Source organism: Pinus tabuliformis, chromosome 9 (genome assembly GCF_031772625.1).
Source record: "Pinus tabuliformis cultivar Carrire ecotype Pingquan chromosome 9, CPIR1, whole genome shotgun sequence".
Taxonomy (NCBI): Eukaryota; Viridiplantae; Streptophyta; class Pinopsida; order Pinales; family Pinaceae; genus Pinus; species Pinus tabuliformis.
The window spans coordinates 294,418,761-294,662,593 of NC_142307.1; the positions used below are offsets into that span (position 1 = coordinate 294,418,761).

Genomic DNA, 243,833 nt, shown 5'->3' on the forward strand with positions numbered 1-243,833 from the left:
AGGAGGCAGCGCACCGGCAGGAAGAGAACTGGTTAATTCAGGAAGAAATTGATGGAACCTTCCATTAGTATTATCACAGACCATTCATAGATCTTCATATGCCACAAGGGATATAAGCACTTTGTTTATATTTCTATTTTTACTAGTATTATGTATGTTTTTTTAATTTCTGAACATATGGTCCTACAAGAACTCTCTCCACAAAGACAGTTTTGACAGTTTATAGCTATAAGTGATAAGTGACAGTACAATTTTGAGACTTTCAAATGAACTCCCTACGTGGAGAATCCAATTTTTTGTTGTTGTTTTTGACAAACAGATGGTGAGGCCAACTAGCCTCAATATGCATATGCTACGGCATATACATAATGTAATTTCTCATCATTAATAAAATTACGCCTTTTTCCAAGAGAAATATATATAAACTATATATATAGTTTTCAATTTATTAGTATATTATATTTATAGCGAATTATAAATAATAAAATAAAATATGGTCATTTTTTTAAACATAAATTTATATTTTTTTAATAACTATAACTTCACATATATAATAAAATTATATAAAAACCTTGTGACTACAATTATTACTAATAAATCTCAAAATTATACCAGTCTAGATCTATCTTAATTTTGGATCTACCAAACTCCTAGAAATTTTTTTTCACTTTAAAAGAGGTTTGAATCTCAAGAAACTTAATCCTTCTGTGTGTTTGATCTTTCTGTGTGCTTGGTAGATCCTGAGTTAAGATGGTTCTAGGCTGGTTTAATTATTAGTCATAATTAATTATAATTATAATTACGAACCCAACCACCCGTCTGACACGTAACTACTAGTAAACCTATGGGGGGCTAGATATGTCCTCCTCCTTGTATTCCGGGTCACACGAGGCACATGATAGCTACGATAGAATTGAGAGAAGATAATAGGGTAAAAATAGATAGTTTTTTCATCTCCGAGGCACATGATAGCTACGATACATTCCAGGTCACACGAGGCACATGATAGCTACGATAGAATTGAGAGAAGATAATAGGGTAAAAATAGATAGTTTTTTCATCTCCGAGGCACATGATAGCTACGATACAGTTGAGGGGAGATAGTAAAGTAAAAGTAGATAGTTTTTTCATCTCCTTTTACTCACCGTAGACTGGAGCAACCCACCGTCCACCTAGCTACCTAGCTTCGTCGCGTCTAAGCCCAAGACATGGTGATTTTAATCTGGTTGATCTTGAGTTTCAATGATCACATATACCCAATTACCAATTGAGCTACCCCTAAGGCATAATTAATTATAATTATAATTATAAATATAATTATCAATTTTATGTATTTTATATTATTTTATTAATTTTATTTTGACAAAGTAAAAATATTTAAAATTACAACATCTTAATTATACTCTATTCAAATGTTTATATAAGAGTTACAATTATTTATGAATTTCAAATATATTTATTTTTTTAATAAAAAATAAATAAAATAAGACGAAATCTTCCATGAAATATAATATTAAAATATAATATTTTACTCAATATTTATTACCACTTCCACTTAATAATTCTTTTTTAAATAATTAAATTTAAATTTTTCCACATATTACATTTATCCTAAATTATAAATAAGTGTTAAAATAATATTATAAAGAAAATAATTTTTCCCAAAAACATAATTTTATATTTTTACAATAACTATAACTTCACCAATATTAAAATTATAAAAACCCTTATAAAATGAAATCATCACTAACCAATCTCCAAATTATATAAAAAACTCTTCGATCAAACCACTTCTAATGATCACGTGCTAGAGTAGATTGAGTACATTCAAAAATAAGATGAAGTCGTCTACCTAAGGCAGAGGAATGCCCCAGTTTCTGTCGTCACCACGAAAAACCTTTAGCTGTGGTTAAAGACAATTCTTTCGCCCTCCGCGAGGGCAAGTGCTATTTCATGGACTATAGCATAGTAAATGCTCTCTTAACAGAGTCTAAGGACAGTCTTGGGAGACGGGTTCTGACATCGGCTATGGCTGTCAACCCGTGTGCATCCTTTCCCGACGAACAGATTCCGATCAATGTCTCTGTATGTATTCGCATTCATCCACCATGACTTATGCATCCATGATGGATCCCAGTTGATAGTACGCCATGCTTTGATAGGTTATGGCATGGAGCATACATGATTGTATACAGTCAAGTTTTTAAATTATGCGCGGGGTAATGAAATTCAAATTTGAATTCATTCTGGAAAATCAACCCTGCCCTCATTTCCTTCAAAAACCCAAACCTCTATGCGAACCATGCCATTATCGACGATAGAAGAACTCTGGAATTGGTAAGATTTCGTCAGTTGATCACGGAGAGCTCCGACATGATGCCCTGTACAGATAACAGAGTCTCCTCAGCCCGCTTGTTGCCGAAGCACATACATAGAAGAATAGATAATAGGGTCTCCAACTGCTGCCCCACATCTGTTTCCTCACTGGCTTTATATCGCCTGCCCCCAAGATCTTGTCCAGGCAGAAGAATAGAAGCCCAGAAATCTCGTTGCCATGGAAGGGAAGTGCAGGAACATGTCAAGAGTTCAAGTCTACTTCACCCGTCTTCTCCCCGCGCTGCAAAAGATCCATAGAAGGCGCTCTAGCCAAACGCAGCGACAGCGAGCCATTCGGCGCGTAGCCGACATGTGCTTGGCTCAAACTGCGAAAAAGGGTTCTGCGTGGAGTCGAGCTCTGAACCTTCACCTCTTGCGCAGAGAAAAGATGATGGGGGCGCTGAAGATGAAGAAATCCTCCCTCCGCCGAAACCGTAGCGTAACGCTGGCAAGGAGAACGAGATTGGCCTCTCTCAGTTCCCGATGTTGTAAAAATATTGATGTAAAGACAGACAGCCATGACGATGGCTCCATTGACAGGAAACTCGGGACCCTGCAGAGGCTGGTTCCCGGTGGCAGAAGCATTGGCTTTGATACCCTTCTTCAAGAGACATCGAACTACATACTGAATCTTGAAGTGCAAGTTCACGCCATGGAGGCCCTCGCAGAATATTTTGTAATAGTTGAGTAAAAATAAAATATTTTTATAGAAATATTTTAATCTTTCTATAGTTTATGAATTTAATTTTTGAATATTTAAGGAAATATTTTTCATATAAAATAATATTTAATATTAATTAAATAAAATTAATTATTTATATATTTGAGTATAAATGTTTTTGGAATTATAATTTAATAATTAAATAAATGGTATAAATTTTATTTTTGAAATATTTTAAAATGTTTTTTGTAGCCATAGATTAAAAGTTTATATTAATTTATTTTAAAATATTATTAGTAGTTATAGATTAAAGATTTATATTAATTTTAAGAGTAGTTATGTCTTTTCTATTTTTAATTAAATTTATTAATTTAAAACAAATTAATATGAAATGAGTTACATTTTTTTAGGCATGTAGTATTGATAAACTATGTATTGACATATGATATTGTAACAAAGCCTATTTACAAGTTAAGGATATTTATGGTTAAATGTGAATGAATTTCCATGATTAAGAATCTTATTACATGTTTTTAAAATGTATATATGATTAATTAATATTTTAATTCTTTTTATAGTTAATTATAATAATAATAACCTAAAATAAAGTTATAACTTATTCTTATACCAGCTTAAATTTATCTTAACTCCATTTACCAAGTTTTGAGAGTCCTCTCAGTGCTTGGTAGATTGGGAGTGAAGATCGATCTAGACTTGTTTCATTATTAATTATAATTATAATTACAAATATAAATATAATTATTGATTTTATGCTTTTCTTTATTTTTATTTTATTTTGACATAGTAAAAATATTAAACATGACATTACAACATCTCTAATATACTTGGGCTAGATATTTTTTATTTTATTCTATTTTGATCAAGTTAAAAATGTTAAACATTACAAAGCTCTATTATACTCGGGTGGAGAGCCTCTTTAGACACAATTATTTCTTTAACAATAAGTACAAAATGGGTTCTCAGTAAATGTGATATCATTTATAAATCACATGATATGTAGTCAAAATACATGCCAGACACCATTCCCTTTCTTCTCATAACCTAACAATAATAGAAAAATAAATTTAACCTTTTTTTTTTTTATTTCCAATAAAAAGGCCTGATAGCTATATCAAATATTTAAGCGAGACCATCTTTAATTCAACGTTTCTTATTCCATAAAGATACAAATTTTCTCATTGGTCACAAACTCCAAGATTTAGTATCATTATAATGATAAGATTTAGTATCACTCTAATGATATGTTAGGATCTAGAAATAAATAAGGAAAAAATAAATGATAAAAAATAAAATAAATAATAAAAATAATTGCTTTTCTATGAAATCCTTAATTCAACCTTTCTTCTTCTATAGAGATGTGATTTTTTTCATTGGTTACACACTCCAAGATTTAGTCTCACTCTCATAATATGTTGGATCTCCAAACAATAATGCAAAAGAAATTATGATAAGAAAATATCCCCTCTACACTAATAAATTATAAATTGTTTTTTAAACAATAAGCACAAAGTCTAAGAAGAATGTGATACAGATCAATCTTGCACATACTTATGAAAGGGGTTTAACCCATTACATACTAGTCTTGATTTTCATGACAAAAGTGGTATTACAAGTCTTAACCAACTATCAGCTTTTAGTAATGTCAGTCCTAGTCACGGTACCAAACCAACTGTAATCATTATGGACTAATTTCCTATGGAAAGGATCAACTAATAAACACATGTGGGCATTATTAGGGTGACATAAATTGACACTCCTGAAGAAGAATGAGGGTTAGGTCTCCATGATCCCACTCTAACTAGCTTAGTGTATGCCATGAAGCTCTAGTGGCTTCTGGTCTAGGGTGTTTCTCAAACCTGGAAGGAAATATGGTTATGAAAATACCTACCTTTGATTACTCAAGTTGAACGATTGTGATTGGATGGGGAAATTAAAGGTTCGGGAGCATGGAATTGGTCCTCCCAGACCAGAGACTTTGTTAAACAAAATGCATTCTAGGAGATATGCAATGGCACAACGACTACATTTTAGGAGGAATCCTGGCATCAGTGTCGAATTATGCAAGTCATTGATAAAATCCAAATAATTAAGGATCTTTCTCAATCCTAAGGAGCTCATCAAGTCACAAATGGAAAACAAAAACTGACTGGGATCTCTTGTAGGAACAATCTAAGGGCACACATCATTTGAATGACTATAATATGATGTTACATAATAAACTAATCTATATATTAGAAAAGTTAGACATCCTGTAATGGGGGAGACAACCGTGAGGTGAATTTACACTAAAAGAAAGCTACTCTATGTTAGCGGATTCTTAATTCCAAGAACAGTCAAAACTGTGGAGCCACCTATGGAAGGATTGTGTATGGACCAAAATCACAACCTTCATCTGGATGATCTCTTGGGGACGATTACTAATATGGGAACGCTTTAGAACCAAACGTTTTGAGGGTCCATCGATATGTTTTCTTTTCTCATAGGAGGAAGATACAATGAAACATCTATTTCTTAAGTGCTCATTCCCCTGCATATTGTGTAATTTCGTCCAACAATTTTTCAGATGTTTAATGCCAAACACCTTGATAGTTGGAACTTGGTTGGAAGATTGTTTTGAACGTAATATTAAACACCCTTTGATATCAAAATCTTGACACTTAGCCATTAGATTCTCCTTCTAGACTCTATGGAAAGAGAGGAACCTACGACTATTTGAGGGTAAGAAAATGACTTTACAAGTGCTACAAGACACCATCCTTAATAATATCAGGGAGATGATTATGGTAGCTCCTCCACCTACAAATGAATACGTCCCATATGAGAATGAGACACTCATATTAAAAGATATGGGTATCTAAGCACAAAAGGGCATTGATAGTTCTCTACACAAAGTACATAACAAACCTTAGAGCCCCAGTATTTTTATACCTCCTCCATAATACTTCATCAAATAAAGGTTCGATGGATCCTCTAAAGGAAATCCAGGCAAAGCAGGCATTGGTGGTATCTTGAGAGATGCTAACTCAAACCCCTTACATGTTTTTGTTCAGTCATGTGGGATAGCTATGAACAACATGATGGAATTCATGGCACTCGGAAAAGGGCTCCAAATATTACAAGACAATCTAAGTCCATGGTGATTCCTAAGTAGTATTGACTTGCATTAGAAAATTACTCCTTTGTCACTAGCCGAATAGAATTATTCACAGTTGGCATCTGAATTTGACATTTGGAAATATAAGTGACTTGGTATCAAACTTTGACTACATAATTCCCTTTGCTATTTGTGTTGTTCTTGAATAACATGGGGTCTATCCCATATTTTGAGTTGGTGGTCATATTATTCCTGACATCCTTGCAGAGCTCATAACCAACTAGAGTATCCTTCAACTTCCCAATGCTTGTATGTGGGTTTTGGTATTAAGGTACTTTCTTCATTTAGTTTTAGAAATAGGTCTCATCACTCCCAGCCCTCATATGTTTACAAAATCGTAAGGTCGTTTCAGTTGCGGAAAGCGGTGTCTTATAAGCCTCCCTCAACCCTCAAACCTCTCACCTTACTCCCTTACTTTGTAGTCAATTACGACTTTAGTGTCCGGGTATAATTACATTCCCTCAAATATATTGTTAGGGTCCTTTCCCATTCGTCAGTGGTAGTGGTTAGTTATTTTGTTTGCAGGTTATGTATGGCGTTGCGAAAATGATTGCCCACCGACGTGGTGGAGTGATAGGGGAATCTTCCTCTAGGCATAGGTGACTGTTAGGGTGGGAATCAGTGGAAATTTTCTTTGAGGCTGCTCATTTGGAGGCCAAGAAAGAAATTCTGAAGCTAGAAGCTAAGGAATTTGAAGACTACCAATATTCTTATATTCTGAGATAAGCGAAGGCAACCTTAGACAGGTACTAGATCTTGGAAAATTTAGATAAAGGCAAATCCATTTTATTCACTCAATCACTCACCATCGCCAAATGGAGACATTTCTTAGCATGGCTATCCATTATAATCAAGTCGATAAGTACAAACTCTTCGCAGGCCAGGAAGAAATTAAGCGCATCATGCGAGACATTAAATAACTTGGATAACTTTTCTATCCATGTGTCAACTTGATTACATCATGTGTCAACTTGATTACATCATGGCCCCACAAGCTACCACGTGTAGGTTTATCAGTTGCTACTACTAGGAACTTCAATCTCTACTTATTTATTAGCTACCACTGAAAGGGAATGCTGCCCCTGCTTGTTTACCAATACTCACTAGAAGGGACTCTTGCCCAGTTTCCGTATATGCGCACATCTTCCGTATATGCCCAGTTTCCGTATATGCGCACATCTTCCGTATATGCCCAGTTTCCGTATATGCCCAGTTTTCGTATATGCGCACATCCTCCGTATATGCCCAGTTTCCGTAAATGAGCACATCTTCCGTATATGCCCAGTTTCCATATATGCGCACATTTCCGTATATGCCCAGTTTCTGTATATGCCCACATCTTCCGTATATGCCCAGTTTCCGTATATGCCCAGTTTCCGTATATGCGCACATCTTCCGTATATGCCCAGTTTCCGTATATGCGCACATCTTCCGTATATGCCCAGTTTCCGTATATGCGCACATCTTCCGTATATGCCCAGTTTCCGTATATGCACACACCTTCCGTATATGCCCAGTTTCCGTATATGCACACATCTTCCGTATATGCCCAGTTTCCGTATATGCGCACATCTTCCGTATATGCCCAGTTTCCGTATATGCACACATCTTCCGTATATGCCCAGTTTCCGTATATGCGCACATCTTCCGTATATGCCCACATCTTCCGTATATGCCCAGTTTTCGTATATGCGCACATCTTCCGTATATGCCCAGTTTCCGTATATGCGCATATCTTCCGTATATGCCTAGTTTCCGTATATGCGCACATCTTCCGTATATGCCCAGTTTCCGTATATGCCCAGTTTCCGTATATGCGCACATCTTCCGTATATGCCCAGTTTCCGTATATGCGCACATTTCCGTATATGCCCAGTTTCCGTATATGCCCACATCTTCCGTATATGCCCAGTTTCCGTATATGCACACATCTTCCGTATATGCCCAGTTTCCGTATATGCGTACATCTTCTGTATATGCCCAGTTTCCGTATATGCCCAGTTTCCGTATATGCACACATCTTCCGTATATGCCCAGTTTCCGTATATGCACACATCTTCCGTATATGCCCAGTTTCCGTATATGCGCACATCTTCACTTTAATGGAAACTTTGAGGCAATAGTAAAATTTCCATATCAAATACTTTCTCTCTATACGGAAACTGGGCATATACGGAAGATGTGCGCATATACAGAAATTGGGCATATATGGAAGATGTGTGCATATACGGAAACTGGGCATATACGGAAGATGTTCGCATATACGGAAACTGGGCATATACGGAAGATGTGCGCATATACGGAAACTGGGCATATACGGAAGATGTGTGCATATACGGAAACTGGGCATATACGGAAGATGTGTGCATATACGGAAACTGGGCATATACGGAAGATGTGCGCATATACGGAAACTGGGCATATACGGAAGATGTGCGCATATACGAAAACTGGGCATATACGGAAGATGTGGGCATATACGGAAACTGGGCATATACGAAAATGTGCGCATATACGGAAACTGGGCATATACGGAAGATGTCCGCATATACGGAAACTGGGCATATACGGAAGATGTCCGCATATACGGAAACTGGGCATATACGGAAGATGTGCGCATATACGGAAACTAGGCATATACGGAAGATGTGCGCATATACGGAAACTGGGCATATACAGAAGATGTGTGCATATACGGAAACTGGGCATATACGGAAGATGTGCGCATATACGGAAACTGGGCATATACGGAAGATGTGTGCATATACGGAAACTGGGCATATACGGAAGATGTGTGCATATATGGAAACTGGGCATATACGGAAGATGTGCGCATATACGGAAACTGGGCATATACGGAAGATGTGTGCATATATGGAAACTGGGCATATACGGAAGATGTGCGCATATACGGAAACTGGGCATATACGGAAGATGTGCGCATATACGGAAACTGGGCATATACGAAAATGTGCGCATATACGGAAACTGGGCATATACGGAAGATGTGCGCATATACGGAAACTGGGCATATACGGAAGATGTGCGCATATACGGAAGATGTGCGCATATACGGAAACTGGGCATATACGGAAGATGTGCGCATATACGGAAACTGGGCATATACGGAAGATGTGCGCATATACGGAAGATGTGCGCATATGCGGAAACTGGGCATATACGGAAGATGTGCGCATATACGGAAACTGGGCATATACGGAAGATGTGCGCATATACAGAAACTGGGCATATACGGAAGATGTGTGCATATACGGAAACTGGGCATATACGGAAGATGTGTGCATATACGGAAACTGGGCATATACGGAAGATGTGCGCATATACGGAAACTGGGCATATACGGAAGATGTGCGTATATACGGAAACTGGGCATATACGGAAGATGTGCGCATATACGGAAACTGGGCATATACGGAAGATGTGCGCATATACGGAAACTGGGCATATACGGAAGGTGTGTGCATATACGGAAACTGGGCATATACGGAAGGTGTGTGCATATACGGAAACTGGGCATATACGGAAGATGTGCGCATATACGGAAACTGGGCATATACGGAAGATGTGTGCATATACGGAAACTGGGCATATACGGAAGATGTGCGCATATACGGAATACGGAAACTGGGCATATACGGAAGATGTGCGCATATACGGAAACTGGGCATATACGGAAGATGTGCGCATATACGGAAACTGAGCATATACGGAATATGTGCACATATACAGAAACTGGGCATATACGGAAGATGTGTGTATATACGGAAACTGGGCATATACGGAAGATGTGGGCATATACGGAAACTGGGCATATACGGAAATGTGCGCATATACGGAAACTGGGCATATACAGAAGATGTGCGCATATACTGAAACTGGGCATATACGGAAGATGTGCGCATATACGGAAACTGGGCATATACGGAAACTGGGCATATACGGAAGATGTGCGCATATACGGAAACTGGGCATATACGGAAGATGTGCGCATATACGGAAGATGTGCATATACGGAAGATGTGTGCATATACGGAAACTGGGCATATACGGAAGATGTGTGCATATACGGAAACTGGGCATATACGGAAACTGGGCATATACGAAAGATGTGTGCATATACGGAAACTGGGCATATACGGAAGGTGTGTGCATATACGGAAACTGGGCATATACGGAAACTGGGCATATACGGAAGATGTGCGCATATACGGAAACTGGGCATATATGGAAGATGTGCGCATATACGGAAGATGTGCGCATATACGGAAACTGGGCATATACGGAAGATGTGTGCATATACGGAAACTGGGCATATACGGAAGATGTGTGCATATACGGAAACTGGGCATATACGGAAGATGTGTGCATATACGGAAATTGGGCATATACGGAAGGTGTGTGCATATACGGAAACTGGGCATATACAGAAACTGGGCATATACGGAAGATGTGCGCATATACGGAAACTGGGCATATACGGAAGATGTGCGCATATACGGAAACTGGGCATATACGGAAGATGTGCGCATATACGGAAACTGGGCATATACGGAAGATGTGTGCATATACGGAAACTGGGCATATACGGAAGATGTGATGCATCTAAATCAAGATGTTGCAAGAAGATTCTCATCCTTACCTTCCAATTTGTATAATTTGAGCCATTCAAAAATGGAACTCCAACTGAGGTAATCAGGTCCTAGTTCTCCATGATCCTTGATCTTCCTTCTAACTATTAAACTGATCCTGAAGGAGGCTAGCTTCAATACAAATTTTTAGAAACAATGGAAACTAGGACACTACTAAGAGGGGGGGTGAATTAGTAGTGTGGCCAAATTATACAATTCTTCACAAATTTCACTTTTTAATCACTTTAACAATTTTTCATGGATCAACAACACAACTCAATCATGTAGAACATAACATCATAAACCTCAAGCACATGAACTACATATACACAAGACGCTAATCTTCTTTTTATTACAATCTTCAACTTGATTACATCATGGCCCCACAAGCTACCACGTGTAGGTTTATCAGTTGCTACTACTAGGAACTTCAATCTCGTCCATTAGCCTCATGAAGGTTGCAGGAGCATTCATCAATCCGAAAGGCATAACCAACCATTCGAAAAGGCCCTCCTTGGCTTTGAAGGCAGTCTTCCACACATCGGAGGGTTCGATTGGTACCTGGTGATATCCTAACTTCAAATTGATCTTGCTGAAATATTTTTCCCCCTTTAGTTGGTCCAGGAGGTCATCAATCCGTGGGATTGGGTACCTATTACGGACAATGATCTTGTTCAGCACCCGATAGTCAATACAGAGTCTCCAAGTCCCATCCTTCTTTTGTACCAGCATGATCGTGCTCCCACAGGGCGATGAACTCGGACGGATGTGACCTTTTTGCAGCAACTCCTGAATCTGCCTCTTGATTTCATCGTTCTCCAGAACAGAGCGCCGATAGATTGGTCCATTGGGCAGCGGCGAACATGGGGTCAAATCAATGGAGTGCTTGACCTGACAGTGCAGAGGAACCCCTGCGGGGGAGGTGAAGATGTCCTCATACTCCTCCACGACCTTGTCCATCTGTAGTTGTCGTGCGGAGGGGCCCTGTCTGGAGGTCGTGGCCACCGTCTTCTTCTTTTCTTGAGGGCGTATCATCAGGAAAACAAACTTCCCGGTTTTGGAAATGAGCTTACTGCATTGTTTTGCAGTAACCAAAGAGATGGCGGTAGGCGGTGCTACCTCTGGTATCCTGTACAACTTATTTCCCAAAGTAACAATAACAACACGGGGCCTTAACTCATACACAGCATGTCGCTTCCACAAGTATGGTTGTCCTAATAACACATCACAAACTTCAAGGGGAGCAATGTCACACAATACCTCATCCGTGAAGGGCTTGATGTTGTATGGAAGGCGACACTGTTGGCTCACGCGAAGATCTCGTCCTTGGTGCAGCCACCCAATGGTGTATGGTTGTGGATGTGCTGTGGTCGGTAAGCCCAGTCATTTCACGACCTCTGCCGAAATGAGGTTCTTTTGGCTCCCGCTATCGACAATGAACTGTAGCGGGGAGCCCTTTACCCACATCTGGGAGTGGAAGAGACGCTCCTCCTCCTCTGGATCTTCAGGTTCCTCCTTCTAGATCTTCGTGGTGGCAACGGTGGCATTGGGCTCCGCATCGATAATCTGCTTCCCTTTGTCATTCCCCTTATCGGGTTCTGACTCAGAGTCAGAACATGCATCTGATTCTGAAACCTTTAGCTCGGCCACCAGTGACTGCTTGGTCTGACACTCACTTGTGTTGTGAGTGGAGCTCTTATGGAACTCACACCACTTTCCGGTGTCCTTTTTCGGCTTCGTGGCACTGTTCTTTGCTTGCAGCTTTGGCGGGTTGTCTTGGGCCGCCCCGCCTTGGCTTTGCCCTTTGTTCTGCGATTTGGGGGCACCTTTCCCTTGTTTCGGATTCGCAGACCAAAAGTCTCGCTTCTTCTGTTTAAACTTTTGCTCGACCTTGATGACATATCGGTATGCCATGCCAAGCGAGGAGATTTTCAGGAATTCTATTTCTTCCTGGATGTACTTGTGCAGGCAGCCACGGTATTTGAGTACCAAATGCTGCTCTTTATCCTTGATACCCAACTTTGTGCGAAGGGTATGGAAAATATCGGTAAACTCTGGTACGTCTTGCTCCCTTCCCTGCCGTAGCGTGGTCCACTTTATGTATTGATCCTCATAGCTTCCGACAGGGTAGTACTGCTGCTTGATGGCATCTCGGAATGAATCCCAAGTCGGTGCGACTTAAAATAGTGAGCTTGTACTTTCATCCTTCTGCTCGCAGTAGGTTTCCCACCAATCCTTGACGTGGGGGGCTGCTTTGAGAAGAGCGAAAATAATCTTTTCCCGACTGGAAAAATCATGAACATAAAAATAACCCTCTAGCACATTTAACCATTTATCGATGGCATCTGTGTCTATCTGACCCTCGAATATGGGGATTTCAAAATTAACTTGTACCTTAAATGGTGTGGCATTTCCAGAGTTGCTGTTGGAAGCCGATGCGTCGCCCCTGGGTAGCCGCTGAAGGATTTGGGCAAAGCTGTCCATCATCGCTTTCCTTTGTCGCTCGAGGGCTTCATCGAGCAAGATTTTGATAGGATCTCCTGCCCCCTCATCTTTCTTTTCATCTGCCATGGGAGGCCGTCGGGATTTGCGAGGCTGGTCTTGCAAAGGTTCGACCAGTTCAAGCCCTAACTCCTTATATCCCGACCTCGTTGGGGACATGCAAAGAAAAACAGAGAATAAAAGCAGACCGCTCTGATACCACTGATCCGGATTTAAACAGGAACGCAATAAAATACAGAGATAACCATAAAGACAGATATGCAGCGGAAATAATACCTCAGTTGATTACTGTAAAATACTGAAATATGCTTACAATTGTCATGCAGTCAACCATCTTAGTCAAGTTATGATTTGGCCAACCAAACTATTTTAGAGGGTAGCTAAACATGTTCTATGGTACCTCAGAGGCACTACCCAGTTTAGACTTCGGTATAAATGGATAGAGGGAGTAAATTTGTGTGGCTTCACTAATGTAGATTGGGTGGGAAATCCATCAAAACCGAAAGAATACATCAGGTGGAATTTTGAGTCCACAACAGTTTACTGGTACAATAGGAAGCAGATATCAATGGCACTCAGCTCAACAGAAGCAGATATCAATGGCACTCATCTCAACAGAAGCAGAATACATGGTTGCAAGTCAAGCAAGATGTGAGGCAATCTGGATGAGAAAGATACTTGTTGGCTTGTTTGGTCAGATGATGGATCCTACTATGATCTACTGTGATAATCGTAGTTGTATCATACTCTTTGAAAATCCTTTTTTTCAAGATCGATCCAATCATATTGATATCTGGTATAACCATCTACGGGGTTATGTGTAGAGGTGGATTATGTTGTTGCAGTACATTCCAACAGAGGAATACATTGCAGATATTTTGACAAAGGCCTTTTCAAGAGAGAAGTTTGAGTTCCACAGGTGCAAGATGGGGGTGGTTGATAATCCTTTTCTTGCTCAAAGGGAGTGTTGAAAATGCATCAAGAAAATCTAGTTTTGAGTTGGCCTTTGTCAAACTAGATTAAATTTTGAATTTCTATTTCAGTAGAATACTTGGAGGCATTTAACTAATGTTGCATGGCTCTTTTCACTCAATTCACTCATTAAATTCGAGTTGGAGAAGCTTGACTTGAGTTCTACATGTTTGATTGCTAATTTGTAGCAATCTATTTTAGTTAATTTAAGTTATTTTCAGTTTAATTAGTTCTAACAGTCATAAGAACTAGTGGAGGTCAAGTTGTGGAAGTGGAACTTCAACCACACTCAGTGATCAACCTGTTAACTAATCAATCAGCCCAAAATAATTGTTGCATGCAGAGAATTCGAGTTACCTAGTTGAGATGGTAATTCCAAGGCAGTGTACTATAAATTGTAGCATATTCTAATGTGTACATGTGGTGCATACAATCAGAGAATGACTAAAGGCTATTATGCAATTCGTGGGTAAAAATTTCCTAAAAAATAGCTGCAATTTCCCAAGGGAACAACACAAGGAAATAAGAGGTTGGGAAGGCTTGAAATTGGCTAAGTGTTAGCCAAGTTTGTTCAGTCAAGCAGAGGGATATACTATACACTTGCATTGTGTTCTCAAGCTTGATCAAACATTGCATTTCTTCTCTATTCTCTGATTAATGCAATATTGATAGTAGGGAGTTTTGAGAAATTTCTTTCCAGTATATAAATCTTTGCGCATGTGTGATGTTTCATTTTGCATGTCTATGATTCTTGTTTTAGATGGTGAATTAACTTCTGAAGATTAGTAGAGTAGCTTCAAGTCTTGTGATTTAATAAATTTCATGAGCAATATTGAATTTACACATTGATTTCTACATGAAAAAGAAATTTATTGATAGTAGATTCAAAGGACGTAAGATAAAGAATCATGTCACAATTATATCCGTATGGCTCAATAATGGGTCCAACATCAATTATTATTTCAAGGCATCAAAATACCATTATACTTGGTCATCCCAATTGAAAAGCATATTCTTTTTTCAAAACACATAAAATCTTTTGCGAGCTTAGTGTAGTGAGAAATGAATTGATGTAAGAAGTTTGAATTCCCTTGAAAAAATTATAGTTGGATAATAGTGTGTAATAGAAGCATATTGATGATAGCCTTGAACATTATTGGATCAACCATGATCTGATTCTTCAACACGATGAAGCCTAGTAATCACCCAGAGATTAGACATAAGATGTACTTGTGGGGATTCAAATGAGCATTGTAGTAGTTGCAACAAACAAAGATGGTTCATAAATACATCGTAATTATCCCTTTTTTGTGAATGGGAATGAGGCCATCCAGATAACCTTTGACAATTTAGCTAATATTATGAAAACCATGTAACATGGTCATTGGAAAGTCACCATTAGAATTTTTAATGACAACTTTTTATATGCAAAAGTGTCATAAGGAAAAATTAAAATTACCTTATGCGACTATTTGAGATTCATCTAAATTTATTATATCCAAAGAATTTCTCATATCATTACTAAATGTATCATAACTACACTTGAAAAAAACTTGATTTTCATGTCTCGTACATTCTGTCAAACACTTTACATGTAGACCTTTCTTTAAATACTTTGTATATAACCAACCAACAAATATTTTTATTGTAGACATTTTGTCAAACATTTATCATGAAATCAAATAAGAAACATTGGTCTAATCCCATTTGAAACATACTAACTCAAACATGCCAGTAAATCATGCAACTTTTTGATTTATGTCTTTGAGGTATTTTATCAAATAGTTTGTTGCAACTTGTAATAACACACCTTTAACACATTTATTTAAATTCTTTGCATGCAAATAGGTATAGATGAACTATGAGAGTACTATTGTACAATGATGCTAACATATATCAGCACTATCCCTATCCAAAAAGCAACAATTTCATTGGGGCATTTCATCAAATAGTTTGTATGCAATGAGTTATTAAATCATTTATGAATTTATTCAAACACTTTGCATGCAAACTAATTTTTCCATATCTCTAAAATTATAGCGGTACAAGTTATAAAAATTGAACAAGATGACCAGTGGCAGCTCCCCTCACTATGGTCCAAGTTTCAGCATCTAGAATATCTCAAATGAAAATTTATAGCAAAAATTCCAACATGATTGGATTGATGTATGATTTTAGGATCATAGAGGAATTTCAAATTCCACTAATCATATATCGTAAAATATATTGACCCATGATCTTAAATTTAGACCAGGATCCATGATCTAAAATTTAGACCAATGATTAGCAGGATTTCCACTCACTATGGTCTAAGTTTGAGATTTTGAAACCTCCCAAGAAATATGTTATAGTAGAAATGAAAAAGAAGACATATTTGATGAATTTAGGAAGCCCAACTCCCTCTAATCGTATTTTCTAAAAAATCATGAAGCAAGATCTAAAAATTGGACAAGAGGATTAGTGTGGTTTTCCCTCACAATGGTCCAAATTTCAGCTCCTTGAACCTCCCAAAAGAAAATTTATAGTAGAAATGGAAACATGACATGTTTAAAGAAGAATTTAGGAAGCCTATCTTCCTCAAATAGTGACTTTAGAAAATCTAATACATATAAAAAGCTACAACCAAATAATATAAAATCTACAACCATGATAAATTTTTTGGAAAGTAAATGTATGTACATATAAACTTGTTCAAAAGAGCAATTAAATAATCTTTCATAAGAGATACTTATTTAGACTCAAGTATTTTACAATTTGGAACTGAAGAAGGGTGAGCCACCAAATATAGGCTTAGCTATGCTACAACCTTTCTCATAGTTGATCACCCTCAAGCTAGATCTTGAAGCCCTGAGATAAAAAAATAAAATCAAGGATTTTCAGGGCTACTCTTCTCCACACACAAGAGAGAATCTAAGTGTTTTTCCTTTCCATTCATTGACCAAGCCCATAGAAATTCACAAATGAAAATGAAAGTCTGCACAACACAAGGGAGTCCTCCTATGACCTATGTAGTCCCTCGGCCTTCCCTTCTTTAGTGCTCTTTGTGCCACATAGTCCTTAGAGCCATCTAGTCCAAAGGAAAAACACTACAACACATTCAACTTCTATTATAAAACATGTCACCAATTTTCATTCCAATTCAAATTTTTGATTCATAGGGAGAAAATGAGTGTATGAGAATAATAATAGATTAATTCTCAAAATAAAAAGGAAAAAAAATTCTTCTCCTTTGCTTTTCTCCATTTTATAAACACATATTGACCCTTCATCTTCTCAATCATCACATTAATGGAATTATTAATTCAAGGTATATATTTTACTCTCAAAGCATCATAATCTATTGGTTGTCTCTCTTGTTTAATTCTAATATATTTTATTAATAAAACAAAATATTACATCTCATAATAAACTTTCAACTCATAACATCAATGCTAACACCCTAACATTATTTGTCATTAATTACAAAAAATCAACAAAATAAAAAAAAAATGTCACAATACCCTACCCCTTAAAGAAAAGAAACATTGTCCTTAGTATTGTACCTCTTGCAAAACCAATATAGGAATAAAACAAATAATGCTTCCCAAGTGGCATCTTGTGCTTCATAATGCTTCCACTGTACTCTAAAATGCACAATGGTTTCGTTTTAAATTAGTATCTCTTCTTTCGTAGAACACATTGTGGTTCTCGATTGAAAAGATCCACTTAGACCACATTTAATCAATTACATGATTAAAATTATAAACATTAATATGATTAAAATCATAAACATATTTTTTAAGAAAATATATATAGAAGACATTATAAAATTTATTGTTATCACATACCCAAACTAACCAATGAGCAATTCTCATACAATTCCAAAAACATTCATTAAAACTAAACCTAGAGAAAAAGTCCATGTTTGATGACACAGTACATCACTTAAAACAGTACATCACTTAAAACCAAAACCGTAAAATTTATGCATCCCCTAAAAATATTGACAGGCATTGAGTGAAAGATTTTGAGCAAGAAACCCTCCATATAATGTGCGAGGGGCCTGTTCCTTCGAATTTTCCATGCAAGATCCCAAACGCATTCAAATGATAAGTTGAACAGGGTGGAATCTTTCAAGAACATGGGCGGGGTCGGGGAAGAGACGGAGCCGAAAAGGTTGAACCTTTTGCCCGTTTTCCTAATCTTTAAAGAATTGCTACACACATTTCATTATTTCTTCCTCATGACTGTTTATTCCGAAATAGTAAGCAACATGTAGTAGCGAAACTTCAGAAGTATACCACAATTCTCTGGGCAGGGTTAATGTAAACACATAAGAATATATACCCCGAAATATCAGCGAAACTCAAGAAATATATCACAATGCCTGTGGACGGTGGATCATGGACCAGATGGTGCAAATTTTTTGATACAATATAGCGGTAGTCTCGTGAATTTTGATATATCTTTTTGGTTTAATTTATTTAAAATTTTGAAAATCACAAATTTGAGTCATAAATTTTTTATTATCTAAATGTTTCAAAGATTTCTCAAAATCTACATATAATCACAAGCTTATTTTAAATTTTTATTTTAAATAATAAAATTTAAGATATAGACAAAAACAAAAATTTAGCTTAAATTTAACAATTTTCTTTTGAAATTTCAGAAATATACCCTAATTCTGTGGGCGTCACAATATATACCTCGAAATATCAACAAAATTCAGTAAATATATGACAATGCTTGTGGACAAGATGATGCAAAAAAAAATTGATATAATATAGTCATAGTCTCTGCTATATGTGATTTTTGATATATTTTCTGATTTAATTTATTTAAAATTAAGAAAATCACAAATTTGAGTTGTAAACTCTTTACTAGTTATCTAAATGTTTCAAAGGCTTTGAACAATCTATATATAATTAAAAACTAATTTTAAACAACAAAATTTAAGATTTAGACAAAAAAATAATTTCCCTAAATTTAACAAAAACTTTAAAATATAACAGATTTAAAAATCTATATTTCGCAAATATTCCAGATCTGTATATAACACTAATAAGACTACTGCAAATCCATTCCAAACACCAAAAACTTTTGATATAATATATAGCTCTCTAGAACGTTAGAAATTAAGATCCAGTTGCAAACCCATCCCAAACACCAAAAACTTTTGATATAATATATATAGCTCTATAACGTTAGAAATTAAGATCCCGCTGCAAACCTATTTGAGGCGTGTAGCGATGGAGAAAACTTCGAAACATTTAAAGAGCGCTATTTCTCCAATATCACAGATCTGTGCATAGAATTAAGCAAAGATTTAGATATAGTATATAACTCTGTAAGACTTTAGAAATTAGGATCCCGCTGCAAACCTATTGGAGGCATGTAGCGATGGATAAAACTCCAAAATATAGTAGATTTAGAGACCGATATTTCTTCAATATCACAGATCTGTGCATAGAACTAAGCAAGATTTGGATATAGTATATAACTCTCTAAAACTTTAGAAATTAGGATCCCGCTGCAAACCTATTTCAGGCGTGTAGCGATCGATCCAGGAGTACATTCCAAGGCGACAACTTACACCTACATTGCCTGGTTATGTACACTTAATAATTCTATAGGCTCAATGTATAAGAAATTGAAGAGGTCTGTACTCAAAAGCAGTTCGGGGAATCAACCTGGTTCCAGGCTAGGAACTATGAAGAGATTTGCAATTACACTAACATCCGGAAATAATGGTAAACTTTCCAAACCAATAACTAAGATTTCCGGAGTAGAAATTACTAATTCAATGAAGGTGCGGTGATTCTTCAAGAAATCAAGCATTGGTGCATGAAACATCATATTTTTACAGAAGGGGAAGCTGATCCCTAGCGTTGGCGCATGGGACATCATATTTTTACAGAAGGGGAAGCTGATCCCTGCTGCTGCTGCTGTGTGGTGGCTTCGTCCGTACATTAGTAGAACTCGTGTAAAATTCTGCGAGGGCCTCCATGGCGTGAACTTGCACTTCAAGATTCAGTATGTAGTCCGCCGTCTCCTGAAGAAGGGTATCAAAGCCAATGCTTCTGCCACCGGGAACCAGCCTCTGCAGGGTCCCGAGTTTCCTGTCAATGGAGCCATCGTTATGGCTGGCTGTCTTTACATCAATATTTTTACAACATCGGGAACTGAGAGAGGCCAATCTCGTTCTCCTTGCCAGCGTTACGCTACGGTTTCGACGGAGGGAGGATTTCTTCATCTTCAGCGCCCCCATCATCTTTTCTCTGCGCAAGAGGTGAAGGTTCAAAGCTCGACTCCACGCAGAACCCTTTTTCGCAGTTTGAGCCAAGCACATGTCGGCTACGCGCCGAATGGCTCGCTGTCACTGCGTTTGGCTAGAGCGCCTTCTATGGATCTTTTGCAGCGCGGGGAGAAGACGGGTGAAGTAGACTTGAACTCTTGACATGTTCCTGCACTTCCCTTCCATGGCAACGAGATTTATGGGCTTCTATTCTTCTGCCTGGACAAGATCTTGGGGGCAGGCGATATAAAGCCAGTGAGGAAACAGATGTGGGGTAGCAGTTGGAGACCCTGTTATCTATTCTTCTGTGTATGTGCTTCGGCAACAAGCGGGCTGAGGAGACCCTGTTATCTGTACAGGGCATCATGTCGGAGCTCTCCCTGATCAACTGACGAAATCTTACCAATTCCAGAGTTCTTCTATCGTCGATAATGGCATGGTTCGCATAGAGGTTTGGGTTTTTGAAGGAAATGAGGGCGGGGCTGATTTTCCAGAATGAATTCAAATTTGAATTTCATTACCCCGCGCATAATTTAAAAACTTGACCGTATACAATCATGTATGCTCCATGCCATAACCTATCAAAGCATGGCGTACTATCAACTGGGATACATCATGGATGCATAAGTCATGGTGGATGAATGCGAATACATACAGAGACATCGATCGGAATCTGTTCGTCGGGAAAGGATGCACACGGGTTGACAGTCAGAACCCGTCTCCCAAGACTGTCCTTAGACTCTGTTAAGAGAGAATTTACTATGCTATAGTCCATGAAATAGCACTTGCCCTCTGCGAGCTCCACCACCCTCCGCATTAATGTCATTAATGTCGACTTGACAGGTTCCTGACCTACATTCGCGTCTTGCCACACGGGAAATTAATTCACCATGGAATTTGAATTGGAACACAACCCGCGGGCTGCATCCTCACCAATTCGACCCGGCATCCCCTACAGCGCACCAGGGAACCAAAGCATTATGGAAAATTCACTCTGTTTTCTAAGTTATGCTTTCTACACTCCAGGGTCAGTTGTGTGCTCAACGTTTGGGGCTTGTTGGTGATTGCTGCTGGGATCGAATCCGTCTGTTTAAAGGGCATGCATATCTATGTATCCTTATTAAAGCAGATGCAACCTGAGCACCTATTGGCAACTTTAGCGCAGCTGATGGTTTGCTTGATCTTGATGATTTCACTTCACAGTGTGTATTGCAGGATGCACTGCAAATACTGGCATGCAAGGAGATCCGCATTCAAGGCAATCGAACAGCTGCTGGGGTAGCTGAGAATATGGAGCTGGAAGAAGAAAGTGGAGCAGCAGCTTTTGCGGCATCAAAAGGGCTAGTTGTAACTCAGATTGCAAAGAAAAATTTGGTCCAAAATGCTATCCCAATTTTCATAGAACTCAAAAGGTTGCTTGAGAGCAAGAACAGTCATTTGACAGGCTGTTTAATGGACTGCTTACGTATGCTTCTAAAAGAGTACAAGAGTGAAATAGATGAAATACTGGTAGCAGACAAACAGCTTCAGAAGGAACTTCTGTATGATATTCAGAAATATGAAGCTATGAAAACCAAATCGAAAGTGGCAGAGGCAGTCGTAACAATGCAAGATTCGGCCCCTCATAATGTGCTTGCAAAAAAATTGACAATCTGGGAGGCAATTTACCAACAACTTCCCAAAATAATGGCAGTGTTCGTTCAGAACGGCCTCCTAAGACTACTGCATCTGTCAACAGAGTTAACAAAGGGAGCAACAGAAAAAGAAAACGCTGATATTCACGACGCTCAGAAGACTGTTAAGACCTCTGCGATGAAGAGGAAATCTTTCTCCAGTGGTGGAAAAGTCTCTGACTGGCAAGGTGAAATGGTTGGATCAGACTTTTGGCGACAATTTAAGAACACTTGAAGTGCCTATGAGGACTCCTGGGGTAGCTTCAAGCAGGGGTCAGGCACGGTGCACTTCAAATGTCTTAAGGTCTGCAAAGGGAACTGTGCTTTCCCCCAATAACATTCCTGTATCGAGGAGGCATAAGATTGCTTCTGCTGTGGTAGATGTTGCTGCTGCCGAAACTGTTTCGGCTCTATTACGGGAAGTTGCTACAGGAAGTTCGACCCCTTCGCATCCGATGTCCATACCCAGATTAAATCCCTCAGTTCCCAGCACCATGAAGACAAGGGTTGGTTCTGCAGAAAATCCGACGTGCCTGGCAAGTTTATTGGACTCTGAAGGACAAGAAGTTCTGCAGTCAATACAAAGGAGGGAAATGTTTAGTGACATTGATGATTAGACATCTAGCTTCAGTTATAGTCTTTTGTAAATACTGAATGTTTCTTTTCAGTGGAGATGCAAATATTTGTATGTAGTTTATGTTGGATCAGGTGCACAGCAAACATAAATACACACAACAAAATATCAAGCACATAAACACAAGAATTAACGTGGTTCACCCAACCAATCTGGGCTACGTCCACCAAACATAGGCATCAGGAATATATTAATCAAATTAGGAGATTACATCATGAAATCCTCACACTCACATAGCAAATCATCCGAATGACTGCCTGTTATATAGCATAGAGAATCTAACAGCCTCATAACTCCCTCACATCAAATATAGGAGGCATTAACTCCCTCCCAACAACCTGGAGCTAATCTAGGAACTGAATCCCTATTGTTGTCATCCTTCAGAGATTTTTGCCTATTTGACTAAAACAGAAAATCTCAACAATCTCCACCTTGACAACAATTCGCATGATGCCCTGTTATTATTATTTTATCTTTTCTGCAAGCCAAGAGAAACCAAACACCAGCGTAGCTTCTCCAACAAAACTGGTTTCGTGAACATGTCTGCACAGTTCTCCTTTGTATGCACCTTTTCAAGAGAAACTCCCCTTTCAGTGATAACCTGTCTTACAAAATAATATTTGATTGGAATATGCTTTGACTTACTATGATAGGCCGGATTCTTAGCAAAATGTATTGCACTTTCACTATCACAAAGTAACCTGATGTTGTCCTGTAACCTACCAAACTCACCAAGCAAACCTTTCAACCAAACCGCCTCTTTGCAAGCATGAGAAGCAGCAATGTATTCCGCTTCAGTAGTAGACAAAGCAAAAATGTTCTGTAGCTTTGACATCCAGCTTATAGCTCCACCTGCAAGAGTAAAGACGTACCCTGAAGTTGACCTTCTCTTATCCAAGTCACCTGCAAAATCGGAATCAACATATCCGCAAACAAATTCACTACTCTTATTGTAAGAAATACAATAACTACTTGTGCCTCTCAAGTACCGAAGCACCCATTTCACTGCTGACCAGTGTTCTTTACCCGGATTTGCCATGTACCTGCTGACAACCCCAACTGCATGAGAAATATCTGGTCGCGTACACACCATCGCATACATCAAACATCCTACTACATTGGCATAAGGAATTCGAGACATATAATCCTTTTCTTCATCCGTATTAGGACATAAACTCGAAGAAAGCTTAAAATGGGAAGCTAAAGGGATCGACACAGGCTTCACATTGTTCATACCAAACCTCAAAAGTATTTTCTCAACATACTTCTGTTGTGATAGCCAGAGCTTACCATTACTCCTGTCTCTGAAAATCTCCATGCCCAAAATCTGTCTTGCCGCTCCTAGATCTTTCATATCAAACGTCCTTGCCATCTGAGTCTTCAACCTGTTGATTTCTTCAAAGCTTTTGCTTGCTAAAAGCATATCATCAACATACAACACTAAGATAATGAACATGCCATTATTTAACTGCTTAAAGTAAACACAATGATCATATTCACTTCTTACATATTTCTGACTCAACATGAAAGAATCAAACTTCTTATACCACTGCCGAGGCGACTGCTTCAGGCCATATAATGACTTCTTGAGCCTGCAGACAAATTTCACATTGCGATGTTGAACAAACCCTTCCGGTTGTTCCATATATATTTCCTCATCTAAATCACCATGTAGAAATGCAGTCTTAACATCTAACTGCTGCAACTCCAAATCAAACAAAGCCACTAATGCTAACACAATTCTAATTGAAACAATTTTAACCACTGGTGAAAATATCTCATGAAAGTCTATGCCAGCTTTCTGAGAAAATCCATTTGCAACCAGCCGAGCTTTGTACCTGTCTTCCGTATCATTCACACCCCGTTTCAGCTTGAAGACCCATTTGCATCCCACAGTTTTCCTACCTTTCGGAAGCTCAACCAGATCCCATGTACCATTCTTACCTAAGGCCATCATTTCTTCCTTCATGGCTGCTTTCCATTTGTCACTATTTGAACCTTCTACAACTTCCTGATAACACAAAGGTTCATCATCATTAGCGATCAAAGCAACTGAATCATCATACCTTCTCGGACGGCGTTTGATCCTTGTAGATCTCCTTAAGAATGTTTCTGGTGCTTCCACAATTGGCTGTCTATCAACTGTAGGAATTTCTTCATGATCGCCATCTGAGACCTGTTCATGTCCTCCATCTGAACCCTGTTCATAATCTGATTCTGAAACCTGTTCATGACTAGAATCTGAACTATGGTCGTTATGACTATCATTAGAAATGCTGTCAAACTGAATATGTTGGAAATCAGATACATCATTCTGTTTCAATCTTCTATCTACATCTAACTGTACAAGAGAGGATTCATTAAACCTTACATCTCTGTTGATGATGATTTTGCGGGTAGTAGGATCCCACAATCTAAATCCCTTTGTTCCATCACCATACCCAACAAAGATATACCTTTTAGACTTTGGATCTAATTTAGTTCGCTGATGTTTAGGCACTAGAACATATGCATCACAACCAAACACTCTGAGTTTAGAATAGTCACAAGGGTGTCCTGTCCATACCTCTTGCGGAACCTTGCAGTCTATTGCCGTTGATGGAGATCGGTTTATCACATAACAAGCAGTTGCCACTGCTTCTGTCCACAACTCCTTCGGCAACCCAGCGTTACTCAGCATACACCTTGCTCTCTCTAGAAGAGTCCTGTTCATGCGTTCAGCAACTCCATTCTGCTGAGGAGTATAAACCGTGGTCTTATGTCTCTTGATCCCTACATCCTTGCAATAGCTGTCAAACTCCTTGGAGGAAAACTCACCACCATTGTCAGTTCTTAAACATTTTATAGTTCTACCAGTGCGGTTTTCTACCAATGCTCTAAACTGCTTGAAAACTGTAAAAACATCAGACTTCTTTTTCAACATGTAGACCCAAACTTTCCGAGAAAAGTCATCAATGAATGATACAAAATAAGACGAACCACCATATGAAGATGTAGGAGCTGGACCCCACACATCTGAATGGATATAATCAAGTATGCCTTTACTAGTATGTTTGCCTGTTTTAAACTTTTGTTTACTTTGTTTACCAAACAGACAATGTTTACAGAAATCCAATTTTCCAGATCTTAGATTAGGAAGTAACTTTCGGTCAGCCAAAATTTTCAATCCTCTTTCACTCATATGCCCCAATCTTTGATGCCATAAGTGAATGGAACTACTGTCATGTTCAGACACAGACACATGATCTGACCCAGTTCTACCTTCTAACTGAAATAGATTTCCTACTTTCTTAGGTTTCATAACTAGTAAGATGCCTTTGTAAATTTTCATTACTCCACCTTGAATTACAGTTTTATATCCATTTGAATCAAGTGCTCCTAATGAAATCAAGTTTTTCCTTAAATCTGGTACATGCCTTACATCAGTTAATATTTTGTTGTCCCATCAAACATTTGTAGTTGTATGCTTCCAATCCCAACAATATTACATGTTACATCATTACCCATGTACACAACACCATCATTAATTGATTTATATTCCTTAAACCATTCTTTATGGATGCACATGTGGTTTGATGCCCCGGAATCTAACAACCAATGTTGACCATGATTTGACATATTAACTGACAATACTTCATCACTCATACCTGAACCAGATACTGAACTTGTATCTGTGGTGTTGGCTTCCTTCTTTTCTGTCGAAGAGCCTTCTTTAGCAGTCTGCTTTCGCTTCCAGCAATCCTTTTTCAGATGTCCAGCCTTGCCACAATGCCAGCACTTCACCTTGGGCTTCTTTCCTCTGGACTTCGAACAAGAGTCGCTATGCTTTCCCCCGGAGTGTCTCTCTCATGAGCGACCTCTGGCCATCATTACCTCTGATGTAGAGGTGTCTGCATTCGACCTCTTCCTCGTCTCCTCAGCCAACAAGGCTCCAGCAACATCATCAAACTCAAGGATATCGTCAAACTCAATTTCAAACCTGGCACTTTGAGTTTTCGCCATTTGTATCAAAAAACACAGTAATCTCCAATATCCAACCAGCAATAAAAAAAAATTGCCTTTGCCTTTGATTTTACACAAAAAAAACTGCCTATGCCTTTGATTTTACACAAAAAAAACTGCCTATGCTTGTGTACTTCTGTTTGTTTTTTTTTTTTTTAAAAGAACTGCCCTTTGCACTTATTTAAAAAAAAAAAAAAACTGCCCTCTGGCATATGCATTTCACAAAAAAAAAAAAAAAAATCTTGTTTGCTCTTCACGCACTAAACGGCGATGAAGCAATCATCAGTGCACAGTGAAGCATAATTTTTTTATACTGAACAGTATATACAGGCATGTAATGTTACAAGCTGCCCAATCCAGGAAACTACCTCCTGTTTATAGCTGAACGACATCCCAGCGGACCGTAGCTTCAATATTTTTCAATAACTATCATGGTGGGTGGCTCTCGGGAGCATTAAACATGTAAGAAATCGGTGGTCGCAATAATACTACTGGCGGTTGATTTCAGCCATAAACAATTATTGCGATATTTTCACCACTACTCTCATATCATTCACCCACTTACATTTAAAAGACCCACGCTATACTCATACGCTTGCTGTTTAAAAATATATAACAACGCATTTTTCAAAAAACCATACCTATGCTGTCTTTATAATACATCCACACCGTTTTCAATTCATATACGTATCAACGTTTGCAAAAATATACCATTCGGTCAAACGTGCAGGGGCTATTAGCTAGAGGTCGCACCAGCATTTGAAAACATACCAGGTATTAATATATTCATCACAGCAGAAATAAGACCTTCACCACCGTCCATTGCTTCTTCATACGCACCAGGTATATAAAAAACAAACGGTTTATAAAAAAATACGCAGCACCAGCAATGTAAAGCATACCGGTATCAGCGCAGACCGCCAGCAACCCTCAGCAGCGTATTACAGCTCCGCGCAGTTATTACAGCACCTGGAACTCGTTTCAGGTTAACAACGCACCAACAGCAGGTCTGGTCTCGTCCGCCTCAGGCCGTAGCGCTCCATCTCCAGCAGTCAGACACAACTCCCTCAGTGCTCCAGACAGCACCTCCAACATGCTCTGATACCAATTGTTGGATCAGGTGCACAGCAAACATAAATACACACAGCAAAATATCAAGCACATAAACACAAGAATTAACGTGGCTCACCCAACCAATCTGGGCTACGTCCACCAAACATAGGCATCAGGAATATATTAATCAAATTAGGAGATTACATCATGAAATCCTCACACTCACATAGCAAATCATCCGAATGACTGCCTGTTATATAGCATAGATAATCTAACAGCCTCATAACTCCCTCACATCAAATATAGGAGGCATTAACTCCCTCCCAACAACCTGGAGCTAATCTAGGAACTGAATCCCTATTGTTGTCATCCTTCAGAGATTTTTGCCTATTTGACTAAAACAAAAAATCTCAACAGTTTCTTTAGAACGTGACAATTATCATCCTCTTGGTCTCATTACTGCCTTAAAGCAGAAATTAAAGCTGATAATACCTTAACAACTTCTTGATGACAATAAGCATGCACTTCACTGGTTTCCTGTGCTCGAAGAAGGCAGACCATGCCACAACTAAAAAATGTGGATATAAGCCAAGCCTTTTCTTGGAACTTGTTTGTACATTTGTTTTACATATTATATATTTCTTCAAATAAGTTAATCATAGGGTGTATACCTTCCCTACAAAATTATTCCTGTAAATCAATTTGATTAGCTGTGTATTGATAAGGGGATCATTTGCAAGAATAATGCCCTTTTGTTCAACAGAATCCAATTACGAGAATCGATTGCAAGTAGGTGTACAATGGTTACTATTCACATTGTAGCACGCCCCCAAAAATGACAATCATTCTTATACATTCTCGCCTAGCTTTAGTCAGTAAATATCTCTTTATTAGAACTCTGGTATGGTTTTACGCCAGGCATTTTTGAGTTCGCAGGTTATATATTCACCCTTCTAATCAACCATGATCTGAGTTGCTTCTGTCCATCTGATTTCAAAATAATTCCAAATTTAGTTACCCTCTTAAAATATATTGAGTTTGTGGGTTTAACAATACGGAAAATTAATTGGTCAGCTTACTGGCTCTATGAGGAAACCGAATGGAAAGAAAAATAAATTCAATGCATGCACTCTAAACACAATGTGGAATTGAAACCATACCACCCTAATATCACGCCTACACTTGTAGGCAATCATTGCAATCCGTTGACATAAGTTGTTTGTTGTTATTCTATTACCATAATTTAGTATAGGTGTTCACATTATTAACTGTGGAACTTATGCTGATTATAGATTGATCTGGTAATATCTTTGAATTTGACAGTGAGAGGCCCCTCCTGATCATCGGACTCTGAGATATTCTCAAAATATATAATCAATATAAAAATATCTATATCATTTCAAAGTAAATAATGTCTAAGTATGAGTTTAAGTTATACTCATGCACTACTATATAGAGGGGGTTTTAAGACAATTTTTGAGCAAATTGTTTTAACTTGAGACAAAAAAAACTTGTAAATTGTCTTAAATAGTCTTTAGGTGAGTGTTTTAAATTATTGTCTTAAAAAATTGTCTCTATAAAAAAATATAGAACACAAGTTTTGGTTTCTTACGAGACAATTTACTTTTGTTTCTCAAGAAACCATAGCTGTGATTAAAGACATATTGTCTCTATAGAAATAGTATGTCTTTAACCCCAGTGATTGTCTCTTTAGAGACAATAAAAAAAATCTCATTAAAAACAAAATATAGAATGTGAATCTTTTTGTTTCTTTAATGATTATTCATGTTAGGGCACAATGGAATCGAACCAGCAACCTCCTGCTTGCAACGCAGAAGCTCTTTCATTGAGCTAGCACTCTTTAAAGAAATGTGTTATCTTGATCAGAAAAGATAAAAATCAGTAAGCCAAAATGTCTTGTATATTTAATAGTGTAAGTAGTGTGGTCTATTTCTTATGTGTCAATGTCTCCTCTGCGATTGCACTATACTTGGAAATGCTTTATCTCAGTTATTAGACTTCACGATCATTGATAAGTCTATCATCAGAAACTCATGTCTCTGGTCTTGCTTTTTCATTGTGAATTTGGTTTACAGGATGCTAGATCTAAATAATGGACCATGAAATGTTATTTTAGCTCATCTTCAAATTCCAGATCACTATAGAATGTTTGTATGAATTTCTGAGCACATTAAAAACAGAGGTAATCCATCAGAGGGTACAAACTTCTCAGAGTTTAAATATGCCTAGCACCGATTCATGTCCTAGACTAAAGGTAAAATTTACATTTTAAGGTCAGTGGCAATCTAGCCCGCAAAACAAACAGACTTGTACACCAAACAAATCCAATGGGTATTAAAATCGAAAGTTGGAGATAGCAATCCACACCTTGATCATAAATCGAAAAGGGTTGCCCATCATGAAAGAGGCATATGTAACTCATAGGTAACTCGGTAGTAGAGCAGCCCACTGGCCAGTGAAAGGTCCTGGATTCAATTCCTAACCAGTCCAAGTTTAAACACGTTACATATGGCTTCTTCGAGCAGAGGAAACCAGTGAAGCGCATGCTTATTGTCATCAAGAAGCTGTTAAGGTATTATCAGCTTTAATTTCTGCCTCTGTTAAGGTATTATCAGCTTTAATTTCTGCTTTAAGGCAGTAATGAGACCAAGAGGATGATAATGGTCACGTTCTAAAGAAACTACATACAAATATTTGCATCTCCACTGAAAAGAAACATTCAGTATTTACAAAAGACTATAACTGAAGCCAGATGTCTAATCATCAATGTCACTAAACATTTCCCTCCTTTGTATTGACTGCAGACCTTCTTGTCCTTCAGAGTCCAATAAACTTGCCAGGCCCGTCGAATTTTCTGCAGAACCAACCCTTGCCTTCATGGTGCTGGGAACTGAGGGCTTTAATCTGGGTATGGACATTGGATGCGAAGGGGTCGAACTTCCTGTAGCAACTTCCCGTAATACAGCCGAAACAGTTTCGGCAGCAGCAACATCTGCCACAACAGAAGCAGTCTTATGCCTCCTCGATACAGGAATGTTATTGGGGGCAAGCACAGTTCCCTTTGCAGAGCTTAAGACATTTGAAGTGCACCGTGCCTGACCCCTGCTTGAAGCTACCCCAGAAGTCCTCATAGGCACTTCAAGTGTTCTTAAATTGTCGCTAAAAGTCTGATCCAACCATTTCACCTTGCTAGTCAGAGACTTTTCCACCACTGGAGAGAAGAAAGATTTCCTCTTCATCGCAGAAGTCTTAACAGTCTTCTGAGCGTCGTGAATATCAGCGTTTTCTTTGTCTATGTTGCTTCCTTTGTTAACTCTGTTGACAGATGCAGTAGTCTTAGGAGGCCGTTCTGAACGAACACTGCCATTATTTTGGAAAGTTGTTGGTAAATTGGCCCCCAGATTGTCAATTGTTTTGGCAAGCACATTATGAGGGAACAAAACTTGCATTGTTACAACTGCCTCTGCCACTTTCGATTTGGTTTTCATAGCTTCATATTTCTGAATATCATATAGAAGTTCCTTCTGACGCTGTTTGTCTCCTACCAGTATTTCATCTATTTCACTCTTGTACTCTTTTAGAAGCATACGTAAGTAGTCCATTAAACAGCCTGTCAAATGACTGTTCTTGCTCTCAAGCAACCTTTTGAGTTCTATGAAAATTGGGATAGCATTTTGGACAAAATTTTTCTTTGCAATCTAAGTTACAACTCGTACTTTTGATGCCGCAAAAGCTGCTGCTCCACTTTCTTCTTCCAGCTCCATATTCTCAGCTACCCCAGCAGCTGTTCGATTGCATTGAACGCGGATCTCCTTGCATGCCAGTATTTGCAGTGCATCCTGCAATACACACTGTGAAGCGAAATCATCAAGATCAAGCAAACCATCAGCTGCAGAAGCAAGTACTTCTGCACAGAGCTTGGTTGAAGTTACCAATAGGTGCTCAGGTTGCATCTGCTTTAATAAGGATACATAGATATGCATGCGCTTTAAACAAATCCCAGCAGCAATCACCAACAAGCCCCAAACGTTGAGCACGAAACTGATCCCTGGAGCATAGAAAGCATAACTTAGAAAACAGAGTGAGTTTTCCAGAATGCTTTGGTTACCTGGTGAGCTACAGGGGATGCTGGGTCGAATTGGTGAGGGAGCAGCCCGCGGGTTGTGTTCGAATTCAAATTCCATAGTGAATTAACTTACCGTGCGGCAGAACGCAAATGTATTTAAGAGACTCTCAGTTCGAGATTAATGCGGAGGGTGGCGGAGCTGGCGGAGGGCGAAGGAATTGCCGGCAGCCGCAGCCGGAGGCTTTTCCAAGCGGCCACAGAAACTGGGCCATTCTTCCACTTCGTAGATTACTCTTAACATAAATACGTAATTAATATTAATTAATAAATATGTAAGTTATTCCTAACATAAATACTTAATTAATATTAATTAATAAATATGTAGTTAATATGGTTGTTAGATTTTTTAAATATATTTATAAAATTATATTATGGTTAATATATCGAGATATTTCAATAGAAAAAGTTTTATATAATTTTTGATAAAGTTTTTATAATAATATTTTTTATTAATTTCTTATAATTTTTTAGTTACTCGTAATTATTTGAAATTTTAAAAAATTTTAAAATTAGAATTTTTACAAGATATTTCATAATAATTTTTTTTATTAAATTAATATAAAATATTTTAACGGTATCATCTATAAATCAGATATCCATTTCAATTTTTTTATAAAAAATAATATTTATTTATTTTAAATTACGTGAAAATTAAATTTTAAATATTTTTAAATAAATTAAATAATTTTTTTTTAATAATTTAATACTCTTCGTACCATCAAAATAATCTTTTGAAAATAATGTCTTATGTTTAATTATTTAATTCCATCTCATTTAGTAAGAAATTTGATTATTAATAGATATGAATTTTACATAGGTTGATTTAATATTTATAATTATTGTTGGTGTAAAACAATTAATAAATAATATATTGTTAAAGTACTTTTTAATTAATGTTTATTGGTGCTAAATTCGGAATGTCTCACTTGTTCAATCATTAACAAAAGTTTATAGTGATACCCATAGAAATCAACCTTATATATATTTTTAGTTCACCTACGGATTATAGTGAAAAGAGTGAGAATCCACTTTATATTACTAAAATATAAAATGCCCCAATTACTAATTTTATATATATATATATAATTTCTCTATAATCATAATAATGAGATAATAATCATAAATTGTATTGGCACAATTAAAATTAACTTCATATAAATAGAATAAAAAAATCAAACCAATTACCAAATTAAAAAATCTTTATTATTATTAACTTTAAATCACATCTTCTCAGCCTTACTACCCATACTTAGTTCCATGATCCAGTTAACTAACCATAACCATAACCATAAATATAAATATAAATATCAATATCAATATAAATATATATATAAAATAAAGTTCGTGTTAATATTTGTATGTGTTTTTTTAATTATTATTTCTTTAAAACGGTTCCTTTAAAAGCTGAAACACGTCACCATCATTGCGCGTGTAACGTGTAACGTTTTTGCGGCAACGATCCCTACGATCACGGTTAACACACCAAAAATGCATTACCCCTCAAATGCCTTCGCAGCGAAGCAAGGATTGAATTAGGATAAAGTACCCCCATCGAAACCACTATAAAATGGATTCTGGAAGCGTACTGGGTAGGTGTGAAATACTATTTGAGTTTCTAGTCGTTGTTGTTGCAGAATTATGGATAAGCATGAGGCAGGGCTCATGGGTTTGGGAAACTTGCCAGAGAGCTGCATGTCGATTATACTCGGCTTGACCACACCCAGAGATGTTTGCAGGTTCAGCGCCGTCAGCAACACATTCAGGTTGGCCGGTTACTCGGACTCGTTATGGGAGAAAATGCTCCCAATTCAGTATCGCCATCTTCTTTCAAGACTCGATTCGCCTTTGCAGTTCTCTTCCAAGAAAGAATTGTATTTCACACTCTGTCATCCCCAATTGATCGTCTGCAGCAAAAAGGTAAGTATGGAACTGATATTTCCTTTTTTAATCTCTTTCAATCTGAATTACAGCAGGGATGGTAAATTATAGATGCAGACTTCATCATCAGTTTTCTTTGTCTACTTAACCCACCTAGTTGCAAAATGATTCCCAAATGTAATTATTCTCAAAACTATCATAACAAGTTTGCCTGTGTTACTAGAATATTGTACCTTAGATTTAGATTTAGGATTAGTTCAGAGAATTTTCTATCTAAGGACTAGTTCAGAGAATTTGCTGTGATGATCATATCAAACTAATGCTTTTCTAGTAAACTTCTAAAGATTTCTAATTAACATCAACATCAAATTGTTCTTGAGCGAAGATTTCTGGAAAAGCGCGTTGAGTGAAGATTTATGGAGAAGTGTGTTTTGTTATGATATGTTTATTGTAACACATTTTTTCCATAAATGTCCATTAACAATAATAATTTATTAAATGTACATTAATTTTCCATAAATGTCCATTAACAATAATAATTTATTAAATGTACATTAATCATAATAATTTATTGACTATTGAAACATCCATACTAAAACATCAAACTAATTTACAATAATTTATATCTAATCAAAATAATTCACAATAATTTATATCTTTATATCTTACAGTAGAGGAATATTTTTTTAAAGATTTCCAATTTAATCTTCTTAACCAGATTCGATAGATCATTTTTAGTCTCAATCTTAGTGGAAGTATTCCACCTCCTTAATAAGGTCGGATAGATCATTTTTTATCTTACTGAAGTTAATAGTCATCTTATGATCAAGCCATTTCGAGACACAGATTGCAATCTCATCATTAAAATATAATTAAACGTTTTAGAGGATTTGCTGAAACTACTTACTCAGACTGTCATATATCCATCTTAATCCAAATTTGCTGAAATTACTTACTCAGACTGTCTCATCATTACAATATAATTAAACGTTTCAGAGGATTTGCTGAAACTACTTACTCAGGACTGTCATATATCCATCTTAATCCAAATTTACTGAAATTACTTACTCAGACTGTTATATATCCATCTTAAACCAAATTTATTAGTTTGCAAGGGGGTCATTTAATCCAAATTTATTAGTTGCCCAGAGGGGTCATTCAAGGTGAACACCTTCAAAAACCAATTTACTAATTTTGCTTAACATCTTGTAATTCCAAGGTTATGGTGTATATATGCCAGTACATTTAGTTTTTTATTTTTGAATGGCCAGCTTTGTTAAGCTAGTTTGTGTTATGTTGAGATACTTCCAATGTATGTGGACCTGGCCCAAGTTCTGTTCATGGTTCACTCTTTCTGGTTTTGTTTTTTTTTTTTAATTATTTGCTTGATTGAACAGTATACAGATTAAGCTACAGATACTGGGTTTTCATTCAGAAAATTGTAAGGGTCTTTTCTATCTATGGATTTATAAAATTGTTTTTTTTTCCGAAATTATTTTAATGTTTAAACAGCACACAGATTAGGTTACAAACACTCGTTTTTCTAAATTTAATAGGTTCAAAATTTGACTTTAAAGAATGTAGCATCTAGAGTGGACACAATTTTGAGGAATGTAGTATCTAGAGTGGCAGAATTTTGCCAAGCACAGAGAAGGGGTGGTTCAAAATGGTTTGTTCAAATTGAGTGTCAAGATGGTTCAAAAAATGTAGCATCTAGAGTGGACACAATTTTGAGGAATGTAGTATCTAGAGTGGCAGAATTTTGCCAAGCACAGAGAAGGGGTGGTTCAAAATGGTTTGTTCAAATTGAGTGTCAAGATGGTTCAAAATATTCTTGTATTCTTAAAGAGTTTAAATACTTAAATACATTAACATTGATACCTTGAAAGTATTTAAAAAGAACCTATGTTAAGATAAATCTAGGTTAATTATACGAAAATATTTAAAAAAAGTAAATTAAGATGAATCTAAGATAATTATATGAAATTTTTAATATTTTAGCTCATCTTCAAATTCCAGATCACTATAGAATGTTTGTATGAATTTCTGAGCACATTAAAAACAGAGGTAATCCAGATCACTAAGATGAATCTAAGATAATTACATGAAATTTTTAATATTTTAGCTCATCTTCAATTTCCAGATCACTATAGAATGTTTGTATGAATTTCTGAGCACATTAAAAACAGAGATAATCCATCACTATTTTAATATTTTAGCTCATCTTCAAATTCCAGATCACTATAGAATGTTTGTATGAATTTCTGAGCACATTAAAAACAGAGGTAATCCAGATCACTAAGATGAATCTAAGATAATTATATGAAATTTTTAATATTTTAGCTCATCTTCAAATTCCAGATCACTATAGAAAAATTGTATGAATTTCTGAGCATATGGCTTACAAAGTAAGCCATAAAATTGCTTTTTTTTCAAAATTATTTTAATGTTTAAACAGCACACAGATTAGGCTACAAACACTCGTTTTTCTAAATTTAATAGGTTCAAAATTTGACTTTAAAGAATGTAGCATCTAGAGTGGACACGATTTTGAGGAATGTAGTATTTAGAGTGGCAGAATTTTGCCAAGCACAGAGAAGGGGTGGTTCAAAATGGTTTGTTCAAATTGAGTGTCAAGATGGTTCAAAATATTTTCGTATTCTTAAAGAGTTTAAATACTTAAAATTTAAATACATTAACATTGATATCTTGAAAGTATTTAAAAAGAACCTATTTTAAAATAAATCTGTTAATTATACGAAAATATTTAAAAAAAGTAAATTAAGATGAATCTAAGATAATTATATGAAATTTTTAATATAAAATATATTGATAATCTTAAACATGGATTTAGTTTTAGGTGGAACGTTTGGATTCAATATGTCATATGTATTGGGCGAATGGTTGAAGTACACTTTGTCTTACATTTTTGATTGTATGTTAGGAAACTTTTTATAGAATTTATAGTTTGCTAAATTATGATTCTCATAAACAAACTATCAATTATGTTTAGCTAGAACAAAATATCTAAACATATACAAATATGTACTTAAGTTTAGGTGTAGTTAGTGTTGTATTCTTGTAGAGTCAATATGTCATATGCATTGAATGGCTTTGTTACATAGCTGTAGTGAGTAAATATCCTAATTTCTTAGGAAATGAATCTTGTCTATATCTCATATATATACCCTCCTTCTGGTTAAGAAGTCAATATGTCATGTTCGGCACACTCAGGTCCACCTATCCTACACATCCCTTGCCCAGTGTCATGCAATTTAAGTAACGATGATCAATGTCATTTGAAAGTATAATTTGCACCTAATCATAACTTGTGATGAAGTCGGTTTACCCTCAGATTTCTAGGTTTGGTCAGCTATTCAATTTGTATCTTGCATACTACATTACAAATGTCCCATCACCATAGTTGGATGTATTTGATTTAACAAGTATTTTCTGGTTAACTAGTTTAGCTTTCATTCAAAATATCTTAGTTTCTTCAGTATGGTTGAATAGTTATGTTTGACCCCATTGACCTGAGTGCTTTTTACTTACAATTTCAGAAGTTCTGGATAGAGCGAGCCACTGGCAAATTGTGCTTTATCGTGTCCCCAAGAGAGTTACATATAACTAGGGGAAATGAAGATGGGAATTGTCTGTGCAGATCTCGGGATGACTCCAGGTAATCCAACATTATTCTTTCAATTTTTTTACCTCAGCTTATGATTTTAGATTCTAGCATGCAGTTAACTTTTTTTTGGACAAAGTTTACAATTGTCTTTTTTCACAAGTCAACAATTTACTTTTAACAAAGTGAACAGTTGACTTTTCTTGCAATTTACTTTTAACAAAGTGAACAGTTGACTTTTCTTACAAGGTACACATTTTAGGTAAACATTTTGTGAGTGGAGTATAGTCAACCGTTGACTTTGCTCCGTGCAGATTGGATACCAGGAATGTTAAGAAGAAGCTAACAACACAGTTTTGCCTTTGGAGTGCAGTTTCAAGGAGGCAGTTGAACTACATAATGTAAGCTGGTTTGAAGTGCGAGGTCTATTTGACTGCAAGGTTTTGTCTCTTGGTACGGAATATACCATCTCATTCAGGCTCAAACTCGATGAGAGACGTTATCCCATTGGTCTTCCCTATGGATGTAGAGTCACATTTCCCAATTCGACTCGGCCTGTGGCATATGGATGGTATTATAAGCCAGTCAAATTCTCAGTTACAACTGCTGATGGTGACCATCAGATATATGCCCTGTTTTTGAGTGACACAGATAAACCTGTTGCAGATGATGGGTACCAGATGGCTACCTCGAGACATGTAGAGGAGGGTTGGATGGAGATTGATGCAGGCAGATTTTTTGTGGATGAAGAGGGGGATAATCCAGGAAAAATAGATTTCTGCATGGGAGATTGGGAAGGTAGGATTCGGAAAGGTGGACTTCTTTTAGATGGGGTAAAGATTCAACCTACTTCTTCGTGTAAAAAATGAATTGAATGAGATATGTGATGATTTTCATGAATAGTTATTCACGTTGATAATATTTTTTTGGAAGAGAAGTGTGTAAAAGACTAGTCTATCCAATGCTCAAGTGAACACTCCACTCATCATCATTTTTTGATTTTAGTTTGGTACTCCACAATAAATAATGAGTAAGGTGTTCAATAATAAACATTAAAAAAATAATCCTTTACACAATTCTCAGCATAATGTTATCCTTTTCCGGAAGTTTCCTAACTAGTAATGAGTATAGCGGTGTTGTATATAGAAAGCATAGAAAGCATGTAATCAACGTTTCGGGTGGTTTGGAAACAAACAATTTCCATGGTAATGAGTATAGGGGTGGTGTTGTATATAGAAAGCTTGTAATCAACATTTCCGGTGGTTTGGAAAACGAACAATTTCCATGAAATATGTAGATTTCTCATTTCACTATGATCAATTTGAACAAGTTCCATGGAATATGTAGGTTTTTCATTTGGCTATGTTCAAATTTATGCATGTCTATTGGATTAGTGGACTAAATTCAATGAACAGAAATTATCATAATAGAGTTCAGGTCATTTCGCTGTGTTCAATTACATGTATTTGTCTAGTACATTTACTGTACAAAAATAGCTATAGCAAAGTTTTAGCAATGGTATCAAATGTAAAACTAAAATTATATTTAGCAATAATATCAAATTCTAGGTGGCGAAAAAGATTGAGAAATGATATCAGAATCAAGACAGAGAAATGAGATTAGAATTAAACTTAGCAATGAGATCAGAATTTGGTTCCATGGAGCAAGGATTTTATACCTCCAAATTATATAAAATGGTTGCTTCGCATTGATCAAGATATACACGACAGCAGATATGCTTTTGAGCAACATTGATTTTTCTCTTTTATTTAATACTTTGCATCGACCGCTAAATTGACCTCAATGGGTCTGAATATCATGTCTTGAAATCTTTTTGTACACCATGTCGACATTCTTTATCTGAATAAAGAAGAGGATGAGCCTGAGTTGTAATTTGTAACAGGTTCCTTACCAAAGCTGCGATACTATTCTCACGCTTTAGGGCCAATATGCCATAATTGACTTATAAATTGAATACAATTTTTCTGCCCTTTTTTTTATTAGACTCTACGTCTTTTGCCTGCCTACCATCCTTTTGCAACCATTTCAAATTTGCGTTCATCAAACAGAAATGCCCATCCCACTCAACCATGTAAAAGTCGCCTCCAAGGACCCACTCAAAAGAAGAGAACTACTGAGCCATCCAACTAACATCGTACTTTCACCGTAGTACTAAGCCATCCAATTCACCTCGTATTTTCACCGTAGCGGAGAGCGGTTGGACACTATACTGTGAGGTAGGCAGGACACATCCAAGGGTCAAGGGGATGGTGAAAGACCATTACGAGAACAGAGGAAGGTGCAGTAAACCAAATTCGGAACCCTTTTTTAAAGACAGCAAGGGATTCATTTTTGAAAAACAGTGAGGGATTCAGGTGTATAGGGTGCATATAGGGTATTTTTGAGTTGATTATTGATTTCAGAAATTTTTGGAATTTGGTTGGGCTTATCTTTTTATCCACTTCATTTTTTTTTAAACGCAGTGAGGGATTAGGTCTGTATATGGGGTATTTTTAAGTTGATTGCTGATTTGATTTCAGAAATATTATGGAATCTGGTTTGACTTATTTGTTTATCAACTTTAAGATATTTTCAGAATTTGCAATCACATACATTCAACTTGTCCTGTATATGCTACACTAGATGGTGGCTATCTGAAGGGTTGCATTGTCCCAAACAATAAAAATAAAATACTTTCTAGTCTAAGTTTGTATTTCATAGTTATAAATGAAATATGTTGATACATTCTTAATACATTCTAAATTGTTAAAAATTATATATATATATATATATATATATTTTTTTTTTCCACTGGAAAAATCCGTAACTTTCATTAAGTAGAAAATTACATATTGAAGATGCTATGCGCATATGCCTGAGGTCACTATACACAGTGTGCCTGTTAGTTACAAAAATGATTATGTTCCTATATATCAGATCGAGATGTACCTCGCAGGGTCATCCTCCAATATTCTATAAAATACCTGTTTACAAAAATATGTCTTCCGACTTTTCTTAGCTGTTCGGATACATGTTTAATATTTACAAAATATTGTTTCTGACATGTACAAAAAATTTTCGGATTGTTTATTGCTCAGGTGCATGCTGATATCTCGGATCATTATATGGACGATGGTAGTATTTGTACTCCTGATGGCCTTGTACCTCTGTGATCTCCCATACTCCTCTGTCCATCAACGAGGCCTCCTTGGATAGTTTGTCAACACTCTCGTTATGTTCCCTGTAGATGTGTGAACATGTGATGTTGCCAAAAGTTGCTTTGAGTTCAAGAACTTCATTCAATATGATGTTGAGTGTGTGAATGTGACAAATAGATATGTTGTTGAACCAATTTATGATGATTTTTGAATCCCCGAATATGTTAATGCAAGAGATATGATGACTCAAAGCAAAATGAAGTAAATGACGGAGAGTAATGAGCTCTGCAAAATTGTTTGTTCCCATTCCCAGGCCTGTTTTAATTCTGTAATAATGTTGCTCGGATTTGAAAATGATGAATCCGCCCCCACAGCTCTGCTGGTTTGCGGCCCCATCGAAAAATGCCCAAGGTGTGTTTTGGTCAATCCGGGGAGGTGGGTGAGGGTGTCGCACTTGTGGGGGAGGGGGATCTGGTAGTTCCCTATAAGCTGCGATAATGCTGGCCTCCACCAATTGCCAGAGCACAGGTTGGTCGTTGAAGATGAGTCGGTTGCGTGCTTTCCAATAGTGCCAGGTTACGAGGATAGGGAGGTTTACAGTCTTAGTTCCTTTGTGCCGCGATGCCCAGTCTGTCCAAGCCTCCGTTATATCAGTGCCTGCCCAGTTGCCGGAGTAAGAAATGGTATTTTTGATCGCTGACCACAGTTCTTGTATCAACCTGCATCTCAGGAAAAGATGTTATGTGGTTTCAGATGCTTCTTTGCAAATCGCGCACCAGGAAGGTTCGAGGTAAGCTCTGTGCGTTAGATTTTCTCCGGTGGGCACCTTGTTTTTAAGAACACACCAGAAGAAGAGCTTGGATCGCGGGGAAGTGGAGAGCTTCCAGATGCAGTGCCACCAGGTCGAAATAACCTCTGGCTTCTTGTATCTAATAAGTAGGGTGTAGCCATCCTTTGGAGTGTAAATACCGCTCTCAGACTGGCTCCAAATTAGTTCATTCGGCCCCTCAGTGATTCTGATGTGTGATTCTATCAGGGCCTCCCTGTAAGTCTGCCATACCTGATGCCATCTAGGAGGGAGGTTTATTTGATGAGCTGTCCTCCAGGCCTGATGAAATATATCAGAGGCTTCCCTATCAGCAATCTGGGCAATCATTTTGATATTGTGAGCAAGTAAGTGATTAACCAAGTCTTGTGGCAGGGTGTGCCTACCACCACTGCCAACCCATGGGTCGATGCCAATTCTAGCCAGGGTCCCGTCTCTGATTTTCCAGGCCAAGTTGTCTCTGATCATAGGCATTGAGTGTAGGAGAGCTTTCCAAATAGATGATACACCTGTTCTGTTCCAATTTGGGAGTCTGATACAATCCAGGGTGCCAAGGGGCCAAATGTATTTGTGGTAAGAGAGGCGGGTCCATAGGTTCTGGCTATTTATCAATGCCCAGCTCATTTTTGCTGCCAATGCTTGTGCGAACAGTGGAAGGTCTTTAAGTCCCCAACCTCCCCACTTCTTTGGGAGAACGATCTTCTGCCATCCTATCCAGGCAAAAATGTGTTTGTCTTGGCTTCCTGCCCAGAGATATCTATTGCAGATCTGCTGGAGGCGAGCCAGAGTGTGTCTAGGAATCCATGCTAGAGCCATCTAGAAAACCGGAGTAGCTTCCAGCACTGATTTGATGAGGATTAAACGGCCTGCCCTGGAGAGGTATCCGTGGCTCCAACAGGAGAGCCTTTTTTCCAATTTAGATACCAACCAAGTCCAATCAGTAATCTTCTGGCAAGTGGATTTTAGCCAGAAACCTAGATACTTTAGACCCCTGTCCAATGGATGAATGTTGTAGGGGAAAACCTGCAGAGAGGCTTGGGATTCATTGACTGTGGTACGTGCCAGTGATATAGTAGATTTCTCTCTGTTTACCTGCATGCCCGTGGCTCGTGAAAAGTGCTGTAGTATGCGAGATATATATATATATATATATATATATATATATATATATATATAAAATAATCATTTTAATTTTAATCATTATTATTATTAATGATCTGAAAATGAGATCTTAACAATTAATAAGGTATTACAAACTCATGTGCATGGATATGCCTATGTTACTTTATGCAATGGATCGATAAAATTGTGAAATACATAGACACTGAAGCAATAAAAGATCATAATAGACAAACACATATAAACACAAGAAGTTTAATAAGGAGTTCACTCAATACTCCTGGGCTACATCTCCTGGTCCAGCCTTTAGTGATGACCTCTCTGTTGTGTCTTCAGAATAGAGTTTTACAAAAGTATGAGTTCAATTTGAGTCTCAACACACAACAGATACAATAGCAAGATTTTTGCTTGAACCTCTCAAGCCTCTCTGAGTACACAGACTTTCTCTGTCTCAGCATTGCCTTCCTCTGTCTTCTGTTTTCTATGGCTTTAAAGCCAATCTGCGCTGTATGTTCTTTTCCCCTTCTCAAATTTCTGTTTTCGGTTTTTGTCCGCTCGAATCCCTCTTCTAACGTTAAATAATCATTGCATAATGCATTCAGGGGAGGTGGCCACCTAATCTACAACAGATGAGGGCATTGAGCCTTTGAAATCCCTGAAACGGTCATTCTCTGTTTACACAGAGAAATGCGTTCAAACACAGGAAAAACCGCCAAAACACTGTTCATCCGGACTTCAAATCTTCATAAGTGCGCCCTATTTTCCTATCGGGTCTACCTATAAGTCGCTATTGCATGTCGCAACGCCCCTCTCCGTGGCTTCCCTTTGTATTTTTAAAATACGTTAAAACACTAAAAATCCCGTAAAAATGGCTTTGGGCGGACTTGAAATAATATACATTTTCATTCCCAAACCCCTTCGGGTCTGGGTTTTATTGCATCGACGCTTCCCTTTGTATTTCGTTTAATAAATGAAATACACGGAAATACATTAAAAATGCCAATTGACGGATCTCAAACCTTATGAAATAGAGTTTATATTTCCATCGAATTCGGCGAATCGCATCGCGCATATATATATATATATATATATATATATATATATATAGCCCTGCTCCATTGTGTTTGCCAATTGCGATATCGCGATGCGATTAATCACAATCACATATCGCTCATACCTCGGGCCGTTGTAAGCGCTTCGTATTTGCCCACTGCGATTTTACGATGCAATGTGGGTTGTCGATCTGCACGCTTGATCGACGGTCCTCGTTGACTCCGTCGATCTCCATCGCAAGTTCCATAAGGTCTCTGCTGATAACCTCTGATAGCCTTTACCGATTGCGATTTTCCGATTGGATCTGGACCGTTGATTGGCCAGATTCGACGGCTCCTGTGTATTCACTGCTCAAGCCGCCGATAGCTCTGTTTTCTTGTGTTTTTCGCCTTCCGATAGTTTTTTCCGCCATTTTGAAGGTTTCCCTTATGCGATAGTTTTGATCTTTTAAGCGATTTTAAGAAGATTTCGAAGACTTAAAGAGTATTCTAGGATCCATTTGGATCAATTAAGTATAAAAAAAATTAATATATAAGGTAATCATATATACATTGAAAGAAAACATGTAACAAAATTTTTAGTTATGGAGATTCACTCTCACTTAATCATGGAGATTCTTAACGTACATGGACCAATACTATGGCTAATCAATACCACATGTCCAAAAAACCATAAGTCATTTAATATAACACTTGTTTATAGGACATTTTTTTTAATTAATCAATTTAATTAAAAGGGTAAAATAGACATAACATTTTTGAGATAAATCTCAACCTTTGATTTGTGACTATTATTAAAGAATATTCTAAAATATTTGGTAGAAACATCTACCTAATAATTATGATAATTAAATTAAAGTTATGAAAGTCCTATTCCAAATTACACATGCTTATTATCCTAACTAGCTTTCGTCTCTAAATCTACGTTCACATTTTCATATTTACCTAATACTACTATGAAATTACCATACAAATTATGAAGTAACAATTTGCATCATATGAATCATATTTACCTAATACTACTATGAAATTACCATACAAATTATGAAGTAACAATTTGCATCATATGAATCATATTTACCTAATACTACTATGAAATTACCATACAAATTATAAAGTAACAATTGGCATCATATGAATATGTGGGTTTATAAATAATGTCTTTCAATGTACATGAACTACATCCACCAATGTGATTGTGCTAATATAATTCCTATGGTGGTTTAGTGTTAAAGATTGTTAGTATGTAACAATAATTAATTTAAAAATTTGTAAAAATCCAAAATTTAGTAGGTAAATATTTTGTGGTTTATTTAATTGTGTTAGTTTTTCAAATTGATAATAGTTTATATAATGAATGTAATGGTACCAAGATAGATGTATTAAAACAACCCAAGGAAGAAAACATGAAAAAAGTACTTAGATAAACAATTGGTTGTTTGTTTAACTGCCTTAGTTTCTCAAATTGATAAATGTTTCCTAATAAAAAGTTAGGATTTTACCATATAAAATTTTGTGTGTGTTTTCATTTGTCTTTTTTCTTTTCTATTGGTGATATGTATAGTTTAGGCTCTCAAATGCCAATAAAGTGGTATTAGAGCAAAGGAAAAAAGAGTATGAAAATTTTTATGTATGTGTAGGAGGAATGCATATGGACCAAATTGTGCATATAAGAAGTCAAGCCAATTGCATACTAAAAGATGGTTGCAATATGTTAATGTGTGAAGAAACCACAATTAGTTTGTGGGGCCATCTTATAGTGAAGAGAGCCAAATCCATAACTTTTCTATAATCAATTGACACGAAGAGGGTGACTGGTCAAAGCTACATATTTAAACTTTGGTGTTATCCACAGAGGAAAAATGTTAATGCCAAAATGTATTCGAGTATGCTAGCTGGTTGAAAGCCATTAGTTTCTTTAAATGAAAACTCTCATGTTATAATGAATGTAGAAATTATGATGTAGATTTGCATTTGCTTATGAAATTTTAATCAAAATCACAAGACATGAACCTACTCTATTGCTATGCAGACATTAATTCACAATTTAGAACAAAAAATCTCAGATATGCAATAAGAATCACACATATGCAACAAGTATTTTCCTTTGGGAAAGAAATTTGCTAAAAGCTGCAATATTTGCTTGCATTAATCAAATAAATAGAGATGTATTACAATTTCTTTGCTCAACTGAGGACAACTTGCAAATGCATAACCTATCTCTCTGCTCACTGAGAAACTCTCACCTAGACTTAGTCAATTTTTACCTCTGCTTGAGCTCCTATTTATTTGCATTGTTCCTTTGACGAATTAGGCTCCTATTATTCAGGAAATTCCTCAAATTGATTGCACAATTTCTTATGGTTGGTCATCTCATTGCATGTAATATATGTACACTCAAGACTAGTATACAACTGATGTTACACTGCTTTGGAATCTCCACCAAGCCTTGGGAACTCGAATTCTTTGCATGCACTAGCTATTTTGGGCTAATTGATCAATTAATTGGATGATCACTGAGTTTGACTAAATTAATACTGCTTAACTGACCCTCCATTAGTTCCTCCAACAGTTGGAACTAATTTAACTAAAAACAACTTTAGATACTTGACCTTGATTGCCACAAATTAGCAATCACACATGCTTAACTAAACTCTAACTCCTCCAACTCAAATTTACTGAGTAAACTGGGTGACACAAGCCATGTCACACAAGTTAACTACTTCTAAGTTGTATGTTGATGTGGAAATTCGAATATTCTCAATTTATAGATTTGAGGCTTCTGCGAACTGTATTTTGTGTGGTGATGTCTTCTAGAGTCATCACATTCATGTTTTTTGTAATCGAAGTTTCGAACCAAACTTTGTGGTTCATCATCAAGATTAGATGAGTGAATAAGTCAGAGATGAATAGGGTAATAAATAGATGAGAGGTATGGGAATGGACGGAGCCAACAATTTAGAAGAAACGTAAGGTTTGACGACTTCTTTGCAATCTGTGCTTTGGATTGTTCTAATGCATGAACTTCTTGTGATTTCTCCCTCCCATATAGGTTGAAAATTATGGATTTGAGGCTTCTACGATTTGTATTTTGTGTGGGGATGTCTTCTAGAGTCATCACATTCATGATTTTGGTAATCGACATTTGGAACCAACCTCTGTGGTTCATCACCAGGATCAAATGAGTGAATAAGTTAGAGATGAATAGGGTAATAAATAGAGGAGAGGGTTGGGATGGGAATGGATAGAGTTGAAAGTTTAGAATAAAGGTAAGGTCTGACTTCTTCTTTGCAATATGTGCTCTAGATCATTATAATGCATGAACTTCTTGTGATTTATCCCTCTCGTATAGGTTGAAAATTATGGATTTGAGGCTTCTGCGATCTATATTTTGTGTGGTGATGTCTTCCAGAGTCATCACATTCATGTTTTTTGTAATTGACATTTCGAACCAACCTCTTTGGTTCATCATTAGGATCAAATGAGTGAATAAGTTAGAGTGGTTAATCAAGGTAAAATCAAATTGAGAATTTCTTGCTTCATTTTTCAATGCTCATTCTTAGCAAGAAAGAGATTATCAACCACCCTTATTGTGCACCTGTGGACCTCGAAATTCCCTCTTGACAAGGCCTTTTGCCAAAATGTCAGCATCTTGTCCCTTTGTTAGAATGCACTGCAACATCATTATCCGCCTCTGTACACAATCCCATAAATGGTGATACCAGATATCTACATGCTTGGATTGATCGTGAAAAACAAGATTCTCAGAGAGCTTGATGCAACTTTGATTATCACAGTAGATCATAGTTGGATCCATCATCTGACCAAACAGTCAAACAATTATATTTCTCATCCAAATTGCCTCACATGTTGCTTCACTTGCAACCATTTATTCTGCTTATGCGGAGCTGAGCACCACAAATATTTTCTTCTAGATGTACCAAGGAACCGTTGTGGAACCAACACTAAAATTTCTACCTAATGTACTCTTTTGGTTTGATGGACTCCCCACCCAATCTGCATCTGTGAAGCTACACAACTTCACTCCCTATGTTTGTCTATATCATAGTCCAAATTGGGTAGTGCCTCTAAGGTACCGTAAAACATGCTTATTTTCCTTCCAAAATAATTTGGTTGGCCTAACCATAGCTTGGCTCAGTTGGTTGATTGCAAAACACATATTTGATCGTGTGTTCACAAGATACATCAGTGAACCCACTCGATGTCAATAAATGGTAGCACCCACTGCCTCACCTGAAGTGGCATCCTCCTTCCTCCAGTTGGTCGCTAGAGGTGTCTCCATGGGTTTGCAACTCTCCATGTGGAATCTCTGTAGTATCCCATTTGCGTACTTGCCTTGAAACACAAATAGTTCCCCATCATCTTTCCATACTTCCAATCCGAGGAAGTAGTGCATGAGACCCATGTCCTTCATTTCAAACTCCCTTGCAAGGTCTTCCTCGCAATATTTGATCATTTGTTCATCACCATTTAAAATCAAGTCATCGACATATAAGACAATAATCAACAAATTACCTTCTACCAAGATATGCTATAGGTTTGCATCCACTTCACTTTTGGTGATGCCAAATCAGTGATATAGTTATCGATCATGGTGTACCAAGCACGAGGTGCTTGTTTGAGACTGTACAATGCTTGCTTGAGTCTACACCTTGATCAAAAGTCTCGAAGCCTTCTGGTTGCTCGATGTACACCTCCTCCTCAATAACTCCATTGAGGAATGTTATTTTTACACCCATCTGGTGGATCTTCCACCCCATCTGTGTAGCTAGAGCAATAATTGATCTAATGGATGAGTACCTTACTATAAGAGAAAATGTCTCCTCATAATAAATCAACTCAACTTGAGAGTACCCCTTGGCCAAAAATATGAGCTTGTACTTTTCTATGCTTCTATATGCTGCATGTTTTACCTTGAAGATCCATTGTGAACCCATAACTGATTTATCTGTTATTCTTAGGGCCACTTACCAAATACTGTTCTTTACAATGGATTTTTATTCCTCCACCATTGCATCAACCCATACAGGTTGTTACTCCATTTCTTCCTCGAAATATGATGGCTCAATATCTACAAGCTCAGTCATTCGAGCCATGTAGCCAATGTATCGATCTGGTGAACCTTTTTTCATGTGTTGATTTAAAGGAGCACCCACATTCTCCCTTGCATCCTGCACAAGTCTCTCAGCTTCCCTGGTCCTTTTTCCACCTTCTCTAGATGCTTCTGCTTAAGTGGTTGTATCCACTCTCTACTCCTAAATTTTTGGTTTCTCCACAACTTCTTGAGGTTCCTCTTTTGGAGCTAAAAGCCCTTCTTTTGGTGGGATTTGAAGCTCCCTCTCAAAAGAGCATCGTATCGCTTTTTCCTCATCAAATTTTATACCCTTTCGCACAACTGTCATTCAATAAGGGATGGAAAGTACACACAATAGTTGTGGGGAGTTTTCATGTAACCCACAAATACCCCCAATTTTGTTGTTGACTCTAGCTTCTTCCTTGATTCTTTGGAGGCATGGCAGTATACAAAGGCTCCAAAAACCCCGAAGTGCAACACATCCGACTTTATCCTAGAGAAAACCTCCTTTGGTGTAATTATGGCAAGAATTTGATGAGGACTTTGGTTTTGTAAATAGAATACTGTGTTGCATGCCTCGGCCCACAAGTGCATAGGTGGGCCTTGGTCATGAAACATCGCTCTCGTTTCTCCCAAAATGCTACAATTATTTCTCTCAAGGGTGTTGTAAACTCTCGTGGAATGCCTTCCTTTTGCACATAAATTTTTAAATTCATTCAACATGTACCCACTTCCATTATTGCGAGCCTTCACCTTCTTACCAGTGTCTTTCTCAACTAGTGCATTAAATTCTATGAACTAGGAGAATGTCTCATATTTCTTCTGCATAAATAAGATCCAACACTTCCATTAGAAGTCATCAATAAAAATGACAAAATATTTCTACCTGGCAGTGGAGGTTGTCGAGAAAGGTCCACGAACATCAGCGTGGATCATTTCAAGGACTACATGTGTTTTGTTGTTCTTCTCATGGAATGCGGATTTTGTGTACTTCCACAAAGTACATCCTTTTCATACATCATGTTGCTCAAGTGCTCCTTTCAGGAGGCCTGTGGTTATTTGCTACATAATCTTCAGGGTGCCATAATGAAAATGGCCAAGTCTTATGTGCTAAAGATCACTGACATTGCAACTCTGCACATTCTCTGCTTTTGTGCTTAATGCAGCACAATATTCCACATCTAACTTATATAGGTTCTTCACCCAAACCCTAGTTTGCTTCACTTGTCCCGTGGCTATGTGTCTCAGGAATGCCTTTCCTTCGCTGAAGATCACATCATAACCACAGTCTTCCAAAACTGCAATGGAGGATATATTTTTCTTTAGGCCCGAAATGAACATGACATCCTTGAGCCTAGGGGGGAACCCAATTCCCTTTGAAATGACTATACCAACCGCAGTTGTGTTATACCTTCTGTCATCCCCCATCTTAATGTGCATCTACAAGTCTTTCTCCTCAAGGTCACTGAAAAATTCTCTATTCCCCGTCATGTGGAACGATGTACCTAATTCCAAGTACCACACGCTTCCCATCAATGCGTTGGCCATGAATGTAATGAGGGTAAATTCAAGCTTGAACTATGAAGCCAAGGCTTCACCTGCTTCTCCTCCTAAGGCCTTCTTTCTTTCCTTTTTGTGTGGACACTTCGTGGCATAGTGCTTGAATTCATGACAATGGAAGCATTTAATTTTTGAAAAACATCTCTTATTTCCCCCTTGATTGGATTCTAGTTTGGATTGAAATTTCTTCCCTTTTCTCTTCTTTTTCTTTCTAACCAATGCAAAGTTTTCTTCATCCTTGCCCTTGGATGAAGTACCATCTATGGTATTTCACCTTATTTCTTCTTTACCAAATCGGACCATAAGCGCTCCCAATTTGGTAGTTTCTCTCTCCCATTCACTATATCTTGATAGTTATGCTAGCTTTTGGGAAGGCCTAGAAGGGCTAGGTTTACCAAGTCTTCCTCAGGGACATTAACACTGACCCCACCAAGTTCATCACGACATTGCGTAAACTTGCTCGGATATTGCAGAATTGTGTCATTCTTTTGCATCTTGATACTTCAAAGTTTATCCTTGAGTGCCATCTTCTTGTGGTCACTATTATTATCGAACAATTCTGTTAGTGCTTTCCTCATTGTGAACAAATTTTTTTTTCATGAATATTTGAGACAATGTGATCCTGTACTCCCTCCAAGATTATTATCCTCACCTTAGCTACATCTTCCTTCCACTGAGCAAGGTTCTGGGCATCAAATGTTTGTGGTTTTGTAACATCTTTCTTGATATATTCTAGCAATCCATTGTCATCCAATATCGCCTCCATGCGATCCTTCCATGCAAAAAAATTAGAGGTTCCTTCTAAGGCATACTTCAGCCTTAGTGCATTGAAGGCCATCTTCTCAACTCTGAAGAAATCCCACTACATTGAGCTTCAAATTCGAGCCTCGTGAGAAACAACTTCGAAATTCTTGCTCTATTGTGAATCCTGCTTTGATACCATGTAGAAATTACGATGTGGATTTGCAGTCACTCATGAAGTTTTAATTGGAAAAAATACAAGACACAAACCTATTCTACCATTTTGCGAACATTAATTCACTATTTAGAACAAAAAAAGTAATATCCCTAGTGAAAATTCCATGTAATAAAAGTAAATAAAGGCAAAAAAATAACCACATATGATGGGGCATTTATTCCAAGATGAATGTCGGGCAAAATCCTAGTGATGGGGATCACTTGTGAATGTTTATGGTTAAGGAAATTGGTAAAGGCAATGGCTAAGGCTTTAGAAAGGAAAAATGGCATTTTTGGCACATTTATTTATGAAAATAATGGAAATTGGGAGAAAAAGGAGGTGAAAGGTCATAGGTTGCATGTGAGGAGGAAAATGAGGGAAAAATAATGGAAAATGAAGGAAATAGAGGCCTCACTCATAAAAAGGCTTCTAAGGATCAGTTGGTAACCTTTGTCAGTTTAGTTTTGGAGATCTCTCTTTATCTCTCTCTCTCTCTCTCTCATACTCTTGGGGACTTAGAGTTTTCTTGGACCACTCTTGGTGGGTGTGGCATACTTGGATTTTTGGAGTAAGAAGGAAAAGGAAGAGTAGGAAAGTGCTAGAAGGCATCAGGATCAACACCTACATCAGATTTTCTTGCAGGTACTAAGTTGCATGTATGTTTCCTTCACTAGTTTTTGCATGCATGGCACATGCATGTGGTTTTTTGGTTTTGATCTGTCATTGACATGGAGGATGGCCAGGGTTGATAGTGGATTACCTAGCCTTGCCATTTCCTAGATAGCCATGGTGATTGTGGGTTTAATTTCATTGTTTTTTTGGTTGGTTCTTATAATTCCTTAGCTTAGGTTGATTTATTATTTCCTGGAAGCCTTGGTTGGACAAACGCTCTGGAAGCCCTGTAACAGCTTGGGTTGAGTTACTAGTCTTGGAAGCCTTTGTTGGACAAATTCTTTGGAAGCTTGGTGATAGTTGTGGGTTGAGTTACTAGTCCTGGAAGCCTTGGTTGGAACAAATTCTTTGGAAGCCCTCAAAGGCTTGGATGGATACCAATCTGATTATGGTTTTGTGATGTCCGACCGTGAGGTGGAATCACTGTTTGATGGGTTGAGGTGGATGAGCTCTAGAATCCCTAGATGAGTTTTTATTTATGAGTTCTATAATATCCCACATTCATGCTTGGAATATGGCATGGGGGTGAATGGTTAAAGAGAGATTTGGCTCAGCTATTCTATGGTCGGGTGGAACGTGGAAGTCCTATCTTGGTTTTGGATTTTGCATCATTAATGAAAGGTTATTTCTCCTTTTATTTCTATGAGAATATTTATGGATTATATGTGGTTTATATGGTTGTACTTTCATGAGCATTTCTGCTGCTATTATGTTGGTTATGTATGTGTTTTATGACAACAACCATGTGTGATTCTCATCATGTTTTTACTTGTAATTGAATGATCAATGTATCTATGACCTAATGGATGGAATGGAAGTTGATGTGTTGAGGCATCAATGGTTCTTAGCGATTCTAAACTAAGTATGAGACCCTTATGCTCAGTACTGTTAATTACACATGTAGATTACATATTCGTGATATGTTTGACGAAATGCATGTCATGGCTAGTAGGGGTCTAGTCAAGGTCTTGAACAAGTATTTGCTTTAGTACTATCATTTCCATGTTATTTTACTGATTTGAAGAGATGGATCAATTATGGGCGGTGGGCCTGGAAAAGTGGCTCAAATCCCAGAGTCACTGGCATAGCATTGACAAATTTGGTCTTTGGTTGCTGGCAAGCAAGCCTGTGAGAGAGAATTTGGGTTTCTGGTCGCCCTCATGTCTATAGCATCAAAGTGACTGAGGCTTAAGTTGTCCAAAAGTTTAGTGGGACCCCAAGGAAAGTTGTCTAAATTATTGGATTGGTTCTTGAGGGTCCTGTAGTTGATGTGGAATGTTTGTATGGTGTGTTTCCTTCAGTTCCACTTCCTTAATATGAATTAGGAGGTCAAATCATATAATAGTGGCCTCTTGTCGCATGTTTACCCCGGCTGGCTGGTTTCTTGGGTAGATGTGGGAGGAGAATGTGGCCATGTAGAAATTACGATGTGGATTTGTAGTCGCTCATGAAGTTTTAATCAAAATCACAAGACATAAACCTATTCCAATGCTCTGCGGACATTAATTCACAATTTAGAGAAAAACATCTCAGACATGCAATAAGAAATCACACATGTGCAACAAGTGTTTTCCTTTGGGGAAAACAATTTGCTAAATACCCCAATGCTCTCTTGCATTAATCAAATGCATAAAGATGTATTAAAATTGATTTTCTCACCTGAGCACAACCTGCAAGTGCATAACCTATCCCTCTACTCATTGAGAATCTCTAACCTAAAATTAGTCAATTTCTGCCTCTGCTTGAGATCCTATTTCCTTGTGTTTTTCCTTTGATTAATTAGGTCTCTATTATTTAGGAAATTCCTCAAATTGATTGCGCAATTCCATTTGGATGATCATATGATTTCATGCAACACTTGTACACTTAAGACTAGCCTACAACTGATGTTACACTGCCTTGGAATCTCCACCAAGCCTTGGGAACACAAATTCTCTACATGCACTAGCTATTTTGGGTTGATTGATCAGTTAACTGGATGATCACCGAGTTTGACTAAAGTCCCACTTCTTAACTAACCCTTCACTAGTTCCTCCAACATTTGGAACTATTTTAATTGAAAAAAACCTTAGATAACTGACCTTGATTACTACAAATTAACAATCGCACATGCGTAACTGAACTCTAATTCCTCCAACTCGAATTTACTGAGTAAACTAGGTGACACAAGCTATGTCACACAAGTTAATTGTTGATGTGGAAATTTGAACGTTCTCAATTTAATCAAGGAAAAATCAAACTGAGAATTTCTTGTTGCATTTTTCAACAATGAAACCCTATCCATTGTATATTTTTGAAGCAAGTTGATGCTAGTGAAAGATTGATCCACAAAGAAATCAATCATGACAAGAAGAAGTTAGTTTTGCAAAGAAAAGGATCGTGGAGTTGGATTCAAGACCTTTCCAAGTTTTGTTGGAAGAAAAATTCACACCTCATGGAGCGAACAACCCTAATCACCATTGCAAATGTAAACCTTGGCTAGTATATATATATATATATATATATATATATATATATATATATATATATATACCTTTTTTTAAAGGTGAAAAATATATATTTTATTTTAGTGGAGATATAAAAAAATCTAAGAAAATTTTGATGAAGACCACGAGGTTTTTTTTCTTTGGTATACATATATTTTTATTCCATATTTTCAAATCGACAACTTCATAAAAAATGATTTAGAGGGAGAGTGTGTGTGTAAATGGTGAAGGTGACAAATACCAAATTAGAGGTGAAAGAATTTAATTTTAAACATGACTTTGAATTAGGGAAGGTGAAAATGTGATATTTGTTAGTGCAATATTGCATGAGGCATTAGATGGAAAGAGGAGGAAACCTCCAAATATAAACAATTAAGAGTGGGGACACCTGGATGCCAGGGCCCTTAGCACAATTTGGTTATATCTTGCAAATGATGTATGGTTTAATGTTATTGGAGAAGTAATAAAAACAAACTTATGTAGCAAAATGGAAATCCTTTATATGATGAAGTCCTCAACAAACCAAATCTACTTGAAGATGTAATTGTACAGTCTACAAACAAAAGAGGGTACAAAAATTGCAGATCATTTTAATGTTTTAACACTCTTATATACTAGTTGACTAGTATGGATGTTAAAATTGATGGAGAAGAAATTTACATTATTGTGTTCATTTCCTGAATCGCAGAATCATTTACTCACTTCCATTATATTTAGTACAATAAATACTCTTGAATACGATTATGTTTTTCAAACATTATTGATTGAGGAAGTGTAGAGAAAATCTAGTATTGAAACCTTTACACCATAAGCAATGGTGGCTAGAGGTCAATCCAAAGAAAATAGAGAGAAGTAGATAAGTGCATCTCAGTTAAATTCAAAATGCAACAAGAGTAAACTAACATGTTAGTATTGTAATAAGTTAGGGTATCTCAAGAAGGATTGTTAAAAGAGTAGTAGGAATCCAAGGAAGACTCCAAAAAGGAGGCACATCTAGTTGAACAAATTCTAGGAATGGTTGATGAAAATTCATATATTTGTAATCTCTCAATAATATGAAGACTAGTTATTAGACTGCAATGCTTACTATCACATGTGTCCACATAGAAATTGGTTTCCTTCATGTTAAGGTGTTGATGGTGGAATTTTTCTTATGGGAAATAATGTTTCTTATAACAAATTTGGGGTTAGAAGCATAAAAATTAAAATGTTTTATGGTATTATAAGGACATTAATATAGGTTAGACATGTCCCTGAACTGAATAAGAATTTAATTTCTTTAAGAGCTTTGGATTCTGGAGGTTACAATTTTACAAGTTAAGGTGGAACATCAAGCTTTGGTGGATATGAAGTATAAAAACACTGGAAACCTTTACAAGTTGGAATGAAGTACATAAATAAATGAAGCAACGATGGTATTTTATAAGGTGAATGAACATATTCATTTAGAATATCAATGGTTGCAACATATGAGAGATAAAGTGACACATGTAATGATAAATTGTAAATTACTTCCAAATATAAAATATTTGAATTTGAATTTTATGCAAACATTGTATATTTGGAAAGCAATGTAGATAGAATTTTAAAGAAGGAAGTCATATTATTAAACCATTTGGTTGGATACTAAACCATTGATAGACAAAATGAAGCAAAAAACATTCATATGATAAAGAAGTTGTAGATGTTGAAGATATTGAAAAAAATGTGGAAATTCCATAACCAACATCAAGAAGATTTATGCAGGAGATAAATCCTTTTAAAAGGCATACTAATTTTATTTCATCTATTTATTTGGTTGTGATGATGGGGAACCTTTTTGTTATCAAGAAATAGTAGAGGATATTTGTTAGGATCCTAGGGTTTAGGGATCAAATGCCTTTGCCTCTTTTATTCATTTTGGGATTTTGTATAGTTGTTTAGCCTATGAACTATTGATGTCATAGTCTAAAGAATCATTGTCTAAGGTCACTATAAGTTTTTCATAGAGGGTCCTTAAAGACAAGATTGAATTTGAGAGAGTTTGAGTCTATGAGAAGGTCATAAGGTAATTTTCTCATATATAGTCATTTAGGGTTCAAAGGGTATGTATCACAAGTCAGGTTTCATTAATTAAAGTTTTGCGGGAATGTTGTTAATGGTGTCGATCATTGCCCCCATTCCACCATTCATAATTCATGATCCCCTTTTATATACTCCTTCCATATACTCTCTTCCATAGACCCCCTTCATTTAAATTGAGCATCACATGCACACACCCCTTTTTAACTTACCTCTCATCATCATTGCTACTACGTCCCTCCACAACTCATTACGATCATTCATATTTCATGGTCATAATAAACATTTACCCAAATTTTATACCCATGACCAAACAAAACATATGAGGCACACATTTCCAAATTTATGTTCATATTGCCCTCATTTTCTCTCCAATTTATAGTTCATTCTCTTCTCTGAGAAAATTCAACAGTTTGCATAGCACAAAGCCAAAATCAGCTTGGCAAAGGGTCAACATTAGTTTATTTTTCAATTTGGAGAAGTTTGTTGCACAACAGCTACACAAAGTTTCAAGTTACAAGGTCATTGCACAACTGTTGCGCAACCGCTTCAATCTCCTCGCAGAGGTATCCCACTAGTTCCAATTGAGTTTTCTTGTTGCCATAGGTAGAAACGTACTCTTCCAATCATAGTTTTCCCTTTAAAAATCAGTTAGACAATGATTGGTAAAGTTTGTGTGCATTTTTTTCACAATCGTTGCGCAAACATGCCTGTTGATTAGTCTATATTTGAGATGTTTTGAAGTGCTGAGGGTTTATGTGTCAGTTAGTATGAAGTCGAAAGTGTGTCTATGTATAGTCATATGTCAAAAATTATGTTAACTGACATGATTCCTTTGCAAATACATGGAATTTCAAAACGGTTGTTAGGGCACCAAAAGCTAAAGTCATTTGACTCTTCTGAAAACCCTATTAGTCACCTCTTTACATCATGCTTTCATCCTTTCCATTATCCAATGCGTTGTTATTTAACCTGTCCTCCACAGACTTGGTGAGTGCCATGAAAACATATTTGAAAATTCTGTGCTATAGTTTTTCAAAAATCCAGATGAAAAGTCTAGGGAGCAGAGGTAAAGCAAAGGGAGGGGAGGTAGTTCATGTTGAGCCTAGGAGCTTGGAAATGGTGAACTCTGACCCTGCAATCAGAGTGGAATTTGAAAGGACAGGGTGCATATCATTTTGTGAGAAAGTTCAAACACATGGCCATCATTTCCAACTTGCTAGCATGTTTTCCCTAAACTTTAAGGGTGACAAGGTCAAATTGGTGATCTAGAGTTTATAATGTCTAAAGAAACTATTTCTCAAGCTACAGAGATTCATTTACAGGATGAGAGTTGGTTTAAAGGCAAGGAGTTAGATGCATCTTATTTTAAAGAGTTTGTAAAACCTCAATACAAGGACAAATATGACACACATTTGCAATAAGCTACTTGTTGAATCACTACAGTCAATTGCTAAAGGTAATACAAAGATATTTTACATGTGAAGGCCACTTCAACAAGGTATATCAGTATCACATTAGGTTGCTTATGCACTTCACTTGTAAGAGGAACCTGAACTTACCATATTACCTATTCAAAATATTGGGCAACATGGTAGAAAGGGTTCAATCTAAAGGAGAGAAACACTTTCCTAACTTATTCCACTTTGCACTGATCAAAATGTTGGTTTTGCATGAGTTAGGGAGAAGGAAGATGTTTTGGGATGGTTTCTTTTCAACCTTAGGTCTGTTGGCTCATGCAGACATTTCTTCAATGGAAGCACATGACAAAGAACCTAAGGCTGAATAGACAGTGAAGGAACCAATGAGGGGTAAGAGAGCAGCTAGTAAAGGGAAAGGCAAGATCCAAGTGGCAGAAGAAGAAGCACAATTTCTACATAGGCCGAGGGCTAGATTGAGGACTGGATTTTCTACAAAGTAGTTGATTGAGGAGACAACTCCTCAACCATTGATTTCCCAGAGGATATGCCAATTATAGTTCGCACCGAGTTGAAAAGATAATCAGCTAAAACTATGTTTTTCATATACAACATAGTTATTGCGAGCATGGTTTTCAAACAAATGAGAATGAATTTCTCAAAATAGAAAGAGGTTTTTTTCCATAATGGACCCATTTAAAAAATCCTCTCTCATGTTTCTAACATATATTATGGTTTGGCAGATTTGAATGAATCTTGGAAGGTATATTTTTCAGAATTTTGATGTTTTAAGCCACATTTTTCAAATGCGGTTTCCGAATAGTTGGAAATGAACTTTAAAAAACTGAAAAATGTTTGTGTTTGTAACATCTTCATATAAAAAAGCCTCTCTCATTTGTTTCCCACATATCATGGTTGAGATATTCAAATGGATCACTAGACCCTATTTTTCATAATTTCATGAGGAAACAACTCATGGACAATTAGTGACTTGGATGCCACCTCATAAAATAAGACTTTCTATCAAATTCGAATTGTTTTTCCTTACCCCAAGAAATTATCAAAGATAGTGCCAAGAAGATTCATTAGTTATGAATGTCCTATATTTTAGTAAACAATTTTAAGATATTTGTAATAAATCTTGATATTTTGAATCAAGTTATTTTGCGAAGAATTTGTGGAAATACTTCATCAATTGAAGTAATAGGTGTTGGGACTTGTTTGAAGAAAATGACTTGGATTGTAAAGCAGCTCACAAAGCCACCATTGATCAGATTTTCAGTAATACATAACAATCATTACAGGATTGTTGTGTCATTTTTATTGGTGAAGTGCATCTCTCTTTGTCAATTTGTTTTCTTTTTATTCTCATATGTGATTCTAAAATTTGAATTATTCTAAGAAGATAAAGAAAATAATTTGTTTGAATGTACACTCTGTATCAAGCTTAAGAATAATTTTTATTTTCTACACTCAAGATTAAAATCAAAATTCTTAACTGCTCTGTTTTTTAATTGGATCTCTAAATATTTTCCTCTCCTTCACACCATATATATTAAAGGATCCAATGAATTTTCCTAACCTGCCATGTAAGTTTAGCCTATAAAATTTGTATTTGATCATCCCAAACTTGTGACTCCATTTTCCCAAAGGTCTTTCTTCCCAGTTTCAACCTAAAAACACAAAAAATTGAACCCTAAACTTAATAGCTAGCCTAATACCTTCAGTAAAACAAAGCTAAATCATAAAGAGAGATACCTCTTTGAAACTGGAAGGGTTAGATTCCTAGTTTCTAAAGTGGTTCTATGGTTACCTCTATGATTTTTTTCGCAACCTCAAAAATTACGGAGTGATAATAGTTTCAACCTTTCCTTTCCATTTCCTGGATAACCATGGTGTGATGGGATTTATTCTCGGTTAATATTTGGATTTCCAGAATGTTTTTAAAATAGGTGAGGTGGTCTCAAGAAAAGTCCCAAGGGTTTTGGGTGGATATGGTTTTCTCTGGGAATCTCTTAACAAGTGGGTGGAGATAGGAAAATTCCTTAAGGTATGGTGAATAAATTATGATGTATTGAAGCCTTGTTTGGTTTTGTGATCTCAGGGCTCATTTAGGTGAGATTGCGTAGCTTGAGTGTGGATGTGGTTTAACCTCTGGAGTCCCTAATTAATTGTGTTTTGGTTTATCCCATGATATCCCACATTCATGCTTTGGCATATGACATGGGGGTGATTGGATGAAAGAAATATTTGGTTTAAACCAATATATGGTCGGGTGGTAAGTGGAAGTCCCTGACTTGGTTGGCATTTTCATAAATTAATAAGAGTTATTTTCCTAATGAAATCTATCAAAACTTGTACTCGTTATTATGTTGATTTGATGACTATTTTGTCATGGTTAATATTATGGTTACATGTTGTTTATATACATAGCGGTATGATGTGTTCTAGTTATGGCTGTTTTTCATGTTTTGAAAAGTATTTGAATGGTTGATGAATGCATGGGCTAACAAGTGATGTTGAAACTACTTGAGAGGGAATTAGACCTTCTTGGTGATTTTCAGATAAAATTGATAGATTTATGAATAGATATACATTCATGACTTGTAACTCACATGTTTACCATATGTTTGATGATTTGTCTATCATGTTTTAGGCAGTCTAGGTCAAGTTCTTTCTCGAGTTTGAATTTTTTGCATTTTCGTCATGTAAATTATGATTATGGAAAGTTGCAGGAAGTTATAGGCAGTCGTCTAGGGGCTAGCTTGGAAAGGTGGCTCAAATGTCGGAATCGTTGGCTTTAAACTTGAGGGTTTAGGTCATAATTGCATGGAAGTAGTCTTGTTCGTGTGGTTGGGGCCTCATAAGCACACTCTTGCCTTGTTGTGCTTGCAGTTTGGGTTTTAGGTCAATGAAGAAGGGTTCTAGCTCAGGGCTTAATCACTTGGGGTGGTTGTTTAGCTCTTGAGTTATATTTAGTTCCTGTAGGATACCAGTAAGTGTTCAATTTGTAGGCCCCACTTCCTTAACTGGAAAATTGGAGGTCAGGTCATGTCATAGCATCATTCAACTTCACATTTACTTGTAGGGCTTGTAAAAGAAGGTAAATGTGGGGAGGGGCAGTTACAAAATTCATGGTGATTTAATGCATAGGGAAACCCAATATATAAACCTTTCATCAAAGCCAAATTTTGACACAACCTTGAATAAATAATCATGCCTAAACAAGTAAAATAATTATCTAAATCAATATTGATGATCATGCCTTGGTCTCCTATTTCTTAATTACAATGATTTTATTTCTGGACTAATATAATATTATCAAATATTTGTCTTTTATGCAAAACTTCACCCTAGTTCTCAAAAGGTAATTTTGGGAGAAGAAATTTCAATCTTGAGGTAAAAATATTTGAAATGACTTTATAGGAAACATTACACAATGATATTGGCCTAAACCTAGAAAAAGAAGAGGGATTTACTTCCTTTTGGACCAACACTAGAAAAGAAAGATTGATTCCTCCACCCATGCAATTGGGTTTAAATGAGTAACCAATCATTCTAAAAAATTCATATTTAATTACCTCCCAAAATTGATGACAAAAGTGAGCAAAAAAATCATCCATTCCAAGATCTTTGTCCAGATTAAATGAGAACACCACCTTTTGGATTTATTCCTATGAAATTTCCTTCATGAGCATTAAATTTTATGCATGAGAAATAATTTCAAGGACATGTTCTATCATTTATTGTTCTACCTCAACACTAGTGGGACCAATGTCATTGTACAACTCAACATAGGGGCAGAATGGATCGTCTCCGATTTGTTGAAACCTCAAAATTTTATTACCTTTGACCACTAGTTCCTTGATGTTATATTTGCATGTCTTGTGTCGTGCTTGATTATGATTTTTTTTTGAATTCATATCTTTTACTTAATATTCATAGCCTCCTGGATTTTAGTCTCCATTCTTCTTCCTTTTCTTTCAAAACATTATGAAAGGCTCCAAATTCTTCCTTTTCCCTGGTTAGCATCTCATAAGTATTGGAACTCCCTCTGTTTTTTATTGGAGGGACTCCATTCCCATTTGATGTGCTCTTATAACAAAATTCCCTCCCATCCTTTGTTCATGGGTTCACTACTTCAAGGCTTCCTTGAGGTGCTTTATCCTCTTCTCCCATATTGAAATCGAATTTCTTGGAACCCAGACTCTCCAAAAAAAATTAAAAAGTCACTAAAACCTTCTTTTTGATGCCAAAGTGCATTATAGTGAAACAGTAAATGGATATAATCCTCATCCTCTGAAATTTTTAGCTTAATCGAGTGGTGGTCATAAATATTCCAAGGGAGAATGTGTGAGGATACCATGATAGTTTTTGTCAGAAAAATATCAAAATTTATAAAGCACCCCAAATTGGTGGTTATATGGCCTAGGCAGGTTCTCCTATTAATCTAAGTAAACTTGTTAGAGATTGGTTTAACATCCAAAAAGTTTAGGATTTACATGAAGTCTTCCATAATTTATTGAAATTGATACCTTACTAAAGTCCACCTTTCTTCTCCAATTTATGCAAGTAGTGTTAAAATATCCTCCAAAAATACACTTTGAACCAAAAGGGGAGTCTCCAAGATCTAAAGAGAAGCCCAACACTTTTATTTTTCTTGGAAATGGACCGACATGTATAGATTGACAATAGAACACACTTGATTTGAAGGGATATGTAGGAGCTATGTTGCTTTACAATGAGTGGGTGATCATTGGTCCAATAGTTTTAGCGAATCTTGAGCCCATAATGTGAAAACTCCACCAAAAGCCCCATGGGAGCTCATGGAGAAGATCCCGCTACCATGTTCTATTTTATGCTTCTTTTGAAGGATCTCTTGATCTCCCATTTTAGTCTCCTTAAGTAGGAGGACTAAGGGTTTTTCCTTATTTATTAGGTATTTCACATGTTCCACTTTTTTTTACCCTAATCCCTTACAATTCTAGGAGATAACCTTCATTATTTACTACTAGCGTGAGTATCCCTTTGTGAAGGGCCTCCTTATGAAGGGGCTAAGTTTCCTCCTTTCCTAGTGTTCTTATACCCTTTTAGTTTTGGGTCCAAAAAAAACGTGGTGCCCAATTCTTTGTTTTTTTCGGCTATCTCTACTTACATATCTCGATTTGTCTTCCTTCCAACCTTCATATGAAGTTGATCCTGCTATTTTCCTTCTCTTCCTTTTATTTCTCATATATAAAGATAACAAATTTAGGCCTAAACTTAATATTTCTAGGAGAAAGGAACTTGTCATCATTTGAAGAAGACTCCTACTCAAGTTGTGTAGGGATTGGGTCATCCTCTAGGTGTGGAATGTTCTCATTACTTCATTCCATTATTGGATCAGTTTCTGGTTTGGGGTTAATTCCCTATGGGGATGGAGGATTATTGTTTGGGACTTTTCCTTCTCCATTCATCATATTCAATGCCTCATAACTCTTACTACTCTCTTTCTTCCAGTTTATTTTGCTAGTTACTTCTCCATTTACTGGGCCAAATTTTTCTAGGGAATCATACCCTTTCCCTTTGTTTTCATTATGATTAGGTTGCCTAGGATAGTTATCTTTTTTCCTTGCTATAGCTCCTATTATTTTGGCTTGCTACTATTGGTACCCCATCCTTGACATTGCTCTATTGCTCATATGTTTTTTACAACTTCTCTGATAATGGACATATTCATGACACACCTTGTTTTTAAATGGAAGTTGATTGTAGTCCACCTATTGGATGTGAGAATAATTATCCAAGTTTATATTTATGGTTGTTAGAAGTCTCTTATCTATATCCACTCCCACACAGATCATGCATAGGCAAATAAACACCCATGAGGCTTGGCTTGATTAATATATTTTCATAAGGCATTACCATTGCTTCTGAAGGCAATGTCATTCCAAAAATGCAGAGGACAGAAAGGAATCTTCACCAAAATGAGAATAGTTGCTGACACATTACTTTCAGGATTAAAATGTGGACTCTGACGATCTAGATATAACCCTTGAGGATCCATAAAATATGACCCACTTTGGAAAATCAAGTTCTGATCTGCCTTATTTTCAAAGAAGGTAAAAAAATATTCCCATAAAAAGAAGACAAGACAAAACCCTTGATCATTGGCTTCCAATTTTTTTCCACCCAAATCCTCATAGAACATGGGGAAGGCTAGAACCCCATGAGCTGACCAACTAGGCCATGCTCAATAAGTGATAGATCCTCATATCTCACATGGGTGGTGTAGACCTCCACATTGGGAATTTCCTCGACTTCGTTGACAAAGCGAGTTGGCTTCACCTTCTAGTGTTTAAACGCATTGGCTATGAGATTGTTGAAGGCCTCAATGTTTAGAGTTGACCGGGGGAAGGCAAAATACCCCTTGACCTTGTCACATCTTGTCGCAAAAAAACATACCACTTAAACAATCCTCAAAGGACAAGATTCATTAAATAAATATACGACTAGATTTTGTATTTAAAATGATTATATTAATAATAACTAGTATATTACTGATAAGATATTTATAATCACAATCTAGTAATAATAGCAAACTTATATGGACAACAAAACATCCTACCCATAAACTTTATATTTTGATTAAATTATATACATGATTATATATATAAATTATATATTGATAGATAAATTTTTAAGAGTAATATATATATATATATATATATATATATATATATATATTGAAGAGAATTTTTTTATTATATAAATTTATATCTAAGAAAATATGTGACTCAATTTTTATACATTAAACATTTTATCAGTTACCAATAAACTAGCATAGCCATAAAAATTAAATGGATGGTAAATACTTATAGAAATCCTATTCCTCAAGAAACATGCCTAGCAACATAATTATTATAAATAACTAGACTTTATTTTTATATAATAATACAATGTTATCGCACTAATATCTCGTATATTTTTCCAAATATTTTTGGATGAAATTATCTTAATATGCAAAAAAATATGAAAATATTTGTTCCATCTCAGCCTTGGTAGATCTAGACTTATGTTGGATTTAGCTTGGTTTAATTACCTCCTTTAAATGGGCTATATTGTACATGAATACCATGGGTTCTCATAAACCGGGAGCTCAAAAACTACTGGTAAGTTGACCAAGTCAAGTTTACCTTAACTACCCAATAAAAAATAATTAAAAAAAATAAGAATCTAGAAATTTTATTTAGCATAGGGTTATTTTTATTTTTATTTCAAATTTACCATTACTCAACAAAAATTGATAATAAAAAAAACACAAGCATAATTTTTTTTAACAGTGTTATTTTTATTTTATTTTATTTTGACCATATCAAAATGTTTACATAACATAACATCACATAACATAACATAACCTTACAACATCTCTTCCATATGGAAAGCCTCGACCCAATTAAAAGAGAAAATACGAAGTTAATTAAAATTTAATTTAATAAATAAATTTATCAAAATAGTTCTAGTAGTTGGTCAACTTATTAGATTATTTTCATTATTTTATATGAAATTATAAATGATTTTTTACAATATATAAACTATATAATCTAATCATCAGTTAAAAAAGTGAAAAGTGGTTTAATTCTTTTAGAAGTTATAAAATTTATAAATTTTCCCAAGTGCCCATTATTTATCTATTATTTATTTATTATATGTGTCATGTAGGCATAGTATTACACATTCAATTTTTTGTTTGACTATCAATTATTTATGTTTGACCAATTTTTTTTTATAGGTTGTCCATAGTTTAACATTACAAATTATTTTTTAATATAATATAATTTATTTATTTTAACTTTGATCGGCTACTCTCTTATTATATAATCATTACATATCTACAATTAGAGTTGGATTTTGTGTTGGCTAAAACTTTGTAGAGGGGAAAATTTCCCTTCCTAACAGTGCACATGGTGGATTGTTCCCTATAGATTCAGACATGGCTATTACTTTGAAATGTTCATTTGAATGGAGAAATACAAAAAAAATTATTTAAAATGCGTGGATGGTTTACATACAATCCAATTTTTAGTCATTTATGACACCTCTACAATTATATAAGGTAAGTGTACTTTTTTTTATACTTTTTGTATGTCATTGAGACTTTGCATCGAAATGCAAGCAACCCTTCCCGTTGCATCTTCGTCATCTCCCATTTAAAAGAAGGGACACAAATAACTGAGTACTATGGCTATTACTTTTTTTATACTTTCTATATGTCACTGAGATTTTACATGAAAATACAAGCAACCCTTCCCTTTGCATCTTCATCATCTCCCATTTAAAAAAGGGACACAAATAACTTAGTATTGTGGCTTATAGCCAAATAAGTTTGGTCTTGGTTTTTTGTTGTGCCAAACCTTACTAGTATACACAATTAAGCTAGTTAGCATCTTTGCTAGGGTATACTTGATGCTGTTGAATGTTATATTTTCTCCAAATACAAGATAATCAAATTCATTTTGTTTGTAGAATTATATGTAGGTAAATGCACTTCATTTTAGTTAGAAGTCCTACTAAAAAAGTTGTTTAATAGTTCAATCTATAATTCTTTTGAATCTTAGTTATATTTTAGCTTGGCAATGCCATCTGTAATTCAATATTGGAAAAATATAATGTAATAGAGTTTAAACTTTATAATAGCTTTTAATTTCCCATTGTCTATTGGAACCTCACATTGCAAAAATCAGGAATCTAATGTGCATGTCGTTGAATTTGGTTGTAGAATTCTTCTGAGATTTCCTCAAACTATTTTATCATATTCTAAGTAAATTCATTATCAATTCTTCCCGTACCAACTTCTTCGAGCATTAAAATACATACACACAAGTATTCTCTCTTGGGTAATGACAGTCCCTTAATAATGTTGTTGTTTCTCTTGTGGCTTCCACTAGTATGAGAAATGATAGCTTTTGAGAGATTTTGTTTTGTATGTTCCTATGTACAGTACAAGGTTGACTATAGTGGCACACATTTTCTTAAACAAAAAAACAAAGCTAAAATGAAAATTGAACTTCGATTAATTAATAACAAATATTAAAAAATGTTTACATGCATAATGGAAATAAGTTAGCTCGGGCAATGGTAGCTTATCTCTGAGAAGAGATGTGATGGCTACATGCCTCTGAACTATGTTATAATGAGGCTCAAAAGAATTTTTATTATTGAGAAACAATGGAAAACCCTAAGCATAAAAAAACTTAACCCTAGGAGATGAAGCGACAAAAGTTTGCGGGTCCCATTAGGGTTAGTTGGTAAATCAACTTCCCGGAGTCATAAATTTCGCATACGATCTGTGTTTGACGCAGACAATACCTAGTTAGAAATATTTATCCAAGGAAAACAAATTTTGAGTGAAAACCATTGTCGTAAGCTTTTGGTTTTCCGATTTTCCAAAAGAAACATTGTTTAGGGCCTCAAAACAACTCTAAAAGTTCAGGTCCCAAAAAACTGCCAAAAATAGTAAATTATGCTAGAAATTAGGAAATTGAAAGGAAATAGTGTTAGGGGTCTAATTGGAATAGGAAGGTGGCCACCAATATCCACGTGTATCATTCCTTCCCCTTAGGAAGCAACGGTCCCAATTGCATTAAGTGCCTCCATGAGATGGGGAAACTTTTGTTGAACTTAGTCCCTGGTGAGTCAGTTGCCTTGGTGCATGAGCTTACCAAATTTGACAACCTTATATAGTTGGATCCTCTATTGGTGAGTTTTCTTAATATTTTTATCCATGATCAGATCAATCGTGTCTTCTTCAATGTATTCTAGGTCAAGCCTTGTTGGTGTCATCTACTCAACAATGTCTGATGTGTCCAACGATGATGGAAAGTATGGCCGCAGGTAGTCCACATTGAACACTGGGTGCAAACCAGGGAATGGGGGAATTCTAAGATCAAAAGAATTGTTTCCCGCAACATTGGTGATGGTGTAAGGCCCATATCAGATTGGTTGAAGCTTTCAATGGGCTCCAATAACGCATTCCTTCTGCAAATGTAACCAAATTTTGTTACCCACTTAAAACTTGTGTGGAACCCGATGTTGATCATGGCATTGTTTGTACTTAGAATTGGCATTATCTAAGATGTCATGAACCTACTATTCGATATGTTGGATGCATTCAATAAACCTGGTGGATTATTAGCTTCAGATTGAACATGTGCACATTCTATATGTGTAGTCACAAGAGACATTGCAACATCAATGTTACATAATGGTTGAAATCATATGCCCACTTGAAATTGGAAATAGGTCATCAAGATATGGAGAGCTATGTTATAGTTGTGTTGTACATAGGGAATAATCTCATCCCATGTTCGTGGATGCTTGGATTTGTACATGCATAGTATGTGCAGTATCATCCTGTTGACAACCACTATATGGCCATCAGTCTAAGGATGGAATGCAGTCAAATATGTGAGCTTAGTGTCCAACAACAACCATAAGCTCAACCATAATGCACTCAGTAACCTACTATCCCAATTTGATATAATGGTTTGTGGGATGCCAAGATGTACCTAGACTTGCTTGAAGAAGAGTTTTACAATGTCTTCTACTGTGATGCTCTTCTTACAACCCATCAATATAGCCATCTTAGAAAATCTAGCAATGATCACAAATACATAGTCGTTACCGTGCTTGGTAGAAGGAAGGCCAGACATATAGTCCATGGATATGGATTACCAAGGATGGCTAGGAGTAGGTAAAGGAGTGTACAGGCCTTGCTTCTTAATAGTTGGTTTGGTTATGGCACAGGTAGTGCTTGATCTAATATATTTTCCAAAATTTTGTCATAGATTTGGCCATTAAAAGTACTTTTGTAGAAATGCCACTATATTTTCTATGCCAGTGTCCTACAACCTGATTGTAGTGCACCTCCCAAATCATCTTGGCATGCTCGCTTGAAAGAAAAAAAAGGTGTCCCAGGTGGCACAACAATGCGACTTGGAGGTAAAGTTGCAACCATCTAGAAGTCTAATTCTCATAAGAGTCAAGAACCATGCTCAATGCCACAACTGGTGGTCAACTGAGGCAATCTGCAACATTATTGTTGTTACGCTTCTTTTACTTAATTTTTAAATGAAATTGTTGTGGGTATGTGGAACATTTCTAATGGTGGCCATTCTATAATTTCCCTTGTGTCTGTATAAAATGAATAGGTCAATGATCTATGTGTATGATTATCTCCTTCTCCATAATGTAATTTTTCCACTATTGACAAGCCTACATGATGAATACATATCTTTATCATATGTGGGGTATTTCTGAATTGTATCAAAGAATGTATCATTGTGATAGGCCACCGGATGCCCTTGTTTGGTAAGGACTGCACTATGGAGTAATCCGAGGCATCTGTCTCGATTTCAAATGGTTGTTGTAGGTCAGGTAATGTGAGTACTAGTGCAGAGTAAAGGCGGTGCTTCAACTCAACAAATTCCTTATATTGGGACTCAGACCAATTTATTTTTTCTTTATCCCTTCCCATATTAACTTGACTCAAATGACAAGTGATATGAGAGAACCCCGACAAGAACCTTCAATAAAAATTAACAAGGCCCGAAAAGTTGCGAAGCCATATTAGAGTGGTCGAGGCTGAAAAATCCCAAATGACTTGTATCTTAGCCATATCCACATGCACACCTTTCTCATCAATAATGTAGCCTAGATATTGGACCTGGTGTAGTGCCCACTCTAGTTTCTTGACCCTAATATGACATTATCTTAGATACTTTATTCTTTGGGGAACTTAGGTTGAGGATCCAAAAACGTGAATCTATTATTAATAAATTTGATTGTTATGAATGTTATCTATTAATATTATGATTGCGATATAATTAATTGTTATGTGTACTCTCTATTGATATCATGATGGTGATAGTAGTAAAGGATAGACATGTTTTCTATTGATGTTATAATGATAATAGCTTTGATCTATATGTATGGTTCCACTAATGCTATGATGTTGCTAGCCATGATGGACGTGTCCCCTATGTTACCTACTTGCATTAGTTTTGGTTCACAATGAACAATGACGTGAATGGCTAGGTGATGGCGATAATGTTATTATGACAATGGATAACACTGAGAAACCTTGTTACTGATGATTATTGAGTATGGCAGGAAACCACCAGAGGCACTCACATATGACGAGTTAAAGACACCTGGTTTGATGAAAAATTATATTATTTTATCTTTGAATTTCTAAGTCAATTTTGAAACTTGCTATATATGTTTATCTGTATTCTGATGATATGTTAGTAGTTGCAGGCGCTGATTAGTTGCTTGGTCGAATGACTCACATATGGGTGATGGGGTTGTACAAGTGGATGGAACTACATGGGAGGGGTGGGACAGAGTCCCTGATCTCACCCACTAGCACTCCCGCCGTGACTTGGGCTGGAAGGGTTGAAACACCTTCGCCTTGAAGATCACGATGCCATGAGTGCAGGTCCTAAGTTGGGTCGCTCATGAGGATTTTACCGGGGAGCGCGCATCAAGGCGGATTCCTTGATCCCCGACACCATTAGTCTCACTATAGCAGGCAACATAAGAGATGATAGTGGTCTATGACATTGCACTATACTTTCCCCTCGTAGTCACTAGATGCTTGAAGGGCAAGTGGTGTGCCACCCTTGGAACTTCAGGGGAATTTCTTGAAGGGCACGACCAACTTGGCACCCTTGGCATCACAAATAAACTATTAGGTGTGGCACCCTTGGAACTTCTAGGGAAGTTCTTGAAGGGCACAACCAAACTTGGCACCCTTGGAATCATTAAAAATAAATAATAATAAATAAATATAAGCAAGGAATGAAAACTAGGTAAATTTACATTAAGGGTAAATGATGATTAGAAACCAATGTAATTAAATCAAAAATAAAACTTGGAATAAGGAGGATCATAGGAAGAAATAAAATAGAGTACCTTAAAAAACTCTACCCTTCCCATGTTGGAAAATACTAGGTAGATTATGCGATTTAATTAGGTAAAAGGGGAAAGACGAACATAATTGTAAGGATAAAGATTAATCCTAAACTAATTAAACCTAATTAAGAAAAGAGGAAGGTGAATTAAAATAAGAAAAAAAATTAAATTTAGATAAATGTAGAGAAGCTCCATGTGGCAACAACCCTATTGTTGGATGGATGAGATGATGTCAAAGCAGTGATTACGATCCTATAGTGAGTTTGGTGAGGTAGACGATTTTAGAGAGGGGACTCTTGAGCCAAGGTGTGCTCTCCTCTACCAGCTATTGTAATTCTCCATTGTACAACCCCATTGCAGCTCGGGGGTCCGCGGGGAAGAAGAGTACCCAAGGAGTAGGCTGGGAGGTTAACCGGTGGGTCATCGCATTCGGATCAAGTACATCACCATTCATTCACGGAGGTGACCGACAACAAGGGAATACTAGCAACAACAAAGCAAACGGAGACTCGTCTTCTGGTGAACAATACATATGTGTTGCAATACTATTTTGGTCTTAGTTAAATGTATGTAAATGTTATGATATGTTTCTTGAAATAAATTCCTAATGTGTTTCTCTTCTAGTTGCATTTTGCTGTGATTTAAAAAAGAAAAAAAAAAGATATGTATAAAGTCTGGATGTGGTCCTTACACTTGGTATCAGAGCCAAGTTCACACACTGGGCCTAGGAAAGAACAGTTATTATATGATATCAAAAAAAAGAATAAAAAAAATTATAAATTTGGGAAGAGAATTACTAAGTTTTATTACGAGTGAAACTGAAACTAAATCTATCTAGGGTTATTAGAAGTATGAAATTTCATTTTTAAATCTCGATTTCATTTTCAAATTTTGTTGTTTCATTTTTAAAGTCCAGATTTTTCATCACCAAATTATGTAGGAGAGAGGGAGGTTCTAACCTGAAAAAACCCTTCTGAACTCAGTATCTATAAATGAAAACTACCGGACATCTGGAAATGAACAATTTAAAGTACCTGACCAAAATTCGTTGCTGCCACTGAGCTCTCAACTTTTTTTTTGGGACATTTTTTTTTCTTCCGTCATGTCATGTGAATTTGGGAAGCTTGTGATTTACTGACTGATCTCAAAATCTTTGGGTCGAGAGGCAATAACCTGCACAGACATGATAGTATTCAATTTTCCAAAACTTATGTATCACAAAGAATTTTGACAATGAGAGAACTTGTTAAATATAATATGAATCTCTGGCAAAAAACGACTGTAAAATTAATTCCCAGAATTCCATCGTATCCCTTACAATGGAATCTCAATGTACATTAATACCCTCCTTAGTCCTTACTGACGCTGGCATAGCCTGCAATACCCAGATTTTATGTGCTTGGCTTCTTGACTCTCCAGTTGCTCCTTCATTATTTAGTGAGTATGTGTTTGTGGTTCCCTTTACGATTTTTCCGGTGAAGCCATGGTGGACGGGGGAGATGCTGATATTATTGAAGAGAAGCCAACTGCGGCAATTGGTGAGCCTATGGACATATTGACTGCCTTGCAACTTGTATTAAAGAAATCATTGGCCCATGATGGTCTTGCTCGAGGTCTTCACGAAGGTGCTAAAGCCATTGAGAAACATGCAGCTCAGCTGTGCATCCTTGCAGAGGATTGCAACCAACCTGATTACCCAAAATTAGAGCAATATCTGTGTGCTGAGCACAATGTGAACTTGATTTATGTGCCCAGTGCAAAGAAATTGGGTGAATGGGCAGGACTTTGCAAGATTGAATCGGAGGGAAAAACCCGCAAGGTTTTTGGGTGCTCTTGCCTTGTTGTTAAGGACTATGGTGAAGAAACTGAGGGTTTGAATGTTATTCAAGAATACGTGAAGACACATTAAGCTGAGGTCCAATTATGGTTTGTTGCTTGCCAATGTGTATTGTGTTTCAGTCATCTCTTATTATGGGTTCTTTTATAGACCTCAAGGTGGACTTTACAATTTTAGTATTATTACATTCCTTTGTTATACGGCAGATTGTATCTGGACATGAGTTCATGTCAAGAGTTTGAGTCTTATCTCTTATTGCAACTCCCCTGAAAAAAAATAGCCTGAAATACCCAGAATCTTTCTTCAATTGCATATGAACATGCATCTCGGCCTATGCTCAATCAGTACCTCAATGTCTGGCAAATTTCTACCACTCGCAATCTCAATTAATATGCGGAAGCGTACCTTTCAATTCCTGGCAAGTTCACATTTTATCATTTTCATGCGGAAGCTTCTCAAACACCTGTTCACATATTTCATGGTTCATGAAAACTCAATAAAAATAAATCACTGTATGTGAAGTTTCCTTCATCCTTATTCATATTTTAACTATCAATCCCATCAATTTCGAATGCTCTCATAATTCAAATCCATTACCACAATTACATTCACATATGTTGGATTCAATCAAAAACTTGGCATTTCACTCACTCTTGGCCATTATCTATATGGTTTCCATTTCACATTAAATTGCACAAAGTTTTGTCTCAACCAAACCTCAATACAATAGCCCTTTTAATTCTGGTTTTAAACCCAAATTCTTCTTCTTGAATAATTTCCATAATCATTTATATATGGGTTTCAGTATCTGATTTCATATACTCAGAAGTCAATGAGACAATGCCACATCATTTAATTTAAATGAACCAATATCAAATATATAAGTGCCCCTATCCCATTCTGCTTACCAGCTCTTAAAATTGAATGCCATAATTTCATACCTTGACATTAACATTACAGTTAACCTCATATGACTACTGCAATACTGCTGTTGAGACTTTGCTAGATTGTAATCTTTCAGCGCCTTCGTTTAATAACTTTTCCAGACTCGTTAGCTTGTGGTCTTTTTCTGCAATTTCAAATGTTAATTCGTTGTCTAATGGCTCACAGGTAGAATTTGGATGGTGTTACCAATGCTTTTAGCTTTCCATGATTCTGGATTTAGAATAATGTTAATAGAAAATGAAATTTGGAACATTAAAACTTCATTTACCAAATCGATACATTCTTCATCACTGTCCAATCGAATTTATTCGATTACAAACCACCAAGTACTGTTGAAGTCTTCAACCCAATTTAACGCCTCCTCCATAAATCATTGAAATGCTCTACTGCATTTCTTAACATTGTAATTTGAATTGCCAATTAACTTCTGCAATTGCCGTGGATATTACATCCCAATTGTGCGTTTTCTGTAATGTTCAGAACATCACATTATTTAAATAATATCAGAGTTTTGCCTGATTAACAACATCGATTTTCCAAATTTATGTGCAGAGTCACCGTACAAATATTGAACCCAAACATATTCATACTAGTCAAATTCATTTCTGAACAAATTACGGCAATAGAACTGGTTCAACATAAAACTAAAGCCACTCTGGGCATACCCTGCAATCAGCGTGGTCCAGGAAGCATTACGTTCAGGCATTCTGTCAAACTGTTGCTGTGCATCCTCTACTCTCCCATTCTGTCATTATCTCGTAATAGCCACTATCCCCGAGATCACTTCAGTTTCGGCACCATGACTGCCCTTAGTCTTCTGACTCTAAATTCGAGTTTATGGGCTTGGTCCAGAACCTCATTTAAGAGTGTGGGCAAATGTCTCTGATGGTAACATTTGAATAAACCTTAAGCACAGGACAACAATAAAGTGTATCGGTATTCTCAGTTTAGAGTCCTAACTGAGAACAGAACAACAACAAATAGCATGCACGATATAGCAATTTATATGCATATTTACAGTTTTGGGTCACAATATTCTGTTAGTTGAAATTCAGTGCTTAAATAGGAGAAAGAGATTTGATAACAACCACAACAACATTTACCGAAATGAGATTCGATAACATTTATGAGATCGCATAATCTAGGTGAGAGGAGAATGAGTTTAGTCCCTTTTATGCACAGAACTAGAAGACGCCAATAACCCTCATAGGGATTAGAGCAAGAGTAATTTGGGTGTGTGTGATTTGTAATCTATCTCAAGGTGTGGGATTCTAAGAGTTTTCACTAATGGTGTATGTTCTTGAGTTGAGCAGTAAGCCGAGATTCAGAAAGTTATTGAAGGATCACATCTGCTTTTGACTAGAAGCATTCCCAGCTTATCCCTGTTGTGAGAGCTGAGTTGAGGCTCCATAAGTGTGTTTGGCATGGAAGAGTTGATTATATGTAATATTCATCCCTATCTTTGTGACATAGTTATGAGATAATTTATGCGCATTTCAATTATAAGATAAATCAAAGAAGATTGATGCAAATGTAATTGTATGTTTTCCCAAATTAGATTTATTGATAATTGTTTTCTATATTTAATTGACATGCATTATGTCACAAAGAGCACTTAGTTCCCTTTGCAGCTTTTATTTTGATACTGCTATGTCTTTGAGAAAATTAGAAACATATGAAACAAAACGAGACTGAGATTGTCTAGACTTTAGCCTTCCTTCAATTCAGACAAATTTCTCCACTTTTTCCCATTAGAGGATTTATGTTTCCAAGTGAATCATAGAGTTGGAGAACTTATTAAAAAAAAAAAAAAAAGATTATTCACTTTAAAGTTTAGATTTACATTGTGTCTTGAGGCTTGTATCTGACTACTGAAGATAGTTGTGAACGCATATCACATAAACAACTTGTAAATAATAATTGAAGTTTAAATGTGTCCCTAGATGCAAAAATATTCATGTATTGTATGTGACGCTCTTCTAGTATGTATTTGTAATTTCTGAAAGCTTTGTCAAATATTCTAATATTCGATGTAGAATGAGATATTATGTCAATTTATTACGATCATGGTTTTCCATTTTGTTTGGCTTACTCAAAACATTAATAGATTAAGTAAGTAGTATTTTTGGGCATTGCTATGGAGAAAAACTTGTGTGCGGACAGGGAAGCGCTCTCTCGAGATTGCCTCGAACTCAAGGCGGAGTGAGGGAAAAGCACTGCAAAAATATAAAAGCTTCAAGTAGATAATCAATTAAAACATGCAAAGAACATGAAAGTGACTAGTGGTGTACCTTTTTACCGATGGTTGTCCTTTGCTGACACGGCTGAAACATATCATATATGCAATCAAGTCTGTATCTCGTCGGAACATCTTGCTCTGTTTTAGTGATGGCGGAGCAGGTTTTCTTTTGTCCTATTTTATTTTTCTTGAAAAAGATGCCTGGATTAGTAAGAAATATTATTATTTGAGAAAGTATAATCGCCCCTCTAAAATCCTAGAGTCTAGAGAACACAAACCCTGCAGTAGAAGACGGTAGACTCATGTTCAAAATATAGTTTGCGTTTGTTTTTTTTGGAGGAATGTTATATTATTTACAGTTTTTCAACATATCTATTGAAGTAACATTTAGCCGTAACTAATGACTTGACATTTAGTTTGAAAGCGTAGTGTGATTCATGTAATATTTTGCTCCAGTGTGAATATTTGCACTATGGACATAGTTTCCACGCAATGAGTTATTCATAAGTGTACAATGTGTACAATGATTTGTGATTTGTATAAAGCATTTTTCTCATGGTTTTCTGAAACAGTATTAGTAGTGAAATTTTTATTTTTTAAGTTCACAACTGAAGGGTTGTGTACTTTGATAATATGAGGTGTATGTGAAAATGTGGAGAATCATTTTGGTGGATAAATTTGGTCAAATATTCAGACATCGAGATTTGTAATAGTGAATCATCTAAGAAGAGATTCTTTCGGCATAATTTGGTATAGGAGCTTCAGATTATGATTGTTAAGTTTTGTTGGTCAGTTCATATTCAGGCCTCGGTATGCTCTAGAATTATTTTATTACTGAGAAAATATATCTTACTGCAAATTCCCCTTACTTTTATTGAAGTATTCAGAAATAATTTGGCCAAATATTCAGTAGATAGTGATCAATAAGTCATACGCCAGTAAATAAATTAAATTAAGCAACTATTTCACGCAGTTGACTAGACTGCTGTAAGAGTACCTTCTACCATCAGTAAGAATTGAACTTGAGACCTGTGTCCCATAAGTTCTCCACTTCGGAAAATTTAGGTGAAAGCATAAAAATGGCGAAATATACAACCAATCAAGAGCTTGTTTTAAGGGTCTCATACATTGCTCGAGTGAGTTTTGATACTCAAGCAATACCTCTATATATTATCAATACCATATATTAGCTTGAAAAGAGACTTTTCTTTTCAATCCTGAAATAGGATTGGAAATTCATTCGCAACCATTAATAATAATAATAATAATAATAATAATGGTATGCTCTTTTCTTATACGACAATATTATTGCAACATTTATGACAATGAACTTTGACAGATGCAATGATGAGCATACAAATCACTTTTTGTTACATATTATCCCCGACATTGTCACTTATAGGGTCATATAGGCGTAGTTTTAAATGAACTACTATAATTGGAAGCTACAGGAGTACAGTGTGTGAATGACTTTACTTGGTTGAATGCATCATATATTAATTTGTACCATGAGATGAATATTGATAGTGATTGTCCTGCTTCTTGTTTTGTTGTTTCTTAATACATAAATAATTATGGGTTGCAATGATCACAGATATAGTCCGTTAGTTATAACGGAATTCGTGGTATAGATACCTTGGGAAAATTATAACCTACCCACCAAAAGGTTCGAAAGAGTTTCAAGAAGGGTTCCTAAGATTATGTGTTGTCGTTTCTCCTTTAAGTTCTAAGGGCTTCAGGACGAAGTCAATTGTTAAGAGGGGGTGTATGTAGTGCCCACTCTAGTTTCTTGACCCTAATATGACATTATCTTAGATACTTTATTCTTTGGGGAACTCAAGTTGAGGATCCAGAAACATGACTCTATTAATAGTAAATGTGATTGTTATGAATGTTCTCTATTAATATTATGATTGCAATATAATTAATGGTTATGTGTACTCTCTATTGATATCATGATGGTGATAGTAGTAAAGGATAGACATGTTTTCTATTGATGTTATAATGATAATAGCTTTGATCTATATGTATGGTTCCACTAATGTTATGATGTTGCTAGCCATGATGGACGTGTCCCCTATGTTACCTACTTGCATTAGTTCTGGTTCACAATGAATAATGACGTGAATGACTAGGTGATGGCGATAATGTTATTATGAAAATGGATAACATTGAGAAACCTTGTTACTGATGATTATTGAGTATGGCAGGAAACCACCAGAGGCACTCGCATATGACGAGTTAAAGACACCTGGTTTGATGAAAAATTATATTATTTTATCTTTGAATTTCTAAGTCAATTTTGAAACCTGCTATATATGTTTATCTATATTCTGATGATATGTTAGTGGTTGCAGGCACAGATTAGTTGCTTGGCCGAATGACTCACATATGGGTGATGGGGTTGTATAATTGGATGGAACTACATGGGAAGGGTGGGACAAAGTCCCTGATCTCACCCACTATCACTCCCATCGTGACTTGGGCTAGAAGGGTTGAAACACCTTCGCCTTGAAGATCACGATGCCATGAGGGTAGGTCCCAAAGTTGGGTCGCTCATGAGGATTTTACCGGGGGCCGCGCATCAAGGCGGATTCCTTGATCCCCGACACCATTAGTCTCACTATAGCAGGAAACATAAGAGATGATAGTGGTCTATGACATTTCACTATACTTTCCCCTCGTAGTCACTGGATGCTTGAAGGGCAAGTGGTGTGGCACCCTTGGAACTTCAGGGGAATTTCTTGAAGGGCACGACCAACTTGGCACCCTTGGCATCACAAATAAACTATTAGGTGTGGCACCCTTGGAACTTCTAGGGAGTTCTTGAAGGGCACAACCAAACTTGGCACCCTTGGAATCATTAAAAATAAATAATAATAAATAAATATAAGCAAGGAATGAAAACTAGGTAAATTTACATTAAGGGTAAATGATGATTAGAAACCAATGTAATTAAATCAAAAATAAAACTTGGAATAAGGAGGATCATAGGAAGAAATAAAATAGAGTACCTTAAAAAACTCTACCCTTCCCATGTTGGAAAATACTAGGTATATTATGTGGTTTAATTAGGTAAAAGGGGAAAGACGAACATAATTGTAAGGATAAAGATTAATCCTAAACTAATTAAACCTAATTAAGAAAAGAGGAAGGTGAACTAAAATAAGAATAATAAATTAAATTTAGATAAATGTAGAGAAGCTCCATGTGGCAACAACCAACATAAGAATATCCATCTAAGAGATAACTTGAGTTAAACTAGGGAGTATATTGGGGATAAAATATTAACTCATTAATTGACTTCAAGTAATGAACACAATTTAAGGAATAAAAAGGGGGGGATAAAGAGACAACTAGGAGAAAAAATAGGAATCTTGTGAGGTGAGGAAAATATTAGTTTTAAATAAAAAGTTAAGTAAATAATTTTGGGTGACCCTTGATGAGAGAGTGACACATGCGTAGGTGAATAATCAAGCTATTGAATTAAAAAAAAATATAAAATTATGCATGACATGCCAAGTGTCATCTATGAGGACTCTTATAAAAGAAGGGGAAAGCCATGGGAGAGGGACTTTTTGGGGGAACCCTATTGTTGGATGGATGAGATGATGTCAAAGCAGTGATTACGATCCTATAGTGAGTTTGGTGAGGTAGAGGATTTTAGAGAGGGGACTCTTGAGCCAAGGAGTGCTCTCCTCTATCAGCTATTGCAATTCTCCATTGTACAACCCCATTGCAGCTCGGGGGTCCGCGGGGAAGAAGAGTACCCAAGGGGTAGGCTGGGAGGTTAACCGATGGGTCATCGCATTCGGATCAAGTACATCACCATTCATTCACGGAGGTGACCGACAACAATGGAATACTAGCAACAACAAAGCAAACAGAGTCTCGTCTTCTGGTGAACGGTACATATGTGTTGCAATACTATTTTGGTCTTAGTTAAATATATGTAAATGTTATGATATGTTTCTTGAAATGAATTCCTAATGTGTTTCTCTTCTAGTTGCATTTTGTTGTTATTTAAAAAAAGAAAAAAAAAAGATATGTATAAAGTCTGGATGTGGTCCTTACACCTGGTTCATGCCAAAGGTGCATTTCTCCAAGTTAGCACATAGTTTGTGTTGATGTAGGGTTTGAAGGACCTGTTGAATGTGTTGCAAGTGCTGTTCCCAAATCTTGTGAAAGATGAGGATGTTGTTTAGATATAAAACCTTGAATGAGTTGGTGAAGGTCCATAAGATGTCATACATCAGCCTCCTGAAATTTGTAGGGGCATTTTCAACTCGGAAGGCATGACCAACCACTAATAAAGGCCCTCCTTGAATTTGAAGGCGATCTTCCACACATCTATGGTTCTATTGGAACTTGGTGATAACTAGAATTAAAATGAATATTGCTAAAGTACTTGGGCCCCTTGAGCTAGTTAAGAAGGTCATCAATCCGTGGCACTGGATACCAGTTCCAGAAAATGATTTTATTTAGTGTCTGATAAATAATGCAAAGTCCCCAAGTCCCAAATTTCTTCTGCACACGTACAATTGGGCTCCCACAAGGTGAGGAACTTAGTCATATGTGTCCTTTTGTAGCAACTCTTGGAACTACTGCTTGATTTATTAATTTTCCAAAACAGAGAGGTGGTATATCAGCCCATTGGGTAGATGTGCTCTGGGATTCAGATCGATCGAATGCTTGACTTGATAGTGAAAAGTAACCCATGTGGGTTAGGAGAAGATGTCCCTATATTCTTCCACGCCCTTATCCACCTGATTTTGTTGCATGGACGTACCCTTCCCAGGGGCCATGATGTGGTCATGATATTCCCCTTACTTTGAGAGTGAATCAGAAAGAAAACAAAGTTCTCAGTCTAGGATATGATACTACAACGTTACCTAGTAGAGATAAAAAAATGGCAATAGGCGGGGTTACCTTTCGTATCCTATATAGTTTACTGCCCATAATAATAATAATAATGTGAGGCATAGAATCACACACAACTTGATACTTCCATAGGTAAGGTTGGCCTAATAATACATCACAAACTTCAATGGGGGAAACATCACATAGTACCCCATCCATGAAGGGCATGAGCTATAAGTTAGGTGACACTGCTCATTGACGCGAAGATATCACCCTTGGTGGAGACATCTAATGGTGTATGACTGTAGTTGTGGTTTCATCGATAGGCCAAAACACTTTACGACCTCAACTGAGATGAGGTTATTTTGGCTCCCACCATCAACAATGAACTAGATCATAGAACCCTTCACCCACACCTGTGAGTGGAAGAGACACTCCCCCTCCTTTGGATCTTTGGGATTAATCTTTTGGACCTTGGTGGTGGCAACGATGGCACTGGGTTATGCATCAATAATCTTCTTCCCCTTATCGATCCCCTTTTCAGGTTCTGACTCATAGTTCGATAATGCATCTGACTTTGAAGCTTTAAGCTCGACCATCAGTGACTACTTGGTGCAACACTCATTTGTGTTGTGAGTGGAACTCTCATTAGGGGAATTTCGAGGTGTAAAATGGGCGTCCTAAGAAAAATGTACAACCAAAATAAAATTTATAAGAACCAATAGGATTCAAGATGATGATGTCAACCATGGGGGATGATTCACCATTTTTGGAGTAAAAAAGTAAATAGATAAAAAAAATAAAAAATAATAAAACTATTTTTTCAACTCGTTTTTTCAACTTATATCCCTAAGGTTTTACTCAAATTTCGAGGGGGGTACTCATTGGATGCAAAATTTATTTCCTCATCCAAGGAGTATCCATGTTGCATACTTTCCATGGACCCTGCTACATGAAAAAGGAGAAATACATGAAAAAATGTGATTGCAATCATGTTTTTCATGTATTTCTCATTTTTCGTGTAGAAGGGTCCATTGAAAGTATGAAACATGGGTACTTCTTGGATGAAGAATCAAATTTTTCATCCAATGAATGTTTCTGCTTGAAATTTGAGTAAACCCATAGGGAGACAAGTTGAAAATACGAGTTGAAAAAATAGTTTTTCTTTTTTCCCTCTAAAATTTGATGATGTAATCTAATCTTCTTTTATTATTTCCACTATTATTTTATAAATTCCTTAGGAGGTACATTTTAGACCTCAAAATTCCCCTAATGTGTGGAACTCACATCATTTGCCTATGTCCTTCTTCCTCTTTGTGGTGCTATTATTTGCTTATGGCTTCGATAGGTTGTCCTGGTTCACCCCACCTTGGCTTCGTCCTTTGTTAAATAATTTCGAGGCTAATATCCCTATTTCAGATTCACAGATACAAAGTCTCGCTTCTTCTGTTTATTTTTTTCTTGATCTTAACAACATATATGTATTCGACGCCAAGTGAGGAGATGTCTAAGAACTCCATCTCTGCCTAGATGTATTTGTATAGATAGTTGCGGTACTTGAGTACTAGATGCTACTCAGAATCCTTGATACCCAAATTCATGCCAAGGGTATGAAAATCATTTGTGAAATCTGACACATATTGGTCCCTTCCCTGCTGTAGTATGGCCCATTCTATGTACTTATCTTCATAGCTCCCGACAGGGTAATATTATTCCTTGATCGATTCTTGGAAATAATTCCAAGTGGGTGCGGTTGAAAATAGTAAGGGTTACTTATCATCCCTCTGTTCACAGTAGGTTTCCCACTAGTCCTTGACATAAGGAAGGCTTTGAGAAGTGAAAAATTAATGTTTTCCTTACTGGAAAAAATATGGATCGAAAAATATCCTTCCAAAAAATTTAACCATTTATTTACGACATTTGTGTCTATTTGGCCTTCAAATATTGGAACGCCAAAGTTAACTTGTTCCTTAAAGGGGGTGATGCCTCTGAAGTGACTGCTGAATGAAGATGCTTCACCCGCTAATACCCACTGAAGGATCTAAGAAAATTTATCCAGCATTTCGTTTCTTTTTCATTCAAGGGATTCTTTGAGCAACATTTTGAAAGGATATCCTATTCCCTCATCTTTCTTTTCTTCCACCATATGACGTCATCTAGGTCGATGAGGCAAATCTTGCAAGGGTTTAACTAGTTCATGTCCTAACTCCTTATACCCTGACCTCGTTGGGGGCATGCACAAAAGAAAGAGAATGATAAGACCACTATGATACCAATGATCTAGATTTATGCAAGAATGAAATGAAATACAAAAATCTACACTTGTTTGAGTTACAAGTAGAGATAATGGACTAAAGAGAGGATGGGTTCTATGATTCATATAGAGTAGTTTGAAGATATAACTTTAGCCCTTCATACAGGCATTATGCATTAATAAATAAACACACGTGGATCTGTAAGGAAGCATGAAATAATTTCTAGCAGCTATTATAGCATGAATGGAGAGACGAATATGAACATAATGGAATTAAACAGGAGGATAATATATTGTAGTATTAAGAATGGGGAATCACCACCATTTATTTGATAGTCTGAAAGATTTGCCTATGTAAAGTAATACAATATGAAATACAAATCATTCACTTATAGATTTACGAGCCAAATTCATATCACAGAGTTCAGACCCATTGGGTGAGAAAGGTCGGAGCTCCAACTGTCTGCTAGACTAGTTGTCTCAGCCAGCGTAAGGCTCTGTTTCCCAAAGCTTACAATCGGGATCTTCGCCCTTTCTTGGAAATAAAAAACTACAGGAAATAATAATAAATAGGACGAAGATGAAGGAAGAGGTCCTTTGCGGTTCCTGTGAAGGCTTTTGATCAAGCCACGTCTCTATCATCATGCTCTTTTATGTTTTTGAGGTGGTTCACTATCCATTCTCCCTTAAATGCCTTTGGCGCTGACTCTGGATGCGTGCTACGAGAGGGACTTATCTTGAATGCACCCATACTTGGCTTGAATGCTCCATACTTCCATTCAACACCCCAGTTGTCAACCCATACATCCTTTAAAGCTCTGTGCAATCCTTTCTAGCGCTCTGCTACACTGGGGGATGTGTTTTATGACGTAATGAGGAGTCTATTGGGTACGGGCCTTTAACACAAAAATAAGACGAAACAAGTGAGTTTTGACTTCCCTTTAAGCCCTCATGCTTTAAACCTCTTTCTATGACTTCTTTCATATGACTTGGGGCTATGACCAGAGGCTTAGCCCTGGAGCGCTAAGGCCTTCAGGCTCCCATCCCAAGGGCCTTTTTTCCTTTATTACTTGGAAACCGGCACCCCGATGCTTGATAGCATTTTACCTTTAGCCTTTTCCCCTTGACACTTGCGATAGTTGATCTGCGAGATAGAGTGTTGAATGAGCATGAGGCTTTTGAAAGGGACGGGACCGACATCCCTATAACTCCAGTGTATAAAATATTGCATCTGGGGAGTTCCCACATATTGCAGTTGTGGGCCAGGAAGGAACTTCAGCGAAAGAATGAACTTCGTTGTGTGTGATCAGAGAATGCCGATCTGCGGGGCTAGTGACATCATCGTTGCCATGTGTCACCCTGCGAGTGGTGACATGTGTCACCCATAAATGCCCCTATAGGACCCTTGAATATGCCAAATTTTAATGCCACATGTCCTCTGTAATGGCACGTCACTTCTGTACTACCACGTCATTGATGACATAATCTTCCATGTCATACATACAGGCCAATGGGATTGACCCATGTGGCCCCTTGGAGGAGAGAGAAAATAGCTTGTTTAGCCTTGGTTTTGCATGCATTTCCTTTGTTAAATGATTTAGGCCTTTCCATGACGATCTAACATTGTATCGCAAATCAGCGATATCTCAAGGATCTTAAAGTTAGAACATCACCGCCACGTCAATCGCTGATATGTAAGATTTATTGTGATACTATGGGACAACGACACTATGGGACTACAAGACTGTGGGACTGTGGGGCTGTAGGACTGCGGAGCTACAGGACTGTGGGACTACGGGACTGTAGGACTACGAGACTACAGGATCGCGGTACTGCGGGACTTGTAGGATTGGGGGACCTGTAGGACTGCGGGATCGAGGTAATGGCTGATATGCGGGATTATAGGAATGTAGGATTTGTTGTGATGTTGCAGGATGCAGGATTGCCGGATTGCAATATTGGCATTCGGCATCATGAAGCACCGATAACCTTAAGTCTATGCCCCAGGGCCTCGCTGATGGCTAATTGCAATTGCGATTTTCCCCCGGATCTTCGATTGCGATTTTCCTTTCTCCTTTAGTGTTTTCTCTTTGTTTTCCAGCTTTCCCAAGGGTAACTTCAACTTGATCTAACTTCTGCTCCAAGAGTCCATTTTGGGACTTCCATATACCGTTGGAAAGCTCTTTCCGAGAACTATGCAATGGAGGGGGTCTAATTAAGCTCTGATATCTCATGTGGCTTGGTAAATGGCTTCAACCTTCACTACTTTTTTGCACTCTAGGCAACTGATAACCTTATAAAGCAGTGAGTGAAAACATATTCAATGCATAATCTAAGTGTTCCATGTTTCTTCTTTACAAAAAATATCAGTGCACTCCATGGTGAGACACTTGGCCTAATTTATCCCTTGTCCAACATTTCCTTCAACTACAACTTTAACTCAACCAACTCATGTGTGTTCATCCTGTAAGGTTCTTTTGATGTTGGAGCTGACCCTAACATTAAGTCAATAGAAAATTCTACCTCCCTGTGAGGTGGAAACTCTACAATGTCCTTAAGAAATACATCCTTGAACTGCTACAAAACTGGGTACCTTATCAACACATCCATATCCTCAACTTCCTTACCCATATCACTAAAAATGTGTAGTACAAATAACTTACACCCTTTCCTGTGGCTAAGCTTTTCTTGCATATATGTCACCATCTTAATTGATGTATCTTTCTTCTTACCCTGTAAGAATCTTGGTTCCCCATTGCCATCAACACACTCAATGGATTTATCATAAAAATCCACATTAGTTCTATGAGGATACAACAAGTCCATGCCCAACAACATATTGTATGAACCCAACAGTAATACATTCAAATGTTTTGTGGTAGGCATACCATTCAAGTCAAATGTAAAAGCTCTTACCCAATGATGAACTCGTTTCTTTGTACCTGTAGCCAACTACACTAACTAAGACTCTGCATGCAATTCCTTACTCAAACTACACTTATCTACCAAGTCAGGACTAACATAGCTATAATTAGATCCAGGGTCAATCAAAATAGAAACAACTTGATCACAAGGCTTACCATCCATTTCAATGATAGATGTTTGATGCTCTGCCTGTTTTTTTATCCAATGTTGCATAGATACATGGAATACTTTGACCAACATCTCCAATATTTCTTGCCTCCTTCACACTGTATATCTTAGTCCTACCACTCGGGTACTTTGGACAATCTCTCCTGCAATGATATTCTCCACAAGTCCAACACCGCACGGGCTCCTTATTTTGTTCCTTAGATCAGTGTCATTGTCCTCTCTTTGATGCATTGAACCTCTTAGGTGGTGCAACATTCTCCTTGTTACCTGTATCCTGAGGCCTTGCTCTCTTTCTGTCCCATTTTCCTTTGTTCTTTGTTTGATTGTTCATAGCAATGCCTTAGCTTCGAAATGGCCTCCTCTAATGATATAGGTTCATCAAACTCAATTCTATCTCTAAATTAAGCTAGTAACCCATTAATGACCCTCTGAATCTTGGCCTTTTCCTCTGTGAGATAAGGCACATACCTCAGTAACTCCAATAACTTGCTAGTGTACTCATCATATGTCATGGATCCCATCTTTAGCTCATAAAACTCTTTCGCCCTATGCTCAAATATCTTTCTAACAAATACTTATTCTTGAATAATCACTCAAACTCACTCCAAGTCAAATATTCCTCATGAATACATATGACATTCTTCACATCTTCTGACCAAATGTTTGATTTACCTTTGAGACTAAATGTAGCCACTCTAGCTTTCATGTTCTCTGAATAGTCATGCAACCTGAATAAATTCCTCATGCCAAGTACCCATGCCTCTACATCCTGTGGTTTATTCATCTCTTCATCAAATGTTGGTGGCTTTTCTTTCTTAAATTCATCCGGAAAATAGCCCCTGTCACTCCTCTTGTAAGGATGATATCGATGATGATCATAGTGATTATTTGAATCAGAACAAGAATCATACTTATGTTTATGCTCTATCCTATCTGGAGTATCCCACAATTTCTTATCTCTAATTATGTCATCTCTATCTGATTCGTGACACCATTCGACCCACTACCATATGCCCCATTAGTTCTATCCTCCTTCTCATAGTTGATTCGACGTGGTCCCTGTCGCTGCAAATCTGACAAAATCTGAAGTATCACTGCATTTACCTTTGCTTGTTTCTCCTATGTCTGTATTATTTTGTCATTATTTTCCTTACAACTGATTATTTCTTCCTTTAATATTCTTAGTGTAACTGCCAAATCAGAAGGATTCCCAACACCATACTGCTCTTTAGATTCATAGGGAGAGTCTTTGTATTCAACCATCTTGCTAGCCATTTGATATTTCTTCTTGCAAGGTGTATCATGTTATCTAAACCAAATCACAATAAACCAATGTACCTTAGTATAGCTTAGGGAGGATACCTTGTCTGCAAGATCAAAAAATCAGTGCGATACATGTATAGCATAACCATGACAACATATAGAAACATAAAACATATGCATATGACCATGCAGCTGCCATTCTAGCTAGGGTCCAGTCATCAATGCATGACCTCAACAACAACACACATCATGACCTCATGCGTGACAACCACCGTTGTTACGTCACTATACACTTGACCACATGCAAACATGAACATGCATAAGTGATGCATAACCATCCACACATATGCATAATCACATAATAATAATATCCATTTTTAAGGTCACAGCCAAGCCAGACACCAAATTGGTGTATGAGACCCCCTTGTTTGTGGGACAAGGGACCCACCTCCACGCAGCGATTTGAATGCTAAGTCCACGAAGGCATACATACTCTACCCTCCTCTGGTTTTGAACCTGTGACCTCTTAGGAGGAAACACATGCTCTTAACCATTAGGCCCACTTAAGCTATATATTACCAAGCATGAATGAACAATACTTGAAATCAAACCTGCAAGAATGATGCATTCAACCAAGCATACAAGAATGTAACAAAACATACTACAACGATACATGTAAGTGAAATAAATCAACATTTAACTAGCTATACACTCACAATGATGCATTCCACAATCACACCTCAAATACATGACAACATCACTACAACTATGAACAACATCATGAAAATGAAACACGCACATGGAATGCAAGGGTGAGAGACACACGTGAAACTAAGATGCATACATGACCAACACATAAATCATCCAGTCCGAGGGGTGAACCATGCTCTAATACCACTTTATAACGCCCTCCTCCCACATCTGCCTAAGCAACTGGCCAGCTTGGGTAAAAATGCGACGATAGGCCACTTTGATATGATTTGACCTCCCAAGTCACACTAGTGAAGTCAAACAATTGAAACACACCATACATACAGTAATTATTAGCTACAGAACCCTCGGGAACCAATCCAATACTTTAGACATCTTGCCTTAGTGTCCTAATGAGCTTTTGGACAATTTAAGGCTCAGTCACTCCCATTCTATAGGCATGAGTGCAACCCGCAACCCAAAGTCGCTCTTACAAGCTTGCCTACCAGTGACCAGAGACCGAAATTGTTAGTGCTATGCCAGCAACTCCGATATTTGAGCCACTTTTTCAAGCCCACTGCCAAAAATTGAACCATCTCTTCAGATCAATAAAATAACATGGAAATGACAGTACTAAAGCAAATACTTGTTCAAGACCTTGATTGGACCCCTACTAGCCATGATAGGCATTTCATCAAACATATTGCAAATGTGTAATATACAGGTGTAATTATTAGTTTTGAGCATAAGGGTCTCATACTTAGCTGAGAATCGCTAAGAACCATTGATTCCTCAACACATCAAATTCCATTCCATCCATTAGGTCACAGATGCATTGATCATTCAATTACAAGTAAAAACATGAGGAAATCCATACATGGCTACTGTCATAAAACACATACAGAACCAACATAATAGGGATGAAAGTACTCATAAAAGTACATCCATATAGACCACATACAATCCATCAAAATTATCATAGAAATACAAGGAGAAATAACCTTTCATTAATGATACAAAATCCAAACCCGAGATGGGAATTCCAAATTCCACCCAACCGTAGAAAGGTTGAGCCAAATCTCTCTTCACCAATTCAGCCTCGTGCCATATTCCAAGCATGAATGTGGGATCTCACAGAACACTTCAATCAAAACTCATCTAGGGCTTCCAAAGGCCATCCACCTCAACCCATCATATAGTTATTCCACCTCATGGTCAAACATCACAAAACCATCGTCTGATTGGTCTCTACCCCAACCATCGAGGGCTCCAGAGTGCTTTTTCCAACCAGGGCTCCTAGACTAGTAACAAAACCCACAGTTGCAGCCGGGCTCCAAATCATTTGTCCAACCAAGGCTCTAATACTAGTAACTCAAACCATCAAGGGCTCAATAACGTTTGTCCAACCAAGTCTACGGGACTAGTAACTCAACCCAAGATGTTACAGGGCTCTAGAGTGTTTGTCCAACCAAGGATCCAGAAACTAGTAACTCAACCCAAGCTAAGGAAAAATGAGAACCAACCAAAAACAAACAATGGAAGTAAACCCAAAATCATAATGGCTATCCAGGAAATGGAAAGGTTAGGCAATCCACTTTCAATCCAGGAAATCCTCCATGACAATGACAGATCACAACCAAGAAACCACATGCATGCCAAAACTAGTGAAGGAAACATTCATGCAACTCAGTAGCTACAAGTAAAGCTAATGTAGTTGTTAATCTCGATGCCCTCTTGCACTTTCATGCTCTTCCTTTTCCTTTTAGCTCCGAAATCCAAGTATGCCATACCCTCCAAGAGTGCTCCAAGAAAACTCTAAGTCTCCAAGAGTATGAGAGAGAGAGAGAGAGAGATAGAGAGAGATAGAGAGAGATAGAGAGAGAGAGAGAATAGAAGAGAACTCCAACACTGAACTGACAAAAGGTTAACAAATGATCCTATGAAGCCTTTTTATGAATGAGTCCTCTATTGTCTTCATTTTCCATTATTTTCCTCCTCACATGCAACCCATGGCCTTTTTCCTCCCTTTTCTCCTAATTTCCATTATTTTCATAAATAAATGTGCCAAAAACACCATTTTGCCTTTTCAAAGCCTCATCCATTTCCTTTTCCAATTTCCTTAGCCATAAACAATCACAAGTGATCTCCATCACTAACATTTTTCCCAACATTCAGCTTGGAATAAGTGTCCCATCATCCATGGTTATTGTTTTTAACTTTTGTTACATGGAATTTTCACCAGGGTTATAGATCCTCGATGTACCTAGAACAAACGTTGGTCAAACACACTTGGGCCTTCTTGGAGGGTGCTCAACTATATATGAGGGTACTTGCACTAGGCGTGGACTGTTAAGCAGGTCACCATTGTAATTGATCCACTCGCTCTCTCATTCATGATTATATTGGATTGTATGTTTGCTTCCTTAAATTTTCTAGCTTGTGTTATTTTTTCTCCACGTTTATTAGACCTTAGGTTGAGTTTGATGGAAACGCTTCATATTTTACTAATCAAGGAACCCATTTTAATAGGGATCCTATTATTTTTCCTTGTATTGGAAATATTGGTTCTCCTGATATGGCTACGTTGTCCCCTCCCAAATTCACGATAGATTTACCAGTATGGTTGATCTCAACTTTGTTGGTCCCAAACACCCATGCTACTCCATCGATTTCTCCACCTCAACAACACCAACCTCATGTTTACCATTTTCCTTCTTCACCCATTGTATCATCTCCTCTTTTTTTTCGTCACCTAGTGAAAGTCTTGATGCTAGCAACGAGGAAGCTAAGAAGAAGAAGAAAAGGAAGAATAAGAAGAAGCAAATTAAGAAAGGGGGAAACCAACCAACCATTTTTGTGAGTGTTGATAATGTTGAGAAACATTACGACATACACCGCAAGCCCAAATTCCCTTGCAAGATCTGTAAGGGTGACCACCTTCTTAAGGATTTCCCCGGTATTTCCACAGTCTTAGAAGTGTGGTCTAAGGATTATCATCAACTTCCTATTGGTCCATCAACCATTGATTATAATGTTCTAAAGAAAAAGAGTAAATTTAGGTTTCCTTATAGGTTATGTGAAGGGATTCATCAAACTCACCTTTTCCATTGTCTAGATGAAGCCTCAAAATTCTTGGAAAACCTTGTTATTTCTCAACAAAAACTTCCAGTTGGTTACAATAAGTTCTCTCCCAACCCACCATTGTTTGATGAATTAGTCAACTCAATTCCATATTCAGTCATTCCCACTCTCCCCTTGAAGAGTGAAGCCCATACCACTCAGGTTAATGAACCATTGGTTGATGAAGTGGTCAACTCGATTCCATCTTCAGTTGATTGTATTCTACCCTTGGAGGGTGAATCCCATACCACTCAATTTCTTCTGATCAATTCATGTATTTCTCGTCTAGGGGGAATCTCACCCATTTCAACAAAACCCCCTCTAAGTACTCTAGTCACTTTCTTTGATTAAAGTAGTCTGGTGGACCCTTGTCTCCCTTCTTGCTTGCCTTTCCAATTGATTGTGCATGCTTGTGATAAGGACATAGTCTCACTATTATAGATGAAGGTGATTTTGTGAGAATTACATCCTCGATTGCTTAATAATCTAGAGGTTCCCATCATCTTCTATCCATTACTTAGAATCTATTAGCTTTTAACAGAAGAGTTGGTGAAGCCTTATGGATCCTTCCTCAGCTGCCCATTACCTTCGAAGGAAAAAAAATTTGTATTGATTTTATGGTAGTCCAAGGCTCCTTGGATTTCAATTTTCTCCTTGGGAGAGACTACATGTATGCCATGAAAGCTCTCGTTTCCACACTTTTTTGAGTGATGTATTTCCCTCATAACGGAAACATTGTGACTAGTGAAAAAATTTTGTTTATTGGTCTTGATTTATTTCCATACATATAACCTCCCTAAATGTTCCCTATATGCAAGTGGTATCCCCCTGCAACAAGTTAATTATGTGGAAACCTATCCCATTTCTTCACTTTCCAATGAAAAATAACCTCTTATTGTATGCTCAACTTATTTTCACCTAGATATGGTAATGGATATGGTGAACCCTTCAATGGGGACACTGGGGCTTGACCTTCCTACCCCTATTGAGTCCCTTGACATGTATTCCTTCCATAGAATTTTTTTCCATCCAATGAAGACCTCTTGGAATCCACGATAAAAGTAAGTGTCACAAGCATAATTCTTTTTTTTGTGTCAAGCTCGTTAAAAAATAAAACAAGACATATGAGCATAATTCCTTTTATGTGTCAAGCTCATTAAAAAATGAAACAAATTGTCATGAGCATAGTTCCCTTTCTATGTGAAGCTCATTATAAAATAAAATAGGTCACCATGAGCATAGTTCCTTTCTTGTGTCAAGCTCATTAAAAAATGAAATAAATCTCCCTCCATAAAGTCTGGGGGGCATGTGCCTCTAGTCATCATGCTGAAATTAATCCAAGAGATTTTGCAAGTCAAGTTGGAGGCAAGGTAACCTATCTCAAGCATAATTTTTTCTCTATTTCAATCTTGTGTAAAAATGAAACCTATCTCAAGCATAGTTTTTTCTCCATTTCAAGCTTGTGTAAAAATAAAACCTATTTCAAGCATAGTTTTTTCTTTTTGTTTCAAGCTTGTGTAAAAATGAAATCTATCTCAGGCATAAGTTTTTCTCTATTTCAAGCTTGTGTAAAAATGAACCCTATCTCGAGCATAATTTTTTCTTTGTTTTGAGCTTGTGTAAAAATGAAACCTATCTCAAGCATAGTTTTTTCTCTATTTCAAGCTTGTGTAAAAATGAAACATATCTGAATCATACTTTTTTCTCTGATTTGAGCTTGTGTAAAAATGAAACCTGTGTCAAGATTTGTTTTGGTTCCTTCTCTTGCTCATAAATATATGAGAATACACATGGGTAGGTAGCTTCACGAAGTGCATTTACTCAAAGACTATAGTATAGCCAAGGACACTTTAATCCTCCTCGTATCAAGATTGAATGGAGGACCTAAAGGTTGGGGTGCACCCTCTTCCTCTCAATCACAAACCTTCAAGGATGCTCCAAATCCAAGGCTCTCACAACCAACTCCAAAATATCTATGAGGGTCAGCCTTCATTGTCGAACAAGCAGAAGATATTCTAACTCTAGAGGTGGATAACACCCAATTCAATATTTCTTGCATGGCATATGAGCATAATCTCACTATTTTTTTATTTAATGAGCTTTGGTCATTGGAATCTATGCTCTATATTGAGTGAATCAAACCTTTTCGTCAAATATGGAATTTATTTTTTGTTTGAAGGATTTCTTTGAGGTTTCTTTTAGAAATTAAGAGGACGATCAAAGGGTTTTTTATCAAGGACATTGGTTTTGGGACAACTTTGGGATATCCATTCAACCATGGTTTCTTGAATCCAACCCTCTATCCATGACAACTCTTTCCACCCGATTTTGGGTAAGACTCCCTAATATGGCTATTCATTTGTTAAATCTAGATATCTTAGCTTCTACAGGAAACTCACTTAGTTGTTTTAATAAGATATATATAAACAAGCTTGGGAGGGGTATTATAAACTTTGGATGCATCTTCTTCAAAATATATGATGTAGGAGCATTCCACTTCCAAGTTAAATCCTTTTGACTAAACCTAGGGGTTGTTTCATTTACCAAGGGAGTTGGTTCCCTAATTCAAGTAATTAAATGTAATTGATTCAATATTTATTTGCCTAAGTTTGTGAGGAGATTCTAGAAAATATGTATTTAGGATGAAATTGTAATAAGATCTATTCCTATGAATATATCTCAAGAATATTGAGAGAGTTAAAGAAAAATGAGGGAAGTTAGATCTCTTAGAGTATATAGTGGATCTAGAAGTCCTAGATTAAAGGTTTAGGTGAGGAATTTATGGATTTGAACTGAATTAGTTCAATATCCTTTTGTATTTCATTATATAAAATGAATATAGAGAGGATTTAGAGTGTGTGAATGTAGAGTGTGTGCAAGTAAGAGGCTTGTAAATCCAATATCTATATTAGGACGAGAATGGGATAATTGATGTAAATCAGGTCAGAGTGGGCCTTCTGCAAATTTTATATTTATTCAACAATATTGTATTCTTGTCAATAACATGTGTATTCGTATATTTTATGATTGTATGTGTGAGGTTGGATTTTACAAGGAAGAATAACCTCATGAAGGATTCATGCTTTCAGATCCACGAGAGATCTGAATCTGAACTGTGTAAGAATTGGAACAATTGAAGCTCAAGAGAGATAGCATTGAGTGTTGGTCAACAAAGGACCAATGATCAATCAACCTGAATTCCAATTTCATGCATAATAGTGCAAGAAAACTTGAAGGCAACAAGATTAATGGAAAATTTTAATCTAGAGTCTTACAGGAAAACTGAGAGGAGACAAAATCATATAGCCGAGAAAGATCATGACTTAATTGGAGCCTAGTTAAGCTAGGAACGAGCCTTCATAAAACCGATCGTTCACGGAGAGATCAAGAATAGGAGTTGAACACAGAGGAGTTGGAAATACTGAGAGGGGGGTGAATCAATATTTCTTTTCAATTGTTACTTTTACCAGTTAAATCACTTATATTTATAACACAAAATGAACAATACGCATAAATAATTGTAGTAATTTCTTCAATAAATCAAGTACAATATATGTAGGGCTCCAACCCTAGGTGAAGACACTGATATTCAATCTCCCAGGCTCCAACCTATGTTTTCCAAGCACCGAATTGGACTTCCAAGGCTCCAACCTTGTCAATTTTGAGGCACCAACCTCAAGGACTTCGACCCTATATCTGGTTCAGGCTCTGACCTGATTTCTTAAGGACTTTGATCCTCTAGGGCTCCAACCCTATCTTATACAAGGCACCAACCTTGAGTTTAGGAGCACCAACTCCAAGGACACCAATCCTATATTTCCAAGCACCAACTTGGAATTTCCAAGGCACCAACCCCAAGGGCTCGCTTCACAAGCCTTATCAATCTTCAGCTACGCCTTCACTTAGTCTCCATGCCACATCATCAAGGATAACCTTGTTCTTCACATGAAGGTGTCACCATTTCTCTTCATGTTACCAAAACAAAACTTCTTCAAGGTCACCTCATAATGACTTCAATGCATCATGGTTTTCAATGATTTGCACAAATCTTCAATATGTTGCTTCACAAAGTTATCCAACTCTGCCCTATTATGTTCTCAAGAGAGGACTTCAACAAGCCCTATTTTTCCAATCCCAATAAATCAACACTTCGACCACAACAACTATGAAAACTTCGACCACAACAGCTTCAACCACAGAAACTACGACAGCTTCAACCATGGCAACTATGGAAGCTTCGACCACGGCAACTATGGCAGCTTCGACCACGACAACTATGGAAGCTTCTACTACAACAACTACGGCAACTCTTCGTCCATGACAACTATGGTCACTTTGACCACAACAACTACGACAACTTCCACCATGGCAACTACAGCAGCTTCAACCACGACAATTATGACAGCTTCAACCAAGATTTTATGCCCAAACAAAATTATCCATTTTTCGTCATAAACAATAGTCTTCTTGTTCTCCTCGGCCTTCTTTCTTCTCCTGTGCCTTGTATCTCTAAATTCTTGCCCAAATTGGTGATCAAAATGAAGTGTTTAGACCTCTATTTATAAAGATTTTGTTTACAACTTAAGAGACACGTCTATTTGAAGTGAGGTTGACTTGTATGACTAAGTGTAGGTCGGCTCACTGTTAGGAATAATTTCCTTAACTTAAAAATTTAATATCTCACAAACTATTGGGAGTTTTGAGGCAAATAAGGCTCGTTAGAAAGAGGAAAAAATCCTCTTTAAGATGGTCTAGTATCCATTTCAAAGGATTCCTCCAAGGTGTCCAAAATAATTTTTCTTTGTGATTGTCCTTAAATTGTATGCATAAAACGTTTGGGACAGCATGAGGAATGTTTGGGACAGTGTGGCTTCTTCATTCTTTGGCTTCTCCATTGTTATCAATGTCATCATAGGATCACAGAGTCATTATGTAGGAGTGCAACATCCATGTAGCATGACGCACGAACAATGTCATGATATAGTAGTGCAGTCATAGTGCAACATCATTAGAATAAATCCAAAATAATCTTCCAACCATAAAATGATCTGCAACCATGTTATCAAGACCTCATCAAGTGCCATCATCAATTGTGGTCATTCATAAAGAATATGACATCATCAAATGTAGTCCTCCATATGTCATCAATGACTTCTAAATAATTGGCACTTGGCACTTCTTAAGACTTCGTCATTAGTGACTTCACATATTAATTTATGACATTCTTATGAAACAAGAATCATTACATCATCGTTTGGAACTAGGCATCTCAACAATATTTTCCATCTTGGCTAGTGCCATACTGACATCAATGACAACCTAGATTAACAATCTCCCCCTTTGTCATTGATGGAAATATTCTTTCCCTTTCAACATTATCTCCCCCTTTGACATCAATGGCAAACGGGGTGCCCAAGTACTCCCCCTGTCAAGATGCTTCTTTTCTTTATGAATAGTAGTTCTTCATAGGTATGTCACTCCCCCTGTCATGGTGCTCTTCTTTTTGGCAATGTGGTCCATGATGTATGTGCTCAAATTCCTTCATGTGATGAACCAACTCCCCATCATGAAAGATTACCTGCTAATGATCAAGTGGAAGAGATCTTCAATAATAATCCATCAGATGAATAAGGATTATATTCTTCGAGTGTTCCTGAGAGATGATCCATCAAAGAATGATTTTCCATATAGCTCATCAAGGATTTCATAAGACTCATTCACATATGGCTTCTGTAAGAATTCCTAATCATCATAAGCTCCCCCTAATTGTGTGCATGGTCTTCCTTTTGGCAGAGTTTCCCCATAAAATTCTTATATTTTTGAAGATTAGGTCAACAACATGTGTTGTTGGCTAGAGAGTTCAAGAGATTTTCGGATTGTATTTTCTTCCTTCTCCATACTTGTGTAAATTTATTTTCTGGCATAGTTCTATCTTGAGTAGGTGCCCAAGTCAAGTTACAATTACATGCCATATGTCCAATGTTATGACACCTGAATCACTCATGTTGTTCATGAATAAGAATTGATGACTTATTGCAAAATTGCTTCTCGGATATTGACAAGGAACATTATAATTATCTTTGTGATATGCCCTGCAATATTTTTCCATGTGCCCAAAGTTTGTACAAGAATAGCAATAACCAAGAAATATACTTTGGTACCCGGGAGAAGAAGGTTTCCTTGATGTACTTTTGAAGTCTTTTTTCCTTGGGATCCTTTGATGATAACCATTTCTTCTTACATCCTTGACACCATTTGCTTTTCTTCTTGGAGGAAGGTTTCTTCCATAGTTGTATTGACTCTTCTCCTTGCCTTTGCTAGAACTGGGAGCATCAACATTTCTTCTAGGCTTCCTCACATCCTTTTTGTTTGAAGCATTAGGGTTTGCATCATTATTGCTTGAGGATTCACCTGCATAACCAAGACCTGATTTATCAAGGGGAGGCCTTTGATGATTTAAGATGTCATCTAGGGTTTGAAAGCTTTTCAAGTTCTTATTCAGCAAGTCAACTTCATTTTTAAGAAATACAATTTCTCCTTTCAAATTTTCACAATCTTCATCTTTCATAGCTAGTTTCTTCTTCATTTCTTCCATCATCTTGGTTGCTTCACACGATTGGGCCTTAAGAAAAGTGATTTATGATTTTAATTTGGTGATGTCATCACCCTTTTCTTCTAGTTGGCATATCATGGCATTTCTCTCCTTTTCTGCTTCATCAACTTGTCCTTATATGAATGTCAAATCTTCCATAACCTTCTCAGCTCCTTGTGCTTGTTTCCTTGCTTCTTCTAGTTGAGATCTAAGGGAGGAGACATCTTCCTTGTATTGACCAATCTCTGCTTCAAATTTGTTCAAGCTTTTATGCCTTTGTTCAAGGTGGCTTGACAAGGTATCTTCCCATTTATTTGCCTTATCCAATTGGTTTGTCATGGATATGAATTCTTCATGATGCTTTCTCTTGTTTTGATGAAATTCTTCCTTAATCTTGGCGAGCTCCACATCTCTTTCTTGTACTTGAAGCTTGACAAGGTCAACTTCATTCCTTGTCTTGTCCTGGTCACCAACTTGCACTTTCTTCTTAAGTTCCTCATTTCCCTTTTTCAAATTGTTAATCTCTTCCATGGTAGCCATAAGTTTAGTGAGGATATTTTCTTCAAAATATTTTTCATTCTCTTCATCTTATAGGTCTTCTTTAACCTTGATGTTATCACTCTTATCTTCACCTTCCTCGATGGGCTCTGGATTTCCTTCTTGTTTTCCATCATTTTCTTGACTAGAGATCATTGTCAATGCTTCTTTTGAGTGAAGATCATGAATTTTATCCCATATTCCTTTTGCTGACGGACATTTTTCAAAATTAGCCTTCATAGAATCAGGTAGCCCATTCAAGATTATTTCATTGCTCTCGTATTATGTTCCTTGGATTATCCATCCATCATGCAATCAACAATCATTGATTTCCATACTTCAATGCCTTGAGTCTTTAAGAAATTCCTCATTCTTGCCTCCCATATATTAAAGTTTCCATTGAGCAATGGAGCCTTCATAAATTGATTGACTTCAATTTCGGTGTTGAGGGAGACACATCTTTAGGATGATTGGAGATTTTCTTCCTTGTCTTCGCAATTTGTGTTCTAATGATCAACCTTCAAGTTGTTATTCTTTGAGTGAAGGTATTGGCTCTGATACGAATTGTTGGAAATACTGAGAGGGGGGTGAATCAATATTTCTTTTCAATTGTTACTTTTACCAGTTAGATTACTTATATTTAGAACACAAAATGAACAATAAGAATAAATGATTTTATTAATTTCTTCAATAAATCAATTACAATATATGTAGGGCTCCAACCCTAGGTGAAGACACCGGTCTTCAATCTCCCAGGCTCCATCCTATATTTTCCAAGCACCGACTTGGACTTCCAAGGATCCAACCTTGTCAATTTTTAGGCACCAACCTCAAGGGATCCAACCCTATATTTGTTTCAAGCTCCGACTTGGTTTCTTAAAGACTTTGATCCTCTAGGGCTCCAACCATATCTTATCCAAGGCACCAACCTTGAGTTTAGGAGCACCAACTCCAAGGACACCAATCCTATATTTTCCAAGCACCAACTTGGACTTTCCAAGGCACCAGCCCCAAGGGCTCCAACCCTATAGCTTCACATTGTCAAGGTATGTTTGCTTAGAATTCACGGCTCCCAATGTTTTCTTCAACAAGCCCTATCAATCTTCACCTATGCCTTCACTTAGTCCCCACGTCACATCATTAATGACAACCTTGTTATTCATATGAAGGTGTCACCATTGCTCTTCATGTTACCCAAACAAAACTTTTTCAAGGTCACCTCATAATGACTTCAATGCATCATGGTTTTCAATGATCTCCACAAATCTTCAATATGCTGCTTCACAAAGTTCTCCAAATCTTCCCTATTATGTTCTCAAGAGAAGACTTCACAAGCTCTATTTTTCCAATCCCAATAAATCAACACTTCGACCATGAAAACTTCAACCATGGCAACTATGGCAACCTCAACCATGGAAACTACGGTAGCTTTGACCACGGTAACTACGGCAACTTCGACCACGGAAACTACAACAGATTCAACCATGGTAACTAAGACAACTATGGAAGCTCTTCGACCACGACAACTACGACAGCTTCAACCACGACAACTACGACAACTTCTACCATGGCAACTACGGCAGCTTCGACCATGACAATTATGGCAGCTTTGACCAAGATTTTATTCCCAAACAAAATTATCCTTTTATCATCCTAAACAATAGTCTCCTTCTTCTCCTTGGCCTTTTGTCTTCTTATGTACTTCGCATCTCTGAATTCTTTCCCAAATTGGTGATCAAAATGAAGTGTTTAGACCTCTATTTATAGAGATTTCGTTTATAATGTTAGGTCCCTATAATACTAGTGATTCCCCTTACTATTGTCTTTGTAGCCCTTATTGTTATTATTGTGCCCTATTGTCCCCATATTGTTATTAGTGTGCCCCATAGAAACCCACTATTATTATTGTTGTGTCTTTATGTTATTACTGTTATGTCGGCTTAATTATATTGTGACCCCTTAGACTCCTATATATAGAAGGGAGGCTTAGTCATTTGTATCATCCAAGAGTTGTTCATTGAGGTTTCCCCCTCGAAGAGGCTAAATTCTAAGGCATTGATCTACCTTTTCTATCTTTTTGTGAGCTAGTTTTGTAACATTTGGTATCAGAGCTTTGGATTCTGGGGTTTTTCTGCTCTAAACAGGTCATCATGGAATTTTCACTATAACTTTTTTTTCTGCGATGTTTCAGAAGCTCAAACAAAAACCCATTTGATCCAAAATCGTTTTGAACTTCGGGTCCGAATTTTAGAGCTTGTCTCGCTATATTTTCTGAGATATGATCTGAGGAAGTTAGGGTGTTTGTAGACTCCCGAATTACGTTCCAAGCAGGTGACCTGGGGAAAATCGTCATAACTTTTGTTTTGAGCATCAGATTGAAATTGCGTAAGAAGTTTCAGAAAGAGGAAGGCTTGTAGTTTTCTGTATATTAGTTTCAAGTACTAAGGTCGAAATAGTGACATGCGACACTTCATACAAGTTCTCTCTATTGAACTAGTCCATAATCAGGTCACAGTGGGAGATTTGGCATAACTCTTCCTTGGAGAATCCAATCTTGATCAGACTTGTGGGGTTAGAAACAGGACTCAAAGGGCTAGTACAGGACATGATTTCAGATATTTGAGATCCATAGTTACAGAGATAAAATGGTTTCAATATCGATCTCTTACATAGTGAGAAAAAGAATTAATTGATGCCCTGAAGAAAGAAAATGGAAACACCTAGTAAGAAACCTGAAAGCTCTAGCATGACTCGTGAAGAAGAGGAGGAAATGCAACATGATATATCAAAATTACAAGACCAGGTACAAGAAATTTCACTCTCACAAAAGGTAACTGAAGCCAAGATGAATGGCATGGAAACTAAGATGGATGGCATGGACACTAAGATGAATGGCATGGACGCTAAGATGGAAGAATTGAAGATAAATTTGAATAAGTTGCTACAAGAAATGGTTACTAATGGTGAAAGGGTAGTAAAGGAAATTCATGATGAGAACAAAAGAAATGTTAATCATGATTTCATAGACTCTAATGTTGGATTGAAGACCCACCATGTTCCAAAAATCGATATGAGGAAGTTTGATGGCAAGGATCGCGGAACATGGATACTATAGATGGAGCAATTTTTCGATCTCCATGATGTGCAAAACACACAAAAGGTAAGTATTGCAACTTTATATTTGGAACCAAATTAGTTTGTATGTTATCAATGGCTTTGCTCTTGTAAACAAATTGCCACCTGCGAAATTTTTACGGAAGAAATGATAGCACATTATGAGGATACAAAAAGCAACACTTTTTTTAGCCAATTGATAAATCTCAAACAAAAGGGTTCAATGATGGAGCACATTGAGGACTTCCAAAAATTGAACATAAGGGTAAAAGATATTCTAGAGGAGCATATGATTGATGTGTTCATATGGACTTTAAAGGATAATATCCAACAAGAGGTTCGCCTTTGGGAACCTGATTCATTGGAGAAGGCATTCAGGTTAGCAAGAAAAATGGAAAGCAAAATTTTGGCAACCAGGAAGCCTACCACTCACAACTATAAAGATGGAAGTGTTGTTTCCCCTAGCCTTCCACAACCTACAAGGTTGACACCACAATAATTGGAAGAAAAAAGAGAAAAATGGCTTTGTTACGGTTGTGATAGAAAATACACTAAAGGTCATAAGTGTGCCGAGAAGAAATTATTCTACATAGATTGTGAAGAGGAGGAAGAAAATGAACAATAAATGTCAAAATAAGAGGATATACTCTAGGAACAAACCCTAGATAAAGAAGAAATGAATCCGACCATATCTTGTAATGCATTGGATGGAATTACCACTCCTCAAACTATCAAGATAGAAGTAAATATAAACAAGAAAAAGGTAATAGTGTTGACTGATTCGGGAAGTACCCCTAATTTTATTCATTGTAAGATAGCCAAGGAATTGAATTGCTTCCTATATCTAGCACCAGAGTGTCAAGTGATGGTTGCAAGTGGAGTAACCATAAATTTCTCTCGAAAGTGCCATAATATCAAGCTATCCATGGGAGAATATGTATTTAATAGCCCAATTCTTTCTATTCCAATGGGTGGTGCTGATTTTGTACTAGGAGTCCAATGGCTACAATCCTTGGGTACAATAGCTTTTAATTTTCAATAACTTTTCATGAAATTTTGTGCGGAAGGAAAGGAAGTTGAATTAAGGGGTATTGCAGGGAAACCAGGAAAGATAATCAGCTCTAGCAGTATGACAAAGCTTCTAAAGAAGGAACAACGAGGTGTAATTTCACAATTATGTTCGATAGAGGTTCCCACATCGAAATCATCTATTTCTCCAGCTCTCAAAAAGTCTTGGACAATCATTCCAAGGTATTTGAGACTCTCAAAGGCCTCCAACCTATTCATGATCATGATCATGCTATTCATTTGATTCCAGGAAGTGTTCCTCCAAACATCTGACTGTACATATATCCTTATGCCCAAAAGAGTGAAATTGAACGTATGGTTGTAGAAATGCTAGAGGTTGTTAGAATTCAACCTAGTCAAAGTTCTTTCTCTACTCCAGTAGTATTGGTACACAAGAACGATGGATCATGTTGCATGTGTATGGATTATAGGGAGCTCAAAAAGCTCACTATTAAAGATAAAGTTCCAATTCCTGTCATTGATGAATTATTGGATGAATTGCATGGATAAATTTACTTCACCAAGTTGGATCTTCATTCAATATATCATCAAATCAGAATGAAGAATGAAGACATTCTGAAAACAACATTTATAACTCATGAGGGTCATTATGAATTTTTGGTCATGCCTTTTGGCCTTACTAATGCACCTTCTACATTTCAAGGTTTGATGAATTCCATTTTCAAACCCTTCCTTAGAAAATTTGTGTTAGTATTTTTTGATGATATACTAATCTACAACAAGTCTTCAAAGGATCATGTTCAACATGTTGCTAGGGTGCTCAAACTATTGGAGGAGAAACAATTATATGCAAAGAGCTCCAAATGTTTCTTTGGAGTACAAGAGGTGGAATATATGGGTCATATTTTATCTCATGAAAGCGTTAAGGTAGACCTTAGCAAAATTAAAGCCATTAAGGAATGGAAAATCCCTACATCCATAAAGCATCTGTGAGGATTTCTCGGGTTAACATGGTATTATTGCAAGTTTGTTAAGAATTATGGGAGAATAGCAGCACCTCTAACAACATTATTGAATAAAGATGCATTTTCATCGACTCTAGAAGCAACAAAGGCCTTAGAACATCTTAAAGAGGCAATGTGCCAAGCACCGGTCTTAGCTACGCCGAGCTTCACAAAAACCTTTATTGTGGAATGTGATGCTTTGGGAAATGGAATTGGTGTTGTTTTAATGCAATATGAAAGACCCATTGCTTTCGAAAGTCATCCAATCAAAGGAAAGTATTTACACAAAGCTATTTATGAGAAGGAAATTTTGGCAATACTACATGCACTTAAGAAATGGCGACCCTACCTAATGGGAAGACACTTCAAGGTAAAATGGATCATGATAGTCTTAAATACTCTTTAGAACAAAGATTATCCTCTGAAGAGCAACAAAAATGGGTCACAAAGATGTTGGGTTATAACTTTGAAATCATCTACAAAAAAAGGAAGAACTTCACAAAAACCTTTATTGTGGAATGTGATGCTTTGGGAAATGGAATTGGTGGTGTTTTCATGCAAGATGAAAGACCCATTGCTTTCGAAAGTCATCCAATCAAAGGAAAGTATTTACACAAAGCTATTTATGAGAAGGAAATGTTGGCAATAATACATGCACTTAAGAAATGGCGACCCTACCTAATGGGAAGACACTTCAGGGTAAAACGGATCATGATAGTCTTAAATACTTTTTAGAACAAAGATTATCCTCTGAAGAGCAACAAAAATGGGTCACAAAGATGTTGGGTTATAACTTTCAAATCATCTACAAAAAAAGGAAAAAAATGTTGTGGCATATGCACTCTCAAGAAAGGATGAGGATGTGGAAGCATTGTTGTGCGCCATTTCTATTATCCAACCAAATTGGATAAACGAAGCAAGGAATGAATGGAAGAATGACGAAGAAGTGTGGGCACTCATTCAAAAGTTACATTTAGCTGGAAAAATGATTCGTTATGGTACAAAGATTGTTTATACCTATGTAAGAATTCCCAACTCAAACAAAATATTCATATGGAATTGCACACTTCTCCCTTAGGAGGGCACTCAGGATTTTTAAAAACTTACCACAGAGTTAAGAAGGAATTCTTTTGGGATGGCCTTAAATCGGATATTCAAAAGTTTGTGGCAGAATGTTTGGTTTTCCAACAAAATAAAGTTGAAACAATTAAGACCCCAGGTCTATTACAACCTTTATCCATTCCAAGCCAACATTGGGAGGAGGTTCCAATGGATTTTATCACAGGTTTACCCAAGTCCGAAGGAAAGAGTGTCATCATGGTGGTAGTTGAAATACTTACCAAGTATGCACACTTTTGTGCATTATCGCTTCCATTTAAAGCCAGTATAGTCTCTATTGAATTTATGGAAACAATTCAAAAGCTACATGGAAACCCAAAGATTATTGTAAGCGACAAAGATCCTATTTTCACTAGAAATTTTTGGACATAATTATTTTCTTGTCTCGATACTCAGTTAGCTCATAGCTCATCTTATCATCCTTAATCTGATGGGAAAACTGAGATAGTAAAAAAATGTTTGGAAGGATATCTTTGTTGCTTTGTATCTGATAAACAAACACAATGGTTCAAATGGTTGCCTCTGGCTAAATGGTGGTATAACACTTCCTTCCATACTGTAGCAAAAATGACCCCATTTATGGCACTTTATGGATATCATCCACCATCCATCACATCGCATTTAAGAAAAAATTATAAGGTTCAAGCAGTGTAACATCACATCAAGCATCAACAACAAGTTCTCCAACTCTTAAAGGATAACCTCACGTTGGCGCAGAATAGAATGAAATAACAGGCAGATCAACATCTTAGTAAAAGAAGTTTTGAGGTAGGTGATCGAGTATTCCTACGACTACAACCATATAAAAAAATGTCCCTCAAGAAAGCTAAGAAGGATAATAAATTATCACCAAAGTATTATGGTCTGTACAAGGTGTTGCAAAATATTGGTACTATGGCATACAAATTGGAGCTTCCTGTAGCTTCCCTAGTGCACCCATTTTTCCATGTTTCATGTTTAAAGAAGGTTATAGGTGACAAGCTCCTAGTTCAAACAATATTTCTAGAACTTGACGAGGGAGGAAAAATCATATTGGAATCGAAAGCATTCATAGAAACAATAACTCGATAGCTACGAAATCGATCAATTTCAGAGTATCTCATAAAGTGGAAGAACTTATCTGCTGAAGGTTCCACATGGGAGGATGAGAATTTTATACAGAAGCATCCAAAACTACTCAAGCATTGAGGACAACGCTTTTCGGAAGGAGAGGGGCATGTTAGGTCCCTATAATACTAGTGATTTTGTTAAATAATGAATACATACAGGTGAGGATGGTTTTAGATAGAGGAGGAATGACCTGTTATAGAGTTTTGTGAACCCAACGTTTCAGACTGCCAAGTGAGTCCATCATTAGGGGATGCGACAATAGATGTTCTTCAACCTTAATGATGTATCCATGAGCTATGTTTAGGGTATATATATAGGTTATTAAGGAATGATGTGAGAAATTAGGTCGACCATTTTTTTAATTAATTATTATTTATTTATTATCATATATTATTATTTCTATTAATATTATTATTATTATTAATTAATTAATTAATTAATTGATTTATATATTATTGTGTTTAATTAGCTAATCATAAAGCTAGATAGGTAGATTAATTAATTAATTTAATAAATAGGTTAAAGGGATAAATAGATTAATTAATTAGCTTTATATTTTATAGGTTTAATTATTATGTTTACTAATTTATTCATATATATATAATTATTTTGAATAATGATTTGCTTAATTTATTAATGTGTTTAAATTAATTATTTATTTGTTTTATTTTAAAACAAATAAATAATTAAATAATTAATTTAAACACATTAATAAATTAAGCAAATCATTATTCAAATAATTATATATATATATATATATATATATATATATATATATATATATATATATATATATATATGAATAAATTAGTAAACATAATAACTAAACCTATAAAATATAAAGCTAATTAATTAATCTACCTATCTAACTTAATAATGGAGTTGTCTATAATGCGACTTTTTGGAGATTCTGGTGACGGAATCCGGCGGAAGAAATTGAGGTTAAATCTTGATTTTTTGCAGTTAAAATGTTTTTTAACTGCATATTTGGATTCAGCACCCTCGAAAACCCCTGGGACGCTTTCATTGTGCAGAAACTAGCTATCAAACTTGCGATTCCAATAAATTCCTGCCGGATTTCGACCGGAAAAACCCACCGGAAAAACTTTCAAAAAGTCGCGTTATAGACTATTTCCTTAATAATTAGCTAATTAAACACAATAATATATAAATAAATAAATTAATAATATTATTATTAATAGAAATAATAATATATAATAATAAATTAATTAATTGATTAAAAAAAATGGCCGACCTAATTTCTCACATCATTCCTTAATAACATATATATATATATATATACCCTAAACATAGCTCATGGATACGTCATTAAGGTTGAAGAACATCTATTGTCGCATCCCCTGATGATGGACTCACTTGGCAGTCCGAAACGTTGGGTTCACAAAACTCTATAACAGGTCATTCCTCCTCTATCTAATACTAGTGATTCCCCCATTACTATTGTCATTATAGTCCTTATTGTTATTATTGTGCCCTATTGTCCCCATATTGTTATTAGTGTGCCCCATAGAAACCCACTATTGTTATTGTTGTGCCCTTATGTTATTACTGTTATGTCAGCTTGATTATATTGTGACCCCTTAGACTCCTATATATAGAAGGGAGGCTTAGTCATTTGCATCATCCAAGGATTGTTCATTTGTGTAATGTAAAGGAGGTTTCTCCCTCGAAGAGGCTGAATTCTAAGGTGTTGATCTATCTTTTCAATGTTTTTGTGAGCTAGTTTCATAACATATAACTGAAGGGACACATCTATTTGAAGTGAGGCCGACTTGTATAACTGAGTGTAGGTCGGCTCACTGTTAGGAATAATTTCCTTAACTTAAAAATTCAATATCTCACAAACTATTGGTAGTTTCGGGGAAAATAAAGGCTCGATAGAAAGAGGAAAAATACTCTTTAAGATGCTCTAGGATCCATTTTCAAAGGATGCCTCCAAGGTGTCCAAAATAAATTTTCTTTGTGACTTTCCTTAAATTTTATGCATAAAAGGTTTGGGACAACGTGGCTTCTTCATTCTTTGGCTTCTCCATTGTTATCAATGTCATCGTAGGATCATAGAGTCATTATGTAGGAGTGAAACATCCATGTAGCATGACACATGAACAATGTCATAATATACTAGTGCAGTCATAGTGCAGCATCATTAGGATAACTCCAAAATAATCTTCCAACCATCAAATGATTGTTGAAAATAATACTGAGAGGGGGGGTGAATCAGTATTATCAAGAAATTTAATAAATCTTCCTTATTTGATCTTTGAATTATTTTTGCATGTCAGTACCATAAAATAATGAGCATGAAAAACAGATAATCACACCAAAGAACACAAGATGTAAGGTGGAAACCCAATGTGGGTGAAAACCACCTGCTGCAATATGTCTCTATCTTCTTTCAATTTAGAAACTTCTTTTACAATGATTTTGTACTGGTGCAGTCCTTTACCAGTACGCAGGCTGCAACCTGCAGAGAGCTACAAATCTCTCTCTTTCTCGTTTTCCAGTCTACTCCTGGAAGGGAGCTACAACCCCCTACTTCTTTTCATAAAGCATCATATGATCAACAAGATATAGACCACTACAGATATCAGATCAGCAATAACAGAAACAACCCAGAACACCTTATCAACAGAGAAATTCAGTCAACAGAACATCTTAAAACAAAGACGCAGTTTTTCTTTCTGTGGCCTGCGACCAGACGCCGTTAACTTTCTGCTACTCTGCGTCCACATGCAGATATCCTTCTGCTCCGCTGCGTGCCCACGCACTGTTCCTGTGACTATTCTGCGTTCTGTTGCTTCAGGGACGCACCCAAAGATACTATCGCGCCGCGTCTTTCGCTACAGAGACGCACCTGAAAACATTATCGCGCCGCGTCCTTTTGCTTCAGAGACGCACCTGAACCTTGATCGCCCTGCGTCCCCACGCAGGTCTCTTTCTACTGTACTGCGTCTCGGCGCACTTACCCTTTATAATATCAGCGTCCCGGCGCACTTGCCCTTTACAGTATCAGCGTCCCGGCGCACTTGCCCTTTACAGTATCAGCGTCCCGACGCACTTTCCCTTCACTGAACCTGCGACCCTTCAGATGTAAATGATATGAAGACTTCAGAACAGACCCAAACAGTCAGATCTACAGATCTGGTCATGCGCCATAGAGATCACAGTCCATTAGAAGATTCGCCCTCTTAGATCTGGACTAGATCTCACCAAATAAGATATTCAACCCAAGACACTTGCTCAATCCAAATGAACTCCTTTGCTTTATATAGGCAAGCTCCTCCTCAAAACATGGAACAATACCACGAGCCGACACCATAGAAACACAAAACCGTCGGCTAGATACCACACAAGAAACCCCCACGTGCTTTTCTCTGCCTTGAAATGTGTGCACTGGGTAGACGCACCCCTGAACGGCTGGCCGACGTCCCTGGACGCGGGTTCTGCATGGTATACCTGCGGGGACGCACTTTCTGAACCGATTGCCCTTCTTAATTTTCAACAAACTGAGAGCCTTACCACTGGAGTTGCCATCAAGTACAACATCTGTAACATACAGTCATACCAGAAAACATAATGCCAACAATGATCTCCAACCATGTTATCAAGACCTCATCAAGTTCCATCATCAATAGTGGTCATTCATCAAGAATATGACATCATCAAATGTAGTCCTCCGTATGTTATCAAGGGCTTCTACATACATGGTACTTGACACTTCTTAAGACTTCTTCATTAGTGACTTGACATACTAATTGATGACATTCTTATGAAACAAGAGTTATGACATCATCATTTGGAACTAGGCATCTCAACAATATTTTCCATCACGGCTAGTTCCATATTGACATCAATGACAACCTAGATTAACAAGAGGAGTGACACAACACTTAGAAATTTTTGAAATGATGAGGATCCATCATTTAACAGTGCCAGGAGACTAAAGTTAGAGTTTTGTTAGGAGGAAGGCATCATTTGATAGTGTGAAGCTAAAGGTTTCCATCCCAGTGGTTGTTTTTAACCACCTTGTGTTATCGTGTTGGGCTATTGAAATCAAACGGAAGGCTTGTCAATGGGACTTTCCATTCATTGATAGATGAGTAAAGGAGTGACATAAAGGACTAGGATTTCGTGGCGGAGAGGACCCCGCCCAAAGGATTATACCCTAAAGGTCTCTACCCAGTGGTGTTTGTCACATCTTCCCCAAAGGGTCAGGCTTAAGTGAGCAGGCTTATGTGGAGCTAACAGCACAACGAAAGCGTGAGGAATGGTGATGCAAAGGATGCAAGTGAGTCAACCTAGAAGGCTACAACTTGACGATTGCAAAATATATATAAAAATAAAGGTCGGGATTTGAGGCAGACGAAATGGAGTGCATAGGTAGAAGTCGTGGTCACAAGAAGAATGAAGAGGAGGTTAAAGCGACGAGACAATGGGTTTTTTTTAACTTATAGTAAGACCTTTCCTCTGTGGGCTATTTGGAAAGGAACTTGACTTTGATTGTTTATAAAAGGATTGAGCCACACTCTTTTAACACTCCCACTGTTAATTAAAATATAAAGGAACTATTAATATCGTAAAATGATTGTGAACGAGGGTTGAAGGAAGCTCCTTAAGGGAGAAGATCTAGGCACTGTGGGAATTATGCAAGTCAAAATTAGGCCTGCATCAAGTGGTATCAAAGTTGGAAAGCTCTTAAAATCTTAAAGTAAAGAAGCCAAAAGAAGGAGATACGAGAGCAGAAAGAACCCACACAAGCAGCAACTAAGAAGCTCCAGAAGAAGGATCAAATCTAGAAGAGTTTGAATGAGATCGTAGGTTTGTTGAAATGAAGATTTACAGAGGTCTGGTAAAAAGAATTTGTTTAGCAAGAGTAATTGGACATAGGAATTGAGTGATGGATTATTGTAGAATAAATTAATTGCAAAAGAACATACATTAAATGTTGGATTTCCAAGGGTTTAAAATACAGAGATATAATCCAGTAAAGAGGATTGATGATTGTAGAGGCAGTTGGAAGAAGTGAATGACAGGTGAGGTAGTTGTGAAGGAATTAAACATAGTAAGAAAGGTAGAAAAAATAGAGTTCTTAAAGGAAGTTGTGATAGAGGAAGAATAGAGTAGATACAACTCTCAAAGGAAGTTCTATCAGAAAGGGGATTGCAGCAAGAGTACTGCAAGGAAACTTTAGCTGGAGACTGAAACAATGGAACGATTAGAGTTCTAAAGGGAAACAAGGTAGAGGATAGTGAGAAGACTTGCAATAGCCTAGAGTGAGAAGTGCTCAATTGGTTCTAGAAGAGAGGACCAGGAAGGTGCCAAAAGACTAAGAGGAGAAGAAGCTTAGTGAGGTATCATGTGGCAAGGAGGGGAAAATTGCTACTGTAGATTTTGAATACAACTCATAGTGGGAATATAGAATCTCATAGAAGAAAGATTGATAGAAATGTCTTTAGAAAATGAAATGAAGAGTCTAGAGGAATGAGCCAGAACAAAAAAGAAAAGGATATCAGAACAAATACTACAAAACAATAGATGAGTGCTAAAGAAAGAGAGAGAGAGAGTTAGTTGAGATAAAGGCAGAACTCAACAACCTAAAAAAGAAGTTACAGGAAAGAACGAGAAGGATGATGAAAGAGTTCAAGAAAGGAATTAATGTGGGGAAAAGAGTAAAGTAGCCTATCAGAGAACTATTTTGTGAAAAGATAATACAAAAAGAGGAGGAAGAGGAGGCACTCAGAGCAACTAAGTGTGAAGTCATAGAATCCATTTGTGAACTTGAGAAATGACCGATCCTTATATGGGAATTGGATGAAGAAGTGATGCTAGATACTAGACAATCTCATGTTTTTGGTTTTAATTATTTATGTAGTGGTTTATTTGCAGAAAGAGCAGAAGTGCCATAGAGGCAAAACCATGCTAGTGGAAGACAACAACGGCAAATAGAAGTTGGAGATGAACAGTTCTAGGAAATTGTCATAGGAGGAAGAAACTATAGAAGGGTTCATGACAAATCTCTTCAATTATGTAAGATGAAAATGAGAGGAATTATTGGTTTAATTTGTTTTCTTTCGATAATTGTATTTTTAGTTATTTTTTAAGGAATGGGAGTTTTTTGGAAGATAGAAAGGAAAAAGTGGTGTGGTGTGCATAATGCAGATGATATAAAAGGAATTGGTTAGAACAATCCAACCAAAGAATAGGACTCAGAGGAGGCTATAGGAAGACTCGGACAAGGAGATAATTTTAAGGATGAAAGAGGAACACATGAAAAGATAGAAACTTGTGTAATTGTGGAAGAAGGTCAAGAAACTTGAGGCACACTTGAAGCAGAATATTTTTAACAAAGTTGGTTCTTTAATGAAGAAGAGAGCAGAGATATTGAAGAAAATTTTAATAACAACTTGATGAACTATGAAGCTAGTTCAAATCAGTTTGGAAGAGGTGTAGTTGAGGCATCAAAAAATAAGGAACCTTATATTTTTAAATCTGACTTATGGTTTGTGTTTACATGTTTGACAGGTGAAGACCAACAATCTAATGAAGTGCTTATGCAGGTAAAAGAAGAATTGAAGCTAATAGAGGAAATAGATGATATAGAATATGTTTATGTGCACTTGTTTACTGATTTGGAAGATGATGGAGTTGTTATAACCAAGGAATTTGAAATGAAACAAACTTCAATTTCTATTATAAAGGAGGATGAAATAGTATCCTCTAAAGTAACAAGTGAAGACATGTCCAAAGAAAACCTTGTGCCAGAAGAATAAAACACAAGTGAAGTTGAAAATGAATCTTTGGAGAAACAGTTGGCAGAATATTTGAGTGATGAAGGATGCAAAAATGACAAAGATACAATTCAAAGTGTTTTTTAATTGTATGAGGAGCTAAATTCATTGAAGCAAAGGATAGAAGACCAAAGAATGCACATTCAAATTGCAAAAGCACCACCAGAAGAAAAAGAAATATTTACCAAGTGTAAGCAACAAAGGGGTACAATTTTTATTCTTTTGGAAAAGGAAGGTGTGCAAGAATTAGAAGATGGGAGAAACAAAAAAATGTAGAGAAATGCATAAATTGGCAAAGTAATGTAGAAAAGAAGAAATAACAAAGAGGAATAGATGGCAGATGAACTTTGCATCGGAAGAGAAAGTGGACAATAACAACACAAGATTTGGAAGCTCGGGGAACCAGGCAACATCAACATAACCTAGAGAGAGATCGGTTACAAACTAAAGTTTTGATCCAAGAGGAATACATCAGCATGCGTATTGTAAGGTCCTTGAGTTCGGCGGGCGCACGGTGTACGGGCGGGCGCGCGGTGAACGAGCGGGCGTGCGGTGAACGAGCGGGCGAGCAGTGCACGGGCGGACGCGCGACGGGTGAACGCACACGGGCTTGGGCGCGTGGTGAACGACCCGAACGAGCGATGTGACGGAGTGTTGTGCGATGCGACGGAGGGCGCGCACGACCGAACGCGGATGGAACGCTGGGAAGAAATGCGACAAACCTACGAGCTGTGTGCGACGATAATAATGACTAAGGCAAAATGCGATAGGTGACTTATACCCGATGAGCGTGGAGAAGTATGGACGGTCGCCGACTTGCAAGTGTGGGCAGGCCAACTTACATAAGGGCGTTCAGAGGGGTGTGCAAACACAGTTTTGGGGGTCGGCTGGGTGAGCCACCACCCATGACAAAACGCATATATATTACATGCGTTGAGGCTTCATTTGAACATCGAAAATTCGACAACACATCTTCGCTCTTGGAGAAGAGGAAAAGTGCGCAGTTCAAGAGGAGAGTTGAGCGCATAGCTCATGCGCTCTCCTTAGTAGCACGCACTTGTTGAAATCCCTCATGGTGAGAGGCGAAGGTGTTGGGCAAGGTGTGCCTAGGGTTGGAATTCGGTTGTGGCATTGTGTCGGGACTTCACAAGGGTGTCTTGGTGGCTCAGGTGAGCACCCACTCTTTGTGCAAGGTGTGTACATGTATTGTAAAAGGTTGTTTTGCCTATGTTGTAAAAGTGACTAAGTATAGACTTGGATCTTGCCAAGTATACTTGTATTATTGAAGAAAGATTGATTATAATATATTTTTGGGAAGACTCATTGTTCAGGGAGTTGCCCCTCCCTTTATACTGTGCAATTGTTGTTCTTGTTATAACTGTTGTTGATAATGAATGAGTATGGGTGTTCATTAGTATAAAGGATAAACATAATTTTACTTGGTTGCGAAACACAAACTAAGTAAGGAAAAGTGAATTAGGCGTAGTCCATGAATGTTAGTATTGGTGAAAAGAAAGCATTCGGTGGTGCCGCACCTCGCTATAAGCGGTTGGAAGACTACCGTAGGTGTAGGGGCGTGACAGGTGGTATCAGAGCAGCTGATTCAGGGTATTGAAGGTGTAAGCTGCTACACACCTTCATCGAAGTGAAGGTGGTATCAGAGCTTCGGTTGAAGCCGTTGAGCAGGGTTGCTCGTGACAGGTACTTGCAGGTGAAGGAAGCTGTTTCACACACAAATGGAACAAGGGCTGGTTAGTGGCTACAGGGACTTGGTGAACATGGAGAAGGCTGAAAAAGCAGAAATGGTAGATGAACCTATGATAGGTGAATCTAGCCATAGTGCAGTTGAAACTTTCCGGTACAAAGTGTTGGAACAGATGAGTCAATGGAGTTCTGACTGGGTTTCGATGAAAGCTGAGAACATGAAGATTCGGGAGAGCTGTTCGGAACTAAGGAGGGAACTTGAAGAACTCAAGAGCCAATGCGAAAGTACGACAGATGTTGAACTCAAGGAACTTGATGAGGAGATCCAACAGAGTGGTCTTGATCTTCAAGAGCTCTTTGATGAAAGAGCCCGGTTGAGGAAGGAAAGTGCCAGGGTGGAAGCCGAAATCAAGCAAGTTGAGGAGGAGATAAAGAAGAAGCTTCTTGGTAAGAAGGTTGTTGTGATTGAGCAGGAAGAGCTCGACTACATTGACAAGTTGGGAACTCACTACCGAGATCATCCAGAGGACATTCGAAAGTTTAGTTCTATGGACTTGGTCTGTGGACACTTGGTTGGTGCACTTGAGCAAGATGCGATGAAGGGCAAGCTTGAAGGAAGTCAAGATAAACCAGGATCAAGTTTCTTAGAAGAGCCAAATAGGGAGGTGAAGTACCTTAGGAGGAATGTCAAGGTGGAGCATGAACCAATTGACACTTCTGAGGCTGAATTCTTGAAGAAGGTTGTTGATGTAAGGCGCAAGACAAAGCCAACAGAGGGAGGTGATTCCTTGAAGCTAAGTTTTGTGCAGGTAACCATGAAGGGCAAGAGATTTGCAGCTTTGGTCGATATGGGAGCTACTCATAGCTTCTTAAGCAGGAAGGTAGCAAAGTCTTTTGGGAAGAAAGCAAAGATGGAGAGGGAATGGAGTGCTTTCAAAGCAATCAACTCTACCATAAGAGTTGTTGATGGTGTGTTGAAAGGCACTCAGGTGAAAGTAGGATCGTGGTTTGGGAAGTTGGACTTGAGGGTTGTGGACATGGATGATCATTCTATGGTGTTGGGGCTAGACTTTATGGAGCTTGCACAAGCCATACCAATGGTGGACCAGGACATTCTCTTGATCACAGCTGAGGGAAGAACCATGATGGTACCGATGAATAGAAGGAGTTGCTTGGGGTATAGACCAAGGATGACTTCTATGGTTTTGTATCCCAAAGATCCGAATGTGAAGCATGAGGATGTGGAGCAAAGAGGACTTGGGAGTGTGACTCAAACAACGAAGGAAAGGAAGTTGACTGACTTCGTTGCAAGAGCTAGAAAGAAGGATGATGGAAGTGAGAAGGCAACCTCACGAACATGGAGACACTTATTAGGAGCATCTTCTACTAATGATCTTCACAATGGAGTTGCAAGTGAAGGGAGTCCGAGTACTACTTCAGAGGCAGTGGTTGATGAGGATTATGGAGGTAGGGATCCTGCTGGGATAGTGGACTTTTGCAGGTATGCTATGGGCATATATGACTTTCAGTTGACAAAGGACAAGCTAGGAGAGCTTGGATGTACATGTGAGGAGATTGAGGCTGTGCACAGATACTTGAGGACACAACATCAATCTGACACATGGGTGGATGAGAGTCAGGGAGGAAACTTCCTGGCCCTCCTTTCTCTATAAACAACCTTGGAGGAAGGTTGGTGTGGAGGCCTTGATAGGAAGGAACCACACCAACTTTGCAAGGGGCCTTGAAGGAGGCTTCTTTATGACAGATTGCAGACTTGGATGCAGATGACCAGATGTTGGGATGGAGTCTACATGGGTTGGACATCATGGACAACTAAAGTCATGGACATCAGGTTGGAGATATGGAGCATGACAGTTATGCAGGGACATGAAGCAGGTGCATGTGTGGAAGTGTCATTTATGGACATTCTATGGGGAAATGCCGAAGCAAAGGATGTTGTGCAGATGCTGTTGTGGAGATGTAGGAGCTAGTGGAGAGGTTGTACACTCTTGTGCAACAAAACCATGGCTGGAACATGTTGCAGATGAGATGGAGTTTCCATGGACCTGAGCATGGATTGATAGATTCTTAGTGAGTCCGAGATGTGGCAGAAGTCAGGGGAAGACTTGTGGTGGCATAAGGATGTGCATTCTTATGGTTTGGGCATATGGTTGGACTGATCACCCGACTAGTTCGAGTCATGAGGGGTACCAATGTGCAGAGATATGTTGGCATTAGTCGAGACATGGTAACACATGATACAAATGTGTTGGCATCTGATGGAAGACTACATGGAGGGATGACACATGATGAGGTCGACACATGATGTAGCAGTGGAGATTGTGACAGAGGGGTCGATGATCATGGATCGAGATGATATCTGATTGAGGACATGCCGTTGATGTGTATACCTTGGTATGGAGAGCTTGGTGGCAGTTGGTCACTAAGGTGAGACATGATGGAGATGGAGTTCTGCATATGTTGCAGGGATGTTTTCCGTATGTGGAGGAGTTGACATCATGGATAATGATGATCTTGGTGAATGACTACCGAGATGGTATGTTGTCGGGGACGACAACGATTTCAGGTGGAGGAGGATGTAAGGTCCTCGAGTTTGGCCAACGCACGGTGCATGGGCGGGCGCGCGGTGAACGGGCGGGCGCGCGGTGCACGGGCGGACGCGCGAGGGGCGAACGCACATGGACGTGGGCGCGTGATGAACGACCCGGACGAGCGATGCGACGGAGTGTTGTGCGATGCGATGGAGGGCGCGCACGACCGAATGCAGATGGAACGCCAGGCAGAAATGCGACAAACCTACGAGTTGCGTGCGACGATAATAATGACTAAGGCAAAATGCGATAGGCGACTTATACCCGATGAGCGTTGAGAAGTATGGACGGAGGCCGACTTGCAAGTGTGGGCAGGCCAACTTACATAAGGGCGTTCAGAGGGGTGTGCAAACACAGTTTTGGGGGTCGGTTGGGTGAGCCACCACCCATGACAAAACGCATATATATTACATGCGTTGAGGCTTCATTTGGACATCGAAAATTCGACAACACATCTTCGCTCTTGGAGAAGAGGAAACGTGCGTAGTTCAAGAGGAGAGTTGAGCGCATAGCTCATGCGCTCTCCTTAGTAGCACGCACTTGTTGAAATCGCTCACAGTGAGAGGTGAAGGTGTTGGGCAAGGTGTGCCCAGGGTTGGAATTCGGTTGTGGCATTGTGCCAGGACTTGACAAGGGTGTCTTGGTGGCTCGAGTGAGCACCCACTCTTTGTGCAAGGTGTGTACATGTATTGTAAAAGGCTGTTTTGCCTATGTTGTAAAAGTGACTAAGTATAGACTTGGATCTTGCCAAGTATAATTGTATTATTGAAGAAAGATTGATTATAATATATTGTTGGGCAGACTCATTGTTCAGGGAGTTGCCCCTCCCTTTATACTGTGCAATTGTTGTTCTTGTTATAATTGTTGTTGATAATGAATGAGTATGGGTGTTCATTAGTATAAAGGATAAAAATAATTTTACTTGGTTGCGAAACACAAACTAAGTAAGGACAAGTGAATTAGGTGTAGTCCATGAATGTTAGTATTGGTGAAAAGAAAGCATTCGGTGGTGCCGCACCTCGCTATAAGCGGTTGGAAGACTACCGCAGGTGTAGGGGCGTGACACGTATGGTCGGGAGACTATGAAATTGGGAGTTTGATGCAGTAGCATTCCACTTCCAACTAAAATCCTTTTGACTATATGTAGGGGCTATTTCATTTACCAAGGGATTTGGTTCCCTAATTCAAGTAATTAAATGTAATGGATTCATTATTTTATTTTCTTAAGTTTGTGAGAAGATTCTAGAAAATATGTATTTAGGAATGAAATTGTAATTAGATTTATTCCTATGAATAGATCTCAAGAATATTAAGAGAGTTATACAAAAATGAGGGAAGTTGGATCTCTTAGAGGATATAGTGGATATAGAAGTCTTAGATTAGAGGTTTAAGTGAGGAATTATGGATCTGAACTAAATTACTTCAATATCCTTTTGTATTGCATTGTGTAAAATGAATATAGAGAGAAGTTAGAGTGTGTGAGTTCAGAGAGTGTGCAAGCAAGGGGCTTGTAAAGCCAAGATTTGGCTTAGGGCCATAATGGGCCAATTGATGTAAATAAGGCCAAAGTGGGCCTTCTCTAAATTTTGTATTTATTAAAAAATATTATATTCTCCTCAATAGCCTATGCATTTGTATATTTTATGACTGTATGTGTGAGGTTGGATTTTGCAAGGAAGGTTAACCTCATGAATGGTTCATGCTTTCAGATCCAGGAGAGATCTAAATATGAACTGTGATAGAATTGGAACAATTGAAGGTCAAGAGAGATAACATTGAACATTGATCAACTAAGGACCAACAATCCATCAACTTGAATTCCAAGTTCATGCAAAAAAGTGCAAGCCAACTTGAAGGCAATGAGATTAAAGGAAAATTTAAATCTAGAGCCTTGTAGGAGAACTTAAATTAGACAAAATGCTATAACCAAGAAATATCAAGACTTAATTTGGAGCCTATTCGAGCTAGGAACGAGCCTCATAAAATCGATTGTTCACAGAGCAAGCCAGATAGGAGTCGAACATAGAGGAGTGGCACACCACTTAGATATTTTTGAAATGATGAGGATTTGTCATTTAATGGTGTTGGGAGATAGAAGTTAAAGCTATGTCGGAAGGAAGGTGTCATTTAATGGCGTCAAAACAAAGGTTTCCATCGTGGTGGTTGTTTGTAACGACCTTGTGCTATCGCGCTGGGCTATTGAAAATGGGTTGGAGGCTTGTCAACGGGACTTCCCATTTGTTGATAAACAAGTAGAGCAGTGACATAAAGGATCGGGCTTATGTGGCGAAGTGGACCCCACCCGAAGGATTCTACCTTGAAGGTCTCTATTCAGCGTTATTTATAGTCACATCTTCCATCAAGGGTCGAGCTTAAACGAGGGAGCTTACGTGGAGCTAACAACACAACAAAAGCGTGAGGAAGGGCCATGCAGAGTATGCATGTGAGTCAGCCCGAAAGGCTACAACCCAGTGATTCAAAATATACATAAAAAGAAAGGGCTTTGAGGTCGGGAAGAATGATTGAGTGCATATGAATAAGGAACAGTCGCAAGAAGAATGAAGAGGAGGTTAACATGACAAGACAATGGGTATGTTTTTTTTACTTATAGTGAGACCTTGGCTCCGAGGGTTATTTGGAAATGATATTGACTCTGATTGTTTATAAAAGGATTGAGCCACACACTTTTAATCCTCCCACTGTTAATTAAATATAAAAGGGATTATTAATCTCATAAAGGAACTATGAGCAAGGGTTGAAGGAAGCGCCTTAAGGGAGAAGATCTCGGCACTATGGGAATTACGCAGGTCAAAATTGGGTCTACATCAATAGATCTCAGCAATGGGTTGCCTAATCAAATCCTCAATAATTGGAATGGTCTATCTTTTTCACAGTCAATGGACTAAGAAAAAACAACTTTCTGTTGTAGGACCTATCAACAACCAGGTCATCTCCAAAATGCTTGCCTTTCTTCTCAAGGGCACTCTTACCCATCATATGCCAAGAAAAAGAGGTGAGTATGGCAAGACCCAAAAGATCCAAAAGGATCTAAGAATTCTTTAGCTCACAAGCAAGACAACATGCAAAAATGAAAAAACATTGTAGCCAAACCAAGTCATTCAACCTTAGTTCAACCCCACACAATGACATCTCTTCCCTTGGACTCTAGGGTTCATCCCTCAATTGGAGAAGAAAGAGACACATCCATGATATTGGGTTCTTCCATGAGAAAGCACAAATATTGATGAATTAGATTACTAAAATAATAATAAGGAAGCATACATGGTTGCAAACCCTTTGGAAATGGAATTTCCTTAAGGAAATGCAACTAATATCTCCATGCCTTGTGCTCCTAGCAACTTCTTAAAATATATTATTGTTAGTAAGGAAAAGGAAGAAAAGACCTTCAGAAAACGCCATGATTATTCCTGACCTCAAAGACTAGAATCTCAGTTTATGTTTTTGTATTTTCAATCTCAAGTTTGCTTGTATTTTGTTTTTGGATTTGGTTGGGTTTCCCCAGTGACTGATAATCCAAATTTCTTATATTTTCATGTTCTCTCATGTTCAAAAGGTAAGACAATTTTAAATCCACAAAATAAAAGATGAGAAAAGAATAAAATAATATATAAGTTAAAGATACATACATTTTACAAAAACATGTAACAAGATTAGTAACCATGAAGATTCACCCACCCCACCCCCCCCCCCCCCCCCCCCCTTTATCATGGAATTTTTTTATTTGTAAATAGACTTTGTTACAATACTACAAGCCTATACCATGGCTTATCAATACCACATGCTCCAAAAACCAACTCATTTCATATGAGAACTATTCATATGACATTTTTTGAATTAATGAATTTAATTAAATGGGCAAAAAGGGCATAACTATTTTGGAAATAAATCTTAGCCTTTGATTTGTGTACAATATTAAAAACATTTAAGAATATTTTTTAGAAATTAGATCCCTATCATCCACTAGTAAATAAAATTTTAAAAGTGCTTGTCCAAAATAAACATCTCACTAATAGTAAAAAGTAAAAAGCTTTTAAAAAAAAAAAAAATTTACTATACATTATTTCTCTTGATATATAAATTGATATAAAATTATATTATTTAAGATAGAATTAAAACATGGACATTGTAATATTTATCTCTCACTAGTATTCGTTTTCCTTACTCAAAGATATTTTTATTATTAAGTCTGCAGCTAAAGCACACACCTTCAGGTGAGGAAAAGCTCACACCTATAGGAGTCATCTAACCGTTCATCGTTATTATGACTCTTATTAGAAATCTTCCAATGACATACAGGCTGTGACCCCGGCGGACATCGGTTCGAATCTCATTAATTCAAAATAGAAAAAATACACACGCAACCACAACACAACACTTTACAGCAGAGGTCATGCTAACGGGACTCTCTCTTCCCTTCAAATTTCCGACGCAGGCATTCATTTAGCTTTACCTTGCCTTTGCTTTCTGTCAGAAACGAAGAGCTTGGATCTTTTGAAGAACCTCCTCCAGGTCAACAGTCGGTTCTTCCACGATCGCTGACTCAGGGGGAGGTACGGAAGGTGAAGGCTCCAGCTCGCGGTAATCCTTGCGGATATTCCATAGCATTTTGGCAGTTTCCTTCATGCTCGGTCTGTCTTGTCTAGAAGGAGCAGTGCATCGAAATGCCAGTTCTAGAACTCTTTCCACCGCTAGACGTGCTGCTGCACTTGCTGTAACCTTTGGATCCAACGCCAGAATCGCATCTCCCGCCAGAAATTTCTCCAAAGCCTGCGAAGACAAAGTCAAAATTGTGTGAAACTTGAAAATCTGTTATAGAGGACTGATCATGAATTCTGTTCCGAACCTGAAAATTTATGGTTAAAATCATTACAAACAAGAAAAGCCCCACTAAGAAATAAGATATCACAATTATTACTTTCAAAACGTGAAATCCATGGAATCATCGCCAAAAACTCGAAGATCCGTAAGGAAAGTTAAGATTACTCGGGAATTTATTTTTCCTCTTTAAAGTTGAAAATGGAAGGTCAAGATTATTTGCGAAATTTCTTAAGAATGAGGCTTTAATATCTGGAATTTTATGGAAGCCTGTTAGGAAATTTAGTTCTTAGTCACGGGCAGTTAATGACAGGCTACAGACACTGCAGTAGAAAATTAGAGCGTTTACACGAATCTTTTAAAAGCCTGCATTCTATCCATTCAAACAAAACTACTAACTCTGAAAACATATAAATGAAAAATGTTATTTAAACAATTTCTTCAAACTGCAATGCTTTTTAATTTCAAACGGCAGAGCCAGCGATAATAGTTCTGAATTATTCAAGGCATGGACCGCAGTTCATTTTGAGTTTTGACAAGACAGGAAAATCCGCAATTCAAAATGTTAGAATGGCTTCTAATGTTCTATTTCTCATGACCTGCAGATGCTGCAGCCGAAAACCAGAGCTGATTCAAAAAATTGTTCAATTCATCCAATATTGGAATAATTTATTCAAATGCTAGAATTCTTTGTTAAATTTATACAAATTATGTCGTTCTTCTATAAAGAAAATGGAAAATGTGTGAGGATATGAACTGTGATTTCTTCAATGAAATGTCAAGTTCAAGAAAATTCATTTATTCCTGCAATTCAATGTCAGTTACTGTGGATCGCAATTTTTTTCAGAAAAACTTAGAGATTAATACAAAACCTTTTATTCTCCCTTTTTACACATACTCCTCTCTGCAAGGAAAAATTAAGGAATCCTTACAAAACCTGCAACAGATTGTCCACTTCGATGCATACTGTGAATGCTGCAAAAATTAAGTAAACTGTTCTCCGGAAATTATTTTGGCTTACCCATCTTATAGTAATCCGCTCTCTGCGCTCCCTTCCAAGCTCTAATGGCCGCCTTCCAGTAATCATCTCAACCAGCAATACCCCGAATGAATAAACATCACTTTTGGCTGTGAGTTGGTTGGTCTTCAGATACTCCGGATCTAAATAACCTGCTGTTCCTTTCACTAGTGTAGAAACATGAGTTGTGCCACTATTTTCTGGAGAAAGGCGGGATAAGCCGAAGTCCGCTACTTTGGCCCTGAAATTTTCTGTCAGTAAAATGTTGGAGGATTTAATGTCTCTGTGAATTATTAGCTGGTCTGCAAGGAATAAATTGAACGTCAGTTTTCAATTTTTTTTGCTTAAATCTTCTGATGAAATTTTGAAGCATGCAACATTAGGTATAGGCATGATAAAATTCTCTGCGTACAGCCCCATCTGCATATGAGACAATATATTAGTGTCGGGAGCGAGTACCCAGACGAACTTCAAAGTGCCGTTAGTTCATATTGTTGTCTAATTTCAATATAAAGTTTTTTTGGGGATAGAAATTATATAAGAGAAATGTTTTTGAAGTAGGTTATATTGTTGTCTAATTTCAATATATCACATTTCTTTAATAGTGTGTATTTATTAAGTAAAGTTTTTTTAGGAGGAATTACATATTCAAAAAATTTTGGCCAAAGCTTTTGGAACCAACAAGTGTGTTTCATCATCATTCCTACACTTCTTGGTTCGAAACCTATTGGCCAAAAATTTCTTATGTGATTTCTACTGAAAGACTTTGTTTAATTCATTATGGATCACAGAAGCTTGAATACAAATACGGAAGGGTCACTGCTATTAAAGTCCATCACTTTGAACTCTAGTGTAAGGGTTTCCAAGTTAAAAAAAGACTTGATGATCAATCACATTTGTTGGTTCTAAACACTTTTCAATTATGTGATTTCTACATAAAGACTTTGCTTAATTTATTATGGATCACATAAGTTATGTGTTTATATCAAATATTTTTAATAGCATGTGTTTATATCAATTTTTTCTTAAGTATGTATGGGGTATTTAAATATTTATATTTTTATTTAATTAACCTATTATTATTTATAAAAGATATCTTTTATATATCATATTTTAACTATCTTAGAAATATCGTGGAGACAATTAATTTAGCTACAACTCAATGCTTATATATATATATATATATGAATGATGATGATGATGATTAAAGTAAAAGATTAATTAAGACTTTTTAATATTTTATGTTTATGATAAAAAGGAGAGAGAGAAGCACTCCAAGATCATTATAGTTTTACTGATTTAATAAGTCAAGAAGGTTGGAAGTGTAGCAAAAGTTTTGGAAATGAGAACCAAGCCCGTCAATTTAAGAGAAAAGTCAAGAAGGTTGGAAGTGTGGCAAAAGTTTAGGAAATGAGAACTGAGCCCGTCAATTTAAGAGAAAGTGTTTTTCATCTTTAGCGCTATCTCATAGTGTCTTGGGAATAGACCAATGCTTAGTTTCACTTCAAAATCTTCAGCGCTATCCCATAGTGTCTTGGGAATAGACCAATGCTTAGTTTCACTTCAAAATTCATGAGAATTAGTTCTTATCCTTGCAATATTCATTTTCTTCTTACTAAGAAGAAAATGAATAGTTCTTATCCTTGCAATATTCATTTTCTTCTTACTAAGAAGAAAATGAACATTGCAAGGATAAGAACTAATATTTAAGTGTAATTTTGTAATAATGTTTTAGTTTTATGTTTTTATAAATAGATTCAACCCTTTGAAAATCTCTTGAATATATAGAATAAAATAGCTCAAACATGCAATTCCAACAAATATTTGTCCCATTTAAAAATTAATTTATGTAAAATAATGATACTTGAGATGCTATAACAATAAGAATTTATTTTCAATTATGTAGAAATTTTTATTTTTTATTTTTCTTTATTGTTATTTTAAACCATATCTAATAGGTAAGTTGTTGACATTGACATAATTTAGTTAACATGAGAATTGAAATATTTTATTTATGGATTAAGTTGTCCATATATATATTATTTTCAATTACTTCTTCTCTTTGCACATAGAAATATTTTGTTGTGGTTCATATATATACATATCTTTATGTTTTTTCTTGTTGAAGAATGTAGCTAGTTTTTCTCTTCATAATTTTGCTTATCAAAAGGAATTTTATTATTCATGTAATTGACTTATTAAGGCATGGGTTTCATGCTTGGGTCAATAAAAAGTCTCCATTGAAAACTTCTAAGGTTTGCCATGATTCATTAGATTCATTGTCATATTTATTAGAGCCTTATTGGGTTTTTGTTCCATGTAAAAAGATTTATTTTTGAGTCAAAATAGTCATTTGTCACCTCCACACTAAGTCAGCCATGCCCTCAACATGTTGGCCTAGATTAGGGTACTTCGAACTCACAAGAAGGCTATTTATTTAGCAACTTCGCTTCATTTGGAGAACATCATCAACAAGTTCGATCTCTAAGAAGAAGTAGCTAGAAAAGAATGTGAAGTTGCTAGAAAAGGGGAGAAGTTGGGAAGAAGAAAATCTTGGGCTAGCTTTCTCTCGCACGTGCAAAGATACTGGGCTGAAGTTGGGTTCGAAATTCTCGAAGTTCTAAATTTGGGGGCCGAAATTATGATATAAAGTTGCACCTTGAAGAGCTGACACTTGGAAGGCTGAAGAAAGGGCATCTACAAGAAGGAAGGGTTGACTTGGTGGTTGGAGGAGGTCTTTGTCTAGGTCTTGGAGTCTTATCTTGATATGAATTTATTAGTGGAAGAGCTTGACTAGGTTTTCCCCTAGATAGGGGTTTTGCCTTTGCTAAGTGCCTACATCTTGTGTCTTTTGTTCCCGTGATCTTCATACATACATAATTTGGTAATTACTTGATGAAAGATTAACTAATAAAGAAGTAAAAGAAGCTAACATAAGTCACAAGTAATTATCAAGAAAGAAGAATCAAATCCTAATTGCTACAAGTCTTGATTTCTCAACATGGTATCAGAGATAAGGTTAAAGAAGGTTGGAGATCACTTTGTTGGCTATTACTTGAAGAAAGGAAAAGCAGTTTTGGAAGAAAAAGGTTACTTCCTCGATGGCAAGCCACTTGAAGATGGGATTTAATATTATGAAAATTGCAAGAAGTTGGATTGAAATGATCTTCTACAATCTATCTAGGAAGGTCAAGAGAGAAGGATTATTGGCTACACTTGCACGTACACTTAGTGATGACAATGCATGGATCATTGATAGTGGATCCTCAAGACGCATGATGGAAGAAAGTGGACAACTACAAACTCTATCAGGGGAACCATCATCACATGCAGTGGAGCTAGGAGACAACAACAGTTATGCAGTCAAGGGCCTTGGATCTACATCACTAAAGCTGGAAAGTGGAGCAAAGTTGCATCTAAACAACATACTCTATTTTCCAGGTTTGAAAAAAGATCACTTTCCATTTCTTGTTTAGAGGATAAAGGAGAAAGGGTTTCATTTGTAGATGTAAAGCTTTTGGTTTGGGGAAAAGACTCAAGTATCGAAAGGGAAAAAGTTACTGGAATTCGTGAAGGAAGTTTATATAGAGTCATCAAACCATCTCCTCAAGTCCTAGTTCACATGGAGGTCAATCCTATTGAACTATGGCATAGAAGATATGGGAATATTCATTATAAGATAATACCCTCACTTAGTCAAGTGGTAAAGGGAATCCCCAACATCAAGGAAGATCATGGAGTGTGTAAGGGATGTGCTTTGGGAAATATTAGTTGGAAACCTTTTACAAGTAGTGATACAAGGTCTAAGGAAATATTAGACCTCATTCATTCTGATGTGTGTGGTACAATGTCTAAAAAATCTCTTGGAAGCCATCTTTATTATGCAACCTTCATTGATGATCATTCTAGAAAGCCATGGCTCTATCTTCTTAAGACAAAATATGAATTATTTGAAAAGTTCAAATAATTTAGATCCGAAGTGGAGACATCAACTGGTAGAACAATAAAAACATTCAGATCTGACAATGGAGGGGAATGCACTTCAAAAGAGTTGATTTCATATTGTAAAGAAGCATGTATTAAGAGAGAGCTCATTGTTCCCTATAACCCCGAATAGAATGGAGCTATAGAAAGAAAGAATAGAACCATTGAAGAATGCATAATGACTATGATATTTGATCAAGATCTACCAAAATTTCTATGAGGAGAAGTAGTAATGACAACATTATACATACAAAATAGAAGTTCTCATAGAATCCTTGATCACATGACACCAGAGGAAGCATTCACAGGAAAGAATCCAAGTGTGGATCACCTCTAAATCTTTGGATGTCCGACATATACCCATGTCCCAAAAGACAAGTGAAATAAGTTGGACTCTACAAGCATAAAGGGAATATTTCGTTGGATATAGTCTCTCATCAAAAGCTTATAGAATATACATCAAGGAAAATAGACAAATTGAAGTTAGCAAGGATGTTATATTTGATGAAAATCATGCCTACAAAAGATCCAAGGTCTAAGGATATACTGATTGATTATGACAAAGAAGATGTGCCATTATTTTAAGAAGAAGAGCTTCATGAGAGGGCCACTACAAATATAGAAGAAGAAGATGAAGGACCAAGCGAGCTTGTTCAACCTATAATCATTCCTGAAACAAGGAAGAGGCCAATTTGGTTAGAAGCTACACTAAAATATGTCGAAGGACATGGATCAACGAAAGGAACCTTTAGAGAAAGTAAAATACCAAAGATATATCTAGGGTATGCAACATACATGACAAAATTGATAGAAGTTGAACCTACTATATTTGAAGAAGTTGCTCATTAAGAAGTATGGAAGAAGGCAATGCAAGAAGAATACCAATCCATCATGAAGAATGGAGTTTGGGAAATTGTTCCTAGACTAAGTGAAAAAATAGTTTTCACCTCCAAATGGAATTATAAGATCAAACATGTCGTTGATGGAAGCATAGAAAAATACAAAGCAAGATTTGTTGCAAGGGGTTTCTCTCAAAAGGAAGGAATAAACAATGAAGAAACCTTTGCACCTACTTCCAGGTATACTACTATAAGATCTTTGGTTTCACTAGTTGTTACTATGGGATGGAAAATCCATCAAATGGATGTCAAAACAACATTTCTGAATGGAACCATTGATGAAGAAGTTGTATTGAAAAATCGGAAGGCTTTGAAATAAATAGTAGGGACACACATGTTTAGGTGTTGAAGAATCTAGAGCAATCAAGATTAATGAGATTCTTCTTGCATGATAACTATTTGTGAGGCATTTTTATCTTTTTCTTATTAGCACGATATTCTCTTGATATTATTAGAGTGTATCATTTTAGTTCATCAAATAGCTACCAAAAACAAAAGAGACAAGAACACAAGATGTTGGCTTTCTGCCAGGGCCAAACCTCTCACTCTTTGAGAGGAAAACCAGCACAAAGTTCTTCTTATAGAGATTCCAATTAATGAATACCAGGACCATGACCCTTGACTTATTAGGCCACTCCAAGACCAAGACACTAATCCTCTTCTTCGTCACTGCTGAGATCATCATCATTACTGTTACTTCACTGAGGTCATCATTACTTCACCTTCATTGTATTCATCATAATGATGAGATCATTACTATTGCACCATAGCTCCATCTTCACTTACACAGTTGTTGCACTCTTACTAAGATCATCACTATGTCAACGAGGTCTATATACCGCATGAGAGCTGTACCGAGATATGGATCATGACCTTGCCTTCATTATGATCGAGATCATGACTGTTATTTTACTGAGATTATGATTGTAATTGGTATGCTGAGAGTGTATAATAGTGGGGTCACAATCATGTCGATATTGTACCTAATTCTAGAGAGAAATGTTGAGTGTCTATGACTGAGAGTTCCTTGCACCAATATCTTCATCACCAATTATGCCGAGATTGTTTATACCAAGACAGTGATCATGATGACCATCCAAGAAACATAGATCCATTGTACTTCATCTAAGATTTTTCACCTCCTGTACCATCCAAAAATTATAGTTATCCTTCTCCATCTGAAACACTAAACTATTGTCTTCATATGGGATTCTTGTACCACTTTTCTTGTCCTAGATTTTAGGTATGTATGCGAAGATGTCACTGTGAAAATGTGAGGGTACTGGCTCCTTTATATAGTTGTTTGTCCCTATATTTGAGCCAACATGTCCATTGAAAGGATGTGTCTCCATATGTGAGCCGACTTGATATTTATATACATTCTAAGGCTGACATGACTACTTTTTACATCGTTTTGTTGGATGACTTCTCCAAGAGGGTTGTGCTTGTCTTGGAGAGTTGATCTAGACACTAGGTTGACTCATATACATTTTATATATGCTCAATAAGAGCTCTTCATACATTACTTTGATTCTTTGACTTAATAATAAATCCTAAGGCTCTCATTGGGAGCCACTAATAAATAAACCTCTTTCTCATGAAACCCATGCAACAAGGCATATAAAAAATATTTTTGTTCTCTTTATTATATCATTTACATATGCCATAATTACATGTCATTATGAAGTCCAAACCTAGTTACACTTTCTTCAACACTCCCTCTTAACTAGGGAGGTATTCATAATGGTACTTGGTCATTCTCAATCTGAATAATTTCTCATAAGAAGAATCAAATTGATAATCCCATATATATATCATCATATCAACTAGAGTTGTCAGAATGCAAGGCCTTGACTAACATATCCATCTCTCCATGAGACCATGAGCTACAATGCTGGCAAGACCAATGACTATAGACACTTTCATCATTATCTCTCAAGGTACATACCCACCCAAGTGTTCATTGAGTATGACCTTCTAGGAATATTCTTATCTTGGGTTCCCAACCCTCAAAGAGTATCAGTCCTCTTGCCTACTCTTGTCTTGGATGCCCTACACATCCTCAGAGAACATCAAAAGCCAGATGATTACCCAATCCTCCATTCTTTCTTTGAAATTGAAGACAAGAATGTTGTTTCTATTTCTCCCTCTCAATTAGGGAGAATACATCCATCATGTGTCTACATTTCTCTTCATGGCCTTCACTAAGACTTATGGCTATTAGTCCTAATCTAGTGCATGACACATGGAATAGAAAAACACAATTTTCACTCCCTTTTAATAAGGGGTGATCCAATCCAAGCTCCCTCTTAACAAGGGACTCTCCTTTTTCATCAGCAACTACTTCTTCATGGGTCGTTTAGTTGCTTGATCAACTTCTTTCCTTGATGTCATATTGAGATTCTTCCTTGTAGGGCATCAACCATCGATCACTTTCCTTATTAGCTTTTCATGTCATTCCTTTCTTCATGGAAAGTGGCCTTCTTGATACATACCTAGAACCTTCATCATGTGGCTACTTCTTCCTCATCGTGTTTCTTTCAGAAGTTTCCATTCACCTCATGAATGATATTTGTACTTGTACTTAGAATTCTTGTTCCAGTAGCCCTGCATGAACTCATCCAAATATTATTCAAGAAATCAAATCATAACGTTAAATCAAATTGTACCTTTTGAGATGGCCCTTCATCATGACATCTTCCTATAGGTATCAACATCCTGCATACATGTTAACACAACTTCCAAATATATCCATTGTCAATGGTCTTCATCTTTTTCACAATAGTCTTCATATCCTTTCGGGAGATATCCTAGTCCAGTATTCTTGGTCTTTTGGATGTTGATTGCATTCATCAAGGTTGCATATCTCGTGGTCTCTTCCTTCCTCACACATTCCATTCCTAGGAGTTTTCAATCAGAGTTTCTTAATTGTAGTCAACCACCTCACACTTCACATGAGGACATATTATGTTGATTTCATCTAGTGTGACTTATGCCTTCTTGCATCTTTTCAAAGGAGGAGATCCTTTTTCTCTTGATCATGCTTCTTAAGATAGAAGTAATGATCCATGTTACCTGAAATAATAAGACATGACATTATAATATTAAACACAAGCATACATAACTTATTTTACCTTTAGGTCATCGAGGCTTCTTCCAGCAGCTTCCTCGATTGAAAAGATCTTCAATCCCTTGATCTGCTTCATGTCATCACACCATCATCCCATGAATTCCATAAATTGAAGTTCCTGATGAAACACTTCCTCTCTAGATTAGTGAACCCTCTGATGAGGATTCCATTAGAGAACTTTGAGGATCTTGCATATCCTTATCTAAAAAATGTTTCCTATTTGACTTGATGTATGAGGAGCCTTGTCCTAGATGAATTCTTCTTTTCCTGTTGTTAGATCTCGAATCTGCCTTAGGCTGAAGGAAGGCATGATTCAAGATAACACCATACCACACTCAGCCTCGTAGTTAGCCCTACGAGGACAGGAGAGGGCACTATCCGGGTCAACTCAGTAAAAAGAAGCAATAGGGTCTGAGATGACTCAAAATGGATACTGATTTTAGGCTAGTAAATAAATATGAAAGAGGTATTTTATTAAAATGACTGAGTTGTCAGGGCTGTATGGGACAAAGAACAGCATGAGTTGAGAAATTAAATCAAAGACACAGAGTGTTTCATGAGGCAAGGTAGGCAGGAAGTTTAGCAATCAAATTTAAAATAAGACGGAGTGGAAAGGCTGTTGAGAGGCTGAAAAGGGCATAATGTAATGAATCCTTTTCAGACAAAAGAAGACACACAAAGGACGAATGCTTTTCCAAGGCAGAGCAATAAACTGGATTCTACTTTTCTTACTTAAAAACATTCAACTAGAAATGATTATGAATGAACTGTAAAACATAACAAGATACATATGAAACAGAAAGAAGAAACATATGCTAAACTCATACCACATGAATCTCATGAATCAGAGCTGCATCATTTTATTAATTTCCTGGCCAAACTGTACAGTGAAGTGCTGAGTTTTCTTCCACACCTTTCCCAAAACTCTTACCCCTTACAAATGATTTTAAATACAATAAATAAACTCAACTATGAGAAAACAGATCGACCAAAAAAAAGGGGATACAAAAGATGAAAAGCCAACCATCTGTAAAAGGAGCAGCGTTACGTTTTCTACTCGAATCTGTTGATGGCCAATGAAGAGGTGAAATCTGTAGGTGTAAATCCTTTTGAATCGCAACTGAAGACAAAAATAGGCCTCCAATCCTATTTCTCTGCTATGGTTGATATCTTCATTTTAAATTTAGGCTTCGGTCTTTGATTTTTATCCTTTTACATTTGTCGTTTGAATAAAAACTAACTTTAATAAAAAGGCTTTTAAATAAGATTTCGCCATATCCATTTACTTAACAAGATCCGCAATACTTTCCTTATCTTGGATGTCCAAGGTTGCAAAACTAACCGAGGAAAAGTCTTCATTCAAATCACTTTGTACCCCTTTTAAAATCAAACGGAATATCCTCAAGGAACCATTCCAAGTTAAACCACTGAAATCAGAGCATTGGTTACCCGTAAAACCACATTCCCATAAAATTCCTACATAGTTCATCAAAAGCTCAATTTGATTGAGCTTCCAAGGTAACCAATTATCTTTATTGGTTTTTGAGAAAATTCTATGAGATGGAGTCTGATCTACCATTGCTTGCACAGGAAATTGAATGTAGGCATCAATCAAGGCTTCCCATGCAGCCTGTGTAGCAATGCGCACTTGTGTATCAGGATCTGCAAAAGTTTGTTGTGGTATTTTCAGCATCTGGTTAACAAGCGACCGGCTTTTTATTACATTTTCCCCAAGTAAGCGAATAAACCATCCCCAAGCTTGAAGAACATACACTTTACAGCCATTATTCTGCAACAACTTCTCCATATTCAAAAGTAAATTCTGCTTGATGTCTGTAGCAGCAATCTTAGAAAGTAGTGGCAATGGAGATGAGAAAGTCAACATAATTTTTCGAAGGCACCTTTCAGCCATGTCTCTTCCCTTTTATCAGTGCTAATAAGTCTTCGATAAATTGGGGGACACCGAATATGTGACAAATCCCTCATAGTAATGCCTCAAACGTCGTAGATACAGAACCCATGGGGTTGTCAAGTGCATGAACTGTTGCTCTTATTATGGTATGAATATGTAAGGACATCAAGTGACCTTCAAATTGCTGAACAGCTATACACCACATGGCTAAGTTACAGATAGCTTTCATTTTGGTGGTTGTGATGACTTCAACTAGAGATTGCAGAACTGCGTGCACATTCTCATTTGTATGAAGACCGATCCATGCAATTTTGGGCGATTTGAGGCAAGTTCTAGTAGTTTCGGGCTCTCTAGTTGTATGCGCCGCGCATCCAGCCCAATACGTCGTGCCCCATGTATGCACCGCGCCCTTGTAAAATAACACAAGCTCTTGAGGCTTAGTACGTTGCGCCTGCTGAGTGAGCCGCGACCACCTCCCAATGCGCCACACCTGTAATTTCACCCACAGTCGGCCCTTCAAAACTCTGTTTTGCCCTCCAACTGAGTTTTCCATGATTTCTCTTGGCTCCACTGATGTCTTTGGCGCGCAATTGGATTGTTTAAAAATGTCTTATACATCATGCACTTTGATTCTTTCTTTTGACAAACCCATTTTTGCAATGTTTTAAACTTTGGCACTTTCACATAACCCTGTTTTTGCTCCCACTTTGATTTTTGGCTGAATGATGAAACTGTTGGGTCCCTATAATACTAGTGATTACCCCATTACTATTGTAGTTATACCCCTTATTTATATTGATGTACCCATGTAGTGCCCATATTGTTACTATTGTGCCACATAGAAGCCCACTATTGTTATTGTTGTGCCCTACAATATTATTGTTATGTAGGCTTTGATTGTATTGGGACCACTTAGACTCCTATATATAGAAAGGAGGTATTTTCATTTGTATCATCCAAGAATTGTTCATTTATGTAATGTAAAGGAGGTTGCCCCCTCGAAGAGGCTGAATTCTAAGGCGTTGATCTATCTTTTCTATCTTTTCTTGAGCTGGTTTCATAACATTTGGTATCAGAGCTTTGGATTCTAGGGTTTCGCTGCTCCAAACAGGTCATCGTGGCATTTTCGCTATAACTTTTTTTCTGTGACGTTTCAGAAGTCGCAAAAAAAACCCATTTGAGAAGAAATCGCGCTGAACCTTGGGTCCGAATTTCAGAGTTTTTCGAGCGATATTTGCGGAGATATGATCTGAGGAAGTTGGTCTTTTTGCAGACTCTTGAATTACACTCAAAACAGGTGACCTAGGGAAAATCGTCATAACTTTCTTTCTGAGCATCGGATTGAAATTTCGTAAGAAGGTACAGAAAGAGGACGGACTGTAGTTTTCTTTTATATATTTTTCAGAGTCAAAGGTTGAAACAGTGACACGTGGCACGTCGTCCAAGTTCGCTCTACTGAACTAGTCTATAATCAAGTAACTGTGGGAGATTTCCCATAACTCTTCCTTGGAGAATCCAATTTGGGTCAGACTTGTGGCATTGGAAAGAGGACACAGAGGGCTACTACAGGTCACAAATTCAGAACTAGATAATCAGAAAGTACAGAGATACATCAGAGGCAATATCGAGCTCCTACAAAGTGAAAAAAGGTGTGTAGATTTTCTTTAATTTTTGCTTAAGCTTGGTTTGAAAATTTATGTTGAAGGTATTCAAAGGGAATATTAGAGAATTATTATCGGTAACTGATGCCACGAGGAAAGAAAATGCAAACACCTAGTAAGGAACCTGAAAGCTCTAGCATGACTCATGAAGAAGAAGAAGAAATGCTATATGATATATCAAAATTACAAGAACAAGTGCAACAAGTGTCACTTGCACAAAAAGCAACAGAATCTAAAATGGATGGTTTAAGGAAAGATGTAGAAGCTAAGATGGATGGTTTAAAGAAAGGTGTAGAAGCTAAGATGGATGGCATGGAAGCTAAAATTGATGGCATGGATGATAAGATGGATAAGTTGCTACAAGAAATAGTCACTAAGGGTGAAAGAGTACCAAAGGAAACTCATGATGAGAACAAAAGAAATGTTAATCATGATTCCATAGAATCTAATGTTGGATCGAAGACTCACCATGTTCCAAAAATCGATATGAGGAAGTTTGATGGCAAGGATCCCGCCACATGGATATTACAGATGGAGCAATTCTTCGATCTCAATAATGTGCAAAACACACAAAAGGTACGTATGGCAACTTTATATTTGGAACCAAATCAGTTTGTATGGTATCAATGGCTTTGTTCTCGTAAACAATTTATCACTTGGGCAATTTTTACGGAAGAATTGATAGCACATTATGAGGATACAAAAAGCAACACTTTTTTAGCCAATTGATAATCTCAAACAAAAGGGTTCAATAATGGAGCACATTGAGGAGTTCCAAAAATTGAACATAAGGATAAAAGATATTCCAGAGGAGCATAGGATTGATGTGTTCATAGGGTCTTTAAAGGATAATATCCAACATGATGTGCGCCTTTGGGAACCTGATTCATTAGAGAAGGCATTCAGGTTAGCAAGAAAAATGGAAAGCAAAATTATGGCAACTAGGAAGCATACCATTCACAACTATAAAGATGGAAGTGTTGTTGCCCATAGTCTTCCACAACCTACAAGGTTGACACCACAACAATTGGAAGAAAAAAGAGCAAAAGGGCTTTGTTACAATTGTGATAGCAAATACACAAAAGGTCATAAGTGTGCTGAGAAGAAATTATTCTACATAGATTGTGAAGAGGAAGAAGAAAAGGAGCAAGAAAGGTCAAAAGAAGAGGATATATTCCAGGAACAAAGCCTAGATGAAGAACAAATAAATCCGACCATATCTTGTAATGCATTGGCGGGAATTACCACTCCTCAAACCATCAAGATAGAAGGACAAATCAAGAAGAAAAAGGTAATAGTGTTGATTGATTCAGGAAGCACCCACAATTTTATTCATTGTAGGGTAGCAAAAGAATTGAATTGCTTCCTATATCCAGCACCAGAGTGTCAAGTGATGATTGCAAATGGAGGAACAATAAATTGCTCTGGAAAGTGCCATAATATCAAGCTATCCATGGGAGAATATGTATTGACTAGCCCAATGCTTTCCATTCCAATGGGAGGTGCTGATGTTGTACTAGGAGTCCAATGGCTACAATCCTTGGGTACAATAGCTTTTAATTTTCAAGAACTTTTCATGAAATTTTCTGTGGAAGGAAAGGAAGTTGAATTAAGGGGTATTGCAGGGAAACCAGGAAAGATAATCAGCTCTAATGGTATGACAAAGCTTCTAAAAAAGGAGCAAAGGGGTGTAATTGCACAATTATGTTCGCTAGATGTTTCCACATTAGAATCATCTATTTCTCCAGATCTCCAAAAAGTCCTGGACAATCATTCCAAGGTATTTGAGACTCCCAAAGGTCTCCCACCTATGCGTGATCATGATCATGCTATTCATCTGATTCCAGGAAGTGTTCCTCCAAACATCAGGCCGTACAGATATCCCTATGTCCAAAAAAGTGAAATTGAACGTATGGTTGCAGAAATGCTAGAGGCTGGTATAATTCAACCGAGTCAAAGTTCTTTCTCTGCTCCAGTAGTATTGGTGCACAAGAAGGATGGATCATGGCGCATGTGTCCGGATTATAGGGAGCTCAACAAGCTCACTATTAAAGATAAGTTCCCCATTCCTGTCATTGATGAATTACTGGATGAATTGCATGGATCAATTTACTTCACCAAGTTGGATCTTCGTTCAGGATATCATCAAATCAGAATGAAGATTGAAGACATTCCGAAAACGGCATTTAGAACTCATGAGGGTCATTATGAATTTTTGGTCATGCCTTTTGGCCTTACCAATGCACCTTCAACATTTCAAGGTTTGATGAATTCAATTTTCAAACCATTCCTTAGAAAATTTGTGTTAGTATTTTTTGATGATATACTTATCTACAGCAAGTCTTGGAAGGATCATGTTGAACATGTTGACAGGGTGCTACAACTATTGGAAGAGAAACAATTATATGCCAAAAGATCCAAATGTTTCTTTGGAGTCCAGGAGGTGGAATATTTGGGTCATATTGTATCTCATGAAGGAGTTAAGGTAGACCCTAGCAAAATTAAAGCCATTAAGGAATGGAAAATCCCCACATCCATAAAGCATTTGCGAGGATTTCTTGGGTTGACAGGGTATTATCGCAAGTTTGTTAAGAATTATGGGAGAATAGCAGCACCTCTAACAACATTATTGAAGAAAGATGCATTTTCATGGACTCCGGAAGCAACAAAGGCCTTTGAACATCTTAAAGAGGCAATGTGCCAAGCACCGGTCTTAGCTACACCAGACTTCACAAAAACCTTTATTGTGGAATGTGATGCTTCAGGAAATGGAATTGGTGCTGTTCTAATGCAAGATGAAAGACCCATTGCTTTTGAAAGTCGTCCAATCAAGGGAAAGTTTTTAAGAAAAGCTATTTATGAGAAGGAAATGTTGGCAATACTCCATGCACTTAAGAAATGGCGACCCTACCTAATGGGAAGACACTTCAAGGTAAAAACAGATCATGATAGCCTTAAATACTTTTTAGAACAAAGATTATCCTCTGAAGAGCAACAAAAGTGGGTCACAAAGATGTTGGGTTATGACTTTGAAATCATCTACAAAAAGGGGAAGCAAAATGTGGTGGCAGATGCACTCTCAAGGAAGGATGAGGATGTGGAAGCATTGTTGTGCGCTATTTCTATTATCCAACCAGATTGGATAAATGAAGCAAGGGAGGAATGGAAGAATGATGAAGAAGTGTGGGCACTTATTCGAAAGCTACAACAAGATTCCAGTACGTCTGATACATTTAGCTGGAAAAATGATTCGTTATGGTACAAAGATCGCTTATACCTCTGTAAGAATTCCCAGCTAAAACAAAAGATTCTTATGGAATTGCACACTTCTCCCTTAGGAGGGCACTCAGGATTTTTAAAAACTTACCACAGGGTTAAGAAGGAATTTTTTTGGGATGGCCTTAAATCAGATATTCAAAAGTTTGTGGCAGAATGTTTGGTTTGCCAGCAAAATAAAGTTGAAACAATTAAGACACCGGGTCTATTACAACCTTTATCCATTCCAAGCCAACGTTGGGAGGAGGTTTCAATGGATTTTATCACAGGTTTACCCAAGTCTGAGGGAAAGAGTGTCATCATGGTGGTAGTTGACAGACTTACCAAGTATGCACACTTTTGTGCATTATCACATCCATTTAAAGCCAGTACAGTTTCTACTGCATTTATGGAAACAATTCAAAAGCTACATGGAAACCCAAAGATTATTGTAAGTGACAGAGATCCCATTTTCACTGGAAATTTTTGGACAGAATTATTTTCTTGTCTTGGTACTCAGTTAGCTCATAGCTCATCTTATCATCCTCAATCTGATGGGCAAACTGAGATAGTAAACAAATGTTTGGAAGGATATCTTCGTTGCTTTGTATCTGATAAACAGACACAATGGGTCAAATGGTTGCCTCTGGCTGAATGGTGGTATAACACTTCCTTTCATACAGCAACAAAAATGACCCCATTTATGGCACTTTATGGGTATCAACCACCATCCATCACATCATATTTAAGAGAAAATTCTAAGGTTCAGGCAGTGGAACATCACATCGAACATCAACAACAAGTCCTCCAACTCTTAAAGGATAACCTTGTGTTGGCACAGAATAGAATGAAACAACAGGCAGATCAACATCGCAGTGAAAGAAGTTTTGATGTAGGTGATTGGGTATTCCTACGGCTACAACCATATAAGCAAATGTCCCTCAAGCAAGCTAAGAAGGATAATAAATTATCACCAAAGTATTATGGTCCGTACAAGGTTGTCCAAAAGATTGGTACTATGGCATACAAATTGGAGCTTCCTGCAACTTCTCGATTGCACCCAGTTTTCCATGTTTCATGCTTAAAGAAGGTTATAGGCGACAAGCTCCCAGTTCAAACAATATTGCCAGAACTTGACGAAGAAGGAAAAATTATATTGGAACCGGAAGCAGTTATAGAAACAAGAACTCGACAGCTACGAAATCGATCAATTTCAGAGTACCTTATCAAGTGGAAGAACTTATCTGCTGAAGATTCCACATGGGAGGACGAGAATTTTATGCAGAAGTATCCTGAACTACTCAAGCGTTGAGGACAACACTTTTTTGAAGGAGAGGGGCATGTTGGGTCCCTATAATACTAGTGATTACCCCATTACTATTGTAGTTATACCCCTTATTTATATTGATGTACCCATGTAGTGCCCATATTGTTACTATTGTGCCACATAGAAGCCCACTATTGTTATTGTTGTGCCCTACAATATTATTGTTATGTAGGCTTTGATTGTATTGGGACCACTTAGACTCCTATATATAGAAAGGAGGTATTTTCATTTGTATCATCCAAGAATTGTTCATTTATGTAATGTAAAGGAGGTTGCCCCCTCGAAGAGGCTGAATTCTAAGGCGTTGATCTATCTTTTCTATCTTTTCTTGAGCTGGTTTCATAACAGAAACTCTATCTATTTTTGCATGGATAGCTATCATTAGATTCGGCAAAGGAGACTAGGGTTGTGCTTGAAGAATTTCGCAACTGAAGGAGCTTTGAGAATTACATATTTATTACAAAGATAAAATGGATGATTTTTATTCAAAACAGAGTTTTGAAGAAGAATCATGGTCAAGCATATTAACGATGAAATTTTGCAATGAAAACTTATTTTGAATCTCCCTCATGGGCCTGCTGGCATTATTAGTCATTTTGAGGACTAAATCAACTAAACCCTAGACCTAAAAAGACCTAAAAACCTTAAATAACTCTTTGCTAACCAAGAGATTCAAACAGGACTATAAATGACTTAAAATTGATTTAACGAACTTTGATGAACAAACCTAAACCAGCAGGTACAAAGCATGAGGGGTAATGACTGACAAGACCCTTCCATCAGATTACGGCATGCCCCTAGCAGAATGCAGATGAATAAATAGAATGAGACACCTAAAAACAAAATGCAATAAGAGAAATGATCTCCGACGGAGGGATGTAAAGACTGACTCTAACACCTGCAATGTCCAATGAGGTTCCTAAGAGCTATATCCTTCACGTTTGACTTCCATAGATTATGTCCTTCATGATTATCATGGTGATCTCATGAGCTCTTGTTTCTAATGCTTCCATGATGCCACGATGCATCTTATTATCATGGTCATATCTATAAGATTTAGGAGCTTATGATAGGACCCTTTTGTGAGGGATACCATCATAGTAGAGATCTGTTACTCCCTCTTTCCTTGACCCTTTTCTTTAGCTTCCTCCATATTTCTAATGATATGAGTTTATTTCCTCAATATTTCCATAGCATTGAATCTTAGTTATACTATTATGTCTTGTTTGGGGACCAAACTTCCCTTTCATTCCTGCACATGTTTGAGTCCTTTAATGCTTTTGCCATCAACTTGTATTTCTATATCTAGCATAGATACCATAAATTGTTGAATGAGGTAACCTTCTTGTTCATGGATATTGTTACCTTTCCCATCATATAGAAAAATGATGATTGTCTTCTTATCATATCTCCTAGATCTTCCCAATTGAGATCTCATGAAGATATTCTTTCTTTATTTGATACCTTCAATCAAGTTTAAGTGATATGACCTTCTTCACTGCATTTCAGAGAGTATATCTTCTAAAATTTCATATATCTCTTTTATGTCTCCTTTCTTGCTACATAGGGATGAGAGGACCTTAAGAGTTCCCTCCCATGAATTCAAAGGAGACCCATTTCCTTGATATGTTCACTGACTTCTTTTGTCTATGAGCATTATGAAAATCACAATCCTCCTTATTCCATGCAAGGATTTTTGATGACCCATCCAACCTATATATCTCCTTGCAATTATGAATTCATTTTACCAAATTGATTAATGAAAATACTTACTTGACAAGTGAAGATAAAATCTTCACCTTGATCATGTTGAGTATGCACTAATGCTTCCTCTAGGTGATCTTTGAGTTGATGTGATTTTATTGTATATCCTTGGGGTCGTTTTGTGATGCTCCTTGCTGGTGTAGAATCTTGTTGATCCTTGCTTGAGTTGACTAGCATGAGAAACTGGAAACCCTTTTTCAAAGATCTCCTTTGAGACCTTCTAGCACTGTCTAGCACCAAACACCAAAACTACTCCAGACTATAAGTTATTGAGATCTATGTGGTATGACAGATATTGTAATGACACCCAATTTGTGGCTAGCACCGAAACTAAGGGAGTTTCTATTTTTTCTTCTTTTGACTATGATATGAGTTCTGAGCACTAGCATTGAGACTCTACCTTGACTGAGATTACTTGATCTTGGCACAAAAATTATCCTGAATTGTCTTGTTGTTACAGATTGTCTCCTTAACAAAAACCCTTGTTGTTGTAGACTGATCCTTCAATTTTTCACAAAGACCTTCAACCTGCTTCGATGCCCTTCTTGAAGTTGATCCTTGAATGTGTCTTTCTATTGCCCTTCCTTTGAATTTAGAGCCTTAGCTTTGATACCATGTTGAAAAATTTAGGGTAATAAAGATTAATGAGATTATTTTTGCATGATAACTATTTGTGAGGCATTTTTATCTTTTTCTTATTAGCACGATCTTCTCTTGATATTATTAGAGTGTGTCATTTTAGTTCATAAAATAGCTACCAAAAACAAAAGAGATAAGAACACAAGATGTTGGCTTTATGCCAGGGCCAAAACCTCTCACTCTTTGAGAGGAAAACCTGCACAAAATTCTTCTTATAGAGATTCCAACTAACAAATAATAAGACCATGACCCTTGACTTATTAGGCCACTCCAAGACCAAGACATTAATCCTCTTCTTCATCAATGCTGAGATCATCATCATTATCGTTGCTTCACTGAGTTCATCATTCTGCACCTTCATTGAAATATTCATCATAACGATGAGATCATTACTCCTGAGATCATTACTGTTGCACCATAGCTCGATCTTCACTTAGATAATTGTTGCATTCTTATTGAGATCATCATTATGTCAACGAGGTCTCTATACTACATGAGAGTTGCACCGAGATATGGATCATGACCTTGTCTTCATTATGATCGAGATCATGATTGCTATTTTACTGAGATCATGACTATAATTGGTATGCCGAGACTGTATAACAATGAAGTCACAATCATGCCAATATTGTACCTATGTCTAGAGAGAAATGTGGTGTGTGCATGACTGGGAGTTCCTTGCACCAATATCTTCATCACCAATTCTCTTGCTCATGAAACCCACGCAACAAGGCATATAAAAACTAATTTTGTTCTCTTTATTACATCATTTACATCAGTCATAATTACATGTCATTATGAAGACTGAACCTAGTTACACTTTCTTCAACATTGCGGACTGAAGAAAGCCCTATATGGCTTGAAGAAAGCTCCTAGGGCATGGTATGCAAGAATCAATGCATGTCTATTAAGGATTGGGTTCATCAAAAGTTTTGTTGATGCAAATCTCTACATCAAAATAGTGAAGGATGAACGGGTCATTATACTACTATATGTGGACAATTTTTTTATTACATGTGTGGAGCGAAAAAATCTAGAATGCAAGAAAACGTTGGCAGTGGAATCCGAAATGAAAGATATAGGACTCATGTGGTATTAATTAGGTTTGGAAGTCTTGCAGAAACCTGGTGAGGTATATCTTGGTCAAGCAAAATACATAATCAATATGTTGTAGAAGTTCGGTATGATGGATTCCAAGCCTATGACTACTCTCATGATCACTAACCTCAAGAAGTTGAGAATCTATGACTCTAGTCTTGTTGATACTACTAGTTATCATAAGCCGGTGAGCTCTCTAATGTACTTAGTGAATACACGACCCGATATAAGTTTCGTTGTGAATGTTCTTAGTCAATTTTAGTTGGAGCCTCATCTTGACCATTGGATAATTGTCAAGCATATTTTGAGATATCTATGTGGCGCAATACATCACTACCTAAAATATGATATTAAGGAAGTCAAGTTAACAATTTTTATAGATTTTGATTTGGGTGGCAGTGAAACTAATGGAAGGAGCGCTATCAGTGGATGTTTCAATTTGGGATCTGCAATGATTTCATGGATGATTATAAAATAAGATCCTGTTGCGTTAAGTAGTTTTGAAGTAGAATATGTTGTTGCATGTGAAGTAGGAAAGGAAGTTGTTCGGTTAAGGAAACTCTTGTCAGATTTGTTTGGATAGCCTCTGGATCCTATAGTGATAAATTGTGATAATCAAAGTAGCATCAATATGTCTCAAGACCTCGTATTCCATGCAAGGACAAAGCATATGAACAACATGTACCATTACATTAGAAGTTTGGTTCAAGATGGAGTCGTAAATTTGCAATATATTTCGATAGATGAAAAGGTTGTGGATGTGCTGACAAAATCTCTCCCGAATAAGAAGTTTGAATATTTCAAAAGCATGCTTGGATTGGTTGATGTTACAGATCTAGTTGGGAGGGAGAGTTGAAGCATCTTATGGCAAGATACTTGGGAGGAAATTTGGTTGGCATATGTGTTGATGTCTAGTTCCCAAAGAGGGAGGGTGGCATTGCTCATGGAGCCCTGACCTTGGATACACACCTAGATCCCTGCGTTGATGGTTAACAAGTAAGCTTGATGGTACCTAGAGTGGTTGAAAGCTTGAGTCCATCTTATTCCCACCTAGATAGGTTACCCTGGTCAGGTATCTAGTCTATAGCATTGTGTGTGCTAAGCTCTTCATAGTTCATTTCATTTTGATACCATCCATTTACCTTCATATGTATGTAATTATGAATACCTCCCTAGTTAAGAGGGAGTGTTGAAGAATGTAACTAGTTTTGGTCTTCATAATTGTATTTATCAAAATAAATTTTATTATTGATGTAATTGACTTATTAAAGCATAGGTTTCATGCTTTGGTCAATGTTTTTATAGATCAAAGTCTCCATTGAATACTTCTAGGTTTTGTCATGATTCGTTAAAGTCATCGTCATATTTATTAGACCCTTCTTGGGATTTTGTTCCATGTAAAAAGATTTATTTTGAGTCGAAATTGTCATTTGTCACCTCCACACCAAGTCGGCCCTGTCTTCAGCAAGTCGGCCTAGATTAGGGAAATTTGACCTCACAAGAAGGCTATTTATCAAGAAACTTGACTTCATTTGGAGAGAATAATCAACAAGTTCGATCTCTAAGAAGAAGTAATTGGAAAAGAGTGTGAAGTTCTTGGAGAATAAGGAGAGAAACTAGGAAGAAGAAAATCTATTTTTTGGGCTACCTTTCTCTCACATGTGTGAAGATATTGCGCTGAAGTTGGGGCTGAAATTTTGTTATGCTACAGGGCTAAAGTTTTGAAGCTAGGGACCGAAAATCTATTGTTGTGGGGGTGAAAGTTTGATATGCAGTTGAACCTTGAAGAGTTGAAACTTGGAAGGTTGAGCAAAGGATGTCTACAAGGAGTAAGGGTTGACGTGGTTGTTGGAGGAGGTCTTTGTCTAGTTCTAAGAGGTCTTGGAGTCTCATCTTGATCTGAAGATATTAATGGAAGAGTTTGATTGGGTTTTCCCCTAGATAGGGTTTTTGCCTTAGCTGAGTGCCTACATTTTGTGCCTTACGTTCTTGTGATCTTCATACATACATAATTTGGTAATTTCTTGATGAAAGATTAACTAATAAAGAAGTAAAAGAAGCCAACATAATTCACAAGTAATTATCAAGAAAGAGGAATTAAACTCTAATTGCTACAAGCCTTGACTTCTCAACATTTCTAGATTAGATATTAAAATAAATATTAAATGGTTTATTTATGTATCCAGTTGAAATATGAAAATATAAATAATATCAATTTTATTTGTTTTTTATTTTAATTACTTCAAAGGGATTTTAAAAGTTCATATAAAACATGGAAATATTTTATTTATAACTAAGAGATGGTGAAATATTTTTACCATATCTCATTTTTATTGGGTTGTAATATCACCAACCAATAAAGCGAGCATAGTTAGAGCGAGACTACTTTAAAAAACACAACAAAAAATATATATTTGTTTTTTATTTTGATTATAGCTAACATTATTTTTAATTTAAAGAATATTTTATTTTTATTTTAAAAGGGACAAGTGTCAACTCCACTTTGAGCACAAACAAAATTACACATCACTCTCATATTGTTCTATAGAATATACCTCTCAACTCAATAATGTTAAAAAAATAATAAAATTAAAATCAATTCAATTAAAAATATTAAATAAGAAGAAGAAGAAGAAGAAGAAGAAGCAATTAAATTATACACACCCTTACACATTACACAATATATAGACATATAATTGATGGAATTGAAGAAGATCATAATATAGATTGAGGAAATTGTGAAAGCTAACAACAAAAATTAACTTGAAAACAAACAACACAATAACCAAATTAGGGAAGTTTTTCTCACATTGTTTGTGGAACTCTCTCATGGATGTTTAGTTAGCTCTATATGTAAATTTTCATATCATATTACACAATTTGAATAGCTCTATGTGTAAACTTCCATATTATATTACACACTTTGAATAAATATAGAGCACAAAGAAATGAAAAATATTGAAAAGCTTGGGATCTCTGTAACCTTAACCACAACAATTGAAAACTAGAATTTTTCTTTTAATTGAATGACCTTCCCTAACACCCTAAAACCTTAACATTAATTAAATAAGATAAGGTACATCTTAAGCCTAGATTTATGAAGTATCCACAGGGATCACATTTGTAAACATGTATTATTTTTTAGTATAAAGGAATTAATATGTACCATAGAATTAAATGATAAAAAAATTACATATTTGAAGAAATTTGATCCCTCATGGTGCTTGATAAATTTGGATTTAAGATGGATCTAGCCTAGTTCTTAAGAACTTATGAATATAATTCTATAGTATGAGTACAATTTATAGTGAGATTCATGCGTTCTTTGTTCATTGTTGCTCACACCCATAAAAATATGGGGAGAGGCTTGAATCCTACGGATTTTTTTACAAATTAGTTTTCTTTTTTCCAAAGGCAAGAGAACGCTACCTTAAATCTAATTGCATAAGAAAACATAGTAAATGAACATTCACTATGAGATCAATATCAAAAATTGGGTTATGTGGAGCTGTGTAGAGTGTAGTGGGACCCCTGATTTATTTTTACTTCTTGTTCTCTAAGCTACATTTTGGATTTCCTTTCTCAAGTGAGAGTTGTAAAATCTAGGGAAGAGTTGAGATTTTTATTGGTTGAGATCATCAAAATGAAGGGATATTTATTGAGAACTTCTTTGAATTCTAATGGAGATTTATTAGGATGTTGTCCAAAGTCTTCAACTCAAACACTCTTCACTTTCTATGCTGCTTCTCCATTTTTTTTTAATCTAGAGAATCTATAGACTTGTTTCCTATCATCAAGGAGAACTGGGATAGAGTCAATGAGACTGCCATTATACTCTTAATCCTAGTGCAATTGCACACAAGCCTTGCTAGATAGGTAAATCAAATTTCAAACCTAGGCGAGGCCCCCATATTAGTTAGAAAATGCATTCCAGTGCCAAGCATCCACTTTTCAGCTTTGCTCCCGATTTGTTATTATTTGAATTAAGTCAATTGTTAGGTCCATCTTAGGTTAATGTTACCATAAACACCTTAAGCAAAGGAGGTTTCCCAAGGATTTTCATTTCATAGCCTCCTTATCCATTTTGGGATTCCTCTAGAAGGTCCCATATTTGAATTTTAATAGAATGATGGGGGAGCACCAGATATTCTAAAGGATCAAACTTATTTTCAAGATATTTTGATCTTTTAGAGTATATTCTTCCTCCCCTTGACTTGAAATGGGGGTGGATTCCCATGTTGTTGAGGCCCTTCACTCTCTAGAGTCACTATAGGAAGTTCATTGTTTTCCTATATTAGGATTTCTCTATCTTGCTTAGGGGAGGAAGGGGGGAATAATTTATGTGTTTAATCTAGGAAATACTTTGTTTCGTGGGAGATTCAACATTCAAAATTTGTTTGGGGTTAAATTAGTTTTTCTATTATTATTGGAGTGAAGAGTATCTTGAGGTTATCTTCTCTTTTTGTTCTAAGTTTTGGATGCTTACTAAAATTATACCTCATTCAATTAGGGTGAGTATATTTCTGAAGCGATTTTCTCAAATTTCCCATTCTTGTGACAACTATTACACTTAAATGGAATTGTTGACAATCCAATTGTTGCACATGGATATTGTTTTCGATTTGAAGCTTTATCTCATTAGAAAATACTTCTTCAAGATTAAATTTAGTATAAATTCAAGTGCATGAGTATGTGTCTCATCTTCGTTTAGTTGTTTACAAAAATACCCATGATTTATTGTTGATTTCCCAAGGGTTTCATTCTCTTAGAGGTCTGGGGAGGGGAGGAGTACTATGAATGAAAATGAAATAATTAAGGGTATCTCCTCCTCTAGACCAAATTTCGAAGACCATATTTCAAATATAGTGCATTAGCTCTAAGGGACTAGGGACCATTCAAAAATGGTATCATAGTATTCTTTAAATTGAAAATGAAAAGAAAAGTAACCCTTGTCATTGAGGTAGAATTGAACCCCAACCCTCACATAAGGGATGCATTTATTTTGGATCCATACTTTTAAGACTTTTTTATTCATCCATGCCCCCATGAATTTCCCAATCAAGATTTTTTCTAAAAACAACATTGTTTTTCTCTTCATACTAACAAGGGGAATGCATAGTGTGTGGATGTCAAAAATTGAATCATTGTAAGTAGATTATACACTACAAAATTTAACCTAAAAACTTATATAACTAAAACTAAAAACAATAATCAATATTACTACTACAAAGTATTGAAAGAACATGTCGTTAATAATTAAAACAAGAAGCGTGCAAATTTGAACCCTAAAAATAACATCACTTTTATGTATTAATTCTAAAATTAATAAAGTAAATGCTATAGCCAAAAACTCAAACTTTCAAACCATCACAATAGTGCACCCTACTTCTCCTTCATAGAATAGGAAGAAGATATGGTCATGATTAATCTAGACACATGCACAACACCACCTCAACTAATCTAGTGTGCCTTCCTTGCATGGATAGTTGAGCCACATAAAGTGCACATCTTCTTGAGATGTTCTACAAGATAAAATGATGCATTCTCCTACAAATTTACACCCTTAACTAACAGTGGGAGTCAACATGCATGGATGCATAGTCTAACCATGGAGATATGCCATCTAATCACACCCTTTATTTGTGCATGCAAAAACTAAATAAAATAAAATTGAGAATGGGGACTAAACTAGTAAATAAAGAAAAGCATATAAACTATAAATGAATAGAGGATGGTGCATGCATTATTTTGACATGCATGCGCTCCCTATCTTTTTCTCCTCCATAAATTCCTTGAGCGTTCTCATTACATTGTTGTTCTCTACTATGCTCGAAGAAGGAAAGTGATATAGCTAGAACACAACTTGAGCTACATACAAGTAATGCTAACTCTCTCCCTCTTAGTTAGGAAAATGCTCTCCACCACAACAAGCCTCTCCCTAAACATCTCAAAATCCCCCTTTGCCAAGGGCTTGGTTAGGATATATGAAAATTGTTGATATGTACGAAAGTATTGAAGAAAAACCACACCCTTTTGTATCCTATCTCTAATGAAGTAGTGTGTGATCTCCATATGCTTGGATTGATCATGTAATACTATATTCTCAAAGAGTTTGTTACAAGTTTGATTGTCATAGTAAAATCATGGTCTTGTCCAAAGTCTTATCTATCAACTTTATTAACTTGTGAAGTAAGACTATTTCACAGCTAGTAGCATTGCCTACCATGTATTTTTCTTGTACTAAGCTAAGTGTCATTGAAGCTTGCTTCCTATTGAACTAGGAAAGTATACAAGAACCTATATTAAATCAACACCTTGAAGTGCTCCTCCTGTCACTAGCACTAATTACACAATCCAAATGTGTAAGCCATTTAATACCAACTCTCCATCACCAACATACCTCAAACCAAAATGCATTATGCCCTTCAAGTACTAGAGCACATTTGTTGTAGTAACACAATGACCTTGTATGGGCTCCATCATAGTTGGCTCAAAGTATTAACTAAAAAATAAATATCAAGTCTTATCTTTACTAGATACATAAAGGAACCTAGGTACCTATAAATGTGGATCAATTAAATCTAAATTCAAATTGGTAAATAACTTTATATTTACTACCATAGAAGTAGTCATGATCTTACAATCCATCATTCAAAATATCTTCAAAACCTCAACTACATGGTTAACATGCTCAAGGAAAACATCAATTGGACTTTGTGATAACTCTATACCTAAGAATTAATGCATCAAGCCAATGTCTATGATATTAAATTTCCTAGGAAACTCTAAATCACACCATATTATGAGTTTTAATGAACTTCCTATAAGTATAAGATCATTTACATATAGGAATAAAATTATCATGTTAGAATCATCAACCATATTGTAAATATTAGAATCTATATATGTCATAAAGAAATCCAAATTTGGAAGATACTTGTCAATCCTAGAGTATCATGCATGTGGTATCGTATTCAACTCATATGGAAATTTTCTTCAGCCTACAAACATGGGTATCATACCCATGCACTTCAAATCCTCTTAGTTAATTTATGTACACTTCCTCCTTAATTAGATAATTAGGACATGTTATATTTGCATCCATTTGATATAAAGTCCAACCAAAGGTTGATTTTAAATACATAATAAATAATATGGAGGTATACTTGGCAACATGAGAAAAAATATATTCATAGTCAATACCCTGATTTTGGGAGAACCCTCTAATGAAAAACCGAGCTTTGAAATTCTCTATGTCACCATCTCTTACAAACTTAACCTTGTACATCCACTTGGAGCCAATAATTGACTTTCTTTATTTTCTAGGCATAATTTCCCATAGATGATTCTTCATGATGGAGTTGTACTCATCCATCATGAAATCCAACCAAAGTTGTGACTCTTCAAAACTAGAAAACTCTACTTCAAATGATGGAAGATATTAGCATGGGGGCTTCACTAGGGAACAATACCATACCATGTGCATTCATATTGGGGGGTATATATTGAGGAAAAAATGACATAATATATTGGGGGATATATAGGGGTGTTGTCATTGTGACAAACATCCTCCAAAATTTGGGCTACACTTGAATTTTAGAGTCTACTATGGATCTTGTGATCGTTTGTTCCACAACGTCAAAGGTGCATGCTCACACATGCTCATTCCGCCACTGCACTCATTTATGCAAGCTTGAACAAGAATAGCACAAGTCCATCAAGACAATGTATGTGCGATGTTCAACTTGTGTCAACGGTCAGTGCACACTTTCAGTTGATAGTCTCTCACTTTTGGTTGCAATCGTACTTCTATTTCAATGAGTTTTTCCAACCGCCGCTTTTGCGCACCTTCACTTTTGCAAGAGTCTCTTTCATGTTTATGATTGTTTCTTTTGCTTGTTTTCACTTCGATAAGTGGCACTTTCATGTTATCTTGCTCTGGCATGTGTCGCTTTCAATGTCGTTCACATTTTGCAAGTGTTGTCGCAAATGTTATCTTTTGGCATGGGAAGTATCGCATATCATATAAGAGGAGTTTTGGATTGTTTGAAAGGGTAACTTTGGTGTTAATGAGTCCTACTAATCATATAGGCGTGTATTATAATCATCCCCTAAGTTTTATGAATTGTCACACAAGTGTCATCATTGTCATCTCAAAGTGTACCTTTAACGTCCAAATTGGAGAGGCAAGTTATAATCTTGTCGCATTTAGGGAATTATGTTGTTCTTGTTTTCTAAGTGATCAATGTTGTGTCATGGGCTTTTCCGAGCATATGATCATGATATAGTTTTTCCTTTTTTCACTTGAGCCTCATTAATCCCACATTTAGCCTCATCTAGAAAATACACTCCCAGGCAACTTGACCTCACTTAACCCTCCTGAACTGCGCATTGCGTAGTCTTAGCCCTCAATCCCTAATCTTTCCTTTTGGAACTGCAAATTTTGTAGTCACAATGCCTAGCCTTGACCCTTGAGCTCCAAAACTGCACAATCGTTGCCTTCCAATCAACCTCAACTATGCAATTTCAAGCAACAAGCCTCCATAATAACTCCTTGAACTGTGCAATCCTTAAGGTTGTTCTCGCTCCAGAACTACACATTGGGAAACTTCAAGCCTCAAGACTCAAGCTGGACCCCCTCAAACCCTCAAATGCGCAGTCATCCAACCCTGGCCTTCCAGAACTACGCAACAGGCAGCTTCAACCCTCAAGCCTGACCTCCTGAGTCCCTCAATTGTGCAGTCACTTAGCCTGCTCTCCTTCAAGAAATATGCATTAGGAAACTTCAAGCCTCAAGCTTGACCTCTTGAGCCCCTCAACTATGCAATCCCTGGGTCTCTCTCTCTCTTGTACTATGAAGTGGGAAACTTCAATCCTCAAGCCTCAGGCTTGACCTCTTGAGCCCCTCCATTGTGTAGTCTCTCTACCCGGGCCTCCAAAACTATGAACTATGTAGTTTCAAGCCTTAGTCATGGCCCTTGACCTCCTGAACTGCACAACTACATAATCCCTGAGACCACCTCTTAGTCCAACACCCAGTTCCGGCTCAGTTGGTGATTTTCATGAAGCATGATAGACTAGGAGTTTTCAAACTGATCTTGTCTTGTCATGAGTGGATTTCATCTGTAGGTATTATATCATGTCATGACAGGATGATGATGGAGGAGAAGAAGAAGGAGACCATGCTAGAAGACCCCTATGTGGCTACGAAGACAAGCTAACCACTAAAGAAGCCATCAAGCAAGAAGATCAAAAGACAATAGCTCCGACAGAAGATCAAAGATCATGATCATATGAAGACTCTGTATCAATCAGACCCTTGGAGGGTGAATATAAAGGACATGCAAGATCCATCACGAAGATGCAAAGAAAGCAACAAAAGGAGGAGCTTGGAAATGCCACATCATCATGAAGATCCATGTCCTCATTGTCAAGAGCCCTCTCAAAAGTCACATGTGTCATGGTGCCTTGCCACATCATTTGTGGATAGTAATTATGTAATGTAAAATGAGTGGAAGACCAAGGGTCCCACATGGAATATGAAGAGTCACTAGTGAGTTCTAAAGTCGCTTAAAGGTCATGTAAGAATTCGAAAAGTCAATGTAGAAGCCCAAGAGTCATGACGTAGGTATAGAGTCACATGGGAGGTGAAGAGTCACCTCATTTATATAAATACACCCTCATAACTCAGGCAAATGGAAATTTTGTGACTTGAAATTTCGCCTTGGCTTTGCTAGCATTGGCATAGGAGAAAATATCTTTCGTTGGAGAAGAAAGTGGTGACTTAATTGCTGAAAATGCAACAAGAAAATCCTAATTTAATTTTGTCCTTGAATTAAATTGGGAATAAAATTGTAATTCCACATCTCATGACAACATGTATTAGTTAACTAAGTTAATTTGAATAGTTGGCTCAGTTAATTCAAGTTGAGGGTATAACTTGAGTCATGTAGAGTGTCTCCTAGATTATAGGAGCCCTGGTTGAGTTTCTTTTGAGTTGTAATTAATTAATTCAGTTTAACTGAGTTAAATTCGGTTAAAATAGTTTCAACTATTGGAGGAACTAGTGGGAGGCCTAGTAGTGTGGTGCTACCTGCAATGTAGTGTGGTGCTGCCTACAGTGATCAACCAGTAAACTGATGATTCACTCATAAATAACTCGTGCATGTCAGATCTTAGAGTTACCCAATTGAGATTGGAGTTTAGGGACATTGTTTTATCAATTGTATAATCATCTGAATTGTATAGGTGGTGCATGCAGTTAGAGGAAGGCCTATGAGGATTGGGCAATTTCAATTGAGGAATTTCTCTAATTAATTGGGGGCTAATTCCCAAGGAAACAACACAAGGAAATAAGGACTTTGGAAAGAAGAAAATTGGTTAAGTATTGGCATGGGATTGTCTAGGAAGAAGTGAGACAGATAAAGATAGTGCAAAGGTTGCTCGGGCTTGAGAAAAGCATTTTAATCTTCTCATATTTTCTAAGTAATGCAATATATAGATAACATGTGTTTTTAGCTATGGCTTTCCCAAGGAAATCATTATGTAATGTGTTGATTGAATTCTTTCTGTTGTATGCTTCATGATTTCATGATTGTTTAATTGTTTCCGATGATGAGTAGAGTAGATTCAAGTCTATTGTTTTGGTAAATTACAATTAGTAGTTTAAATCTACAAGAAATTTCTACATTAATGTTCCACTATTGGGGCTAGTGTGGCGGCATTGTACTTTTATATCTTGGCACTTCTACTTAATATATGAAGCTCGACGAGCCAAAAATTTCATGCATGTATCATAAATATAGTAAGATTATTCTTTATATGTTTGTGGTATATGTTTTTCTCACATCTATTAAGGAAATTGAACTATTTCGGTGGCATTGGTACTTATCTTTGAAAGTGTGTTGTAATTGTCTTTATGATCACGATCATCTTGTGAAATACTTTGTGGACTAACTTGTAATCCTCTTTTTCTCTTGTGTGTTTCTTTCAAGATAATACTATTACTTTTCTTCTATAGGCTCACTCTCTCTCCCCTTGTCGTGAAAGTACTTTGTACACATTGCAATTGTATGCCTCACAGTGTCAACTTACTTGTTTTTTCCGAAGAATGTTGTGTAACCTCTTATGTTAATAATTGCAACCAAGGAAAATCCCTAAGGACAATGTAAACCGACTGTGTTTTTGGTTGGGATTCCTACTCCAAATGGTGTGAGGTCTAGTTGGGACTTCACATCAGGGAGACCCCCTTGGTTGATGGATTTCCGGCACCGTCAACGAGGGGGTCAAGGGTTTTTATATTGCCAGGTATAAAAAATGGAGCTCAAAGTTAATGAAAAACCGAATACCTACAAAATATATTAAAATTAGGGGTTTTTTAAATTGGGAAGGTGTATTGGGTTTGTATTGGTAGTGTTGAGAAATCTAAGGGAAACAAGTATAGGTGATTTCTCTAACTTGATAATTAATTGTGATGTATTTTTACTTTACTTGGTTAGCTTCTCCTTTTCCTTATTATTATTTGTGTTTTTTTATCATTAATCGGCTACCAAAACCAAAAGAAAAATAATACAATAGGACACAAGATGTACGTGATCAGCCAGAGAAAAAAGCTCTCCAAGCTTGAGAGGAAAACCCAAATGAATTCTTCCTCTTATAGAAACTTCAATTGACGAATTCCAAGACCTAGACCCATGACCAACAACCCCTCCACGACCAAGTCAATGCTTCTTCTGGATGAGCTTCTCCTTTTCAAAGTCAACACTAGTAAAACTCGTACCACAACTTCAAATTTCGGCCCTAACTCAAAATTTCAGCTGGTTGTTGCAAACCTGTAATTTTGTCTCTTTTTGCATAAACCCTAGGTAACAAGTGTGCAAGCATAAGCACACTCTTGACTGTGACATGCAAGCAAATGAGAGAAACAAAGACAACTTGCGTCGTGCACGTGTGCTTGCAATGTAAGATTCCTCCAATGCATGAGCGATGGGATCATGTAGTTCGAGTGGAGGAAGTATGATCTGTGTGTGAGATGGATCTTCAATGCATACAGATGAGTGATGAGGAGCCTTGGGTGATTGAATAATTTCCTGATCGGAAGTGAAACCAACCCCAAGAGAGCGAGGGCCTGACATAACCATCAACTCAGGCTGAAGTGCCTTGACAGTCTTGGGTGTTTCTACTTCATCGTCAGATAGATCATCATAAACCGGTGGCTTCAAAAAATCGATTGTGATAGAATCATGATCGTGATCAAATATGGGAGTAAATGGATCACGACAGCGATGATCAGAAAAATCAACGATTTCATCGGCATCCTCGTGATCTGATGAATCAAACAGAGGGGTAGATGAGAAGTGAATAAATTCATCCTCTGTGTTTCCAAAAAATTCAAATGAAAGATCAAGTGGATTTTCAATGAATAACTTATCCTCTCCGTTGTTGGATGAAGGACTCACATCCGGTGTGTCCTATGAGTGATCAACAATGGGTGCATCCATAGATGAGGATACACATGCGAAAGAATGGATGGCAGGTTCACCAAAGATCTCAGGAAGGAACATAGGAGGCTCGGACGAAAGGGAGTCATCCTTCACCGAGTGTTGATGATCAAGCTCCCAGTCATACTCTTCATGAATGACAGCACATGTTGGTTGTGCAACACCAACTCCTTCAGTGGCTTGTTCGTCGTTCACAACAAGTGTAAAGTCTGGGATGGAAGAACACAAGACAATATCATCCAGAGGAACAATTGAGTACGAAGACGGAGGTTGTGGAACAAAATGCATATGAAACTCGATGGACTCACAACCAAATATGCGCGAAAATTAAGCGAAGTGATGTTGGGAGAATGTGACAGTTGAAAAAATGTGTGAGCATGTTCTCCCACATCACTCTGTAGTGGTGGAGTTGTTTGATGAGGGGATGGTGGATAGTCACTTGTGATAGTGATGGCATCCATCTGTAATTGCACAGCTCCATCACTGAAGAATACTGAGTGAGGCTTGATTTCAAACTTCTTCTTGGGATGAGCAAATTTCTTACACAGTACTCGAATTGGTCCCAAAGATAGAAAAATTTCATCTCGCTCTTCAGAGCTTGAAACTGCAAATCACATAAGCACTCCAAAAATCCATAATCGATTCATGTTGAGCCTTTCGTTGTTGTAAATGTTTTTGGTCAAGATGGTCTGGATCAAAATGATATAAAGTGTCTTCAATGAGATCACAGAAGTGCTCAAGTGAGTGCACACTATCAGCCGGTAGGCTGCACAACCACCGATGTGGAGATTCGCAAAGTGTATGTGCAAGCAGAAAACTGGCATGTTCTTCAGAACTTCCATCTTCCTCATGAAGCATGGAAAGAAAGTCATGTAAGAAATCAGGCCAGGCCACTTCGCCATCACCATCATACGTATAAGTGGACAAGTGATTGAAAAGCTCCCTCGTGATGGTAACATCCCCGTGATTTGAAAAACATCGCAGAGGGAGAAGAGTGCAAGAATCCATGATAGATATGCAAAGGTTCAAAACAGGATGAGAGGACACAACTTCTCATCTGGCCCTCCTTCTAGCGCCAAAAATGTTGACGTTGTTGGGCCCGCCAATATGTCAAGGGATTTCACCGATAAGAAATTCCAATTAGACCTCAGACCATTTGGTGTAGGAGTCCCAACAGTGGGTCGTACAGCAATGCCTTGACTGCGATTTCGCATAGAGGCAAGTAAGATAACTCGGTTGGTAGCAAGGGTGTGACAGCTGGAGTGAGACAAGGAAGGTGCATGAACGGTTCTAACACATGAAGAGTTGGGTGAGTGCACCCCTTGGAAACCTGTGGTAGCACGCGACTTAGAAGGGAACACACGAGCGAAGATGCATCACAAACTGGAAAGAAAGTTAGCTAACAATCAAAAGTGATGGTTAAACCAATAAACACATTTCAGCAAGATTCATATATACTTATACAGAATAGTCCATACATGCATGCTTAAGAAAACAGATACATATACCATTTAGAGTAAGCAAGATAGTTGGAATACAATATGACATATGCATGAAACGTGATGGCTCTGTTATATCAATAAGTGTAAGTTCCAATAATACAATACATCCATGTCCAACCACTAGTTCTGACAGCGGAACGTTACAACCACAATTGCCTACTCCTCCAAAGAGATGTACTAGCTCTATGCAGTGTAGAACCCAAGGCTCGTTACAGTACTATCCAAGCTCTCTCTAAGATAGTCTTATCGGAAGCTTGGCTAACCAAAAGCCTTTGCAATGAGTTACGAGGGACTATTTATAGTAAAGGGTGGGGTGACCCTTGACATTCCCCATTGTGATAGTTCATCTACCCTCATGACTCTTCATCTACTCTATGACTGTTACATCCAACTATCGACACTTGACTTACACTTGACAAGACATTACATTACAATGCACATCTACCCATGTGAGACAAAATGGCTTGAGCAAGCCATGCTAGACATCACTATGACTTCAACAACCATGGAAGTTCAACTCTTTAACATCCTCGTGATGATCAACAGTAACATATTGATGCCAAGATTGGTAGTCCGCAATGGTGTTTGTGTACTCCAAGGTGACATCTTTATGGAACCTGACTCTTGCCTCCATAGAATTCAGGTATGTTATAGACATTTTTGTGCCTAACAGCATGAAGCATGAAATGTCAATAATCTGAGGGATCCAAAGTCCCTAAACATGTTGTTCCTACCCCTAGAGGAACAAGGTCAGCAAACCACAGCACTGAAAATCAGTTCTCCACCTGAAAACACTCAAAAACAAGCTATTTCTGGATCATGTCAGCTGCTCCACTAAGCATCTGCGCTGAATGTCAACTGCTCCACTCTGTACCTACGCTGAATGTCAAATATAATGAAGGCTACCTGCGCTGGGCGAGATTGGCCAAGTGGCACAGTCATTCTGCAAGGTGTCAAATGCCCAGGAAGCTTCCAAAATGACACTTGGATCAGGGAATTCGCCTTGTGATGAGTAAGAGGATCTAGATCTCCAAGTGGAAGCAAGAAACTCCAAGTGGACTCAAGAACTGAAGAATAACTGAAGTGGGAGAGAACACTAGTCAGCTTCATGTCAGTCTCAAGCTGACTCATCTTTTCTCCAAAACTTCTATATATAGAGCTCTCTCATGAGGTCTATGGGGGCTGGAATTTTGTGCAAGTAAGGAAGTGTTGTTGGTTTGAGTATAGAACTATTGGGTGATTGCTTTGAAGAAGGTGAAGAGGAGATTTCTTTCTGCTGGGAGGTGTTGCTGGATTGGGCCTATTATGGTTGTAACACTCTCAGAACTTTACTTCTTCCATTAATAAAAGTATTTGAGGTTCTTCTATATGCATGTGTCTCAATGGTGAATTGATGCTTGTATATTTGATTTATTCTAATCCTTGAATCAGTTATGGATGTATGCTTCTTGTAGTTTCCTTTTCTTGTGCTTTTGCAGGATCTTTGTGTAGCTGGGCCGGTGAAAGAGCAAAGAGCTGGGAGCAAGCAGCAAAGAGGGAAGATTGGATCGACCATTAGCGGAAGATAACGGTTAGTGGATCCCCTTTCTCTTCTCTCTCTCATCTCATAAAGAAGTAATCTTGAATAGCTTTGCATTCAGTTGTTGCTGAGGTACTGTCACCCTTAGAGTGGGATAGGGTCATTCTGTATTGGATACTTTTCCCAACAACAAGGTACACTGCTCAGGCTCCTCTGTCCAACTCGTCTGAAATCATGCGTATCATTGTCTTCATTGCGGCTAGACTAGCAACATACTATGCATGATGTCTGCACTGATGGGTAAGCCTGGTTTGGTGGCAATGCACATCAACTCGTCGAAGTACAAGTCAAGCTCTAGTCGAACTTGTGCCTGTGTCTTCGCGTGGGTGAGAGTACCAATAGATGGGATCACATGTGCACGCACCACAACATCCATACTCTTGAATACACATGCATGCGAAGCCTGTATACTAGTGATGAGCTACGAGAGCTCTTCATGGTTTCGGATCTAACTTCGGATACGTGCCTTCAACTCGATTGCTTTGGCCTTCATCATCTTAGGCAAGTGAAGTGGGGCTCCCTTGTATCTCATTGTCCATGTTTGCATGTAATCAACAAAAACATTCAAGTTTTCCAAGATACGTGCTCTTCTAGCACATTGTTGTTGCCATCTATTGAGATAGACGAATGCCTAATGCACAGTACCAAAATTGGAGTACAACACTTGCATAACTATGTCAAGGGACAATACTTCATCTAGTATTTCCTTCTTCAATTTAGCTCAGGCAGATGCTGTCACCAACTGTCCTCCTTGCTTGGTCATCTAGTTCCTTAGCCGTTCGCTCATTCTCAGCTATCAGAAAGAGAACTCTTGAGCTAGTGGCTTTGACATACACTCTGGTAGCATCGGCCAAGGCTGTTGGATGTTTGCACACGTCAGACACAATCACTCGTTCCTCAACTTGTGCAGGAGATGTATGATCATCCGAATTCGACACTCTGCAAGACTGCACAACTCTATGTTGAGACTCGTCAAATGAGATGTTGTGCATATCTCCTTCTAGTTGATCCCCAAGGATCTCAGTGCCTCCTTAGTCGCTTGAGACTTGCTCATCTTCTGGATGTGGTGAAGTAGGTAAGTCGACCTCTTGGTGATGAGGCATGAGGTCAATGTCTTGTTTTGATTCCTGTTGCTCCATATTTGTATCCAATTGTTGAAGTGCTTTCTCTATCTCATGAGTGAAGTCTTGCTCTTGTGATGGTTCACCCTGTCTCCCTGATGCCAGTTGTTCTGATGAGTCCATTACCTGTACGGGCATTGTTTCATCTGTTTTCACATGTTGCCCCCTGTTGTACATGTTGTTGCTGCGCTTCCCCCTCATGTTTATGCAACTCTTGTTCCTTCCGGAGTTGCTCCTTCAACTCATGCAACTCCCTCTCTGTTTCCTCCATTCTTCTCTTCTCATTATGCCTTTGTGTGATTCACTTGTCACATTGTTGCATCTTTGCCTCGATAGCAAAAAGTTGCTTTCTCCACAAGTGGGTCTTCTCATAACTTGCAGCTTTTCTCTTCCTCCATGCGATCAACAATCTTCCTCTTACCCTTGTCACACACTGGTATGCTTAATTTTGTTGCTGTTGCTGCTTCTTATGCTCTCCAGGATGCTGCTTCATGTTGCTTCGCTAACCACTCCACAACGAAGCCGACCTGTTCATTGGGTCTGGAGAAACTACAACAATATCTCCATGGGTCCTCCTCCACCCAATGAAATGCCCCATGGATCCAGTTGAACTGTACTCTTGTGAAGTGATCTTTCACAAGACCATGTGGGTCATACGGATTGTAACTTTGGAGGTCAAATGGATACTTCTTCATCTGCTCTGCTTTGACATCTGCAGGCTTGAAACTTCGGATCTCATATAACCCAATGCACAGTGGAAGTGTGGGCCAAGGTCCCTTCTTCTTCCGGTGCAACCTAGCTGTCAATCCTATCGAGATGTGATATGCTACTTCATGCATGACAAGCACGTCCAAGGCAAACTTCGATAGAACATGTAGAGGCTTCTCCACACTGTACATTCATATGAAGGTGTTAGACGGTGAGGCATACCAATTAGCTATGTCTATCAGTGCCTCCATTACTACCTTCGACATGAATGGTGGATCCTATTCGAATATCATCTTGTAAACCGGGGTGACAAAATGATCGGACAATCATGTGATAACTCCTCTGAAGCTACACTCGGACACAATCTTACAATAGGTGTTCACAACAGTCTCCGCCAGTGACCATGCCCACTTCAAGCCTGGGAACTCCTATTGAGCACAGACTACATCCAAGATGTAGGCAGACATGTAGATTCCTGCTTGCATACCTTTGAGCGACTTTCAATCCCTCGTTACCCATTCCTTTAGCTAATGAGCCAACATGCGGGACCAGTTACATGGTTTTCCTTCTCTGGCCAGTTGGTCCAACACAATCACCCAACTCTGTGGGAAGGTTTCCGTGCTTTCTTGGCCATACAGTCAATATGCAAAGATGACCAAGTATTGATACGCCTTCTGCAGTATCTTCGTCTTGTAGATCTGGTTGGGTGTCATCCTAAATGTAGCCAGCTTCTTTACCCAGTTCTTCAGAATGTCTCTGGGGTTGGCATTGTTGCTGGGTAAGCTGAAGGGAGTCCCCATGATAGCCACGGGCTCCGACATCTGATACATCTCATCATAATCCTCTACCTTGAAGGTTACAATATTTGTCCCAATGACACTGCTCAAGGTCATTGTCTCGCGATCAGTGTGTGAGATGATCTAATGTGTCATGTCCATGCATGGGAGCACAGGGTATCTGCATGAAATCTGGTACAAGCCGGACTTTTGAACGTTCATGTACACCTGGCAGTCTTCGAGGTCTCCCCCAAATGTGTCTGTAAATGCATCATTGACCTCTTGTCATTTCAACTTGATGTCCTTGTCTAGAAACAGCTTGGTATCTTCATAGATCGGTAGACTTGAGGACACTCGCTCAACTGTTGCTCCAGTTGCGCTTCTGTCAGTGTCCTTTGATCTTGCTCTCTTGGAGGCCATTGATCCTGTACTGCTAAGAGGAGGATGAACACATGAAAGATTTGAAGACAAAGTGACATGCATGGAAAGGAATCTGTCGGCGAAAACCAAATCAAATTCGGGAACAACATAACACATACTTGGGGATTGATAGGCAAAGATTGCACAATTTCTTCTGGGAGGTTGGGTGACTGGCTGCCAAAACCACGCAAAAGGTAGTTTGGGTTGTCTGGGAAGGCTGACTAGCTACTAGATTTGTGCAATGTGCAATCCAGACTAACTGCTGACTGTTGGGATTGCACAATGCACAATTCCAGCTGGCAATGACTACAGGCTCAGTGATTTCATTGCGCAATTTTCTGGACTAGCAGCCACTGTCCCTTAGAATTGCACAAAGCTGGCCTAGGGAAACACTGTTGGGCAGAAATGCACATTTCTGGAGAGGAAGGTTGAGCCTTCCCTCTCAGGATTGTGCAATGTTGTCTTGGTGCAGCAGAGTCCGAGTCAAGGTTGCCCAAACCTGCCGACAGGCCACTGAATGCAAATGTGAAAGTGAATGCATGGTGATACTAAGTGTAAGTAGAATAAAATGATTGTGCATGCAAACATTGAATGAAAGATTCAGAAAATAGAACAACATGCATGTGGGTGAAGCGAGTCGCTGAATCGACGACCGTTCATGAAAAACAGTTTCATGCATGCGACAACAATGAGATAGCAATGAAAACTGAAACAGTACTAGTACGAGCTAGTATGCATGTAAATGCCAAAAAGTGTTCAAAGAAATCAAGAAAACAAGACTCACACAAGTAAAAACACAAAAAGCGATAGAAATGCTGAAAAAGACAAGTTGAGACCACTTACCCATGAATAGCTAAGCCGGACGTGTTAAAGAGTCCTAGATTTACTGTGGGATGTCAAAGCTCCAAGATCAATGTGAAAGAATGAGTTCTGATGCATTGAATAAATAAGTTTGGGCTCATGACGCGCATGCCACAGATTTAGGAAAAATCAACACTTGGAGGAAAGATTCTAAAACAATCTTGCATGTAACCTCCAGCTGCTAAAAATAGCTCCCTGAATCAAGGGATGTTTTTTGCATGTTGCCTTTTGCTATTACAGGAAAAGCAAGCCATGCATGGAAGTCAAGTTTCCTCGGTCCCGGGTGGAACTGGTCAACCCAACTGCACATGCAAGAGGCTACTCAACCGCTGGGAGAAAATGCACATTTCTAGATAGGAGTTGGGCTGGCTGCCCAAGAGTTTTGCACAATTTCTGGGCAAAGCAGCTGACTGTTGCCCAGGATTGCGCAATTCATGGGTTGAGCATCCCTACTGGGAAGAATTGCGCAATTTTATGGATAAATCCTAACAGGCATAATTGCGCAATTTGGAACCCGGCAGGCTGCCAGACTGAATTGCGCAATTTTTGGAGGGAAGGTTGGTTACCCTCTAGAATTACACAATTTCTTGGAGGAGCTACTCAGCCTACAGCTAGACCAAGTCTAGAGAAATATCCTGTGAGGGGGATGCATCAAGCTCTGATAGACACACACCCTTTCTGTAAGAAAAACACTGAAGCTTGTGTACTTGATGAAGCAAGACATGCTGCTACGAAAGATTGGTAGGGAGGCTCCAAAACGAAGCTATGGAAAAATTTTGGAGGGTGGTTGTATCCGCTACAACAGGTCTCCTTTCTTTTACAGACCTTATCAGTGTCTTCATACCTTTTCTATGGAGATGTCATATTGGTTCCTTCTCGTCATCAGATGTTGATTCCTTTTCTTATGTGACCATAGTTGCATTTTTTGTGATCTCTTCTTTCTTCCTTCACATATTGCTTTCTAGGAACTTCGATCCATTGTTCCTTCATCTTTGTCATCCACCTCATATTCCATATGAGGACATATTATGTTGATTTCATCTAGTCAATATGTGAATCATGCCTTCGTGCATCTTTCCAATGTAAGAGATCCCTTTTCTTTGATCATGTTCATGAGGTAGAGTGTTTACCCATGCTATCTACAACTTCCAAGAGAGATGCTTCTTCCAAGAGAGGTGAACCTTCTAATGAAGATTCCAATGAATGATCTTGATTATCCTCATCCTGCAAATGCTCCTTCCTAATGATGATGATGAGCTCTTTCTATGTTAGATGACTTTTCTTTTCCCATAAGTACTTCTTATGCTTTTGATGAGGTTACCAAGAGCTACTTCCTTTCTATGATGACTTCCATAGACTTCTACATCAATTATCTTTCAAACTTATTATGATAACAATTATGAACTATTTATTTAACCATATGTTCTTATCATCATGCTTCTAGTATTTTCTACCATGATAGTTATACTTTACCAAAAAATTGAAGCAAAGACTTGAAAATAACTAGGTGAAAAAGATTATCTCAATCATAGTAAAGATATTTTACTTCTTCCTTGGATTTCTTCTTTTCAGCTTCTTCCATTTCTTCAATGAGATGGGCTTCTTCCATTCCTCTTTTGTTGTCCTCATATTCTCTATAGCTATAGCATTGAACTTTTTCCATGTTCCTCTTCTTTTTCTGAGGACCAAACTTTCCAAACTTTCCTTTTCTTTTAGCCATGGCAGCATATGCTTGTGCTTAGTTACTTGATCCTACATCACTTTTTGCCTTTAAGTTGGTTTCTTAAATTTTACATAGTGACCAGAGTTCATTGAATGGAGTAGCTTCCTTCTTTACATATATGCTAGATACAAAGTTGCCCCATTCCTCAAGTAGTGCATTGAGCACCACTGTAGTCATTTCTCTGCCAAACATTATTTCTCCTAGCTCTTGTAGTTGGTCTCTTATTTCAGATATCTTCATGAAGTATGATGTTATTCCTTCTTCTTTTGATATCTTCATCTTGTATATTTCTTGTCTCAAAGATATCACTTCCCGAGTTGTGCTTATGGAGAACAATTTTACTAGTTTGTCATATATTTATTTTGATGCCTCTAACTTTGATACATAGGGAATGAGGGGATCTTTGATGGATTCTATGAGAATCCGTTGAGCCCTTAATTCCCCTTTCATTTACTTTGCAAGAGCTTCAGCTTCTTCCTTTGGAGGTCTAGTGATTGAGTCGTTAACATGTTCCACAACTTCATTTTCTATGAGGATTAAATTTGTCCTCTTCTTCCATGCAAGAATGTTTGATGCCCCAACCAACTTGTTGTTTTCCTTGCAAAAATACATTTTGATAGATTCAGATGTGAAAATAAATATACTTACTTGTGAAGATACTCCTTGATAACACTATATTCAATTTGCTTCCTTCTTGAGTTTGATGATGATATTGGTAGTGGTAGATGTCTTCTTGATGAAGATAACTTCCTTCAAAAGTGGTCCTTGACTTAATGAGAGGGAGATTACCTTGAATATTTGATGGTGCCTTTCTTCTTGCTTTCCTTGAATATTTAGACTTCAAGATGATTCAATGTATAGTTCTCCATTAGAAGGGGTAGGGTCTTTTTGAGGTATTCTTCTTCAAGGTGATGATTATGTGAGATTCCCAAGGATGCTTCAAGTGAAAAATTCTTCTTTTAGTGACTTGCTTTCAAGATGATGATGTACTCCTTGTCCTTGAGGTGCCTTTGAGATGATTCTAGATTCTTGATGATTGATGGCCTTGATGATATTCTAATTCTTCAATCCTTGAGTGTCCTTCTTCAAGCTTCCCTTCCTTGACTTGTCACCTTAGCTATGATACCATGTTGAGAAATCTAGGGGCAGCAAGTGTAGGTGATTTCTCTTACTTGACAACTGATTGTGATGTATTTTTACTTTACTTGATTAGATTCTTATTTTCCTTATTATTATTTTTGTTATTTTATCATCAACCAGCTACCAAAACCAAAAGAACAATAAGACAATAGGACAAAAGATGTAGGCAATCAGCCAGGGCAAAAACCTCTCCAATCTTGAGAGGAAAACCCAAATGAATTCTTCTTCTTATAGGAACTTCAAATGACGAATTCCAAGACCTAGACCATTGACCAACAACCCCTCCTTGACCAAGTCAATGCTTATTCTCGATGAGCTTCTCCTTTTCCAAGTCAACACTAGTCAAAATTGTACTATAGCTTCAGATTTCGACCCTAACACAAAATTTCTGCTAGTTGTTGCAAATCTGCAATTTCGGCTCCTTCTCTAGATACCTTAGGTCACACGTGTGGCTGAAATATGGAAAAATTTTCCTTCTTTTGACTTCGCTTGACCTTGAATTATTCTCTTGTCAACTCGGCCTTCTAAATAGACCTTCTTTGACCCAAACTTCGGCTCCTTTGAGTGACTGTAATTTTTGGCTTCTATTGATGCAGGATGATTATTAAATTTGGCAACTAGGGCCAAATATCACTTTGGATAGCTCTTTTGAGGCAGTCAATATTTTTCTTGGATTCCTATTTCTGAGAGGTGTAGGATTGATCTAAATATCATCCCATTCTGACATAAATGAAGTTATGAATTTATTTTGATTATGGAAAAATTGTCAAGGTCGTCCAGCCATCAAATTAGCCTCCTCTAGCCTTCAACTTTGCATATAAACACAAGGTGCCTCCTCATTTTGGCATCTCATCTCATTCATCTTTCTCTCTCTCATCTTGATTGCGTACGGATTTCTGGGCCTCTTTCTTTCCACACATGCGAAAGGATAGCTATTGCATTGACTAGATTTGATCGAAATTTCAGGAGGTCGAAATTTCAAGAGGTCAAAATTTCAGAAGGCTGACTTTGACTAGCGTTGACCCTGTTTGATTTTGGTTTTGTGAGGGAGACTTCTGTTTGGGCAAGCCATTGTTTTGGGCACAAAAACCGAGTCAGTTTGACCCCTGCATTGACCAGCATTGACTACCCTAATTTACGTTGTTGCGTTGACTTTTGTTGACCAGATTTGACTGGTTATTTTCGGATTGTTTTGGGCTACATTATCTTATTGTTGGAGGTTGAGTTGACCAAGGTTGACTAAGATGTTTCGAAGGTCAATTTCATCCCTGTTGACCAGCATTGACTTTCTAGTTAGGGCTTTTTGTTTCTGTTGTTCTGACTGATCAATTTGGGCAAGTGAATATTGTAAATTGTACTCTCTCTCTCTCTCTATTGAACTAAATTTGAAGAATTATAAGAAGAATTGATCAAGGGTTTCCCCACATTGGGGTTTGTCCCTAGCTGGTGCCATATCTTGTGTCTTCTTGTGTTGGCTTGTCTTCTACTGTTATTGTTTATGTTCTATCTACATTTTACTATCATGTTGATGTGATTTCTATACTGGATATGATATTGGGCTAATAAAGAAAATTGAAGTAAAATTGCTCTAAGCATAGAACATACCATTGTTATCCTAAAACTAACATGGTATCGAAGCTGAGGCGAAGACAAATCCCAAGCAAGAGTGAAGAGCAATCACTAAGAGGAGAAATCATTGATCAAGAACAAGTCTCAATGGCCTCCACATCCTACTTCAAGTCTGATGATAAGCTTCATGATAAGTCTGATTATCATGCATGGAAGATGTCTCTTGATTTGACTTTAAAAGAGCAAGATGCAATGGATTATATGCAGGGAAGATTCTGGAACCTCCTTCAAATGCACCTGCTGCTAATAACACAAAGTATAAGCAAGGTGAATTCAAAGCCAAGAAGATCATCATGGATTCTATTCATAAGCACTTAGTTGCTTACATCTCCAATTTGAATACATTAAAGGAGATATATGACAGGTTGGTTGGCATGTTCAAATCTAGCAATGCAAATCAAATTATTTTCCTCAAGAACAAGCTAAAGGATATAAAGAAGAGAAAAGGTGAGGATATTCAACCCTACTTCATGAGGATTACCAAGATAAAAAATGATCTTCTTTCGATTGGTGAATTTATTGTTGACAGGGAGCTCACTCTCATTGTCCTTGGAGGTCTTCCTCCTGAATGGCATGTGTTCAACACTACTATTCTCAATAACGACAAAATTCCAGGATGTGAAGAATTGTTGAATAGATGTTCTCAAGAAGAAACAATGATGATGGAATTGGTGATGCCTTCAAATAGGAATAATCCTACCGCATTCTCCACTCATTCCAAGAGGAAGAAAAATGCAGGTTCAAAGAAGCAAAGTCAAGGAAGACCAGGATTCAAAAATGGAAGGAAGCGAAGATGCTTTGTTTGCAACAAGTTTGGTCACTATTCCAGGGAGTTTCCAAATAGAAGGGACACATCTCATGATGATGATCACAATCATTCCAGGGGAAACAACAACAATGAAAGGAATGGCAGGTTCAACAACAAAGGGAAAAGGAATGCTTCTGCTACTCAACTTGGAAATGATTGATCTTCTAAAATAACAAGAAACTCCAGGTATGATGAGTCTAATGTTGTGAATTCTAATCAAAAGAAATTTTATTTTATATTTTCCCTCTCTACTACCTCTCCTTCAAATACTTTGGGAAATTTGTTGATTGATAGTGGTGCCTCAAGGCACTTCACCAGGTACAAGGAAGCTCTTTCAAATCTGATAGAGAAGGATACAAATTTGGAAATTATACTTGGAGACAATGCCACCTATCCCATGAAGGGAGTTGGGAATGTTACCCTTCAATTGAATCAAGGTAACATCGTTCATATTCAAGAAGTACTATATGTACCTGATCTCAATAAGAATCTAGTCTCTATCTCGGCGATGGAAGACAAAGGATTCAAGGTAGCATTTGTCGATGGAAAGGTACGTGTGTGGAAAAGAAATTTCAAAGAAGCATTTACTCTTGGATTCAGGGTTGACAGTTTATATCATGTTGGAGGAAGTCCACTGCGAGCCATGTCTTGCGACACATCTTCTCAATCCGAACTATGGCACCAGAGGTTTGCTCATCTTCACTACAAGGCTCTACCCGATGCAAGGAAGATGGTTACAGGTATGCCCAAATTCAAAATAGAGCATGAAGGTGTATGTCAGGGATGTGCCGAGAGAAAACATTCAAGGGTACCATTCCCCTCAAGTGATAGCAAGGCCACAAACATTTTGCAATTAGTTCATTCTGATCTATCTGGTATGTTGCATGTGACATCATTAGGAGGATATTTATATTATGATGTCTTTATGGATGACTTCTCTCACAAAACTTGGACATATTTCTTGAAGAATAAGGAAGAAATATTCTCATGGTTTTGTGCTTTCAAAGCCTTGGTGGAAAATCAAACAGGGAAGAAGATCAAGATATTGAGGACCAATAATGGAACCGAGTATGAGTCAAATGAATTCAATGACTATTGCAGGGATGTTGGCATTAAGAGGGATATTACTACTGCATATACTCCTGATAAAAATGGTGTTGTTGAAAGGAAGAATCGTTCCATTATAGAAGCCACGTGTGCCATGCTTCATGATCAAGGACTTCCAAAGTTCCTATGGGGAGAAGTTGCCAACACTGTTGTGTACATTCAAAATCGATTCCCTCATCAAGCATTGGACTTCAAAACTCTCGAAGAAGTTTTCACTAGTAAGAAACCTGATGTTTCTCATTTTAGAATTTTTGGTAGTTTCGTATACTTTCATTTGCCAAAAGAAAAGAGAAGTAAATTGGAAGCATCTGGGAAGAAAGGAACTTTTGTGGGCTACAGTGAAACTTCTAAGGCATATAGAATCTATGTGCCTGGTCAAAGAGAAGTAGAGTTGAGTCATGATGTCACCTTCGATGAGGATGTTTCCCTAAGGAAGATTAGAAACCTTCCTTTTCCAAAGAAGGAAAAAGAAGCAGATATGGGAAACCAGGGAGATTCGCAAGATGAGTTGATGCCCGATGTTGAAGAACCAATGGATCCCATTGATCCTCCTCCTCATGAGCCCTCCTCCTCCAAAAGTAGACCCTCATGGCTGAGGGAAACTCTTGAAGATGCCGAGAGACATGTTGCACTGAGGGGGAGATTTCATGAAAGCAAGAAGCCTAATAGGTACCAAGGGTACTTAACTGCTATGATCACCATTATTCAGTTTGATCCTTGCTCATTCGAAGTAGCTTTGAAGCAATAAGTATGGAAGGATTCTATGAATGAAGAGTATGAGTCAATTACAAAGAATGATGTCTAGGATGTGGTACCTAGACCCCAGGACAAATTTGTTGTCACCTCTAAATGGCTCTACAAGATCAAGCATGGTGTTGATGGAAGTGTTGAGAAGTTCAAGGCCATATTTGTTGCTCGAGGCTTCTCTCAAAAGGAAGGTGTAAATTATGATGAGATATTTTCACCCGTTGCTCGCTACACCACCATCCATTCGATATAGCCCTTGCTACCTTGCAAGGATGGAATCTACACCAGATGGATGTCAAGACTACATTCTTGAATGGTTCACTTAAGGAGGAAGTCTATGTGGAACAACATGAGGGGTTTGAAGTTCATGATTGCTAGACACATATATGTAGGTTGAAGAAATCCCTCTATGGGTTGAAGCAAGCGCCCCAAGCTTGGTATGGAGGATCGATAGATATCTGGTGAAGCTGGGATTTACAAGAAGTGAATTTGATCTTAACCTTTACTCTAAGGTTGAGAATGATAAACCTCTCATCTTGGTACTCCTATGTGGATGATGTCTTTCTAACAGGTGCAGACCCTCTTATTCATCAATGTAAGAGAGAGTTGGCTTCCAAATTTGATATGACAGAACTAGGACTGATGCATTACTTCCTAGGGTTGGACGTCTGGGAAAATTCAGGGGAGATTTTCGTTTCTCCAGGAAAATATGTTGTGAAGTTACTTGAAAGATTTGGGATGGTGGACTACAAGTCCATGACTACTTTGATGGAACTTAACTTCAAGAAGTTATGCGGAAGTGTTGTCGGGCCCTATTTGAGAAATCCTTCTAAGTATCGTCAACCCATAAGGGCCCTGATGTTCTTGGTGAACTCCCATCTAGACATATGTTTTGCAGTGAACACATTGAGTTAGTTTATGGTCAAGCCTCATCATATACATTGGATTGTTTCCAAGAATCTTTTGAGATATCTCCGAGGAACAATCACTTATGGACTGAGATACATTTTCGGGAATGTGAGGCTCCATGGTTACTCTGATGCAAACTGGGATGGAAGTGTGGTGGATCGCAAAAACACATCAGGATGTTGCTTCTCTCTAAGTTCTGCTTTAATATCATGGATGAGCACGAAGCAGAAGTCGATTTCTTTAAGCACCACTGAGGTTGAATACATTGTTGCTAGTTTGGCCTCCTGTGAAGTTGTCTGGTTGAGGAAGCTATTTAGTGAGCTGTTTGGACATGTATTGGATACCATCGTGATCTTTTGTGACAACCAGAGTGGGATTCGTCTTTCTGAGAATCTCGTGTTTCATGATTGCTCCAAGCATATTGATATCAAGTACCACTTTATCCAAGATATGGTACGATGATGAGCAATAAGGCTCCATTATATTGGGACCGATGAGCAGGTCATCAGTATTCTTATGAAGCCCCTCGGGAAGGTCAAATTCTTAACCTTTCGTGAATGACTCGAAGTTGTGGAGAGACCCTCTTATGATGGTCCTATATGAGATGGATAGTGAGCTTTGGGAGCTCTGGGGTGCTTGGGGTACTTCTTGGAGCAATGAGCGACCATAAGGTGAGTCACCCTCCCCTAGTAGTGCGTTGTGTACAGGGTGTGTTGAAGAATCTAGGGCAAAGTAGTGTAATGTGATTCTTTAGTTACTTGATAACGATTTGTGGAGTATTTTTATTTTTCCTTATTAGCTTATTATTCTTCTTCTTCTTCTTATTAGTGCATATGTGATTACTTCATCAAACTACTACCAAAACATAAAAACAAGAACACAAGATATTGGCTCTCTGCCAAGGCCAAAACCTCTCTTCTCTTGAGAGGAAAACCCTTTAGTGAATTTATCTTATTGAAGCTTCTATTGATCAATGCCAAACCCTAGACCCCTGACAAGAGGATCCTCCAAGAACAAGTCAAGTCTTCCCTCCTTTTCTTCACCTTATACTCTGGCACTTCTTTTGGCACTTTGTTTCTTGACATTTCTTCCTCCTTCTTCCAACACTTCGTTTTTCTTTCAACTTGTTAATAAGCCTTGTTGTACATGCTCTAGAGAAGGGACCTTTGATGAGACCCTTTTCCTATGATGGTTCCTTTTATTCTCTTCACCAATCAACTAACTTGGATGACTATAATGGGAGGGTTGTTATGATAGCATAGGCAGCCTCCTTTTCCTTCTCACGTGTGACTGTAATGGGCCTTAGAATAGCCCTCTTTCCTTCGCTTTTCCTCCTTGACCCTTCGCTTGAGAGAGTGGTCTTGTAGGCTTGAATTGAGCCCTAAACAATGATATTTGGTGAGTTTTTAGTGACTGTTGTCATAACCGGAGGTAGCCTTCCTTAACCTCGCACGTGTGGTTGTAGCTGCTCAATAATTGATCTCCTTAACTTTGGTTCTATACCCTTCTTCCTCGCCGCCTGTGGAGACCCTATAGACTTCCCTTTCACTTCCTTTCTTAGCTTGTCTCTTTGCCAATTTCAGAGCTTGAATGATAGCGTTATAGAGTAGCGGGCAACCTCTATATATAGAGGTATGTCCCTCCATTTAGGTCGACTTGTCAACAGGGCCGACTTGGCGACTGCTAGGAGGCTGATTTGTTGAGCAGACTTCGGATAGCTTCCATGGTGATGTAGCATGATTGAAGGAGCTTCTTGATGGTGCCATTGCATAGGAGTAGACTTGACTTTTCTTGGAGCTTTTTCCCTTTGAATCAATATATAATTATACATGGTGTAACATGCCTTTAAGGCCTTCAACATTTCTATTTGACTCACCTATATCACTTTAAATAGTGCTAGACCTATTTCAATGAGTAAGAAACTCATTGACATATATTATAAAAATAATATTTCTTTTCTTGATTAAATACAAATATCAAAATTACATTTATGAAGACCGAACCTAGTTACATTTCCTTCAACACTCCCTCTTAACTAGGGAAGTATTCATACAACATTACAAGGTGTTTGGCTATTATCAATCTTGAAGAATTCACATAAGAGAGATCGGATTAGTAATCCATCTATTATAGCATCATATCCATCAGCATTGTCATAGTGCAAGGCCTTGACTAACAGCTCCATCTCTCTACGAGACCATGAGTTACAGTTTTGGTGAGACCAATGATTTATAGACACCTTCATCATTGTCTGTCAAGGTACATACCCACCCGGGTGTTCATTGAGTATGACCTTCTAGGACTATCCTGTCTTGGGTTCCGAGCCCTCAAAGAATATCGGTCCTCTTGCCTACTCTTGTCTTGGATGCCCTACACATCCTCAAAGAGTATCAGATGCAAGATAATTACTTAATCCTCCCATTCTTTCTTCCCAAGTGAAGACAAGAATGTTGTGTCTATATTGTGTCTACATTTCCATTCCTGGCCTTCATCTAGTCTTATAGATATTAGACCTGGTCTAGTCAATGACCCATGAAATGGAAAAGACAATTGTCACTCCTTTGTAATCAGGAATGATCCAAAACTCCCTCTTGATTAAGGACCTGTCAGAGCTCCCTCTTAACTAGGGACACTTTCAATTCATCAACAACTTCTTCTTTGTGGGTCCTTTAGCTGCTTGATCTTCTTCCTTTCTTTGATGTCATGAAGTCTTTGTTCGAACTTCTTCTAGGTAGGGCATCATCCATTGATCACTTGCCTTCCTGGTTTGTCATGTCATTGTTTCCTTCATGGAAAGTGGCTTTCTTGTCATTCATCAGGTTTTCTTGTCATCTTGGTTACTCCTTTGTCATCTTGTCCATGCTTCAAAATACTCTTCTCATGGATGCTTCATTGTACTTTCTTGTTTACATGCTTCGAACTAGTATCCCATCATGACTTCATCCTAGTATTTCTTTAACATTGCTTTTTGTTGGATGGTTTCTTCATCACGACATCTTCGTAGAGTAGAATCAGTTATCTGCATCTTTTATATCTCCAAGGCCTTCATAGGTGTTAAGGGTCCTTCCTTTGTCAGAGTGGTCATGCCTTCTTTTCGGGAGATATCTTCAAATTATCTTGTCAGACAGTGATTCTCAGTGATCATGGTGTTCTTCCACATGCTTGATGTATTTCTTCATTTGCTTCTTCTCGGATAGATAGGTCAACCATCTAATGCTTCTTGTGAGAACATTCCTTCATTGCTTTATTTCTAGACTTTTTAGTGTTTCTTCTTGCTTCTTAGTCAACAATCTTATGCTCCTTATGTGAGCATATTCTTTTGATTGACCTTCATTGCAATGTAGTGCATGCCTTCAAGCATGTCTATGGTGAAAGAGATTCTTTCATACTTGATCATGTTATATAACTATACCCATGACTCAATAATATACAAATGATAACATGACTAAACTTTGATGCATACATACCTCATCTTGATTCTCCTTTGATCATTTTAGCTTCATTTGGTTTTCCTTGGTGTGGCCCTTCTTGCTTCATCTTAGTTTTCCTACATATCATCCTTTTCTTGAATCCCATGAATGGAATTCCCAATGAGACATCTGCTTTGGTCCATGAACCTTCTTTTGAAGATTCCATCATAGGATCTTAAAGATCCTTTCCTTGCAAATGTTTCCTTTCTTTTGATGATGGAGGTCTTCTAAGATTCTTAATCATGATCAATTTTTCTTTCATCGTGGATGAGGTCCTATACTAGGTATGCTTCTTCTACATGAATATCTTGAGCTATATCTGCCATGCTCCTATATTCTAGAAGATCTTTCTACCCATGCATTTTTTATCTTATCATGAATGCTACATCTTCATGAGTATCTAGAACTCTGTGTACTCCATGCTTCTAGGTTCTAGAGGATGGTTCTAGCCATGAAATATTATTATATTCCTACATGCTCCTATACTACTCAAAACTTTGAAAGAAGTCTAGAAGTAAAGAGTTTGACCTAGTCATAGTAGAGATTTGGAGGATCTTCCTTCTTTTGCTTCTTTCCTTCTTCTTTCATCTCTTGAGTTACGTGAGCTTCTTCCCTCTTTCTTTTGTTGTACTTGTCCTTCTTAAGCTTAGGACAATTCCTTTTGTAGTGTCCATATTCTTGGCATCCAAAACATTGGATTTTGGTCATGTCTTTGTTGTTTGCTCTTCATGGACCAAACTTTCCAAATTTACCCTTTCTTTTGGCCATGGTAGCAAATGCTTGCTCCTTTGATCCTACATCTTATTTTGCCTTAAGTCTGGTTTCCTTTGTCCTACATAGAGACCAAATTTCACTAAGAGTGGTTGCTTCCTTCTTGGCATATATGCTTGATGTGAAGTTTCCCCACTGCTCAGGTAGAGCATTGAGTACTATAAAGTAGGGAGCTATTTCTTCCTTTGTTATCTTCATCTTGTATAATTCATTCCTTAGTGATATTACTTCTCTGGTTGTGGATACCGAGAATAGCTCTACTATTTTATCATAAATTTCTTTTGATGTCTCAAATTTGGAGACATAGGGAATGAGAGATGTAGGTTTTAACCCCGTACAAAAATTACCTGCATATGAATTCTAAAACGCAGAAAAATAAACAATGCGAGAGCATAACACATAAAACACATATACATAGAGATTTTCCCACTAGATCCCAAAACCGGGACTACCAGGTTGATTTTTCATTATGTTCTTTTCAATGTTATAATACATATTTATACATGTCGAAGCATCCAATACCATGGACCGAAAACCATCGCATCCAATACCATGGATCGAAAACCATCGCGTCCAATACCATGGACCAAAAAACCATCGCATCCAAAAAACATGTGCAAAAATCATGCACAAAACCATAGGTGGGTCCACCCAACCTAACATAGGGTCCAAAATCAAAATTTTCCCGGGCGCTGCCCCAGGCCCCATAAAGTGGGGTTACGGGTACCCCTCAAACCCCCTGTTAACTACGTGGAAAGAATATAACACAACCCAACATTCTCCCACTTGTTGTTTTCTTTCCATAGGGGGCCACAGGAGAGCTTAGTCATTTTTCCAACCTTGAAACGCCCATTGTTTCTCTACACTAGGAGAACTTCTCAGAGCTCATAGATTTTGTCAATGCATTTGCAGTATTCTTCAAAGTGTCCACCTTTACCAACAACACCTTTTTGTCTTCTACCATATCCCTCACAAAGTGATACTGAACATCAATGTGCTTTGTCTTTGAATGATATGCAAGGTTCTTTGCTAAAAAAATTGCACTTTGGCTATCACAGTCTATCCTTATAGCTTCCTGTACTAACCCCATACTTGAACACAATCTCTGCAACCAAACTGCTTCCTTGCTTGCATGAGTGGTTGCCATGTATTCTACCTCTGTAGTTGATAGTGCCACTACAGATTGTTTCTTACTCATCCAACTGACTGCACCACCAAATAGGTTAAACACATACCCACTTGTAGATCTTCTCTGATCCAGATCTGTAGCCTAGTCTACATCAACAAAGCCACAAATATCCAACACTCTGTCCAATCCTGGTCTTCCTTGGTAGCACAAACCATAATCACTAGTGCCACGCAAATATCTGAAAACCTGCTTCATTGTTGTCCAATGCTCCTTTCCTGGTTTTGACATAAACCTGCTCAATACTCCCACTGCATGTACAATGTCTAGTCTAGTACAGACCATTGGATACATCAGGCTACCGACTGCACTTGCATATGGAACACAGGACATATCCTCTTCCTCTTCTTGTGTCTTGGGACACTGTTCAACAGATAACTTTACACCTACAGGAATAAGAACCTTCATCAGTTTACTATCCTGCATATTAAACCTCTGTAATATTGTCTCGACATACTTCCTCTGGTTTAACCAAAGCTTCCGCTTTTCCCAATCTCTTTTAATTTCCATGCCCAAAATATAGTTTGCAGCACCAAGATCTTTCATTTCGAATTTGGAGGACAATTGGGTCTTCAAATTCTGGATAATTTCTTTGTCATTTCCAACCAGCAACATATCATCCACATACAAGACCAGATAAATAACACGACCACCAATTAATTTGAAATACGCACAATGATCTGCTTTGCTTCTGGTGAAGCCAAGTCCCCGTATAAATGTATCAAATTTTTGATACCACATCCTTGGTGACTGTTTTAACCCATACAGAGACTTCTTTAACTTGCATACCAGTTCTTTCTTACCCTTCACCGCAAAGCCTTCAGGTTGTTTCATGTAGATCTCCTCTTCCAGATCCCCGTGAAGAAATGATGTCTTCACATCCATCTATTCTACCTCAAAATCAAAAGTAGCAGCAACAGATAAAAGTAATCTAATAGAAGTTACCTTGGCAACAGGAGAAAAAATATCACCAAAATCAATTCCCAACACCTCGGAATAACCTTTTGCTACCAAACAAGCTTTGTATTTCTCCACTTTTCCTTCTGCATTTGTCTTCTTTTTGAACACCCATTTACTGCCAATTGGTTTCCTTCCAACCGGCAACTCCACCAGATCCCAAGCCTCATTTCTGTGCAAAGATGCCATTTCATCAACCATGGCCTCTTTCCAGAGTTTTCCATCCTTTGAATCCACTGCTTCCTTCACAGTTCTGGGATCATCATCAGTAATAGATAAAGCAAAATTTGAACAGAAAGCAAATGGACTATACCTTTCTGGCTGCCTTCTTTTTCGAACTGATCTTCTTACACCCGGAGTTTGTGGCTCTTCATCTTCTAATTCCTCCTCTGCTGTAGAGTTTGATTCTTCCTCCTTTAGCTCAAATTCTATCTTCTCAGGTTCCTTTGGTTGGGCTTCATGTTTAATAACATCTTTCACCTCTCTGAACACCACATCTCGGTTGTACACAACCTTCCTTGTTATTGGGTTCCAAAGCTTATAACCCTTCAACCATCCTTATACCCAATAAAGATGCACTTTTCAAATTTACTATCCAACTTGGTTCGTTTCTCCTTTGGAACATGTACATATGCATCACATCCAAATACCCTTAGATGTGAAAGAGAGGGTTTCTTACCAGTCCATACCTCTTATGGAGTCTTATCCTCCAACGTTGATGAAGGTGACCTGTTGACCAGGTAACATGCAGTATCCACCGCCTCTACCCAAAATCATGTCCTAACCTGGCACCACTTAGCATGCTTCTTGCCCTTTCCATCAACGTCTTATTCATTCTTTTTGCAACTCCATTTTGCTGAGGTGTATATGGAGTAATCTTCTACCTCTCTATACCACACTTCTTACAGAATTCTTCAAATTCCTTACTACAAAACTCTCCAACATTATCTATCCTCAACACCTTTATCTTCTTCTCTGTCTAATTTTCCACCAGAGTCTCGAATTCTTTAAACCTGTCAAAGACTTCAAATTTCTTCTTAAGGAAATATATCCATGTATTCCTTGAGAAGTCATCTATAAATGATACATAGTACACAGACTTACCCAGTGATGGAACCTTCATAGGTCCAAACACATCACTGTGCACAAGCTCTAATATCTGTTTCACCCTATTACTTCCAAAGGGGAAACTCACCTGATTCTGCTTCCCATATACACAATTTTCACAGAAATCAAAATCCAGAGAACTATTACTCATACCTTCTACCATACCTTTACCATGAAGTATTCAAAGGCCCTTCTCTCCAATATGTCCAAGCCTTTGATGCTACAGCATGGTCCTCTCTCCAGAGACAACTAGATTTTCTACTCCACTTTCAGGAACCATAGAACTGTTGCACCCATCAACAACAGTGCTACCTTGCAGCTTGTACAGAGTTCCAGTCCAAACTCCTCGCATCAATAATAATGCTCCCCGAACCATCTTGCAGGTATCCTTCTCGAACACTGTTTTTAGACCTACATCATCCAGCTTGCTTACAGAAATCAGATTTCTGGCCAATGCAGGAATATGTAGAAAATCCGAAAGTGTTCTAACCCTTCCACCTTGAAACTTCAACTTTACTTTTCCGCAACCAATGATTCTAGTCTTCCTGTCATCCCCCAAGAAGACATCACCACCATCATATTTCTCATACTCGCAGAACCACTCTCTATGGGGAGTGAAGTGAAAGGATGCACCTGAGTTAATCAACCATGCCTCAAGATCTACATGTGTACTTAAAGAAGCCAGGTACACATCCCCACCTTCATCTGAGGTGGTTTTCGCCTCTGTAGAAGGAGCATCATCAGATCCCTTTCCTTTATCAGGAGCTTTAGATTTACAGTCCCTTTTGAAGTGCCTTTCCTTTCCACATTTCCAGCACACCACCTTTACAGGTTTTCCTAGAGATTTAAATCTCCCTCTAAATTTAGATCACCCACTCAATGACTTATTTTTGTTTCTATTCTAGGACCGTCCTCGTACAGACAAGGCATCACCATTCTGGCTCTCCATATTTTCCATCTCATCTCCTCCGTCAGTAAGGATGAGACTATTTCATCAAAATGCAAGGCAGTTGCATTGCTACCTATTGCAATAACCAGATTATCCCACGAATCTGATAGAGAACACAACAAATTGATGCACTTATCTTCATCTGAAATTTTAATATCAACAGATGCTACCTGACTTACCACAGTATTAAACACATTCAGATGCTCTGTCAGCGAGTCTCCATCTTTCATCCTCATGTTATACAGTGTTTTCCACAGGAATAGTTTATTCACCAGAGACTTAGATTGGTACAAATTCCCTAACTTGTCCCACAAAGCCTTTGCCATAGCTTTCCCTGATACATTCAGCAATACTGAATTTGACACACACAATCGTATTCTGCTCTTTGCCTTCTGATCCAACTTCTTCCATTCTTCATCGGTCACTCCCATTGGTTTAGTACCTGGATCTACCGCGATCCACTGATCTCTATCCACCAACAGATCCTCCATCTTGAGTTTCCACAACTCAAAATTATGACCATTAAATTTCTCGATCTCTATCTTTCCACCACTCGCCATCTTCTTTCACCACCAGAATCGATCTCACAGATCTCCCACTGAACAGGGTCTACCACAGGCCCGAGCGAAACCCCTCGGCAACAAAGGCGTCCCCTTGAATCCAAAAACAGCTCTGATACCAAATGTAGGTTTTAACCCCGTACAGAAATTACCTGCATACGAATTCTAAAACACAGAAAAATAAACAATGCAAGAGCATAGCACATAAAAAACATATACATATAGATTTTCCCACTGGATCCCAAAACTAGGACTACTAGCTTGATTTTTCATTATGTTCTTTTCAATGTTATAATACATATTTATACATTTCAAAGCATCCAATACCATGGACCGAAAATCGTCGCATCCAATACCATGGACCGAAAACCATCACGTCCAATACCATGGACCGAAAAACCATCGCGTCCAAAAAAGATGTGCAAAAATCATGCACAAAACCATAGGTGGGTCCACCCAACCTAACATAAGGTCCAAAATCAAAATTTTCCAGGGCGCTGCCTCGGACCCCATAAAGTGGGGTTATGGGTACCCCCAAACCCCCTGTTAACTATGTGGAAAGAATATAACACAACCCAACAAGAGAGTCTTTGATTAATTCTATCAAAATACTTTGAGCTCTTGTCTCATCCTTATTGTACTTGGCTAAGGCTTGAGTCTATTCCTTAGCAGGGATAGTGATATTCCCTTTGACATGTTCTAGGAGTTCACTCTCCTCGAGAATTAGATCAGTCCTCTTCTTCCATGCAAGAAATTTATTGGCACCTACCAATTTATTGCTTTCCTTGCAAAAATACATTAATGTATATTCAAAAGGGGACATGTATTTACTTGATAGATTTTTTAGATGTGATGGATTTGCTTCCTCCTTGAAGACATGATGGTTTTCCTTCCCTGGACTTTGATGTTCTTCAAGTTGCCTTCTCCAAGTGGACTTTCTTGATGATGATATTTGCTTGAAGACTTGTAACTTGATGTAGTTCCTACTTCAATCTGCTCTTCTTTGTAGGTGCCTTTATGTAAGGCTCTTCTTCTAGCTTTGTAGACTTCCTTGATAAATGATGGAGTATACCCTTCTTGTCCTTGAAGTGATTATGACTTCTAGGCTTGATGCTTCTTCTTGATGGGAATTCTTGAGTTTCCCTTTCCTTGATGTGTCACCTTACCTCTGATACCATGTTGAAGAATCTAGGGCAAAGTAGTGTAATGTGATTCTTTGTTTATTTGATAACAATTTGTGGAGTATTTTTACATTTCCTTATTAGCTTATTCTTATTGTTATTATTGCATATGTGTGTACTTCATCAAACTGCTGCCAAAACATAGAAAAAAAAACACACACAAGAGATTGGCTCTCTGCTAGGGCCAAAACCTCTCCTCTTGAGAGGAAAATCCTTTAGTGAATTTCTCTTATTGAAGCTTCTATTGATCAATGCCAAACCCTAGGCCCCTGACAAGAGGATCCTCTAAGCACAAGTCAAGTCTTCCTTCCTTTTCTGCACCTTATACTCCGAAACTTCTTCCGACAATTCTTTTCTTGACACTTCTTCCTCCTTCTTCTGGCACTTCGATTTTCTTTCAACTTGTTAGAAAACCTTGTTGTACTTGCTCTAGAGAAGGGACCTTTGATGAGACCCTTTTCCTATGATGGTTAGTTTTCTTCTCTTCACCAATAAAATAACTTGGATTATTGTAATGGGAGGGTTGTTATGACAACAAAGGCAGCCTCCTTTTCCTTTGCACGTGTGACTATAATGGGCCTTAGAACAATCCTCTTGCCTTCACTTTTCCTCCTTGATCCTTCGCTTGAGAGAGTGGCCTTGTAGGATTGAAATGAACCCTAAACAATGAGATATGGTGAGTTGTTAGCGACTGTTTTCATAACCGCATGTAGCCTTCCTTAACCTCGCATGTGTGGTTGTAGATGCTCCATAATTAATCTCTTTAACTTCGATTCTATACCCTTCTTCCTCCCTGCCCTTAGAGACCCTATAGATTTCCCTTTCACCTCCTTTCTCGGCTTGTCTCTTCGCTAATTTCAAAGCTTGAATGATAGCGTTATAGAGGAGTGGATAGCCTCTATATATAGAGGTTTGTCCCTCCATTCAGTTTGACTTGTAAACTGTATGTAGGCTAACTCGTCCAATGTTTGTAGGCTGACTTGAGGACTGCTAGGAGGCTAATTTGTTGAGCAGACTTCAGATAGTTTCCATGGTGGTGTAGCATGCTAGAAGGAGTTTCTTGATGGTGCCATTGCATAGGAGTAGACTTGACTTTGCTTGGAGGATTTTCCCTTTGACTCAATATATAATTATACATGGTGTAACATGCCTTTAAGGCTTTCAACATTTCTTTTCACTATTTGACTCACCTATAGCACTTTAAATAGTGTTAGACCTATTTCAATGAGAAAGAAACTCATTAACATATATTATAAAAATAATGTTTCTTTTCTTGATTGAATACAAATATCAAAAGTACATTTATGAAGACCTAACCTAGTTACATTTCCTTCAACAGGGTGAATGGTTCACCTTCCCCTGTGATACCCCATGGTGGCATATGCATAGGTTGAGTGGTTCACCCTCCCCTATGGCATATGAGCAGGATGAATGGTTCACCTTCTCCTATCGGCACATCCTACCCATGCAGTCCGGGACTCATGGGAAGTACCTCTCATCTGGCCAATGAGTATGGAAATGAAAATTGGGACCATAGTACTACCGATGGACGCATCGTGTACTACCGTACTTCCTATGCTACGATGTTGATATTGATCTGGGATCGATGGAAACTGAGTATGGGTTAGTTAAGAGTGATATGACACACTCTTTATTCTTGGAGGTTGACTTCAGATCAGTGGAGAATGGTATGATACATTCTCGATCATTTCTTCTTTCTTCATGGTTCAGCAGAGCAGAGCAGTGTAGTGACAAGGATGGTACAAATTGTTGAATTTAGGCTTCTGTGATCCATATCAAGTATTATGAGACAAGTGTTTCAGCGTAATACACTGAAACACTTGTCTCATAATACATGGTGTAGATTGTCAGACGATTTGGCAAGTGATGTTCTCCCTAGTTGAGAGGGAGTGTTAAATTTAGAAACTAGGGCCAAACATCACTTTGGATAGATCTTATGAGGCAGATGATATTTTTCTTGGATTCCTCTTTCTGAAAGGTGTAGGATTGATCTAAATATCATCCCATTCTGACATGTACAAATGAAGTTATGAATTTATTTTCATTATGGACAAATTGTCAAGGTCGGCCAGCCATCAAATTAGTCTCCCCCAACATTTAACATTGCATATAAATACAAGGTGCCTCATCCTCATTTTGGCATCTCATCTCATTCATCTTTCTCTCTCTCACCTTGATTGGGTATAGATTTATGGGCCCCTCTCTCCACACATGAAAATGGATAGCTGCTGCATTGGCCAGATTTGACCGAAATTTTAGGAGGTTGACTTTGACCAGTGTTGACTCTATTTGACTTCGGTTTTGTGAGGGAGAATTTTGTTTGGGTGGGTCGTTTTTTGGGCGCAAAAACCGAGGCAGTTTGACCCGCATTGACCCGCGTTGACTTCCCTAATTTAGGTTGTGCATTGAATTTTGGTGACCAGATTTGACTGGTTATTTTTAGACTATTTTGTGCTGCATTATCTTGTTGTTGGAGGCTAAGCTATTTTGGAGGTCAATTCAGCCCTCTTGACCAACGTTGACTTTCTGGTTAGGGATTTCTGTTTCTGTTGTTTTGACTAATCAATTTGGGCAAGTGAATATTGTAAATTGTACTCTCTCTCAACTAACCAAGCTTGACCGAGCTATTTCAGAGGTCAATTTCAACCTTGTTCACTACCCTAATTCAGGTTGTTGTATTGACTTTTTTTTACTAGATTTGACTAGTTATTTTCGGACTATTTTGGGCTAGATTATCTTGTTGTTGAAGGCTGAGTTGACCAAGGTTGACTGATCTATTTTGGAGGTCAATTTCAGCCATGTTGACCAACATTGACTTTCTGGTTAGGGATTTCTGTTTCTGCTATTTTGACTGATCAGTTTGGGCAAGTGAATATTGTAAATTGTACTCTCTCTCTCTACTGAACTTTTGAAGAATTATAAGAAGAATTGATCAAGGGTTTTCCCACATTGGGGCTTGTCCCTAGTTGGTGCCATATCTTAGGTCCTCTTGTGTTGGCTTGTCTTATATTGTTATTGTTTATGTTCTAACTGCATTTTACTATCATGTTCATGTGATTGCTATACTAGATATGAAATTGGGATAATAAAGAAAATTGAAGTAAAATTGCTCTAAGCATAGAACATACCATTGTTATCCTAAAATTAGCAATGATGTCCTAATCTTTGCATGTGTGGATGAGTTCTAGCGCAAAAAATATTAGAAAATGCTTTGTTATTCTTCCTTTCTCCTTCGTTGGGTATGAGGCTTCTTTTCTTGTCTAAATCAAACTTCCTTGTTCTTTCTTGAATGCCTCCTTGAGTGAGGTCGAGATCACCTTTATATAGCCCTTCTCGAACCTCAAATAGGTTGACTTCATCTTCTAGAGAGGCCGAATTGCTTCTTTGTAATCCGACTTGATAATTAGTACTTGACAAAATTTTGGAGGGTCATTTTGACACTATTATGACTTGAATAAATTCTTTTACAATATGTAACATGCCCAAGAAGGGTCTCTTATACATGAAAATGACATCTTTGACTTGTATACTCAATGACAAGCCCTAGAATCTCAAAAAGAGAGATTTACCTAACAAATAAATTCCTCTTGACCATGAAACCCATGCCTCCAGAAAAAAAATAAAAAACTTTACTAGTATTATTACATCAAATACATAAAATCATGATTACATATGTCACTATGAAGACTAAACCTTGTAACATATTTCAACATGTAGGGGGTTTTAGAGGTATTTTCCAATATTTAGTCAAATTAAGGGTATTGTTTAGTATGCCATGAACACACATGATATGTCAGAGGTTCATTGAGTGAAGCCTCGTTGGATGTGTTGAAATATGTAACTACGTTCGATTTTCATAGTGACATACGTAATCATGATTTTATGTATCTAATGTAATAAGAAAAATAGATTTATTATTTTTGTTCTTGAGGTATGGGTTTCATGCTCAAGGAAAATTATTTTTCAGGTCAATCTCCCATTGTGAGCTCCTAAGGTTTCTCATTGAGTCCACAAGTCATTAAGTCATTGTCATATATGAAAGAGCCATTTGGGGCAAGTTACATATTGTAAAAAGAAAATTATTTGAGTCAAAATAGAGTCAAGGAATCCTCCAAGACCAAGTCAAAATGAATGCAAAAAATTGACCTTCCAAACATGACAAGTCAGCCTAGAAGTTGGGACAGGTCAACCTATTTTGAAGGGACTAGAAGATTATATAAAGAAGACTAGTCGACCAATTTTCGAGGAAAGGATCTCAAACAAGAAACTCGACCACGAGCACTGAAATCAACAAAGGAAGGAGGAGAAAAAGTGAAAAGGAAGAAGAATATTTCCAAGACTATTTTTGGGTAAAAAAATTCACACGTGCAGGCCGAAGCTATGGAATCCACTACAAAAAAGAGATTGAACTATAGTCATCCCAAAGAAGCCGAAAATTGGTGCCAAAATAGTCTAAATCAAAGGCTAAAGTCTGGAAGAGAGGGAGCCTTGTCAAGCAAAGGAGGATAAGGGAAAAAAATTCCCAATTTACTTCACACATGTGAAGATTATAGGAAGCTACAGGAGGCATAGAATTTCACGCAGAAAATCAGTCCACTATTATAGGGTCAAAGTCAAAGAAGAAGGAGAAGTTGCAGTAGTTCCAAGTGAAATTTGACTGTGTTAATTCAACAAGAAAAGGGAAGAATTTGACTTGGTCTTGAAGGAGTTTTTGGTCAAGGGTCGAGGTCATGGAATTATTCAATTGAAGTTTTATAAGAAGAGAAGAATTCTTGTGGGTTTTCTTCTCAAATGGAGAGGTTTTTGCCCTAGTTGATCACCTACATTTTGTGTCCTTTTGTCTTATTGTTATTTATGGTTTGTTAGTTGTTTGATGAAGAAAACACTAATAATAATTAAGTAAAAGAAGTAGTAAATCAATAAAAGTAAAAATACATCACAAGCAGTTACCAAAGAAAAATAAACCGTCCTGTGTGTTGCCCCCTATATTTCTCAACATGGCATCAGAGCTAAGGTAACAAGGAAAGGAAAGGAAATGCAACTTAGTAAAGGAAACTCAAGGGTTGAAGCACTAAAATAAGAATCAAAGAAAGGACAAGACATCAAGGAGAATATCGAATCCTCATGAAGGGATACTCAAGGGATGTGTTCAAGGAAATCTCTAAGAAAAATTGATCTAACTCTAGGCTCAATTCCTTTACTAGATCCATAACATAGGCATCGAAGAATTCTAACCATTAAGATCTTTTGAAAGATGAATTCATTACAAGGTGAAACAAAATTTTGGGTTTTGTTCCATAAGATAAGAACCTCATGCATGCATACATATAGGTATGTTCACCTAGGAGGATGAAGACCTAATCCTTCATCCATAGAAAGATCAAAATCTGTTGATAAGAAAAATGAGCTTCTTAGGATCATAAATGGATTGTTTTCATCATTTGAAGGTGTCAGATTAATAGTAGCAATTACAAAAACGAGACTCTGAGGTAAGTACAATTGTTTTCTTCATTCAATAGCTGAAATCTCCTAGCAACAAGTGATAAAGAAAAATTCTAAAAGGAGGCACAGTCAGAATTTGTTCCTAAGATCAGATCCTCATCTAGGCAAACATAGGGTTTGATTATCAATTTATGATACATAGAACTTATCACCCTTTGGATATGCGTATAATTATTCTTAGTCAAAATTTGAGTTTGTTAAAATCTGAAGTGCATATCCCTCCATCTCTATGATAGTAAAAATCCTACATTCAAGATATGTCCTTGTGAAAAAACTACTCTACTCTACTTTACAAGTGCACTCCTATGGTGACCAAGTCATTATGGTAGAAATGATGTAGTCACCAAGCTCATATATATTTGTTCTCTAAAAAATTGATCAATCAAAAGAAGACCATAGAAGGATCTATCTTCTAGAAAAGACCCATTCACTGTGAAGAATCTTGAAATAACTAATGAATGTTAAGAAAATGTTTTCGGTAGTAATCACATAGGACAAATATTTTCTGACATGTTTCGAACTATCCAGTGTGATTCATTGTGAGGACAAGATGAAGGGCTTGATCATGGCATTTGTTTAAATAGAGAGCAATGTATAGATCCTAAGCCAAGCCAACGGCTATATTAAATGGCTAGCTTTCGAAAAATAGTATTTTAATAAGTAACATTAATTAATTAAGACCATATTATAATAAATAAAATCTAATAATAAATTAGGGTTCAATATTTGGTTTAATAATTAGATTAAAAAGAATTCAAAAATAAAAGTCAAACAAGAAACAAGGAGCAAAGTCCTAACCATTAATAATGAAGTCAAGGTCCTAGAAACAAAACTCAAGATAATCAATCCCAGGAAAACCTAAAAATGCAAGTTCAAACAAAAAATAAGGTGTCGGGGCCATAAAACTAAATAGAGGAGCCAAGAAAATAATAAATAAAAAAACCCAAGTCAAACAAAACAAGGAAAAAGGTCCTTTAATTAAAGGAGCCATATATATATATATATATATATATATATAAAATAAAAATAAATAATAATAATAAATAAATTACATTATATTTATTTAAAATAAAATAGGATAGAATATATCATAAACCGAAAATAAGAAAAAAGAGACAAACTAATGCCATGATTAGCCTCTTCATCTTGTCCTGAAGATGAACCACACTAGATGGTTCGAAACGCATTGGAAAATCTTTTTCCTATGCGATTACTACTGAAAACATTTTCTTAACATTCAATGTGGATCACAGAAGCCTGAATTCAGAAAAAGAACTAAGGAAGCGGGCTTGAAGCAATCTAGTATTTAAGAAAATGTTGAAACTATACCATCACTAGATGTTTCTTGAGAAACATTGTTACACTTGTAGCTATCAGTTTTGCGTGAAGACCTGTGAAGTTGTAGGGACATCGATCCAAGGGATTTGTGGCAATCATATACTTGAAATAAGGAACATATGAGTACAGTGAAGAATATCTCACACCCTAAAGTAGATCAATGAACATGGCATCTATAATTGCAAGTCATCATGACAAAGGCAAGTAACCATAAGGTATGTATGGTATATTATATGTTTTAGGGTTGAAAATATGATTTTAAGGTTTGTTAAGAAATCCAGGGAAAACATGAACTCTAGCATGACATAAAAAGGGAATAGAATCTTATCTAAGGTTTGAACTTTAGAAGCCCTAGGATGACTTCATGATTACATGAAAACCCTAGAAACAAATCTTGGCATCATATTTTGGTATTGTATACTTTGTTGGGGGTGCTTCTCAATAAATATTGTAGGTACAAGAAGTAAAGATGGATGGGCTAAGCCTTTGTTTTAAGAAACATGATGGAAAGAAGGGTTAAAAAGGCCTACACCATGGCAATCAAAAGCATTATGATGGGGTGCATTTTTTACGAGATGGAATCATTATTGCATACCATTGAAGTAAGAGCTCATGACATCAAAATTAAAATCTTGAAAGATAGTTGAAGTAGAAGTCTATGACAATCATCACTAGAAGGAAGTAGCTCTTGGTAACCTCATTAAAAACATAAGTAGTACTTATGGGTAGTAGAAGGTCATCCAATGTAAATATCATCATACATCATTAGAAAGGAGCATTTGCAGGATAAGGATAATCAAGATCCTTCATTCAAAAAGAAAATGTCTTGCTGAGAATTCCACCTTGAAAGGGATTCATTGTTTGAAAGTATGATGGTATGATGACAAAGGAATGCAGCATTTCAAGATGGTTGAAGTATTCTCAATCAAAGAAAGGAAGTTGTTGAAATAATCCTAGATGACCGAAAGGAGAAAATAGGTATGTATGTATATGTTTTAATTCATGTCATAGTTGTTGAAATCATGGGTATGTTCTCTACCTAATGGACATAGCCAAAGTAAAGGGATATTTTCCTTTGGCAGAGACATCACAATCATCCAGAGCAGAATCCCGAGTTTTGCAGAGGAGATGACATTTATGATCCGAGAGGGTTAGAAACTGCTCCAGAAGGCAAGACATTTCCCAGTTGAGCTGGCACAAACCCTTTTTGAGGCTGGCGCATGGCCTACTCAAGGCAACCGTAGAGATAGCTAGGGATAGTGGTTTAGCTATTGGAACAACCGAAATTCCTGGGTAGAGTGAGGTAATCTCACTAAGTTTTTATGCCAATTTATTTTCTCTATAACTATATTTTCAGAAGGGCATTCAGAGTTGTATTAAAAAACTACTGCTTAATAATATAAAACCCTCAGAGTTGCTACACAGGTTTTCCCGCATTGAGTTTTTCCAGGGACATTTGTCAAAAAAATATTGTGTTACTTGTGTGGATTTTTCTCTATTGTTCTATTCTTGTTTTGGGCAAATTAATTAATTAAGTGAAGGTTGTAGTTGAATTAGCTTTGATATTTGTTGTAGGAAACAACAAATAATTTGTTTCAGTAATTAACAACTAGGAGAATTTTAATCAGTTGTTGTAGTAGTTGGTTCAGGTGAGGATTCTCGAATTTTCACACAAAATAGAGTCAACGAACCCTCCAAAGCCAAGTCACAATGCATGGAAGAAGTCGGCCTTCCAAACATGACAAGTTTTCCTAGAAGTTGGGACAAGTGAACCTATTTTTAAGGGACTAGCAGACTATAAAAAGAAGACTAGTCGACCACTTTTGGAGGAAAGGATCTCACACAAGAAACTTGACCAAGAGCACTGAAATCAAAGAAGGAAGGACGAGAACAAGTGAAAAGGAAGAAGCATATTTCCAAGATTGTTTTTGGATAAAAACTCTCACATGTGTGGGTTGAATATAGGGCATACACTGTAGAAAATAGATTGAACTAAATTCATACCAAAGAAGTGGAAAATTGGTACCAAAATAGTTTAAATCAAAGGTTAAATTCTGGAAGAGAGGGAGCCTTGTCAAGTGAAGGAGGAGAAGGGAAACAATTGCCCTGTTTATTTAAAATGTGCAAAGATTATAGGAAGATATAGGAGGTTGAGAATTACAGGCAGAAAAGTAGTCGACTGTTACAGGGCTAAAGTTAAATAATAAGGAGAAGTTGCAGCAGTTCAAAGTGAAGGTTGATTGTGTTGATTCAACAAGAAAAGGGAAAATTTTGAGTTGGTCTTGGAGGAGTTTTTGGTCAAGGGTCTAGGTAATGGAATTCATCAATTGAAGGCCTATAAGAAGAGAAGAATTCTTGTGGGTTTTCCTCTCAGTTGGAGAGGTTGTGGCCCTAGTTGATCGCCTACATCTTGTGTCCTTTTGCCTTATTGTTCTTTATGGTTTGGTAGAAAACACTAATAATAATAATCAAGTAAAAGTAGTAAATCAAGAAAAGTAAAAATACATCACAAGTAGTTATCAAAGCAAGATAAATAATCCTTTGTGTTTCCCCCTAGATTTCCCAATAGGATATTAGCGCCGCATAAATTAAAAATTTCTTAGATGGAAGAGTTACTTGAAATAAAGTCTTAGGAGATTCAAGTTGCTCCTATGCATTTGTATAATGTTTGGGTAATTCACCGAGAATTTTGATTAAACTAGAGGTTAAGGAGGCATCCCCTACACCTTTATAAGCTTTCTAATTGAAAATTTGTATTTCTAAAAGTTATGTTCCATGTTATAGGAGAGTCTCAACTCGACTGGTTGAGGGAATTTAATGCCCCTTCCTATTCTTGCGAGGTGGGCTAGGATACAAATCCCCTTTTCTATCGATTTTTGGAGGGAAATGCGTCCCTCCCCTTAAGGAAGTTGCTTCCCAATAATTGTATAAATAAGCGTCTCTAGTAGCTAAATAAACATGTAGAGAAGAGTGTGAATAATAGGAAGAAAGACTATATTTGTTTTTCCAAGTAAGTTTTGTAATATGAAGCAATTTCTCAAATAATGGAAGTGGTGTTCTGTTTCAACACCTAATTTGACTTTCCTCTAAGGGACTCTGAGCATCATTGGGTTGAGCCCACCCCATGAGCTCCTAATCACTCTTGTATTATTTTATGTTAGTATTATGCTTTTATTTACTTTTGTAGCATTTATAATTGTTACTTTTTTATAGCACTAATGTATGGTTAATTAGAAGGTTTTCATGAACATTTCTTTCTTATAGGTTATCTGAGAATTTGATCATAGAAGTAGCATTAGGTAATGTCATTTCCAATTGTTATAGAAATTTTTGGGCCCTACAACCCCAAGCATGAAATGTCCATAAACCAAGGGCTCCTAAGTCCCTAAAAGTGTTGTTCTAACCCCTAAAGGAACAAGTTCAACTTATTACAGCTTCTCCCAGAAGTTCTCCATGAAAAACTACTCAGAACTGGTCAAAACTGGATCATTTCACTTGCTCCATGGCCAGGGTGCGATGCATCTCACCTTGTACACACAGGAAGTGCGTTGCATTTCAAAAAGCCCTTCTATGGGGTGCGATGGATGAGAAAAGACAAGTGGCGGAGACAGTTTGCGAGGTGGATGATCATGGAATCTTCCAGAAACTTCTCCTGTGACACTTGCCTCTCAGAATCGCCCAAGGATGAGTAAGAGATCAATGAGATCTCCAAGTGGAAGCAAGAAATATCAGAGAGAAGACACTAATCAAAAACCCAGAGCTGACTCACACCTCTGAAAATATCTATATATAGATCTCTCATCCTAGAGATCCAGGAGGTTGGAGGCTGGAATTTTGCATATTGTAAGGAATTTCTGTTGGTTTCTTGAGACAAACATCAGATTGTTGGGTGATCTAAGCTTTGTATGAGGTGAAGAGGGGCTTCCTTTCTGAGAGGTTGATGCTGGGTCAGAACAGTTGGTTGTAACTCCTCTTGGCTCTTTCTTGTTTATCAATAAAAGCTATTCAAGTTTTCCTCCATACTCTTGTGTCATTGTTGTTTGCTACATTTGTATGGTCAATTTACATCTGATCCTAGATTTTTTATGATTATAGAGCCATGTCTTTGTATAGTGCTATGTTATTGTGATCTTACAGGTACTTTGTGAAGCTGGGCGTGCAAGGGAACAAGTAGCGAAAGACTATCAAGGAAGAGAGGAATCAAATCAAGGGATTAGCACAAGACAGAGGTTGGTCCTTCTGTTCCTCTCTATCTATAATTCATAAAGGAAAAATGAAAGTAGCTTTACTCTGTTTGTTTCTAAGGTAGCTGTCACACCTTAGTGGGATAGATCAGTTCTATATAGACACTTTTCCTCGTAACAAAATGGAGACTCCGTTGGGGAATTGTTAGTTTGTTTGTTTATCATTCCTTGTTGTCTATTTCATAAACTTACAGGTAGCATTCGAACTGCATTTGCCATAGCAAATGCAAAGTAGATAAATGCTACTTCAGTCCATCTACGAGACCTGTTTATGATTTAAACAACTGATTCAAAAACTCTCTGATTGCCCTTGTGATAGCTCTTAGATCCTCCATAGATCTACCCCTGATTGTTTCATTACTGATTACCTTTTTCTCGGCCAAAACCCATGAACTGAACTGCAAACTGTGACCCGGAACCCAAACAGAGTCTCGTTTCTGGGCCAGTGTAGGTACTGTTCAGAGAATCTGAACTTCAGTGCACTTCCCGAGTGGAGAAAGTGTGCTGCATTTCAAATTCCCTGTGTTACAGGTGTGCTGATCAGACTAGGCTTTGTGCAGTTTTGGTTTCTGTGATTCATTCTTTCCAGTTTTATTCCTGAATTTTGCTGCATGTGATCAGTATATGTCTGTTTGAAACCCCTTTTCCTTGCTGTTATTCTGCCTCCTTTGTACAAAAGAACTGTAAATGTTTTTGTGTGTTTGTTGAGTCATTTTCAGTTCTCCTTTGCAAAAGTAGTGTAATCGTACTGTCGTCCTTTGATTTGAAACTGTCACAAGTGTCAATTTCAATCGTAGGAAAGAGTTTGATTGCTGTTGATGGTCGATTATCCTGTTACTATTGTTTTTGGGTCTGAATTTGTAATTTTCTAGTGTCAAGAACAAGTATTCATTTCAAAATCGTAAGGTGTTGTGATCGTCTCCATTTTTTATTTCGAAAATAAACTTGTTGATATTTGTTGCTTGAAAAGAAATTCATATTTGTGCATCAACTTTCTTTTTATCATTCATATACTAAGAAAGTCGAAAACAAATACATGCATGTGCATTTGCATATAGACAATCTGATTGGTTTGATTTAGGAAAGTGCATTTAGAGTGTGCTCTTTGCTCTTTGTGAAAAGATTCTGTCTTTCTTTCCTTGGTAGCTAGGATTTTTATTGCACAAAGAAGATAAAAAGATTGTTTATCATCTTAGATTGCATTTTAGGAATTACATCTACATCTCGCAGTGAACCTGAAAGGCAAACTTCATAAACAAGATCAACTATAAAATAAATTCAATGAATCTAACAACTCTTTGGAACCTAACGCACAACATTTAGAAGTCTAGGCTAGAGACGTATTCCGGTGTCGTAAAGCCTGGTAACTGTTGTTCTCATTGATGGTTGGGTGATTCCTCCACTTTGAGACGATAAGTGCCAGTACGGACTTGTGCTCCCACGTACCGTCGAGTATATTTTGGGAGACCCCAATAGGCTTAATCCTTTATTCATAGGAAGTTGTGTCTGCCGCCTTATCGATCACAATGCACTGAACACAGCATTCGGGAAGATTGACTGTCGTACCGTAAAAAGTATTCTGCAGTTTTTCGATTGGTTTGGTAATCCCTCTACCTAGATTTCCAGAGCAGTCCCTTTTGTTCCTTTTCAGACTCTTTAACAGAAAAGGTCCATCTGAGCACTTATCACTTCAGGCTCATTAAAAATCGAAGGAGACTAGAGTCATCTTTTGTTTTTTCTCGACTCTTAAAAATTGAAAAAACAAGTTGTGTCAAAGCGTCTAAAATTCATTTAATTTGGAAACATACTCCCCCTTTATTTTAGTTGATCGAGTAATCCGCAATCGTGGAAGAAATTCAATTGAAACCCCGTCGTTCGTGGAGGCTTACGAGTCAACCGTCTTTGTCTCTGGAATCGAAGCTAGTATGGACAAAGCGAACTCGTTTAACTGGTTCCAAATCTCCTGTTACTTCGGTTACTCCGGTTCAGAGACTTCGGTTACTCCAAACATTTCTGGAATCCCTACCTCTACAGAAGAAGTTCAGCAGCCACAGAAGGATAGTAGTACTGATCCTAGTCTAAGAGTAAACACTTGTGTTACCGAACCAGTTCCATTTACAACCGGTTCGGAGAGTCTTGCTCCTCAAACATCTGTTGCTGTCGATTCCATACCTTCTTCGGCACTAGGAATATTCTATGGACCTGACGGTCTACCCCTTCCACCTGATATGATTTCCATAGAAGAGATTGTGGAAGATCCTCCAACTAGTACTCCTTCGCAATTTGGAGTCAGGATCACTCTGTATCCTTCTTCATCAAAAGTTAGTCTACCGCCAGCAGAAGCTCCTGTATAATCGCTAGGTAATCTTTTGGATAGACTAGAAATGTCTGAACAATCGTCAACATCTAGGACTGTGTCGTCTGACACAGCGACGACAAAACTCCTTGCTATCACTCCAACAATGTTTGCTGGTATACCATCTGTCCCAACTAGCTCTCAACCGCTAGAAGTAGCCCACTCAGGGGCCATTTCGATAGTATGGTCTGTTCCTATTTGTTCATCCGGAATAATACTCGGAAACTCTTATGTTGAGTCTCAACAAATTGATCCGTTTGGAGGTCAATTTGGGCAGTCCGGCCCTCAAGGGCAAACCATTCCCTTGAGTTTTGGATTACCACCGTATGGGGGGCAGTATACCCTTTCGTTATCCCCTCTAGGGGGACAACCATACGGGAGTTCACAACAAAATTCGGGTTATGTTGGAATTACTTCTAGCGGTTGGGTACCAATACTACCTCAACAACCAAGAGTTGTATACTCGATGCAACAATGCTTACCTATGTCAAATATACCAACTATGCCAGCTATTGTGATGGTGTCGCAAGTTCAAGTGATGCCTGTTGTATGCCAACCTCAGGTTTCTCAGGTTGTAATGCAACAGCCCCTTGACCCTGCGACTCAACCACAATCGCTGACTGGTGGAATGACACAGGTTTAGATGGGTACAATTACCCCTCATCTTGGTCAAACTATTAGTATCGGGCAACAACACATGGCTTCACAACCATGGCTAGTACAATACCAACAACTGCAATTCCAACAAGTATACCAAGGTTCTGAGCAACAAATATTTACAAATAGTGGACAGCCGTATATTCAAAACGGTCAAAATCAACCATTTTACAATGGTCATGCCCACCAACCTTATCAAAGTTACCAGCATCAAATGCATTATTCCGGTATGCAAAGACCAACTGCTCAGGCAATCCCATCTTATCCTGGGTATGCTTCACCAAACCTAAATCAACAGTTACCCTTTGTGGCAACTTTAGAGTTACCTGATTTAAATCAATTAACAAACGATCCAATCGCCTACGCCCCTTGGTGGCCAGCGATTCCGCATAAACTTCCATCAGATATTCCTAAATTTAATGGAAATCCGGGTGAAGATCTGTCCAATCATGTGATGACCTTTCATCTGTGGTGTTTATCAAACACCCTAAATGATGATTCGATAAGGCTTCGCCTTTTTCAGAGGACGTTAACTGGTCCGACGGCAAAATGGTACATCGAATTGCCTAGAGCTTCATTCGACAACTTCAGTACCTTAGCCACAACCTTTTTAACCCATTTTCAATTACCAATAAGGTACGAAATGGGAACGGAACTCCTTACCAACTTCAAACAAACGACGGCCACTCACATATCTGATCATATACATGAGTGGCGATGTCGTCATAGAATGGTAAAAACGTATGTTCCCGATCAGCTCTTAGCTGAATGGTTTATCAAGTCATTACTACCTTCCATCACGGAAGATGTGGCAAAGGGGGGAGTCGTAATAGAAGAGCAAGTTATCGCTCGTGCGCAATATTTGGACTTGATTTACACTCAGCCTGGCACGCTCTACGATAAAATACCTGACGCCCCTAGACTAGAATTCTCAGTTCCTCCTCCTCCTAAATCAAACAATGACTCTCATGCCGACGATGGCGTGATTGGCGCAACAGACACGAAATCGACAAAGGCTACATCCAAAAAGGCCCATAAGATTTCAGGTCAAAATGAAAAAGATGAACTTCTTGCCTCGGAAGTAAATGCTGTATCGACAGATAAAGGCAAACAACTGAAGCAACCAGGGGGCAAGAAGAAAAAGAAAGGGAGAAAAAAGAAGCAGGATGAGTCATCTCCTGAAAAACCTTCTGGAAACCCTTCTGGGCAAAGGAAACCCCCTGCGGGGTGTTATATATGCGATGAGGATCATTGGACGAGAGATTGTCCACATATAGCTGAAGTTAAGAAACTCTTTAAGAGTTCAAAAACCTCAGCGGTATTGACTGATCCGTTTCCAAACCCGGGAACCAAACTGGTTGCTAATCAAAATGCTTCCTGATCCCAAGTGCTTATGTTGTCTATCTCAAAGCAGCAAAATGATGCTTTGACAAGGAATAAAGATTACGGGAATCCACAGCTGTCGAATAACAAGGCTAATGAACAACCTAGTAGTTCGACAACAAATTTGACCGAATTTGTGTCACCCATCATTCCTGAACCAATGATAAAGTCACCAAAGGGAGTAGTACACAAGTCAACATTCAATCCTAGTGCAAAGGTAGCACATAATTATAATATAATAGAGGACCTGGCCCAATCGTCGTCCGTTATGTCGACACTTGAGGTACCACAAAATTTCCCCTCCCAAAAGCAAGCTTTATTATCAGCAATAGGTGGGATTGACCCAATGGATTCCAATCTCGTGGCCTTTGATCATAAAGGATATGACCCTCAGTTACCAGCTCAACTAGCTTTCCTTATTCAAGTGAAAGCCCTCAACAAAATTGTTCATCGAACAATTATTGATGAGGGGGCATCTACATGTATTATGTCGATGAGTTGCTGGAAAAATTTAGGCTCACCACCCTTTTCGAGATCATCAACGACGTTAAAAGCATTTGATGGACGATCATACACTCCATACGGGATTTTAAGTAACTTGCAAGTTGAACTGGGGGGAAAAACAGTAGAAATTGATGTTGAAGTAATCGATGGAAACCTCGATTACAACATCCTACTAGGAAGGCCCTGGATATATGCCATGGCCGCAGTTGTGTCGACCTACTTCAGGAAGATTTCATTTCCCTTCCAAGGAGGAATTACAATCATCGATCAACAAACATTTCTCCCCAATAGTTCACAAGTTACGGGAAACATTCCAATGATCCATGGAAGCAATCATTTGCTTCAAAATATTGGAGTAGGCCTCCTAAAAGACCCTGCCTTAATGGGTACTTTTGCCCTACCGCCTCCGATTAATCTAGCGGAAGTGGCCACAGTGGAAACCTGCAATATGAAATCTTCTATATCTAATGGATTCGGAAGGTTCCTAAACGATTTTGTTAGCATGGATCATCGCCATTTTAGAAATATTGCAGCAATCAATTTTCTCTAATGCTCATCAATTCTCATCGAGTGTTTGGATGGATAGGTCTAAGGAAAATGGTACCTCTTCATATCCTTGGTTGCATGTACATTCTACAGACAAAGGAATCATTCAGTCAATGATGTTAGTAGAGGCACCATGGGAAGATTACCACCATCGTTCCCATCTCCCTGATTACAATAAAGATTATTCCAATGACCTTAATCATCCTTCAGTTTTTTATTTTCTATCAAATACTGTAAATACGTTGGATTACAAGGATGGTTCTTATCTCGTGTCGACCTCGTTAAAAACTGAAACAAGGAGTCATGAGGATAGGTCTTTTACTGTGTCAAGCTCATTAAAAAATGAAACAAATCCCCTTTCCAAATCTCAAATGTAAACCTTCATTCCAACCACCGAGTTGAATGCAATGAAGCTTGGGGGGCATGCACCTCGATTTGCGTCATTATGCTGGGGGCATGAAAAATTATCACGAGCAGTGTTACTACAGGGTTCAAGCTCGTTAAAAAATAAACCCGCCACGAGCAGTGTTACTGCAGGGTTCAAGCTCGTTAAAAAATAAACCCGCATCGAGCAGTTTTAGCGCATAGTTCAAGCTCGTTAAAAAATAAACATAAGACATGAGCAAATGTTTCCCCCCGTGTTTAAGCTCATTAAAAAATGAACTATTCCCCAGTAAATAACCATCATGAATGTAGTACTTCAACCATTAAAGCCTTGGTTGTGTTTGCACCATCACCTCCACTTTTGCATTGGCCGATCATTCACCTCCATTTGATTGTTTACCCATTTTGAGGAACAGCTGCGAAGAGTGATCTCACTAGCCATCCTTGTAACACTACCGTGATTGGAAAATTCCAAACCTTACCTGGAATTAGTTGCTACCCATTTTATCACTCGTCCCTCAAAAGACGAGTCTCCTTTAAGCTCTTTTCAACTGACTCGTAAAATATGAAAAGATTGCCGAGCCATTGGCCTCTCCAACTCGTTAAAGGGACCGGAAGTGCTATCTCTCCTCTAAATTTTAATCTTTTTGGACCTGAGAGATTATTACACAAAAAGATCGAGCGCTTGTTTTGTTCTGCTCATTAAAAGTATCGAAAATTCATCCCTTCTGTATTGTTTTATACTTTTTCGGACTTAAGGGATTAGATGACGAAAAAGGAATTTTGGAGTTACCTTTATGTTCCTTTTCAGACTCTCTAAAAGTGAAAAGGACCGAGTTATCTTTGTCGTTAAACTCGTTAAAATTTTAATAGTGACAAACTTGTCTATAGACGAGAAAGAGTTTCACTGTCGCTAGGCTCGTTAAAACATAGTGATGTGTTTGCCCGAAGGGCAAATTATAGAACAAACATATGTTATCCTCCTCAAGATTGATAAAAATAAAGAGGTACTGGTCAGCAATGACTGGGGAAAAATTGGGAAGAAAACTTGAAGAAACTTTGTTGGTAGCAAGTCACTCTTGAACATGACACTTTCACTCCGCATCCAAGTCGGGTTGGGTTGTTTCATTCACCGGTCACATCACCATGGTCCCATCATACCATCCACATTTGGGGTTAATGCTACCAATCCATCATGTCAGTGTCTCCAATATGTTCAAGAGAAGTCATTCAGAGAATTCACTTGTGTCTCACCCACTACCATACATTTATACTCCATTCTTTCATGACCGCCACCCTGAACCTTATATCACCAGATCGTTTTCACCTCCATTAAAATCATTTGCTTTGTTCTGTTTCATTGATGTGGGATTCATTAAGGCCCTCCTGTGACAAATCGCTTCTTGTCGACATCAGCTCATTATCCAAGAATTCAATCTAGGAACACCCCATTCAGTACTTTGAAGCTTGCATGCCTCAATGGAAAGTTTCTCACTTCCGGCGACAGGTTTACATCAATGACCTTTGACCGAAAGATTTTGCGTGGTGTTCGACACCAAGTCCTTTATTCACACCACGTGAATTGTACTGCAGTACCTTGAGGGTCATTATCATTATCGGTGATTCCTCTCGCGCCTGTTAACAGCTTACATCATTGGCTGGTAATCAGGCCATGTATTTCCATGTTCGACTCCAGAACATCTTTCACATGGATCGACTTGTACTTCGAGTGAAGATCGAACGAGAATGAAGACCCCAGATCTAGTTTCATCCATCCGGGCTGCGATATATATTCAGGGAAATAAAGACATCAAATGTACATCATTGCTGCACAGATAATCATCCAATCAAACGGATGATGGCTCTACCAGAATCATCAGTCTACACTCAGACGATTGTCTGTCCTATGTACATGAAAATGAATTTATAAAGTTGAGCATGGGATGCCCGCCTCAACTAGATCATGAAAATATTATGAAGATAATGTATTGTATTGTATCTTATTACAGGTATCCTCCCAGCTTGAAAGAACTTTGGATCCTCATAATAAAGCATTTCACCCGACATCAAAAGATTAACGACCTCATGCTTTAGGGGGAAACTGTTATAGACATTTGTGGGCCCTACAACCCCAAGCATGAAATGTCCATAAACCAAGGGCTCCTAAGTCCCTAAAAGTGTTGTTCTAACCCTTAAAGGAACAAGGTCAACTGATTACAGCTTCTCCCAGAAGTTCTCCATGAAAAACTACTCAGAACTGGTCAAAATTGGATCATTTCACTTGCTCCATGGCCAGGGTGTGATGCATCTCACCTTGTACACACGGGAAGTGCATTGCATTTCAAAAATCCCTTCTAAGGGGTATGATGGACGAGAAAAGACAAGTGGCGGAGATAGTTTGCGAGGTGGATGATCATGGAATCTTCCAGAAACTTCTCCTGTGACACTTGCCTCTCAGAATCACCCAAGGATGAGTAAGAGATCAATGGGATCTCCAAGTGGAAGAAAGAACTATCAGAGAGAAGACACTAATAAAAAACCCAGAGCTGACTCATACCTCTGAAAATATCTATATATAGATCTCTCATCCTAGAGATCCAGGAGGTTGGAGGCTGGAATTTTGCATATTGTAAGGAATTGTTGTTGGTTTCTTGAGACAAACATCAGATTATTGGGTGATCTAACCTTTGTATGAGGTGAAGAGGGGCTTCCTTGCTGAGAGGTTGATGCTGGGTCAGAACAACTGGTTGTAACTCCTCTTGTCTCTTTCTTGTTTATCAATAAAAGCTATTCAAGTTTTCCTCCATACTCTTGTGTCATTGTTGTTTGCTACATTTGTATGGTCAATTTACATCTGATCCTAGATTGTTTATGATTATAGAGCCCTGTCTTTGTATAGTTCTATGCTACTGTGATCTTACAGGTACTTTGTGAAGCTAGGCGTGCAAGGGAACAAGTAGTGAAAGACTATCAAGGAAGAGAGGAATCAAATCAAGGGATTAGCGCAAGACAGAGGTTGGTCCTTCTGTTCCTCTCTATCTATAATTCATAAAGGAAAAACGAAAGTAGCTTTACTCTATTTGTTTCTAAGGCAGTTGTCACACCTTAGTGGGATAGAGTAGTTCTATATAGACACTTTTCCTTATAACACCAATCTTCATTTACTTAATTTATTTTTCTGTTACACATTTATTGTTCACTATTCATTGTTTTTCTTTTGTTGTGTTTTGCAGCTACATGAAACACATAGATTTTAGTTTTGCTAGGGTATATTTAAAACACGTTGTCTTGAAGCATTGATCAGGTTGATTTTATCATTGTCTAACTTTTCCATAGATTCCTTGCTTCTTAGACTCGCATTTTTCTTGGCTACATGCTCATTGGACTGTCTCTTGTAGCAAAATATTGACTCCTATAACAACCTATAGCCAACCCTTCATTCTCAATCAACTTTTCAATAAATTCATGATTTGAATTCTTTAGTATATTACAACACTCCTCGAACCCTAGTAATGGAATTTATATGTATAGATACCTTGTAGATACTTTTGCTGATTTTCTTTGGAAAATTGTTTTTTCCTACAAATTAGGGTTTTCAATTCACAATCTTTCTTGTTAGTAGTATGCATTTCCTTCCCTTGCAGATAACATAGAAGTGTGATTTTAATTTCATTGCAAATAATATACAAGTGTGAAAGTGTGCTTTATTCCATAGAAAGTAGCTTAGGTTTGTGTTATGTTTTCCTTTCAACAAGTCATTTTCTGCAATTGTTTTTTTCCTATAGCATAGATTAGTTAACTTGGTCTCTATGCATCTACCTTTCATTTCAATGCTTAGAGCTACATAAAATTCAACAAGAGAAATATATTTTGGTTGATTCTCATACAATTCCAACCCCTCTTAAGTTTGTATGAATCCTAGGTTGATAATTAAAGTTGAGGCCCTTAGGAGTTGCAACATTGTTGTTTCAGGACCATCACTTTTTGGCATTGTTGCTAGGGAGGTTTCAAAGAATGTTCTTCCTTTTTATTTAGTTGATTTAATATTTCTTTAATTTCATCTCATGAAAAAAAGAAAAAAAACACATTAGCATCCTCTTTTCAAAAAAGAAAAACCCATAAATTTCTTTTATGCCTTAAGAATTAGGCATAAGAAAGGAAAATTTCTACCAAAAACCCACACTTCCACTAATAGCAAACTCTTTTTAGTTGACCTTCAACCTCCTTCCCCATCTACAAGGACCTTTGAGGCCCCTTTTGGTGAGAAAGTGAGGATCTTTGAGGAGCTTGCAGAAGGGGAAAGACCTTCACATCCCACTAACACTATGGTTGAAGATAGGCAATCAGAAGTGTTCATATTTCCCATTAGAGAAACAAACGGAGAAGCTAGAATGAAAAACATTAATCCATATGTGCTCCCACACTTCTATGGTTTGATTACAAAATATCCTAACACTTTCATGTTTGAGTTTGTTGTGGTGTACAGGACTTATGATTACACGACTAATAATTAGAAGCTCAAATTGTTCCCTTCCACTTTCAAGAATGCAACCTTTCGATGGTTCATGAGCCTTGAAGGAAATAGCATCACCATATGGGAACAAATGTAATGAGCCTTCAACAACAAATACGAGGATTATTGTAGAGCAAGGGATACCAGAGATGAGATATTTAGAATGTTCCAAGGAGAAAATGAGTCTCTGGAAAACTTTTAGGAGAGATTCTAACTGAGTTATAGAAGGACGCATAATTTCACCTTGCATCCAGAATCCTTGAAGCTAGTTCCACTACGAGGAGTCAAGGAATATTTAATGGAAACTATTAACTTGCTAACCAATGGATACATATACTATCTCACTTATGATGACATTAAATAGGTATTCAAAAACCATTCAAGAGATACAAAAGAGGTATAGAAAGCAAAAGTTGGGTAAGTTCTTCATTCTCCCTAATTACTAAAAATTAGATAGGAGGTATGTTAGAGGACATGAAAACCTATATATTACATACATTTTCCATGAATATGGACACCCTACAGATCAAAAGAAAATAGGAGGAAGTAGAAAAGGCATTAGCCATATTTTGTCCTCAATGCACTAAAAGACATCCTAAGAATGAATGGCTTTTAAATATCATAGATGTATGCTCTATGTGCAAGGATAATCCTTCCAATGGTAAAATTCCATCTTTTCCAAGTCTGAAATATGTGTATCAAGGAGCAGAAGGGAGCATGGAGCAATTGTGCTTTGTCAACCAAAAGAGGCCACAAGCTCCAAGGCAATTCCAACAAGGTATGAACTTCCCTTCTTCTTTCAATCCTATTTACAATGCTCATTATCAACCTTGGTTCCCTCATAACCATTCACCCTAGCCTATGCCCACTCCTTGGCCATATCCTCCTAAAACTATTGTTCCTACCTTCCATCCATATCTTAATTAACCACCGCAATGGGGTAATCCATCACAAGGATGCAGACCTAAGGTGGCCCAACTACTTGCCTTGATGCCTCCTCCTCAGTAGTAAAAAGTACCCCAAAACATTCCTCCAATGAAACCATGAATTCCTTCCAAATCAAATCTAAATCCCAATAATAAGGAGGTTCAACCAATCTACATTAGAGAAATTGGCCACCAAAATTATGTTGTAGAAATACAAGATATCAACCTTAGGTTAAGGAAGGTCCTTCCAGATGTCCATCCACCTTCTCTAAGAGAAAATCCTGAGAAAGAGAAGGAGGATTCCATACCTCAGGTCACCCAATAGAAACCTCCCTATCTTAAAATGTTGACAACCCAAGAAGCACACACCTCAGAAGAAATTGAATTTATGGGAGAACTAAAAAAATTGTATATCAAAATCACTCTCCTCCAAGCCATCAAATATGTTCATATATACATATGTTCATTGAAGAGGAATGTATCATAAGGCCTCGAATAAAGAAAAGAGATGTTCCTACTATTAATGTTGTAGGGAAACTAGCCGATCTATTTCTTGGGAGAGGAATCATCCCCAAGAACCTAGACCCTAGAATCCTAGTAGTAGATGTGCACATAAACGAAATTGTAGTTTCAAGAAATCTCATTGACTTGGGAGTTGTAATCAATGTAATAACCAAGGAAACCATGTTCAAAATTAAACTCAAGGATCTCTAAGAAAGACCATTATTGTGTTGTAGCTCGCTAGCAAATCCACAATAGCACTAGAGGGTATCATAGAGGATGTAATGGTCTCTATTGAATCCTAGGAGTATCCCACAAAATTCATTGCCCTCCAACCCAAGACCAATTTTAATGGCTATCTACCCATCTTAGGGAGACCATGGTTAGCTATTATCAATGCATACATCAGTTGGTGGGCTAGAAACATGGCCATCACCAATGGGAAATACTGAAAACAGCTTGTATTTTATCCATAAGCTCAACCCCTTATTGAGAATTACTTTCCTACATGGGTAGAGGAGGAATAAGAAGAAGATTCTTGCCTCTCATCATCCTAACCTATGTGTACATTAGAAACCACCATTCGCAATAAGTATGCTAATGAAGATGATTTAATTGATAATTTTTTGCAAAACCAATATCTTGCTACCATGAATATTGATGGGCTAAAAGAAGAATCATCCCTAAGGAAGCCTATTTGTTCCCAAGACAATCCATGGGCATATTTGTTTATTGTTGGTTCTAAGAAAAACATCATAAAAGTAGTAGAAATCATCCCCTCTAAAACACTAAAAATGGCACTACAAGGGGATGAAAGGGGTACATACTTCTATGTGAACTCACCACATATATATCAAGGAGGATCATAAACATGTTTTCCATCCTTAAAAGAAAATGAACCTTGCATTAAAAGATATTGTGAAGGAAGAATTGTAGAAATTGTTAGATGCGAGATTCATCTATCCCATATCGAATAGTGAATGGGTGTCTCCCCTTCTTATTTTCCCCAAGAAAAATAGAAAATGGAGAATCCATGTTGATTACATATAACAAGGCCACAAGGAAGGATCATTTCCCTGTGCCCTTCCTTGACCAAGTCCTTGATGTGTTTGTAGGGAAAAATTTCCTTTCCTTTTTGGATGGGTTCACTGGGTACAACCAAATCCATATTAGTACTGAGGATTGGGATAAGACCGCCTTCACATGTCCTTGGGGGAATTTTTATTACAACCATTTGGCTTGTTCAATGTCCCTCCCACCTTCCAAAGGGTTGTGCTTAGTGTATTCTCTAATCTTGTGTGTGATTCGGTGGATATATACATGGATAACTTCACACCCTAAGGGGATGATTTCCAAGTGGCTCTCTCAAACTTGAGCAGGGTCTTGCAAAGTTGTGAGGAGATGAACCACTCCTTGATCCATGAAAAGTGCATATTCCTAATGAACGAGAGAGTTTCTCTAGGAAATTTCCTCTCCTCAAAAGGAATCCAAGTGGGCCATAATAAAATAGCCATCATTAAAAATGTTCTTGTTCCTCAAAATAAAAAAGATGTTAGAAGTTTCTTAGGCTTTCAAGATGTTATTAGAGATTTACAAAATAATCCAATAAAAGTGTTTCTCGTTTATTTTCATTGATAACCAAAGATGTTGAGTTTTGTTAGATAGATCTATGTTAAGAAGCATTCGAGAGTATAAAAGAAGAACTAATCACAATGCCTATCCTCGAAGGCCCAAATTGGACCTTCCCCTTTCACATTCATATAGATGGATTAGAAAAGACAATTGGGGCAACTTTAGGACAATTTGAAGGTAAACATATCTATGCAATTTATTTCATTAGCATAAATTTGTCTAAAGCTAAATTAAACTATATAGTAACTAAAAAATTGTTCCTTGTCATTGTACAATATTTAACTAAATTTAGACATTACATCACTAATTACCAAGTCTCCGTGCATATTGACCATGCAACAATCAAGTATTCAAAGAATAAGCTAGATTTGAATGCTTGCATAATTAGGTGGTTATTGTTATTGCAACAATTTGACTTGATTATTGTTGACAAACTAGGAAAAGAGAATGTTGTTGCAGATTTTTTGTGAAGACCAACCTTGTCTACAAATGAAGTGATAGATGACCAACTCCGAGAGGAGCATCTTCTTTCCATATCATTTTTTCCTCCACAGTTTGTTGTCATTGCCAATTATGTAGCTACTATCAATTCCCTCCTCACCTATCTTCAGAGAAAAGTAAGATTGTTAGAAAAAATGCCTCTTATGCTAGGATTGGGGCAAACCTCTTCAATTTGGTCCCTGATCATATTATGTGTGAGGGGGGATTAATTCTATGACATCCTCTCAGCTTTCCATGATGAACATTGTGGGGGTCATTTTGCTGCAAAGAGGAGAATTTACAAAATTGTGCAAGAAAGATACTTTTGGCCAACCTTCACAAGGATGCCTGAAGATAGAATGCACAATGTGATGAGTTCTAAAGGATGGGAAAGCGTACTTGGAGGGATGAAATTTCTCATCAACCCTCAAGTGTATTTTGATCCATTTTAGAAATGGGACGTGGACTTCATTGGTGCTATTGACCCCCCAACCGAACAAAAAAAGTACAACATTGTATGCATCGATTACTTGACCTAATGGGTTAAAATGAAGCCAACTAAGGGATAAAAAGACATAAGTGGTTGAATTATTAAGGGGAAATATATTCGACAAGTTCAACACACATACAAAAACTAAATAAATAAAAAGTCAAAATTAGAACTAAACAATTAATAAGGAAAAGCATATAAACTAATAATGAGTTAATGACGACACATGCATGCAACCCCAATTTCTCTCTCTCTTCCATAAATTCCCCATGCACCCTTATTATTGCTATACGTATTGTTGAAGGAGGGTTGTATGGAACTATTGTATGCTCATATTGTCTACTCTATTAGAAGAGGAAAGGTGTTATAGTTGGAACACAATCAAAGCTACACATAGGTAAAGTTAATGGGAGATCATCAAGATTCTTAACAAACATAGATGTGGGCTTGGAGATTTTGACTCTCTTAGAAAAAACAACTAAATACTAAAATACAACATATTTGTCCAAAGACCACATCCAACTCCATTAAGGCACATAAAGCTACCCTCTGGATTCATTGCAAGTCTTCTATAAGGGCACTTCATTAGTACCATATTTCAATTTTAATAAATAGTAATTTTATATAATAAGGACCTTATCACTTATAGGACTAATTTAAGTGAGGATTTTTTGTCTGTTGGGTTGTCGTTAAGTAGTAAATTAGTGAGAGTTTACTTAAATTAGTCTAGATTCAATTTCTATAGTGGTGCTTGCAACTCTCTTAAATCACTTCTCTTATCCAACTAGGAATCCCCAAAGCAATGTGTTCAAAAATTTCATATACATGCTTCAACCAAGAATTGGGTGATTTTTTTTAATCCATCTTAACTCTAGATCTATCGAGAATCAAGAGGGATGAAATTCCCTAGATGCAAATGTTTCCAACAAAAAATTATGGAAATATTTATACCTCAAGGGATCTGATCCCTCTCAATGCTTGATTTATTTGAGGTTAAGATGGATCTAAGATGGTTATTTTTAATGTGAAAATCAGTAGCATCAGTGGTACACTCACTCATTCACTTGTGCCACAATTCTCCCATACCGGGTTAAGAACACGCCTATGTATGAAATAAAGTTATTGCTTTTATCTGTTTAAAAAGGATGTTTTAACTCTTTTTGGTAGAAATAGGGACTTTCTCCATATTTGCAACCCTTATCATCTCAAAAAATACAAACAACAAAATGTCTTAGAGTATTTTCTCTCCGCTAATCAAAATTCGTAAGTGTAATCCACCCTTCAATGTATAAGTTCCCAAATCATTTTTGTTTTGTCTGACATTTATATTATTTGAGCTTCATAGATATCATATGTTTTGTGTTAGTTTCAATTGTTCAATTTTTGTAGCACCGGGAGGTGTTCCTGCATGCCTAAGTTTTCCTAGAAGAATTATGAAGAACAAATTAAAATAAAATCTATTTTTGGAGTATAATATAAGTTCAAAAGTCAAGTCAGACTAGCTTATGAAGGGTGTGTCCCTTGGGTTAATTTACCCCCTTTCGACTAGTATATATAGATGATATGATTTCTCATTTTATCCACCAAGAAAAAGCAATTCTGAGCAAGGAGAAGTTTATTTTGGAGATCATTTTTCTATCTTTTGTCTCTCTTTTGGTCACATGTGTGAGGAGAAGATTGATTTGTTTTGGGTCGAGTTGACTAGACCTTGACCGAGATATTTGACTAGGTACTGACCACAAATTGATGAGCATGAGAGGGATGCATGTGCAGACTATTGACCACAATTGACATGTCGTATGTGCGGGTTTGATCACAGGATCTTATTGCAAGTTCGAGTTTGACTAGCTTGGTTTGATCATAGATTTTGGGCAATTTGACTAGAGTTGACTTCCAACTATTTTGGAAAATTTGACCAACCTTGACTTGTTGGAGTTTGACTAGATTTGTCTAATATTTTGACTTGGGTATTGGAGCAAATTTCTAGACAAATTATTGATTTGTAAACCTTGTTGAAGAATAGTTTCTCCTAATAAAATTTATTGGGTTTTCTCCTAATTTTGGGTTTCCTAGGGTAAAAATATTGTCTCTATTATACATGGTTGTCTCTTTATGATCTTTATTGTTTCTGTTGCATTTACTATTGATATTTTATGTGTATGATTGCTCAATGCTATCATTGACATGCAATAAAATTGTTTGAACATCATAAGGTAGTAATTATCAGATCAAAAGATTGGTTTTTATTATGTAGCTTGTAGAAAAATCAACATGGTATCAAAACATTGTTGAAAGAGCAACCATTCAAGTTAGCTAAGAGAAAAGTGTTCAATAGCTTTATCGGTTTTTGGATCACTTTTAAAAATGGCACCAAGTCTTAGAGTTGAAGACAATATAGATACGATAATCAACTTCAGATCTTGGACGATTGTAATTCTCCTTATGTTGGAAGAGAATGAATTTCAATAACATGTGGACAAAAGTATTCCAAAGCCAAAGAGTGTTGACGAGAAATCCAAGTATAAAAATAATGAAGCCAAGGCACAAAGAATCTTGGTAGATTCCATAAAGTTCCACTTGATTCCTCATGTTGTTGCATTGAAGACTGCCAAGGAAGTATATGATTCTCTAGTAGGATTGTATGAGAGCAACAACACTAATAGGAATTTAACCTTGATAAATAATCTATGTAATGTCATGATGACCAGATCAGATTTTGTTGTTTCCTATCTTATGATATTCTCTTAGATCATAGATAAGCTTGTAGCCATTGGAGATAACATTGATGATACATAGCTAGTTACTATGACTCTCAATGGATTTCTTTGTCATGGGAACCATTTATTTAGGGAATTTGCGCATGATAAAATAGCCTTACGTTGGATAAGTTATGGATTGATTGTGTCCAAGAGGAGACCAGATTGTTGTCTAAGAATAGCTTGCAGAATCATAGAATGAAGAAATCCCAACCCTTATAGTTCATACAAGAAAAAGGAATGTAAATCAACATGCATCAACAACTAATGTTGAGAACGAGGATCGGCATCCACCTAAAAAGAAGTCAAAGGAATTCTTCCTTTAGGATCCACTACCAGTAATGTTTGTGGGCAATTGTGCCTCTAGGCACATGATAAGTTTCCAAGTTTCTCAGACAGATTTGTTAGAGAGGAAGTTGACAATCCTCAACAGTTCCTTCCTTAATCAAGAGATAAGTACTTAATTATTATTATTATTATTGGTCAGCCTCTTGTCCTTCTATTTTGCTTGGTTATGATTTTTCTTCTATGGTCTCTTGAATTGAGTTTGTAGAAAGGAAGAATAGGTACATTATTCATGCAATAGATGGTAGCATTTAGAAGCACAAAGTAAATTTGTGGAAAGATGGTTCTCCCGGAAAGAGGGAGTGGCCTACCAGGATATTATTTTGCTCCAGTTTCCAGATGGTCAGGGTCATGTATGACCTAAAGGCTCGAGCATAGACTCAGTAGGAGTGATTACTGTTTGAGAGAGAGGATTGTATAGATTGTTAGGACATCCAGGATCATGCCAAATGACCAAAAGATCTTCTAGTTCTGAGGGTGAATATAGCCAAGCAAAGCGGAAGGGGAAGCCTTCCAAGAGGATGTCATGGGTTGAGATTATTAATATACTCAGAGACAAAAGGTATCTAGTGTTGATAATTGGGTATGGTAACATTTAATTTAAATTATCTTTCATGATAACTACTTGTGTAGAATTTTTACTTATTATCTTTGTTCATCATTATTGTAGTGTTCAGTACATCAAACGGCTATCAAAACAATAACCAATAGTTAGGCTCCAATCCAAGGCTAAAACCCCTCCTCTTGAGGGGAAAACTCACAACTCTCTTCTTATAGATTCTTCACAAGATGAGTACAAAGACCATGAAAAAACCTTGACATAAATTGCCTCTCCTAGACCAAGACACAGTCACCCTTCTTTCTTGCTCATTTTGCACCATGTAGTATTGATAGCTTGACTTCTCCTTAACTCTAAGGATATCTCTATGACTATTCATCTTCCACTGAACTGAGTCACCTATCCATGATCCATCCGAAAATGATCCACAGTCTTTAACACCCAAAATGGCAGAGACATCTGATCCATTATTTATCTTTCCATCTGAAACTGATCCATTGTCTTTTCACTTCCTCATTGTCCCTTCCTTCACTTGCTTACCCTTTCACATGTACTATCTGAGGCCTTAGTTTTCCTGTACCATATCTCTGAAAAATCTCAAAGAAGTTGTCTGAGTTTTGTGTTCTATGGAAGTGATCTTAAACTCTCTCTCAGTATTTTTATATGAAATCTCAGAGCGATCTGAAAAATTGTCTCTCTGTGTTTTGATCTGAGCCTCGTTTATATAGTGGTAGGTGCCTACATTTGATCTCACCTGAACTATTGAACCGACATGTCTATGTATGCAATCCGACATGTCACATTTGAGCATATATAAATATATATTGGAGCCGACATGGAGCTTCTTTCTACATATGTTGAAGTCAACTTAAGGATGACTGTGCTTGTCTATTATGGAGGAATTTTACAAGTGTAACCACACTTCAAAAATATGACTCTGAATTATACATTTATGACAAGATGAAAAATCCCTAAAGACATCAAGAAGAAGTCTTTGACCTATAATAAAAACTCCTTGCTCATGAAACCCATGATGCAAGTATTACAAAATAAATTTTATTATCTTTTTCTTCTTCATAAATTCATAATTACAAGTCATTATGAAGACCGAACCTAGTTACATTCTACAACACTCCTGCTTAACTAGGGAGGTATTCATAATGATACTTGGTCACACTCAATCACTTTGAATAGATCTCATAAGAAGAGTCGGCATGGTAACCCATTTGTTTTAGCATCATAGTAACCAACATTGTTTCCACAGCAAGGCCTTGACTGACATCTCTATCTCTCATCAGATTAGAGCGCAATGTTGGTGAGACCAATGACTATAGACACCTTCATCATTGTCTCTCAAGGTACATACCCAGTGAGGTTTTCACTGAGTATGACCTTCTAGGACTATTCTTATCTTAGAATCCTAACCCTCAGAGAATATTGGTCCTCTTTCCTACTCTTCTCTTGGATTCCCTACACATCCTCAAAGAATATCAGATGCCAAATGATTACCCAATCCTCCATTTTTTCTTCTCAACTGAAGGCCAGAATGACGTGTCTATATCTTCCTCTCAAATAGGGAGGACATATTCCACAAAGGAATGTACTCATTCCTATACAAGGAATGTACCTAAGCTCCCTCTTGTCTTAGGAATTACCAAGTTTCTTCCAAGTAAGAAACTTATTACTAGGCTCCCTCTTAATCAGGGACCTCCAGCAGCAATGATGAAAACACCCAGTTGCTCATGAAAATCTCCTTCCTTCAATGTCATGAATTTCTTTGATGTTGAGGAGTCTTCATCTTTGGGATCTCTTCATTAGGGCACAGATCATCCATCACTTTCATCCATGAGTCATGTATTCATTTTGTCAAAAAGTGATCCAATGATCTTCTCATTTAGTCTAGCTTCATGTCATGTTGCTCTTCTTCGGACCATATTTCTTTCAAAGATCTTTCATCCTACCATATGGTTATCAACTGTGGAAGACATATACTTCCCTTTAGCAGCCCTACATAAGCTCATCAGATATTATTCAATTATAAAAATCACAAGTTACCTTAGTTATGATCTTTTAACATGACATCTTCCAGTAGGCATCAACATCCTTTGTACAGATTGACACATATCTCTAAAGATATGTATTTTCAAGGGTCTCCATCCTTTCCAGACTTCCATCAAAGTCTACATATCTTCTCAGGAGATTTCCTAGTAAAATCTTCTTGATTTCCTTGGATGTTGACTATCTTTTATCGTGGTTGCATATCTTGTGTTCTCTTCCTTTCATCACACATTCTATTCCCAACATTTTCCAATCAGAGTTCCTTGATTGTAGTCAACCACCTCATATTTCATATGAGGACATATTATGTTGATTTCATCTAGTGTGAACCATGCCTTTTGACAACCTATTATAGGAGGAGATTCCTTTTTTCCTTGGATCATGCTTCTCAAGGTAGAAGTAGTGATCCATGTTACTTGCAACCATACGATATGACATTATATTATTAAACATAAGCATACATACCTCATTTATCTTCAGGTCATCTATGCATCTTTTAGCAACTTCCTTGATTGAAATGTTGTCAACCCCTTGATCTGATTCATCTCCTATGTCATCATACCGTCATCCATAAATTCCACAAGTTAGAGTTCTTGATGAAACACTTGCTTCCTCTCTAGATTAGTGAACCCTCTGATGAGGATTCCATTAGAGAATATTGAGGATCTTGCATATCCCCATCTGGCAGATGTTTTCCTTTTTGACTTGATGTATGATGAGCATTGTCCTGAATGACTTCTTCCTTTCCTTCAATGTCCAATGAGGTTCCCAAGATCTATGTCCTTCATGTTTGACTGCCATGGATTTTATTCCTTCTGTCGTTCATGATTCCCATGGTAGGGTTACAATCTCTTGTTTCTAATGCTTCCAAGATGTCGTAATGCATCTTATTATTTATCATGTTCATATCCATAACAAAAGATTTAGGAGCTTATGATAAGACCCTTTTGTGAAGGAGACCATCTCAGACATAGTAGAGATCTGTTACTCCTCCTTCCCTTGATCTTTTTCTTCGGCTTCCTACATTTTTTTGGTGATATGAGCTTTATTTCCGTAATCTTTCCATAGCATTGAATCTTAGCTATATTGTTATGTCTTGATTGAGGACCAAACTTCCCTTTACTTTCTACAAATGTTTGAATGTTATAACCTTCAACACTTTTCCCACAACTTGTCCCTTTTATATCTTTCATAGATACCATAAGTTGTTAAATGAGGTAACTTTCATGTCCTATTGATGTTTGTTACCTTTCTTATCAATTGAAATAGAGGTGTTTATCCCTTTTATCAATTCTCCAGATCTCACAATTGAGATCCTATGAAGATATTCTTTTAACTGTATGTAGATTAGGTCTAAGTGATACGACCTTCTTTACTATATTTTCAGAGAATATATCTTATAACATTTCATATATCTCTTTGATGCTTCCTCTCCTGCTACATAGGGATGAGAGGACCTTTGATTGATTTCATAAGAATCCTATGAGTCCCTTGATCCTTCTCCATGCATTCAAACAATGCTTGACCTTCAGAGACTTTTCCATAGATATCAATGATTCTCTTTCGGGGACTATATCTATCCTCCTTTCTCATGCAAGGAATTTTGTTGACCCAACCAGTTTATAGATCTCCTTGCAAACACAAAGTCATTTAACCAAAATTGATTATAAAATGAGAAATACTTACCTGGCAAGGGAAGATGAAATTTCTTCCTTGATCACGTTGAAGATGAACCGATGCTTCCTCCGGGTGATCTTTGAGTTGATGTGATTTTGTTTCTCTATACATTGTAGATCCTCGTTATAGAATTTAATCCTCCTTTCTGGTATAGAATCCTAGGTACTTTTATTTTTAGATCCTTGAGGTGTATTATTGTGGCATTATTTGCAACATTCTGCATTGAACTGAAATTACTTGTGCCCTTATGCTTAACTGAGATAGCATCGAGATTCTTACCAGGATTTCATCGAGATTGTATCACCAAACTATAGGATCAAGAACATGTGACTATGATGATATTGATGTCCTTTAATTGTTTATAAACTCAACACTGAACCATACTATAATATGTCACCGAAACTCTATTTATTATCTTTACTATAATCCACTATTGTGCAATGTGATTTAGAATCGAAACTTTGTCCAAGTTTTGTGTATTGTAATCTAGGTTGAACCAATCATTGTTTGGCACATGATGGTGACATTCTGTGGTATGTCATCCAATTATAAAAGTATGTATTGCAAAGCCTTCGAACTATTGTATAGAGTGACATTATAATCACTGCAATTTTTCCTATCCAAAAATCACAGATGTATAAGTATGTCGAGATTGTGTTCAGGATATTAGCTAGTACTCCTTAATTGAAATCTGAGCTTGTTGACTCATGCAAACAAACTATGGGAGACTGAATATAGCACGATGATTAATCATGTGTATAACTAATAGTCCTTTCTTGTAACCATAGCTTTGATCCCATGTTCAGACTTGGGTAGGGTAATGTTTAATTTAAATTCTCTTTCATGATAACCGCTTGTGTAGCATTTTAACTTATTATATTAGTTCCCCATTATTGCAGTGTTCAGTACATCAAACAGTTATCAAAAAAATAACATCAGTGACACAGTAGTTAGGCTCCAATCCAGGGCTAAAACCCCTCCTCTTGAGGGTAACCCCTGCAACTCTCTTCTTATAGATTCTTCACAAGATGAGTACAAAGACCATGACAAAACCTTGACCTAAACTGCCTCTCCTGGGCCAAGACATAGTCACCCTTCTTTCTCGTCCTTAGACCATTGCACCTTCTCCTCTTGGAAATCTGGATGCATCGCACCTCTCGTGTGCAGTAGATGGGATGCATTGCTCTTTCCCTATGTTACAGGTGCGATGATCAGATAAGACTGTTTCTTCTTCCAGATTTTGGTTTTTTGTTCACTCTCTTCAGCTTTATTCAGGAGTTTTGCTGTCTGTGATCATTATACCATTGAGGAAACTCCCTTCCTTTGCATGATTCAGCCTCCATTGTACAAAGAACTGTAAATGTTTTTATGTATTGTTTTCCATTTACGGTTCTCCTTTACAAAGAATTAGCGTAATCAAACTGTTGTCTTTTGATTTGGAAGTGTTGCAAGTGTCATTTTCAATCAAAGAAAATGATCCTACTGTTCTTGATGGTTGATTACACTGTTACTCTTGTATTTGATCTAAATTAATAGTTTTTCAAGTGTCGAAAGCAGTTTTCAATTCAAAATCGCAAAGTGTCGTCATTATCTTCCTTTCGCCTTTCGAAGAGAAAATCGTTAGTACTGTCACTTGAAACGATTCAGATTTGTACTTAGCATTCTTTTTGTCATTCACACATTAAGAAAGCAAAAACAAATACATGCATGTCCATTTGCATTTAGGCTGCTTGTTGATTTTGATTTAGGATAGTGCATCTAGTGTGTGCTCTCTGCTCTATGTTGAAAGAATCTTGCTTCTCTTTCCTTATTAGCTAGGATTTTCATTGCAAAAAGAAGATTAAACGATTGTTTATCATCTTAGATTGCATTTTAGGAATTGTATATCTACATCACGTGGTGAACCTGAAAGGCAAACTTCTTAAGAAAGATCAATTGTAAAATAAATTCAATGAACATAAAAACGCTTTGGAACCTAACGCACAACATTTAGAAGTCTAGGCTAGAGACGTATTCCGGCATCGTAAACCCTGGTAACTATCGCTTTAATCATAAGTTGGGTGATTCCTCCTCATTGAGATGACAAGTGCCAGTACAGACTTGTGCTCCCACTTACCGTCGAGTATATATTGGGAGACCACAATAGGCTATATCCTTTATCCTTAGGAAGCCATGTATGCCGCCCTATCGATCGCAATGCACTGAACACAACATTCGGGAATATTGACTGCCGTACCATAAAAAGTATTCTGCAGTTTTGTGATTGGTTTGGTAATCCCTCTGTCTAGATTTCCAAAGTAGTCTCTTTCGTTCCTTTTCAGACTCCTTAAAGGAAATTTCCATATGAGAACTTGTCACTTCAGGCTCATTAAAAATCGAAGGTGACTAGAGTCATCTTTAGCTTTTTCTCGACTCTTAAAAATTGAAAAAGCAAGTTGTGTCAAAGCGTTTAAAATTCATTTAATTCGGAATCACATTTTCCCCTTTATTTTGAGTTGATTAAGTAATCTGCAATCGTAGAAGAAAGTCAATCAAAACCCCATCATTCGCGGAGACTAACGAGTCAACCGTCTTTGACCCTGAAAATGAAACCATCCAGGGCAAGGCATTCTCGTTTAACTGAGTCAAATTCACCTGATTTATTTGAAACTTTTGTTTCAACATCGTTAGAGACTACAGTTACTCGAATTATTTCTGGTACATCTGCCTTTACAGAAGAAGTTTCGTGGCCACAAGAGGACATTAGAACTGATCCTAGTGTAACGGTAAACGGTTCTATTCCTGAACTGGTTCCATCTACAGCTGATTCTGAAGGTGTTACCCCTCCAACAACTGTCGCTGCAGAATCTATACCTTCTTTGGCACCAGAAATATTTTATGGACCTAACAGTCTACCTCTCCCACCTGGATTGATTGCTATAGAAGATATTGTGGAGGATCCTCCATCCAGTACTCCATTGCATTTTGGAGCCGGGATCACCCTATATCCTTCTTCATCAGAAGTTAGTCTCCCTTCATCGCAAGTTCCTGTAGAATCGCTAGGAAATCTTTTGGATAGACTAGATATGTCTGAACAACCGTCGACATCTAGGAATGTGTCATCTAACGCAGCAATAGCAGAACCTCCTACTGCTACTCCAACAATGTTCACTGGTGTACCATCTATCCCAACTAGCTCTCAACCGCTAGATGGAGTCCATCCAGGGACCGTTTCGACAGTATGGTTTGTTCCCGTTTGTTCGTCTGGAATAATATCCAGAATCTCTTATGTTGAGTCTCAGCAAATTTATCCTTCGCAATAGTATCAATTTGGGCAGTCCGATCCCCAAAGGCCAATCATTCCTTTGAGCACTAGATTGCCGCCATATGTGGGGCAGTATGCCCTTTTGTTGTTTCCTCTGGTAGAACAACCATATGGGAGTTCGCAACAGATATCGGGTCATGCTGGAATTACATCCAGCGGTTGGGTACCAATACTGCCTCAACAACCAAGGGTTGTATATTCAATGCAACCAGTCCATCCTATGTTGAATATTCCCACTATACCTGCTATGGTGACTGCATCACAATTACAAGTGTTACCTGTTGTATGTTAACCCCAAGTTTATTAGGTTGCAATACAAAAGCCTCTCGTCTCAATGATTCAATCACAACCTCAGGTTAGTGCCTCCTTATCTGGAGCGACTCAAGCTCAAATAGGTACTGTGACTCCTCATCTTGGTCAATCATCCAGTATTGGACACCAGTAATTCTAGTAATAATATCAAGGACCTAAGCAACAAATCTTTGTAAGTAATGGGCAACCACATTTCCAAAGCGGTTATCAACAACCATACTATAATGGTTATGCCCATCAACCTTATCAAAGTTACCAGCATCAAATACATTATGCTGGTATGCAAAGACCCACTACTCAAGCGATTCCATCTTATCCTGGGTATGCTTCGCCTAATCTAAATCAACAGTTTCCCTTCGTGGTGACTCTAGAGTTACCAGATCTAAATTGGCTAACAGACGATCCAATTGCTTACGCCCCTTGGTGGCCTGTGATTCCTCATAAACTTCCCTCTGATATTCCTAAATTCAATGGAAATCCAGGTGAAGATCCATCGAATCATGTGATGACGTTCCATTTGTGGTGTTCATCCAACACCCTGAATGATTATTCGATCAGGCTTCACCTTTTTCAGTGAACGTTAACAAGTCCAGCAACTAAATGGTATATAGAATTGCTTAGAGCTTCATTTGATAACTTCAGCACCCTTGCCACAACCTTTTTAACCCATTTTCAGTTACCAATAAGGTACGAAATAGGAACAAAACTTCTTACCAATTTTAAGCAAACAACGGCCACTCACATATCTAATCATATTCATGAGTGGCGACGTCGTCGTAGATGGTAAAAACATATGTTCCTAATCAGCTGCTAGTTGAATGGTTTATTAAGTCATTGTTACCTTGTATTACAAAAGATGTGGCTAAGGGGGGATTTGTCACTGAAGAGCAAGTCATTGCTCGTGCGCAATATCTAGACTTGATCTATACTCAGTTTGGCATGCTCTATGACAAAATTCCTGATTCTCCTAGACCAGAGTTTTCTGTTCCTCCTCCTCCTAAATCAAACAAAGACTCTCATGCCGGTGATGGCGTGATAGGTACGACAAACACAAAAACCACAAAGGTTACATCTAAGAAATCCCATACAGTTTCTAGTCAAAATGCAAATGAAGGACCTCTCGCCTCAAAGGTCAATGTCATGTTGACTGACAAGGGCAAAAATATAAAGCAACCAGGGGGCAAGAAGAAAGGGAAAAATAATAAGAAGAAATAGGAAAATTCACCTCCTGAAAAATCTTTTGAAAAATATACTAGGCAAAAGAAACCTAATTATCCATGTTACATATGCAACGATTAGCATTTCACGAAAGATTGTCCACATAAAGCTAAGGTTATGAAATTTTTAAAAACTTAAAATACCCCAGCGTGTTGACTAATCCGTTTCTGAGCCTAGAAATAAACCTGGTCGCTAGTGATCGTGCTTCCCCATCCCAAGTGCTTATGTTATCCATCTCGAAACAGAAAAATGATGCTTTGATATCAACAAGGAATAAAGATTACGGGAATCCACAGCTGTCGAACAACAAGGCTAATGATCAACCTAGTAGTTCAACAACAACTTCGACCAAAGTTATGCCACCCATCATTCCTGAGCTAACGATAAAGTTTCCAAAGGGAGTAGTACAAAAATCGACATTTAATCCTCGTGCCAGAGCAGCACAGAATTATAATATAGTAGACGACCTGTCCCAATCGCCGTCCGCTATGTCGACACTTGAGGTACTGCAAAATTTCCCCTCCCAGAAGCAGACTGTATTATCAGCAATAGGTGGGATTGACCCAGCGATTTCAATCTTGTGACCTTTAATCATAAAGGATATGACCCTCAGTTACCAGCTCAACTCGCTTTCCTTATTCAAGTGAAAGCCCTCAACAAAATTGTTCATCGAACAATTATTGATGAGGGGGCATCTACATGTATTATTTCAATGAGTTGTTGGAAAACTTTAGGCTCACCACCCTTTTCGCGATCGTCAATGACGTTAAAAGCATTTGATGGACGAACATACACTCCATACGGGATTTTAAGTAACTTTCAAGTCGAACTGGGGGGAAAAACAGTAGAAATTGATGTTGAAGTTATCGATGGAAACCTCGATTACAACATCCTACTGGGAAGGCCCTAGATTTATGCTATGGCTGTTGTTGTGTCGACATACTTCAGAAAGATTACATTTCCTTTTCAAGGAGGGATTACAATTGTCGACCAAGAAACCTTTCTCCCCAACAGTTCACCAGTTACGTGGAGCATTCCGATGATCCACGGAAGCTCTTAGTCGCTTCAAAATATCGAAGTAGGCCTACTAAAAGACCTTACATTGATGGGTACTTTTGCACTACCACCTCCAAACAATCTGGTGGAAGTGGCCATGGTGGGAACCTGCAATATGATATCTTCTAGATTCAGAAGATTCCTGAACATTTTGACAGCATGGATCATCGCCATTTTAGAAATATTGTAGCAATCAATTTTCTTGGCCTGGGAGGCAAACCCAAATCAACGCTCATCGAGTGTTTGGATAGATAGGTCTAAGGAATATGGTATCTCTTCAAATCCTTGGTTTCATATACATTCTACAGACGAAGGAATCATTCAGTCAATGATGATAGGAGAGGCACCATGGGAAGATTACCACCATCATTCCCATCTTCCGGATTACCATGAAGAATATTCTAGCAACCTTAATCATCCTTCAGTTTTTGATTTTCTATCAAATACTGTAAATACGGTGAATTATGAGGAAAGTTCTTTTACTGTGTCAATCTCATTAAAAAATGAAACAACTCCCTTTCCAAATCCAAGTCAAGTCTTTCAAAGATCTCGAAGGTAAACCTTCATTCCAACCACCGTGTTGAATGCAATGAAGCTTGGGGGGAATGAAACTCGATTTGCGTTATTATGCTGGGGGCATGCGAACTTATAACAAGCATAGTTTTTCATTTCAAGCTTGTGTAAACATGAAACTGAATCTGAGCATATGTTGTCGCATGGTTCAAGCTCATTAAAAAATAAACCAGGCCACAAGCAGTGTTACCGTAGGGTTCAAGCTCGTTAAAAAATAAACCCGCCACGAGCAGTTTTATGCAAAGTTCAAGCTCGTTAAAAAATAAACCTAGCAATGAGCATATGTTCCACCATATTTAAGCTCGTTAAAAAATGAACCCACCTTTGGTAAATAACCATTGCGAACGCATTATCATCAGCGTTTGAGCCTTGGTCGTGTTCTTACCATCACCTCCACTCTGTTTTTAGCCGATCATACACCTCCATTTGATTGTTTACCCCTTTTGAGGAACAACTGCGACTAGTGATTCTGTTAGCCATCTTCTTTACACTGTCATGATTGAAAAGTTCCAAACCTTACCTGGAACTAGCTGCTACCTGAAAATTTCACTCGTTCCTCAAAAAACGAGTCTCCTTTAAGCTCTTTTCATCTGACTCATAAAATATGGAAATATTGTCGAGCAATTGGCCTCTCCAGCTCGTTAAAGCTATCGGAAGTGCTATCCCTCCTCTAGATTTTAATCTTTTTGGACCTGAGGGATTATTACACAAAAAGATAGAGCGCTTGTCTTGTTCGGCTCGTTAAAACTATAAAAAATTCATCCTTTTCATATTATTTTATACTTTTTCGAACTTAAGGGATTATATGACGAAAAAGGATTACTGGAGTTTTCTTTCTGCCCCTTTTCAGACTCTCTAAAATTGAAAAAGGATCGAGTTGTTTTTGTCGTTAAACTTGTAAAAACCAATAGCGAAAAACTTGTCCATGCAAACAAGAATGAGTTTCATTGTCGCTAGGCTTGTTAAAACATAGGGACAGGTTTGCCCGAAGGGCAAATTATAGAACAAGCATATGTTATCCTCCTCAATCTTGAAAAAAATAAAAAGGTATCGGTCAGCAATGACTGGGGAAAAATTGGGAAGAAAACTTGAAGAAACTTTATTGGTAGCAAGTCGCTCTTGAACATGACACTTTCACTCCATCACCATGATTGAGTCGGGTTGGGCTATTCCATTCACCGATCATACTACCATTGATCCACCATACCATCCATTTTTGGGGTTAACGCTACCAATCCATTTCAATGTTTCCCATATGTTCGAGAGAAGTCGCTCAGAGAATTCACCAACCCAGCTTGTGTCTCATCTGCTGCAATACCTTCACCCTTCATTCTTTCATGACCGCCACTCTGAACCCTGTATCATCAGATCATTTTCACCTCCACAATATCATTTGCTCGTTTCATGTCGTAGATGTGGGATTCATTAAGCCCTCCTATGATGGGTCACTTCTTGTTAATGATAGTTCATTATCCAAGAAGTCGACCTAGGAACAACCCTTTCAGTACTTTGAAGCTTGCATTCCTCAATGGCAAGTTTCTCACTTCCGGCGACAGGTTTACATCAATGGCCTTCGACCAAAAGATTTTGCATGGTGTTCGACGCCAAGTCCCATTTTCAAACCACGTGAATTGTATTGTTGTACCTTGAGGTTCATCATCATTATCGGTGATTCTTCTCGCGCCTGTTAACATCTTACATCATTCGCTGGTAATCGGGCGATGTCTTTCCATGTTCGACTCCAGGAAACATTTTTTCACATGGATCGACTTGTACTTCGGGTGAAGATTGAACTAGTTTGAAGACACCAGATCTAGTTTCATCCATCAGGGCTGCGGTATATTTAGGAAAATAAAGACATCAAATGTACATCATTGCTACACAGAAGATCATCCAAATCAAAGGATGATGGCTCTATCAGAATCATCAGTCTGCCACATAGACAGTTGTTTGTCCTATGTACATGAAAATGAATTTATAAAGCTGAGCATGGGAATGCCTGCCTCAACTAGATCATGAAAATATTATGAAGATAATGTATTGTATTGTATCTTATTACAGGTCGACTTCCAGTTCGAAAAACCTCGGATCCTCATGGTAAATCATTTCACCCGACATCAAAAAGATTTATGACCTCATGCTTTAGGGGGAAACTGTTATAGACATATTTGGGCACTGCAACTCCAATCACATATGTCCATAAACCAAGGGCTTCTAAGTCCCTAAAAGTTTTGTTTCATACCCTAAAGGAGCAAGGTCAGCTGATTACATCATCTCCCAAAAGTTCTCCATGAAAAACTACTCATAACTGGTCAAAACTGGACCATATCACTTGCTCCATGGTTAGGGTGTGATGCATCGCACCTACTACACACGGGAAGTGTGATGCATACTAAAAATTCCTTCTATAGGGTGCGATGAGCGAGAATAGACAAATGGCAGAGATAGTTTGCTAAGTGGATGATCAAGGAATCTTCTAGAAACTTCTCATATGACACTTGCCTCTCAGAATTCGCCCAGGGATGAGTAAGAGATCAATGAAATCTCCAAGTGGAACTGAGAACTATCAGTGGAATGACACTAATCAAAAACCCAGAGCTGACTCACACCTCTACAAATATCTATATATGGATCCCTCGTCCCAGAGATCCAGAGGTTGGAGGCTGGAATTTTGCATCTTGTAAGGAAGTGCTATTGGTTTCCTGGTGGAACATCATAGTGTTGGGTGATATAAGCTTTTCATGAGGTGAAGAAGGGTTTTCATGCTGGGAGGATGACGCTGGGTCAGATCAATGGTTTGTAATCCTCTCTTCTATTCTTTATATCAATAAATTTATTCAAGTTTTCCTCCACATTCTTGTATGTTTGATGATATATGCATTTGTGTGGTCAATATATCTCTTGTCCTATATTGTTTATGATTGTAAATATCTGTACTTTGAAGGTATTATGCTGTTTTGACTTTACAGGTACTCTTTGAAGTGGGATAACCAAGGAAGGAGCGGCAAAGATCCGTCAGAGAGGAGAAGGAACAAGCGAGGAACCAAGCGAAAGATTGAGGTTGGTATTCTTTGCTCCTCTCCTATCTACTTCTCATAAAGGAAAACGAAAGTAACTTTAATCTGTTTGTTTCTAATATAGCTACCCGTCTTAGTGGGACTAGCAGCTCTGCATAGACATTAGATTTCCCAATAACAGTAAGTTATCCCACTTAATGAGATACTCTAAAATTAATCGATTATGTAGCTATCGGGCTTTGGTTTTCGTGACTACTTCAAGCTCAAATATGATTTTTCCTCCTTCGTAAAGTTCTAGCAACACGATTTGAATTGGCAGCTTGTCACCAATAACCTTCTTTAAGCATGAAACATGGAAAACTAGGTGTACTAGGGAAGGTAGAGGCAACTCCAATTTGTATGCCATAGTACCAATCTTTTGCAACACCTTGTAAGGACCATAGTACTTAGGTGATAATTTATAATCCGTCTTGGCTTGCTTGAGGGACATTTGTTCGTATGGTTGTACCCATAAAATACCCAGTCCCCTACATCAAAACTTCTTTCACTGTGATGCTAATCTTCCTATTTTTTCATTCGACTCAGCTCCAAAGTGAGGTTATCCTTTAAGAGTTGGAGTTGTTGTTGATGCTCGATGTGACCTTCCACTGCTTGAACCTTAGAATTTCTCATGAATATGATGTGATGAATGGTGGATTATATCCATAAAGTGCCATAAATGGATTCATTTTTGTTGCAGTATGGAAGAAGTGTTATACCACCATTTAGCTAGAGGTAACCACTTAACCCATTATGTTTGTTTGCCACATACAAAGAAATGAAGATATCCTTCCAAACTTTTGTTCACTATCTCAGTTTGCCCATCAAATTGAGGATGATAAGATGATCTATGAGTTAATTACGTACCAAGACAAGAACATAATTTCATCTAAAAATTTCTAGTGAAAATGGGATCTCTCTCACCTACAATAATATTTGGGTTTCCATGTAAATTTTGAATTGTTTTTGTAAATGCAGTAGCAATTGTACTCGCTTTAAAAGGATGAGATAATGTGCAAAAGTGTGCATACTTAGTAAGTCTATCAATTACCACCATGATGAAACTCTTTCCTTCACACTCGGGTAAACCTGTGATAAAATTCATTGAGACCTCCCCCCAACACTGACTTGGAATGGCTAAAGGTTGTAACAGACATGGGGTCTTAATTGTCTCAACTTTATTTTGTTGGCAAACCAAACATTCTGGCACAAACTTTTGAGTATCAAATTTAAGGCCATCCAAAAAAATATTCTTCTTCATCCTGTGGTAAGTTTTTAAAAAACTTGAGTTCCCTCCTAAAGGGGAGGTGTGAAATTACAAAAGAATATTTTGCTTGGGTTGGGACTTATTGCAAATATATAAGTGGTCTTTGTACCATAATGAATCATTTTTCTAGCTAAATGTATCAGATGTATTAGTATCTTGTTGCAAATTTTGAATGAGTGTCCACACCTTTTCATCATTCTTCCATTCATCCATTTCTTAAGTTATACAATCAGGTTGGATAATAGAAATGGCACAAAACAATGCTTCCACATCCTCATCCTTTCTTGAGAGTGCATCTACAACAACATTTTGCTTCCCTTTTTTGTAGATGATTTCAAAGTCATAACCCAATATATTTGTGACCCATTTTCACTGCTCTTCTAAAGATAATATTTGTTCCAAAAACTATTTCAAACTATCATGATTTGTCTTTAACTTGAAGTTTCTTCCCATTAGGTAAGATCGCCATTGCTTTAATGTGTGTATTATTGCCAACGTTTCCTTCTCATAAATAGGTTGGCATAAATACTTTCCTTTGATTTGACGACTTTCAAAAGCAATGGGTCTTCCTTCTTGCATTAAAAAAAAACCAATTCCATTTTTAGAGGCATTACATTCCACAATAAATGTATTTGTGAAGTATGGCATAGCTAAGACCGGCGCTTAGCACATTGCCTCTCTAAGACGTTCAAAGACCTTAGCTGCTTATGGAGTCCATGAAAATGCATCTTTTTTCAGTAATGTTGTTAGAGGTGTTGTTATTCTCCCATAATTCTTAACAAACTTGCAATAATACCTTGTGAACCCAAGAAATCCAGATTCTAGGGAGGGGATTTTCAATTTCTTAATGGCTTTAATTTTGTTAGGGTTTGCCTTAACACCCTCATGAGATACAATATAACCCAAATATTCCACCTCTTGTACTCAAAATAAACATTTGTAGGTTTTTGCATATAATTGTTTCTCCTCCAATAGTTTGAGCACATTTTCAATATGTTGAACATGATCCTTCCTAGACTTGTTGTAGATTAGTATATCATCAAAAAATATTAACACAAATTTTCTAAGGAAGGGTTTGAAAACAGAACTCATCAAACCTTGAAATGTGGAAGGTGCATTAGTAAGGCCAAAAAGCATGACCAAAAATTCATAATAAACCTCATGAGTTTTGCATGTTGTTTTCAAAATGTTTTCAATCTTCATTCGAATTTGATAATAACATGAATGAAGATCCAACTTGGTGAAGTAAATTGCTCCACGTAATTCATCCAACAATTCATCAATGACAGGGATGGGAAATTTATCTTTAATAGTGAACTTGTTGAGCTCCCTATAGTTTAGACACATATCCATCCTTCATGTGGCACCGATACTACTGGAGCAGAGAAAGAACTTTGACTAGGTTGAATTATAACAGCCTCTAACATTTCTGCCACCATATGTTCAATTTCACTCTTTTGGGATAAGGATATCGGTAAGGTATGATGTTTGGAGGAACACTTCCTAGAATCAAACGAATAGAATCATCCTGATCACAAATAGGTGGGAGGTCTTTGGGAATCTTAAATACCTTGGAATGATTGTCCAACATTTTTTGTAGATCTAGAGAAATAAATGATTTCAATGTTTGAACCTCTAGTGAGCATAATTTTGCAATTACGCCCCGTTGTTAGAAGCTTTGTCATGCCATTAGAGATTATTATCTTTCTCGGTTTCCCTACGATACTCCTTAATTCAACTTCATTTCCATCCCAAAAAAAGTTCAAGAATAGTTCTTGAAACTTAAAATTTATTGTCCTCAAAGATTGTAACCATTGGACTCTTAGTACAACATCAACACCACCCATTGGAATGGAAAGCATTGGACTATTCAATACATATTCTCCCATGGTTAGCTTGATATTATGGCACTTTCAAGAGAAATTTATAGTTGCTCCATTTGCAACCATCAATTGAAACTCTAGTGTTGGTTATAGGAAGACATTCAATTCCTTATCTATCTTACAATGAATAAAATTATGGGTACTACCCAAATCAATGAGAACTATTACATTTTTTTCCTCGATATATCCTTCTATATTGAGAGTTTGAGGAGTGGTAATTATTTACAATGCATTAAAAATATGGTTGGATTCATTTCTTCTTTCTTTGGGGTTGGTTCCTAATATATATCCTCCTCTTTTGATGTTTCTTCATCCTTTTCTTCCTCCTCTTCACAATCTATGTAGAATAATTTATTCTCAGCACACTTATGATCTTTAGTGTATTTGTTATCGCAACTGTAATAAAACCATTTTTCTATTTTTTCCTCCAATTGTTATGGTGTCAACCTTGTAGGTTGTGGAAGACTAGGAGCAACAACACTACCATCTTTATAGTTGTGAGTGGTAGACTTCCTTGTTGCCATAATTTTGTTTTCAAATTTTCTTGCCTCCCTAAATGCCTTCTCCAATGAATCAGGTTACCAAAGGCAAACCTCATGTTGGATGTTATCTTTTAAAGTTCCTATGAAGACGTCAATCATATGCTCCTCTCGAATATCGGTTACCCTAATATTCAATTTTTGGAAGTCTTCAATGTGCTTTGCCATTGAACTCTTTTGCTTGAGATTTATCAATTTGCTAAAAAAGGTGTTGCTCTTTGTATCTTCATAATGTATTATCATTTCCTCCATAAAAATTGACCAGGTGACAAGCGATTTACGAGAACAAAGTCATCTATCCCATACAAATTGATTGGGTTCTAAATATAAAGATGCAATACATACCTTTTGTGAAGGTTGCAAATCATGTAGATCAAAATATTTCTCCATTTCTAGTATCCATGTTACCAGATCATTGCCATCAAAATTCCTCATATTTATCTTTGGAATGTGGTGGTTCTTAAACCCCACATTGGAGTCTCTAAAATCATAATTCATATTCATTTTGTCCTCTTCATGATTTTCATGGATTACCTTGTCACCACCAGGAAGTCTTTCTTGCAACAACTTTGTCAACCCTTCCAACTTGACATTCATCGTATCCATGTCTACTTTAAAAACCTACATGTTTCCTTTTATACCATCCATGTCCCCTTTTAATCCATCCATGCCATCTTTGGTTGCTCTTTGTGAGAGCGAAATTTTGCACTTATTCCTGTAATTTTGATATATCATGTTGCAATTCTTCCTCTTCATGCATCATAGTAGAGCTTTCTAAGGCCTTAATGGGTGTAGAATCCTTTTGTTTGGGATGAATTTTAGAACCAAATATTGATATATATATGTTTCAATATTCCCTTTGAATTACTTCAAACTAATTTAGGAGCTCGATATTGCAGTTGTTGTATCTTTGTACCTTTGGATCTCCAAGGTCTGAAATTTTGTCTCATGGTAGCCCTATGAGTCTTCTTTCCAATGCCGCAATTCAGACCGAGATTGGATTCTTCAATAAAGAGTTATGTTGAATCTCCCACGATGACCTGATTATTGACTAATTCAATAAAGAAAACGTGTACGGAGTGCCACGTGTCATTGTTTTAACCTTCGGCCCTCAAAACGATACACAAAATACTAAAGTTCGTGCACTTTTAGCTACATTTTTCAAAATTCAAATCTGATGCTCAGAGAAATATTTATGATGATTTCCCTATGACATATGTTTGAGATTGAATTCTGGAGCCAGCAAAAACCCTAACTTTCTCAGATCATATCTTCGAAAATGTAGTGAAAAAAGATCTAAAATTTGTACACGAAGTTCACTAATATTTCATTTCTACATGGTTGCAATTTCAGCTTCTAAATCCTCATATAAAAAAAGTTATAGCGAAAATTCCAAGATGTTGTGTTTGAAGAAGTGAAACCCTAAAATCCAAAGCTCTAATATCAAATGTTATGGAACGAGCTCACAAAATAAAAAAAAAGATAAATCAACGACATAAAAATTAGCTTCTTCGAGGGGCCAACATCATTTACATTATATAAATGAACAATTATTGGATGATACAAATGATAAGACCTCCTTTGCTATATATATAGAAGTCTAAGGGGTCACAATATAATCAGAGCCATAACATAACAATAACAATGTAAGGGCACAACAATAACAATAGTGGGCTTCTATGGTACACAAAAATTACAATAGGGGACTACATTAACAATAACAATAAGGGGAATACATTAGTATTATAGGGACCTACACAATGAGGGTGAACAAAAAGCAATTGTGGTGATGGATCCAGTGAAGGAAGCTAGCTAGTGTATAGTTGAGCCAAGGCATGCAACAAAGCATGTGTTGAGGTACCTGCGTGGTACAATTGGATATGGTTTGAGATACGCCTCAAGTGGTGAAGGATATTGCAGGGATATACTGATCCAGATTAGGGTGGGAGTGCAGAGGATAGAAAGAGCACCTTAGGGTGTTGCTTTAGCTTGGGATCAACTATGATTTCTCAGTTTAGCAGGAAGCAGACTTATGTCACACTCAGCACAACAAAGACAAAGTATATCGCAACCAATGTTTCAATTCCTGGAGAAGTGTGACTTCAAAAGCTTTTTTCTGGACTCTTTCGTCAAGTAACTTCATCTGAGACATGTTGCAAAGGGAATCAATGAAACTCCAATACATATCCATAAACGAGCAGATTGCAGACATTCTCACCAAGCCTTTGTCTAGAGTGAAGTTTGTATACTTCAGAGATAAGCTTGGCATGATGCAGAATATATCTCTCGTTGAGAGGGAGTGTTGATGTCTTTGCAAGATCATGCAAACCATCTCCTAAGAAGCCAGATGGACTTGGCTAGGTCATGTTGATTTGACCAGGGGAGTTGGATACGTTCACTTCAGTAGCCATAAAGGACTTTGGTTGGGTCATGCTAATTTGGCTAGGGGTGAATGGCCTAGGGCAATTGCACGATTGGATAAATCTCCTAAGAAACCAGAAGGACTTCGTTGAGTCATGTTGATTTGACTAGAGGAGACAATGCAATTCACCTAAGAATCCATAAAGGACTTTGGCTGGGCCATGTTGATTTAGCCAAGGGTGAATGGTCTAGGGGTAGATCCTCTCATGAGAAGCCATGAAGGACTTTGGTTGGGTCATGTTGATTTGACTAGAGAAGATTGATACATTTATTTGAGAAGCCATAAAGGACTTTGGCCGAGCCATGCTGATTTGGCTAAGGGTAAATGACCCAAGATACTCACATTGTCTACTCTAGGATGGAGTGATCTATAGACATGCATATGAGGAAAACATTACATTAACATAGCAAGCTCATGATTTTTTCTTAAGGAAGAAGAAATTTCTACTAAGGGGAAATTTGTTTGCAGGTAAGGAGAATACGTCCCTTGCTAAGAGAGAGTGTTGATTTTTTGTAGTATCGAGAGGTATTCATGCATTCTTAAATTGACCCAGAAGAATTATGAAAAAAGAATCAAAATAAAATTTATTTTTGGAGCATTGCATAGGTTCAAGAAGTCAAGTTGGCCCAGTTTATGAAAGGATGTGTCCCTTGGGTTAATTTATCCCCATTCGACTAGTATATATAGATGATGTGACATCTCATTTTTTCCACCAAGCAAGGAGAAGTCTATTTTGGAGATCATTTTTCTTTCTTTTATCTCTCTCTCTTGGCCACATGTGTGAGGAAAATATCAAGTTGTTTTGGGCCAAGTTGACCAGACCTTGACCAAGCTCTTTGAGTGAGGATTGACTGTCGATTTCTAACCAAAGGAGTGTTGCACGTGCAGACTGTTGACCACAGATTTAATTGTAGTTTTACCAGCCAAAGGCCACACGTGCAGGTTTGACTGCAAGTCCGAGTTTGACTAGGCTAGTTTGACAACGGATTTTGGGAAGTTTGAACAATGTTGACTTTTGACTATTTTGGGCAATTTGACCAGCCTTGACTTGTTGGAGTTTGATCATATTTGTCTGGTATTTTGACTTGGGTATTGGCACATATTTCTAGACAAATTATTGATTTGTAAACCTTGCTGAAGAATAATTTCTTCTAAGAAAAGTTGTTGGGTTTTCTCCCAAGTTTGTGTTTCCCAGGGTAAAAATATTGTCTTTATTGTGCATGATTGCCTCTTTATGATCTTTATTGTTTTTATTGCATTTATTGTTGAGACTTTATGAGTGTAATTTCTCAATGATATCAATGGCATGAAATAAATTGTTTGAAGATCATTAGGTAGTAATTATTAGATCAAAAAATTGGTTTCTATTGTGCATCTTGTAGAAAACTCAACATCAATTACCTTGGTAGTTGCAGTGTTAGTCTGTCTTAAATTTCATAGATATTTCTCAAGTATCCAAAAGGAAAAAAAGAATTCGAGAAGTTTCTTTTAATTCTTTGTTAAAATCTTAAAAATTACAAAAATATGCAAAATGAATGAACAATAGATGCATACAAAAAGTTTGAACCTGTATACATGTGAAGGTACGTCACTGCATGAGCAACATCGATTGCAATATCCAGTCTTGTAGCCAAGTCCAGTACAATTCCATGTATACCTGCATATTTAAATTTCGTGTATTAGCTTTCTCACACTCGAATTTTTCATTGTAAATATACTCTCCATGTTCTCAAATCTATATTTCCTTATTGTAGACAGAGTATGTTTGGTCTAGTTGATAAAAAGATTTATGTTTAGTCGAGCTGTTAGAAAGCCTGCTTGCTTTGAGGAGTTGGCTACTTTTATTACCATTGAATCACTACAGGGTACCAGTCCTCCAGAAAAACATTAGCTTCCACAAACTTGAATTTTTCATTGTAAATATACTCTCCATGTTCTCAAATCTATATTTCCTTATTGTAGACAGAGTATGTTTGGTCTAGTTGATAAAAAAAATTATGTTTAGTCGAGCTGTTAGAAGGCCTGCTTGCTTTGAGGAGTTGGCTACTTTTATTACCATTGAATCATTACAGGGTACCAGTCCTCCAGAAAAACATCTGATTTGAGGATACCACTCAATTTCCAAATTATAATCCGGTTTAATTTGTTCATCACACTCATGAATGCCATAAAAACATTCATGTTACAACATTTGGTGCTTATGTTTAACTTCTTGTAGATATTAATGCTTGTCCAAAAGAATGAAAATAAAATTTACTTACAGTCTAAATGCTCCCGAAGAGTTCCATTGGGCACATATTCTACAACAAGTATTCGTTCCTGTCCATCTTCAAAGTAGCCAAGGAATCTGACCAGATTGAGGTGCTCAACACTCGACAATGTTCGAATCTCACTTTGGAATTCAACAGACAGATGTTTGTCATGGATATTCTGCCACCAAGTTGTGTATATCATCAGACATTTTCCATTCCATCAAGCAACAAGCTCCACTAGAAAGGCCTTTCTGAATTGCTAAGCTAAAAATCCAGCAATAGTGCATCAGAACAATCACCTGCCACATTTTTATTGGAATTTACCTTTAATGTTGCCTTAAGAGTATAGTAGAAGTATCAAATTCTCTGCATTGGCATTGAATTAACACACAACCAGTTTTTAACTAGCCCTCGCATTAGAGATGTTACAAGCTTTCATACCTTTTTTGCACGCTTAATTGCAACCACGCTTCCATCCTCGAGCTTCCCTTTATAAACTATCCCAAAATCTCCTTGTCCGATCTGGTTATAAGGACTGAAGTTTCTTGTGGCTTTTCTGAGCCCAGCCATGGTAAAGGTCATTGTTACAGGTTTGCTATTTGCGTTGAAGGTATTACCATAGACGCTACTCTTGTATGAACCTACATTTGGGGATCTGCTTCGATCTGTGGCTGTTGATGTTACTGCAATCATATTTGTGAAGCAAAAAGATGGAATGAAGAAAAGGCAAATTCATCAATATGTTCTAAATCAGAGCGATTGTATACAAAAGCAACATAAGAAGCAGATAAATTTTGAAAATAACATCAAACAATGACAGTATTCGACTGTACAAAACTAAGAACCTGTGGACTGTAAAGAAGGTTGACAAAATCAGATGGAAAGATGGGGGCGACATGGTACTCTCAGCTCCCTACAAAACTGAGGTCTGAGATCTTCGTTCTCCATAGTAGGTTTTAGCTAGGCCTCTGGCATTTGGAGCAAGGGATCAAACTTTCAGAAGCAATGCCTCTCATGCCACTTGAAAATAATTCGCCATTTGCAAGAGAGCATTGCCTTCCTTAAAAACCACTATTTTCATATTTCGGCATCTGCACCTGTCTGTTGGATCATCAAAACTCTGTGGTCGGTTCTCCTCTGAAGGGAAAAATGTTTAAAAACATTCAACGATGGGGTAAGTGGCTTTTGAAATAAACAAAAAAAAACAGAATACCAACGGCAGTGTTTCCTTACAATTTAAATGTCTCTATATGGACTACCTAGTGGTTGCCATGATGAGATGTTGTTCTTACGGGACATTTTTGGCTCATTGTGGTAAGGCTCAATGAGTAAGCTCCCTTACTCTTGTGATAAGGCTCTTGCTAAATCAACCTCTTGGTGTTATAGTGGCAGCCCTAGGCTTGATATTGGGCCTTCCCAAATTACTTCAACGGTTACGGATTCACCACAGTAAAAACAATAAATAGATAAAATATTAAGAGTAAACAAGCAGGGAATAAATTGAGAGCTTGAAGTCTTTTGACAGACCAGAAATTTGCAGAGGGTGCCCATGCTCTTGTTAAATCATACTCTTAGTGTTATATTGACAACCCCTAGGCTTGATATTGAGCTTTCGCAGATTACTCCAAGAATCACAGATTCACCATGGTAAAAACAATAAATAAACAAAATATTAAGAGTAAACAAGCCGGCAATAAATTGAGAGCTTGAAGTCTTTTGACATGCCAGAAATTTGCAGAGAGTGCCCACTTGGTAAGTTCAGCTTTATCTTATTAATTTTTTAAGAAAAAAATATTTGAACCTCTACCAAGAAAGGCAACATAACCTATGTAAGGGATTGTAGTTTCAAAATGCTCCTTCCTAACCATTAGAGCAAATCAATTTGCTCTAAATCAAAGCAAATTGCAAAAGTTTTACTTACTTGATATCTCTTTGTACTGATAACCATCTTCTTTTTCCTTAACAGACGGAGAAAGACATGTTCCAAAGGCAGCCACAAATCTGCTGGCTGCAGATGAAAGTCTGCCATTCTTTCTCCTCACCGCCCCATCAGCCAGAATTGGGTCTGTGGATACTTGTGAAAAAACAGATAAGTCGGTATTGGTGCTAGAAATGCTCATGTTAATCTCATTCCTGGAAGGTCGTCTTTTGGGTGTCTCCATTTTTCTTACAGTTGAATTGCTCAGGAAATGCTTTACGTACCTTAACAGAGGAACTTGTAAAACAACTCAGAAATGGTGTGGAATATTTTGCAGGGCTAAAGGCCAGCCTGTAGTACATTAAGATGGACACTTCTCACTCTCAAACCTGGTATATTGTGCTATCCTGGTACTAATCGCTGAGACTGAAGGGCGGATCATGGCCGAGTCAATGGGGACTTAGTCCCCCATATTGATGGTAATTCGCACGCGTGCTGGTCACTGTCAAGCCTAGGTAGATTCACGTCATTGTATTTATTTATTTGATTTATTTGAGGGATTCAACTTTGCACCAGTTAAATGCTAGGCCTTCGCCATTGAACTTACATCTGATCAAAAGGTGAGAATAAGAGCTGGACACTCTGCCATTGTTGGCACTGGGTGAAGTTTCAAACTGTGCGACTGAGGGAGGAATTCTCTGTAGATGACAGGAATTCTCTGTAGATGACAGATCTCTGGTTATGTGTTAACTTCCTCAATGTTTTGGAATTTCCCCTTCCATTATCAAATGTGGTTGTACCCCGAGAGGGTTTAAATTCCCGAGGGTTTTGATTGCTCTTTGGATTTCATCACGTGAGGGTCTACATAGGTTTACAAGGTGGAGGTAAAGTTAGTAAAGCTAATGTACAAAAGTTAGATCACGGTTTTTGTTTGACTTGTTTTGAAAGTTGTAATTTCGATGTTGTAATTTTATTTTTTTAAGTTTAGACGACAGAATTATGACGTAAAGAGTTTAGTTTTAAATTTGAATGGGGTAAATTGGTTGGATAAAATAAATTAAATTGTAATATTTTTTAATGATATTGAAATTAAGATAAATTTATTTATTGATGTTGAATCTGAATTAAGATTGAAACTATAATGTTTTTAATGGTTGAAGTGAATATAAATTTACATTAGGATGTTTTAGGGTGGAAAGAAGATAAAGACCCTAGGATTTTTATAGGTAATGCATCTCTTTCTGTCATCATCAAGTTTCAGCTTGTTCATGAGGCTCTTGATGACCATGTCTTTGGAAAATCGTTGTACTAGTGTGAGTTTAGCGCAACGTTGGTCACGAAGACTATGCTAATTGTGGGGAAGGTATTAAAGACAAAAGACAATGTGTGTCACTCTTATCTTGTGGAGCTTCAAAGACTAGGATCCACACTTTTGACCCAACATTTGAACAAAATCTTTCAGACAGCAAATCCACTCAAAAATTCCACAGAGCTAGAGAAATTTTTGCGGATCTCCAATAAAACATTGAAGAATCTATTTATTGCCACTTTGGATCTACGATTTTTTGTTTTGAGTCTTGCAGATTTGGCATATGACAGGGAAGGAGGATTTGTGGAGGTTTTTATTCACGCTTTCGAAGTTCTGGAACCGGATCGCTACACTGCGCAATTGAATGATGGTCTGGGCCAAAGGTTTCTGCTTTAGATCAAGTCTAGATCTTAGATCTGGAATAATCATTTTTTTGCTCAGAGGCATGTATCACAGGTACAAATCTGAATTGGGAGGAGCGTTATTATTTTTTTGTGAAAACCCTAAATAGGAAACTGCTCCTCTTAGGGGTTTGATCATCAGATCCGGTGAAAGATCTAAAAGAGAAGGTCCAAAATAATTCAGGTATATCATCTCATCTACATAATTTGATTAATGAAGGTAAATCGCTTCAAGACGTCAACCAATTGAAAGTCTGCAAGATTGATTGTAACTCCACTATTATCATAAATTTTAGGTTGTGAGGTGGTTCTCTAGGAATGAGTAACCCTGTTGGACCAGCATCATTTGCTAGCATATCTTAAAGGTCCATCCTTGTTCAGAGATGTCCTGAAAGGGAAATTTTTCATGCTAGATAGACAATCCTCAAATCTGTCAATCCCAGGTCTTTACATCATTGAGCAGATGGAAAAGGTTCATAGCCCTCCAAGCCAAAGATCTTTATTGCAAATTTAATGGCTTTTGGCCTAAGTCAAAAGATCTACATCAGTGGGTATTCACCAATTGGACCGATAAATGTGATATTTACTTGTGCTCGAAGGGGTTTTTATGGTACAGTTTGATAATCAAGAAGATTTTGCTTTTGCTTTACATGAGGGACCATGGTTCTGAGGTAGGGAGGGTCTCTTTGTAACCCCATGGTTTCTGGATTTTGATGCTACAACAATGGTTGTTACGAAGATATTGGTATGGGTGAGATTACATAATCTACCTCTCCCTTTCTGGCACCACCAAGTTTTAGAAGGTATTGATATCACTTTGTGGAGGTTTTTGAAAATGGATCAAGAAAGAATTGAAAAATGTATTTTTCCTTTTGTCGGGATCTATGTAGAGATAAACCTTAGCAAAGGTCTACAAGATTGCATCGATTTGGCTCATAACGATTTTAAGTGGACTCAAATATTAGATTTTGAAAATACAGCTTTCAGGTATCAGATGTGTCTTCAGACAAGGCATCTACAAAATACTTGTCCACAGCAAAAAAAGGACAAAGAAGAGATCCCTAAAGACAAAAGGGTTGGTAATTCCTAGATCTGCATCTTTCATAATACGAAGATGAAGAAATGAACGAGAATCATCAAAAAGTAGAGGAACATAAACAACAAGGCTCTCAAATGGAAATTGGCAAAAAGAAGCAGAATGAATATGAAAGTCACGCTAAGAAAGGAAATGATTTAGCAGTGATCTGGATTCCAAAAAAGAAGCAAAGGGAAATATTCAACAATCAAGGTTTTATAGTGGTATCCAATAGGTTTGATCTTGGGCCTCGCCCAAATTACTCCAACAAGTTACCAATTCACCATGTGTTGAAACCTCGAAAATCTCAACCTCAACATTGGGGAAACCACCTAGCTAGGAACTTAGAGAAGCTCATTTTCCGTTTGGAATGGTGGCTCCGACTACGATTATGGGATTAGTTTCCCTTAAACAAATATAAAAAAATGAATGAAAGGTGTATAAGTGTGAAGCTAATGAATGTAGATAAAACAAAGAAATAAATATAACTAAAGGCCTTATAATATCTATCACGGGACAATGTATCTTCTATATATGTGACTCAAGAAAGATTTCACTTATAACATGATAATGTAGATCATCAAATCATTCATGAAGATAAAACGAATAATGATAACTAATTTAATTAAATAGTTAATTAAATTAGTTGATGAAAATCACTACACATATAAGATATTATTGTTCATCTATATACTTTAAAAGATTTCGATTAAAACACATCAATGGTGATAATTGTTCAATCGCATGCAAATAACATATATGACAAACTTGAAATAAAATAGTAATTCAACTCATAAACATAATATCAACATATAGATAGTAGTACGCGATACCCATTGATTCAGCTCATAAGCAAAATCAGAGTGAATCTTCTTTCTATTAAGATTTATTTTCAGCTATAATGGTGCAAACAAAAAGTTTTCTTGCAAAAATTCAGAACCCCTTCTTCATAACAATGAAGGGGATTTATAGTTTGAAATCAAAATTCAAATATAGAAAAGTTCCATAAAATGTTGGGGTGGTTTAAACAAACCACACCTAAAATAAAATACAAGATAATAAAGCTTGTTGTTGTAACAACTCGATCATGACTGGGAAGAAGATTGATCTTCCATTCACTGTCGAAGCTCGCATATGTCTGTCATTGACTTCAATTTAGGTGGATGGTGAGGATTAATGCACATTCGTGCAGTGAATAACACATTGTTGAGTGTTGAAAGAAGATGACTGGTTGTATTTGAAAGATACTTTAGCATGAGCCACTCACTATGGGGTTTGACTAGGAAATGCCAATGGAATTCCAAGTCAATCTTTGATAGAGCCTTTATTCCCTCAACCTTCTTCTTTGATGATTCTTGCCAAGTATTTGTTAACAATTTTACATATGGTAAGGTATCTTTAGGGCAGTCTGAAATCAGGTTATCTTGTAGTAGGTTGTCACTAATAGATTCCATGATATTATTTGATATTTCCCTGGCGCTAAAGATCACCATCTTTGCATGTTTGAGCCTTATTTCCCATTCTTGGAAAACAATGTCTTTTTGAGATTCTTCGATTTTGGGGAGATCAGTTGATCGACCTTCTGAACTATCCTACCAGTCAATGAAATCAGAAATATTTTCCTTGACCTCTTTACAATATGTCCTCAGATCGGACAATTGATTAACAAGTGAATCGCTTGATTGGCATAGGTCTTAGATGATGGCCAACTTTTGAAAAAATACAACCTGTTGTTGAGCAAGGAGGTTGTTTAGCTCTCCAACTTCTTTCCTAAACTTTTTTATCTCTGGATTGGCTTTCAGTTGCTCAATCTTGTGTTGCAGCTCCTGTATTTGGGAATCCTGACTTTTCATATCAGATTCATATTGAATCTTTAGGCCATCAAAACTGGTTTGCAGTTGTGCAAGATGAGATTTCCATTGCTGAGCAACTCCTTGTTTTTCACTCTCCAAACCTTACTCAAGCTGCCTGATCTGCTCATCCTTCTCCCTTAGGAGTTGTTTCACCTCAAAGGCTTTGTCAATTGTTGCATTGGCATAAGCTCATGTATACTGTGATAGCCTTCCTAAATCTTCAGCAAGGGTGACTTGAGCATCCTTCCAAAGCACTTGAAAGGAGGGATTGCTAGGGACTAAAGTTTGGCTTTGTTCAGTTCTTCTCCTCTTTCTATGTATGTTGACCATTGCCTTATGCTTCGAACTGTAAAATACATCAAGAGGAGGAATCTCCTCTACCTTCAGAACAACCTCAAAGGTTAGAAATACTAGGATAGTCTCTGAATCATCAGTGACCATAGGTTCCTTGGAAGCCTCAACAGTGAACGAGGTATTCTCTGTGACTTTAGGAGTCTGTGTGATCTTCATCTGGAATGGAGTTTGCAGATTTTTAGGGTCAGATTCTTTGGTAAACTGCTCCCAAATCGCTTCCAGATTCTTATTTGTTAGAAATTCCTCTGCCTATGAATAAGAAGTCTCTATCTCTTTTGTATGAGCTACATTTGAGACATGTGTTGTGCTTACTCCTTTGTCCTGCTCTATGCTTTGCCGATTAAGTTTTAACAAATCTGTGGGCAAGTGGGATATCCTTTTAGTCTTGTATTGATTGAACTAAATCAATTCTTCGGGACTCAACTGTGTTGTTGCCTCTTTCTCAACCTTTGCATAGTTAGAGGCTAACTCAAACAAATCATCAAACTTATCAGGTTCATTTGTGAATTGCCTAAGTTTTTCCTGAGTTGTAACATTCTTGGCAGTATCATTTGGGTCATATTGTTGATTAGGAATGGTTGGAAGGTTCATACGCTGGATTTCCTCAATTTCCTTACTAGCATGCTTGAAATTCTCAAGGGAATAGACACCATAATGAAGTAGAAAAATAGGCCACATTGTCTTTTTGTTTTCTTTCATCACCTTATATAGGCCATTTCCCACAATTTGATAAGCTATTTCTTGGGCTAGGAGCTTGTCGCGAACATATAGGGGCAACACATGTGGGTGTGAAAGACTGCCAAAAACTCGAATATAGGTAAAGGACTCCTCTCCAAACCATCTACCAATTGATAAGAGGTCATTATTAGCTTCAGGTGAGATTCTAGGGGCTTTCTCGTTAAAGACAAGCTAGTGGATTGGTAGCATAACACCATGGCAAATTTTGTAGAAATGGGGGTGGTATTTTGACTCCCAGAGAATTCTATGATAGATATGGATAGGCATAGGGTCCTATATGGTCCATTTCCATCCCATGGATGGGAAATTAGAAGTGAAGAAAATAGAATCCATTATGTAAGCACTCATGTAAAAGGGGGGAACAATATTCTCAGAAAAATGTGTTTCTTCCTATATTCTAGGATTTGGGCACTTATGTTATTAGACAGAATGGTTCCCCAGTCCATAACATAGCTATCGGAGGCAGCATCAATTAGGGTACCCATTGATCTGTAAAGTTCTGGGTATTAGCGTAACCAAATATTCTACATATCATGACAGCAAAATAACAGTCGGGTCCAGCAATAGAAGCTATAGAGTACAAACCCTTGTCCTCTCGCTTGTGCTTACTAGATTCTCTTCTCCATCCTTTGATGACCTCCGATTGGTCCTCATTCTCCTTCATGAATTTCTCAATGAAATCCTTATCATATTTCTTTTGAGGTGAAGGTAGTTGGTACATTTGAGACAGATCTTTGTTGGTGAAAGAGCCAATGACCATGTTCCTCTTGGTCATAAAGTTCCTATCTGCAATATTTAGATGGTCAATGGCCCATCTGATCATATCCATGTAAGGCAAGATGTTTGGTCGAGCTATAATTATTTGGAGAAATGAATTGTCACATCATTGGATGTAGTATCAGAAACCAAGAGTGAATCTTCAGTTGTGACTATCTTTTCTGTGACCCTCGGTTCTTCGTCTTCGAAAAGCTTGTACATGGCCTCCCAGGTAGAGGTTCCAACATTCAGGGTGCATGTGGTATCAAAGAATAGAGCAGGCATTTATGTGGCTTCAGGTGAAGAAGCAACTGGTTGATGCTGAACAACAGGTTTCCTTCTAGGTTTATGTTGGATTGGAAGAATCATCAGGGAAAATACCCCAAGTTCAGGCACGGAGGCCAACAGTGGTCCGCTATAGTCTAGGATAGCATTGGCATTTTCACCTCACCCTGAAGGGTAAGGAGTCTCACCCGAAGTGCGCCACAACCAAAGGGGAGAAGGGTTCAGCATGGGGTCGAGAGAATAACAATCGGGCATAGGAGATCATACACATATGCGTCCATAATACATGAAACAAAGATAACGATACCCTAAACTCATACACATGGATCCATCATGAATAACACAAAACTAATAGAATTCTAGTATCAATTTAGTAATCACCATCTTCACGCAACAAGTAGACTATTTAAAATTTAATAAGCCCACGTAACACGATTCACAATACATTCTAAGTCTCGACAACCATCAACCTTGATTACATTAAATCAAAAGGACAAAGTACATCATAACTCAGAATCTCGCCATAAACAATACATAGAATACCCGATTTAGTAGCTCAGGTCAGATCAGCTCCGCAACCCAGTTCCTCAGCTACCAGCTCTTCCTACTTCGGCTTTTGCATCTACATAGCTCCTCGACAACCAAATCCTCCTGTGTCTGGCAAGTTCAACAACAACCCCTTCCTTTCTGTTCTTTCCATTTTTATATCCTTACCGGCTACTTAGACTACCTGTTCTTGCTCGGTTTCTTGCTCCCTTGGCTGCTCCTGCGCCTTCCCATCTCCTCTGTTGCCTTTGCCTTCTGCTACCACTTTTCCATCACTCCTCCGCAATTGCTCGTTCCACCACCCAACCGTTGTTTCCATTTGTCCTTTCCGCCCTATGGTTGGTCAAAACTGGTCAAAACTCTTCAAAATTAACGAAGGCTCCAATAGGCCCCGACCATAATTTCTTGACTCGTCCCTGAGTCAAGTCATTTAGACCTCTGGCAGCTCTGTTGCTGCTTCCATGTGTTCTACGAGTGGTGGCTATGTTGCTACTGGCATTGTCTCCACTATCTGTTGTGTTGACACCTTTGTTGTTGCGATACTTTCTTACGGAGTAGGCATCTCTTCCATCTCAATCCTAGCTTGTGGCGTGGCATTTGTTTTTGTGGCCCTTTCTTGACCTTGTGGCTCCTCCATTCCAAACGAAGGCTCCAACTCTAGGACTGTTGTTGTTTGTTGCCTGAACCCATTGTATCGCTGAATTTCCAGGTCCCAGTTGGCGAGGATTGCATCGGTGCTTTGTGTGAATGCCTCGGCTGACTGTGACATTAAGGTTGTCGACCATTGGCTCTGCAGGTCATCCCATTGTTGGCTGCTTGAGTCGCATGCCTCCTTCAATAGCAAGACCTGCATCCAAACCGGGGGCCGCAGGTCTCGGATTATTTGTTTCATCCTCGCCAATTCCTCCTCAATTGCGTCAACCTGGACCTAGAGGACGTCGATTTGTTCACTTATTTGCTGGAGCTGAGCATGGTTTATACACGCCCTTGTTCTAGCAAATAGGCATTGAATTTGTTCTCTTAACGGGTAGACCTGGTTATTTTTCAGAGCTAGACTGCCTGACCAATCATGGACCTTGCCCATTAAGGTGTATCCGTCGGTGAGGGCTTCGACTAAGGCTTGTTTCTTCATCTCTAGCTCTCTGACCTTGTTTTCAACCAACCCGGTGTAGATTTCTACAGGATCGGGTAGTGTGGACCTAAGAGTCTCTAGCTTCCTCTTCATTTCTACATTTGTGGTTGCTAGGTGCATGCACTCCATCTGTATATGATCGCAGTAGTCGATCAATGTGCAGGCAGACATGTCCATCGATGCTTCTGTGTTGGCTTTAGTGACGGTTGGCCATATGGATTGGAACCGCTGGGTAAGCTGATTCACCTGGGCTTGCAATCCTGTATTTGCTTCCCGCAGGTGATCTCATTCCTCCATCACTGCGAGCAATTGCATTTGTTGTTGCTCATGTTACTTGGCAAGTCCTCATGAAGGCTCTCGGTTTTGTGGGATGCTAGTTGAATAAAAGAGAATGGTTGGGCTAATGACCAACGATGGAGTGTATCAGCCTGCATTGTGTCTAGTTTTGGGAATTGTTAATGTAAGGGTAGGCCACTTGCAATGGACTTATCAAAGTGGGAGGTGGGTGAATGTTCTTGCTGGGATGGCTGAGTGGAATTTGGTGTGGTTGGAGTGATGTTAGGGTTTGGGGGGATTGTGATATTTATAGGGAGAGCAGGTAAGTACGGGCCAGTCCTTTCTTCCTGCCAACTGGTATCCAGGCGTTTCCTAGCTGGTGGGTCTAACTCAAGCATCGGTGTTGTACTCTCGGTGGGTGGCATCCCTATGGTCGAGGGGGCACCTTCTTTACGACCAGCCAACTGAACCTTGGCTTCCACAGAAGCCCGTCGGTGGCTGAACAAGAGGATCTCAGACATAGTTTCAAAGGTGGAGGCGATTTGCGGGGATGACTCCCGTGATGGGTGTACTACAGTGGATGTGGTGGCAAGGATCTCCTCGATTATGGCCATTGCAGGAATCGGGTTTTCGACCTCAATAGTTAGGTTGATGACTGGAGTTGGGGGGTTAACTTTCAGCCTTTTGACAATCAACGTTTTGACTTTGGGGGTGCGAATAACTCGCTTCTTTTGTGGCTTGGGTACTGGCATTGGGGAGGGAGCCTGGGCTACGCCCGTGGGAGGTGCCATTGAGAGAGGTGGCATTACAATGGGGAAAAACATGGTTGAACATTGAAAATGCTCGAGATAGTCACCCTCACCTAGCTTGAAGCTTGTGATTATCCTTCTCACTTCGAACATTTTCTCTTCCATTTGGAGGAACATCGGTTGGAGTACTTCATTTACCGCCCTCTTCCTGCTGCTTTCTGCCCCCTCGCCCTCTCGGTTTTGTGGCATCAAAGCTCCGAACAGGTACTTGGACTTCCCTTCTCTCACTTCGCAGACCACTCCCGGCCAAGACTCGACTTCTCTGCATAAGACCTCCTTTGTCAGGCTAAACCTCAGTGGCCTTAATTTGAATGTGGTGGGGTTGACACATCGTGGTCTGAGATAAGTGTGTGCATGGAAAGCATGGAACTAGAGCTCATCTGAGAACTCATCTAGGAGAGTCTTGGGTATTTTCTCAATGGATTAAATGGCATCCACCATCTGTGTGTACCAGCTCTTGAAGGCTCTTTCGTTGATCTCTTTTGTGTTGGGATCCCCTGATGCCCTCCACGGTTCATATTTGAGTGTGATTGGCTGGTCTTCAGTAGTGGTTGCCATCTACCTCTCTGGTGGTGGCCTCCACTTCCACATTGCTAGCACCATTACCAAGTATCTAAACACAAAGCCAATGCTCCACCAATAGACATCCTCACATGCCTCAAAAAGTTCGTTGAGCATGAAAGCTAACCAATTGAGTATCTCTCCCTGGAAACAATGTTCTGCTATTGAAACGGTGTCCAGGGTGCACTTGTTTCTCATGAAGTGCCTCATTGTCTTGCCTGCAATAAGATAGCAGGTGAACTAGATGTTATCTTTGTTGATCTTGTCCAGCTTCATGCCCTTTTCCCCTCACTCTCTTCCATAGCGAGCGTAGATGTTGTCTTTTGTCTGTTTCTTCCCCCACTTGGCCCTAACCTGGAATTCTATGCTAACTACATTCCCCATTTCTGCCAACCTAGTCAATTGATATATATCTTTGGCATGAATAAGATATTCTTTGTCCAACCATAGCGAACCTCCATGCATCCTACTCACTAATAGTTTGGTGCATTACATGGTGGCCAATTGGGTGCCAAATACAGGAAAATTTCGCAAATTGAACAACGTGGACCTCTGTAGCCCTCTGAAGTCCTCTCTGATTCTGGAGGTCCTGGTGCCATCCTCCCTTTGAAATTCCTCTGCATACACTTCCCTCTTCATTGCTGGAAATTGGAATCCATCTATGAAGTCATTGTCGATGAGATTTGTCATGCGGAAAGAGTCAATTTTGCGGACAAAATGACCTCCTAGAAGCTAAGGCTTTCTAGTGACAAACAAAACAATCAAGCACTATCTTTCTCTAAATATGCATTTAAAATAAAGCAACCAGGTGTTTAAGGCTTACCTCTAGTCAACGCTTGTTTGCAGCAACCAAGCCTCTTCGATCCAGATGACTCCTTCTCCTTGAAGCCTGCATCACTAACAAGCAAACGATTACATAAC

At 37.6% G+C, this 243,833-nt stretch overlaps 3 protein-coding genes and 2 pseudogenes across 4 annotated transcripts; 3 read left to right on the forward strand and 2 right to left on the reverse strand.

Annotated features, from left to right (window-relative positions):
* Positions 1-2,502: 2,502 nt before the first annotated feature.
* LOC149148354 (transcription factor bHLH149-like) lies at positions 2,503-3,067 on the forward strand. The gene has a single exon (XM_089442153.1). The coding sequence runs from the start codon at positions 2,555-2,557 to the stop codon at positions 3,065-3,067; it is 513 nt and encodes a 170-aa protein (XP_089298279.1). The 5' UTR covers positions 2,503-2,554.
* A 17,152-nt stretch (positions 3,068-20,219) lies between these two features.
* Positions 20,220-20,798, reverse strand: LOC149148355 (transcription factor bHLH149-like; annotated as a pseudogene).
* Positions 20,799-33,622: 12,824 nt separating this feature from the next.
* On the forward strand, positions 33,623-38,573 carry LOC149148356 (F-box protein PP2-B15-like). Its single transcript, XM_089439968.1, has 3 exons — positions 33,623-34,035; positions 37,557-37,675; positions 37,995-38,573. The coding sequence occupies exons 1-3, from the start codon at positions 33,757-33,759 to the stop codon at positions 38,488-38,490; spliced, it is 894 nt and encodes a 297-aa protein (XP_089296094.1). The 5' UTR covers positions 33,623-33,756; the 3' UTR covers positions 38,491-38,573.
* Positions 38,574-72,463: 33,890 nt separating this feature from the next.
* On the forward strand, positions 72,464-73,022 carry LOC149148357 (small ribosomal subunit protein eS12 pseudogene; annotated as a pseudogene).
* A 48,071-nt stretch (positions 73,023-121,093) lies between these two features.
* On the reverse strand, positions 121,094-233,596 carry LOC149148358 (calmodulin-binding receptor-like cytoplasmic kinase 2). Of its 2 annotated transcripts, none has more exons than XM_089438680.1 (6): positions 232,821-233,596; positions 231,341-231,582; positions 230,909-231,077; positions 230,215-230,304; positions 122,769-123,016; positions 121,094-121,699 (listed from the first exon to the last, which is right to left on the reverse strand). In XM_089438680.1, the coding sequence occupies exons 1-6, from the start codon at positions 233,059-233,061 to the stop codon at positions 121,400-121,402; spliced, it is 1,290 nt and encodes a 429-aa protein (XP_089294806.1). In that variant the 5' UTR covers positions 233,062-233,596; the 3' UTR covers positions 121,094-121,399. The 2 variants fall into 2 exon arrangements, with proteins under 2 accessions (XP_089294806.1, XP_089294805.1); XM_089438679.1 differs by having other exon boundaries at positions 122,769-123,067; positions 232,821-233,587.
* Between the last annotated feature and the right edge of the window lie 10,237 nt (positions 233,597-243,833).

Coding starts and splice junctions, on each gene's coding strand:
- LOC149148354 (XM_089442153.1), top strand. CDS start 2,555: ATGGAAGGGAAGTGCAGGAACATGTCAAGAGTTCAAGTCTACTTCACC.
- LOC149148356 (XM_089439968.1), top strand. CDS start 33,757: ATGGATAAGCATGAGGCAGGGCTCATGGGTTTGGGAAACTTGCCAGAG. Junction 34,036..37,556: donor TGATCGTCTGCAGCAAAAAG/GTAAGTATGGAA, acceptor TTACAATTTCAG/AAGTTCTGGATAGAGCGAGC. Junction 37,676..37,994: donor AGATCTCGGGATGACTCCAG/GTAATCCAACAT, acceptor TTTGGAGTGCAG/TTTCAAGGAGGCAGTTGAAC.
- LOC149148358 (XM_089438679.1), bottom strand. CDS start 233,061: ATGGAGACACCCAAAAGACGACCTTCCAGGAATGAGATTAACATGAGC. Junction 231,583..232,820: donor TCAGTACAAAGAGATATCAA/GTAAGTAAAACT, acceptor ATATGATTGCAG/TAACATCAACAGCCACAGAT. Junction 231,078..231,340: donor CAATTAAGCGTGCAAAAAAG/GTATGAAAGCTT, acceptor ACTTGGTGGCAG/AATATCCATGACAAACATCT.